Source organism: Epinephelus fuscoguttatus, linkage group LG21, assembly GCF_011397635.1.
Source record: "Epinephelus fuscoguttatus linkage group LG21, E.fuscoguttatus.final_Chr_v1".
NCBI classification, from domain to species: Eukaryota; Metazoa; Chordata; class Actinopteri; order Perciformes; family Serranidae; genus Epinephelus; species Epinephelus fuscoguttatus.
In genome coordinates, this window is record NC_064772.1 from 12,382,125 (window position 1) to 12,601,842 (window position 219,718).

The 219,718-nt window shown below is 40.0% G+C and overlaps 5 protein-coding genes across 7 annotated transcripts; 2 read left to right on the forward strand and 3 right to left on the reverse strand.

Moving 5' to 3' along the window:
- Nucleotides 1-11,264: 11,264 nt before the first annotated feature.
- Nucleotides 11,265-43,606, reverse strand: phex (phosphate regulating endopeptidase homolog, X-linked). Its single transcript, XM_049565716.1, has 22 exons — nt 43,196-43,606; nt 38,195-38,251; nt 37,868-38,029; nt 37,499-37,582; nt 36,554-36,780; nt 33,097-33,165; nt 31,013-31,129; nt 30,721-30,804; nt 28,591-28,733; nt 28,314-28,407; nt 24,896-25,024; nt 24,552-24,653; nt 21,000-21,077; nt 19,723-19,826; nt 19,571-19,629; nt 19,079-19,133; nt 17,447-17,514; nt 17,220-17,350; nt 16,869-16,934; nt 16,336-16,440; nt 12,924-13,000; nt 11,265-12,817 (listed from the first exon to the last, which is right to left on the reverse strand). The coding sequence occupies exons 1-22, from the start codon at nt 43,317-43,319 to the stop codon at nt 12,715-12,717; spliced, it is 2,238 nt and encodes a 745-aa protein (XP_049421673.1). The 5' UTR covers nt 43,320-43,606; the 3' UTR covers nt 11,265-12,714.
- A 5,648-nt stretch (nt 43,607-49,254) lies between these two features.
- mbtps2 (membrane-bound transcription factor peptidase, site 2) lies at nt 49,255-70,904 on the reverse strand. The gene is made up of 11 exons (XM_049565714.1): nt 70,606-70,904; nt 68,193-68,341; nt 65,365-65,503; nt 64,606-64,709; nt 63,437-63,564; nt 60,018-60,136; nt 57,962-58,142; nt 55,162-55,268; nt 53,008-53,206; nt 52,457-52,532; nt 49,255-50,405 (listed from the first exon to the last, which is right to left on the reverse strand). The coding sequence occupies exons 1-11, from the start codon at nt 70,678-70,680 to the stop codon at nt 50,183-50,185; spliced, it is 1,500 nt and encodes a 499-aa protein (XP_049421671.1). The 5' UTR covers nt 70,681-70,904; the 3' UTR covers nt 49,255-50,182.
- A 6,256-nt stretch (nt 70,905-77,160) lies between these two features.
- On the forward strand, nt 77,161-106,971 carry smpx (small muscle protein X-linked). 2 transcript variants are annotated; one of them, XM_049565011.1, is made up of 6 exons: nt 77,161-77,242; nt 77,398-77,510; nt 86,547-86,606; nt 93,464-93,550; nt 97,158-97,310; nt 106,197-106,971. In XM_049565011.1, the coding sequence occupies exons 3-5, from the start codon at nt 86,571-86,573 to the stop codon at nt 97,305-97,307; spliced, it is 273 nt and encodes a 90-aa protein (XP_049420968.1). In that variant the 5' UTR covers nt 77,161-77,242; nt 77,398-77,510; nt 86,547-86,570; the 3' UTR covers nt 97,308-97,310; nt 106,197-106,971. The 2 variants fall into 2 exon arrangements, with proteins under 2 accessions (XP_049420968.1, XP_049420969.1); XM_049565012.1 differs by lacking the exons at nt 77,161-77,242; nt 77,398-77,510 and adding an exon at nt 80,282-80,464.
- Nucleotides 106,972-111,637: 4,666 nt separating this feature from the next.
- On the forward strand, nt 111,638-117,336 carry LOC125882174 (kelch-like protein 34). The gene has a single exon (XM_049565882.1). It carries the CDS (start codon nt 112,194-112,196, stop codon nt 113,982-113,984), a length of 1,791 nt encoding a protein of 596 aa, XP_049421839.1. The 5' UTR covers nt 111,638-112,193; the 3' UTR covers nt 113,985-117,336.
- Nucleotides 117,337-120,318: 2,982 nt separating this feature from the next.
- Nucleotides 120,319-216,739, reverse strand: cnksr2a (connector enhancer of kinase suppressor of Ras 2a). Of its 2 annotated transcripts, none has more exons than XM_049565333.1 (24): nt 216,622-216,739; nt 190,284-190,447; nt 186,684-186,886; nt 174,292-174,379; nt 173,847-173,888; nt 170,083-170,202; nt 167,220-167,279; nt 166,806-166,874; nt 163,470-163,616; nt 159,246-159,358; nt 158,951-159,105; nt 158,618-158,707; nt 154,843-155,057; nt 151,323-151,374; nt 146,567-146,742; nt 143,864-143,937; nt 143,663-143,734; nt 139,627-139,694; nt 139,364-139,461; nt 138,609-138,827; nt 135,866-136,007; nt 131,763-131,987; nt 130,855-131,042; nt 120,319-124,460 (listed from the first exon to the last, which is right to left on the reverse strand). In XM_049565333.1, exons 1-24 carry the CDS (start codon nt 216,683-216,685, stop codon nt 124,263-124,265), a joined length of 3,042 nt encoding a protein of 1,013 aa, XP_049421290.1. In that variant the 5' UTR covers nt 216,686-216,739; the 3' UTR covers nt 120,319-124,262. The 2 variants fall into 2 exon arrangements, with proteins under 2 accessions (XP_049421290.1, XP_049421291.1); XM_049565334.1 differs by having other exon boundaries at nt 124,290-124,455.
- Nucleotides 216,740-219,718: the final 2,979 nt, after the last annotated feature.

Sequence of the window (219,718 nt, forward strand, 5' to 3'; positions counted from 1 at the left end):
AACTATGAAGATATTCCAGTCATCACTCCAAAGACAACATTGATATTCAGTTCAAGAGACATCTGAAATAATGGAAAGGAAGCAAGTAATTCTCATAATAAGTACTGACTGTTGGCATTGTATGTTTCTGCAAACCATGGCTATGTTACATTTGTGCCTTTCATATCTTAAAATTGTACATTTCATAAAAGTTTTGGTTTTATTGTCACAAACACAGCTGGAAATGTCCTGACATCTTTTTAAAAACACCTGTTTTTGTCACTACAAACACAGCTGGAAATGTCACAATGTCTCATTTAAATGGTACCCAGTTTTGTAACCACAAACTGCAGGAAATGTCCTGATATCTCATTAAAAAAATACCATTTTTTGTTGCACCAAAAACAACTGTAAACGTGCTGATGCCTTGCCAAAAAGTGTCCAGTTTTGTCTCCATAAACACAGCTGGAAATGTCCTGACATCTGGTTAAAAATACCTGCTTTTGTCACTTAAAACACAGCTGGAAATGTCCCAAAAGATCTCTTTTAAATAGAACCCAGTTTTGTAACCAGAAACTCCAGGAAATGTCCTGATGTCTTACAACAAAATACTTGTTTTTGTTGCACCCAAAAACAGCTGTAAATGTCCTGATGCCTTGCCAAAAAGTACCCAGTTTTGTCACCATAAACACGGGTGGAAATGTCCTGACATCTGGTTAAAAATACTTGCTTTTGTCATCACAAACACAGCTGGATATGTCATGACATCTCGTAAGTAATACGCACTTTTGTTGCTACAAACAGCTGGAAATGTAAAGATGTCACAAACACAGCTGGAAATATCCTGACATCTTGTGAAAAAGTGAGCAGTTTTATTGCCACAAACATGGCTAGAAATGTCCCAACATCTTTTTAAAAATACCTGCTTTTGTCACCATGAACACAGCTGGAAATGTCCATTTGTCTCGTTAAAAAACACCCACCATTGTTGTTTGTTGGTCTTGAACAGTGGTCTGCCCCTATCTGCAGCTTTGAATCATTTCCTTGGGTATTGCACCTCCAGAGGAAGGAGAATGAGGGGTTGGTGGATGGGTCATACACATGTATTCTGATCTTCATTGATATGATACGTATGAAACATACAACTGTAACATATCCGTGATGTGCAGGAACACCAACTGCCACAATTTCATTCTGGCAGCAGGGCTGGTCTAGAAGATCTTAAGCAAAGTACTATCGAACAATAACCACTTCAAGTGTGAATGTGCAGATACAACTGTTGGTTAATCAGCGTGCTGAGAAAAACAATATGCTCATGTCAAATGTTTCCTAGAAGTTAAAAAATAAGAAAAAACCCAGAAAAAACATCAACGAACACGTTCTAATCCGTTATTCAATTAAGCCTCAATTAGCCTTTAATCCCCATTACCAGTCCAGTGAGAGATGAGCGCTGAAGGAATGAATCAGTGTCTCCCCGGAGAGGAAGGAAGAGCAGAATAGAAAATGAAAGGCTGCAGAGATATAGGGGGCTTGGGGCAGTTTTCTGATAACAAAAGTACTAATTAGTGTCGCTAAATGATTTATAGAAATCAGAATAGTGTGTGGTTGTGTGTGTGTGTGTGTGTGTGTGTGTGGGATGGAAAGAGGAGGGTGGAGAGAATGGAGTCCTTTCAAAGCGTTCCCATTTTTACCAGTCTATTTTCTGCACCTACAGAGGTGAATGGGGGAAATCCTCCAGGGGTTGAAAACTGCAGCCAACAAATACACACACACACACACACACACACACACACACACACACACACACACACACACACAAGATGGACGGATTAGAGAAGTAGTATAGGCAGCAAAGAGGAGAGCACCTCTCATGGCATTACTTTCGACAGGCTGTCATTCTGCGTGTGTCCATTTTTGGCCTGAGCATTTCATTTGCTCTCATGTTTGTCCATCTGCATGACAGTGTCCCTCCATTATTAAAGACAGCTTCATGGAAGCAGAGTTGGCCGTCATGAATAAGGCTCCTCTCTCGGCTCCTACTCCTCTGAACCCGCCCACCATCCTCGTCTTCCACCCCTCCCATCCCCCAGTCCATCTGTTTTGGTGGAGGCCATCCATTAATAAAGAGTCTGTCCTTTCATTTCTATTTCCCCTCCCTTGTATTATTTATTTACCCATCTATCCCCAGCTAAGATATGGTTGCCCGATTGGGATTCAGCAGATCCAGTCTTCGTCTTGGATGAAAACTGAGAAAAACTTAATGAAAACTTGATTTCATCCAAACCTCTTACCCACAAGTTTTCTATCAGATACGAAAACATGTGATCTACTGAAGTTAATATGACTTAGATATTTAAATCAGAATACTGTAAACTTTCTGACAGCCACTTAAACTGCCAACATCACATCAAGGACAGGCCCTGATTGGCAGCTCCTCTAATTCAAATGAAATAAAATTTGCCAAGCGTAGGTGTTACAGCAGCTGAGTCACTTCAAATGCAGAAAACCTGCCTGATTAGAGCAATTCTACCCTCCCAGAAGAGTCATAACGTGATGGCTGGAGTTAGTATGAAAAAGTATTATTTTTTTTTAAAAAAAATGGTAATTACTGTAATTCCCATGAAAACTTTTTAAACTGTATTCATGAGTCCATTTAAATTGCAAATTTCCATCTTTCAGACAGAAGCTTTTAGCCCCACTGTCCCTCACAATTATCTTAAGATAGTTGATATTTGTGCATGTTTGTTTTTTTACATCCTAGATTATCAGTGGTTCCTCTTTTTCAGTCTTTGGTTAGTTTAAGTTAGATAACCTCACAGGATTCACAAGATGGCTTATTTTCAATGTATACAGCCAACAAAAGTCAATGCAAATAAAAAAATAGCAAATTAGTTTTACCCTTTTTTATTGTTGTTTTTATCTCTTTTTTTTAAGTTTTTGTTAAATGTTCTGTATGAGAATGAAGTCACACTACTTTTTCTGGTTGCTTACAATATACTTACTTATCAGCCAAAAAACATTAGAATATGTACCTGTCCATTTACCTAGTGGTACACCCACCTCCTTAACCACCTCTAAACCACTGACAAACCCTCTGTGTGAGTCCCTAGCCCTTTTTACACTGCCTCTTCAAGGTGGGAATTTTAGACTGTTATGCCGCCTCGCCACTTTGTATTAAAGGTACAGTTGCGGAATGGGGACAGAGTTGTCTCACCTTTAAGCCAGCACTCGAGAAAGTAATAGTGCGGAAACAGTGTCTGTAACAGGAGGAAAGGATCCTGGGAGGCACAGCTGTGACATTTTGATGACATGCTATGTGTGCAACCCATTATAGGAGATTTTAAAAGTAGCTGATAGCAGTTAGCAGCGGACTTAAAGAAGAAGAATAGCAGCTAAAAATGATGAGATCGGAGTGACAAGGTGTTGTCTGAGCAGAGGACAAAATCAGCCACCATATAACAGAGACAGTAAGTGACTGTTATTGCCATGTTACGCCATTGTTATTGCTTTAAAGCACTGCAGATGCGTGTGTTATAGGCCTATGTCACATTGGAGGCTGGTCTCCATGTTGAGAGCCGTGTGCAGACAATCGCGGCTCAGATTCTGAATCATAGATAAGCTCTTAATGTGGAATACAGACTGGTTAAGATTATCATCAAGCTATTTTTAGTTGTGTTTCTGGCCACCAGATGAAAGTGAGTCCCATAGTCACTCTCCTTTTAGCTCTGTTTTTGGTCTCCACCAACTCCTGAGGAAAATATCTGTTTTTTAAGCATCTAAATGCTTCACTATGTTCACCAGCAGTTGCTAACTTAATCCTTCTACCTCCTCGGGACTAGCACACAGTGGGATTTTAGTGCTTTTCCATTAAAAACAGCTGCATCTGAAAACTGGGTTAATGAGAGCAGTGAGAATGAGCCAAAACAGAGAGGTTGCAGGCCAGAGAACCAAAACAGTAGGACGCTTGATTACAGAAGCTTTACACTTAAGAAACAGCATTTTTTGATTACGATGAAATAAAAAATAATCCAGATATGGTTTGGATCAGTTTGCAAAACGCCCACAAAACTAATGTCCACATTTCCACTGTTTCCAAACGCTGCATCTCTGTCTTCTATCTCTCCATCTATCCTTCTCTATTTACCTCTTTGTTATTTCTGTAGATCTATTTTCTGCATCCTCTTGGTGGTCAGCAACATTCATAATTTCCAAATGTCATTTGGACATTAGCTCATGAGGCCAGGAAGGATGCTGTTAGTGGGGGGAGGGGGTGATGGAAGAGGGAGGTCACAGGGAGGGGCACGGGATGAGAAATGCAGTAAAGTCGTCTGAATGGCCTCTTAGAGACTCAAAGATTTGATTACAGTTACAGGCCAGAAACAGAGAAGATAGATGCAGACGGATGCAGATAAAAAGAATATCACATGGCTCGCACTGCCTCTCTTTCATGTACACAATGGCAGGTTGAGGCGCCAGAAAAAAAAGATTAAGTGTGAAGCAGCTGAGTGCCACAAGCTTGATAAAGAAAACTGGGAGAGGCCCGATGACTTCAGCAGTGCCTTTGGAGGAAAACACGATTTGCTAAAAGGTCAGAGTGAGATATCTGAGAAGAGCCATTTTCACCTCTCAGAAAGCTAAATTTAATCTGTGATTACCGGGCTCCATCTATAATCTGTGCACCACCTGAAAATGGCCCTCAAGGCACGTTTTCCTGCCCTCTATTGGACAGAAAGAGAACTGCATGACTGGACAGTATTTTTGTGTATGTTGATTGGGTGTCTTTGAATACAAGTTTTAATGATTCATGTGATGTGTTTCTGGGCACAGGCAGCTGCTGTTGAGGTTCATTCACCTTTTTCTATCACCTCCATTTAAGGAGAATTTGGAGGGCACAAAAGACGAGGTGTTTGTTTTTTGATCTGGCCTTCAGACCATGTTTGAGGCCATGGCAGCAGAAAGAGCTGCTGACGTTTGAGCTGATGTTGTAAACTTGCATCCACGAGCTAGCTGCTTGGTTTAGCCAATCAGCAGGGTTTATAAAATGGGGGAAAGAGCTGAGCACTATGGATAAAATCTTTTTTAAAGTTTAGTCAATCATATACAAAAAGCACATGGTTAGATTTAGAAAATAACATCATGGTTTGGCTTGACGGGAAGCCAACACCAGCCTCCTGGCAGAAAGTCCGGGGTTTGTTGGACCCATCCACCACCCCTCCTAACCTGTCCACATATCAAACTGCCACACCAGGTGCCGTACAGCTGACCGGCGGTATATCATACCGCCATGAAAGGTGACTTTTGGCAACAGATGTCCAATGCTGAAGTCGCTGACAAAGCTGCGGTGTTTGATGACTTCAAAATGAAAAAGGACTGTCTGGACACTGTTCTCAACATGAGGTGGCTGAGCCGGCTGCTAGCAGCTAATGGTGCTAACTCCATAAATAGCACTTAACAATGGCAACATTGCTGATACAGCTAACAGTTTTAACCAGGGGGAACCAAACAGTGGGTGCTATGCTTCCATGACGATGCCATCCCAATATCAGCAGTAACCACTGTTTGATCGTAGTGCAAAGTGCTTAGAAGCTCAAATTCCACCACACGGAGTTATTGTGACTACATTTTCTGCTGAGGACACCACTGTAATCTGTACATAGCAAACAGAGGTTTGCTGCTATAATAATGCTCTGAATGTCGCATATAGAATTTATAAATGTAGCAATATAGTGTAGCAAAATCTCTACAACTGTCATCTCATATTCAATATCGTGTATCATTATAATGCTCAACCATAGATGAGAGGAACTGGCTCCCTTGGTTGCAATGTGTTGGGCATATTTTGATGAAAAAATATCTAAAAGCGTTTGGTTAGTAAAACTTTTTAGGGCAAATGATTGACAAAAGGGAGTCCCAGAACTAGTTTTAGTTTCACTTAAGTCCAAAATACATAGGAAACACTGCAAATACATCATATACCCAAATCAAATGATAACTCAAATCAGAGGGCAAAATGATTAATTGTCAGAAGCAATAAAAGGGGAGGAAATATTGCACAAACAGAAAACATAAAACCTTATATAGTGTAGTTTCTACCCTCAAACTCATCCGTTAACTCCAACTGAATCCAATAAAGCTCTTATGACTCTTAGGGGTGTTTCTCCTTTGGTTATTGCACTTGCTCAAGCAACTGTGTGTAAACCATTATATACAGTTGGAGTTAAAGGATTAATTTGAGGGTAGAAACTACACTATATAATGGTTCTCCCTGGTAAATGCATACAACCCTTATGTAGTGTAGTTTCTACCCTCAACCTTATCCGTAAACTCCAACTATAGAATCCATTAAAGCTCTTATGCCCCCCCTCCTTTGGTAATTGTACTTGCTCAAGCAATTGTTTGTTAAGAATCCTTACTGCTGCAATAATCAATATTTTATTACTACCAATTGGTTAAATGAGCTAAAGGAAGAGTGGTTATTAGACTTGCATTCACCAGGTGGCAAGAGACACGACATCCGGCACTTATTGTTCAGTGATTCTTGGGGTCAGTCTTTGCCCCTCTGTGACTTGATTTACTAATGTGTGCAGATTTGTGTGGTTTTGTTTAACAGGGCCTGGATCTAGGAGACAAATCAGCACTTTAATCACCTTGGCTGTCATTTTTACTCTGGCCACTAAAGTAGATTTATCACAATTCAATGAAGTAATGGCACAAAGTGAGGCAGCGGCTTATTATTAACTGCTCTACCAACACAGAGCATCGAGGAAGCGGTAGGGACACGTTCTCATGTTAGTTTCTGATTAGCAGAGCTGACTGCAGGAGATTACATTTACAGCTACAAACACCAGATATATATGTACTGGAAATCAAGCTTGAATCCACTTAAATAACATTTTCAGTTGTGTTATTAAAATATTCCAAATAGTGTTTTATTTTATTGCCTGCTATTCTAATTTCAAATAAATAATTCAGTTCTGTATTTTGGGGGGCAGGAGCGGCAAGTGCTGGAATTTGTAATTTACGTGACAACGCCTGAACGCAACACAGGCGCCGCTCCAATTGACTGTGTTCAGTGCTGCGCTGCGCTGCTGTGTGAGCTGCATGTTACACACTGTCTATAACAATAATTATGGCAGGTAACAAACTGCGTCGGACTCGGGTCGTTTTCGGTCAGGTAAATGCGGCCTGAGCCGCATCAATTTTTCCTAAAGATGATGTCTGTCATTATGTTCAAGTGTTTGTTTTTCTGACAAGTTTGGTTTTAATTAGTTATTTAATGCTATAAAACTGGGATTTTACAACATGACTGTCAACTGTGTGAGCCAGTTGTTGGGCTCACATTCAGCAGCGCTGCTCGAGATTGGCCGGGCAGCTGTATGGGTGGGAAACTTGAAACTCAGAGCCTGTGACTGCGTGGACTCTGGCTCCACATGACGTTATGAGAGCATGATGGCAGCGGCCATATCCAGGATATTTTACCTAGGATGACCATATTTTGATTTCCAAAAAAGAGGACATTCGGCCAGCCACGACATAGCCTACTTAAGTGATACTCGCAGTTTACTCAAAGATGCCTTATCATTTTAATATTTTTAAAATTTATATGTATGGATAGAAAATTCAGTTATATTACAAAATAATATCTGTCAAAGACAGAAATTCAGATAGGCCCCAATAGGGGACACATACACACACTAGAGTGTGGCGATCCGAGCCCGACGGTACCCGACGGGTCGGCTGGGTTTGGTCAAAAATGTAGCTATAAATTGTATTCGGGCTAGGGTCGGATTCGGTCAGCTTTCAGTGAAAATGTAGTGTAAAAATAAATAAAATCCTATTGTCTGTCCTGTTTATTGCTTGGGCACTGTTATTTATGTGACAACACCTGAACATAACACACACAGACACACATTGGCTGTTTGTTTCGACCTCTCTCCTCGCTGGAAGTCTCGGACCTCCAGCCACCCGCCTCCACCTTGATTAAACGCTGAAAATTAAATAAAAGAGGGAGACAGGTTTTTCCTATTTGATCTTATGTTGTTTTATTTCTCCCTCTCCTCTCGCTGGAAGCGTCGGACCTCCCGCCTCCCGCTCCCGTCTCAAACACGGAGGTCTCCCTCTCCGCTGAGCACGCCTGGCCTGTTAAATAGCCTGTAACCGTAACAGCTGTGTGACACAAACTCAGTGCTTTGGTCATTAAATAATGTCAGACTTGGTTTGGGCTCGGACAGAAATATGCTGCCCGTGCCGCACTCTAACACACACACACACAAACACACGGACCGGACATTATCATCAGTTTATAAAAACCCCCTGGACGCCCTAGACGGGACGTGCAAAGTGGACATGTCCGGGCAAAAGAGGACATTTGGTCAGCCTATTTTACCTTTACCTCTGTACAGTGGGGGTGTAAGTGGAGATGTGTCGTCCCTCTTTATATGGTAAATGGGCCTGCACTTGTATGGCGCCTTTTTAGTCTCACGAACACTCAAAGCACTTTAACACTACCTGTCACCTTCACCCATACATTTACACACTGGTGGACGAGGCTACCATGCCATCTGCTACACAGTTTAAACACACTCATACTCCGATGGACCAGCCATTGGGAGCAATTTGGGGTCCAGTATCTTGCCCAAGGATATTTTGACATGTGGACTGGAGGAGCCAGCGATCGAACCACTGATCTTCCAATTAGTGCAAGGTAGACTACATATGTAAACAGCATATGGTAGTACAGCAATATAGCACATAGTAGAAAATGTAGGTAGTAGTTTGCAGTTTTTAAAACAACTCAGACCAAAACATTTAGTCTGAATGTTAGAAGAAGCTTCAGCAGAGTGACCGTGAGACAAAGTAATAAAAAAAGTGAACACCATCTGATTTATCTGTTTCTTTTGTACATCAGCGGTCGAATCTGCCATTGATAATGAATGTCAGAGTGTACAAATGGCTGCCACGGGTCTGATGCATGGTATTGCTTACACATCTAGTAAAAAAGAAATGTCTGCTCATTATCATCCATCTCACTTACTCCTTCACTTTGTCTCTTAATCACCCCAACCCCCAACAACACACACACATCCAGTACACACAACACCATAATAGACTAGGGCACTGGACTGTTTTTCTAATTGGTGTGTATTGATGAGTTGCCGCTGGTGTTGCCACAGATACAGGTCATTAACGTTACCCCCTGCTTGGCAATGTAAGACGCACTGGAAGACACACATGCAAACACATACACACAATGACAAGTTCAAGTTGCCATGGGAACTGCTGAAATAAATGAATGGGATATGATGTGTGCAAGGAAAATCAATAAATGGACATGCTTTCTGCTGCAATCTCAATCTCTTTTTGTCCTCCATCCATCAGCACCCTCCATCCTCTGTCTGCCACCTCGCTCCGCTTCTCTCTTATCACACACGTTTCAAACTCACCTTATCAATCACAGTAAAGTTACAACGTGAAGGAGCAATGTAATGTCTGAGTTTTATAAGAACCTGAACAGAAAGAAACAAATCCAACAAAAAGCAACACAGTGAACCACAATCAGATTTACTGTGACAATGGAAAGGCAAAAAATCATCCCAATAAGAATAATACAAATGAAGAAAAACATTAATAGGAATCTAAGTAATCACAGGTCTATCAAGTTCATTTTTTTCACTGTGGAGTTGTGAAATTTCAAAATAAACCTGGCAGTCAATGTTGATATTTTTGCAGCTACCACAAAGAAATCAATATATGGGAAACACTGCACTAGCTTGATGAGCAGGGAATGCTAAATGCTGCAGGTTAAGTTTACTTCAAAAAGTATATACTTTTAATATATTCTATATAGTACATTTTACTTATCACTTTTGTATGCAGTATATGATGTAGCTGAGATAAAAATATGAAAAACTGACTTACGTCATGTGTTGTGCCTCAAAGTCTCTAGAAGGAAATGATTCAACTTTTTCACACTGTCCGTGTTAAAAAACAAAACAAAACAAACAAAAAAAATCAAAATAAATATTTGTAGAATCACAATAGTTAAAAATCGCAATACATATAGAATTTGCACCCAAGTATCATGATAGTATCAAATCAGGTGACAAGCATATCGCATGACAGGTGGATTGGCCGAAAATTAATTATCAACAATTTAAATTAATCATTTACGTCATTTATCATGGAGCAGTGGTGTTAAGAGACTTACTATTGAATAATGTGAACATACATTTTACCCAACTTTACTCATCTTTGCATATCTGTATATGAGAAAAAATACCAAAGTAAATAAGAAATTATTATTCAAATTTAACAATTTTGATAGTTTAGTATTGTTTATTTAGAATAAGCACAGAATTTTGTTATAGATGCTATTGACTATTTTACAAAAAAAAAAAAATAAAAAATTACATGACAGGTGGGTTTGCCTTTTACACAGGCACATATGGCAAATGGCACTGTCTTGTTGGGCAATCACTCATAAGGGCCCATTCTCCACCCAAAGCATTGTTGGAGGGCCCACTCTTTCCATCTTTACTCACGCCACTGTGATGGAGAAATCCTTAAGATTTGCTATTTTTAACCTCTCAAAATGTGTGAACACTGGGTTCTTGGAGATTATGATGAGCATGTTTTTTTTGTTGTTGTTGTTTTTTTTAAACTATTTTCTGCCATTTCATTTTGACTAAAAGATTGTATAAACAGAGTAATCAATAATGAAAATAGCGTAGTTGCAGCCCTACTATTTTAAAATTGGAACCAGCTTGTGTCAAAGTAATGAGTGCTTCAAAAAGCAGAATGAGAAAATGTAGTCAGATAAAAAGAAAAACAGTTTAAATAACTTCTGGTGATAATGATTTTAATGTAGAAAACAAAATCTGAACATTAGGTTAGGGATGACAATCTTGAATTTTAATGATCACTCCTGATATTCAGAAAATCTATCCTTCACATTTTCTGATAAATTTGTGAAATCTGTGAAAATACTTCCTTTATTCCAGAGCAACATGAAATACTACAAACAAGCTGACGTGTGAGTGCACCTCTGTAACAGAGAGACAGAAAGACAAATGGAGAGAGTGCATCATGAGTGCTTGTGATTCTGTGAGTTCATCTGCCTCAGGCTGAACTGCAGCAGAATGAATATAAATGTCTGACACAAAACGGATATTGAAACAAAAGGGGACAGAAACCAAGACAGGACTGTATCAAAGGACACACACACACACACACACACACACACACACACACACACACACACACTTACACACATAATACAAAACATCCCAAATCTCAGGTAGTTTAATCTCATATTAAACCTTAAAAATAAGACAGCAGATTATCAAAATGATGATGCAAGATTCCACAATTTAAAAAGACAGAAAAGAGAAAAGGCTTTAAGACTTAAACCAAATCACAATGTTTGTTTTCAATCATTTCCAGATGGAAAAACCCCACAGCACATACATAAAATGAAATGGCGCTGAGCAAATGCTGCCTCAATTGGTTAGTTTTAAAAGCCCACCTGAAAAAAAAAATCAATATCAGTTTGAGTGTACGCTATATTTAGAACGTTTTCACTGCTTTTCCTCGCCACCAGACAGCCCTTCCAACAGGGGACTGAAGCTGTTATCACAAAGCCACCAGACTCTACTGACAAACAGTCATTTTACTTCACTGAACATTGCAGGAAGTTGCTGGCCCACACTTGGCTCACTTGGTTAGTATGTAAGGTAAAGCGGTAAAAAGTACTCCAAATACAGCAAATGCTTAAATTGATATAGGTGTTTTTTTAGGTGGGTTTTGTTAGGCTGCTAAACACACACTGCTTGACTTTCTTGCAAGTGGATTTGGTTTAACAAAGACACTAGCAAAGCAACAAAGTACATAAAATAAGCCCAGCAGAAACGTCAGGTAGGTCGGACCACAGTGTTTTACCATATATTTTACCATATATTTTTTAAATGTTACAGTTACGGCTAAAAAAATGACAACAGAAATAAAAAAAGCCTGCCAATTTCAGGTATCGCAGCAACTGAAAATTGCTGGTTGCTACCTGGAAGTGATTATTTACATTGGTGCACAACACAGTGATTCATTCTATATGAGATAAAATTTCACTGTAAGTACCTAACTACAATTTTCTGTATTTAGCATTTTTTGCATTTATGCTCAATCATAAATGAATCTTGGGGAATTCATTAACATGGCTGCTAATAAATACTGATCTGATATAATTCAGTTTACCACAGTTACCATTAAATTTGAAATATAGGCTCCGTTACCTAAATAAAAAATCTAGTCATGGTATCTTTACTTAATATATACATTTTTATTCCCGTAAGAAAGGTTCTAGCTTTATCAACACATACTTACAGTACATATATGGCTGCTGTCAAAGGGGACAGCCTCTTTTTTGCAACATATCTATAATCCATAACGTATGGTCCTTAACAAATGGCTTCAGTCATAGTTTATGAAGTAACTGCAGCATATGCAGTAAATGTACCTGTGGAAACAGTTACAGATCTGTTGCAGTAATAGTACACAGTAGCTCATTAAAATGGCTTCAGTCTCTAACACTTTCCACTCTTACCCAAACATGAGTGTAGTTTCTTTGTGTGAGAAGAACTCATTTTTGTTCCCACATCATGTAAACTATGCGTGCTAAGTCCAGCATCATCTGCCTTTTCAACAGACGTCCTGCTGGTTCAGGGTCAAGCTGAGGTTTAAAGGTCACCACACCCGACAGGACTTTGCACCTCGGTTCATAACCGACGACTCGGGGCAGCTGAATGCTTTCCGAAACTCTTCATAGTTACTCATCGCTCCAATAACTCTGCAGGGCAACAATGATGGTAAAAGTCAGGTTTTGAGGATTGTGTGTGGAATCGTTAGTGTGTGTGTGTGTGTGTGTGTGTGTGTGTGTGTGTGTGTGAGCTCACCTGTATTTTGGTGGACTGTGAGCTCCACTCTGGATCTGGTCTCTGGCTGCTTCTGGTCTGTATGAGTTACACCTCACCTACAGAGTACAAGTACATAGGATAAATGGTTTCATTGTCAATGGGTGCGGTTACCTGATGACTTGTCATTCGGAATAAAATAAATCTGAATGAAATCATTCGGAATTACAGTTTTTCCAGGTAGTTTACATGGTAAATATTCATTCCGAATGAGGGTTTACACGGGAGATCAGTTCAATCGCCTTTATTCAGGTTTGCGCAAGGTTAGGGGCAGGGAAGGTTTCTGATTGGATAGGGGGCGGGGCAGATGTTACATGTTTAAGTTTACCGGAAGAAAACACTGTAGTCCTCGCTCCGGATAACAAGATGCTCGATGACGCCATTCTTAGTGCCTTTTTCGGGCTTGTTTTGCTTATATTCTTGAAGCAGCAGTACGACAACAACCTTGTTCTGCTAATGCTTCGTGTGTTGAGGAGGGGAAGAGAGGCAGAAGGTCAAAGAAGGGAGACAGAAGACCGTGCTGTGGCGAATGGAACCGGTGACTGCAACGAGTCCGACTGTGCTATCTCAGCCCGTTGCTATGTGCGCTATATACGTCATCACACCAGAAGGGCAAGGAAATGAGCATGCGCAGAAAGACCGGAATGAACTTAAAAAGGAATGAGTGTACACAAGTGCGAGAAATTCTTTCATTCGGAATTATAAACAGACTATTCCAGCCCCTTACATCGGATTGAATTTTCAATCGCATTGGCCATTTTCAATCCGAATTAGGTGTTTACAAGATCACTTTCAATAGGAATGAACTTTCATTCCGAATGAAAAGGGAATTAAACTGTCCATGTAAACACACTGAATGTGTACTAAGGACCAGTTTTGAGAAGTAGCTAGTTACATGTTACTAAATTACAAAATACAAGTAAATGTTATCAGTTAAATGTTAATGAAGAAAAAATATGTAAACTACTCAAAATGTTGGTGATTATAGGGGTGACATCAAAAATATATTCTTTCTCGTAAAAAAGTTCATATGTAGAATATAACTTTAATTATTTGTCTTTTTACTGTGTATGAACGCTGTCTTTTGGCAGAGCCTATTTCTGGACATTTTTCAGTTTTATTGCCCAGCTTAAATCATTTGTTAGAAAAGCAATGGAATGTAATAAGTTTGATGAAGTACTTAAAATAGTTACATAACTAGTAATCTGTAACTTATTACATTTCAAATGTAACCCTGCCAACACTGCTAGGTACAAATGTTACTCCTACAGATTCGAGGTTGCTGGACAGCGACACGCTGGAGACTGATTTGTTTGCCCACGGGCGGCTGCTGTGGCAGGGCCGCATCCCCACGTCCTTGATCTTCGGTTTTCCAGCGGACCATTCGAGCAAGTCCGGCTTCTCTGCTGCTAAAGCTGCTGCCGGGATACAGCTGAGAAGAAGCCGGCTGCTAATGCTATGTACCGGGACACTGCTAATGCTGCTGCAGGGATACAGCTGAGGAGAAGCCGGCTGCTAATGCTATGTACCGGGACACTGCTAATGCTGCTGCAGGGATACAGCTGAGAAGAAGCCGGCTGCTAATGCTATGTACTGGGACACTGCTAACGCTGCTGCCGGGATACAGCTGAGGAGGAGCTGGTTGCTAATGCTATGTACCGGGACACTGCTAATGCTGCTTGCCGTGCTGCTGTAGCTCAGTCGTAACTGTAACTGACGCTGAGACTCTACTGACTGTGTGACTGGTAGACGGCGGTGGGTGGCGCAACAGGCCAAAACACAAATTCAAAACATAAACGTGATTTGCGGACCGTAAAATATGTTTTTAAATGTGAATATTCTGGCCGTACTATTGTTGTCAGTGAGCTCAGTATGTTCTATGAACATTATTCCTTAGTCTCTTTGACATATTAGGAGGATTTTACGACTATTTGCTTTAGATTTCTTACATATAGCTCCTTTAAGAAACAACAAAGAAATTACTAATTAAGCAGAATGGCTCCTTTCACAATAATATAGGTTATATTATAATTACTGATGTATTTATGTGCATCACTTTAATGCTACAGTTGGTAAATGTGAAGCTAATTTTAATACTTATATATTACTTGCTATATTAATTAGCTTAATCTATAATAATGCATCCTAATTAATTTGTTGATTACATTTTGTTTTAATAATCTAAATCTATAAAGTAACTAAAGCTGTCAAATAAATGTAGTGCAGTAGAAAATACAATATTTGCCTCTGAAATATAGTGGAGTAAAAGCAATATGCAGCAAAAGATGGAATTATTTCAAATGAAGAACAAATACTTCAAAATCACCCTTGGGTACAGGACTCAAGTAAATGTGCTTTGTTAATTTAAATCCATATGAACAGTGGTGGAAAGTAACAGTTTGATTTTATGATACATTTGATTACACATCGCAATTTCTGAACCACAAACACAACTGATACAAAGACTAATGTAATGTCATACAGCTTTAGATTTTTCAGTTGAAACTGCCTTGAAAGCTGTAAATCTTACCAGTTTAAGCCTTACAGCAACTCAACTTTAAAGGGGCAGTTCACCCCAAAATGAAAAAAACTATTCCTTCCTCTTACCTATAGTGCTGTTTATCAGATTAAGTTGTTTTGGTGTGAGCTGCAGAGTGCTGGAGATACCAGCTGTACAGATGTCTGCCTTTTCTCCAATACAATGGAACTAGTTGACACTCGGCTTGTGGTGCTCAAAGCGGCAAAAAGTTAATTTGAAAAACTCAACAGCAAAGTCTCTTCCCAGAAATCATGACCTGGTTACTTAAGATAATCCACAGACCTTGTTGTGAGCAGTTTCATGTAGGGGCTATTTTCTTTCTAACAAACTACACCTGGCAATCGTATCACCATGCAGAAGGAAGTGGGCATCTACTCATGGGCGAGAGGCTCCTGCTTGTGTCAGCGCAAAATGTAAACTTTAATGGGGTCCTGCTTGGCTGAGCTGAAACATTAGCTATCTTAGTGGTACTAGGTGAGGTAGCAGTAAATGCACACATGGTGATATGGTTTGGGGGTGTATCTCAGTAGAAAGAAAATAGTTCCCACATAACACTGATCACAACAAGGTCTGTGGATCATCTTGAGTAACCGGGTCATGGCAGCAGACATCTCTACAGTCGATATCTCCATTACTCAGCAACTCACACCAAAACAATCCAGATTGATAAATAGCACTACAGGTAAGAGAAAAGATATATATTTTCATTTCAGGGTGAACAGTTCTTTTCACTTACTTCTGCTAAGCAGCTACTCAGGGGGAAATATTTAGACAGGACAACAGAAGAGCAGATAAGTGCTCTTACTGGTTGAATCATGGTGTTGGTAGAGTGGAAAAAATAGCTTGTGTCCTTACATGAGCATAGCTTAAGAAGAACAGTTGGTTGTTGTTCAGTCCGACTCCAGGCAGCCGAGGCTCCTCCACACCACCTCTGCTCTCATCCACCCACCGCCTGTACGCCTGCACACAAACATACAGGGAACATTTTCTCACCTGGGTTTCTAAGCATGACAATGGCAAGTTTTATTAATAGTCCTTTCACACAATGGAAATGTGGGGTTTCGAAATACAGGTAACTCACAACTAAATGCTAACCAATTACAAACTTAGGTGCAGGTGATAAACATAGGCGTCACTACAAACAAACACATGCCAAGGTAATAACAAGCACAGGGGAAAACTACTGAGGGCATGCACTGGTATTCATGCTGGTTCACTGGCACGGCTTACTGGCACACCTGAACACAATAAAATCATAATTAAAGTAATTAGTTACACCAATAATTTTCAGCGTGAAAGGTCAAGTGTCTGCTTTTAAAAACGCCTAAAAATGTTTTCGCAAGATCAGGAAAGGCTTGTTTTCTGTCATGTAAGAAAACAGATCATACCCTAAAAGACTCTCTGATTCCTCCATTGTCTGCAATGTTTTCTGCCAGAGTCCTCTTGCCTCGCACCTAGAGAACAAAAAAGAAACCCCACAAAGCACAAATTCTCACATTATTACTTCAAGTATTTATCAAGGTTACAGTCATACATTCTGGATCAGAGCGACCTGACTCTGACTACTGAAACACATTAAATAGCACATAATAAAAACAGAATTACACACTTGAATAAGCCTGTAAAGTGTCAGACTGACATCATGCAAGAATATTCTTGACTGGATTGTTATTCTAATGTGCTTTAATGTTTTTAAGGGATTATTTTGTTGCTGTATTCTGTAGATTCAAACTTCTTACATTCAGGCTTGCTTCCTCCCAGTGGTAGCCATTATACTGCTCAATCATACACTGTGTCTTCTCATTGAAGGCTATTACAGACGAGTTGCTCCACCACTGGTCAAGGTTGCCATTCTTGTCATATTTGCGACCTGTTCATGAAAAGCAATACATACAAAATAAATTACCACTGTGTTAGAAATTTCTGATGTGGTTTTCTGAGGTCATTGTTGGTGATCAGTATTTACCGTTATTGTCGAAGCCATGTGTTAACTCATGTCCTACTATCACCCCGATGGCACCGTAACTTAAAGATCTGGAAACATATAACAAAATGAGTCACAACATTTAAAACAGGGAAATTTCTTCACACAATAATTTAAATTGAATTGCTGATGATTTAAACAGTTTGCAAAGAGGACTTGATAATACAATAGGCTACATGTTATGAGTAAACTCTGTAAAATTCCATTAGCAACCAAGCTAACGAACATTATACCTGTCAGTTAGCAAACTCACTAGCTTGGAGAGGTTTTTTTAACCCTTCAATAACTCTTCATAGAATGGAATACTTAACAATACTGAGAACAAAATAATAGGGGAGAGTAAACAGCAAAGTACAAAGACAATAGAAAGAAGCTATTGTAGCTGACTAGCATTAGCATGTTCCCTGGCTGGCTAGAGTGTTAGCTTTGCCAGCCAATGGACAGCTATCTGCTAATAATTTAAACTAAATTTCCATATTGACGTAGTTTGCTGGGACTAAAGCTCTGGTTGTTTTTTTATGCTTTAAAATGTTACTTGTTAGAGTAGACACTTCACTGCTAACTTTTCTTGGTTAGCATGATCATCATCATTGCTTATAGCTGCTGTTACAGAAGAGAAATGCGGTCACATCCTGCTCTGCTTTTCTGAAATAACAAGATTATTAAAGATATCTGAGAAAACTTGTTATTGAAAAATATTTCTGCTCTTGCTTTTCTGCTTTAATGAGATAATATTCTACTTAATTTAGAAAAAATGGAATTCACTGGATTATTATCGTTTTAATTCAGAAAAACAAGATTTTTTCCCATGAGGTAATCTCAAGATCCACAGATAATATTGTTGTTAATTCTGAATAACAGGGCAAATATTTTTACCCATGATAGTTTCCTCAGAATTGAGATAACAACCTTGTTTATTCAGAAAACAATTAAACACGTTATGCTTCTGTAGTTTCTCCCTGGAATTCCATGTATAAATGTTTTGAAAGTGCGAGGCAAGGACAGGTGCTGACAGTATTTTCCAGCAAGTATTATGAAGAAAATATCCGTAATTAGGCTTTCAAGACACTGTAGCAAAGCTATTTCCAAAACAAAGCTCTGTTTTTAGGACTGTCACTTTCACTGACTGCATTAATTGGCGCACAGTACAGTGTCATTATGAGATTTGCTTTAACTTCCATTTGAAAAAGAAAAGACTATAAAAATTATTTTTTAGTATTATGACTACGTTTAGTTTTTGGAAACGAACTAATAAATCCTGTGAATTTCAGACATATCTTTAATTAGTTGTATACTGTACAAAAAGTATTGAGAATTATTTCATTTGTGGTTGCGAAATATTTACAAATGGAAAAAAAAACAATCTATTTTAGGACTAAAACTGACCTAAAAATAAAATTATAACTTATTAAAAAACATATGACTCAGCAGAAGGTACTGGATTATGCTGTTTGTCCACAGGCCTCAGCACTTTACTTCTTCATTGTGGTTTTCTGTCAGGACATTCATGTCACAATAATTATTTCAGAGCTTCACATTCTCCTGAGTAAAAAGCATGAGGCTGCACTTTTCTTTGGTCTGTTAGTAGAGCGTGTTACATTTCGTTAATCTCACCTTGGATACTCTCTTCCCCAAAAGAAGGGTTTTTGAAGCTCTCCCGCGGGAAATCCTAAATGAGAAGATCAAAATAGTTTGAGTCTGTGTGTCTTTAGCCCCGTCCAGACAGGATTCATTTACTGAACAAGGTCGGCCTTTTTTCTTCTCCAGCCTGTATGAGGTAGCGTTATTTGTGTTTAAACACTGTGATTTGTCAGGAGAGTAACTATTATAAAACAGATCAAATTTGACCTGTTTTAGAAAGCACTCCTCATGTCCTCTCTGTCAGGTTTAGTTTGTTTTTAATGCAAAGCCCCAATTATTTCTGACAATGAAATGCCTCCTCAGCCATTTCATAGGTTTAATAATCCCCAAAAATGTATCCTAGGCAGATACTTAATTGAAATCACTGAGGTGCAGTGTGGCGTCAACCTGTCTGGACAGAACTTAAGAAGTCAAGAACTTCTGAATACTTAAATAAAATATTAACATCTCAATAATCAATCTTACGGATCTGATTCGTGGAGGAACTGTAGAAGGCGTTCACAGTCGTTGGGTTTGTAAACCACCTGCAACACAAACACACGTACACATTATGGCACGAATGAGGAAATAAAACAAAAAGTCACAGCATGTCGACACAGATTAGTCCTGTCACTCACTCTGTACGAGGGACGCTCTTTCGGAGCCAGGCGATATCCGACTGGGCGATGAACTTCAACGTCTGCATCACATTGCCGTAGTAGTCCCTCTCACTGAACGCTAACTGAAGCATACACAAACGCAGATACACACTGTTAAGTACTGCACTTCAACCCCAAGTAACCCCACAGTTAATCTAACGTGTGCAAAAATTCTATTTGGGAAAAAAATATTAGTTTAATTGGCCTCTCTGAGCCTGTTTATACCTGGTTTTAACATGTGTTTCAGTGATCCCAACACATGTGGACAGTTGAGACACATCACTGTTCACACCTATGTCTATCATGTGTATCCAGCTTGGGAACTGCCCATTGGTTCGACAGCCCATTGGTTCGACATCCCATTGTTCCGACCATATTAAACTCATTGTTTAGAAGTCCGTTCCGAAATCATCATGATGCCCTGTGGTTAAGGTCTGGTTAGGTTTAGGCACAAAAACCACTTGGTTAGGGTCAGGAAAAGACCATGGTGTGGGTTAAAATGAAAAAGAAAGTGACAAACACATAAGCCGTGAGTCTGCTCCGCCTCAAGCCGGTCGCGGCGCAACATACGCCCGCCACGAGCTGTTCAGCACCGCGGACAGTCGGACTAATGGGATGTTGAACCAATGGGCTGTCGAACCAATGACATGGACCCACCCAGCTTACCACTTGCATTCAGATATTGTTACTGTTTACGACACATACGCCACAAGTTTAAAGGACTCCATGCACAGCTATGTCAATACTCTTGTTAGCTGCTCGCTCGTCATGTTAGCGCTTGTGTTGGTACAGCTGAAGATATCGCTGTCAGCAGAATTCAACATGTCTCCTTCCATAGGGCAAAATGACGGACGGTCATGGAACACTTCATCCAACTAGTTGTAAAATGGGCAAGTTATAGAACATTACCTCAAGTCATCAAGTTTTCTTTAGGAAATCGAGGTAAAACAGGCTGAGTCATTTTGTCAGGGAAGTATTTCTTTAAATGTTGAAGTTGTTAAAGATTTTTAAGATATAAGTACATATTTGCTAATCAAAAATCAAAGCAACTAAGACAAACAGGTGATAAACATTTCTGCCCATGAATCTCCTGAAGTCACATTTATAGGCAAGTAGGTGCAAGGAAAAATCTAAAATAAAAAACAATCAAACTTATATTTTTGCCTTCTTATTTGCTAATTTTACGTTTTCATTTCTGATATTAAATTGTACCCCTGCTATGCTAAAGAACCAGATTTTACTAGTGTTATACAAACCTCCTTTAAATCTTCATTGAGGTAGGTGTCATTCAGTATAAACTCGGGGTAGCCAACTTTAGCCAGGACTGCATGAGCCTTGAGAGAGGGAGACAAGAGAGTGAATGTGACGGAGGATTTACACAGATTTTATATAATCATAAACACAACTGAATACGATTAAATTCTGTTACAAGGAATAAAGAGTGAGATTCACAGTCAAGGTGCCCTGACAAAAAAATAATCCTAACACAGCTTTGTTACATAAGAGATAAAGAGCCAATGGGAACAATAAAGAGTTAGTGTTGAAACACGGTGATGGTGGATTATAAAGTCTCTTTTCAACTGTGCAAACATGCATGTGGTTGTAAGGAAAACTCAAGGTGAACTGGATGTGTTTAAATGCTTTCAACATCGTCGTTTCAACAGATTTGCTGGATGAGGAGAAAAGGTTCAAGGAGAAAAGAACTCCATTAAAGGAGCACTTAAAAGTCAATGGTCCCCCACATACAAAGACAGCAAAATGAATGACGGCACGACGCCGCTGTGTCAAAGAAAAACAAGGTCTTAAATCAAAAAAATGTGTGAGCACTCATAATGAAATGAGACGAAGCAGACACAGACATCAAAGTAATATTATTCTCATTAGAATTCGGTCAATATTCTGGTTTAAAGCCGCAGTAGGTATTCATGTTAAGAATAAGTTAAATAAGTGTGAGTTATTTGAAAGGGGTCATTCATGATGACAACACAGCAGCTCTACTGAGCTTTTAGCCTCTTTTAGCTTATTGCTTGGGCTTTTCATGTGACATCTGAAGTACCAGGTAGTGTCTGTGAGTGGCCAGCCTTCAGCAGGTTGAGGGTGGCAACAGACAGAGCCAGTGTGTGTGGGTGGAGCTGGATTCTCTGGTGGCAGTGTCAGAGAGGAGGACGCTGTGTAAGTTATATGCAGTCTCGGACAATGTCTCCCACCCACTCCATGGTGAGCTGGTCAAGCACTGAGGTATATTCAGTGCAGGACTCATTCCTCTGAGATGCACCACAGGAAGTCATTGCTGCCTGTGGCCATCAAACTTCTCAACTCCTCCCGCAGAGTGTCAGACTCTGAGCTAAAAGACTGGCCTTTGGACTTGTTTCACCCAGAAGTCACTGTAACCCACAAATGATTTATTATTCATATTTTAACTGTTCAATATTTATGTGTAATATTAAGTTTATTAATAAATTATATGAATTATATGAAAAAAGGGGGAGGACTTGATAAGTATTCACCTCCTCCTCCTTTTCAGACATGAAATACTTATCCTGTTTACTAAATATGTCTGCTGGGTATTCTGGTTTTGCTTTATAACTTACATCTTTAATTTTCATTTCTTTTGCATGTTCGAAACAAATCTTCATCATCATCAAATATTTCTTTTAAGTAATGTTCTAAGTTATTCCTACTTATACTATTCTTGCATTAATATTTAACAAACTGTGTCACAAATATTTACACATTTTTCCAATTCTATCTATCTATCTATCTATCTATCTATCTATCTATCTATCCTCTAATAATTTCTCTATACCTAGAGAGACAGATTTTTTGCTTGGGATTTGGTGTAAACCACAACAATGCTGCCCCTAAGTGGCCACCAAAAAAAGTGGCTTAAACTTAAAAAAAAAAAAAGAAAAAAAGAAATAGGTTTTCAGATTATTACAGTGGCTGTGGAGTTACTGTCCAGACTAATTTGGGACTTGACTCCCTAAAAGTTTTGTATTACACCTGAGGGCAGCACCTTACATCCAGCATCACACACATAGACTGTAAAAATAATGGATATAGCTACCATGACGTCACTCATTTTGACGATTGTGGACTCATTGGATTGTGGACTTGTGTGGCCATATTTGGTAAGAGGGTGGAGATGTGGAAGAGCGAGGGGTGGATCTGACTGAGAAGCTAAGGACGCAACGGCAGACAGCCTGTCACTCAAAGCCTCCCGCCCATAATTATGCATAACTTTAAGCCTTAATAAAATGTAAAAGGGTAAGTTGTATAAAAAATTAACTCCCCACAATTGCAATCAATGCTGAAATTAGTTACAGAGACCAAAACTGTACCAGGCTGTAAACGTGTTTATTTCTGCTGTAAAACTGGGCATTTTAACATGGGGGCCTATGGGGATTGACTCACTTTTGGAGCCAGCCTCAAGTGGCCATTCAGAGAACTGCAATTTTTGACACTTCTGTCATTTTTACGTCCCGAGTCGTGTCCCTGATGCTTGTTCTTGTCAGCTCACTGTAGGTTGTCTTGTCATTTGTTGGATAAGCTAGTAAAACCTTAACCAAAAAGTTGTTTGTTAATGCAACATTTGCCTTAACCCCAAGAAAAAACCTACAGGAGACCTCACACCTAACTGCAACTTCAAACAGCGATGATGTTTCTTCTTTTTGAGAAGTTACAAAGATACACATAGATTTTTGCTCCTTGTACTGCTGCGCTGCTGCAGCATAAATAGACTTCCATGCAGATTTTCAAATTACTTTAACCTGACTGCAGCTGAATTCTTAAAGTGACCATCATGACATTATAATGATAAATATGTACTAAATTGTGCTGAAAAATCTATTCAGATGTATTCTGTATTCTGTATTCTGATATCAGTGTGGTATCAGGCTTACAAGAAAGGCTATTTATTTCCATGTAAATATAAAACTGAAGATTAAGGAAAACATGAATAGTATATTCTGTGTGTAGCATGTACTCGGTCTATTTAGCCTAATGTTCAAAGCTTGAGCCCATTCTTTGCCACTCAGTCCAACTTCTCATTTGCATCCATTCATCCATTTTCATCTGCTTATCCGAGGCTGGGTCGCGGGGGCAGCAGGCCAAGCAAAGCACCCGGGACATCCCTCTCCCCAGCAATGCTTTCCAGCTCCTCCTGGGGGACCCCAAGGGGTTCCCAGGGCAGATGAGATATGTAATCCCTCCAGCATGTTCTTGGTCTGCCTCTGGGCCTCCTACCAGTGGGATGTACCTGGAACACCTCGAATGGGAGGCACCTAGTAGGCATCCTGATGAGATGCCCGAACCACATTAACTGACCCCTTTTGACATGAAGGAGCAGCAGCTCTACTCTGAGCTCCCTCCAGATGTCTGAACTCCTTACCCTATCTCTAAGGCTGAGACCAGCCACCCCACGGCAGAAACTCATTTCGGCCACTTGTATCAGTGATCTCATTCTTTTGGTCACTACCCAGAGCTCATGACCATAGATGAGGATTGGGACGTAGATGACCAGTAAATCGAAAGCTTCGCCTTCGTGCTCAGCTCCCTCTTCACCACCTGTTTCGTCATTTGCATCCAGCCAAAATAATTCAGTATTTTTTTGCTGCATTCCTACAAGGTGCACCTTGAACGTGCACTCAAAGCACGGGCTGAGACAGTCATAGAACTCGCCAAAAAATGCATTACTACGTCTTGCAAAACCATGCCCATTCTTGTGAAAAAAAGCTTTTAGGGAGTTCTGGGATAGGAGGATAGGAAATAGGAAGAAACATGGTGATAAGGCTGGCAGCTGTTCTTGCCTTCTCTATGGCTCTCTTCTTCGTTGGATCATCCATCCAGTCGTTCTCCTTCTCCAGCATGTCAATGAACGCCCAGCGAACGCCCTGGATCAGCTCCTCCATCTGAAAAAACACACACTCAAATTAATTAGAGAGCGTTTACAAAAAATAAAGCGTCCGGTCTCACCGCCACATAAACACACACACCCGCACTGACGCAAATGACACAACATTAAATGCCTGACATCATCTCCAGGTGACACACTGACAAAATACACTCAACACGAACATCTGTTAGACATATACAAAAATAAAACATGTGACCCACGATTTAGGCAATGATGTCATTTCCAGAACACACGCACCATGTGTTTCTTGTCCTCCTGGAAGTGTGTGTTGACAAAGAGGCGCCCGGTGGCATAAACAAGCGAGTTCTCCACGTAGTTAACGCACTTATCCCAACGCGGGGTCAGAGAGGTGGTTCCCGTGGTTACCTGGTGGGGGTGTGAGAGACAGAGATGCAAGGTGACATTGTCTCTCCCTTCACATGGCACTAAATTACACTGTTAGTCTGTCAGCCTCTGAATCGTCACTTTGGGTGGGAAATTTTTGGGACTAACATTCAAATATGAAATTATTTCACATATATTATAATTTGTGTTTATGGCAGGCTGTGAAGTAAACTGGGAGCTCCCTCTGAAGTCTTAAAAATAGAAAATCGTGGCACTCAAAATTACATAACTTTCCCAGCTCTCTAATTACTGTCATGAACATTTGGGGACTTTGGGGACAGAGATTGAGAAAAGAGTGTTGGCTTGCTACTTATATTTTTTCAGGATTTTAGGCTTTCCTTTTTATGTATTCATGAGAGGCTGAAGCTGTGTCCTGATTTCATACCTCGTACTAATTCCAAGCAAGTTTTGAGTAAGTCACTTCCAATCGGAAAAGTGACAAAGTATACAAACTAACTGCACAGTAAATGACCCTGCAATGAGTGTTTAAAATTTCAAGACTTATTTATTCTCAAAGGGATTTTTATTCTTTATGTACACTTGTCTTTATATAACTATTCGAATGCTTTTTATTGTCATATTTGTAACTGCAAAGCACTTTGTAACACTGATTTTGGAGAGTTCTAGGAGTAGAGTTGCAACGGTATGATATTTTCACAGTATAATAACATATTGCGGTTTCACAGTATAACAGAATTTATATCATTAGCAATCAGACTGACCCTTACAGGAATGAAAAACGGAAGAGTTATTGTCACTTGAACAAACGCTTTTATTACTATAACTGAAACTTGAAATCATTATGTCAATGGAAGTATGTGTAAAAAGTCTCCCCTTAGAAAATAACTAAAATAAAGGAGAGACTCTTAGTCCAGTTGCATTTTTTTCCAATATCACAGATAGGCAAATGTTGACAGTATAATAACCATCAGCCTTTATATCATGGTATACCTTCAAACTGGTATGTCGCTGCAACCCTGTCTATGAGTTCTACTAACTTTCATACAATACACGAAGGAATTGAAGGAGCTACTCACAGCTACAAAACAATTAAACAAAATGCAGCATCATTCAAAAATGACACTTTCATATGCTTTGGCCCATATCTTGCACTATTAGCAGGGTTCCCACAGTCATGGAATTCCTGGAAAATTATGAAAAAAAAAAGAAAAAATTTCCAGGCCTGGAAATGGTTTGGCATTGACGGAATGTTTTGGAGAAGTTCTGAATATACATTGTTTGGGTTATCATTTAAAAGATGTCAACAAAAAAATCCCAATGCTGTATGTTCCCTGTATTACGGATTTAAAATCTAGTGCTGCACTGCATCACTGCTGAACTGTCACTAGTGTCACGTGATAAACATTGATGTATGCAGCTAATATGCAGTGAGAGTGTCTTATGAGCGAGTCAATTAGCAAGCGCTTGCAAATTTGCTTACATCAAAATGCCCAAGAAGCACATTTTAGTAACGTATGGCTTACAAATAACAAATACATTAGGCTACATGGCTTGAGAGAGGCAGACTATAACCGCCTTTAATGTAGACTCTGCACCAAAACGTCTGACATTGGCAACATGGGGGAAACAGCTCTACTCAGCCACACTAAAAGAAAAAGCATCAAGATGATCAAAAGGCGACTCAACGGACTGCCAGCATCTGCACATATTTCACAGTATTTCTACCGTCACAGCATCAGTAGAGCTGCGAGACAACTTCAACCAGTGCTCAACCAAATCTACTGCCACATCCAATGATCTGCCTACTCATTTTAAACTACTTATTTAAAGCCATGGAAATGGGGTAAAATATGATGGCAAAGCATTGAAAATTAACTGGTAAAAATGGGTGGGAATGCTGTGTCAGGTTCAAAACAGCACAAGCAAGCAGGGTTGTAAAAAGATTTTAAAACATACTGACATCACTTGGAAGTTTTTGACATGACCAAAAAAAAGGGCTGTTTTTTTGTTATATATTAAGAAGCAGCTGGATAGCTCATTGGTTAAGTTTGGGGGATCAATTCCTGGTCAGGGAAGAGCAACACATATCTCTTAATGCTGCTAGCCACTTTAGGATGAGTGAAACTGCAAACACAAGAGTCATACAGGCTCGGACATTACCCACATCAACAAGGTCCGCATCAGGGCACCCTGATGAGAAATAGGCTACTAGAAAAGGACATATGGAGTTCTTAGAATGCTTCTATACAAGTAACCCCAGTGAGAGGGGCTGGATGAAGAGGGTGTGGGATATATGGATACTTTGAAACCCAACATCTAGGCTGACAAAGCTACAACTCATAACTCAATGTTCGAACATCCACAAACAGTACGTTATTGCAACTAGAGATTGATGAGGTACAACAAACATGCTATGGCAAGGGGGAACCAGGACTACAGGCCAAAGTGGGTATGTCATCATCATCATCATCCTCACACTCTGAGATTGGAAGCCTCAAGCCCTTACTACACAGTTTCCCTTACAACAAGGGCAAATGACCTGAGATTGAAAATCACAGATAAGTTGGAAACCCAGCACCCCCATAGCTGGTCACTAAGGCTAAGTGACAAAGTACCCTCTGAAAGTCTGCTAGATGATGTGAATGCAGTGCTACAAACTATCCCCACTAGGACCACAACTGAGACCAATCAGCTGATACAGTATACACTACAGCAACAGTAATCCTAGAGATGCTTGGCTACAAGATGAACACCATGAACTACTAAAAACATTACCCCCCATGGACACGGAGGCTGGAGGCCAAGATCAAGGAAACAGTTAGTCAACTCTCAGAGTTACAGAGACGTGTGGGGAAAATACAGATATATATACTGACACTTCTAGGAATTGGGTAGAAATGTACAAAGGTAGTGTGAGATCTGGACACAGCTTCAGTGGTACATTAAAGGCTTGCTTCGAGCGAGTCATTTGTAGTTTGTTCATTTAGAAGAAGTCTAAAGGAAGTCATGAATTAGTCTGACTCTGGGTCAGACGTAGAGTTTGTTAAATGAACTAGGAATTCAGGCCTCTTCCTGTATACACTAAAGCTACATAGGATAATCTAAACCAAATTCCAGTGTTTCACAGCCAAACACTCTCCATACGTGTTGTATAATGTGGGACAGCTACAAACCATGTATCTGCAAAAGGTCAACAGACCTACATTTCTACATAATTCAATGGGTTTAAGAGCCCCCCCCCCGTTAATCTAATCACTTAAAAAATAATTGATTACGGACATGTATTTTGTAGATTTTTTTCAGTACCAACCCGAGCAAAATCCAGGTATCTGTAAAGGAAACGCCGGCTCAGAGTAGTGATCCTGGAGAAAACCGTCCTCCACTGTACGTAGTTAGCAACAGTCCTGGAAAGGGAGAGAAAGAGAGGAGGGACATTAATTAAAAACCTACATGTAATCTCATTATACATTATAATATACTTATAATGAGAGACAGGAGCCCTCAAGCCCCACTGTGTGCTCATCTGTCTGTGTGTGCTCTCTGTCTGGCTGTTCCCGTGTGGTGTGTGTGTGTGTGTGTGTGTGTACCTGGGATCTGTGGTGTTAATGAGCTTGAAAAGTTCCTTGAAGTACTGCGGCGCTCGGACGATGACGTTCTCAGAGGAAGAGACGGACTGAGCTGGGTCAGCTTTAGACTCCACCACAGTTTTTACAAAACTCAGCCAATCAAACTGCAGACAGAAGCAGTGATAGGGGTTATAATATTTATTTAAAAGACACTGAGGTGAAAACAAGCTATATTGGGATATAATTCACTTTATTTGCTGTCAGTTTTTTTAAATAAGAGTTTATATCTCTTCTTAAAAGTGTGCACATATAATTTATGACATGATAAATACAAATACATGGTGTTCTATTGATCCATACTTGGAGGAAGATCTTATTTATAATGTTATGATGTTTAAATGATTTTTGCAGGATGACTAAAGACTTCTGGCTGCTTGTCTTACACCAGGGATACTAAAATTGCTTTACCTCGGGGCCACTTTTGCAAAATGACAGGGGACCAGGGGCCAGTTAATAAACAAACATTAATAATATTTATCAGTAAAAAATGAACTGCTTGTTTTCAATCTGTCAGTGTTTGCTGTCCTCATTAATCTTTACCAAGAGGCAAATCCAGTCGCAGTAGGCCCGCAGGTCAAGTGTACAGTACACAGGAGTGTTTCTAGGATTTGAGAACATTCAGGGTGTAGCCTGAGACTCTGTCTGAAGGATCCTCCCTTGGCATTTTTTTTCTTTGATAATAACAAATAATGATTTTTTTCATGCAGTGTGGAGCCTTTTTTACATTCAAAAGACAAAAAATACCACAGTATGAATCAATCTATCTTCACTGTGATTTCGAAAATGGTTGGTGGGACACCTGGCACCCTATCCTGGACCAGATTTGGCCAGCAATTTGAGAAGTGTCTTCCACCCTAAAGTAGGGGTGATCAAAGTTTAGATAAGTGCCAATTTACAGAGCCAGCATATCATCCAGGGCCACGCAGGTTCAGGACAAACCACGGCGGCCACTTTCACCAAGCATCCCCACACAAACTCTCCATCACTGAACTGTCTACCAGACTTAGCAATTTTGTGAACGACTGTACCACAAAGTTTGTCTGTGTTACACAGTCATTACTTTTCACACGATCTGTGAGGACTAACTGCGGGGCAGATACGTCTCGGAACTGTTCAACCTTATGTTTGGTCTCGATCAAAGTGTTCAGCCTTACATTTGGGGCCTTCACTCATGAACTTGTTGCAGGATTTGTGGTTGGTCTCATAATGGTGTTTAACATAAAATTCCTTGAGCACCAAATTCACCTGTATGAAACTGTATCCTTTTATTTGTCCCCTGAGGTCCGCTGAAGTAAGAGTTCATCCATTTTTCCTGAAACCTCCTTTTCTCCTCAGTCATACAGCGTATTTCCGGGTGGCTTTTCCATTTCATTTCCACACAGACTGCCAAGTTGTCAACTGAAATTGCTAATTCTAGCTAACAGAATGAGCATTGATGACTGAATGTGAGGTGCCATGAGTTGCCAAGCATCGAGTAGCTGTCTATGAGTTGTCACCCCTAATGTGACAGATGTTTGTCAGGGAGGTGCAGTTTGCTGCAATATTCGAGTGTATTACTGTAAATGCAAAATATTGAAAATAAAAGTATTACTGCAGATGTGTAAAATAAAATGCATGCAACTCATGTCACGTTTGGACCCAGCACAGAATGTCTCTGGGGGCAGCCATTGGTCTGCGGGGCACACTTCGAGCAACTATGCTCTATTTGAATTTTTTTCAAATTTATGTGTGCATGTTAATATATTTTGTCATGAGTACTTTCACACAGAACATGAATATTCCCCAATGAAAAAGCTGTGTATTTCTTTTTTTTAAATGAGGTTATTCTGATCTTTCACACTGCACTTAAAGGCATAAACAAATAACATTGTATGGAACGGATATCATATCACAACATCATGACAATTTTGCAACTGTCGCAGATTTTGCATCATTGCCAGGCAAGTATTTTCCACTGAGTGTCTTTTATTCGTCACACCTAGAAACATGCAAAATAAACCATGAAGAAGTTGGTCCTGGTATGGTTTTGAGACACAAGGGAGGATCTTTATTAATTTTAATTTTTTAAAATGTAGTTGAAATTGTCTGTACCTGTGGTATGGTGCGCTGCAAGCGAGAGAGTGAGTATCTGTTGTACATGTTCTCACTGGTGCGGTTTTCATAGGGAATCAGGATCTGCAGACACAATGAACAGTCTTATTAACACATGACTGATTCTAAATTCCATCATAAAATAATTTCCTTTTAAGTTGATGAATCAATTTCATATTTCACAGTTAATAATGCAGGGTTATAATTAGCTCCAGAGCCATTCGGGCCTATCAAATCATATCCTTTTCCATACATTCAGTGAAGTTATATATATCTGACATGACGTCTTTACATGAGCAAGTTTGGTCTCGAAGGCGAGAGCCTTCTCCATCTGGGTCAGTGCTGCTTTCTCTGGAGCACCCAGCATGACGGCTGTATCTACCATCAAACTGAGCAGGGCTGCACGATACTGGAGAGAGGGAGAGAGAGAGAGAGAAAAAGAGAGGCAGAAAAAGGCAAAAACAGACAAATGTCATTTGATCTTTCATCGCTGTAAGCTACTGTCACTACAACTATCAAACATCAGACACCATCAGACATCAATCAACACTTCCATCTGCACTCAGATACTATATTACCACTACATCAGTGTTATGTTTTTATTACCTGTTTTAAGGGGACAGATAAACAGCTGCAGACAACACTCATTAAATAATACCATTACCATTTAAAGCTATAGCTAAGTTTAAAAGCCTGTGTCCAAACAGGGGAGGAATATACGTACTGTTATAAAGCTATCATAAAAATGCATTTAAAAATAAACAAAATAAAATACAGACATATTTAACAATGATGATGAACATTTAATCATATAGTACTTTTCAAAACAGATGTTACAAAGTGCTTCACAAAACAATAAAAGCAATAAATGAAAGAGTAAAAAAAGTAACTATTAAAACAGAACATTCCAATAACAATAAAATATTAAAACAGAGTGCTAAAACAAGGTGTTGCAAAAACAGATATTAATTCATATATGTCTATGAATATATGCACAGATAAACCAAGCGCAAAAATAATAACACCCATTGTAATGTATTCATATATATGGATGTAGGTACATCTGTATGCCAGCATGAATGAACATATATATGTACTTAGAAATATTATTTTAACAACTTTTAACAAAATGTCTAAACAAGCCACTGAGGGGTGTACAGGTGGCAATCCATTATTCTCAATACAATATACACATGCTCACCATAACATAGAAGAACAACAGCATTGTTCATATTTAATCAATAATACATTTAACAACTTCAGTCTTCCATGCAGATACTTCATGCTTACACAACATGCTTCCATAACACGGTCAAAACCTTTCTACACACCTGGTTTCCACTACCTGTATGCACTTCACACATGAATGCTACACCCTGTGTTCAGTTTCATAGCTGCATGTGTACATTTATATTTACCTTGTGTTTAGATAAGGATAGAATAAACAAACAAAACTACATTATAGCTCCAACGATATTCATACATGTGTATGTATGTATGTATGTATGTGTATACTGTATGAAGGAATAGCTTTCTCTTTCTTTCTTTCTTTTTCAGTCTTTCTGTTTGTATCACCAGATGTATAAAATAATAATAATCACAATAATTGCAAATACATGTAAATATATGGGATGTGTTTTGGTTGTGCTGATTCATGAATTCACTGCAATAACTATAAAAAAGCAATACAACAAAAAAGTAAGTACGTAAGTAATGGAAATTTATAGATGACAAAAGAAAATATGCTTAGCTATTAAACAATGACACAGGTTGATATGTGGATTGTTTGAACACATATCAGGAGCCCTTATATCTACTGTTAGCCTTTTTTTATCACTTATTTTTCATTGCAAAATCGGCAAATAAAAAGAGACAACCAATTGCTGATTACCTGCTTGTTTACTGTTTGCTCCCCTTTGTAACCTAAATTAAAGTCTGTCCTCTGACTTTATGTAGACCTTTGTATGTGGGTGAAGAATGTATTATACCACCGATAGTGACAGTGTACTAATAGAATGACAGTGGGAGTTTTTCCAGTTGAGAAAAATTAGTCGCTGCATACTAATTGCATTTTTATTCTGGCCTAATGAGGCAGCTATTAGTGGAGCAATCAGTATCATCTGCCTCTTCTACAATTACAACTGCTTCGCATTTCCGAAAATGTTGACTGTGGAAAAAAGCTCTTGTTCCAATATAATATAATATAATATAATACAATATAATATAAAAATCCAACATTAACTGCCATAATGTCAAGTGGCTAAAAAATTTTTCTGTTATAAGTCATCACTCAAGCAGGGAGGAAATAGCTGCTGCAGGAAGAGGAGTTTTTAGATGACAGGTTAAAAAGAGGTGAAAGATGAAGCAGAGACTCACCGCCCGGGCGGAGGAAGTGTTGGTGATGTAGTCCTCCCTGGAGGGCAGAGACAAGGACGCCTGATCGAGCTGCATGAAGATGGAGAGCAGAGGTTAGCTTCTGCTGCTTTTTGGGGTTGTTTATCTTTTGACTTTGGCTGCAGTGACAAAAAGCAAAATGTGATGGAACAAAGCACCAAAATTGTATCTGCCTACATATCAATGCCAGAGGTTTTACATCTTTTAAATACAGACTGTGTAGATATGACATTAGAGATTACTTTTTTCCCCAAATACCCTTCAGGCAAGCATTACATTACATTATTTTCACTATGGTATGAATATCAGTAATCCATCACAGTCAAAGTTACTGTTTTGAAACCCTTTCATTGTCTAAGAAGGCTATGACATATTTTATCTGAGTATCAACTCGTATAAGAGTAGACATGGCTAGTTCCGATTTGAATAGTAATTGTGTAGTAGAAAAAAAAACAATGCTTAATGAAAAACAAAAAAGAACTAGAGTGTTTGTAACCAAAGAACAAAACGGAATTTGCAAACCCAAATCAATGACATTTGTAATAGATATTTTGGTAATGAAGGTGTGAACAGGGATGTGTGAAAACTCTTTTTGATGGCACTATCAAGTTCACTCCAAAATTCTAAACTCATCAGGAACAAAGCTTTTAATCATGTGATATGCTCAAGGCTGATGTTCAGCAGCTGACTTTCAAATTTCAGCTACCTTGATATCACCAACCAGAGAAGTTTCTAAGAGAGTCCCTGCTGGAAACTGCATTATCGTACAATTTAAATGTAACTGACAAAAATCAAGGTGACGAAATATTTGCTGTGATGGATCACGTCCTGTAGTGCAACATTTGTCAGGTCTCTGCAAGTCAAATTTCAATCTGAGCTGGCAAACAAATGGCTATCTGGAAGGTAAGAAATCAATCAAAAAAGATGGGCTGTGTCTGAAATCACTCATTTCTCACTACACAGTCCACCATAGGGTGACTGCGCCATTTTGTAGTGCTGTCCAAAAGTAGAGTGGGAATTATTATACCCTATATAGTGGACTCAAAGTATCCCACAATACATCTTGAAAAGTAGTGTACCATCGATGGTCATTAACCAAGCAATATATCCCATCATGCATTGAGCTGAAGGAACAGATGGACATTTTTGAATGAACAAAGAGAAGGACAAGAGGAGAGAAAGCACCTTGACTACAAGCTGTTGTACATGTTTAATAGTTTCTTAGCCATGTAATACATTGTCAATTTAATGTGTAGTTGTCAGTTCTATAAGAGATTTTTTAAAAATTGGACATTAATATTTCTCTGGTGTCTAACATTACTGTACAGAGAGGGGCTAACGCTAGCTGACTTTAGCAAGCTGGGTTGCTACTAGCCCTGATTTGTGTTGCACTGGCTTAATGCATAACATTACACATTACATTAGTGGTAGAGTTTGAAATCACACTGCTCTCTTTCTGCTTTTCTGTCTGCCGCTGTAACGCCATTAATGGGCCTATATTTAATGTGAGCAGAGCAGCACATCACAACACAGTACTTTGTAACATTATTTATCAATTTGGGGTAAATCCACTCACTATAATATCATGTATTTATCACAAATATGCATGCCAGTGTTTGTTATAGATGGTTCACCAGCTGACATTGAAATGGCACGTTTTAATTGTTGGATAGAAATGAAGTAACTGATATTAATGGAGCAGAGAAAATTACCCAGGTAGTGTCTGAAAGTGTTTATCGTGTTGCAAATGAGCTCACGATATAGTCCTCTACATAGAACCCACAGGGAGTATGAATGACTGGATGATTTCGAACACAGCCATGGTATGTTTTTGGATAATGGTCTGCAGCAATATAAAAGTATTCACCATATGCACTTGATTGATTAAAATCCACAAACCACAAGTATTGTCCTTAAAAGGAAAAGTTCCATATTTGGGGGAATATGCTTTTGCACATTTTTGTCGAGACTCTGATGTAATAACACTCTCATATTCACATTGTTAAATATGAAGCTACAGCTAGCAGATGCTTTCATTAGCTTATGACATACAGTAAAGACTTGAAACAGAGGGGAAGAGCCAGCCTGGCTCTGTCCAAAGATAACAAAATCTGCCTACAAGCACTTTAGAATCTCAGTAATACCCCTTTTCCACCAAAATTTTGAGATTTGTTTTAAACATGCAAACACTCAATAAAAATAGGTGATAGACCCCTTTCCCATTGCCAGTAGCCCAGAGGTCGGTTACACGGCTTTGCAGTAGATGAGTATGCCTTTCTGTTTTGATTTTTTCTGGTGTGTCATGTTTAATGTGTCATACAGAAAACAGGTTGGTAAACAGTAGAAAGCAGCATGGAGGCTAGTGAAAATCTTACAGTGGTTACTTCTTTTTTATGTTTCTTACTTATTCAGTCTCCTTTTCAAACTCAGCACCGACTCAATTTGAATGAATGTACGAGTGCTGCTTGGGTGGAAATAGAGAGGTGCCGTAGCATTGTTCCGACCTCTCATTGTTCCGACCTCTCATTAGTCCGATGTCCTGTTGTTCCGATATGTGATTATACTAGGCTATGCTGTATTTGTGTACCATAGAGGATCAGCAACGCAACAAAAGTGGGCTACTGGTCGAGATACAAGTGTCATAGAGAGGAGAGAATGAAACACCATAACCTCCTGTTATTAACTCTGGGGTCCAGGTTGTGTGGGGAGCTTTCCACGGTGCTAAACGGCTCCTGGCAGGCGTATTTCTGCCTTGATGGTGCGCCGCGACCAGCTCTGGGTCAGCTGGGAAAGGCTTGAGGCGAAGCAGGCTCACAGCTTATGTGTTTGTCACTTTCTTTTTCATTTTAACCCACACCATGATCTTTTCCTGACCCTAACCAAGTGATTTTTGTGCCCAAACCTACCCAGACCTTAACCACAGGGGATCATGATGATTTCGAAACAACGGGACTTCGGAACAATGGATTTAATACGGTCGGAACAATGGGTTTAATATGGTCGGAACAATGGGATGTCGGACCAATGGGCAGACCCCAATGAGAGAGTGTTTCATGGTGGCCTGACATTGCATTGGGCTGGTAAAAGGGGCTAAATTTAGCACATCCACATGGGCGTTATATTTCCATGTGCCTATCAGAGCCAATCAGAGCTGGAGCCAATAAATACCCATGATTACAACAGAATCATTTGACCCAAATGTGAATGTTGATTGTAATGTTTCCCATCAAATAAAAATGCCAGATGTTAGCTGGTGTTAGTTGGGCTTTTTTTGTTTACTTTTTGTACAGTGGAAAAGAGGCGTAATTAACACACTGTATATCTTAATCGTTCAATTCAATTCGTTCAAAAACTGGGGTGTACAAAAGACAACCTGTGGCGTTGGACCATTAAGCATTTTTTCCAAATGCATGCATCAAGTGAACTGTGGATGTCTGACCTTGATGATGTAGTGCAAGGAGTTTTTGTCATCGGGGGAGACGTACAGGCGAATCAGGACACTCTTACTGTGCTGGTTCCTCATTTCTGCCAGGGTCTTCAGGAGGTTCCACTCGCCTGCTGACCACTGGTACTCCCCGCCGAGCCCATCCCCCACGACAGGCCACCGAAACTCAGGCTGTCTAAGTGTTTTCAGCATTGGTTTGGTGTCCATCTGCTCCAGTATAGCTATGTAAGCAAACACAGAAATTAAGAAATTAGCATGAAGTACAGCAGTTTGTTTGAATGGTTGCTTTTACTACTTTTTAGGTTGTATTTTTTGTATTTAGATGCTACTTTCCCTTTTTGTCATCTGTTGTATCTTATTGCTTTTGCCTCTGCAGTGACCTAGATCTGCCATGGCAATCAATAAAAGCTCATCTTGTCCTGTTTCACACTATTGCTGTGTCTTTGTGTGTGCTCTTGACTTACAATATCTTTGTGGGGACCTGTTCGTAGACATGGAGAATGGGGACATTTTGATTGTGAGGACATTTTGGTTTGTCCTCACTTGTTCAAAGAGCTGTGACTTTAGATTTGGTTTGAGCATTAAGGTTGAACATAGGTTTAGACTTCAGCTAGGTTAAGTGCTGGGAGTCAGGCATATAGTTTGAAAAGTTAAGGCTGGTAAACAATAGTCCCCACAGTGCTATACAAACGTATCTGTGTGTGTCCAGTTTTATTACTCACACCCTGGGGATAAATAAAAAAGTCACACATTATGGGGCCTCAGTTCCCATTTAAGGTTATGGTTGGGTTAAGGTCAGGATAACGGTATAAGCTGGTGTTAGGCATCTAATGGATGTGGTCACAGTTAGGTTTAGTTCCCAAAGAATGACTGCAGGTCAATGCAATGTCCTCTTAACTGACAAAACCAAGTTTGTTTGTGTGTGTGTGTAAGACTCACTCTCATTCATACAGGAGCGGTATAGGACCTTAGCCTTGGTTACAGCTTCCAGTTCATCAGGGTCTGAAGGAGCTTCCAGTAACTCTAAGGGAGAAAAACAATCTATGTCATAACTCAGAGGTCTAACAGTGAACTGTACCTGAATTCAACTTATACTATATACTGTATCTGGCAATAGGAATAGAACGCCTGGTTGTGAAATAAAATGGACACAAGGTCAGTCTTGCCTTTTAAGTAAGTGATGTGTACATCAAAAGAGCTCTTGCTTTCTTCTGATTGTTAAACATTAAACATTCTGTTTAATTCACATGTACTTGTAACAGGGTAGATAAACTCAGTCGTTGATGGGAAATTTGTAAGCCAACACACCTTTGAGTCGAATGTCTACATGCTGCCGCAGCCAGGGGTAGATGCCATACGATGAGGAATCTTCCGGGATGGGGTTCTCCTTTAACCAGCCGCCACAGGAGTAAGTATAGAAATCCTCGCAGGGGTTAATAGACTTATCCATTTTGTTAAGAATGGACCCCGCTACAAGAAGGAAGGTGACAGGAAATATAAACACACCCCAGTGAGTCCAAATAATTACCTTTGAGTTGCAACTAAAATATCTCATGCTCAACCAGTCACCATACAAACAATAGTGGATGCTCAGAGCAATTGTACATACAGTAACTGCTCAGCACCACTCCTCACCTGCTTCAATGCATTCTGGGGTCAGACAGAATTCCTCCTGATTAGATTTCTGTGAGACTGAGGGAAAAGAAAAGAGGATGAAGTTTGACACTGAAATGCAAACTCACATGTAGACGTAACGAGTTTTTAACATTTCAAGAACATTTAGCTTGCATGCATGTTCTTTTGCAGCACTGACCCACTTCATATCTTTATACAAAAAGTCCCCTACTTCTTGGTAGCAAATGATTGGTGTTGGGATGCTGTTTTGCGCAATAGGACCTCAAACAGAGTTTTAGAGCACACTTTTACATAAACAATAAATTATCTGAAAGTTATGCATGTGTAGAGCTGAGAAACCAGAGAAACATGCTGCGTAGGTCAACATGTTTTTGCCAGTTGACTTACACAGCACACCTTCTCACTTTTTTCCTGGGCTTCTAACTGCATCCCATGGTCTTTATCAGAAGCTTGCACACTTGTCAGAATTCACATTGTCAGAGAAAGCCAGAAAGTGGCCACCTGGACCTTATTTTCCCATGTGACTCAAGGAAAGTAATGTCAAAATCGATTAATGTCACCTTCAATGTAAAACTATAACTGCTTGTTTTTGCTATGAAAGGTTTCAGATTATTATTGTGTCTTTTTGTTTAACCAGAAACAGCCCCTAAATTGTTACCAGCAAAGTCACCAAATAACATTTAAATTAACAGTAATTTTATCATTGTTAAAATCACTTTGTTCAAAGTCAGCAGAAACACCATAAAACTCCCTCAAGCCAGCTTGGTTCATCTTTCCATTGTTCAAACAATCAGCAGTTCTGGTTTGGTTGAAATAAAACCTTAATTGACCTAGTTAGAAGTGAAAATATGCAGCTCTATACACTCTAGCATTACTTTATTTAAATGGTTTGACAATGGCAATTTTGGGGCTGTTTTTGATGGAACAAAATTGATATTACGCTTTAACATAAAGGTCTAACTCATCAGGGATCCTTTCCATAATGTTGTCAGATACCTAAAATAATAATCTGAGCTTGTCAGTGGCAAAAACAAGCCCTTTTAGTGAACGTATTGATGGTGGGAACATGACTGGAATGGTTACATTGCAGCTCTCTTGCTCAATACTTGACCAGTTTAAAAAACTGTTGTTCTGATCAGACACTTTGACCAAAAGAAAAAGAAAAAAAAAAAAGGTGGAAAAATAGGGTTCAGGTCAAAAATTCCGAAGTTAAACTTGAGGACTGTTTTGTCAAAATGATGGCTTTTTTTATGAACAATAGTTATACATGGAAATAATAATATGGAAACAAAACAGTATTTCTTATTCTTGGAAAGGCTGCAACACAAGTTAATTTCTATCTGTCATTGTAATACAAACTATCGATGAATGAAACAAACAGAACTGACAATATCAGCTAATCATACTTTCATACGGCTGAAAATGATACTAGTTATCAGAGGGACGTCATTAAGGGACATTCCCACAATGCACTCTTTATCAAAAATGGGACAAACACAGGTCAAAGTGCAGTTTATACAGCTGGAGAGCAGTCCGACAGAGTAAACATTTAGTGGATACATTTTTAACCTCATGCCTGCCTGCATCAAGTCGAGTCGACCTGCAATCGCCACATTACTTTAGCTGTGTGATACAGAGCCATGCCATGAATCACAGGCAAATCTTGAGTACTTTCCAAAATATGCATCAGGCTTTTAATTTAAACTTGACTGTCAGCTGTAATTACTTCACACACTTCTAATAAGAGCAATCAAAACGCCACAGTAAGACAGGACAGAGCCACCCATTGTTTACACTACTCGCAGTGTGACCACAAGTCTACCCATTCACTTCCCTTCCTAGAAGGTGAACGAAAGCCTGCTTCTCTGACCTCTTGGCAGAAACCATTGTTAAATGATGTGGCTCTGTGGGTGAACAGAAGCAGCACAAGCCCACGAAGTGAGCCGCCAGATTTAGAAAACCAAATCCCCATTGTGAACGCATGAGTGGAGCGTTACGGAGCTGCGCCGCAATGTCTGACCTCAGAGGTTGACTGGTCTTGCTGTCTAGTTAGAGCTGCTTGTGAGAGTTGCTTAATGTTGCGCCCACTTTAGAGTAGAAACACACCGTCACAACTTAAACCCTGCGCGACCCACTTGGCCTGGAACAACCTCAACAACCCTCCCCCCTGACCGCTCCGTCAGAAACATATACACAGGGGTTTAGACACACACACACAGATGTCTGAGGCTCCAGGGTCACTGCTAATACCAACCTCATGTTCATTGCTGAGACACTTAACAGGCCCCACAACACAAACACACATGTACCCAAACACACATTGAGGGGGAAACTCATTAAAAAGTCTAAACTCATTAAAAAGTCAAAAATTAAACAACCACTTGGCATTCCTGTGTCTGGTCATCCACATGGCTGCAGACCAGAGGAAGGTTTCCATTAGAGTGGGTGTGTGGTACTGCATACATAGGAACATAACATAATTACACTTCAATGCCACCACAAGAATGTTGGCTTCCCTCAATAACAAAAAACAATACTCACCCCACCCCAGAAACACACACACAGACACAAACCCCTCCCAGCCATGACCATCCTCACTACCACTACTGAAACTACTGAACAAATGACTCTTAAAGGAATAGTTCCACATTTTGGGAAAATAGACTTATTTGCTTTCTTTCAGAAAGTTAGATGAGAAGATTGATACCACATTAATATCTGTCAGTTAAATATGATGCTACAGCCAGGCCCCAGTTAATCTCTGTAAACAGGTATCTGCATAATGTAGATCTGCAGGCAATGAGACAAGATTTTAGTGTTGGAAACCAGAATGCTTCCAATGTAGTCCAAGTAGTACTGACAAATCACATGTGAGCAGCAGTTAAGCAGTCTCTGTGGAGAGGCGTAACTCATTAACTGAAATGCAATCTTGGAATCCATCTGTTATTGTTTGACAACGACTTAGTTTTAGATAAGCTTTTTTCATTTAGCTTCATTCATATGCAGATATCTATTTATAGAGATTAGCCGAAATGACCAGCACACAGAGTCTGTGTGCTGTCAAAGTCTTGGCCCGGTTATCTGCTTGCTACAACAGATCTTCCAAAATATTGACCATTGCACCGGAGACTTAACATCATCAGACTGATGGCCAATGGATATCAAGACTAGGAGCCGATTAGCATAGCTTAGCACATAGACTGGAAAGTAGTGGAAACAGCTAGCTTGGCTTTGCCTACAGGTAAAAAAAAAATCTGCCTTCAAGCACCTCTGAAGCTCACTTATTAAACCTGTTGCATCATGTTTGATACTTGACTTGATATTTTTACATTACAATTTTTATACAGATTAAACGAATCATTATTACCATGATAATTTGTGAGTTTTAAAGGTGCTAGTAAGTGTGTTTTCATGCTAAAATAAGATAATCTCTACTGGCTGTGGCTTCGTGTTTTAAGTACAGATAACTTTCTTTATAGTCAAATTAATAATTTGTGGAGTATTTTTTTATTCAAACTTTTAAGGAAGTTCAAAAAGTTACGAAAATTGTGCATGCATGTCAGTTTTCTGTCACTGCTGTGGCTAGTGCTCCACAAGTTGGTTTTGTTACAGAATTTCAAGCTTTTATATTTGGATTGGTGTCTAATATTTAAGATGAGGGCTTAAACTGGTGGGTACACAAGCCATGTGGCAAAAACAGAGATCCAGCGAGATTCTGTTCTTCTCCTTTGAGCCAGTTCACTAAAAAGCTCATGAAGAGCGACTCTACTAAAACAAGGGAAAGATACTCCTGCCGTTATTTACTGTTTGTACTTACTCCGTCAAAGATAATTGGTATATAATCCACATAATTCTGAGCCAGGAGGCTGTGATCATGTGAAAAAAGGTGCTGCAGGCTATCTTCCATCATATGACGCGAGCAGGTCAGGAAGTCAGGTAATGTAGTATAAAGAGCGACAAAAGTCTGCGTAGGGAGGAGAATGAGGTAGTAGATGGGTCAAACAAACATAGGACTCCAACCCAGGACATGGGGTCATGTCCTGGCAAAAGTTGAGTTGTTTTAAACTACGTATATCACGATATGTCAAGTATGGAACATGATTACGCCCAACCATGACTCTTGATAAGCCTAACCTAACCGTGTGCTAATTTGTAAGATTTTATACGGACTGTGTGCATAGCATACAAACTGTTGTATGTGGATGTGTTGCTAGAATTGAATGCATTGGTCCATTCACATGCAGAAAGATTGACAAATCAGTCTTTTCTCTAAAAGCAGGAAACATCTGATAGTCTCAGCTACAGAAATAAGGAACTGCACTGCAAAGAGCACATTTAAAATCAAACTTCAAGTATGATTAAATATGCAAAGTTTCTTTCTATATTGTCTTTTGTTTTCAAGCTTTATATGTCTCGTGTAAAGGTGTTGTTGAAAGCTGCATTACCAACTTGTCTTGCCTTGCCTACAGTAAGTTCATCAGATCAAAATATTGCAACACTTTAATTTTCCTCTTATTCTTATCATTACAGTGTTACATGTAACAATATCTTAATGGGCCTGTGCGCTGCCCCCTGTAAATAAACAAACATATACACACACCCTACCCATTAATCTGCCACGTTTCCCTAATTAATTTCACATTCTGCAGGAGATTCCCACAAAGTGTCAACATACACATTCTTTCCCCCTTTTCCCAGAATTCAACTTGACTCCCACAGTGCACTATGGAGAGTGCAAGGTTCTGCATGTGCATGTGGGCGTGTATGAAACCTTATATGAACCAAAAATAGTTTGACATGAGTTACCCGCGAGCCCTCCACAAAGACCTTTGCTCTCACCGGCTTGCTTGCGTGTGTTATTTACAGTCTGCATGTACTATAATCTGAGGAGAGCATGCGATATATTTCCACTGAATTCCTTACAAATTATAATGCAGGTTCAGTAAAACTGTGTGTGTGTATATATATATTTTTGTGTGTATGTGTGTGGGGTGGACTTACCCAGTATGAGTGCAAGCAGCAGAGCGGCACAGAGACACACACACATGGCCAGTGCTATCTTGTAGAGACGACTGTTGCCCCTCTCAGGTTTAACCCCGCCGCCACCTAAACGCTCCAGTTCCATGACTAGCCGTACTATATATCACACACACACACATAGAAATACACACTCACACACTCTTTAAAAACGTAATGTTCAGGTGGACAAGCAGTGAGAAGAAAAATTGTGAAAAACACCACCAAAACACACCAGAAAAATAAAAATATCTGTAACAAGAAAAAGTTTAGGGTGAAAATTAAATTCAAACAGCTATTGTAACATCTTCCTAAAATTACACAATTGCTCTATTTGCTCTGGTCTCTTTCTCAATTTAACAGACTTCATTCACTCTCCCAGTCTCTCTGCTGCTATGTGTCTATCTGTTACTACTCTAACTTCACTCCAGCTCTTCAAACTGTTCCTCCCTTCATCACTCCTCCTCCCCCCAACACTCCTCCCATCCCTCCCTCCCTGCGGGACAGAAGGGACCAGGTTTCCCAGTGATGACCAGAGACCATTTAATACAATCAGACCTGAAACATTATCTGTTACTGTGCAGCATTTGAGGCCGCAGACCTTGTTAATAGCCTAGGCACACATGTGAAATGTGTGTGTGTGTGTGCGTGTGTGTCTAACCTCATGTACAATACGTTTATCAGATCAGACAGTCAGTGGACCAGAACAAAATGAGACTCACACAGGACACTGATTACAATCGATTAATCTGATGATGATGATGATGATGATGACACTGTCGCCTGTAAAAACACATCAGCGTTTGTTTCAGACAGCATCGATAGTTTCTTTGAATAGACAGAGGTGGTGATGACAATGACACCACAGCTCCTGATTGGTCCCTCGGCTTCCCTCCTGCTGTGGTGAGAAACTCTTTCCGCACGTGCTCATTAAAGTTTGGGGCGTCAGCCACAAAGTCCTTATATAGACGCAACTTCCTGCACTGCTTAAAACACCCATTCATCAAGCAGACACATCAACCACGGTGCTATTGTTCACTATTGTGACTCACAATCACTTGTGTCCTGTTTATATTCTTATTGTTTAACAGCTCAACTGGGAAACTTTGTTCCAAATTTCATTGTCTCCTTCAGTCCACCACTTTGGTCCAGACTGTTATATCTTAACAACTGTTGGGTGGATTGCCGTGAAATTCTGTGCAGACTTCCATGATCTCCAGTGGATGTTTCCTACTGACTTTGGTAATCTCCTGAATTTTTCTCTAGCATCACCATGAGGTTGATATTTTTGTTTTCCATTGAAATATCTTGACAACTATTGGATAGATTGCCATGAAATATTTGCTATAAACATTCATAATCCCCAGAGGATGAATCATATTGACTTTCATGATCTTCTGACTTTTCCTTTAGTGTCCCCCGCACGTCAAAATTATATTATATTCCATAAAAGATATCAAAATGTAATACATGGATTGGCTCAAACATTTTGAACTTATATTCATGGTTACCAAATGACGTTTGACTTCTAATGCAAGATTTTATACAGACATTCATGTTTCCCAGAGGATAACTCTTGCTGATGTTGGTGACCTTCTGATTTTTTTTTTTTGTCTAGCACCACAATGACATTGACATTTTTTGTTATTCATTGAAATATCTCAACAACTATTTAAGGGACTGCCATGAAACTTTGTAGAGAAACTCTTGATCCCCAGAGGGTGATTCCCACTGACTTCAGTGATTTCTTGACTTTTCTGCTCGTGTCACCAGCCGGTCAAAGTTATCACTTATTCAGTGAAATATCTCAACTACACAGATTGGTTCAAAATTTTACAATAATTTTCATGGTTCCCAGATGACAAATTATATGACTTCTAATGTATAATTTTCACGTTTCCTAAGGGATAAATAGAACTTGCTTGAATACAACTAACTTTGGTGATCCCCTGAATTTTTCTCTGGTGCCACCATGAGGTTGACATTTCTGTTTTTTATCGATATATCTTGACATTTATTGGATAGATTGCCATGAATTTTTTTTAACAGACATTCATTATCCCCAGTGGATGAATCATTGTGACTTGAGTGATCTCCTTACTTTTCTTCTTGCACCACCAGCAGGTCAGAGTTATCACTTATTCAGTAAAATATCTCAAGGTCAACTGCATGGAATTGCTCAAAATTTCAAACAAAATTTCATACAGGCAATTATGTTTCCCAGCGGATAAATCCTGCTAAACTTGAGGGTGGCTGTTTTTTTTATTGAAATTCCTCAACAACTACTGAATGGATTGCCATAAATTTGCTATAGATATTTGTCTTCCCCATAGGATGAATAAAATTGACGTAAGTGATCTCCTGACCTTTCCTCTAGCACCAGCATATCTCAACATCTCCAACATGGAGTAGCTCGAAATTTTGTATAGACATTCATGTTCTCCAGAAGATGAATCTTATGGACTTGGTGATATTCCTGACTTTTTTCTCTAGTGCCACCAGTAGGTCACAGTGAAATATCTCAAAGTCAACTACATGGATTGGCCTTAACTATCTGTACTTTCATTTATGGTTCCCAGAGAATGTATTCTGGCAATTTTTTTCTAGGTTGACATTTTTTGTTTGCAAAGAAATGTCTAGATGACACTGAAATGAAATGCCATGCCATTTTGAAAAGACATCCATGTTTACCAAAGGTTAAGTTTTGACTTTGGTGATACCCTTACTTTTCCTTTAGCACCATCATGAAGCTCACTTTTTTTTTCTTTAATTGGAATATCAAGCAATCAATATCTATCAATAACAACTATGAGATGGATTGCCATGAAATAGGCTGTAAACATTCATGGTCCTCAACACTGTGCCTCTGACCTTTCATCTACTGCCATCATAGGGTCAAAAACTTTGGTTTGTGACCAAATACTTGTACAACTACTGATATTCAATTGTATGCTGTATTTAGTGCTAATAAGCACATTTTAGCATGGTAACATTCTAAAATAAGAAGGTAAACATGGTTAACATTACACCTGCTAAACATAAACATGCTAACATTGTCACTGTGGGCATGTTATTATGCTTATGTGACCATTTAGCTCAAAGCTTAAGCCACAGAGTCAATAGCACGTCTGCAGACTCTTTGTCCTGTCAACATGTAGGAGGTCACAGAGTTGACTCAGGGGCCCATCTCTCAATATGAAGCAGACAGTAAGAACATGCCTTCTTTCTGCCCTCTCATCCTCCTCATCTTCATCATCCTCCCACGTCTGTTTACTCAAACATCCCTTCAGGCTGTCATTAACACAAGATAAGCAACAGAAACACACATGCAAGGACATAAGTAATCGTTTCACATAGATTAGGCAAAGAAAATCACTCTTCCAAATATCTTATCTGAAAACAAACACACACACACATGAAAAGACGCCAACTCATGCATACAACACGGCCTGATCCTACCACAAAGTTCCCTAATTATTCAATGATAAAGTCTCCAGAAATGCAATGATTCTGAACCTGCTGACAGGGGTGTCTGCTCATGGTTGGTAAACACACCTCTGTGGCTAAGCTGACGGACGTTCAGTATTTATATGTCTGTGGGAAACACCCTTCCAAATTACAATGTGTCATCTCTCACGCTCACACACTCAGGAAGTGTAATCACTGCACAACTCCCTAAAAACACTAAAAAGAAACACTGCAGTCTGGAGCTGTTACTAAAAGTGTAGCATGTCTGCTTTTGCTTGAGGACAATCAGCCGATATGCCGAGTATAAAATTAGAAAGGTGCAGTCTCCCGAGAGGAACATCAAGCTACCTGCATGTGACAGAGACAGTTTTAAGACCCTTCAAGTCCTTTTTTTCCACTGATACAAAACCTACAAAATCACTACATTTTCCATTTATTGTTAGAAGATGTTCAGCTATTGGTGAGCAATATAAAAACACATGGAAACAAATAGGGACCATGTAGTAAATTAAAATTAAATTAACATCCATTTCTGTTATGTAAGTGGATATGTAATATTAAGAAAAGTTTAACTGCATGATGAACAAATTAAGGGGTCACCAAGAACTGGAATATAGATTTTTGACTGTTTTTTCTATTTAGCTTTTACTGTGACCCATGTTTGACTGCACAACACTACACACATACTGTACTTCATGCTTATTGTTTCTACCACACAGTTACATTTTTTTGCAGTGTGAATACTATATATGTCGCGTATAAGCAGTATATAGACATTTAATAAATAACATAGTTCTAAGCAAATTTAAGGACAATTTTAAGTGTTTGTCAACATAAGTTATTTGTGAACAATTTTAACTCCTATTAAAACACAATTTATATTATTACAACAGTATTTTACTATATTGTCATTTTCTTTTCACATGCCAGCTAAACCACAGGAGTTATATTTGTTGATAAATATATTAATAAAAACTTAAATATGATTTAAACTACATTATAGTAAGGTATAAAGCATTTATTAAATGTCTATATACACAACCCAATCGCCAGAAGAAATGTTGGCACTGTAATGTTACAAACCACAGATATATAACGTTTGTACATTATTATAAAGTGGATATGTCAAAATGCAATGCTCTCTTTCACACTTCGCTCAGTATCTCACCATGGGAAGCACCCACGGTGAGATACCTCACTCGGTTTACAGAGAACCGGGGTTACCCTGATAACCTAAAGTATCTCTGAGTTTCGTCAGTGCTGTGATTTACATGTGGTTATGTTGAGGCACAAAACCACTTGGTTTTGGTTCGAAAAAGATGTTCTGGCTTAAAACACCCGCTTTTCACATAGTAGTCTTCGCTATGCTCTTTGGAAGGAGACCTTTACACCCTAAATGAAAAGACAGATTTCCTCCAACTTTCAGTTTATGCTTAACAGATCTTACGCATCATGTCATCCTAGAAAAAATCTGTCTTCTACACCTTTTGTAGTTCTGGATTGGGTTGAAAAGATTTCTTTATTTTCTTTAATTTAATTTTTGTACTCCCCTTTTTCTGTACTTTTTGTGTGTTTATAGATCGTTAATCATATAGTACATACCACTGACCTAGTGATATGTCATATTGTAAATTTGTCATGGTGTAATAGGTTAGAGTTACTTGAGAGTTACTAGAGGGATGGGGTTTTGTTAAAATTTAAACTGTATTTGTATAACTTAAAAAACTAGTAAGACATACTTTGGGGGAAAAAAACCTACCAGCTTTTGGTGGCATAATTATGGCTGAAAATGCAGCCAATGTTCCACTAAAAAACACCCCGTTTTGTTGTTTGTTAGACTCAAAAAGGTGTCTGCAGTTTGGCAGCCATCTCATCTAGCTGTCACAACATCTGCCATCTTCTCCACCTCCAGATAAAAAGGTCAGATCATACACATGTAATCAGAATTATATCACTTTACAAACATTGATAAGACACGTATGAAACCTACAAATGTAACATACCTGTGGTTTGCAGCAACATACAACGCCAACATTTTATTCTGGCAACTTGTTTGGGATACATGGATATATATATATGTATATTTTATGTCAATGTGTCAATTATAATCAGATTTTTTAAACCGAACACACAATGTTTGTCCATAATCCAACAACATCCAATCCCAAAGTATAAGGATCAGTGGATCAATTTTTAACCTCTCATTCCTTTCAAAGAACTAAAACTTTGCCAGTTAGTTAAATAGCGTCTCAGATGTTGTCTAATGTGGCACATTTGACAGATAGACACAATTTCTTATCTATAGTCCAACCCAAAATATAAAGATAAATGATACACAGAACTGTAAAGAAAAAAAAGAAAAAAAATCAAGTTGGTGTAAATAAAATGTTTCATCCACATTCTATGTATTACTACATTTCATTCTGTATATCATTTTATACATCATTCTGCATTTTTGGTTAAATACTAAACTGCATTTTCTTGTTTCAGTACTTGTACCCAGTAACAAAGTTGTTAATCCAAAAATAACATCTAAAATCAGACTTTGTCTTATTAAACACTGTAAGAGAGGGCACTTAAATAAAAGCAGTCTTTTATTCCACAAGTTTCACAAATCAACTTTTACAACCAGATCGTAGACAGTGAGTGGCTGAGAGAGTAAAAATGAAAATGAAACTTAAAAATGAAATGAAGAAAAAGTGGGAAAAGGTTCATAGACAAATTTGTATTTCCCACCACAATGCCCGAGGACGAGAAAGACACTTAATGGAGCAAATGTTTTTCATTTTAAATGGGATTACCCGCCTTTAAACATTTGTTGGATATTACAAAATGTTGTAGGAGTAGTCTTCATTAACTTCTTAATGTACACATGTATGAGGAGCCTTTGACATATCTTAACATTAGGTAGCACAATTTTCTCACTGGTGATATGTGGTAGAAATTCAAGGTATTGCCATGCATTTGCCAACACATGTACTGTAAGGCTCTTTAAAGTTTTCTTTGCTTCTCTTGTCTGGACAGCCTACCTTTACCTCACTGCAGCACTCTGAGGCCCAGTCGAACAGTATCAACAGGAAAATATGGCATTTAGGAATCAAACCTTCGAAAAACTAACACAGTTTTCTTTCAAACTTCAAACACATCAAGTATATTAAAAGTCTGAAAGATTGTGCAGTCCTTGTAAACAGTCGCATAGGACAGTGCTTTACGGCAAGTGCATTATTTATTTGTGTATGTGCTTTTTGAGTATATGGCGGCAACAAGGTGGAAGAAGGTTGGTTATTGTTTTCCCTGGTGGTCCAAAAAAGCCTTGGAGGCAGAGCAATGTTCTGCTCAACAGTCTCCTGAAACAGGGCAGCACTGCTGGGTAATGCAGCCTGTTCCCTGTATGTTCACAGTTTAATGGTCCACACGTGTCAAACACATCCTGAGAGAACATCTCTCAGTCCACATGGGGACTTATTTAGTTTTTGTCTTTGCCTGGGCAGCTCACCGCTGTGGCTACCGCGCCGTGACCATCCACAGGCCCAGTGCCACGTTGGCTGCCAGCAGGGCGCTGCCCGCCAGCAGCAGGAAGAAACCAATCAGCTCGCGTTTTTGACGCTCTGTTACCACAGTAACCAGCGTGGCCTCCAGCAGGGCGTTCAGCATCCACTGACCGTCAAGAGCGAAGCATGGCACGGAGTTTACTACTGCTAATGCACCAGAGAGGGACACCACATACCTGAGAGAGAGGAGGGTTAAGGATTGTACTACTGTATAAGGTTCATCATCTTACACACTCTCACACTCTCTCTCTCTCTCTCTCACTCACACACACACACACACACACACACACACACACACACACACACACACACATTTCTTGGGCTTTCTATCATGATCTTCATCAGCAGATGGAACTTTTTTTCTGAGCACTTGAGGACTTCTATTCCATGTTGGTTTAAAAAAAATCCATCTGCTGATAAAGATCATGTGATAAGATCTGAAGTCTAGACTAGAATTAAACGCTTCACAGTTGTATGCCTCTGCCAACCATTAAGTCACAGTTTACATCCATGTCTGTCCAGACTCACATGCTTTATGTAGTGAAGACTTGGAAGGAATTTAATAAAAAGGTATTAATTGTATTTTCTGGCAAAACATGAATGCATTACACATATCTTCAATTCGGCAGCACAGGGGATCTAAACAATCAGCACGGTTTCAAGGTGGGCACTCAAGATTAGTATCATCTGCTCAGTATCTGACCAAAGTGTTTATTCGGAATGTTATGATGTCGCAGTGAAGTTGACCTTCGACCTTATGGATATAAAATGTCTTCACTTCATCATTTTATCTGATTAGACTTTTTTGTCATAAGTAGTATATGAATTCCTTACAGCCAAAACCATGTTTTATGAGGTCACAGTGACCTTGACCTTTCACCATCAAATTCTAATCAGTTCATCCTTCAGTCCAAGTGGACGTTTGTGTCAAATTTTAAGAAATTCCCTCAAGGTGTTCTTGAGATATCACATTCACAAGAATGAGACAAATGCTAGGTCATGGTGACTTTGACCGTATATCAAATATTCTGCTCACAAAGATGGGACAGATGGATGGACAGACAGATAAACAGACAGACAAACTAACGGACCACCCAAAAACATAATTCCTTCGGCCACAACCATCGGTGTTAAGGCATATTTTTATTTTTGGAAAATCTTATGAATTCACAGTAAAGTTGATCTTTGAACATTTGAATATGAAATGTCATCTCTTCATATTTTTATCCTTTTAATCGTGTGTGCAAAACTTTGTCATAAATAGTGTATAAATTTTGAGTTATGGCCCAAACCATGTTTTGTGAGGTCACAGTGACCTTGACCTTTGACCAACAAATTCAAATTAGTTCATCATTGAGTCCAAGATGTTTGAGGCAAATTTGAGGAAATTCCCTCAAGGTCTTTTTGAGATATCACATTCAAGAGAATGGGACAGATTAGGTCACAGTGATCTTTGACCATCAAATTCTAATCAGTTATTCATTGAGTCCAAATGGACTAGTGCTATTTAAAGAAACTTTCTGAAGGCGGTTTCGAAATATTTCATTCAGCAGACCGGGACAGATGAAGTAAAAGTGATCTTGACCTTTGACCACCAAAATCTGATCAGTGCACACTTGAGTCTAAGTGGACATTTGTACCAGATTTCAAGAAATTCCCCGAAGACATTGACATATTGCTTTCAGGAGAATGGCCGGATGGATGGACATCCCGAAAACATAACGCCTTCGGCCACAGCTATCGCTGGCATGGAGGCATAAAAACAGCAACAGCACCAACCAACACAAACATGATGCAGCAGAACTGCAGTCAGAATTGTCCACAGCTATTCAATGACGAGTTAAATTCAGCCAGTCACTTTCTGAGCAGCAGCCATTAGACTTGTGAAGCTCATCACGCCTCCTGACTGTGGAGCAAAATGACTAGATGTTAAAATGGGGACTTTTAATCAGTAATAACAGACATTAGACTTTGTTCAGAACTGTTATGCTGTATCACCATTTTGAAGAGCAAAATGTTCATCATTTAGACAGAACAGACGGTGCTTTGTCAGCCAAGGACTTACATTACCCTTCTATCCTTTAAAAAAAAAAGCAACATCATTTGTTTTGTTTTTTTTCTGTGTAAGAGACTTAGACAGAAGAGTAGCATTCACTCTTGGAAAACCAATCCTCACACATCCCTCATCTCATAATGACTCATCTGTCCTTTAAACATGAAAGGATACTTGCAGAAGGTCTCCAAGAAGACAGGCAGATCCAGGTGAAGGAAACCAAAGCGCGGGACAAAGTTAGTCAGACTCACTGGGAAAGACAAAACATGGCAGATGTTACAGTCACGCTGAAGGAATTTATACACACATCATTAAAGAAAGATTTGATCCATTCAACACTTTTGTAAGTGTCTTAAATTGCAGCAGACAAGACAACATGCCGCTTATTCATTGTAAATCACTTAAAGACTGGAGAGGCAGCTCAACACTGTAAACACCAATTAAATGAATATTCCAAATACAAGCTCATGCCTCCTTCAAGGGTGGGGCTTGTTCATCAAAAAAGTAACTTGTTGCAAGTCTGACAGAGAAATTACAAACCTTTATATTATTTGATTTACAAATAAGGAATAATTGAAATTGGATACTTTTATGGTATATTTTTCCTTAGTTAGTTACATCAAAATGTCTGATATGCTTCTGCTTCTACTAATGATTTCCTACATTTCATGAAATAAACATGAAGACAGGAGGTGATCCTGGCAACACAACATACTGTAACCTACCAGCGTACTGAAGGTGCGGCGGATACCCCACAAACAGCATGTGTGCGCTGGGCGGATGTGTGACACGGATGAAGCGAGTCTGGTTCTCCAGAGATGGAGTGACGCAAACGCTGGCGGCGTGGGAGTTTGCGGTGCAGTCATCGTCGGTGCGACACACTTGCGTCCCCGTCACCATCTTACGCACCGGCATGCAGGCGTACTGCAGCCACAGGGTTACAGAAGGGATGCAAATATGAGAAGTACAAGAGAGGTCAGCAGCAAGTGACAGACAAGTTTATTGTAACTTTTCCTGATAAAGTCAGTCTTGTTTTTTGCTTTCTTGTACATGCATCACTGTGTCCTTTGACAGTGTTTGCTCTTATTTTCTTTTTCATACATCTTCATCTATAATAGACCAACGTGAAAGTCTCACTTCTTATACCAATTTATGACAGTGGTTAACTTGTAAAAACAGGTCAGGGTTGCACAAAATGTGTTATATTATGCAGGAACTGCAGCTGGCAGTTGCTCTTTATACAGTGCAGGCACAATGGACTGACGAAAATGCACACAAGAAGGTACACCGCAGCAGAGCTGAAGCATTCTGACCTTATGCTTTAATACTTTTCTTTCAAAGTCCCTTCCATTCTGTTGTTACATTACTATGCTGTGGGTGGAAAGATCACTTCAGGTACAGTTTGTGCAGAGAACTGCTCAGAAAAGCAGCAAATTAAGATTTTTTTTCTTTGTTACATAAAATACCAGGGCTGTTGTGTGACTGGTTGTACAACTAATGAGATCAAAGTCTCCAGTGTTATATCATACCAGCTGAGAAATCGTGAAGAAAAAAGTGGCTAGTGGCCATCAAGAGGGTTTACGTAAATAGAGATGCGAGTGTCAACTAGAACAGATTCTGTTCCCGCAAGTCAAATCACACCGTTGTCTGCTCTTAACATTTTATAACAGGTAAAAATATAAAGCAATTACGTTATTTATAAGTCATAAAATAATGGTATAGTAGTGATACTGAGTCTGCATGTTTGGTCTGAGCATTTATACTTGTGCAGTGGTGTGTCTGTGTCACTCTGCAGTTACACCTCCAAAACACTAGGTGGCAGTGGGGTTTCTGTGAAGTGCAGTTAAGTTTAGTTGATTCAAAACACACATCAAATATGTCTTAATAGCAACAATTTCAATTACAAGTAGACAAATTAGCTTGATGAAACTCGCAGCATTCACAGACAAAGCACTTGTCTTTCCTGGACACACAATTACAACATGCTAATGTATTTAGCACAAGTCTATGGCATTTTACAGTGTATAAATTAGCCTAGCAGCCAGCGGAGACAACAGCAACATTTAACGAAGGTAACGTTCGGCTCCTTTACAACTCACAAGGTTCAACGATAAAACAACTGTCTTATAAACACGTTTTCAAAACAAATATGACATGCTAATGTTATTAGCGCAAGTCTATGGTATTTTACATTGTATAAATGAGCCTAGTGACTACTGAAGATTTCCTCTACTCATATGAAGCCAGGATAAATCACACAGGACATAAGATGCTATTATGGGGTGGGCTTTATTGTCTTCACAATTTATTGTTTCTTATCTTTGAAATTAAAGTAAATAAAAGCTTTGTTTCCACTGAGGGAAATGGTTTCAGCTAACAAAAACAGACAGGAGATCTGCGTTGCCGTGACATGTTGTTACATTTCTGGGAATGTGCACATCAGGCTACAGCGTAGGTTACGAAGTGGGTATGGCGTTGATTCAACGCACAAGTATAAATCCCGCTTTAGTCAGTACTTTGGCTCGATCTGAATCTGCAATGGGAGGCTGCCTGAACGATGTGGAGAGATGGACTCCCTTTCAAGTCTGTTTTTGTCGTGTTCAGATAATAGACACATTTGGGTGATGCTGTAAATGAAATGTTAGATAACAGGGAAATCGGAACCATGACATGTGACTGCAGACATGTGTTGCAGTTTTGGTCTCCGTGTCAGAACCATTACACCCCTAGAATAAAAGGAACTGAAATAAATAAAGGAAAAAATATAAAAATATCCTTGATGTTCTATCTGGGTTGGAAACCTGCTCACATGATGAAGCAGTCACAAAAAGTCCCAGCCTGTGTCTGCTTGTGTGTGTGTGTGTGTGTGTGTGTTTTACCTCTCTCTCTCTGCTGTTCCTGCCCTGTGGTTTTATGTAAGAGAAACAGAGGTCTGTCAGGCTGTTGTTGCTGCAGCAGTCCATCGTTCCATCCAAACGCTTGAAGGCTACAAGAAAAAAAAAAAAAGATAAATGGACGAGAGAGAGACTGATTAGATTTGTGTGTCAGGCTGAAAACTAAAGATGGATGTCACTGAGTTTTGTTTTTTTTTTTTTGTAGTCGGACTCTCGGTTGGTAAATCTACTCCCATAAGATGATTAGACAAGGACAGAGTATCACACACTTTATGACATAACTGAGATTATCACGCTGACTTCTCATATGTCTCCAGGACCTCTGTGTACTCACACAAGCTGACTCGACTGTACAAATTAATAAGCACATTAATACATCGTGCAGCAAAATGCACTGGGGAAACATGATGTTCTAGTAGGTAGGAAGACATTGTGCTGTGATGCTCATGTCACAAGTGTCGGGGCATCCTGAATCTTCAACATCACCAAAATAACAGAGTAGTACATTCAAAAAGCTGAAGATAGCCACAGAGAGGATATAAATTTAGCACATGGTGTGGTGGAGTTTGAAGTTTTATATGATGAATAGATGGAGGGAAGATGGGAAATTCTTTTTTTAACTCTACCCTTTGGTTAAAATGAAATCAGGACTGTAACTAATGCCAGCCTTACACCAAATAACTTTTAAAGTGATTTCACTGTCGCAGACAAATTTCCAATGTCAGTATAAAATCATTAGTTTTAGCTCAGTTGCTGTGCACTCCTGTGATCTCAATCGTCAAAAAATCAAACATGTTTAATATTATCATAAGATTTTAGTCTAGGCTCATGCAAGTAGGGAAGTTTATTGATATGAACATTGTCAACAACCATTAGCTGCAGCACAAAACAGGAAGCAGCAAACTGGGTAGACAGTAAACATGGAGGGGACAAAAAGGGAGGCACACGAACATGAACAAGTCTCAGTTCTCTTGTAAGAGAAACAGAGAGACAGGGTTGGGGAGTGAAAAAGGGTCCCTGATTAATGCTGCGTGTATTTGATCCACCGTCCACAGCTTATTTTAGTGAGAATGTTAATTTTTTTAATCGGATCGCCTCTCATTCCCACGGGCTTCTCCCGTTTAAATAGCAGAGCTAACCAACGAAAGCTGGCAGTGAGTTTAGGCGACCAACTGACCCTTGGCTAAGTCCTGCCCCCAGATGCAGACTGGCCAATCATAACGTAACATCGGGCTGGCTCAGACCAGGGTCCGACAACAACACAGCTGTGCTCCATTGACTCTAATGCAGTCGCTTCAGAATTTCTTCATTTTCAGGCTGGTGTTGTGGATTTGGAGCTAAATGTTGTGCCTGGGGCACGTCGTGTATTAATGATACTCGTTACCTGGAGAGGTTGGAAAAAAATACATGTTTCTTCCCTGTTCCAAAACCAAAACCAAACCCTGAAAAGTGTAGGGTTAGCTAGCTAGCTACTGAGGATATGGCCTACTGAATGTATACACATGTGCTTTTGCTTTATAATGATTGTCACAGTGAAAAAAAGGCCGACCCTGCTGTACAGGAACCAGTGAAGGGAAGCAGGGAAACTTTGCTGATATTCAACCAGCTGTGTGTCATCACAGTGTGTGCAGATGGATGATGTTCGACTTCCCCTGGAGGATCCCTGCCCGTCCAGCAGCAGAGGTCCAGGTGCTGGCAGTGGCACTGGGCGAAGCCAAACAGCGTTCATCTGCACATACTGTGATGACACACAGCTGGTTCAATATTCCATTGATTGTGTTCTGTGGTGATCAGCAGTGATGTGGTGGTTGACTTTTACACTGTGATCTGTAGCCTACTGTTCGGCTTTAGCTTCTAACTATCTTTGTCTTTTTAACCTGTTGTTGCTGCCAAGTCAGTTTGACATCCTGGATATATCCTCCAAACACAGACTGTAGGCCCCTCTGTCTGCTTCTCTCTGGAATCACGGTTTCATTTTTCCAAACATATGATATTTCTTCAGAGAGTGCAGTTAGTTACAGCATGGGCTCTATGCTTACTCTGACACCTTGACGGACCATTGCAAAGGGGCGGGGCTTAGCAAAAGATAAATTCCCAAATGTTAAATTTGTACACAAACACAATTTATATTGATGCCAAACTGACAAGAATACTGTCTTGTGCTTCAAATAGTGAGCCTGCAAGATCCCCAGTCTTTGCAAAATCTTACAGTCTGTAACTGAAAATTTTTCAGTCTTTAGTTGTGAGATGGTGTCAGACTTTACGCTTTTAAGTTATTTTTTATTATTGATTAATTGTTTGCTGTATATAATATTAACAAAAAGAGTAAAAAATGCCTTAGAGCCTCAAAATATTACAATGACTGGTATACATGACAAAGAAAAACAGCAAATCCTCGCATTTGAGAAGATGGAAGCAGAGTAGCAGAGTTAGAATGATTGACAGATGATCAAAATTTTTGCAGATAATACAAACAAACTGACGTGATTGCAAAAAAAAAAAAAACATACTTTAAAGCAGGAGATATAATATTTGGTTACATTTTTTTTTACAGTAAATTTTTAATGAACGAATCAATTTAATTGAGTCTTTAATGAATTAATGAACTGATCATAATTAAACAGTAAATAAGTCTGTACTCCAGTGGCACACTGCTGACTCTTTATTGAGTTACACTAACAAAATGACAAATGGGCTTCTTCCGTCAAACAGCCAGGTTTCATTTCACTATTACTTTGAAAGGACTCTTATTTATACTTGTTTACTATCTCCACGGCACACTCACCTCGCCCGTGAGCCCAGCTGGGCTGCAGGCTGGCGGCGGGGACACAGTATCCAGTCTGTGGGGTATGAGAGAGGTGAGACAGGCAGCTGCTCCAGTCCTCTACTCCCCACACTGGACAGTCCTCCAGCCTCGTCACTATGTCCCCGACTGAAAGACCCCGGGGACCGTCAGCTGCAGAGCCCTGGTCCAAAGACACAGGCAGGAATATAAAAACTGGTTCAAATGGCTAAAGGTCACAAAAGCATACTTTGATGGTTTGATGTCTGCAGTGGGAAAATCCGGGTGGGGACATGGATGACAAAACACTTTCCCCTGCCAACTGCTGCCATAGAGACCGACAGACTTAACACCAAAGTACTTCAGCTGCCAACTGTGGCTGTGTGAATTACTGACTGTGTGAATGTGCAGAGGGCAATAATGTGAAAAATAACTCTGCCAACAAAAATAAAGGTTATTAATAACTGTGACACTGGAAAACATGCTATAGTGAAGCAGTAACTTTAGTTCTGACACACAAGTGAAAATGTTCCTCACAGTATAACTAGTGTATGTAATGTACTAGGAAAGATATCTAAATCAAAATAAATAAAACACTGACGCTTCTCTCCTGGCATTGATCAAGCCTTTAAAAACTCATCTCTGTTCATCAGAAGAACATATTTCAGGGTTCCCACACTATCATAGACATCAAATTCAAGGACCTTTAAAGGACTTTGCAGGCCCATTTCCAAGACAGCATAGTTTGAGACATGGCTCAAGGTTAATTACAGCTACAACACTGAGAATTTTTATAATGAGATGTAGCAGGCTTTACAGAAGCTCACAGACAATTAAAAAGAGAGAGAGGCTTAAATGTGTCGTCTCAGTTGTGCCGTGTTACAGCGATGGCAGAAAATATCAAAACAACTTCAACTGTTGCATAAAATAAATAAATTCTAGCACTTTCAATAACCCTAAATCTGTTTTTTTAATGTTCAAAGCCTTGATTTTTTCCCCCTCATATTCACAAACATAAAACAATTTCAAGAACCCGTAGGTACCATCATCTCTTCTTGACTTAAAAAGGTTTAGATGTTACTCTACACCTTTGCCTCACTTATTATGTGAGGATCTATGAATAAGTCCAGCCCCTTGCCCCTCCCCTGCTGCTCAAGCATACCTGCTTAGCTTTGAACCCTGCTCATCAAATAAATACACTCCTGCCTGTCTTGTGTTTTACAGCACTTTAGAAACATAGCAGTGACAGATAACGTGAGCCTTCAGCTTGACTACATGACCAAAAAGCTCAAACTATGTGTTTTTTATGTTAGAATAATGTCAGAAAATGGTGGAAAACCTGTTTTTAGCTTAGCTTTTGAAATACCGATACATGACTACACGGGATGTTGGCTTTACAAAGACAGACTTTGACCTTGGCTAAGATCACATTTAAGGTAAGACTTCAGATAGATGTCTAAGATATCTGTTGCACATAGCTATCTCGTTTTTGACAATCTAATGTGCCATGAATTCTAAATAAATGAGACTTTTCCTATGTGAAAAACATGGTGGGAAATGTCACTTCAGTTCTAAGGACATTTTACTGGGAAGTTCAGCAAAGGCTGTAACAATGCAAAAAAAATGACCATCAGCATCTCAAATCTCAATCTCAATCTCAATCTCAACTTTGTGCAGAGTGGCTATTAACATTTTAGTCTAAAAATAAGTCAGCCTTTATTTTTGTGAGGCTGACTAACAGGCATTTGACTCATCTACGACTAAAAATATGCCGAACAATACAGAACAATCTAAAATGTCTTTGAAAAAAATGACCCAGGCTTCTCCTAATGATATAGAAAGCTCCACCCTGCAAGTTGACAGGATTAGTTCCTTAGTGACATCACAAACCCTGGCTGTCTAAATCTGTGTTTTATCATTGGCAAACCGCAGTTCCAAGGTTGAAATGCTCAGCCATGGTGTCAACTACTTATTTTGCTCATGATATGCCTCATAACATTAAAAAAACATACCATCTGGACTTGTTAAAGGTTAAAAACTTGATTTTCACTGCACTGACCTGGACGACCTCTGTGACCAACGCCCCGCCGCCGGTGGAGTACATGGGAAACAGGAGGAGAGGCAACAGGAAGAGAAAGGCTAATGCTGCCACGCAGAGAACAAAGTTGTGCCACACTCCTAAAGAAAGAAAACAGAAACATTTATTTTAATTTCACTTTTAAATTTCAGTTAATGAAAGATTATTATTCCTAGAATGTAAAAAGGACCATGCAAAGAATTTTAACTTTTAAAATATAACCTTGAAAATTGTAAAGACTATGAACCTGAACCCTCCAATATGAAGCTACTGAGAAGCAAAGAGTAACATCAGGATTGTATTCGACAGTCTGGATACTACATGCTGTCACAAGCACGTAGTATGTAGTACAACATACTACATGCTACATGCTGTCACAAGCGTTTTGCATGTTCTCCACATATTTTCAGGCTGGAGGATGTCGTGGCAAACCTGTAACCACTGCTCACCAAAAATAACTTAACTATACCATCTTAATTATGCAAGAAGACAGTCAGTCTCCCAAAACCACACGAGGAAACGTTTCATTGCTTGATGAGGTCAAGGCACAATATTTAGATCTTATTTCCTGAAACATGCAAAACCATTATTTAACACGGTGACAGCAGCATCAAGCACCAAGCTACGCAAAGTCTCTGGAAAGGAGGAGATTAATAGCTGAAGACAGTTTGAGGAAATTTGTTTCTCTGGGGGGGAAAAATCCCAGACTGCTTTACATGATTTTAATTTCAGGCCTAAAGGGCGCAATTATATTTCCCATATTGACTTTATACAGTAAACAAACTATTAAAGTTGCATCACCTATCGCTACAGGAATAAATAATAAACACGTTATGAGAAAGAACCCTCCTGCGTACAGAGAGATCTCCGCTGTGGAGCGAGAGGGAGAGACAGAAAAATAAACACAGCATGCCGTTATGTCACCACTCCCCTGATGGGAATTATGGCATCCTCCTCTCTCTGCCTTTCTGCTTTGTCATATGACTTGATTGGATGTCTCAGTTTGGTGCCTGCAGTCACCACCCGAGTTATTTTCTTGTCACATTTAACAGAGGAAAAGCCTGGAGGAATTTGGATCTGGTTTAAGATACAGATGGTTTTACCGAAGCTCTTCGCTGCCCTCTAAAGGCTCCACACAGCACAGAGGAAGCAGCATTTAGTGATGTTTATTAGAGTCATGCTCTTACACACTGACGGACTCATCTGCAGGGAGTTAAGAGTCACCTATGTGTTCCCATCACAGCGGGATCACAGTGGGATGGGAACAGATAAGATGTTACTGAAACCGATGCCCTTATCGATTCTGCTAATCTGTCAAATTGTTTATTGATTCTCTTGTTTACTCCTGGTCAATTTTCTGTGTGGAAAAAAAGTAGGCTTTCACAGGTTTTTCAGCTTCAACACAACCGTTTTATTATCTCATCATCTGAAATGAATGAAATGAGAGACTATTTCTACGGAATTCGTTTTCATTTTAGTTTTCAAAGTCAAAGAAATCAAAATCTGCTAACCCTGCCGGCGTGGCACTAATGTTATTACATTTGGCTATTTACCCTCAGTAACAGACATGCTGCTCAGTTGGGAACAGGGATCCTCCTATTGTCTAATCTCCAAGATTTTTAAACAGGAGGAAGTTAGACTAGTTGAAAAGCCTAAAATTAAGAAAATACGAACTAAAAACTGCCAAAATTAAGAACATTTTATTCTATGAGGTAAAGCGTTATCTGAAAAAATATAATGTATATTATATGAGCCATTTGAAATGGTTAATCACATTTTTAATAACAAAATCATATTTCAAATACTGCTGAAATATGTGGCACTTTGGACTGTTTCATCCTTTCTGCCGTCACTCCTTCTTTCAAGTTTCCAGCAGAGTGGAAACATGAGTTTAACGTCCCTGTTAAAGTCAGAACTGTCAGGAAAAATATGCTGGCACTGATAGCAGAAAGTAGAAAGTAAAAAGCTTGAAGACATGTGGTTGTGACAGATTGGACAATTTGCAACCAGTTCTCAACTCAAACTGGTTCGTGATTCCCATCCCTACTGACCAAATCATCCTGACATCCATTTCCCTGTTTGTTTCCCAATGCTTCAAATATGGATGTTGCTGCAAAGAAGCATATTCTAAAATGTGGATGCTTGACAGACATCTTCAACCCGGCAGCACAGAAGATCTATACAATCAGCTCAGCCTCAAGATGGGCACAAAAGATTAGTGTCACCAATTTAGTATCTGACCAAATGTCTCCCCTTCTGTTCCTGAGATATGACACTGAATAATGGCCAGAAAAGTGTTTTTTTCCCCTATTGTCCTAATTAGCTTATGAATTCTTGAGTTATGGCCAAAAACCTGTTTTGTGAGGTCACTGTGACCTTTCACATTTGACCACCAAATTCTAAGCAGTTCATCGTTGAGTCCAGGCAGACGTTTGTGCCAAATTTGAGGAAACTCCCTCAAAGCCTTGAGATATTGCATTCACAAGAATGAGACAGACACAAGGTCACAGTAACCTTGACCTTTGACTACCAAAATCCAATCAGGTTGACATTTGTGCCAAATTTATATGCAGTACAACACTAGTATGCTTGCTAACATTAGCCTCAAGGGCTAGATTGTTTGACATTGCTTGGCAACACCGTCAGCCAGTCTGTACTGACGTAATCATAATCATCCAGATTTTAAATCCTAAATATCAAACATGCTTGAAATTATCAGGGTCCCAGACCTGATTTCTCCTCCAATTTGTGGGGAGGGTTAAATCGGGGATAAATCAGCCCAAAACTCCTGTAGTCTGAACCCAGCTTTCCAGCATATTTTTGTAATGAACAATGATTATATAATATATTATCCAAAGTGAGAAATTCATTTTTCATACAGGGCATCTTTTGCCTTTTAATTTGATTTTTTGCAGCATTTTGTGACCTGTCAGGGTTAATTTTACAACACCAAACCTTAGCAAATAAACCCAAAATTTGAATCTCTGTGATCAGCATTTTTTTCTGCTGCTTCAAACTGCCCTCTTGACTCTTGACTCAAATTAAAACTGGTCACATTCTTCTTGACCAGACTGCACTGAAAATAATCAGTCTCTAACAGGCTCGTACGGTGGCCTGTAGAAGACATAAGTCGCATTCATGCGTGAATAACTGCCTGCTCTGCCAATCAATTCATTAAAATCTAATTTCCTTAATTGCAGAGTGAAATGATTTGATGTGCAGCAGCTGTCTGGTGTTCAGAAATAAATGACCTCAGGATGACCTTCTCTGGCAAAACAGAAATGAGTATTTAATAAAATGCTTGTAATAATTGTGATTAATAGCTGTGATCACCTTAGCTGGCAAAATGATCATCTGTGCCACAAGGAGGGATCAAAACACGTCTGGTTAAAAAGTCTTACCGGCACAGAAGATCCGGAGCTGCTGAGTGGGTGATATGATGTTGAGGTGTGTGGTGAAGAGGTCCACAAACGCTCCGGGATACACCACGAACACAAACATGCCAAAGCCGTTTACTCGCACTTGCTCCCTAGAAAAATGATACACATTAAAAGAGGTCAAGAAGAGGAGGACAACACATTAAAGTCTCAGAAAATGTCTTACTAAAATTGATGGGATCCTGGATGAACACACTATTTTCTCTCAAATTTAGAGCAGAATTTCAAAATCAGGGTGCTCGATATAGCCAAAATACTCTGGTACAGTACATGTAATATTATATTGTGGTATCACTAAACCATGATACAGTAAATCTTCTGTAAATTCAATAAAGATATAGCTTAAAAACTAGGGGTGAGTGAAAAAAATCAATACAACATAATACTGCAATATTTTTGTGTGGCAATATTGTATTGTTACACCGCAACAAGTGTTATCGGATCCTCAAGCAAGAATCTATGGAAAAGGGGCGCTGCCTATTCACCATACTATGGACCGCAAGTATTTAAGCCCAGGAGGTCTTGTTTAAGTGGGCTCACTGCATACTGTGGCTCGATGATGTCACATAATATGCTACAATGACTTCTTTCACCAGTAGCTTAGCTTTTACAATTTTTGTTGTTGTTGTTGTTGTTGTTGTTGTTATTTTGTTTCTTGAAACAAATACCGTCATAACCCATATACCCCAGCAAAATGTCAGGAAGGTATGAAGGTATGAGGAAACAGATACCTTCCAAGCCTAGCTGCCAACACATATAACATGAATAATAAACATGTTAGTGTGCAACTTTGTTGTCAATGAATATTTAATGTTTTAGAGAGATTCAAAGCCACATTTTTAAGCATTTTAAGCACCTAACTTATCAGATGATGAAAGATGAAGGTCCAGGCAAGTGCAGAATAAAGCACTAACATAAGGGACAGAATAACGCTGAACCAGGTTAAAACAATATCATCATTTATACATCTTCAATTAAATAGAAAATATCTAAGACTCTTTAACTCCCTTGTGCATTCACATAAACCCTCACTAGTCACCTCCCCTTTTTCTGTCTTTATAACCATTGGATGATCTTCTCTCTGCCAGTTGACATGGTAACAGATTTGTGTTTGGGAAACGTGTGTGTTGTACCTCAATGCTGCCACAGCGTGGCCCAACTCATGTATGATTCCGCTGAGCAGCAGGGCGATGAAGAAGTAGGCCAGCTGACTGGTGGGCAGATTGACACCAGGGACCTGAAGACACGCCCGAAACCAAAAAAAGAAAGGCAACACACAACTGTGACTGATACAGAAATACATCATGAACTCCAACAGTCATCCTCAGGCTGACAAATCAACCTGTTTCAAGAATTTTGGGCCTCTTTGATCTTATTATATTGGCATTTTAATTCTTGTAGGAGGAAATGTAAACTATGATACAATATATCTGGCACATACACATAACTTTTATATTACCAAGATATTAAAATCTTCATCCACACTCGTTTTTTGTTTTGCTGAAGCTGTGGTTTTATGTGTGGTCTGCATTTTCCTCTTCCGCTGGCTGTGTGGTGCATTTTCTGCCACTCCAGCCTGAATGCCTGTTTATAAATGGCCAACTAAGAGCTTCCCATTAATCACCTACGTACAGTGGTCCACTGGGAATAGCGCTCACATTAATGCACGGCGATTTGACACCTCAATGAATAAGAGGTGAACAGGGGAAAAATGCAAAATAAGAGCCCTGCCTTTAAATGGGGGCATCTTTCTCCCCCCTCATATAAATATCTCAGGCTCTGTGTGAACTTTCAAGGACATTTGTGCTCTGAACTCCAGTTAATCTCTGACCCTGTGCACTGACAAGACAGTCACAATATTTACAAGTCTAACCAGCTCGGTGTGTACGTACCACCACCTGCAGTGCCTGCTGACCTCCTATCCGAGGGTTGTCTGTGGTCATCTGAGCGAGCGTCTGCTGCAGCGTCTTTATCAGCAGCACCACAGAGCCCAGCATGGCCACTATACCAAACACCATACCGCTGTTGAACCTGCCAGAGATCAAATTGATATAATAGAGCAATCATTTAAATTTGGCCAGACCCTATAAATGTGATCATTTTATCTGAAAACAACCCAAAAGTTTGCAAAAAAAAACCCAAAAAACAAACAAACTGCACAGTACAAAAGATATATCAACATTTTGGAGGACCGGCCCACTTGTCCATTAAGCGATGAGAAGAGATGAACAAAAATCATCACAGCGGCACTTCAGCATCATTTTGTTGAGAGGTAGTGATAGCTGGCCACTAACAATATGTCATTAGTGAGAAAATGAAAGTTTTCAGTAACCCTACATGATACTTCAACAAGTGTTGTAGTTTTAACAGTGGTATTTCCTTTATGGCTAAGCTAGGTGCTCATCAAATAGTGCCCATACAGATACTTTAACACTCATATTGGTTTTGGAATGATATTTATATTATGCATTTAATTTCAAAACAGAGAGCCTTTTTTATTCTCTACTTACACTAAAATAATTAAATAAAAATTATAGGTCAGTCACTAGCCACCTACAATCAATATGCTATTTATTATCTCCTCAATGCATAAGCTTGAAAGGGATCATGCATTGGGTCGTGTGTGTGAGAGTGTGAGAAGTACTATTGGACCAATCATCCTAATGTTTTGGGCGTACTTTTATGACTGTTTACTCATGGAGCTCTTGTAGCTGTGGTGATTCACAACAGTTGAAATGGTTGAAATTGTTGAAATTTATTGACTGTTTTATACTGCTATTGATTGCTGCCTCCTCGTAAGTGCCCAGTAGGGGCCATAAATGTTCCAAAAACCAGCTCAGCTAAAAACAAGCCTCTCCTAGTCTGTTTCAGGCCACATTTTGGTCTTCGTCGTGGCTCAAAAACTGACATCCATAGTAAAGTTTGGTCCTACTTTGAACTGGAGCAGATTAATTCCATATGCGATATGTAATGACCCACTAAAGTTAGGCATGATAGATGTGAAAAAAGCCCTGTTTCGTTTTCTTCACCGCCAAATTGACTGTACAGGAGCTGGGAGGGACATTTCCAGTGGGTGCAGCTGCCCAGAGTGGCAGCGATCAGCTCCAGTGACCACCTTGCAGAGATCTGCACCATACAGAGTGTACTTTTCTAGTTTTGCGTCTTTAGGTGTTTTTCATTTTGTTTGTATTTAAGTGTTTTTCTATTTCATTGATTGAAAATTGTTGTATATATTTAAGATTTTTAATTTAAAGGGAAATTTCAGTTTATTTCAACCCGTCTCCTATCGTCCTAAATTTGTTTCAAGTGACTAGTGACATAAAAATAATAGTTAGCATGTTAGCCGTTAGCCTAGATACAGCCGGGGCGCATAGTAGTGTCAGACCTGTTAAAACGTAAGTGAACGGGCATGCTTCAAGTGCAAAGTTAGTCCACTAAACAAGCTTTTTTTCCACAAAGACCGCCTCATATCGTTAGGATAAATGTCAGAGAACATATAGAAAACGACATGTAAACATGTTGACTTACCTTACCGGTGTGCTGCCATGTTTGTTTGCCATTTAGCACTGCTTTCCAAAGCACGGTCAAAATCTCGCGAGAACAAGCAGCGATCTCATAGTGTGCCTGAACAAGCAGCAACAGCTGGAAGGCAGAACCAGACCGTAGCCTGAAAAGTTCATTCATTTATTTTATGAAAGATTTATAGAATAATGGCTGAATTTTTGCCAGACTTCACCTTTGTGGAGGAGGAATTTGATTTTGCAGAGTTTGATGGCCGCCCTTATTTATTTGAGCCAGAATACACTGACGAAGAGCTTCGTGAAATTGAAGAACGGAGGAGGAGGAGGAGGAGGAGAGAGAGAGGCGCAACAGGCAGAGGACGAGAGAGGAGGAATGGCTGCTGCAAGGCTGCGTAGCTCTGGAGATTGGTGGTGTACCTGTGGATGCTGTGCCCCAGTGCCCACAGAAGAGGAATGCCTCTGTTGCAAGGAATGGGACCGGTTGCAGCCTTATTTTCAAGGTCTGAATGTGACCAAGGACGAGACACCTCCACCTGGAGTAGTATCCAGCTGGGCTTTATCTAGAGCTGGCAAGATATATTTCGGCCGCGCTTTGGAAAGCAGAGCTAAATCGTAAACAAACATGGCACCACACCAGTAAGGTAAGACAACACGTTTACATGTCATTTTCTATATGTTCTCTGACATTTATCCTAACGATATGAGGCGGTCTTTGTGGAAAAAAAGCTTGTTTAGTGGACTAACTTTGCACTTGAAGGTTGCCCGTTCACTTATGTTTTAACAGGTCTGACGCTACTATGCGCCCTGGCTGTATCTAGGCTAACGGCTAACATGCTAACTATTTTTATGTCACTAGTCACTTGAAACAAATTTAGGACGACAGAAGACAGGTTGAAATAAACCGAAATTTCGCTTTAAGAGGAGCACTGTATGAGCCAAAAGCTTCTTGACCTCTCACGTCAGATTTGTTTCCCATTCTATTTAAATTCTGTTTGAGTAAGTGTAATAAAAAATAAAATGTGCATTAAACTAAAGCATTAATAATCAATGAGTTCAAGTGGGCCACTTGGGAAATCTTCCAAAAAATTGGAGTTTATGTTTAAGAGCTGGAACATGGACGCCTGAACCAGGAGAGTACAGAAATGATGCAGGATCAGTTCAGGTTAGTTGTAGTTCATTTATTAAGTATAAGTACTCACCACAGGTATTGGGCTCGGTGGTTGATGCGGGCACAATATGCAAACAGGCGGTTGAACATGGTGGTTTGCCATCTCACGTGGAAAGGAGACAACATCAACCCCCGACTCGCCAACCATGACTCGTAGCTGATCCGATGTGTCACTGACGACTGTGGGAGTCAATGGAAAACAAGGGAAAGTTAACTACGAGTGCAATAACCAAATCATTACAGTCCTGAAGTTGAGTGTGATGAGTTGTGTGATTAGAGTCTGACCGATACTGAAGTTTGAAGACGTCTGTTAATGACATATTCATTTTTAAATTCAGACACATATTTTTTTTTCAAGATCCCGTAAATTTGTTTGTTTGCTCATTTGTGAATAATACATTTCATAACCATGACATAAGTCTTAATGAAATGTGGTACAGGCATGACAGAGGAGAGAAATAACACTCAGCTTGACTTAATTAGGAATGAAATTGAATAATTTGCATAAATTAATAATTTACATTTTTTTATGATTTGCTCATTCAAATTTCATTTTAGAAAAATGAAATTTGGCTCAAATAATAAGCAAATTCATTATCAGAAATGAGCACTGTTGATAATAAATAACAAATAATAATAAATAATATTCTCTAAATAAAACTCTCTCACCAAAATATGTTTTAACATCCAAATTAAAATCAGCCCAAAACCTGTCACATGTGCACACTGAGCAAACAGATGTTTAAGAGTTCCACCACATAATTACAGAAAGAGCATTAGTCCTCTATACTAGGAATAAACTTACAAATAATAGATTTATCAGGTAATATCTATCTACACCGATCAGCCACAACATAAAAAACACTGACAGGTGAAGTGAATAACATTGATCATCTTGTTACAAAGCATTGTTCTGTTGGGAGGACTTGGGTTGTGGTATTCATGTGGATGCCACCTGACATCTTTCTTTCTTCCATCAATCCTTCCATCTGTCCTTCCTTCCTTCCCACGCCAGGTCGTGGTATACCCAAACCACCTCAACTGATCCCTTTTAATGAATAAGGAGCAGCGGCTCTACTCCGAGCTCCCACCGGATGTTGGAGCTACTTGCCTTATCTCTTAGGCTGAGTCCAGCCACCCCAGGAAAAAAACTAATTTCAGCTACTTGTATCTGCAATCTCATTTTTTTGGTCACTACCCAGAGCTCATGACCATAGGTTAGGGTTGGGGTGTAGATGGACCAGTAAATCAAAAGCTCTGCCTTCCAGCTCAGCTCCCTCTTCACCACGATGGTTCAGTATATCACTGCACATCACTGCAGACACCACACCTATCCAACTCGTGCTCCATTTTACCCTCGCTCGTGTACAAGACCCCAAGATACTTGAACGCCCTCACTTGAGGCAGTAACTGTCTCCCAACCCAGAGGATTCAAGAACCTTGCCCACTGCCCGCAGGGACAGGAACTGGGGTTAAGTGCTGTTTTGTGACGGGCAGTAGGCAGGAACGGGGCCCTAGTGTGCTGATCCCTGGCGTCACAGGCTAGCTGACATGTTCCAACTATCCAAACACCATTACAGACCAAGTACACTCCCTCACAGCTGCTGGGGAAGGAACTCCCCGATGGCAGCTTCCTCCACAGCGGGACAATGCTCTATTACACACTGCAATAACTGCTCAGGAATAGCTCAAGGACTTGAAATAGCCTTGATCCCAATCCGATTGAGCATCTGTAGGATGTACTAGTACCCCACCTCACAACTCACTGGACTCCAAATACCTGTCGCCACTGCTTCAGTGCCAGACACCACAGGAGACGCCTAGAGGTCCTGTGTCCATGCCTCAACAAATCAGAGCCCAGTTAAATTTGAGGAGGCCCAACCGTGGACTGGGGGTACCTCTGGGGTACCGGCACGTCCCCTTTCCCTGTTCCTGAACACTTTTTGTGGTGTAGTGGTGCGGTGCATTGTCCTGCAGAGGGGGGACTGCCATTGGGTGGTGATGTTGCCATGAGGGGGTGTACCTAGTCTGTAACAGTGTTTGGATGGGTGGAGAGTGTCAAGATGCTTCCACATGAATACCAGCACCCAAGTTTTCCCATGTATTTGACATAACTTTTGTCAGCTTATGTCATGTGTTGTCCAAAGTAATTTCTTTAAAAGCTAAATCAAGTGACATGTGTTAACTGCATTGCTGTACACTAGAAGACATTAAGTTTTCTTATTGCATGCACGTGTCGCCTAGAGATAATAATGATGAACAGAACCATAATAACAGCAGGAAACAGTTTCTCTGAGTGAGGAAAGAGTGGGAGTTACAGCCATAACATGTCGTGAGGCTGCTAACGTCCACTGTGAATAGTACTGGCTGATGAACCAGCCTTATATCTGCTCGTATGTTATCTGACATCGTACTTAACACCTAAAGCAAGACTATATATTCACCTTCAGCAGTGTGTCGGCGAGGTAGACCGCACACCAGGCTGCCATCACAAACACCAACAGAGGCACAGGGATCATGGTGCATCAGACGACTCTCCGCGGACACAATGAAGCAAACTGCGCTGTCTCCATCACTCCGTCCGCCCGCTCCTCATCCCGCAGCTAGCCGCGGTTACACATGTTCAATATAACATAAAACATCTAACATTTTAGCTTAAATACGAACAAAATATGGGTTTGTATCAGGGATGCTCTGAATGGAAAGGTCCGTCAGCATAGCACTGTGCGACACACTTCCGGGTGACTCTTCTTCGTCTTCTTCTTTTTTGTAAGCTGAACCAACCATAGCACTACCGCCACCAAGTGTTGAACTGGAGAACTTCCCTTCGAAAAAAAAAAGGAAAATACTTCCTAGGCTGATTTTAATTTAGTTTTCTTTAACAGTTAAATAAGGTGATAATTATTAAACTACATTGTCCATATATGCCACGCATCACAGTTTGTGCTTATGCTTTCCCATTTTATAAATAAAAATTCTCAGTGGTGAATGAAATACCTGAATGCTACACTTGAGTAAAAACATAGAGGTTACAATATATTTGTGAGTGTAAGCTCTTTGGTTAAAGTGCAGATATCATACCAGAAAACAACTTTGCTAAAATTAAAGTCAGCTGTCAGAAAATTAAATGGATAAAAGTCTTAAAGTATCTGATATTTGCTGTTCTTAAGTACCAAAATTAATTTTATGATAGTAAATGCCTTGGAATTTTGAGAATTGTACATGTACACCACCCTAAAAATGGAGCATACATTACACCAGAAACAATTAGGTCTTTTTCACAATTTAATGGATTAAGAAGAAATCTAGTTTTTTCCCTCTCATTCCTGCATTTGTTCATCCATCCCTTCCTCTCTTCCTTCCTTCCTTGTTTAGTAAGTAACTAAGATGCTTGGGTGAAATGTATTGAAATAAAAGTATGCATTTTATTTAGGAAATGTAGTGAAGTAAAAGTGAAACTTTGTTGTAATTACATGCAAATACTAATACACAAAGCACAGATGACAACATGACATGACAATGTAGTCTAACAAAGAAAAAAACAACAACAATCTTTATAATTTGTAGCAATAATTTTTTCCATAAGAATCTGACATTGCACTGTATTTCTCATTTACATTCAAAGTTGTTTTTGATTGAGCTTTAGATATAAATATTTTAATATTTTTCATCCAGGACCCCCCATAGAATGTTTAAAGCCTGCAACATAAGGGCAGTAAAATGCAAAATTGAAAGTTGACAGAAATATAAAAGCTCAAGTAAAGTACGGATACACACCCAAAAAATACTTATGTTCTGTAACAAAGTTTTATGACACATTACACCACTGTAAATTGTTGCTTGTCCCAGTTTTATGTTACTAATCCCATATATTGAGCTACACTAGAGCTGTCAAGTGTGATGCCTTCAAGTGATGTGTGGGAAATGTCGAAATTTTGACTTTTGATTTTGAAGCCAAATAATTTTCAATTAGGTTGGCAAATATGAACTGAGAGCAGGAAATTTAAAGTTCTTTCTTTACTCTGTATTCTGCATTAGCCCATCAAGACCTGCATGATGCATTTGATGTAAAGCTTAACTGTCAACATGCATTTCCTATATTGAGTAAAATATGAGCACATAATAGAATACAAGAATGCTATGGAGAGGAATGAGCAGTACATTTAAAATGTCAAGTAAATTATATTGTATTTTATCAAAATTAATTCTCATATTATTGTTTGTTTTGTGTTTCATTTTACAGTATTTTGATATCATTACTCTGTTGAAAGAAAGAAAGAAAGAAAGAAAGAAAGAAAGAAAGAAAAAGAACATCTTTGCAGGTTGATTTTACCAAGGGAACCTGAAGGCAGCACTAGCCCTTGAAATAGAGCGCAGAATAATTGATCAGGTTTGCAGAGCAGTTTTGGCAGAGTTGCAGCAGTAAAAAATGAAAGTGTGAGTCTAGATATTGGATTTCATCCTGCCCAAAGGCCAGGAGGGTAAAAGGACACCAATAAATGTTGATGGTCTGACTCAGATGCAACGAGGAAACAAGCTCCCAGTCTGACTCATTAAGCCATAAATGTGAGCCAGGGAACATAAAACCACTTGTGGATAAAGACTCATGTGTTGATGCATTTCACATCCATATTGGCACAGTTCAGCGTCACACAGAGCCTCCAGTTTGTCAGTCCTGTTTTACTCACACAAGTGTTTGGAGGTCACTTTTTGGAGGGATTCTCTGTGAGGTTAAAGGTTAATTCTGTACAGTAACATGAAAGTGTAGACAAAGCATCAAAATCCAAACTGTTAACTAATTATCAGTCAGTCAGACAAATGCTCACCATGACAGGGAAATATTAGTGGCTTTTCTCCATTGTGGTGTAACAACATGAGCAGCTTGAGCAGACGAGCAGGACAGATGCCATCATGTACATGTGGCCTCCAACTTCCCATTTCCTGCCAACTAAACAGCTGCCTGAGGACAAGAGGGACAAACTGTCAGACAGCAAAAACTATTATCTGATCTCCAATGAAAACTATCACACACTAGAGGGAGGACTCATCATTCAGTGGACTCCATTCATTCATTTAGCCTGAAATGCCTCATTTTTATTACCTTATTTAAGTTATAATGTCAATTTTAGCTCCAAATTACACTCAAATACAATGATTCAGTCAGTGCACTCTACATGTTACTGTGGGTGGGTACCAGAGGGGAAAAGAAGAATACATACATAATAAATAATAAATAAAATTAAAATGTAGCCTATGATAAGAATAAAGAAAACCGTGGAGACATTATTAGATAATAAAAAAATATACCAGTTTTCTTGTCTTCTTTGGCTTTTCTTGGCACTTATTCAGGCACAGCTGTATTAACCTGCCTCAGGACCAGCATGTGCTGCCACAAAATACCGTTTGTCTCCGTCCAAATAGCGCTCGAACATCTATCCAAATTTAGTCTGAGTTTGAGGGAGAGACTGAATAATTTATAAATATATAACAAGTAACCACTGTAACATTTTCACTGGCATCTATGTGACTCTCTTCTGATTACTAACCTGTTTCCAGTATGTCTTTGATGTTGATTGAGACACACCAGAAAAAAAACACACACGGAGAGAAAGGCATACTCCTTTATTTTTCTTTAAGACTTTCTGTTAAAAATATTCTTTATTTAAGGCACTTGCACATGACCAGCGTTAAAAAACTCTTGATGTTCGCTGTGCCATTGTTTTCCTATGGAAGCCGGCGTTAACACTGGCGTCGGGGAACTTTTCGACTTTGCCGTCGTGTTGTGGGCTTCACCGGCATTTTGACGCAACGCCGAAAGTTCAGTTTTGTTGAACTTCGACCCCATTTGACGCTGACCTTTCCGTAAAGAGCCAATGATTTTACAGTAGAACACAGGCGGGGGCGGAGACGGGGCGCGGAAAAATGTAAAGATCCGACTGTAAGATGGAGGTGAGATCTACGTTAGGTCAAGCCGACGACGAGCACTGCGGCAGCGGCAAATCGGCAATCATGTGCAAGCGCCTTTATAGATAGGTGTAAAACTTATCATATTGATCATATAATAATTTATTTGTATTATTTATTTATTTCAGTTCTGTTACTAATCTCTCTCTCACTCTCTGAGGTTCTCCTCTAGTTTAGTGAGTGGCAGACTCACTCTCACGTCGCAACCTCCGGGCTAAAAAATTAAGGCAGCACAGAAGTGCCAAAAACTGCAGTTCTTCTAATGGCCACTTGAGGCTGGCTCCAAAAGTGAGTCAATCTCCATAGACCCCTATGTTAAATTTTCCAACTTTACAGCAGAAATAAACATGTTTACAGTCTGATTCAAAAACCAGTTTTGGTCTTTTATATGTATACAGTATATACAGTACAGGCCAAAAGTTTGGACACACCTTCTCATTCAATGCGTTTTCTTTATTTTCATGACTATTTACATTGTAGATTCTCACTGAAGGCATCAAAACTATGAATGAACACATGTGGAGTTATGTACTTAACAAAAAAAGGTGAAATAACTGAAAACATGTTTTATATTCTGGTTTCTTCAAAATAGCCACCCTTTGCTCTGATTACTGCTTTGCACACTCTTGGCATTCTCTCCATGAGCTTCAAGAGGTAGTCACCTGAAATGGTTTCCACTTCACAGGTGTGCCTTATCAGGGTTAATTAGTGGAATTTCTTGCTTTATCAATGGGGTTGGGACCATCAGTTGTGTTGTGCAGAAGTCAGGTTAATACACAGCCGACAGCCCTATTGGACAACTGTTAAAATTCATATTATGGCAAGAACCAATCAGCAAACTAAAGAAAAACGAGTGGCCATCATTACTTGAAAATGAAGAAATGAAGGTCACTCAGTCCGGAAAATTGCAAAAACTTTAAATGTGTGCCCAAGTGGAGTCGCAAAAACCATCAAGCGCTACAAGGAAACTGGCACACATGAGGACCGACCCAGGAAAGGAAGACCAAGAGTCACCTCTGCTTCTGAGGATAAGTTCATCCGAGTCACCAGCCTCAGAAATCGCAAGTTAACAGCAGCTCAGATCAGAGACCAGATGAATGCCACACAGAGTTCTAGCAGCAGACCCATCTCTAGAACAACTGTTAAAAGGAGACTGCGCGAATCAGGCCTTCATGGTCAAATAGCTGCTAGGAAACCACTGCTAAGGAGAGGCAACAAGCAGAAGAGATTTGTTTGGGCCAAGAAACACAAGGAATGGACATTGGACCAGTGGAAATCTGTGCTTTGGTCTGATGAGTCCAAATTTGAGATCTTTGGTTCCAACCGCCGTGTCTTTGTGAGACGCAGAAAAGGTGAACGGATGGATTCCACATGCCTGGTTCCCACTGTGAAGCATGGAGGAGGAGGTGTGATGGTGTGGGGGTGTTTTGCTGGTGACACTGTTGGGGATTTATTCAAAATTGAAGGCACACTGAACCAGCATGGCTACCACAGCATCCTGCAGCGACATGCCATCCCATCCGGTTTGCGTTTAGCTGGACCATCATTTATTTTTCAACAGGACAATGACCCCAAACACACCTCCAGGCTGTGTAAGGGCTATTTGACCAAGAAGGAGAGTGATGGAGTGCTGCGGCAGATGACCTGGCCTCCACAGTCACCGGACCTGAACCCAATCGAGATGGTTTGGGGTGAGCTGGACCGCAGAGTGAAGGCAAAGGGGCCAACAAGTGCTAAACACCTCTGGGAACTCCTTCAAGACTGTTGGAAAACCATTTCAGGTGACTACCTCTTGAAGCTCATGGAGAGAATGCCAAGAGTGTGCAAAGCAGTAATCAGAGCAAAGGGTGGCTATTTTGAAGAAACTAGAATATAAAACATGTTTTCAGTTATTTCACCTTTTTTTGTTAAGTACATAACTCCACATGTGTTCATTCATAGTTTTGATGCCTTCAGTGAGAATCTACAATGTAAATAGTCATGAAAATAAAGAAAACGCATTGAATGAGAAGGTGTGTCCAAACTTTTGGCCTGTACTGTATATAAAACTAACACATTTACATTTTGTTAAGTATTACAATTACACGTATTTAAAGGCTGTTTTGAGTGACGGGCTGTCAGGCAACAGTGGCTTCCCAGTCAGATCCACCCCTTGCTCCTCCACAGCTCCACCCTCTTGCCCAAATGTGGTTACCTCTGGCTCCAAAAAACCAAGATGGTGAAGGCCAAAACGCCAGACTTGATGCTTTAAAACAGGAGTCCACCAAATAATGGGTGACATCACGGTAGCTATGTCCATTTTTTTTTTTTTTTTTTTACAGTGTATGCTCTCAATCAACATTACTGGACTGTACAACTTCAGCTGAGAAAAGGGGTAATCTTGAGTCAGCTACAGCAGATTTTGTTTTGTTGTTTTTGCTTATAAAATGTAGCTTCAGTATTTAGTTGAGGGCATTGTTTTATTGTTGTTGTATTTTATTGAGGGGGTGGGGCTAAGTGGAAGGTCTGGAAGTATGTTTGGCCTGACTCTACATGTCACCTCTCATTACTCATCAGTGCTGTGGGTCACCACCCTGTGTAAAGGTTCTTATACCAAAATCTTTACAGCCCCCTGACTCCCTGTTTCTCCCAGCCTCTGCACAGCGTACAGACACACGGGAGCTCCATTACATTTTGCCTATGTCCTCGTCTCAGTGTGCTGTTTTCCTAAAAGCCAAAAGATGCAAAACATTGCAAAACATTTTATCTCCTACTTTTACATGTTGTTACTTGATTAATGGCGTTTGGTCCAGCTTACTGCAAAAGTCAGCTACCTAGAATCAATAGCAGGCCGTTCACCTGCAGCATGTTGTTAAATACAATAAACACATTCAGTGATGATGGTGTTTATCTGTAATAGGTCAGGGTTGTCCTTGCCAACAGGTGATACCAGTGTGTGTGTGTGTGTTGGAGGGGTGTATTTGCATAGTCTAAAATATATAACAAGCCTACAGTTTGAGTCTGTTCATTTTACTACCTGAGCACACAGAAGATTATTTCACAGGATCAGTGTGGTTTGATGTCATGAAGGTGGACAACTCCATTTGAGGAAAAGTTGAGGAGAATTCTGAGAGAAAGGTATGTGGAAACTTGCTTCTAAAGACTTTAAATGTGTAGAAACGGATGAGAAAACACATCTATAGACAGAAACACACACACACACACACACACACACACACACACAGGCTGAAAACTCATTCTGCTTCTCTCATGATGGGTCGGATTCCTCTCAGGGAGGAGTTTTGTGTCTCCCTGAGCCAATCAGGACAAGCGGAAACAGGTCAGGTAGCCGAAGAGGACCTCAGAGAGAGCGCAGGCAGGGCAGAGCAGCCACGCACGCCACGAGGTAAGAGAGCACACACACATATACACACTCACACACACACCTTTAACTCTGTGAGATCACAGTTCCCCTCTGAGCCTGTGGATGTACATCAGTGTATACATGTAGATATACCAGCATAACCACTTCTGTGTGTGTGTGACTGTGTGTGTGTGTTCAAGAGAGTGTCAGAGCAGAAATAGGGCAGTGATATTTTAGTCACTAAGATTAGAAAGAGTGTTTTGAGGACTCATGTATCAGGGTTTAATGAAGACGCAGCAAAAATGATCATACTTGTCATACATTTGTGAGTATCATATAAACAGACTGTTCTGTGTTTAAGGATTTAATGCTTTAATGATTCATTTGAATGAATGACATTTGGTCTAGCAGTTAAATTATCTCCCTCACTGGTGCATATTACTTTAATTATAGCTTGCTAGCTCATTGTAAACATTTGTTAATGCCATGTAAACAGACAGTTATCTCTTCAAGTGTTCCATACCTAAATGATCCATTTTCTGAATGAAGTTTGGTCTGGCAGTTCAATCATTTTCCTCACTGGAACATCTTACAGTGATTAAAGATTGAAAGCCTTTAAAATATGTTCAGCTCAGGGACCACACTTGTCATTGTAAACATTAGTGAGTACCATGTAAACAGCCAGTTAACTCTTTAAGTGTTTCATACATTAATGTTCCTTTTTTTTTAAATGAAGTTTGTTTTGCCAGTTAAATTATTTCCCTTGCTGGAACATATAACAGTAATTTTAGCTTTAAAAGCCTTAAAAAGAAAGTTAGGGACCATACTTGTCATTCTGGACATTTGTAAGTATCATATGAACAGAGAGTTATCTCTCTGAGTGTTTCATACTTAAATGTTGCATTTTCTGAAAGAAATTTGGTCTGAGTGTTGAATTATTCCCCTAACTGGAATATTTTACTGTAACTGGGTGGGAATGATACGCAAAAATTCTGCCCACTTTTATGTCATGCTACTGCTTCTACATTTTTCAACATAGAAGCTTCATTCAAACATCAAAATATTCAGCTCAATTAGAACACGTGGTTTGTATTTTTAAGCATTCATATCTTTCAAACTTTCCAAACTATTCAGTTTTCTAGGAAATTTTCCCCATTCAAATAAATGGAGTAATGCTCAAATTTAAATTCAAGGTTTTTTAAGCATTTTCAAGGCCTATTTCTTCATTCATACATTCACATAGAAACTCCATTCAAACTTTAAAATGTTCCCCATTTTTGGTACATTCTGACTTGTGTTCAACTTTCAAATCCCATTCAAACTTTTTTAAATATTCAGACTTGTTTGGAGCTTGGTAAAAATGCCCTCCTCAGGAATGTTTAGAGCTATAATGTGGGAGGCATCTCTCAGTATCTCTCTTCAACTCGCTGTCATACCCACAATTTTCATACATTCATACATACCTTTTGGCCAAAATGGAGTAAAACTTGTGCTTTTTCAAACTATGTTGCTGTGGAAGCAAACAGACATACACATTTGGCACACTGAGCGTAAAATTAGAGATATTCCACCAACTGATGCAGTTAACTGAGACCAGAAATCTTCCAATATTCCACATCATTCATACATTAATGGTATGATTCAACGTTTAAAGCCAGCACTGCAGTGTAGCATCAGCTTTTCAACATGCAGCATTCACACCTGCAGTTTCTTCAGAAATTGCATTCTCTAGTTAAAGCTTGAAAACCTTTAAAAGATTTTAGAATCAAGGACCACACTTGTCCTTACCAACATTTGTGGACCTTAACACAGACAGTAAGAAAGTTTGGTTTTTCATGCTTAAATGTTCACTTTTTTGAATGAAGTTTGGTCTAGCAGTTGAATTATTTCTCTCACCAGAGGAACTTACTGTCTTTAAGGATTAAAGACCTTCAAAAAGTGTTCCAATCAGCTACCACACTTTTTTATAGTAAACATTAGTGAATCTCATATAAGCAGAAGGTTATCTGTTTGACTGTTTCATGCTTAAATGTTCCATTTTTAAAACAAAGTCTGGTCTAGCAATTAACTTTCTTCCCTAACTGAACCATTTTATTGACATTATAGCTTCAAAAGCCTAAAAAAATATGTTCAAATCAGGGACCATGCTTGTCATTATAAACATTTGTGAGTATCATATAAACAACCAAATTAGAAATGTTCCATTTATGAGATAAAGTTTAAACTACTTTCCTCAGTGGAGCTTCTTACTGTAATTAAACATTGAAAACCTTGAAAATATGTTCAAATTAGGGACCATACCTACCATTAGAAACATTTGTGAAGCTTATGCAGACAGTTATCTTTTTCATGCTTAAATGTTGCCTTTTTTGAATGAAGTTTGGTCTTGTTGTCAAAGTTTTTCCCTCATTAGAGCATTTTACATAATTAAAAATTAAAAACCTTAAAAATCTAATCAAGGAGCGGAGCATACTTGTCATTATTAACATTTGTGAAAATCATGTAAGCAGACAGTGTTTCATGCTTAAATGTTTCTTATTTTGAATGAAGTTTGGTCTTGCAGTTTATGCATTTTAGTGATTGGAACATTTCACTTTGCTACATTTTAAAAACCCTTTAAAAGATGTTAAAAGTAAAAAGATCAAAGTGCTCGGTGCTCCTGTTTGACAATGTTTTGGTCCGTCACTCTGGGTGTCCATGTGTGGCTAAGAGAGTGTGTGTGGATATAAAGCAGGTCCCTTCTGTGTATCACTCTTCTATTTATAGTGAGAACAAATCCCAGATATGAGAGGAATCCTTCCACCACTTACGAGGCAGAGAGAGAGAGAAAGTGAGAGGGCGGAGAAAAGAAGAAAAGAGAAGGAAAGAGAAAAAGAAAGAGAGTAGAGGGGAAACAAGTGTGTGAAAAGGGATGGATAGAAAGTGGTGAACGAGTAAGAGTAGTTTAAACTCAAGCATTGCCAGCATTAGACCATACAGTGTTGTGCCATCAACAGGTAAGTTAGATCTGCTTTGTTTATGTGCCCGTTTGTGCATGCATTTGTATGTGTGTTTAAATAGCAGGTAAGTTTAGGCCATTACTGTAATGGTAATTCAGCACTTTATAGTTTTTACAGGACAGTCTGGAAGTTTCCAATAACCTGCAGGAAGACTCAGTGTTTAATGTGAACTCCTATTGAATTCTGTTTTTATGAAACAAAGTATTGATTTTGTCGTTTTTGTGCACAAAGTAACTGTCATTCTGAGAGGATAAGGCTGGCAATATTCTGCATTGTTGTTATTGTCAACAAATCAAATTAAAGGTCAAAACCAACAATGAATTAGTCCGTCCGTCAGTACTTTCCGACATCCCCTTCCCTGTTTGCGGCACTCAACCACAACAATCATTGGTTCCCGCTCAAGAGTAAATCTTTAAAGGAATAGTTCAACATTTTTAGAAAGACACATACCAGTTTTCACTCTCTTACAAAACTTCAGTAAGAAGAATGGTACCACTCTCAAGTCAATACACTGAAGCTTGAGCCAGGATGATTAGCTTAGCTTAGCAAACACCGACTATGCTCGGCTTCCTGGCCAAGACACTGTCTAGCACATAAACTCTGTGAAACCACAACTCCAACAAGGATATAACGTCTTAATTAGTGAGCTAAGGGCCTAGAGGTGCTGATTACTCAGATTGTTATATTTGGACAGAGCCAGGCTAGCTGTTTTTCCAGTCTTTAAGCTAAACTAAGCTAATCACCTGTTGGTTGTATGAGGGCCTCAGGAACAGCCCCAGGCTTTAAAGTCAATTTTACATAGTGGCCAAAAGTGGAATCACATCGTTTAGGTCCATCAGGTAGTACCTTGAGACCGAGAAAGACTTTTCCCTGTAGACTGTGAAAGAGACGTCTGTTTATCAGTTGATACATTTTTGGAGCATCACAACCCCTGCAAAATGATTCATTTCACTATCCGGATATGATCCACTTGGTCTGATAACATGTCAAAAGTCTAGAAGAACTGCACGATTAAATCATTGTATCCCCATTCAAGTTAGCAAAGGGCCAAACCGAAAGTTTGTCATTCAGCCGGCAGAAGTTCGCCGCTTTGCCTCACTCGGCCATGCTCATCCATTGTAAGTCTCTAGTGTGCTTGCTCTTGGAAGATTCGGGTAATGTCATACTGCAGAAATTGAGCTTTTTTGGCTTCATGCACCACTGAGCAGCTTTCAAAGGTATGAACAGAGGCTCACCACCCAATGCTATATCCAGTTTTCTTAAAACATCCATGGGTCGTTGCTTCATTTTTAGAGTGGTATAAATCTTTTCATCTAACATGTAGATAGGAAAGAGAATAAGCTTCCTAAAACGTTTAACTGTTCTTTTTAGAATAGATGACAAATATATATTTCATCTTTTACAGCGCAACAGTATGGCTTATTTACATGTCTTTGAACAACAACTGAGGTCTATGGCATAAAGACAAAGTAGGCTAATACAGTTGCTTTATACACAGGGACTCCCTCTTAGTAAGTTCAAATCATTGTTGGTGTTACTCTTTTCAAAGGATTTGTTGACATTAAGAAAACAAGAATAACAGTCTACAACCATGTTAGCAGCTCTGTGAAAATAGATGCTAACTTCAGGATGCTAACATGCACAATGATGTTAACATTTTGAAGTGTAACAGATTATATTAAGTTTAACCTATTAGCATACCCTGGAAATCCAGAGTTCTTGCTAGAGCACAATTTGAATTTGCTCAGCGAGTCACTCTGGCAATCAGTAATGATGCTCATTACCTATGGCCATGAAACCGAGCTGCACCAATCACATCAGTGTATCTGATATAGGCGGGCCAGAGGCGAGCTAAACAGATGACGACAGCGCTGCGACGACAAAGTCCGGAATCAGTCAGTAAACATTGCAAGATGGCTACGGATGAACACCAGTTGTTTGAAATGGCTTTGGCCGCTACAATGAACGAGTTAGACTTGGCTTTTTCTCTAAAAGAGGAACAGAAGACAGCGCTCGAGTCTTTCCTTTGCAAGAAGGACGTTTTTGCTGTTTTGGTGACCGGATACGGCAAGAGTCTAATCTACCAGTTAGCTCCGCTGGTAGTGCTCTGGATACGTCACCCCGTGTATTGTTCTGATTGGTCATAGTGTTATCCAATTGCGTGCAGTAATATTTTCAAATGCATTCTTGGTGCTGCCTTTGAGTTGGGCCATTTGCATTACTCATAGCCAGACCCTAAATCTTTCTAGATTTGGGTCTGGATTTCCAGGCTACCATTAGCATGCTAATTAGCACCAAAACCAAGTGTTTCACGAAGTCAAAAACCAAAGTATTGGACACATTTTGTTGTGATAATGCTGCTAGATAAAAAGTTAAGGGATGATTGAAGTAATTAGAATTTATCACCAATGGACCATGATTATCTATGGTGAATTCCACAGCAATCTGTCCAGTAGTTTTTAAGATATTTACACTGTGAACCAAAAACATCAACCTCAAGGAGGCTACTGGAAAAACACAATGCATCACCAGCTTTATCAGTATTAAAGATATACTATGCTAGATTGTCATACCTGTTTGTAAACACGCTCACCAGCAAAAGCAAAAGTAAAAGCCAACCCCAGATTCACTCATACTTGGCGTTTCACCTTAAAATATTTGCATTTTTTCAAGGCTGTGTCTCTTGGGCGGCTGCTGCTCATGTTCTAACACCTGGTTGCTACCTTTTTAGCCCCAACCTCACCTGAGTGCTATGGAGGTACACGCTTGTAAATGTCCTGAACTCAGATAATACGAAGAAAATAAGAAAATCCAGGCAGAGGGCAGAGTCTCTGTAGAAAAATATATTGCCACATACCTCTACCATAAGAGATGATTGAGAGGGATTACTTCAATGTGAGTCCATACATTTTTTTGAGAAAGTCCTGCATAGTATATCTTTAACAAAGCAAGTGAAACATATTTCTTTTTTTCATTTATTTGTGCTTCTGTATGTGCAGCTGTTGCTCTCTAAAAATGCTCTATTGTTGATGCTCCAGAAATACAGGAATAACCCTGATGTATGCACACACACACACACACACACTGTTCCTCAAAGAGCCTTTTTGTTAGACGTCTGTACAGAGGTTTTAATGTTTGGAGATTTGAATAATTAAAGGTATGAAGAATAATTATACCTGTGGTTATGAGTCTGAGTGTGAGATGGTAGGCCTGTGAGTGTGCACATACCATATGTGTGAAAGTGAAAGGACTTTGTGAAGATTTGCAGCGTGGCGTCAGGGGGGCAGCTGCTACTCGTGGCCAACATAAATATCATCCCGTTGTGTAAGCACAAGAGTGTGTGTCTGTGGTTGTGTATTTTGGGGTGTCCAGGCTTTTGCTTTCATGTCAAGGACAGCAATGCTCTTACTGTATGTTGTTGCCCAAACAGCACCCTGGTAACCGTATCTAAGGGCTGCCATCGAACTCGGTGGCTGCAGCATGTAGCCGGAGGGCCTGGGATTCACTCTATTTCTTTGGTCCTCTGCTCTGCTCTGCTCTGAGCCACTCGTCGTAGATAAGATAAATAGGCCATGGAAACTTCTACGATTAGGAACCACTTGGGTCAACACTGATCTGTGAAACAGCAAAAGGGAGGGAGGAAGTAGAAAATAACAGAGAGCAGGCTGAGATGAAATGAGGAAGAGGGGGACAAAGTGAGGGATAAACAGGAAATTGATTTAGACCCATTTCTAACAGCTGATTCTAACAGATAGTCTGTGCAGGATTGTTATATTTTACAATTTTAATGCTGAAGATAATCTAGGTTTAATTATTTCATCAGAGAGGAGTAGCCTCAGCAGAAACCTGCAGAACTTACACCATCAGGCGGCATCAAAAACACTGTTTCACCAGTCAAGCCTCTGGTTTTGCATATGTATACATATGTGCTTTACACAATGGCAGATTTACCTACCAAAATTCCGAGTCATTTTTGAAACAATGGGCCCTTATATTCAGACAGAGGTGAACAAAAATCAGTCTTGTCATTTCTAGCTGGAAATTATTGCTGGCAGCGCCAGCTCCATTAGCTGATTTTAATGTTTCCAGCTGATTCATTTAAAAATTTGACTTTTGTAAGATGGTCTTTAATAAGCACTTTAGATTTAGGCTACAAAAACACTTTGATTAAGGTTAGGGAGATTGTACTTCCAGTTAGACATCTTCCTAAGCTTAAAGGGGACCTATTGTGCTAATGTTTAGGTTCATACCTGTAAACTTTACTGATCATAAACACTTTATTTTCCTCACACTGTGTGTGCTTAGAACATCCATGTGCACCCTCTGTCTGAAATGATCTGTTTTCGCACCTGTCTCTTTAAGACCTCCTCCCACACAAACCTAGTTTGCTCTGACTCAGCGTTTTGGGTCTTCTGTCTCTGCATTTTTGCACTGTTATTGTCAAGTACCTGCAGCCCGCCCACTAGCTACATGACTTACCCGCACCAGCTACCTGTAAGTCTATGATCGGACCCCCTTTGCCCCTAGGTCCAGAGGCGTAAGCACTTACAAAAATGCTTAGTTTGGGGTTAGCAAGCTATGACGTGTGGTAATGGTAAGGGTTACATCTTGTTACTTATGAGGTGGATCACGTCTGTATGTATAACGAATTATAAAAAGGATTATTGTTACTTTTGGCCTCATATTTATTCACCTTTATGTCACATTGTAGCAAGGTTCAGATAACCATCGCGATGGTGGGTTTGTCTTGTACTGTGGTGGGCGCACTTTGAAAGTGGCGTGTCATGTAGGCTGCAAATGGATTATGTCTGCAGCTATACATGTCTCGTCATTGCAGCCAGGGAATGACAGGGAATAGCAGCAATTTCCTGCCATGAAAAATAATAAATTAAAGCCTCTAAACACAACCAGACATGTTCTAGCAGAAATATGAAAAACTAAGATTAACATTAACCTGACATTAGCATGTAGCTACATATAGCAGTGTACTTGCAGCTCAGGAATGATTGTAATGGAACATAGCTGCAAGCTACCATGAAAAATCACCAATAAAAGCTTCTAAACACATGCAAACATGTTACCGCAGCAATGTGATCCAAAATCTTAGAGAAATTAAGAACATCAGCAGCCAAAATTACAGGTATCCCTGGCGTTAGCATGTAGCTACATGTAGCAATGTACTTGCAGTCGGTGGAATGACTGAAACAGAGATTTGCTGCACTTTCTTTCATTAAAAATCACCAATAAAAGCTTCTTAACACAAGGAGACTTGTTCCAGCAGCAATATGATTCGAAATTGAGGAGAAATGAACAACATTGGCAACCAATATTACATGTTTCCCTGATGTTAGCATGTAGCTACATGTAGCAGTGTAGGCTATGTAATGTTAATGCTTGCAGTAGTTTGCCTGCGGATGACCATATAGAGAAATTTGTCATCATCTAATGTCAGCTTGTCTCAAAAGCAGAAATAACATTAGGAAAAGGAGTATTCAGAACAGTGTCAAGCCTGAGGTTTTTTGCTTTTACATATGTTTACCTAGTTATTTAAAACCTTGACCACGTGCAGTATAAACATCCGACACTGTAAGATTATATGACAAAACAAATAAGGAAAACTTAACAGCTTCCCTTTAAGCTATTATATGTGGGAGTTTATGTGGTTTGATGAGATTTGAATCTAAGCCACTGTGATCATAAACCCATTTAGAGCCTGTCACTGCCGTTCCTCAGTAAAAGAAGGTAGCACACATTTAGATTTCCTATCTATCCTGCCATGCAAACATCATTATACTCACTGAAAAGGTTTCTCTCTCATACACTTGCCGAAATTGAGGCACTGCTGCACTTTTATTGTGACATTCCCCTCTGTCTCCCTCTCATGAATGATTCAGAGAACAGTTCCTCTACCTGCTTCTCTCTGTAAGAGTCGCTAAGCAACTGAAATGCTATCCCAGCCCTTTAAAACCACAGAAACAGAGTCCCAATGCCCCCAATACACACACACACACACACACACACACACACACACACACACACACACACACAACTGAATGTCTGTGATCTGTGCTTCCTCTAGGTCAGTGGACTTACCGGGGGGATAATGTCCAAACCTTCGTCCAACGTTAAGGCCCTTCAGGTAAAATATTTTCATCTGTGTGCACATTAAAGTGTGGATGTGTGTAAAACCTTACTCCTTTAAAAACATCATAAATTTTGTTGACAACAAGAAAGCAAGACTACTGCAAGAATGAAACTGAAGAAGAGCTTCAATCAAATGGAATAAACTCCTCATCCTGTTAGAAATAAAGACTCCAGGTGCATCCACATTAAAGTATTTATTGGTAAAGGCAAATACAGAGTTCAGACTGTGCATATACAGTATCAAGGCTTTGTTAGTGCAGAGTTGTAGCGAGGCAAAGGATGAAGAGTCGTCTGTATCACTGTGTGTGTGTCTGTGAATGAGTCTGTATTTGTGTTGTAATGGCTTTGTGCGTGCATGTCAGAGAGGGTTTCTTCCATCGTCTCTCTCTTCTCATTGTGCTCATTTTCATGTCTAACCATGGGATAGGCATCTGGACAGAGGACATTTAAAACACCAGTACAGTTCAAGCATGAGGTTCCTCGTCTCAGTACTCCACCGTCAGTTTGAGTTGATCACAAACAAGAACAGCAGTACAGATTTACAATATAAATAAGAGACATTTTCATCAAAAGAAAAAACTGTCTTAAAAGTTTCATATCTAGTCTATTTTCATTTTTTCATCTAACATTTTCAAAAGCATACCGTATCCTCATTACACTGATATTCCAGAAAGCTATTAGCCTCCATTTAATCAATACAGCATGAAAGCCAATTATTACTGTTTTAGGTTAATGCAGCTGCAAGCGGGAACTGATTTAAAACCCTCTTCTGTTTGTGTGGTTAATGTAGCTGAAAAATCCACAATTTAAGAGCCTGTCAAATGCAAACAATATAAAAATTTACATCCATCTTATTTACAATGTCAATATTTGCCACTTGGTTTTATTGTGGGTTTGACTTTCTGTTAAAGTAGCACAGGGCTGTGTTACAATTTGGCTGCAGATTCTCAAATATTGGATGTTGGAGTGTTTTCTTAAAGGGAAACGTAATTTGTTTTAAACTTGGACCCAATTATCCTGCGTTTTTGTGTCAAACTGACTAATCGAAACAAAAACTTTTGTAATTGGTCCAGTGTTGAGAGAAGCAGTGCATGCAGGAACGTAAGGTCTCAGAAGGGTGCTGCACAGTTTAAATGTGCGTGCATGACTATGAATGTACTCGTACTCGTACTGGTTGGTTTTTAGCGGTATATCAGCAATATTTCCAGCAAGGATTGTCCTTCAAAAACGGTGTTAGCAAAATTAACCAGCTACAGTTGTGCCACCAAAACCAGGTATTTTTTATGAGACACTGCCGGCATTTCCACCCGTGACTGTGCCATCTATTGCTGGTATTTTAAGCCAAAACATGATGTGATTCTAACCATAGGTAAGTGGTTTAAGTGCCTAAAAACTACGTTAACAACAGCATTGTTAAAACACAAAGTTTCAACACATCTGCTACATAATTTGGTAAAAATGTGACATATGCTTGGTTGGAAGAATCTTACAATTCAAACATTTATTGTCATCATTCAAATCTTTCTCTAAGTGTATCGTTAGCAGTCCCATGAGCTGACCTCGACCTCTTATCACGTCAGATCAGAGAGATTAATTAAATAAGCACAAACATCTTTTTTCATATATTTTCTGACAGTCACCTTATCAAATGCAGGTAAAAAATTAAAACAATTCTTAAGACCAGGAATTATCTTAAAATAGCCAGCTATTTACAGACTGTGTTGTTTCATCTCTTGTCAATAGGGGGTGCTGCAGCACCCTAAGCACCCACCTTTCCATGCCCTTGGGCGCAGGAGTAAAACAGGCTGCAACATAATCCCTAGGGCCAGTTGTACATCAATTTATGTCCAAAAAATGGTTGTTTTTGACACTGAAAGGCCCATATTGTTATTAAGACGCTCTAGCAACATCACAGATGGGGCTCTACAGAGAAATGAAACGTTTTTCTGTACCTTTCACTGCTCTGTTTGTTAGTGTGTCGCCAAATCTCACTCAAGAAGTCTTACTTTGAAATGCCACAGACTTTTCCACACTGCCAAATCAGCTAAATATTCAATCTTTTAGATAACACTAAGCTACACTCTCTGTACTCCAACACAACAAACTCTTCACTCCTCTCTCCAACTCTCACAATCTTTTCCAACATTGTTTTCCTTCAACAAGTCATCTCTTGTGAGATTATGGAACGAAACTTCTCCTTGAGGGAGACTTGGTCACCATAACAAACAGACCAGCGAGAGGTAGGGAAAAACATTTAATTTCTCTGTAGTGTCATTCCTGTAATGTTGTCAGACACTTAAAATAACAATCTGAGCCTGTCAGAGGCAAAAACAAACACTTTTAGTGGACTTAAATTGATAGTGCACAATTGCCTTTCAGGTTTACATTGCAGCCTATTTCTCTGCTGCAGCTGCAGCTGCAGTGATCTCCTTACTACGGGTCCAATTTCAAAAGTTTTTTACTGCATTTGTCACTTACATTTTTCATTGTAAAGAATTGAATAGAAAACGTGGGCTGTTTGGAAGGCAGGGACCCAATGAAAAAACTGCTGTTATGCTTTTGAAAATGTTTGGGAGTAAAGTAAATTATTTCAGTTAAAGGGCTAAAACACAAACACCAGCATGATCTGTTAACAACAAATGGCCTGTGCAGAACAATTAAACTTGGTTAATAGTTTCTATAGATCCCCTTTTACACTCGACACCCTGTGTTTTATACCCAATAACTATAAAATAGAAAACAACCACCAAACAGTGCTGGGCTGCTGCCATAATGGCTGTTAGAGTCCTTAAATGTACCCCACCGAAAAGTAAAATCAAAGTCTGTCTGAATTTTATTTGAGCTGAAAAAGAACCGATAATAATTGGGCCATTCTCTGATCAATAAAGGGAAATGATCAGCTTGCTTTAGTGTCTTGCTCAAGGACACAAATCCTGCACTGAGTGACTGATTAAAAGACTCACTGCCCTGCTGGCCCTGAAGTCTTTGGTCTTCCATCTTTATCTTACGATCCCCCGGAGGCCACCTTTAAAGACTTAGTTCACCTTCAAAATAAATGGTTATTATTTCGTCGAACCTGTGTCATTCAAAACTCTCATAAAGTTTGTCGGAGTGATCGACATGCAGCCAGTTACACTCTGCAGTTTCATCTCAGCCTCCACCCAGATTAACAGCCAGTACCATCTTTTTATAGCTGCAAACAGCAAGCAATAAAAGGTCCATTAAATTTTCTCCAAACAACTTGTGCAGCACAATTGGAGCATTTTGTGCCCAAATGTTTCCAGTGTGGATCCTAAAGTCCAGTATTCATTTCTCTAATACATATCCTATCCTTCATCAACACGACAAAGCAGATTTGAGTCATTGGTGTGCATTATAAGTTAAAAGAATAAAGATGAGAAATAAGCAGTGGTGGAAAGTAACTAAGTACATTTAGTCAAGAACTATACTGAAGTGCAAAATCTGAGGTACTTTTCTTGCGTATTTCCATTTCATGCACCTTCATACTTTGACTCCACCACAATTCAGAGGGAAATATTGCACTTTTTACTCCAGTACATTTCTTTGACAGCCATAGTTACTTTTCAGATACAAAACACATGATCAGCTTATAAAATATGAGTTGATCAACAGTGAAGTTTTGATAACTAATTAATCGTTTAAGTTGTATGAAGAAAAAATGTCAACCATTCTCTGGTTTCCTCTTAATTAATGTGAGATTTCACAGCTTTTCTCTGTTTTTATTTCATGGTAAACTGAATATTTTGGGGTTTTGGACTGTTGATCGGACAAAACAAGACATTTAAAAATCTTTAAATTTATGACGGATATTTTTTGCTATTTTCTGCCATTTTATAAAATATATGTTTAAAGCCACAGTGGTTAACTTTTATAAAAGATAACTTTTTCGTCATAACTGCCACTATATCCTGACAGTAGTACATCAGGTACAATAGTACAAAAATCAGGTTCTTCTGGCTCCTCCTAGTGCTGCTAATGGCGTTTGCAAAAATCCACCACACCTGAACAAAAACAACCAATCAGAGCCAAGGAGTCTCTGACACGAGTCTGACAAGCTGTACAGCCAATAACAGCATACACAGCAAAGACCATGGATGAAAGTCCATCGTCCACCCTCTGGAAAAGTGAAAGCTTGTTTTTCATCATTTGTCTTCTTCTGTTTGCAAAGCTACTTTAGTTCAGGTACGGTGGATTCTTGCAGATGCCATCAGGAGCACTAGGAGGGGAGAGAGGAGCCTTTTTTTCACTGATTATCTGTCTCATGCACTACTGTCAGGATATAGTGACAATTCAAGGAAATATGATAAAAGTTGTTTTTCTTATCTTTACCTACTGAACCTTTAATCAGTTTTTGATTTGTTCAAAAATTAAATAATTGTTACAAGCAGCCCAAAATTAAACTAACCAACAGTATATAAAATACTTAAATTAGCTCCGTCGCTACAGCAGTAACACTCAGGAAGCCCAATTTTTGAGTACTTTCATTTATAATTCACTCTGATGGACTGTCTGCAGAGACTGTTTGGAGAAGACTTTGGAGAGTAGAAATCACATTGACTTTACATAACAGACATGTGAATGTACATTTCTACTGTTCTAGCCAGGCATCCATTTGTTTCCATTAATGTCACACTCTCACAGGTTGCCAAATGTGTTATCCATCACAGTGAATATCACATCTGCACACATTTTGGATGAAGATACAATATTGTTATGACTTTTCAACTTCTCAACTCTACACTCTTCATGGTAGTTGTATCATGTAAATTGTAAGATCCAGCATTTTTGGAGCTTATTGGAGACTAAATGCATATCAGAATATCTCTGCCTCCGCTCCATCAGTTCTGACCATTCTCTCTTTACACCCTTTATAGTGCAACGCTGTATCTCTTGAGTGTCCCTTTAAAAAACTAAAACTTGCAAACACACTGGTATGGCCCTTTAGTAATGCAAGGAGGCTCAGATGGAAATACAGCACGGGCTCTTGAGTTTGTGTTTGAACAGAGTTAAAGGAAGAGTTCAACATTTTGTGAATTCACTTTGTTGCCGGGATTTAAAGATGAAGATCGATAGCCGTCTCATATCTGTGTCTGTTGATCATGATCTGTGTTGGGCTCAACAAAACAGGTAATTTATTACTCTTTGCTCTTTTCAAAAGTAATATCAATACTTTACTTAATTTTACTCCCTGCCAACAGTAATTTGTTGGGGGGTCCTCTGTTGCTTGTGATTGTATTTTAACAAGGCTCTGTCTTTAAGACAGAGAGTGAATAACGGAGATCAGCAACATTTCATCCATTACACATCCAGACACAAGCATCATTAGCTCTTTTCTCTTGTTGCCTGCAGCTTTCAATTATTAAAATCCAGTTTTGGTTGTTCAGCCTTGTAGGACTACAGCCGTCCTCCACAGCCAAGGAGGGCTCAGCTTTGGTGGGGTGTATTTCCTGGACCTTTGTGTCGTTAAGCTATCGTAGTAGGTGTCTCAGGACATTTGAAGTTGTGTTTTTCACAGAGGAAAGAGTCTTGGTGCCACTACCTGGAACAGCAATGTTCTTATCATCTTTTGTCCCAAAAACATCAAAGAAATGTGAATATTTCCAGCCACTGAATGCTTCTATCTTCCAAGCTAGCTTGCTGCTTTGTGACATGCATCCATGATGATTGCAAAAATGAATCCGGGGATGTGACTGATATTTGGATTTTAAATCAGTAGGGAGGGTGACGACAAAAGTAAGGCTCTAACAATATATTTGTAACTGTATTATTTATTGATGATATTGTGTTACTGGGTAAAGTAGTTTTACTGTAATGAATTACTACCCAACACTGATCATGAAACTACAGCCAGGAGACAATTAGCTTAGCGTAGCATAAAGACCGGAAGCAAGCAGAAACAGGCAGCCTTAAACAGAAGAGTGTATGATCAAACAAACAAGTTAGATCATATTAGTGGACTTTAAAAGGTGCTGGTAGAATTTTATAATGTAGGCCTATAATGTGTCATGTTCGATAGGGCAAGGCTTCCACCTGTTTCCAGCCTTTATGCTAAGCTAAGCTAAGCTAATTCCAGCTCCAGCTTCACAGATATGATATCGGATTCAGTCTTCCCATTTTACTCTTGGCAAGAAAGCAAAAAACTTATTCCATAAAATGTCAAACTATGATTGAATTTCAAATTTAGGGTGAAATATTGGTCTAACCTTTGGTTGGAATGTCAGAAGATGATTGCCGACAGCACGCTAAGCATAAGACAGTAAACAACCCCAGCCAAAGCAACATTACAGGGATACAAATCTGAGCAAACATGCCGCGAATGAGGCGATTTTCTTCCAGAACTTTAAACAGTAACCTCAAGAAAAAATAAAAACCCAGCGTCCTCTGTGACACACACCAAACTCCCTCTCTGTACAGCTGTACAATATGAGCATATATACAATACAGTACAGTACAATGCAAAAAAAACACATCAAATCCAAGTGACAGGACGCCAGGAGCAGGCAGCAGGAACATCAAGTTAGCAGGCAGATCTCTGAGCTCTGTGTGTGTGTGTGTGTGTGTGTGTGTGTGTGTGGGTGTGTGCGTGTCCCAATTTTCATAAAGACACAACGCCCTTTTTAGGGACATGATTAAACCAGGAAGTAGTGGTCATAATCAAAACGAGGGTTTTTGAGGAAACAGGAGGTGTACACACACACACACACACACACACGCACACAAACATATGCACACACACACACACACACACACACACACATGCAGAGACTCAGAGACAGAAAATTTGTTTAAAGTGTTGAAAGTATCTCATTGGCTCTTCTCGCTGTCCGTCAGGCTAATTTGAACATCCCGATGGGAGCTCTGCGTCCAGGGGCGGGACATCCTGTCAAGAGGAGAGAGGAGACAGTAGACACAGAAGAGGTAAGACAACACAGGGGAAACACACATAAAAACACACACACACACACACACACACACACACACACGTACAAGAAAGTGAAATCAAACATTTACCAGCAGCTTTCTGTAGCTTCATCTGATGTGTCAATAGTAGATTTTGTGTGCAAACAAGAAGCACATTTGCATCACTTTTCCTCAGTTGGTACATGCTGCATTTTGTATTCCTGTCATATCACACATGCCCAATACAACATACATAGATAATGTAATATATAAGCAATATGAGTGAAAAATTTTCATCTTGTATTTACCCACAAAACACCGTTTTTAATGTGTGCCACCGTGTACTGCTCCTTTATTGTCATCACCATCACCACCTTCACTCACAGCACTTCTGTGTGTCTCCCGATAGCTGAGAGGGATAATAGAGTGCTGCAGGGATGACAGTTTTTTGTAGGCCGACCAGGAATGTAGCCTTGCCTCAACAAAAAGCCACTGGGATTTTCCTACTGGATTCTGCAAACAAACTAAAGTTCATCATAGTTTGTAGTTTCCAGCAAAATAATCTTCACAAATGAAAAAAACTTATATGATTTTTGCCAGAGATAAAATGCTAACATCAGGCTATAAACAAACTACACTACCGTTGCATGACTTCAGCATCACCACAACAACAAGGCTGTAAAGCTGTGATGACATTCTGTAGTCACATTTAGCCACTTGTTAGCAACCACCTGTTTAAATACACGTAGCTAAAAGCTTAGTCATTCATGAGTAGGGTATTTACTGACATATTTTATTTTGTAGAACAAAACTTTGAAGTCTCTTAAGCATGTGTTAACCACAGACCTTATTTCAGGCATCTAACCAAAAAGCCACTCTACATATCCCAGGCTATTAATTGAAGTTTTACAGTAGATGAGTTTCTGTGTTCAGCGTGATAAGTCTAGTCTCATTTAGCCACTTGCTAGCAACTTTTTGTACAGGCTTCAAATTCACAAGTGGGGTATTTCCAGACATATTTTATGTTGTAAAACTAAACCTGAAAATCTCTTATGTTTGTATTAACCACACACCTTATTTCAGGCACCTCTCCAAAAATTTAAAAAAAAAAAAAAAAAAAAATACAGTGAGTCTGAGGCGAGCAACTGGAAGTGCAAAAAAACACTAACTAGGGCTGCCCCCTAATAGTCGACCAAACCAGAAAGGTTTTTAGTCTGTGAGATTTTATTGGTTCTTTAGTCGCAGAAAAACAGACAAAAAAAAAGAATGAAAGAAAAAAGAAAACATGAAACTCTATAAGGAGCTGTACCTCGTCAAAATAAATCAAAACCTATATGAGTGGACCATGTGAGAATTTAATTTGAAAGGACAGACACAGGAAGAGGCCACGCTCAGTAGTCAGACAGGAGTCATGTTACAAACCAATTACAGTTGACAGATATCTTTTCCTTCTTCCGTAAATACCAGTCTGTGATAAATATGGAAAATCTTTTTAGTGCAGGATTGCCCAAAGCTTTCCCATGGACGATAGGCCTATACACTTATAAACAGCACCTGGAAGAAGATCAGCTCCTATTTCAGAAAGTGAAATTAGTGAAAACTCTGAGTATGTTAAGCCTGAGATGAGGGAAACTCTTGAATTTTACGCCTCCACTTTCCAGTTCAGTGTAACCCTGAGTTAGTAACTATGGCAACATACTCCATGAAGCAAACCTGCTGGCCGGCTGATCCCAACTGAGCGTGTAGTAGGAAGGAGAAACATGGCGTGTTGAATAAAGTTGTGGGCGATAAGGCACAAATTATTCAGAGGCTGTCGCGTTAGGAGATGTTGATTAGACCTTGTTTGGTTGTCTTTATCATTCCCGGTGGAGTGTCTATGAAAGATACCGTTTCACCTCACTGTATCATTTATCTTCACAATCTGTTCCACCCAGATATATCAAATATTACACATCGTGGATTTGCATCATCATCGGAGCAAATTTTATGCAATGCCTTTCGGCAATGGCAGTTTTCTTTATAACATCAGAGACACTGAACACATCAGCAAGGCAGCCATCTGTCGGGCCATAAGAAAAGGGACCCTGGCTCTGAAAAGACTTTTGCCTGTTTTTGTGGTTCTTTCCTGGGTGTAAATGAGAAAGGATCATCAAAGAGGAATTCCACAGAACTGCAGGGCTGTCAATATTAATAAGAAATTAATCTACATGGATACGTAATGCAATAATTTATGAAAAATTTTCATATATTTGTAACCCTCTTTTCTTGATTGTTGGTGTTCCCCAGTCTTTCTGGGCTGTGGGCAATACGCAGGCTACAACATTTGTTTCTTCCTCTTTGTTAATTTTTAAATTTCTACCAACACGGCAGGACAATACCAACACATTGAAACTTAGGGTACGGCCTCAGTACGTGTCCCCACAAAACAGGGGCAGGTAGTAACCATAAGAATAAAGGAGATTACGTGATCAGAAGTCATTTCACAGCAATTCAGCAGTTCAGTTAACTCCAGACGGTTAACGACGCGGCATGAGTATGGCCACCTAATTAACACAGCTGGTACCTTCAGATATCACGCAAGCTACTTCATAACATGTCGGTGAGGAAATCCAAAGTGTGGAATCATTTTGAGAAGGTGAAGGAAGAACCCAAGGTGATATGTAAACTCTGCAGGCAAACATTTGCCTATCATTCGTGGACTAAAAACATGACACATCATCTGAAACATGGAAGTAACTGATAGTGTAATTAACAGGCGACTAGGAAAATTATTAGTGGGGATGGCCTCTACTGCTAACTGCTAACTCATTCTAACTCATCTCCAGGTTTTAGGTTTTAGGACTCGTTTCTGCATCCTGATACTGTCCTATACAGACACAGAGAGAAGTAAATAAAATAGGGATAAAGGTTTTGTTTTGTTTTTTGTTTTTTTAAAAAAAGGAGGTGAAAAGTGTTGGCTTCTTAGCCACAACATTGAGGACCAGTGGGAAAGAGCTGGTAAGTTTAGCTTTAGCATAGGCTAGCTAATGCTACCTCACCAGCTAGCTTTAACTTTCCTGCTTTTTAGCTAACCTTTTCATAGGTCAATTGCAAAATTTTCACCATATCTTCCCCAAACTTAAAAACTAACATGGCATAATAATATTGTGTAAGATAAAATAAATGTCAAAAAGACAGTTTCAATTGTTTTTTATTCCATTTGGAGTGAATTTGTAGTTACTAGATTTTAGATTTTTAAGGGGCCGATCAGACCTACAGGTGGCGCTAGAAACGCGGACGCTTTAAAGACAATTGAAATGCCTGAAACGCCCTTTCAATGAGCAAAACAGTGCAGCAGTAGCGCTAGCAGGTAGGTACAGGCAGTGAGAAGGAACGTAAGGTATGTGGAGCATCTTGTTGATAATGTTAAATTGAATAAACCCCAAATCTACTGTTTGGACAAAGTACTGTGAATATTTTTAAGGGGTCAAGGGAGAATTCCTGTATACCAACATGCACATGACAGAGTGTATTATACAGTATTCTTCAGTGAGATTGTTGGATTTGAAGAACAATGAAGCTGTTGACTAATTTAATCAGGTTATCCCAAAATAATAATACTTCTGTTGTATAATTATTTTATCAGGCTCATTCACCAGACCCGCCCTGCGCCGCCGCCGAGACGCCAGAGGAGAAGAAGACGTTGCCCGGTGCGGTTAAACTGCCGGGTCCTGCCGTTAATCTGTCAGAGCTGCAGAACGTCAAGAGCGAACTACGATGGGTTACCAAAGATTAACATGTAGGTGGTCAGAAAATCCTCCTCCTTAGTGTTTTGGGATGCCACACACCGCTAATGTGTACAGATAATAATTAAAAACATCAAACAGTTCATACATTTAAATATTATTTTTTCTCTCTTTATGACCTTGTCAAAAACCTGATATGTAAAAACTACTGAAGTGGTAAGCCTCCCCTGGCTATAAGCTGGGCTTTGGTGAAAGTAACAAAATGCAGAAATGACCATATTACATCAAATAAAAAAATTGTTTCTTATTTTATAATTATTTATAAGTCATTCACAGATACATGTATGCTGTTCTACATAGAGACTTTACCTATGTTTAGTGTAAAAAAAAATCTAAATAGACTTATTAAAGATTTGCGAGTAGTACTACATAATACTTTGAAAGTATAGATTGCAGCCCACAGGTTAGAATGTATCTTGTACACTGTAACTACTTTTTAAATTACCCAGTAGACTGTAGGTGTAGGTGCCAGTAGACTTTAGCCTTGTAACCTTTATGTCTTTACAAAATGTGTTTAAAAATACTTCATAATAAGCATTATTATAAATGGGATGAACAAGAGACCACTTTATTTTACAGCCCAGTTGTTAGAAATTTTACTGACCGATGCGTTTTGGCTTGTGGCCTTCATCAGGGTCATCGGCCACAAGCCGAAACGCGTCGGTCAATAAAGTTTCTTTCCATACCACAAGTGTTGCTGGAGCTTTTTTGACATTCTTCAGTGTTTCCTCACTCTCCATGCACCTTGTGAATCGGTGAAGTTGTGCCAGAAACCACTTTCTACCTCACAGCCCAGTTGTTACTCATCAGACTAAAAACATAAACCTATAAAACTAAAAAAAATGTTTTAATGTTAATAATATTAATAATGTCTCAGCAACACTTCTAAGCTAAAGTTTTGCCTAATGTTTTGTTCCTCAGCACCAACAATAATAGGAATGAATAAATAAATAAAACTAAATTATAAAAGGTTAAACATTTTAAACATTTTAAAAAATCCACAACTTTAAAATAACTTAAGAGTATAAATAATTTTATTTCAGTATCAACACTGTTAACCCATTGTTGCTGTCTTGTTGTTGATACTGCCACAGTGCCCTGTAATCATTTAGTCCCTCTTAAATAGTTCTTATTACCTCTAGATATGTCCTAACCTAGTCTCATTCACTTGTGCTTACATAAAAGTACCTAAAAAGTATTTTGGTGATACCCTAAATAATATATTGTACACTTCATAGTTATGTGTATATCATTTAAAGCCTTTAGATTAAAACTGTATTTAACCATTTTGTTTTACAGCAGAAGTCTCTGAGACCCCATAGAGTTAACAGAAGTGGACTTTGAAACATCCCATCAGTTCAAAATCATGTTAAAAGCAATACTCATGAAGTTATCTATTTTGATTATTAATTAAGTCATTAAGTATTAAAATAATAAAACAAATGTTAAGTGTTTTTTTAGCTACAAGGTACCCCAAAATATGGGTTCAAAGATGAAGAATTTAAAACCAAAGGTATAAATTTAATGTTTCAGTTGTTTATATACTTTTTAAAGTTTGAAAACATGAATATTTGCACCTTCACAGAAGCAGGATTTCATCAGGAGCTGCTACAGGTGTGCCCAGTCAACAGGTCATTTGTGTATCTATTGTCATCATTATTTGGATACATCGAATGTCCCACTGATGCCTCACGCTAACGGCCTGCTTGGAATTATTTGCCGCAGCCCTTTTCAGTGTTGTGCAGTGCAGATATGGTGGAGCCAAAGAGGAAAATGCAAATCAGAACCAAACCATGGTGTGGGCTCACAAAGATGTGTTCACAAACTTTGTGAATGATGCAAATCCAGTTCATGAAAACAGTAGATAACTATCTAATGCCACAACAACACGCCACACATGCAGATACTGAAGTATTCTGACCAATACCACACTGATTGTCTTGCACTCAAAATGCTACTCAAGTCACTTGTTCTGAACCTGGGGGTCATGACCCCCACTAGGGGTCCCTGAAGTATTCTAGATTTTAAGGGATGTGAGGAATCTTTTCCTAAAAATATACAGTAGCCCTTTATCTTTGCATTCATTTCTCTGAGGTAAACTAATTTGAATTATTATTTTTAAAGTTTAGATTATTATTCAAGATATAAACTTCAAAATAATGTCACAGTATAAGGACACAGTGAAGACCTGAACACACTCTGAATAGCCTCCCCCTGCATTAGAAAAGTGCGCAGCCAGCTAATAGAACAGAAACCAGGCGTCAGAGAGAAGAAAACAGTTACTGCAGTTATTGTATTCACTAAATAAGTGATTTGTACAGTTTATCAGTTGTTCTGTACTGTTATTCTGCACTGAGTATTATATGAAATATCGGTAAAATATTTCACTTAGTTTGGGTTTGTCAGTTTACTCAATTCTTGAAAAGGGGTCCCTTAAACAAAAACACTGGGGACCACTGACTCCAATAAGTAAAGTGTGTAGTATGTATATATTATATCAGGGCTGTGGGTTATGATTCATTATAAATCTAGAGCCACAACAATAAATCGATGAGTCATTTGTCAGAAATTTAATGTGCACCCTCTACTTGCTCAATCGTTTTAGTCAGTTTTTGAAGCGGAAATGTTATATATTTGGTGAGTTTAGCTTCTCAAATGTTTTTCTTTTTCATATATGACAGAAGACTGAATGAATTTGTGGTTTGGACTGATAAAGGAATGAAACAAGCTATCAAAATAGATCATCTTGGGCTGTGGGTGACTGTATCAAGTACTTTTTTTTTAACCATTTCCTGACAAAAACAACTAATCGATAATGAAAAGAATAATTAGTTACGGCCCCAGATTAATCTGCCAATAGTTTCTATAAATTCATAAATTGTTTGCTTTGTAAACATCAGAAACAACAGTGACAAATGCGATCACATTTTACTGTTTACTGTCATTTAAGACAAAAAAAGAAGCAAATCTTCACATTTGTGAAGCTCAAACCATTAAAGTTTTGCTATTTTTCATTAAGAATAATCTTCTAATCATACTCAACTAATCAATTAATCAACTTATCAATTCAGATGTAATGCTCTTATACTGCTGGGTAGTTTAATCTTTTACAATGCGTCCCCATTTAAAAGCTCTTCATATGTTGTGTTTGTAAAATCCAGTAAAAAGTAAAATATTTTACTCTGAAATGAAGTACATCAATCTTTTTCTTAAGTACCTCACAGACATACTGTTAAAACTAGATTACCTAGTCTACATGTCTACAGTTTCCACAACTGCTTATCTTGGGCAGGTTGATCAGGTACACAGATGAATACATTCACCTGAAACAGGCAATTGGTAGTTTTAAACCCACCTAATCAGCATGCCATTGCAATGTGGGAGGAAACAAACCAGACACTGGGAGGACATGCAAACCATTGAGCAAGTCAAATTATATCTGTAGTTGCTTGATAAATAACATCTCCTCAAATTAGGTACTTGCAAAAAATCTTTTTCAGTGCTCTAAAAATCACAAGGCACACTATTAATTCCATAAAAGCTGGACAAATTAATCAAAACTGTCTGCTTGATAAGTGAGAAAATCATTTTTACTTACATAAATATGAAGAAATGTTTTACCTCTGCATATTAAATGATTTTAAACAGATACTTGACATTTTATGGGAGATATCTAAAGCTTTTAGCAGTTTTTACATCCTTACCTAACAAGACATTAAACTATTGGTCATCATGTCTCTGTAACAGTATAATAAATGCCGAGATTCAGCTCCTCAGTGTACCTCGTCTCCACGAAAATACTTGCAGTGGCCAGAGCTCGCCACAGGGGGTCACTGTGGGCCATGCAGTCTTTGTTTGGGTCAAGCAGCGTGTGTTGATGCCTCTGTGTGTGGGCAGGAAGGGTTGAGTCAGGCTCTATATTTACACTTTACAGGAGTGTGTGTGTGTTTTAGAAAAAGTGTGTGAGCACTGAGGGGCAGTCTGTGCTGCGACTTTCTCAGCGGGACACAGAAACCACAATATCCAAACACTGTGGCTGTTCTGCCCTGCCCAAACCATGTGGGTGTGCTGTGTAGGAGATAAATGAGAAGCTGGTTCAAGTTTTAGTTCTAAACATGTTTCTGTGAGGCAGAAAAAAAATAATGCTGCATGGTATTTGTGAGCAGGTTCACAGTGTGCATTTACACTGGGAAAATGATATTATTATTGAAAATAACAGCAGCAGTGTACTGCATCTGCCTGATTTCTCAGTGTGCTTTTGATGGACACTATTTGAACCACGATGCAATGCAAAAAGGAAATAGGGGAGCTACTCGCAACTGCAAAAATCACTTGTAATATGAAAAGGAAAGCAGAAAATGAAGTGGTAAATATCAGAAAAACCACTGGCTTTGACTTTGGAAAGTTTGACTTTGGTGTTATTCCAAGGTTGCAGTTTGATTGACGTCTGTCAGATCTTGTCTAGTGAGCTGCATGGCCAAAAGTATGTAAGATGAATAAATAAAACAGGGAGCAAATCCCTGCAATCCCCAAGCAAAGTTAAAGGCTGCACAAGTTAATTTGAGCCACGTTTGGAGACTTAACATGCAGCTAAAGCAACCCACGCCACAGTTGTGTGTGGGGATGGGTCTGCTGATAATAACTAGTCTGCTGGGGACCATGAGGGACTCGAGCAGTCAAGGATTAATTTGCTGCTATGTCCTCCACACTTCTAGTTTCAGGCTTTCCGCTACATTTTGCATCCTGGCTACCAGGAATCACTCCAATTCAGCCACAAGAGCATTAGTGAGGTCCAACACTAATGTTGGGTTCATCCCAGTGGTGTGATGGGGTTGAGGTCAGGGCTCCCTGCAGGCCAGTTAATTTCCTCCACACCAAACTGGGAAAAAATAAAAAAAATTCTTTTGTGGCCCTGGCTTTGTGCTCTGGGGCATCATCATTTTTTAAACAAGACAGGGTCAAACCCTAACTGTCTCTACAAAATTAGAAGCAAAATATTGTCTGAAATATCACTGTATGTTGTAGCATTAAGACTTTCCTTCATTGGAACACAGAGGTCCAACCCAAACTTTGAAAAATAGCCACAGACCATGAGTACAGTACAAGAACAGGAGTGTCCGCTTAGTTTTAGCCAAATAATATATCACTTTATGTGGGTACAAAATGAAAAAGTACATTGATTACTTGTACAGTAACTGCAACAAGTGTATTCGTATGCACAGTTTGCTACTAGTATGCAGTACACAGCTGAAGTTTGAGCTAAAAATCTGACATTGAACCCACTCTAATAAAACAAACAAAAAGAAAAAACAGATATAAAAGAGCGAGGAATGTCTTGTTTATTAGACGGTCTTAGTTACATAGCTGCAGGCTAGTATAACCACTTCAAATCTGAGGGGTCAGCTAAGCTAACACAAACATAATTTAGCAAGGGACTGCATCATTTTAAAGCTGTCAAAGAGTCAAAGGCTTCATATTATTAGCTTTCTCTCAGTCAGCCTGTTTTCATCTTAACCAGCAGAGCTGTAGCTCTTTGCCTTCATTCACTGAACTTCAGGCCTGAAGACCTGCACTGCCTCCTGAGAAATCTTTGTACTGCTGCAATTCCACTGCTTGGTACAGCACAATTATATTATTGTATATCCATCAGCAAAAACTGTGGGTCCTTCCTGGTACTCTGTCTGATACCACCTCGGTCAAAGTTTCAAGCGAGATGAGTGGATACTAGAGGGTGGAGTTAAATCACTGCAGACCAGTAATTCGTCAGAGAGAGCTGTCACTCGAATTGTCATTTGCGCAACACGGGACACCATGCACAACCTGCCATTTTTAAATAGCGAAGTTACCGTCAATAGCAGCCACAATTTTTTATTCACTCATACACTAACATACACTATGTAGTAAACTAGGCTGTACCCTGTACTATGCCGTACACTACGTAGTATACTACGTACACTATGCCATACACTATGTAGACTATGTCCTACACTACGTACACTATGTCCTACACTATGTACACTATGTCCTATACTGCACAGACTATGTCCTACACTACGTACACTATGTCCTACACTATGTACACTATGTCCTATACTGCACAGACTATGTCCTACACTACGTAGACTACGTCCTACACTACATAGACTATGTCCTACACTATGTACACTACGTCCTACACTACATACACTATGTCCTACACTATGTACACTATGTCCTACATTGCACAGACTATGTCCTACACTACGTAGACTACGTCCTACACTACGTAGACTATGTTCTACACTATATACACTATGTCCTACACTATGTACACTATGTCCTACATTGCACAGACTATGTCCTACACTACGTACACAATGTCTTACACTACGCAGACTATGTCCTACACTACATAGACTACATCCTACACTACGTAGACTACGTCCTTCACTACGTACACTACAGTGGTGGAAAAAAGTTTTCGGACATCCCATGCATTTGTGAAATATTGCATTAAGAATCACTCTTAGGTCTTCAAGTGCAATTTCTTTTAGTACAGTCACAGCCAAAATACTAAATAAATCCTACAAAAGCCATTAAAAACTTAAAATTGATTGGTTCCAGAAAAATACATAAGAAATTTTGAGTATTGGGTCATTTTGGTACCAGTGATGAAGGTCGTTCTTTTTATTAAAAGACACATTTTTTGTTGCCAAGCTTCGTGTCTACATAAAGCCAGCACATTTGAAAGTTCTTCAGACACAAAAATGGCTAAAACAAGGAACCTAACGCAGGAAACACGCCTGAAGATAAAGATTCTCAGCCAGGAAGGGTACAGCTGCCGCCAGATAGCCAGGAAGTGCAGATGCAGTCCTTCAGCAGTTGGATACACTCTGCAGAAATACAGACGAACCAACAGCTTGGAAGACGAACCAAGATCTGGGCATCCAAGGGTTTTGTTCAGCAAGAAATGACCGCATCCTGATCCGCATGTGCAGGCAAAACCGCCGAATGACATCACAGGAGCTTCAGCAGCAGTGGTCAAACCAAACTGGTGTCCAGTGTTCCACCCGCACTGTACGTGGCCGACTTTTAGATCATGGCTTAAGGTCCTACAAGGCTATCAAGAAGCCCCTGATCAATGAGAGAAAGAGGTTAGCCAGCGTCGTTGGGCCCAGGCACACAAGAACTGGACAGCCAGGAATTGGAAGAAGATTTTGTGGTCAGATGAGTCCAGTTTCCAGCTTTATCTTCCTCCTACTAATGTGAGAAGTGCAGATGCAGGCCAGGCGAAGCATTATCTCCAGCATGTACAGTACCTACTGTCAAGCATGGTGGAGGCAGTATCATGGTTTGGGGATGCATGAGTGCTGCTGGTGTTGGTCATCTCACTGTCTGTGATGGCACATTGAACTCTACCAAGTATTGTACCATTCTTGAAACCCACATGCTCCCTTCTGCGCGTGCACTGTTCCGTTGAGGTAAAAACTGGATGTTTCAACAAGGTAATGCCCCTTGCCACACATCCAAGGCCAGTAGAACTTGGCTGCAGGAGCACAGTATCCAGGTCTTAGAGTGGCCAGCTCAATCCCTGGACATGAGCCCCATTGAAAATCTGTGGTGGATTATCAAAAGGTCTGTTTCAAAGCATAAACCAAAGAATTTAGAAGAATTAAAAGCAGTAATTCAAGAAGAATGGGACAAGATTACCCCTCAACAGTGTGAAAGGCTCGTGGGGAACATGCCAGCCAGGATTAGAGCTCTACTACGTGCCAGTGGCAGGACTACTAAATATTAATTTGATGATGTGATGGTTTATTTATTTTTTGTTCAGTTTTGAACACATTCTGTTCTTTGTTGACTTTGATACCGACAATGTTGAGAACTGACATATTGAAACTGTCAAGAATTTAGTTTTGTTAGTTTTTCTTGTAAACAATAAACAAAAAAATATAATTTGTATTTGTTTGTATCTGTCTAATGCAGCCACACCTTTTGAAACACAAAAAAGATTTTTCCACAAATATTTGAGATTGTGTAAAATTTTAAGGGTGTCCGAAAACTTTTTTCCATCACTGTATGTCCTACACTACGTAGACTATGTCCTACACTACGTACACATTGTCTTACACTACGGAGACTATGTCCTACACTACGTAGACTACGTGCTACACTACGTAGACTATGTCCTACACTACGTAGACTACGTCCTACACTACGTAGACTATGTCCTACACTATGTACACTATGTCCTACACTGCACAGACTGTCCTACACTACGTAGACTATGTCCTACACTACGTACACAATGTCTTACACTACGTAGACTATGTCCTACACTATGTATGTACACAATGTCCTACACTATGTAGACTATTTCCTACACTACGTACACTATGTCCTACACTACGTACACTACATTGTACACTACCATACACTATGCTGTACACTACATATACTATGCCATAGACTATATATACTATGCCCTGCACTACATGCACGATATCATGATAATATGCTATGATTATCAGCGGAGAATTCCGACTTGGTAGCAAAAGGGAGTCAAGTCAAGTCGAGTCGAGCTGTACCATGCAGAGGAAGTCAGGCATGTGACTAAAACTTGAGTCTTCCAGATGGAAATAAACAGGCAGTGAGGGGAGATCAAGACAGACAAAAACAGAAATGGAAAAAGGTCAAGAGAAAGATAAGTGCAGGGAGAAAGCAGGTGATAGATCAACCAGATCTTATGTGGAAGCCTGCATCAGTGAATGCAGTGACCTGGCCTTCTCCTTGTCGTCCTGGCCCTTCCTGCTGTCTCTCAGGGGTCAGCAGCTCTGAGACCTGCCGATAGCAGACAGTGAAAATCCCTCACAGTGTCTTTATCTGTCTCTTTCCTCCAGGATCCCCAGCCAGGCGAAGAGGAAGGCAGATAATCTTCATAGACACAGACTTGCCCACTGCCACCGAAGACTAAGCAAACTACAAACTAATCCCAACATGTTCAGAAAAAATAAAAGCTTTGTGTGAAGCCAACGTCTGCAGAAAATGTTCAGCATTTAACCAAAACCACTAAGAAGCAGCCATCCACAAACTCTCTTTCTATCAGTACGATAAGAGGTTAAAGCACTACAAATATTTACATTTATCTTATCATGTCAGATTGTTTTGTCACTAAATCCAAACTCAAATCATAATTTGTACAAAAAGTTAATCACTGTTCATATAAAGCGAGATTTTCTGGCTTGTTTCTGCTGCAGATAAAACTCCAATTTGCTTGGACTTTTAGGAGTAAGTGAGTTATAATGCAATAACAACTTATTCTTTGCTTTTTTTTTAGTTTTTGGAGTATTTCAAAGTCTGAGTTAGCTGGTTAAGTAGGAGATTTGTTGACGTACATTTAAGGAATTCACTTGACGAACACTCTGTGATGACAATTATTTTACATACTGTCAAAATTCCAAATATACACCACTGATTTATACAGATGCTTTCTATTAAATTATTCATTTCTAAATGTAACAATGTAACAATTTACAATGATGCAATGGGATTTAAGTTCAGTTGTACTACTTTGTTTGGGAGGGAAAATAATACTGTTTTTCTTGTTTTATTGTTATGATTCCCAAAATCTTATCTTCAGGAAAATGTTGCAATAAATCAAGATGGTTCTAAAAATCCAGTGTTTTATTTATTACTGGCTATATCTGCTATTACAGTGAAGGAGAATAGTGGTCAAATATTATTATACTCTGTCTTTTTTGTGTTTTCCTCAATCACTGTGGAAAACAGGCTTTCTGTTATCAGAATTTTGTAACATTTTTAGCCATGCTAGCACCGTGGCTCCATGGATGGACATCTCGGATGGTCCGCCACCTGGTCCAGACTGAAATATCTCATCAGCTATTTGATGTATTGCCATGGAATTTAGGACAGATATTAAAGGTTCCCAAAGGATGAGTCTTACTAACTTTGGTGATCCCCAGGCTTTTGCTCTAGCGACACCAGCAGGTCAAATTCTTCACCTGTCTAGTGAAGTTTTTAACATATGCACACATATATCCACAGATATTCATTAACTTTTCATGCATAAGGTCAAATTCTCAATACATGCTCTAGAGTGCTGCAGAAATGAGTCCTAAAACACGAAAATAAGTTAACATTTTTGCACTTTCAGTTCCCTCATCTTTAAGTCAATGATTTTTTTTTAATTGGGTTTTTGGTTAGATGTCTGAAATAAGGTCTGTGGTTAACACAAGCTTAACTGATGTTCACATTTTGCTCTATGACAAGAACAGGTCAGTAAATACCCCACTCTAAATTTTGAAGCTTTTATGTGTCTTAAAAAAGGCAGTTGCCAACAGGTGGCGAAATGAGACTACAGAGGCTGTATGAGACATCAAACGTCATCATGCCTAACACTGCCTTTACACTTGTGGTGTTGATGCTGAAGAGGAAGCAGTCCCCCATAAGGATGCAGGTTGGGGTGGTGGATAGGTCACAAAACATAGGACTTTTCCCCAGGAGATTAGTGTTTGGAACTGTGTGAACTTTAAGTGAAGTCATTTTAAGGTATGTTGTCACTATGCGAAAAATTGAATTTCCCCTCGGGGATTAATAAAGTATATAAAATTAAATTTAAAAAAAAACAACTGATGGCGATACGTTGTAGCTTTTTGTTGCTGGCAATTGCATTTACACCTCAAAAAAAAAAAAAAAAAGTGTTGTTCGTTTATTAAGATTATCTTGCTGAACAAAAGTTTTAAGTATCATAAACTTTGGTTTCCCGCAGGTTTTATTTTCTGTAATAATCAAAATTCCAATGTAGAATCCCATTGTGTTTTTGTCAAGGGAACCAGGGGGAAGCTAACTTCTGGGTTGGCCTACAAAAATCTATCATCCCTGCACCACTCTATACTCTGTTTCAGAACAAATACCTGCAAAATGAACAACATTCTGCCTCAGCTTTACTTTTTTTGGTGCTTATTTGCAAGTCTTAGCACGTAAACATGCTAAACTAACTTGGTGAACATATTAAAAAAATCAGCAGCATGTTAGCATTATCATTTTGAACATGTTTGCATGCTGACTCTTAGTCTTGTTTCCTTGTCATTAAAAAAGAAAATGTCTTGCTGATGAAGTTGACAGCTGTATCAGCTAACAAAGACACCCCGAGCAAGGCGACAGGACGTGACAGTAAAGTTTTTAAGGTGACATATTTAAAGGGGATTATTTCATGGCAGAGACGTCCTCTTTTGCCTGTGGGTGTAAGGAGACTGACAGTAAACAGAGCGTGACATAATGCATGCACTGATTTAAAAAAAAATACATTCAGGCAAAATTAAATACCCTGAAAACTCTGACAAAAGCAAATTAAAACTCCGTGTTTTCTGTGATGGAAGATGTGGCCTAGAGAGTCTTTCAGAGTCAGGTTTTCACATTAAAAAATAAGCCCTGATATTTCTAGTTGTAATATCCTTGTATTATGTGCATATGTAATGGGTATTACGTGGGAGTCAGGGGCATCTTTGTGCGCAGATTCACTTTGATCCTCCAAATCCGACTGTTTCATGAAGGAATGCTGCATGGACAGAACACACACACATGCCATCGAGCACACCACCAGCCCCCATTACAGCAGATATCCATCATCACATCACATGTTCACGCAGACAAACACACACAGAGCAGCTGTAGCTAAGTTTAGCCTCCATCAGGTCATGGTGGAGAGAGAGACACTGCTGGTGTTTTAACAGCCGTACGAGAGGATCTGACATTGTGTGGGAAAGATTAAAAACACTGTGCAGTTTCAAAAGGCGTGAATCTTGTTTTTTCTCTTTGCGAGCAGCCTGTGCGCTGAATTCTGAACCAACGTTTCAATCAAACGAAAACATATGCAGTGGTGGAAGAAGTACTCAGATCTTACTGTGACAATACTCCACTACAAGTAAGAGTACGGCATTCGAAACCTTACTTTATTAAAAGTATGTATCAGCAAACTGTATTTAAGTTTTACAGCTGTAGATGTTTCAGACTGTGCTAATCTCAACTCCTTTATATATTGGTAGGTATAATGCATCATATTCTATAAGACCATCATATGGTTGTAGCATGGCCGTCCTGTGAGGACCACATATCTCTAAAAAGTCACCTTCTAAATGTGTCAGAGACGGCCATTTTCAGCTTTGTGACGATGCAGTTTATCAACTGATCCAAGAGGGTTTTTAAAGAATTTATTCAGCTAAAAGGTCCATTATGTTAGATTTATGGTTGATAATATAAATTTATACATGGATTTTAGATTTAAAATATATTTTAAGAAGAAGAGGTTTTTATTAGTGTACAATCACCTGACAGTAAAGCTCTGTGTCCACAGAGCAGTACGGTACGGCTCAGTTCAGTTCGGTACACTTTTTTTCTGTTTCCACTGTTAGAAGTTGTGGATGGTACCAATGGAACTGTTCTGTACCATTACCATTTTTGGTCACCCCTCTGTTGGGGTACCTAGCACACAGATCTGGTGCTAAAAGGTGGAGCTGTGAACACTGCAGTCTGTTGATTGGTCAGTAGCGGATGATCACTCTGCTCAGGGCTGAGTAGTGGCTGGTTTTGAGTTAGTTAACCACTGTTCATACCGTGGAGAGTTTATTAGTAGACTGTAAAACTGACTGTGAGACTATAAAATGAAAGGACGTTTTGCTGCCTCTCACAGCAGCTGTAGTCTGAGAAAAATAACTTAATTCACTTGGCCGACTGCCGGCAACTTTTAAGGTAATGTTACTCAATGCATGAGTTGATGACGTGAATCCATCAGCACACCTTAAATTTCAATATGACAACTTTGACCTTTGTTCTGAACATGTCAGCGTGCAATCCCATTCTGTGGACAATAAACAATGTGCAGACTGATAAAGGAGGAAAAACAGTGAGTAATGGATGGAGCAGTGAGAAACAACAACTCTGCACATAGGTACCATATCTGAAGGGTTACTTTTGTTTCCAAAGGTACTATACTGAAAGTGTTTGGTGGAGATGGGGCTTAATAATTATGTTTTCGTTACATTAGAATGAGCCGTTTAAATCTATACAGAAGGTGGGTCATTGTCTACGAAGTCTGCCATGTTGCACTGCCATGTTTCTGCAGTAGCCCAGAAGGGACAAACCAGCATTGGCTTAAGACAGGGCTATTTGTGTTTTTTCCCCCCTTGTCCACCAAAACACAGATTTATTCAGTATTTTTACCACTTTAAATTGTCGGGTCTGTGTTTTGAAGACAGAGAGACCAATCAGCTCCCAGTAAAAATCTCCTGAACATCTGGATCTTTAGTTATCTGAGAAAAAAAGGTCAGCACACATCGGCAGGTGCTGGGGTAGCAGCCTGTCTGCGACAGGACGAACAGCATAGACAAAATACTGATTTGTAACGTGAAACTGCTTTATTTGGTGTTTTTACTGCAAAGTAACTGCTGTTAAACAAATGTAGTGCAGTAAAAAATATAATATTTGCCCCCAGAATGTAGTGGAGTAGAAGTATGAAGTGGCAGAAAATGGAAATACTTGAGTAAAGTACCTCCAATTTGTACTTAAGTACAGCACTTGAGTAAATGTACTTTCAGATTCCACTACTGCACTCGCATACAAATACACACTCATCTCTGGGTGTGAGCCAGCATCTCTTCAGAGATCATAACTCATGACAAAATGTACGATGCAGAGAGAGCTGCAAGAACTTGTAAGTGTGCTGTAAAGCTATGCCGTTTGCATACTGATGTGTACATGTATACCAGACAAACAGTGGCTCAACATTAATCACACCACCGTAAACACGCTGGACAACTTGTAGCCTGATATTGAAAACAAATCTTCATCACTCCCACCCCACCACAACCCCGCTGCCCCTGTCTCTGCATAAAAATAATGGCATGACATCAACCTGTCTGATTTTGAAGCAGCACAGGTCACAATAAGGTTAAATGCCTCCCAGAAGGGCACAGCTCATTCTAATACCAAATGCTACACGCTACTTTTGACACTTCTAAAATCCTTTGACAGCTTGGCAAAACTTCCTCTGGTTTGATATGTACCTCAGAGCCGAGCCCTGCCTGTGTTTCTATTCCTGTCGCCATGGCGATGAGGGCACAGATAGGTGCCGTGGCAACCGTGCCCTGGAATCTTAGTTCTGCAGACTGTGGCAGCTGTATTTACCAATGAGTTCATCCGCCGGGATAGACACTAAAACCCTGCCAGGCTCCCAGTGTGTGTGTGTGTGTGCGCATGTGTTTATCCATGCATCTGCTCACTTGCCCCATTGGTGGGTATGTTGGATGCATATATTCTGGTGATACTCCCTCCCGGACGCAGAGAAAAGGGCAGCGGACAGACACAAAGCCAACAGAGCTGGGACATCACAGAAGGAGACAGGAGGCTTTGGGAAGTTTGAGGGCCAAAAGGAGGGGCGGTACGGACCGTGTGTGTGTGTGTGTGTGTGTAGGGGGGCAGTTGATCGCCTTTCTGTCATGGTGTCACATGCAGACAGAGCAGGACAAAAACACAGATGGAGAGACGTCGGCTGAGGACACGCACTTGACTTTTCTCCTCTCAACTCTCCTGTCGTCTCCTATCATTTCCTGCTCTTTGCTCTCAACAACCCATTATCCTGCTCTCCTACTAATGTCTGATTCTCTTTAGTCTGATGTTCTAGTGCAGCTTGTCGGCTACATCTTTTTTGACAACACTCATTACTGCTTTTTCTCTGCTTTTAATCTTTCTTCCTCTTACTTCCCTCTCACTGCTGCTGCTTCCTCCTACCTTCCTGACTAAGAATTTTCTTTGCAACTAATCCTTTTCTGTTTCTCAAAAAGCTTTCTCTCTCCAATATCTTCTCACCTCCTATCTTTTGGATGGATAGCTACTCCCTCCTCTACAGTTCCTCCCACAGAACCGGACTTCTTGCCGGCTTCCAGCGCCTGCGCTCTCAGGGAAACATGTGTGATGTCGTCCTGGAGGCCGGCGGTGTATCCTTCCCTTGTCATCGCGCCCTTTTGGCCAGCTCCAGCGAGTATTTTTGGGCTCTGTTTGGAGAGACTACCGCTGAGAGATTAGCGGGCTGCATTAGCCTCCCCGCGCTAACACCTGAGGGTTTAGACGCCATTCTGGACTTCCTGTACTCTGGCTGGCTCAGCGTATCGCCGTTAACACTTCCTGTCGTCCTTGAGGCAGCCAGGTACTTGCAGGTGGAGACGGCTGTGTCAATATGCGAGCGCTTCATGATTGATGGTTTAAGCGTTGAGAATTGCTGTTGCTATGCTAACCTGGCCGAACACCATGTTCTCTCAGATGCACTTGAAGCTGCCAATCAAACCATCGCTATGGAGATGGAGACGTTGCTGCAGGAAAGCAGGGATGACCTTCTCAAGCTGAATATGCAGTCATTGATGGCGGTGCTCGACGCTGATGAGATACCTGGTGTCAAGGAGGTGGAGCTCATAAAGCTGGCTCTGGATTGGCTGGATGACAACGGACCCCTCCCTCTGCTAAAATCAAATCTCCTGCTGAGTCGTCTGCGCTTTGGATTGGTTGCCCCCTCTGAGCTCCCCAATCTTAGCCATGCCCACAAAGCCATGGCCACACCTCTAATCAGAGGTCAGTTGACTCAGGCATTGGAGTACCACAGACTGGGTTCAGCTCAGCCAATCAGACAGAGCAAACAGTCGACACTCAGAGCGTCGCCCAATCGTGTGCTGCTTGTAGGTGGAGGGTCCAGTCCTGATTGGCCAGAACAGAAAATGGTGATGTTTGATCCCAGAGGCAGGAAGTTCTCACCTCTGTGCTCCAGCATCCCGCTGCGGCTGAGAAATCACTGCGTGTGCTCAGTGGGGGGTTTCCTCTTCGTGATCGGAGGAGAGGAAGTGAAAGAGGGGGAGGAGGATGGCAAAAAGTCTGTCACCGTGGTGACATCCAACCAGGTGTGGCGCTACGATCCTCGCTTCGAATGCTGGGTAGCGGTAGAGTCCATGCTGGAGAGGCGGGCGCAGTTCACCTGCTGCGTAGTAGAGGATGCTATTTATGCCATCGGGGGACGACACACACAACCAGACGGCAACACACACACCTCCGTATCTTCTGTTGAGTTTTACGACATGGCCACAGGAGCGTGGAGGAGAGGAGCAAACATGCCTCGCCCCCTTTACGGCCACGCTTCTGCTGTGCTTGACAACAACATCTACGTGTCAGGTGGCAACCAGGGCGGCAGTAACCATGGCGATAACCGGGATGACCACAGAGAGAGCAGCAAAGAAGTCCTGTTCTGGGACCTCAAAGGCAGAGCCTGGGAGAAGCGAGCGCCCATGTCCATCGCCAGGTTCAATCACCGCCTGGCAGTCGCCCATGGCCACATCTACGCCTTGTTGGGAATGTACGAGCCTTTCTGCGATATTGAACGATACGATCCGCAGTCAGATGACTGGACCCGTCTTCGACCACTCCTCACTGGCTCCTTTAACTATGGAATGGTGTCAGCGCCATCTGGGAATCTGCTGGTGTTCGGAGGGAGGAGATGGAGTGAAGGACAGGAGGTGATAGTGAAGAGTGTGTTGGAGTACGATACAAAAAAAGATCACTGGAGAGAGATCTGTCAGCTCCCCAGACCTCTCACTGGCACTGAGTGCACACTGCTGCCTTTACCAGACTAACGTGCACATAGTGTGAGAACAGTTTAACATGAAAGTGAGACAGTTTCTCTCAGAGGTGCAACAGAGTCTCAAAATTCTGAGAAAAGAGCACACGCGCATTTTAAGCAACTAAAACTATTGGGTTCAGCCATCTAGGCCCATCTCATCATTGGAGAACAGGTGTGCATGACTCCAAGACATTTAGGAAAATATGTTAAGTAAGATTTTCTTAACTTCCTCTATTACTACTGAAACAAACAGTTTAGAAATACACTAACACTTTTCTTGCTGAGAATTAGATAAGAACATTGATACCAATCTAATATAGGTCTGTTAAATATGAAACTAATACCGGGAGGTGGTTAGCTTAGCATCATATTTACACCTTGGTTTTTGTATGATTATAGGTATCGCATATAATATGTTTATTAGTAAGCTTTACAGGTGCTTGTAGGCAGAACTGTTGCCTCTGGAAAAGGCTAGCTAGGCTAGCCATTTCCCTTATTCCCTTATTCCTACCAGTCTTTATGCTAAGCTAATACTAATACCAGTAGCCTACTGCCATATATAGATGTGGTTATACATTTTGGGAAATATATTTTCTGCTGGATGAGAAGATTGTTGTGAGTCTCATATCTGTCTGCCAAATATGAAGCTAGAATGAGGAGACAGTTTGTCCTTAGCATGCGGCGCAGTGTCCACCATAGCATTTTTCTGGGGGCTACCTTATTCTTTTTAATACTTTGCAATGGCAGTGTACTGATGCTATGCTACAAATCAGCGTGACAAGGTGCTGAGCGTCTATTCTGAGCTGAGTGCTGCATGATTGCCTTTTTTTTTGAGTGCCAAAGGTGAAAACTGTTCCACTTTGATTAAAACACTGCGCTCATCATTGTCACATTTTACTGCAATCACAGTAGAGGAGGGGCAAGACAAATAGCCTACCACAAAGACCAGCCGTCACATCTTACATGCCCAAGTGCTGAGGAACAACAGAAATGGAGGGGAAATATGTTGAAATACTGCATACCGTAAAACTTCAATTAATAGCCCGGGCTATTATTTGCTTAAATCACTAAAATCAGCAGGCCTATATTTGGGACATCTATATGGGACAGGCCTTTAACTTCTTTCACACAAAACTGTTGCTCAGCAAAGATTGGTAAATACAATCTAATTGTTTACTCAAACTAGTATGAATATAACGTATGAAATTAAGGCTTCAGATAAAACTTCAATCAAAAGCCTAGTCTCATTTACTAGCTTGGTGTAGCTACACATTTTGACAAATAAAGGCCTGGCTCAAATAGACGCCCAGTTTGGTTGCCAAGCCGTTTATTTCTATAGAAGTTCTTTGGATGGTGGCTAACTACTTGAGCTAACCTTAGTTAGCCGTTTAGAAAAATATACAAATGTAAATGCTTAAACTATTGTCAATATGGAGATGCTACACACTGCTAGCTTGGTTCATTTAAATGTACTGAAACTATGAGCACCAGAGACGACCACACTTCATTCAGATATACCGACATGATGAAAAAAACAACAACTGGTGACTTCCTTCTTCTAAAGTTGTCGTAAAGTCAGAATATGTGTTCAGTCCTGGATTACCCACCAAGTTATTTATATTCCTTTAGTCCATAAGGGTCCACCAATCAGCAGAATAAAAAGTGTTTTTCATCAAAATTAATCCAAGTTATGAATGTTGTACCAGTACTATTCATACTGGTTCAAATAAACAATTTGGTTGAATTTCCCACAGTTTTGTGTAAAAAGAATTAAAGGTCTGTCCCATATAGACACCTGTCCCTAATATAGGCCTGTTGAGTTTGGTGATTTAAATAAATAATAGCCCGGGCTACTAATTGAAGTTTTACTGTATACATTAATAGTGTTTCCTCTGATGAATCCACATATACCAGCGGGTCCATCCTCTCTCCCTACATGTTTCAGCCCTCCCTTCATCCAGAGCAAGTGCTACCTTGTGCCGACATTTTCACTTTCACTTTTTTAGCTAACAGAAAGTGAATAAGCGTATAGTTCCCAAAATGTTTTATTTAAAAAATACATGTCAAGCATATAAAATAACACAAGTTAAAAGGTGCATTTCATTGTAGCCTATTTTTGTTTTAGTTTTTCGAGTGCATTTCTGCGTCTGATTACTCACTGATGTGACAGATTGTAGGAAAAGACTGACAAAAAAAGGGATGCAGTTTAACTCTCAGTCTTTTTATCATCTATAATTATATATTTCATCATCTATAATTTCAAGTATTTAGTGGATCCAGTTATTAAGGGCTAATTACAAGCAACCACCACTGAGAAGTGATAAACATGGTGTTCTGTTAGTGATATTCCTGTGACCAGATGTGCCAGTGTTCTAAGAGGAGAAATAAAACAAGAGCTAAGGAGGAAGATAAAGGGGATTTTGAGAACAATAGCGAGGAGGTAAAGAGATTTAGTGGGACGAAGGTAATTCCTGAACAAATGAGTTTTCAGGAAGAGGTTGAGCCAGGCTGTGGAGGCAGAGGCTATCGCACATAAGAGGGAATAGAGAAGATGTCAAAACAGGAGATAGCTGGTGAAGGTGGAGGAGGACATCTTTGAAATATAACAGCAAAGCTAAGCTGAGTATTTTATGTAAGATGAAAGTGCGACGCATGTGACATTCCTGTTTATTTACTAGTGATACATAATTTAAGTTATCTATGAGACAGATATAGAAATAAAAGCAAAGCAAGGATATGGAGTGACCTTTTTTCGGTCTTGTTTTCCATCTGCACTGGCAACCAAATGGACAAAGAAGCTTAAAGCTGCAGAGCAGAAAAAGCAATAGCAGGAAATCATATGCATGATTTGTGGGTAGTAGCTAGGTAACCTGCTGGAGTTCATTATTCATGGACCTCAGTTCTCACTTCCATTTAAACCTAAATGCTTACTGTCTGCATAAACATTATTTATTTAACATGTTTTATCATGTTTGAAGGTAATACTGAATTCAAAATTAATTTGGTTTTCTCAGTATATACCCTAGTGATTACTTTCGATAAATCGTGTTTAAAAAAGTTTGCTCAAATGTACACTGGTACAAACTTCCAAAACATTTTAAATTACTTTAATAGGCAATTTAAATATTTAATACAAATCATGGTGTGTTGACTTTTTAGACGCCTATTATTGTCAAACCATTGCTTGGGTTTAATGTAGGGTTTTTTTTGCACCATTGTGCAACTAAGTATTCCAATTGGTAATAAACATGAAGTTGTGAATTTGTATTAATATATTTTTTATGGATTCTGATAAATCAAATAAACTGTATAACAAGATAACAAAAAATCTGAAAACAGCCATTCATTTATTCAATAACTATTAAGAACCAAGAACCAATAAAACTGAATTGCAAAGGTGATCAGCTCTGGTGTGTCTGTTTATTTTATATCCATTTCATTAGTTCCAAGTAGCATCCTGTGCTATTATCTGTTCATTTCAAACCTAGATTATCATAGAAAACCATCTGATGGAAATTTTTTGATTGTATCTGGACTACCAGCTGAGTTTGGAGCTGCAAATCTACCTAAATATGAGCTCAGTGACTTAGAGGAAACAGGAGGTTTGTGTTTTTATAATAATGTTGCCTTTTAATCTTCTAAATTTAATTGATCTTGAGCTAACATTAGCAACAACATCTTTTGGAAAAATGGATATGGAATATAATATTCATGTTCAACTATGTTGTCTTTAGTATATAGTCACCTAAAATTAAGAATCATATTTTTGATCCTTTAGGATGAGCTGTTTTCAACTCCAAACCGATCTGCCTTGTTGTTTTTACAGTAGACCAAAGGACTTTGCAGAAGACATAAGTGAGCCAAACCGAATTACAAGTTAAAAGCTTAGTGGTGTAGTCATGCAACCGTGGTGGAGTTCATTTATAGCCTTACATTGGCTTTATATTTCTGGTGACTGCATTTACACTTCAAACATTGTAAAAGTGGTGTTCATTTGTGAAGGTTTTCCTGCTGAACAAAATGTGTAAGCATCTAAAACTTTGGTCTGCCACAGAGTTTATTTTCTCCAAAATGCAGTGGAGAAATCCCATAGGCTTTTTGTCAAGGGAACCAAGGCAATGTTCAAGTTCTCACTCAGCTTTGATAGTAGCATTGTGGGAAAGGTGGCAGGGATTTGGACTTGTCAACTGGGAGAAGGAGCAGAGCTGAGTTTCTAAACCAGAGGATCTCTTTTGGTTTGTCATCAACTCTCAGCCCAGGTGAACAGAATAAAATGTCAGCAGGTTACATTTCTGCAAAGCATGGATATGTTACATTTGTAGGTTTCATGTGTATCATATCAACATTTCTGCAGCGATGTAGTTCAGATTAAATGTTTAAGTTCTATCATGAAGAGGAGGGGATGGTGGATGGCGTGAAACCAAGGCGAGATGGCTGCCAAGCAGCAGACCACTGTTCGTGACCAAGAAACAACAAAGGCTGGTATTTTTAACCACATCAAAACATGTTTAACTCTGTACGTATTTTTAAAACCACGTATTTTTATACCACATGTCTAGACATTTTCAACCATGTTTGTTGCAACAAAATGGTATTTTTTAAACCATATGTCAGGACATTTCCATCTGTGTTTGCTGCAACAAAACCAGGTATTTTACAACCATATGTTGGGACATTTCCAGCCGTGTTTGTTGCAACAAAACCAGGTAGTTTTTGACCATATGTCGGGACATTTCCAACTGTGTTTGCTGCAACAAAACCAGGTATTTTACAACCATATGTTGGGACATTTCCAGCCATGTTTGCAACAACAAAACCAGGTATTTTTATACCATATGTCTAGACATTTTCAACCGTGTTTGTTGCAACAAAACGGTATTTTTTAAACCATGTCAGGACATTTCCATCTGTGTTTGCTGCAACAAAACCAGGTATTTTTAAACCATATGTTGGGACATTTCCAGCCGTGTTTGTTGCAACAAAACCAGGTAGTTTTTGACCATATGTTGGGACATTTCCAACTGTGTTTGCTGCAACAAAACCAGGTATTTTACAACCATATGCTGGGACATTTCCAACTGTGTTTGTTGCAACAAAACCAAGTATTTTACAACCATATGTCGGGACACTTCCAGCCGTGTTTGTTGCAACAAAACTGGGTATCTTTTAACCATACATCAGGACATTTCCAACTGTGTTTGCTGCGACAAAACCAGGTATTTTACAACCATATGTTGGGATATTTCCAGCCGTGTTTGTTGCAACAAAACCAGGTAGTTTTTGACCATATGTCGAGACATTTCCAACTGTGTTTGCTGCAACAAAACCAGGTATTTTACAACCACATGTTGGGACATTTCCAACTGTGTTTGCTGCAACAAAACCAGGTATTTTTTAACCATACGTCAGGACATTTCCAACAGTGTTTGCTGCGACAAAGCCAGGTATTTTACAACCATATGTTGGGACATTTCCAGCCGTGTTTGTTGCAACAAAACCAGGTAGTTTTTGACCATATGTCAGGACATTTCCAAAAATGTTTGCTGGGACAAAGCCAGGTATTTTTCTACCATATGTTGGGACATTTCCAACCGTGTTTGTTGCAACAATATCAGGTATTTTTTAACCATACGTCAGGACATTTCCAACAGTGTTTGCTGCGACAAAGCCAGGTATTTTACAACCATATGTTGGGACATTTCCAGCCGTGTTTGTTGCAACAAAACCAGGTAGTTTTTGACCATATGTCAGGACATTTCCAAAAATGTTTGCTGGGACAAAGCCAGGTATTTTTCTACCATATGTTGGGACATTTCCAACCGTGTTTGTTGCAACAATATCAGGTATTTTTTAACCATATGTTGGGACATTTCCAACCATGCTTGCTGCAACAAAACTGGGTATTTTTTAAGCATACAACTGGACATTTCCAGCTGTGTTTTATGCAAAACAAAAACTGGTATTTTTTAACCATATGTTGGGACATTTCCATCTGTGTTTGCTTCAACAACTGTGTAGTTTTCAACAGCATGTCAGGAAATATCTAGCTATGTTCACTGCAAATAGTATTTAAATAGAGTATTTTTCAAGCATATGTTGGGACAATGTTGCTGTTTGTGTTTTTTATCCCAGCCACATAAATTACACATACAAATGTAATATGTCCATGCTTAGCTGAGAAATGCAAAATCAACATTTATTGGGATAATTGGGTTGGGACTCTTTCCTCCCTTATTGACAGTGACGATATAACAGCTTTTACTAGTGCTCATCACATCCTGTCAGCCTCCTCTCCATCTCAATGTCCACTGAAGCGAAAACAAACCACAAGTACACCATCACCCAAATGACCACACTTTATTGATCCACTCTTCTTCTTCCGACAGAACACGTAGAATGATAAATAAATACTGTTATTTTACCATAATTTATAGATTGAACATTAAACAATCTTTACTTAACTGTCCAAAAAAACCTGATAGAATTAGAGAACATTTTCCAAGACACTTAGTTTGCACTCTATAAAGAGAGAGATCTACTGTATCTAGAGATTTCAAACACAAAAACAGAAAAGGAATATTGTGTTTCTCTACAACAAAGACATGCTACTACAACCAACCACGGGCAGCAGCATAGAAAGAGCATTCAAACTGTGTTGTGTCATGTGCGTGTTATTGGCGTGTGTGCATGTCTTTGTGTATACCTGTGTATATGATTGCTTTCATAGTTTTGTGCAGTGTCTCTGAGTATTAAGTCATTTGGCAGCAGCGTACAAATAACAAACTAATATATTTTATTTAGATCCATATTTTAATTCCTATGCAAATGTTTCCTCATACTCTCTATGTGGCATGCAGGACACAGAGAGATGAATGCTCTCTGAGGAAAAATCCACCCTTAGAAACTTTTACACCATCACATAAAATATAATCATTCTGTGATGTTCAGAAAGTTTCAGAAGTTATTTTGTGATAAAAGCTCTACTTTATTACTTTCCTTATTACTTAAATTATAGATTTTCGTGTTTCAGGATGCCTTTCTCTGGCGACCAGAGCAACATTACACAAACTTCAGCACTTGTTGTTGACTCATATACTTGCAGTTGTCATGGTGACCATATTTCAAGTGATAAAGTCAGGTTGCCTGAAAAATCAAAGCCTCGAAAAATCAAAGGAATAAAAAACAGGTCCAGAAGAGAAAAGCAAGACTCCAGTTTGTACCTTGGAAGGTAAAAAACGCTGGATGGGTGTACAACAGGAGTGCCTTTTGGTGCACCTAAAGGCACTCCAGGGGTGCCTTTTGAAATCAAATAATTCAGTCAAATATGCATATCAAACAAACACCAGATTAAAATTTGAGAGTTCAAGAATTCTTAGAGTTAAAAACTTCAGATAATTTTACCTCAACAGACCCTTTGTTAAAAGATAAGTTAGGTAGGATGTATTATCAGTAAATTACGCATTTCTATGCAGTATAAGACCCCGATCAGACAGAGCAGTTATAACAGCAGGGTGACTTTTTGTTATTGTTTTTTAATGAGAGTGAAGGGGTTTGTTTGCTGCTTTTGCATCGCTGAGTGCCTCACGTTTTGCAGGAGCGCCCTGAAAACCTCCAGTTGAAAAAACTTAAGCTAAGACCAGAGGAACTCCCAACTTCATCTGCCTTTTTGTCCTATTGTCCGATCAGATCAATTGAGAGGCTAGCCTTCTGTGGTGGCGATGCAGTAGCGCACACACAAACATTAGGCTTTGTGGCTCAAAGGAAGATTAACGGTTCAATCCCCAGCTCCTCCAGTCTGCATGTCCAAGAATCCTTGAGCAAGATACTGAACCCCAAATTGCTCCCGATGATATTGGTGTGTGAGTGTGTTAAAAACTGAGTAGCAGATGGCACCTTGTATGGTAGCCTCGGACACCAGTGTATGAATGTGTGTGTAAATGGGTGACTTGTAGTGTAAAAAGCGCTTTGAGTGGTTGGATGACTAGGAAGGCGTGATACAAATGCAGTTCCATTGGCTCACTTGTGCCACAGCAGTACACGAAAGTCAAACCGGAGCAAACACTGCAGACCTCCTGCAAAATGCAGAACCAGAATGGAGGACTGCTGACAAACATCTTGTAGTTGTAACAGACAACACCTCTAACATAGTTGTTGCCATTCAGTTAGCCGGAAACCTGCATGTGAAGTGTTTCGCTTAGATGCTTAATCTGGCCTTGCAAAGGGCAATGAATCTACCAACAGTTCAGTTTCTCAGGTGTATGCTGCATTGAGTTTTATGAAGGTGTTGGCTAGTCTGTCTGCTTTGTATCACATTTTGCTGCAATAAAAATGATTAAAGTCAGATAAACAGACTGAAAACTGATGCTGACAAAGTTTTCCTTTGGGGAAATGATTTGCAGTTGGAAATTAGGTAATGAATCGCAATATATCGCAATATATTGTATCACAATACTCAGCGTATCACGATAATATTGTATCTTGACCTAAGCATTGTGATAATATAGTATTGTGGGTCCTCTGGCGAGTCTGACCTCTAGTCCAGTCCCTAAGTGTCCTCCATGTGTCAGTTTTTGTATTCAGATTTTAAAGTATGGGTCTGTTTATTTCGCAACAAATTAGCAGTAAAGCTAAGGACAGCTGATTTGGTGGCTGTCTAGCAACAATAGCAACAATGTAAAAAAGACACTGCAAAACATGCTCTGTCTGATTGGGGCTTATTGCTGTTGAAAAAGTCAGAAAGACTGATTGTTGTGATGTGCATCATTTTTGGAGCTATGGTTCATGATATACAGTCTCTCTTTTCCCATAGTCTAGTGTTACAAAGTAAACAAAAATTGTAAAAAAGAATTTTGACATCTCATGGCAATATACATGAAAGTAGGAGATAAGCATATTGTCACAGCCCCAGTATATTTAAGGCTTCTGCATTCAGAGTTAGACAAGTCAAACAGGTATTTTTAGTCTGGTCAGCACAAAACAGAACAAGGACTGTTGACTTTTCCTTCTCTTTCAGTGAAATTACTTTAAAAATGGATTTCTTTATGGCCATTACAGACAATGTACACATGGGTATAACAGTACTGTTATTAGGCAGAATTGGAAAAATGGTTACTGTATGTAATATCATGGGATTGAGGAATGTAATCAAAGATATGACAGTATCTTTACACAGGTATTAAGAGGTCTTATTTCAACATATGCTGTTTATGGAAATGTGAACAATAATAATTAAAAAAAAAAAAAAAGAAGTGTCATGCATTATCATATCGTACTGAAGATGAGTCATGTTTCCATTAAAGTGATGTGATTTAAAGGAAATATTTAGGCCTAGAAATGAATTAATGAGAGGTAGCTGATGTCAAATGTCAAATTAAATTAACAGTATCAACGATAATACTGCGAGACAAGACTCGCTGGAGGTAAAATGATACTGACAGTGAAAATGAAGTGACAGCATGACAAGAGAACTGGCATCACATCAGTTAAGTGCAAAAAACAAAACAATAAAAATAGCACATGGCCTCTTAAACGGAAAAAACACTGTCACTAGCAGTGTTAAAAATGGTGTTAAGTATTTTCAGGGTGGATTTTTCCTTTAAATGGTTCCTATTCCAGTTGGAGTGTGCATGCTTCAGGTCCAGCCTAGCACAGTACAGTACGTTATTCTACCAAACCAGCACAAACAAAAGTCTCTAAAACTAGAAACTGAGACTATTTGATTTAAAAAAGACTTGTGCTTAACTGTTCTCTGCTGTAACACTCACTGTACAGAAAATATCATCATAGATATCAAGTATAAGGCTTGATAGAATACAATGTATGTCACTCTGTGGCTATGCAGTCGGTATAAACATGGCACAACAAGCAGGATGAAATACTGTAAATGAAGGAACTACTCTGAGGCCTCTGTCCATGTCAGCGGGAGCAAACTGATGAAAGTTGTCCAAAGTATTTATAGAGCACAAAAGCTAACATGTAATACTTAAGATTCAGTTAATCGTCCGCCCCCGAGCCAGCTGGAGTGGCATAACCCATCAGCTCGTAGACTGATGTGACATGATGGCCACACGGCCATCTCCTCAGAAAGCTGTCATGTTGCACTGGTACACCGCGGCTGCTGAAAGCGTATCTGGATGTGGAGCTGTCCCTACTCTCCTCTCTTGACAAAGTCCGTCACTGATCGCGACCCTGATGCATCAAAACAACCGCTGCTGTTTTGTTCGACTCTTCAGGAGCAACTCAAACATGTGTGTGTATGTGTGTGTGTGTGTGTGTGTGTGTGTTTCACTCGTCAGACGTGGGTCTCGATGTAGGAGTGTGTGTGAGAGAGCGAGGGGGTGAGGGGCGGGCCAGGGTCTGATTCGGCGGTCGAGTCAGGCTCCTGAGAGAACAGCTCCTGATAGGCTCTTTTCCACTCCTGGAACTCTGCCGACGACAGCTGGGGATTGGCCAACAGCTTGTCAATCAGCGCTAGCTCCCCCTCCCTGTCCTAAGGGGAAACACAGGAGGGGTTGGGGGAGGGGGATGGGGGGGGGGGGTCACTCTTTTTAGTTGTATACTTTTAAACCACTAAGCTTTAAAACGCAGACACACGTGAAGCAAGACACACACTTAACGGGATACACTAAGTTTTGGGGAGATTTAGTATGTGTTACTTCAAGACCATCCATTTGTTCTTGGTAGATTATTTGTTCTACTACTCTGATACTAAATTTTAAGTAAGGAAGCCTTTACAAAGGGTTAAGAAGAAAATGACATACCTTAACAATGTTTCTTTTTCCATATATTTCCTTTTTATATCACTATTTAATGTTTTTTTTTTTAAACTTTATTGTCGTTACATGTTGAAACTGTGCTTCGTTAACTATCACCATTTTTGTACTTTTAAATGCACTTCCATACATTTTGCACTTTCATTTTCTTTAAAGTCAAGAGTTTGTTTTTTTATTGGTATTCTATCTACCTTATATAAGGTCATTTCTTATATTTGCATCTTTTTTTCTTACATTTGCATCTTTGATCTGCTTTATTAGAGCTTATTTCTCATATTCACATATTACTTATTAACAGATGAACCATTACAAATGACCATTTGTGTATCAATTACTCCGCCATGTTACACTGTATTCGTGAAGTAAAGCTGTTTTTCTCACATGCCTCCACAGTGAACAAAGAATCCAACAACTGAGAAAATTCCTTATGAATTGAAGTTCAAGGGGTCTGCATTTAACAACAGCAAAACTATATCAAAACATCTGTTTACAAACCTTCTCACAACTCGTGCAGTATAGTCCAAGTCTCATTTATCCAATCTTATGCTCCATACTTCCCAAACAGACAGACCTTTCTGATGGGGAACTGAACAGACAGTGAAACTTATCTATGTTCTCTTCAAAGCCAAACTCCATTGACAAAATCAGTAATTTTACCTTGCTGATCACAGGAGCTGCTGGTCTACCCCTGCCTTGATAAGTTCAGTTTTAAATGCTAAAGTTTGAGCTAAAGTGCAGTAAGTACTGAGCATATGACTTGATAAATGACCTGGGGCCTGTATCACAAAGCGAGATCAACCTTTCCTGGGTTACCCAGACCTATCCTGGGTTGACTAACCCTAACAATGGCAATCACGACGCTGGATATCAACTCGGTAACTCAACCCAGGGTTGCTTTATCAAGAGCCGTGAACGTGCACGCAGAGGACCAATCACAATCATGAGAGAAGTGCAGCGTCACTGAGCATCCTCACAGAGCGCCGTATGTGAGGAAAAAAAAAAAAGCATTTCTCGTGAGGATCAGAGATTAATTCTACTAAAATATGAGGAGGAGAAAAGCAACTTTACAGAAAAGGCCAACACCGTGGCAGCTGCAGGAGGAGGAAACATGCGTGGCAATGGGATGAATAATATTTGGCTTTAATTTAGATTAGTTTATTTTTACATAATGTTAAAAACAGACAGTATAAAATTTACAAGATTAAAAAAAGAAAAGTGCCAGAGAGGTTAGAAGCCAGTAAAAGCTTATCAAAGAAATTCCCCTGTCAAAACATCAATGAAATCACATAATAGAGAAGAAAAAAAAAACGGGTGAGGAAAGAAGAAATAGAGGAGGAGAGAGGGAAAAATCAAGACAAAACAAGGTAGCAAATAAAATGATGTGTAGGTTAAATGACTCATCACTGGTTCAAGTAGCTACAGTACCTGTACCTGTACATCTGACACTGATCACACCCTTGAATCCCATGAAATCAATGCTGCGCAGATGAATTGCGTGTATTATCGTCTAACATCATTGCGTCTGATAAATTGGTCTTCTTTGTCATAACGTTATATATGCTACAATAAAGCTTAAAGCTGACGCCACAATTAAATCATATCAACACCAAATTGATAGTCTGAATAAAATCATCCTGATATTGAGCTGTGTTAGAAATTAACAGCTGTGCAAAAATATAGGCTACCTAGTCTCCCTCTTTAAAAAAACAAAAAGGAAAATCCCTCAAACACCATGAAGTGTAGACATGATAGGCTACTTTCCACATTTCCAGCAGCAAAGCTGTCAATTAGGCCCATTATCTTTAACAGGGATCATTTCCTCCAACAAAACAAAATGTTGGCACTAATTAGCCTAATGGTGCTATTAAGCGTCCGCAAATGATCAGTTTCTTTCTTATGAAGGGGTGGGATGAAAGTTCGACTTCTTTCCACTCCTTTTTGAACAATGTTTTCATTATCTGTTGTTGTTGCTTTCTTTTCTTTTTTAATGTTCAAAATAAACTTTCAAATCAAAATCAATCAAATGAATTAAACTTCCCGTCATGACTGAGCTGCATTTCTGTCAGCAGAGTCATTTTTTTCCGAACAGCTGATTGGCCAGTGGGTGGTGCTTTTTATAGGATCAGATTCAACCCTGAACTTGCCCTGATCCGGAGTAGGATAGCCGTTCAGAGTAAGTTACCATGGTGATCTACCCCGATAAGAACTGAACCGGCTTCGTGAGACCGAAAACCCAGGGTTAACCCTGAAGTTACCTCGCAAAGACAAAATCCTGCTTCGTGATACAGGCCCCTGGATTATACTGCACAAGTTTTGTGAGAGTTTGTAAACAAATGTTTTGATAGATCTTTGCTGTTGTTAACGTGGAGCCCATTGATTCATGAAGAATTTTCTCTGTTTTTCAATTCTTCGATCACATGGAGGCATAGAAAAAGTTTTCTTTGTGAATTAAAAGTAACAGAGTAACTGATACACAAATTGTCATTTAGGGGGTGAGGGTTTCCTTTAAGTGTTTGTGGGTTCAGGGAAATCTTTATCATTGCCTTATAACGCATCTGTAGAGCATCAATAAATTATAATTCATAAGGACTTTAAAAAGGATGTCTTACAAAAATATGTTCTGAAATTGGATGATGTTTAAAAGACATATTTCCTACTGCACTGAGGAGAACTTCCCTTATTTACATGAAAATTAAAGGTTTATGGGACATTGTGATTAAATTAAAAATCATCGTTCAGTGGATTAATATCTGAATGTAAACCTAGCTGTATTACTGAATCATTAATATTTCAATGTTACATTTATTAAAAAAAAAAAAAAACAAAAGCCTTTTGTTAATAATAGATGTGTTTTCTTACTTTAAAAAGCTGGTCACTCTCACTGAACTGAGAATTTAAAAAAAATTGACATACTGTGTAATAGATTGATATAAGAGATGTGACAGTTATGATGGTGATGATGACTGTTGATGCTACATCTAGAGCACAGTTATCCAGCCATAATGACAATATTAAACACAGCATATAAGAGCCTCCTCTGTCGTTATTATTGTTCGCTGCATGAGACACTCTGCATCGCTCTATCTATAAAGAGTTGGAGTGCACATCTCCACTTGTCATCTTGACTGTAGCTTCTTGTTTCCGTTCAATTTTAATACATAAAAGATACAAAGAAAATATGCGTGTATGTCTTTGTTGTTTCCACAGCAACCACTGCAGATAAGTCGCTGCTGCCTGAGGACACAAACACAACCTGATAGATTGTAAACACCAGTTTAATGTCTACCAGGGTCACATGGATGACTTTGCTTTTAATATTTGACACAAGTATGTTTCATCTAAACTCCCCCCACAAAGACTTGGTGTATTCCTTTAAGAGACGCCAGACAGGGAACAAACATGTAAGCTCCTCCAGCCAACCTGTACCAGCAGACACGTGCAGCCACAGCCAGAGACCCTCGCTAAAAGCTATTGTAGCGACAAAGATCCCTGCGCCCTTGCCAACCATCCCCGCCCACGTACATGGAGGAAGCAACAAAGATACAAACTCTATAGAGACAAAAAAAAGAAAACAGCCACAGCAAAAGAGCCATTCACAGGCACCCAGCCCAGAAACATAACCACTGTTCATATAGCATAAAGCCACAGATGGCTGCTTGACAAAGCTCTCAAACCAAACCGAGGAGACAGACGGCACTGAAACTAACAAGACAGAGACAGTGTGTGTGTGTTTATGTGTGTGTACTTCAGGGTCAGGAAATCATGGTGTATTACAGCTAAAAATGCACATGAAAGTATCCCTCTGCAAAATAAAAGGAGTCCTGTTTTATCCATTTCACCCTGCTCACATTTAATGTAGTTAGGTGCAATCATATGTGAGTGTGGGCCAAAGAAAAAGACACTGTGACAAAGGTAATTCTTTCAGTTCACGCTGGATAAGAAAAAAAAATAGAGGATCTGGATGAGAAAATGGCGAGATTTCTGTCTGTGAGTTGTGTCAGAGAATGCCAACCTCATACAAACTAAAGCATTAAAAAAACTTGACAATAGAAGGGCTAACAGAACGGCTTATGAACAAAGAACAGAGAGAATTGCATCATTTCCTTCTGTAAGAATTGCAACAGAAGAGTGTGATATCAAATATGAGTTTGATATGAGGTGTATTTAAAGTTAAAATCCTTAAGATTTTCATGAAATTGACTCCTGTTTAACCATTTAATCATTTTACACTCAGTAATTACCTCTCTAGGTGGTAGTTTTCATTGTTAGTTAATGCGCTAGAGTCAGGGTGCCTTCACACGAAGAAGGGACTGACAGGAAATGATGCAGCCTGGTGCCAGCTTGCCACTGGCAAACATTTTGGCAACCCATTCTTGGCCTTTGGTTGCCACCAATTTTTAACGTATAAAGAACAGGGACAGAAAAATGAAAAAAAACGTGAACCCTTAAATAAATATTTAAATATTGCTGTTATAGTCAGAACTGGCAGACAATGCTGCATGTGCATTAGTGCATTTACCCGCGTGCACACAGGCATCTGTTTTAGAGACAATGGTGAAGCAAACTAAGTTGTTTGACCATGGGGTGGAAAATTCAATCAGCCTATCAAAATCACAAACAAACTGAATGAATTGAAAAAGAACCAGATGAACCTGAACAAATTACAAAGAACTGTGCATAGCGTTAGATGAGGCAGGCTAGCTGATTGATACAAGGAAGTCAGCTGATAGATTACATGATTCCTTTCTACGCAACCAGTGGGCGAATCTCATTCAGGGCGCCCTATTTAAACTGCTCTGGCCTGCCTACTGTTGCCGCTTCCTCTGCAAGTCGCTTTGCAACCTGCCTCCACCCCAGCTCCTCCTTTTCATGTTGTGTCTGATGTATCAATGTCATTTCTGTTTGTCATTAATGCTGCTCTGTTCTATTCCTGGAGGGTCTTTACTGCTGCTCTCCCTGCCTTAGGCTTTCCATGTAGGCACATGGAAGGGCAGGGAGGGTTGCTCTCTCTGCCTCAGGCTTTCCTCGTATGCGTGTGGAAGGGCAGAGAGGTCCCAGAACAGAGCCATACCACCAAATATCAAATTGCTAATGGAAATTAAGTTTTCTTTGACCAAAGTGTTCCTGACTGAATTGAATTTGTGAAAATTTGGGAGGCAAAGTATCTCAGCATCTTTGAGCTGGAGGGAAATTATACTGTTTGTACAGCACACGCTTCAATAAGTGACACATCAAGCCACCAGTTGAAGGTAGCACATCCTACAGCACCACAGGACTAGACAAGCACTGGAGCTTGGAGCAACATGAGCGGGCAGCTCAACATCATTATGAGGTGGAGGCATCACATTTTATTTTATTAAGCTGAACCATAACTGTAGTATCTCACTCAAAATTTAAGGTGACCACAAATGGCAACCAGATTTTAAGTTTCGGCAACCAAAAGCTGAGGCCTGGTTGCCAGCCAGCCATTAAACTTTTTCAACTGGCTAAACAAGGCCTGCTTTTTTGTTTTTGTGAGAAGCACTCACAGAAATTCCAATGTATTTGTCACAGAGATTGACGGCACTTATGCATCAATAAATCTTCTACAAATCAAGATAACGATCATTTTGCATTCTTTGACCACAGATATGTTTTAAATATTGCAGCCACAGTGAGCTGTTCGATTAAGAGCCTCATGGGCAACAGCAGATCACAGTTACAGTTATTTTTGCCCTACTTTGTTTGTTTGGCTGCACTGGAAACACACACATCAGTTGCTCTTATGTTATATTTCTGGCAAAGTCGCTGCTCAACAAGTGTTTGTTAGTAGTTTAAAAAGAAAAATAGTTTTAAAACCGCGCTTGTTGATACCACCAGGAGCAGGTGCCACCAAATCAATCAGGTCCGAAATCTTAAGGATTATAACTTTCAAATCTTTTCAAAATCTTTTTAAAATTTGAAATAAAAATTAATAAAATCACCTCAAAAAAGGCCTGAAAATGTTTTTTATTTCTTACCTTGTACCAGCTTTTAGTGTGCATGATATCCATGTATGTGTGTTCCTGTGTGTTTGTGTGTACACATTTATGCCCATATATTTACAACACGTGTCTTTGTGCGTGATCATACCTTCAGTGTGGAGGTCAGTATGCGGAGGCGGTGCAGGCGGTCATTGAGCTGAGGGTCGGCGGCCCGTCGGAGAAAGGACTGCCTGCACTCTGACTGACCTTTGGTGTCCGACCCGCGACCCAGTGGACATACCCCACCCTGCTCACAAGCACGAAACAGGTCGCCCAGGGATGCACCCTCACTGCCGCCTTTAGAGAGAGAGACAGTAAATCAGTCACTTAATGATGATTTAAACCCTCCTCCACTCCTCCATTCACATGATGTGAAGCTAAAGGCTAAAGACCTGTCAAAAATCTGATTAGATTGAGTTATATCTCCTGGTAACCACTGGAGGACAGCAGCACACACCTCAACACCTCTGCTTTACAGTGTAATGACTTGTATTATTAATGATGATAAAGTAGTGCTCTCTTCCCCTCCAGCCTCAGGGATGTCCTCTCCACTTTTTGTTTCCTCTGCTTGACTGGCTAAATGAGAATTCACATGGTTATTATATTTCATTGTTTACTATTCTGGTTTGGCACTTTTCTTTCAGCATGCTGCTGGGTTCACCTTGGCAACCAGTGCACCATTGTCTCATTAGCCTCATTAGATCAGTGTAATACTGGAGTGTGTGTTACTCTACTCGATACTGATGATGATTTAAATGGAAATGTGTCTGCCTCAGAGCGTTTTTTATTTCTGGCACATGTGCTGACGTCTTCACCTTAAAAAAAAAAAAAAAAAAAAAAAATCTTTTTTTTCGGTCTCTTGTGGCTGTCACTCAATGTGAGACACATTTTTCCTGTTCTGCTCTTACTTGACGTCCACCCACACAATCACTCAGCACAGAGCTACATGTGTTCACTGCCTCCTCTTGTTTGTGTCCACGTGTTTCACAGTACATGTATGTCCCTGACTAAACTCACCGTTGTGTGTTTGCTGTTCTTCTTTCGCAGGGGCCGCGAGGAGTGTGTGTAGGTTGCTGTCTCGTGGCAGTGTGAAGCTGCGGGGTTTCCCTCCCTGTGTTGCCATAGGAATCAGCCTCTGCATCGCCATGGGCAACGGGACATTCCTCTGTGCAGGGAGAGTGTAAACTGCACCGGCCATCATAGTCCCACTGCCCGGACCGGGCTCAGCGAAGACGGCGTCCTCTGTAACGTGAAGACAAGAAAATACAGTTCACATTTTCTTTGTTTTCTTCAATTAAAATAATCAACCACTGATTGTATCACTCATTTGTAAAAGAACATAAAGTTCACACATAAAACATAGACACAAACAAAACAATTAAAAATAAAACAACAAGTAAACATGGAGCAATAATTAAAGATATATAATATCCAATCTAAACCTCTCCAGCTACATGTTTACTGACAATCTGGCAACGTCTGTTTGTTTTATTTCTTGTTAATTTTGTGCAAATTACACTTTTGACAGAGATGTAATGTGTGTGTGTGGGTGTGTGTGTGTGTGTGCGCGCGCGTGTGCTGTGGGAGGGTGAGCTCTTATGTGTATTCTTGTTGATGATTTTTTTTAATGGTTTGGATTGCTTGATTTATCATCTTTATTATTATTTATTTAATCATTTTTATATAATTAAGTGCCTGAGGATCTCCTTGAAAATAAGATCTTGTTGGGTTTATAGTCAAATTAAATTTGAAAGAAAAAAACAAATATTTTCTGCATTAAAAGTACTAACACAATGTTTTAAAACTTAACTCTTTTTCTGTGTCAGTTAATTCTCTATGGAGTGATGTGCTATTTGGAGGAAGACTATCAATCACACATACTGCAAATGTACGACAAGTTTGTACAATACATCAGTCCGTGTCAAATTTCCATGTCCTATTAATATGTGTAGCTTGCTGTGTTACCTTCAGCCCCCTTAGAAACATGGCAACTTGAGATATTACTTAAAAAAACATTTATTATCATGCAGTGGAGAGAGAGTCTTTAAGGATTCTGGAAACACCTTCAGATAAATGGTAGGAGTTGTTAAAGGTGACTTATTATGCTTTTCCTTATTTTCTGTCTTTAGTCACAATAGCTGGGTTTACATCCAAATGTATCGCAAACTTTAAGCAAATTTTGTGAAAATGCGCAAAAGAAAATGCAAATTTATGCACGTTTCCATTCATTATTGTTTTGCGAGTATTGGGAGTCAACAGGTCGAGCAGAAGGTGGCGCTTCTCATGAAAAATAAAATGCAGAAGAACACCCGTAGAAGAAGAGGGCGCCGTGAGATGACGTCACTGAGAACGTCTCACGTCCACAACTGATATAAACAATTACCGGCACATCCATGACTACGACGAGATGGAGAGATTCCTTGGGAACTTCTTGGCTATTGTGAGAGCTCTCATCACACTCATATCAGTGTTGTCAGCGTAGCCTACACAATACCGTGATGTCTGTGTTGGTACACCAGGCAGCGCACATGATGCAGCGGTATTCAACACATCCAGTCTGTTCAGGTAAGCTGTGAAATAGCCTACACTCACCTGACACTGGAGTAATTACCTCTCTCTAAGTTCACACAGGTGTGTGTGTGAAGTAGAAGTAGGATTCGGTAGCCTACGTCATAGTTTATTCGCTAAAAACTTTTTTGCGATATTTCGGCCTTTTTTCGAATTTCTGGTGTTTCCATTCAAGTTTTTTTTCTGCAATTGTTGAAAATGCAAATAAAAATAGGTGGATGGAAACCCGACTACTGTCATGTGATCATATTAAATGTGACCAAAGTTTCAGTAATGAGGTAAACGTATGTAAAAGTAATTAAGGTGAGCAAAAACCTCCCTGTTCTGAATACGGTTTTACAACACTTTTCCTACTTTCAAGACAAGCTGATGTCACATTATGACAGATTTCTTAATAAGGTCTTCTGCTTCAGGCACAGCACTTCAAATGTTTGGCAGATAATATTCCTGCTGGAACATGTTAGATTGTGTAAGATTTTGGTTTAGAAGCTTTGATTGGTGATTTTTCACTGTAGGAAGTGCGGCCATATTCTGTTACAGTCATTCCCCTGCTGCAAGGACATTGCTACATGTAGCTACATGCTAACATCAGGGAAACATGTAATCTTGGTTACTGTTGTTGTCAGTTTCTCTTTAATTTCATATTCTGCTTTTCATATTTTTCATATTCCGCTTTTCTTGGTGATTTTCCACAGGAGTAAGTGTCACTATACTCTGACAGTTACAGTCATTCCCCCAGCTGCAATGGTAGTGCAGAGATGCCAAGATGTGGAAGACCAGAAAACACTGACCAGTCAGAGCAGACTGGGCTTTTGCAGGAGGGGGACTCAAAGAGACAGGTGCTAAAATGGAGCGTCCTAAGACAGAAGGGGCTCTAGTTTCCCAGCGCAGCACAGGATGACGCAGGGTGGCGAACCCCGCGCAGAGCTAGTTTCGAGCAGCGCAACCTGAGGCGCGCTCAGTTTGGTAGTTTGGCAGACCGAGGTGCGCTGAGATGGGTGTGGCAGCGCAGCAGGGGGAGGTGTCGACAGATCCAGCTTGGCGAAGTGACAGTTTCATGCCAAAAGGCTTCACCGAAGGTGCGCTTAAAGCTCGCCAACTGAAACCACGTCTACTATCAGCGCAGGCGGAGCGCAGCCGGTGTAGCGGAAGTTTGGCTGGTTTGGCAGGTTTCCAGAATATCAGGCATATTAATGATGCAATAAATACCCCAAAAAAAACACTATTCAATGCAACTATCTGCAATCAGCACATAAATGTATCTCTGTATCGACTGTCCCGTCACATCTGATGTCAGATCAAAGGGGATTGGCACCGTTTGGCACCGTTTGGCACGAGTAATGGAAACCCAACCTGATTTGATTAACACAGCTGCAAACTAATGAGTTCACATCCCTCTCAGCCAACCACAAACAGCCACAGCATCAGATAGGGAGTATATATTCAGCATCTGTCATCTTAGAAAAGTCAAAAGATAAGAAACACAGTGAGACTGTGAGAGAGAAAGAGAGAGCGCATGCGTGCACGAGAGAAACGCAACATTGATTTACAATTGTGGTGACCTCCTCCCAGGCTACCTTTGCATCATCAGCCCGTGGAGGTCTGCTCGCAGTTCCGTATATTCGGACACTGCGAGCTTGGACCTCCCGGACCAAAACATCAGTTTCCTCCTGGGGGAAGTTTGGCCGTCTGACGCTGCTGCTCTCTTCTGCCATGGCGAATTGTGTAAACTCTCATTAACACATTTGCATTCGCATTTAAGGGTGAGGAGAGGGGCTCATTTGATTGGTGTGATGTGTGTAAAACCCACTCCACGCCTTCTCTCCTCCCTCTTTCCGACTTGCGCAGGTAGGAGGGACGGAGGTGGGAAAGAGGCGTAGCTGCACCAGGCGCACGGTGTGCAAAACTTGCAAAATCTGCCTGGCCACACCCAGTTGGCGAAGCGCAGGTGCGCTGCGCCTCCACCTTGCCCGGTCTGCGAAACTAGAGCCCAAGGTGTTCCAGCAAAGACAGTATGAGGATAATAAAGTGTTTTTGAACATTAAGGCATGCAAACATATTCTAGAAGAAACCCAAAATACAAGTATGAAAAAGCAAATGAGCATAGTAGGTCCCCTTTAAATATCACACGGTATTATTTAGCTTTAATTCTGTGACCTGAATGTAAAAGAACTCATGAGAAGCCCAAACTGGGGATCTGTGACCCTATAATAGTATTCAAGCGATTTATAAAAATAAGTAAATAAAATAAAACTACAACCTTTGACCTTGTAGATATAAAATGTCATCACTTCATCATTCAATGCTATTAGACATTTGTGTGAAATGTTGTCGTAATTAGCATATGAATTTTTGAGGTATAGCCAGTTATCTTTTGTGAGGCTGAACAGTTCATCCTTGACTCAAAGTGGATGTTTGTATCAAATCTGAATAAAGTCTCATAAGGCCCTTTTGAGGTATCATATACATGAGAATGGAAGTAACTCAATTTTTATGCGGCTATTGTCATAAAAATTATTAAGTGTTAAACTAACTGGTTGTTTGTGTGTTACCTAGTGGCCCAGTTTGTAGGTAGTGCAGTCCAGCTTCAGTCAACGGTGTCTCAATAAGGTCCTGCCACGAACGTCTCTGAGATGAGGAAGAGCGGCCTGGAGACCCTGTCTCACTGCTGCCCCCTGCGGGACTGGATCGGTACTACAAAAAAGAACAAAGACAGAACGTCAAGTATTTTTCGCAAGAGCAATATCATCCACGTGTCCCCTGTTGATCATGGCAACTCGCATTATCCAATAATAACATTATCATTCACTGTATGTAGTTTAAATGCAAACATTGTTGGCTGTATTTATGTTATTTGAATATAGACCCAGGAAGAGTAACTAATGGAGATCCCAATAAAGAATCCAGAGGGGGGCGTCGGTGGATTAGTGGTAGAGCAGGCACCCCATGTATAGTGGCCCAGGCTCGACCCCAGCCTGTGGCCCCCCGCTGCATGTCACTCCCCCTCCCCCCCCACCCACTTGTCCTTGTCCTATCAAATAAAGGCTAAAAAATGCCCCAAAAAATATCTTAAAAAAAAAAAAAAAAAGAATCCAGAGGAAGAGCACTCATATTTTATTCACAACAGCTCATTTGATTCTGATATGGCTGCTCCACTTCACTTCCCGTGAAAAAACAAGTTAAAGTTAAGAGCCTGGTAACTTTAAACTGCATATTTTTGTATAATTTATATGAATTTCAAAAAACTAATTTCCCAAACTGCTGGATTTGGTGAATTTAAAGAATCATGAATAAATGAAAGATTTATCATGCTCAACACTACAAATGTGCTGGATGTGCAAACAGCATACTGAGACTTCACCCTCAGAGCCTTGATAGCAGCGGGGCTTCGAAATGTACATTTTGTCTGGAACAAAAGCCATTATAATAATTTCTAAGGTAATTAAATCCAGAGTCCCTACTGGTAGGATGGATGTAATCAGCTAATTGTGTGCCAATTACATTGTGACATGACGTGTGCAAGTTTGACATTTCAGCCTGAAAACTAACAGAGTGCAAAATAAAGAGGGTTGGGGGGTAAGGTGGCATGAGGGCGCACAAAATTCTACTATTAATTGTCTGTGGACCATGAATATTCACAGCAATGATGATAGAGTGGCTTACACAACACACCTTTAGTTGTCTCCTTAAATATGACATTTAAGGCTTAATTTCTCCTTGGCTGAGGGATTTACCCAAGTGTGTTGCACAGAATCCTTTTAAAGGTTTTCTTAGTAATGGAAAAATATTAAGGGCTTTACTGCATTGAAAGAGTTTTTACAGCAACAAAATTCTACAGTTTCCATGGAGACTGTTTGCTTGCACTCGCGTTACCTTTTATCATCTCACAAAGATGGCCTTTAGATAGTAAAAATATGGCAGATGTAAAAACCAAACTGGTCAGAGGAGGAAAAGATTATATTTCTGGAGGAATACAATAAAAAAAGCACATCATGAAAAAAGTAGAAAGTAAAAAATTAAACAACAAATGTCAAATCTACAGTATAAAATCAGTTGCCAATCGTGAAGTGCATCTCCTCTCTGGATGTGTTCAGTATCTTGAATTAATCACCATAATCACCACATTGTGGTTAAGATAGTCAGATGGAAAGAGTCAGAGGTACCTTATGTTTTTTCCCCACTTTGGTTACTAAGGTCTTTTGTGTTAAAGTTAAACTAACTTGAAGAGATTCCTTAAGTATAAGACCAAGATAAGGAAAAAAAACATCTATAAAATGGGTAATATCCTCATTTGTTTATGGATTCCCATATTGAAGCCTTGAGCATTTTGGCCTTTGCAATCTTGGATTTTTGGAGCCAGAGGTGACCATATTTGGACAAGAATGTGGAGCTAACCCTAACGCTAGCTACTAGCTTGGTTAGTAACGCACTGACAGCTATTGTTAACTGTGGTAGTGTTAATGTTTATGCTAATTAAAACAAAATATACAATATACAATATATACTCCTCTAGACTCCAGATAGGGAAACAAGTTATTTTGCCGGGTTTGTGATGCTCAAAAACGTATCCACTGATTTACAGACATGGCTTTCACAATGTAAGTCTATGGAAAAAGTATTTTTGGGCCCCAGTGCATCATGTGATGGACCCCAAAGTTGTAATTCCACGTTTGGCCACTATGTGTAATTGGCTTTAAAGCCTGTCGCTGTTCCTGGGGGCTTGATCTGGGGTAAGGTCGTAGTTACGTCACCTAACCAACGTGTTGCCATGGTAGCAACTTGTCAACGGACAGCACCCACCTGTCACCCAAAGCAGCCACAGCCTTGATTACACATACTATCAAGCTTTGATAAAATGTAAACAGGTGAGTTATATCAAAATTCATCCCTCGTACAGTCGTCATAAACAGGGAAAAAGCTGTAGAGACCGAAACTGGGTTTTTTTTGTACCAGACTGTAGAGATGTTTATTTCAGCTGTAAAGTAAAGCATTGTAACATGTGTGTCTATGGGGACTGATTTTGGAGCCAGCCTCAAGTGGCCATATGAGGAACTGCAATTTTTTTAGCACTTCTGTGTTGGCTCTCTAGCAGGTTGCTGCTTGGAGAAAACCTTAAATACTTAAGTGAACATATTAAAACATTAAGGAGAAGGCTTAAGGGTCTTTTGTGCAACTGATTTTATTGAGGGAAACCTTAACTTGGACTTTAGAGCAAATGTCAATTTAAGGTGTTTTGGGCAACCAGCTGGCCTTTAGTTGTTGAAATACCTAGCATCGGGATGGACTGACACACACCTCTACAGGATCACATCTGTACTGCACGTCGCTGCTGCTGCTGCCTCCTGGTTTCCTCCCACTGTGTGTGTTGCCTCCACCTAGAGGACCGGGATGGTACTGCGGCTCTGCAGCCACCGCTGGGGGCTCGCCACAGAGGAAGTCCTCCTGAGAGGAGCGTGATCGAGACGTCTCTGTGGAAGACAGTCGAGTGGTCCGGCCTTCCAAGTAGGCACTCATCTGACAGGCAGAGAGGAAAAAGTGAAGATGTGGCAGACGTCAATTGATCACCGGGTCTCATTCAACTGTAATGAGATACTTGAAAAAAGGATTTCATCTAGCAAGGAGGCAGGGTAATGACTGAACAAGTGTGTGAGGGAGAGACAGAGACAAAGGAGAAGTAATGAGTGTTTGGACATGAGTGGAAATGTGTGTCTGTAGAAAAAAGGCAAACACTAAAGACTTCTTATTACAAAGATTTTTAAATATCATTATCTTGCCTTGTCTGGTGACTCTGATTATTTAAACTAAAGAGCTGTTGTAATAAAGTGTTGTTGTTTTAGCTTTTCATTTAATCCTACACTGAAAAATACAAGTCATCTAAAGTAGAGCAAAGCAATTATAGCATCAATTATACCAAATTTAGCTCCACCACTCCCTGTAGGCTAAATTGGCAATAACTTTAACTGTTACAATGGATTGCGCAGGAGCACCGAGCTTGAGTTTTGCCTTCAAGTACAGCATGAACTTTATATGAGTGTGTGTGCGTGACTCACTGATGGAGGCCGTGGGTAGGTATCGTATGGAGGTGGGGGACTGTCCTGTTTGGGGCTGGAAGTGGTGTCATCCTCATGTTCACTCTCACTCCAGTAATCTGCAGGAAACCCACACACACACACACACACACAGTCAGAAACAGCATCAATATACTTTCATCCAAATCTATGTAGGAATATTATAAAAAATATCATAAAATGTTCTACAAATACTGTACCATATGCACACTATATGTCTTTAAGACACTGTAATGAACCCTCACCCTGCTCCTGGCGTATCCTCTCTCGCTCGGCGTAGCCCACGGCGGCCTGGTTGAGACGACTCAGCCATCTAACAGAAGGGTTCAGGTTCAGATTTATGGATTTATCACATAACTGATAATAAAAGAAGGGTTAGAAGGAGGAGGAATACATAGTGAGACAAATGATCCACAAAAGGCTTCTTAGCACCCTCAGAAAGTGCCCATCAACAATGAGCACAACTGAATGTATTAATAGAGAAACATATTAAAGTGACAGTTCACCCCAAAATCAAAAACACATACTTTCCTTTTACCTTTAGTGTTATGTTTCAGTCTAGATTGTTTTGGTATGAGGTGTCAAGTGTGGAGATGTCTGCCTTCTTTTGAATATAATGGAACTTGATTGCACTCAGTCTGTGGTGCTCAAAGCACCAGAAAAAAACACATTTGAAAAACTTCAACCGTATCAACGGAAGAAGCGAGAATCCACTTCTAGCCCACCTAGCACAGCTGAGCTAGCTAACATTACAGCTCAGCTGAGGAAGACGGCATTCATGTTTACATTTTGTGCTGGAACAAGCACGAGCCTCTCGTCCATGAGTAGATGCACGCCTCCTTCTCCGCAGTGATTTGTTTGGTGGGTGTACTTCAATAGCAAAAAATAGTTCCTACATGAAATTCCTCACAACAAAGGTCTGTGGATTATCTTGAGTCACTGGTCATGATTACTGTAAATAGACATTGCTGTTGACTTTTTCAAATGTATTTTTTAGGTGTTTTGAGCACAACAAGCTGAGTGCCATCTAGCTCCATTATATTAGGAGGATGGGTGAACTATCACTTTAGAACAACCCACAAGGAATGCACATCACCACTGTGAACAACCAAATGCATTCACAGAGAACTATATTAGATCAAAGAGTACTCCATTTCAAAATGCTAATAAATGTTTTTTATCCAAAGTAACCACCTTGCTGTTGTATGCCTCCACGCACCAGTCAAGTTGCACTTACACTTTACACCCATGTCTGTGACAACATGGATGCTTTACACACATTTTCCCTCAGCAGCACAAAAGATCTATTCAATCAGCCCAATTTCAAGGTGGAAACCCAAGGTTAGTGTCACCAATTCAGTATCTGACCAAATGTCTCCCCTTTTGTTGTCATGAAGTCATGACCGAGTCATGACTGAGTAATGGCCAGTAAAGTGTTTTGCAGACATATTGTGTGAAATGTTGTCATGATTATACATAAATCCTTGAGTTATAGTCAAAGCATATTTTGTGAGGTTACACTGACATCTGATGACCAAAATCGAGTTAGTTCATCACTGAGTCCAAGTGGACGTTTCTGCCAAATTCAGCGAAATTCCCTCAAAGCATTCTTGAGATATCACATTCACAAGAACTGGATGGATGGATAATGCCTCCAGCCATAGCTTTTGCCGATAAGAAGGTATACAAAAGTATAAAGCTTGATTCAGCAGAACCAGATGTTGTGTTTTTTATTCCAGGCATTCTTCTTCCTTGTCCATACCTGGTGCCTACATTACCCACAGTACAATGACACCACGGTCAAAGATTTGTGTGTGTTATGTCAGTAGCCTCTAGCCGCTAGCATCAAGCAAAGATGAGGAGCTGCAGAGGTCTGGTAACCTCACTTCTTTCTAACTCCACACCCCCAGATATTTTTATTTTCAAACCTAAGTCTTAAGCTCTAACCGACACTGACATCACTTGAGGCAATTTATCAGACTTCATGCAGCTCCCTTTGGACCCACAAAAGGCTTCATGCAACTTTTTTCATATATGCAGAGGTACAAAATGGGCCATTCTACATTTTCCTGTTTGGTGTACTGTTACTTTTCCTTGCACACCAGCACTTTTCACAAGATGCCATATCTGCCCTCTCCGTATCAGGTTCTTCCAGCGATTCCTGATGGCCCGACATGACCTGCACTATTTTTGGTCTTCCATCGAAATCGTATCCTCCACCAGTTACTGTCCATAACACCCTGATTGAACGAGTTTCCATCTATAAACATTTGGCCATCTATGTGGACACTTCTTTATCCTGGAGTGCACATATAGATTAATTATAGTCTCTCACTTCTTTCTAACTCCACACCCCCAGATATTTTTATTTTCAAACCTAAGTCTTAAGCTCTAACCAACACTGACATCTCTAGGACGGTATAACACATATACTGTCTTAGGAGACTGAGGTCATTTGGAGTAAACAAACAGATCCTGATATTGTTTTCCAATCTATAATACAGACTGCAGCACAGAGTCAGTTAACTATACAAACTGCTACGTATCTCCTCCAAGACTGGGTCAAATGCTTCAGTCAAGTTTTCAAGCTGCATACACGAAAAGAAATGTTGTCTCCGAATGGAAATAAAACCAAACACAACCAATCCCTTTCACACTCTATCTAAAGAAGGTCAACTTTTTTCCATCACAGAGTCCCACAGGCTTTGAACATTCCGAGGAACTCTTTTGTTCCTCAGTCAATCAACCTAATAAATCAGAGTATGACTTTTAAGTAGCCTCAGTGTACCTGGTCAGACACTGTATGTTATAGGAATAATAAAATTTGTTGCATTGCATGCCCTTTTGATAATGTGTGATGTGATTTGTAGAGTTTGTATTACGGTTTTGTTGCTCGGTTAAATGTTGTTTCGTTTTTTGTTTTTAGGTATATTTATGTGAAAAAGTTGAAGTCCTGGGTTTCAGGACAAATTTCAGATTTTTTTCTGATAATAAAGAAATTTAAATCAAATTACCCAGTGGGCATTGGGGGCACTACATGACGCTGACCTGTCCATGTTCTCACCTGCCTGCCGCTAGTCTAGTGATGTTACATTACAATATTGTTGGCCTGGCTCAAAAGAGCAACACAAAGAGAAAACAAACGCATTATGATGATAAAACAGAACTTCTGAAGTCAAATCCTATGTCACTAAATGCAGGCTGGGAGCAGCAGGCTATCGTTATGCCAAAAACACACCGAGCAACGGTAAAGTGTGTCCTGCGGTCTGAGCTTCGGCTGTTTTGTTTTGCACCAATGTGCAGCCTAACTAAATGTTGGTGCTGTTAGCACCAAATTTCAGCCAGAGAAAACCTGCAACAAATCTGTAAACAGAATCCTGTGACTCCTTTGACATGTTGACCTGAGTTACAAAGAATTTATTTATTTTTGCCTGAAACACATAAACACATCACCTGGTGGCGAGCTGCACTTCATTGCCGCTTGGTGTGTCATAGCAGCAATGAAGACCCTGTTGATGTAATGTTAGCATTAGCTAAACCACCTGTGGCTACCACCACCGCTAGTGATGAAAAGACAGTTTTTTTTTAAAGTAACCTGGTTCTTGTCGTTCACCTTCCATAAACTGAAAAAATTATAACACGACTTATTTGGTTCCAAAGTATAAAATAAAAAAATGTGGTTTTCCAGCCAGGCTAGCTGTTTCCCCCTGCTTCCAGTCTTTATGCTAAGCTAAGCTAACTGGCTGCATCTTCTTATCCAACCCTCAGCAAGAAAGATTTCCCCAAATGTTCCTTAATAAATAATTTAGGAAGGTCTTAGAGATTATTTCTCTCTCAAAAAGTAAAAAATAATCCCCCTAGTGGGCTAGTGCTCACCTGTTTTGTTTATACTCCCCTATAAATTAACCTTTTGCAGGATTTTTTGTAAAATCCTGAATTATTTTCATTTTGAAACTGATTGGAAACAAGTGAAACTATGTATTTAGGATGTTTTATTAACATCCTGTCTGAAGTGAAGAGATCATTATGTAAATGACAGCAGAGTCTGGAGAGTCTCTGCACAGGTCGAAACTGAAGCCTCTATGGAAATATATCTTGCAAATGATGTTTTTCATACCCAACACTGCCCGAATAAAAACAGGCCTTTCTTTTGACATCAAACGAAAAACATATTTGTCTTGCGCTTTGGGGATAGTAAACAGGAAGCTGCACTCTTGCCACCCTGCAGGGAGTTTGCCCTTCTGCATAACCTTCATCTGTGTTTAGCACATGCTGCTTTACCTGTTCATGTCATCCACTCCATCTGCTGCGAAGTAGAAACTCTTGACCTTGGGGTGACACGCTTTGAAAGCACTAGAGAGCCATGGGGGGAAACAGAGGGAGTTATTTTTGCAGGCAAACATTTATACATAAGAGCATGTGAACTGCATGTGGAGTATAAACACATGAATATGCAACAGAGTGTTTTCATAGTGCACTTACTACTTCTTACGACATTCACTGGCCCGGTCGATCTTAAACTCTGGAAGACTGACGAAACCCTCTGCCTTCTCATCCTGAGCCGCAGGAGAGATCAAACATATGAAGAGAAAGATAAATAATAAGCTGATAGGAATAGAGAAGGCTAAAGAAAAAATGTTACAGGAAAATTCTGGTTCATTTCAATCTGGCTTATCTCCCCATAAATGTGGCTGTTGTGACTCTGTGAGTCGTGCTAATTTTGCACTCGCTGTAGAGATTCAGGAAACAGAGGACTCACTCAGAACAATGTGTATTTGTCTCCTACCACTGTCCAAATAAACATCATTTTGACATTTCAAGACTTGTTCCGGAGTCTGACCAAAAAGTAGCCGTCTGGAACGGCCATTATGGTAAACAGCAGAGGGCTCTACGTCTGGGTGTGAGCCTGCATGTCCATTTGTTTACATGTGTGAGGGTGGAGACACCATAGATAGCAGTTATTTTGTGTTCGTGCTAGAGGAGGTACAAGGCCAGAGATATAATTACTTTTCAACCATGCGTTCGTGTATACAACCAGCTACGTCATGAACAAAACTGCCCATATACTTCAAGTGTTACGGGAGGCACCAGACATCTCAGACCATATAGAACTTCAGGGTTTGCATGACGTAAACAACAAACATGGCGACACTTCAGGAGGTTACTATGTTGTTACTTCTATCCACACCATTGTGAATAGATGGTATGTAAGGCCCCTAAATCAAGCACGTTGTGACAATTGTGAGTATGCTGTATTGCATCTTGCAGACCTGTAGCATCAATGTCTGAGGATATGCGATGCTCCAAAGAGATGCAGGATATGCGAAGAAGCCATCAAGTGCACGTTAAGGTATAGTTACAAACAAGTCATGTCTGTCCTGAAATGTGTGTTTCTCTTCTATAATACACATTCTACATCTTGGAGGCGCTGTCTTTCCACATACGGGCTTCCTTCGCCTTTCAAACGGGGCAGCACTCCATGGGAAAGAGGGAGAGACACAGCCCGAGGGGGAACCGGGATCTGACACAACACCAGCGGGAGAAGCAAGTCCGTGGAGCTGTGACGAATAAACGCACGTTGCACCGAAGGCGCGCCCCTACGGCATCGCTATGGGTTCTGGCCGCGCATGATGTGCGTCTACATTGAAAGTAATGGGTTTGTACGTGCAAAAGACGCTACATCTGAGCGCCCCCCTGCACACACACGTCAGTGTGCGTCTGCAAAAAAAAGAGCTGCCAGTGGGGGTGGCCCAGGGACCACGGTAGCAGCATACGTGATACCCAAACATCAGACCGGCTCACTCATTGTCCCGGTCCTCCCGATTAGCCGCTCCGGGCCTGTGTTGTATTATTTGTTTTTACTTTCTTTTCTAAAATAAATTATTGTTTGTTTGTTTTGTCTTATTTTGTATGTTCTCACATTTCTGTCTACTCCTGTATTTATTGTATGTCACTATTTCTGTTTCGTGTACTAGCCCTCGCACCAATTAAAAAGAAAAAAACAAATGCATCTGCTAGTCAGATCGAGATCTTTATGATGCGAGGCGGTGGTGCTCGTGGGAACACTACCACTTCTGTCCACAGGGGCTGCAAAAATCAACACAAAATAAAATTTCCCTGTAGTTAATAGTTGCTGCGACATAGAGTGCTCCAGGGATGATGTTTTTTTTAAGTCCGACACAAGTTAGCGCTGCCCTTGTTCCCTCATACACAAACCAATGGGATTTTTCCAATGGATTTTGGATTACTGCAGAAAATAAGTTATGTGGCAAACAAACATTATGATGCATGTTTTGTTCAGCAAGATAATCTTCATAAATGAACACCACTTTTATCATTTTTGAAGCCTAATGCAATTGTCAGACATTTAACATTAGACTATAACCTAACTACACTATGGTTGCATGACTTAACGTCGCCACCACAACAAGACTGTTAAGGTGTGTTCCCCATGTTGACATTCTGTAGTCTAATTAAGCCACTTGTTCACAACTGCCTTTTTTAAAGCACATAAAAGCTTCAGAATTCACGAGTGGCTTATTTACCGACATATTTTTAGTCGTAGAAAAGAATGTGAAAGACTCTCAAGCTAGTGTTAACCACAGACTTTATTTCAGGCATCTAACCATAAACCCATTAAAAAAAGTCAAGACGAGGGAACCGGGGGTGCTAAAATACAAACTCATTTCCGGATTTTAGGACTCATTCCTGGGGCACTATATTTTAGTTTCGACTAAAATGATCCCTAGACGATGAACCCTTGCTGCTATATGGCTAAAAACTACAAAGTTTGACTTTGAAACACTTTTAAGACTTCAGCAAACTTAGACTTTATACAAATTTAATTTGAAATTAGTCTGAAATCTCTTTTGCTTGCCAAAGTGCTTCTCTGGGGCAAACTGTTCCTGTAGCTGTGATATCCTGGCATAAAGCTTCAGGGTAACTTCTGCACCATGTTCTCTCCCTTTGTCACAGAGCACCAATATAAATGTTTCAAAAACTTGCATTGCTGCTATTAACTGACAGCAAGCACAGATTATGACAAATTTCATCACTTCCTCTTTGTTTCAGAAGCTTCTTCAACAAAATGAAATATGTTACACTTTTGGGAAAACTGACACTTGTATTGTAGCATCACTAAAAAGAGGTTGGAAAAGGAGAGGACAAATACGAAATCAGACTTACCTCCTCATTGATGTACCAGTACAAGCAGTTATCCTTCAAAACAAACCAGTACTTCTTCCATTTCTGAGAAAAGTAACCCTTTGCATCTCTCTTTCTCCACAGCCAGCCCTCGCAGTCTCCTCTGCCCAGCGCCTTGCAGGAAACACGCCTCCGACTCAAGGAGGCCAAACTCCGTCCTGGAACAACACAGAGAAGACACACATGAAGACAGACAGAGGGGATGTAAATGAGAAAACCGAGAATAAGCGTGAAACATTGTTAGTCAAAAAGGTGCTTGTAAGTGCTCACTCTGTCACAGAAGTGCGAATAAAATTGCCTCATCCCAACATCGCAGTAATTCTTGGCAACAGTTCAGTTTTTGGATTTGACAAAACGCTGCTGCAGTGCAGTAAGGTAAGTGGTGTTTAATAAAAATTGCCTTTTTCCTTCTGGCACGAAAGACCTGTAACATTTTTCACAACAGGCTCCTCATTAGAGATTACCGAGGAAACTTGGCTCCCAGTCGAGGGCCACCAAGAAACTTTTATTGTGCTGTATCAAATGTCTTAAAGGGAACGCTATTCAATATTCCATTCATTTCTGCAGCAATGGAAAGTGCAGCGTACAGTATATCTCTAAAGGAAACAACTTTCTACACAAGGAAACTAAAGCTCAAATGTGCAGCATGAAAAGATTTGAAGTCTGGAGAGAATCTGAGGATAATTAATAAGTTATATACTGTGATATAGAGGAAACTATACATCCAAGAAATGTACAAAAACGCCTTTTATTTCCAATTTCTGTGCAGCAGCTCAGCACTGCCAGCCTGATACCATCACCAATTTAATTTCTGGATCCAGCAGAGACTTGTTCTGTTTAAAAAAAAAAAGATTGCCTCAGCCATGGACTAAAAGGAGTATCTAATATTTCATTACTCATGTGATAAGAGTGCTACTCGTAGCATTTAGAACAATCAATAAATCATTATTATCAAATCCTATTTAAACTTCGGTTTAATTGCTGTAAACAAACAAAGCTGTCGCCCGAAAAAGTGCAGCTGGAGCTAAAGCTTTCGGAGCTTCTCACGATGGCAGATGGTGAAGCAAGTGAAAGAAAATCACTTCCAATGTGTTGATCCTCGTTAGTGTGGTGAAAGGAGAAAAAAAGCTTTGGTCAAAGAGGCAAAGAAACTGATAGCAGGGAGTTGGAGAGTGGACAAATAGGGTGGAAAATAATCTTCAAGAGGAAGCAGAAGGATTTAAGGGATTTATCATTTTTGATAAACACTGAAGATACCATCGTCTGATGCAGGAGCTCACATGTCAGAAGAAAGAAAACAAAAAAGGTCATGAAAGAACTGTATATATACACATTCTCTATAGATATCGTGATAATATGATTAGCATGAATTCTTTTGGCCACAATAATTGTTTAGTTAAAATCTAATACTACATATTACACTAAATAACAAGTAGCTTCAGCTTAACAGTGACATAGCGAGACGGTGAATCACTGGATTTTCATCTGGACAGAGTGTACACTATGAAGCAAACAGATGGAAAGCTGTCTCGCCTGCAGTCCAGTCAGGACTCGTAAAAATCTGTAAGATGAATATGATGTGTTAAAATGCAAATACAGAGATCTCTGCGCCAAAATGTGTTGTCCTGACGATGAAATGATTCTTTTGTAGAGAGCTGAACTCCAGCAGGATCAATTCTCAACTTATGTGATATAGATCGTTGCAGTCGGTGAACTTTTTAATCTATATCTCACCAGAGTAATTGCATAACAAGCTGTGATTGATCATTCAAGCAAACAGCATCTTTTCACTTGTGCGTAAACACTAATAAATGATCCCAAACAGCCTGTCCTATCACCTCTAATATATCTGCAATGCTGACAAGTGCCGAAAGGATTAGTCAGTTTAAAGGTTAATTAATTAATCAACATTTTTAATAGCCAATTAAACATTTACAACATTTATCAAGCAGACATTAAGAAAAAAGCAGGTTCCAGCTTTACAGGTGAAAATTACCTACTTTCCTCTGTGTAGGTTTGTTGTTTAGGTTTCTGACGGTTGGTTGGTCACCTTGAGCTTTGAAATTGTTATGGCCATTTATCACTTCTGTGGACCATTTGATAGATTAAAATGACTAATAAATTAATCAAAACATAACAGCTGGTTGGTCACCTTGAGCGTTTGGAAACTGTCATGGCTATTTATCACCTCTGTGGGCCATTTCATAGATTAAAACGACTAATCAATTAATCAAAAACAAAACAAAATATAGCTACAAGTAGTGATTCCTGGTTCAAGTCAACACAGATCATTAAAGGCTGAAAGCTGCAAAGGACTGAGGTCGTTCAATTGCGACCAAATCTGTATCGGGCCACACCCCTCTTGACATCACCCTCTTTGGGTCAACTGCTAAAACATTTTGGGGACATGTTTCAACAACTTAATAAATTATATCTTCAGAGTTTGGTGATGCTTGGAAGAAGTGTAATGACACTTTTTGCGCCAGGACAATGCACCTGTTCAGCACTGATGGTGCCCCCACTGAGTGATTTCAAAATAATTCTACTCATGTGATCCAACATTGTTAAGGAACATATACTTTTGCAATGATTTTTATTTTAATTTGTGTTTTGCCAAACACATTTTTTTTAATGTGTAGCGCCACCTTATGGTGATTTTAAATGAAAATTCCAGGGTATGCTTCAGGTGTATGTTTCTTTCTTATGCTGCTGTCTTGGCCAGGTCTCCCTTGAAAAAGAGAATGTTGATCCCAACGGGACTTACCTGGTTAAATATAGGTTACATAAAATAAAAAATAAGGAGGTACTGATGTGAGCATATGGTGCAAGTTTCATTATGATTGGCCCAGCGGTTGTGGAGTTAGGTCTATTTATGACCTGAGTCATGCCCCCTCTGAAGTTCATTGGTCAGAAACTTCAAAAGGCAATGACATATAGACAAACTTTTGATATCTTTTGCTAAGCCTTTTTATAATAATGATCCATAGAAAATTTGGTACAAATTGGACCTATGGTTTAGAAGTAGATGTCAAAAAATTCAAATGGTTTTTCAAAAAATTCAAATGGCAGAAAAATCTTGTCAGACGGACCTTAATGGTTCTTGAGGTCTGTACCAAGTTTTGTGTCAAGTTGACTCACAGTGTGGGATTAATAACTTCTCAAAGTTGACCTTTAATTATAGCACCCCCATCAGGCAAGGTGGATGTAAAGTTCAGGGTGTGTAGTAGTTGCTAGAAACGTGCAACACCTGATTCGTCCTTGGTCAGAAGGAATACGCTGGCAATCCAAGGACTAAACTCAACAATGGTATTCATTTACCAAAACCAGGAAGGAACAGCAGTCTTTAGAATGTCTGGGTTACACATGGAAGCCCACCTAAGATGAGTCGGAAATATCAGGACATATGAGTGTCTGTGTGGCTTATGTATATACACCAGTCTTCACAAACAGAGAAACAGGACTAGATTGAGCAGCAGACATGTGGCTCGCCACTTTGGAGGTTGGAACAGACTATCGCAACTGCACCGAAAAGTGTCACATAGTCAAGCTATAGCTGCTTGGAAAAGGAGTTCTTAAAGGACAACAGGTAATTTTCTACAGTGAAGTCATATTTCTTGGGCAGCATTTGCTCACAACTTCCAATTATTGGTGAAAATTTCATGTGTCCACAATGTACCATTGCATGGGAATTTGAGCAAACAAAGAGTTTCAGCTCTTCAAGACCTGAGCCCCTTTTAACAGATAATAATAATTAGTAGGAAACTCAACCCTGACAGTAATATTATGACAAGTGTAAGTAATACATACTTGCAAATATTAACTCTATTGCCAGCTCTATGTACCATGGTATAGACTGATACTATGAATAAAGGGTCGGTAGAATATGTGTAATGAAACAATCACAATAGCCACTAAAATAAAACATTAGCGAAAATCACACCGGCACCAACAAAAAAATACCCCTCATTGTCTAGAAAAATGTGCAGGCCCACTTCTTAAGTTTCCTAGAAAGGCAATGTTATGTAACTGTAGATTCTACTAAATATGAGGAAAAACACTGTGATCAATGGCGCTTTTCTAAATTGTAATTTCCAATTAGTTACAACCACAGGAGTCTTTTAGTCAAGGCACAGCAGGTCAGCTGCTCATGAAAAACTATCAAAGTGGTTACATTTGAATTTTCATTGAAGTAGGAGAATTCTTGCATTCGATCGTGGTGAAAGGAGCAATATTTGCATATTAATAGACTCTGGACTGACTGTATCAGACTCAAATTATTATGCAAGGCGGAATATTTTAATGTCTTCAAATCATGTCTGGATGGGAAATTTTCTACAACCAAGCACACAATGGAGAACGTTTCCAATAATATGATAAAAGACTAATGAACGGTATTTATTTAAGTTAATATGGAGCCTCTTATTTAATGGAAATCACTTTGGTTCTGCTTGTAAAAAATATGAAATAAAACCAATAAAACCTCAGTAGTCTAATCTGTAATTACAACCAAAATACATATTTTTGTTTTCTGTGAAACGTTCGAGGAAATGTATTAGCAAATTACAGACCCATAAAATAAAGTGTTACTGGGATAATTGGTTCAACTGAAGCAGCAGCTGCTCTCACATTTTTATACAACGTCCATTAGCTTGTCGTCCCTGAAAGAGTGAAGTGTTGCACTGTGACGACAGCTCACACACAAAAAAGAGGAAACCGAACAGGTGGCTCCACTGCTTACCTTTATTCTTCTTCCTGTTCTTTGACTGCAGAGAGGAGGACTGTTGGTATGTCTGAGAGCGGGTTGGAAGGAAGAGAAGAAGAGGGAGGGTGAGATGGGGAGAGAGAGAGAGAGCAGGCTGTCAGGATGAATCAGTGGCCTTTGTTTACTGCAAAGAATCCTGGGATATAAAAGATGACAGATCTTAGCGAAAGAGGAGGAGAAGAGGCAGGAGACACTTGAACACAAAGGGACGCTCTCTTTCCCTCATTATCTCTTTCTCACACCGACATGCCCTCATGGCAGGGTGGAAGAGTCAGCCTCATGGAGGACTTTAGCAACTCTCACACCTCTAAACATAGAACAAAGAGACGGGAAGGGAGGGGTGGCACAAGAGGGCACTCAGGTGATGGAGGAAATAAGAGAAATAGAGCTCAGGGGCCTCAGGGGATTTCACAGAAAATTTTGGTAAGCAAAATGTGAAGGGCAAACATCCAAAAGAGTTTTCAAGGTCTGTAGACACTGTAGCTATGGGCTACAACTTGAGCCCTATTTTTAGCCTGTATTTGTTTACATTTTGGTTACTTCGTACCATTTAATCGAGGACACAAGCTGCCAACATTAAAAAAAATAATAATAAAAAAAAAATTGCTCAATAAATAAATATGCCATTAAATGTAGCAAAAATAACAATAGAAATAAATGTAGGTATGCTTTAACTGATAAAATGTCATATTATTTTAAATTTCATTTTTAATTTGCTTCTTTTTTATTTCATTTTGTACAAATTCTCCTATTTATTTACTTTCTTATTTAATTTGTTCTTTTATTTGTTATTTTTTATTAATTTTCAATTTATTTATTCATTTTTGCATTTACTTTTTTATTATTTTAAATTCATTTTAAATTGCATTCCTTAAATCTTTAATTTATATATTCATTTTTTCCCTTTGCATTTTCACCTATTTATCTCCCTAAATTATTTGTTTATGCATTATTATTTAATTTTAACGATTTATTTCTTTTTACTTTATTATTTGTTTTTGTCCAATGTTTTACAATTACATATACTTTAAATATTATTTTGCCATTTAATGTACAAAAAATAGTCTCGAAAATAAATGGCAACGATAAATAAAATACATAAATAAATAAATAAATTTAGGGAAATACATGGGGGGGGGGGGGGGGGGGCCAAGGGTAACTTATACATAAATATATAAATAACATTGAAAATTGATAAATACATTTAAAAAGAAAGTATAAAATAGAGAATAAACACAAAGGTGAATAGTAAAAGCAGTAAATTAAAACAGATATTTCATTTAATGTCACAATTTAAAATATAAAATGATAAAATAAAAAAAATGTACGAATATAAAATGATTCATGTCTTTCATATGTGTTCAGATTTTACTGAGTTCTGACTCCAAGGAGTTTTCATGCACCTGTCCCTTCAGCTCCTCTGCAAACCTCTGATGTATGTAAATAAACTTTGGCCAGCAGATCTGAGATGTGACCTCTCTCGACAGGTCAGATGAGGCACCAGATCAGCTCTGATGTCACGATATTACACATGTCAGAGCCTGGAGCTCGGCCATTCACAGCCCCATGCTCAGCAAGACAGATGACATGGGCCCGCCCACACCCACTGACACGCCATCTGCCATCGCAGCACCCGTGCACACCGTAAACACACACACACATGGTAATGCATTTAATTTCCAAAGAGATGCTGTCAAGATATATAAGGTCATCGCCAGCCAAACTGACTGTCTGGACCTGAGAGTGCCGAGCTCAGACGGACAGGCGAGGCGGACAGATGTCATGGAAGTGACAGGGGGGTAATAACGAGTCAGCATTCACTCAGATCACACTCCACTACAACACATTTTCATCAGGGCTAAAAGCTCAAATGTTTTTCCTTAAGTCTCTCGCTGCATGAAAACAAATCAGAGAGGAAGCAGAGTGTTTCCTCATTTAACTAGTTTTCACTTTGAGTAGGCAACTGAGGGGGAAGTCAGAGGAGTTTCATAACCTTGTTTGATCCACATTATGCAACTACATAATGCAATCTTCAAGCTACTACCTGCAACCTAATGGAGAACAAGCTGTATTTTTCACCCTTCAGATGCTGATAGTACTGCTTCTTGGTGAATATCTGGCCATGTTTTTGATGTTTGGAGCTCATTGCTGTGCTGTTGACATTCTTTTAAAGGAATAGTCAGATGTATTGGGAAGTATGCCTATTTGCTTGGCAAGACTAAAAAGAGAAGATTGATGGCATTCACATCTGCATAGTAAATATGTAGCTGAACAAATTGATTGACTGAAAATGAATTGGCAACAATAAGGGCTAGGTATCGTTTAAAAAATTATGATACCAGCACCAGTACCAGTTTCCCTAAAAGGATAGCGATACAGATAGAGTTCTTCATTCAGTAGCTATTATGTGAATGAAGTGGTGTGTAGAACAAACATACTTTCAAGGTGGCATTTTGGCAAGCTAAACTGCCAACTCTGTCAATGTGTCATGCTTTACTTTACATCATCACAGACTTTAGGGTTTGTAGCTGCTGCTAAGGGGGAGTTGAACTCCGCGCTGGGGACGATTGATGAGAGTCCGTCAGGGCAAAAAGTGACAGGACTAAATATTAGCATCACACAGCTAACGTTACGTAACGGTTATCCATGGGTTTCACGACAGAGTCGGGCTGTTTTTGTTTCAGTGTGAGTTTGCTGAGATTGTTTAACAGCTTGGATGTTAGCCACTGCTACTTGGTTAGCCTGTGCTAACCAGGCAGACATTGAATGGACAGTTCGCCGCAAGGAGAGCAGCTCTGGAGATGGCAGTAAAATAAGGTTTGCCAATCTGAGTCAGCATTTTCCAGGATCAGACCCCCAGCACACGAGGGATCACATGCAGGTATTGTTTGACTGAAGACGCTCTAATATTACTTGGCACATGTTTTGGTCCAGAGGGAATTTTCAACCAGGTCTGTGTTACCATAGTGCAGGGAGTGTGTGCAGATGAATGGTGTTAAGACACCCACTGTGCTGCCAGCTCCCGGAGCTCCCCGCCCATCCATCATCCAAAATCCACCAGTTGATGCAAAGCATGTCTTGACGTTTTAAGTCATCAAGTGGATTTTTGCTCACAGCATGGGTGGGGAGTTCCCGAGGGTGCTGGCACGGGGGGCATCTTATCACCATTTATCTACTTACACTGCCCACACTGTGGTGACACAGACCTGGTTGAAAATCAGCAAAGTATCCCTTTAAAGGTACGGAGTACCAACACGTACCCAATGAAATAATAATTAACTGCAGCCCTAGTTAGCTTAGCTTAGCATAAAGACTGGAAACAGGAGGAAACAGCTAGCCTGGTTCTGCCCAAGGGTCACATAATCTGCCTACCAGCACCTCTAAAGCTCAAGAATAAATATGTTAAATCAGGTTTGTTTAATCTGAAGTCCTTGGCGTTGCTTCCAGGTGTAAATATAACATATATATTTTTAAAAAGACAAAGTGGGTGACTTACATGATAAATGGAGGCTGAATCTCTCGGAGGAGAATCTCTTTGATTTGTCTGGAGGACGTAGTGGGAGGGGCTTTGGCTGTGGTGGCTCCGCCTTTTGGCACGTTTGGCTGTGTCATTGCTCCGTTTGCCTGGACGAGCCGTGTGGCAGGAGTAGTCATCAGAGCTGGTCCTCTCGTCCATGCCGGACAGTCCCACGTAACGCATCAGTGACGCTTCTGTAAATGCCATCAAATTTACATAAATATCATATTCTGAATTTACCTGGAGCTGGAGTGCCCAAATTAGACTCAGTCTTATAATTCTGTCTGCAGTATCATGCGGTATTGAGCTTCTGTTTAATATACTGTCATATGTTCTTCATCAGTGCTGCCTATTAGGAGTCTCAGTGGGTTAATTAGAGAATACATTAAAAATATATAAATAAAACACAGTGCAAAAAGGTCACATCACTCAAAGATTCATTAAAATGAGACCAGTAGTGTTTAAGATAAAAAATTTCAGATTCTGACCTTTAATCATGACATAATTATGGAGCTAATCAGTGATTTAGAAAATATCAGAACACAGTGCAAATATCTGTAAAGCCTTCAGATGCAATTGGAAATGCAGCACGCTTTTCTCAGTTGGATTTATTTGCAGGTTCATAAATGTTATTTAACACTGAATCTGGTGGCAAAATATGCAGCAAGTCTGTCCATTGTTACCACATTGGTACACATTGTCCATTGGTACCACAAAAACTTAATACACCCCAATCTGTGCGTCTCATGTATTGGCATACGTTCAGGTCACAGAGGTAACCATCAGTTTCGCTGAAAGATAATTAACTGTCAACTTTTGAAAAACCCATAAACTTGTTTGAAAAAACTCTAAAAGTTAACACTCTGGGTTTTGAAATATCATCGGTCAATTATCCAAATGAGACCGTCTTCCAAAATACAACTACATACTACATTTTGACAAGCAGAAATTACGACTCATATTTACGTTTATTGTTAGACAGCGACTTCTTGTGGCTGTAGTAATTATTAAAGCAGCAAACGTGGAAGTCAGGCGATGTAGTATAAAGAACGACAAAATCCGGAAGGAAAGAGAGGTGGATGGGTCAAACAAACAAGAACTGAATCCAGGAGACTAGTGTTTGTGTCACGTTTGAAACCAAAAGTCAGCGCTGAGTTACTTCAACAATATAACCTAGTTTGTAACATGACATAATGTCACATAAGTGATGTCAATACAGTATGGTGATGTTGCGTGACGAATGTGACGTGTCTTGTGAGATACATCACGCTATGTGGCAACAAAGGTACTTATTTTAAACCTTAACCTAGCCAGGTAGTCTTGGTGCAACTGTGACCGTTTCACAGAATTATCCACGTGATTACAGCTGCAGATATTGATGACCATATACAAGCTATTCTGCTGTCCACCAATAAGTGCGCTAATTTGGGAAAAATTCTTGTAGCTACCATGATGTCACACATTGGATCATGGACTCCCATATTGAAGCCTCAAGCTTGGCATTTAGGGAGTCGCCAAAAAACTTTTTTTTTGTACTATGCTGTAAACATGTTTATTTCTGCTGTAAAGTTGGGCACTTTAACAAGGGGATCTATGGGGATTGACTCACTTCTGGAGCCAGCCTCAAGTGGCCATTTAAGGAACTGCAGTTTTTGGCACTTCTGTGTTGGCTTCATTACTTTTTAGCCACAGCGGCTGTAGTCTCGCCACCAGACAATCAGAGATCTCCGCCTTCTGATAGTCTGGGGACACTCCTTTCTAAAGTGTGTTTAACACACCGGAGAAAACGGCTGGGAACAAAGCAATACCTCTTGCATTGTTGAAAAGGACACGCCTTCTCAGAAATGTTCGCCCCCCTTTTCTCGTCCGCAAGGAAACAAACACACAGAGAGCTTGAAAATGGATGACGAGAGATGTAACTCCGTTTTATCAAATGTGTGCTCATCCGTGAAGACAATATTTTTTCCAGCAGTCTTAGTCTTAGTTACAACATGATTAAGCTAACTGGAGTAGTTTCATGTCGTATCCAACAACAGGAGGCTTTTAACAGATGACGTCCTGATGTTAGCTTTGCTGCTGCTGTTAGCTGTCCCTGTCAGCTGCAGCCACTGATGCTTTCTAGACATCGTGATTTCCCAAAACTGAATAAATACCACACATAGCACCACAAAACTGCTTTGCTAGCTCAATCATGTTGTAACTAAGATATCCACTGGAAAAAATATTTTTTTCATGGGCCGTTTATTGAGTTATTACCTATTACAGACACCGCTAACAGCTAAGAAATAGTAATGTTTGTTCAATCATTGTGTTTATAGACTTTACAAACATCGGATTAGTCTAAACGGTGATACAGTGATGTGAAAAATGTGACTGATATATATATATATATAGCTAAAAGCTCTGCTGCTTTTCTACCCGGAAATATTTGTAAACAACAAGGCGATTCCCTCTACAGTCCGGCCGGACGGATGAGTCATGGCCTTGTAAAAGATTATGTTTGTTTCTTTTAGTTGGCGAGAATGTGTTGCCGCAAACGCAACAAACATCCACTAACTTTGATGGCGTTTTCTGCGAGCGCGGCTGAGCCATTTTGTACCGCTACACGTGTTTCTAGTGGGACTATGTTTACAAGCCCAGGAGTTCAGCAAGCCACCGAAGGACTGCCCTGCAGATTTACTATTGGTTCTGCAACGTAAGGAGTTTTTTTAAACTCTGAAATTGTATCCACCCATCTAAACACAAAATCAGGGAGAAAGTCATCAGTCTTTAGTTAAGCAAAGCGTCTAAAGACTGACTTGTGAGTCTACAGTGGCTGTCACTTTGTAGGAACATCTGACCTATTTGGTTGTTTGGGTTGGAGGACATGTTGCTTGCCAGAAAATCATTGGCTGCTTTTTTGAATGACGAGTATTAAAATGTAGTATTACCAAAGTCAGACCACTATTTCTTGAGATATGTTAGTGGACTGATGGATCCATATTCCCACCATGTGCTACAGTGTCAGGGACAATAATGCTGCTGTGAGGGAACATGTTCATGCCTTTGTGAGTAAATCTGTACGACTCTGTTTATTGAATTTGTTCTGGTTCACTGTCTTTAAGTCTCTCCCATCTTTTTTTTTTTCTTTTTCAACCAACTTCCTCTTCACTGCTCCCACCGGGGGAGGAAACTCAGGTCTTACTACCTCTTTCTCTCCTCACAGTTCCCACCCTGTCCTCCCCTGGTTGCTAGGCAGCGGCCAGAGGAAAGTGAGACACTGAGAAGAGCTGCTGTCAGCGTCTCCATGGCAACTGCGTGAGTGATTCAGGTGGAGGTCAGGGAGAATAGTCTTTTTTTTTTTTCCTGTTTCTGCCTCCTCTCATCCCTCCTTTCCTCCCTCCCTCCCTCCCTCCCTCCTCCTCCTCCTCCTCCTCCTCCTCCCATCTCTCTCTTTTATTCTTTCTCCCTTCATGGCTGCCTTTCATTTTCTCTGCCTTTGTACCGACTGTCTACCTTCCCCTTTTTTTCTCTCTCCGTCTCTTCTCATCCCCTCTTATTTCACTTCTCTGTGATGCTAATCACAGGGAGAATTAGAGGAAAGGGATGGAGGTGCATTGATCTCCCCACACACACACACACACACACACACACACACACACACACACACACAGATCTCTTCGTAATACAGAGAGACGGGAACATTTAACTGAATCTAACAGGCTCCTCAGGAGGTGCACACACACACATATGCACTCCACACGCCGGCACTCACCTCGGCGGCTTTCTCTGTTAAGCTTGGCTGGATCTTCATAGTCGCCCACCCAGTTACACTCCACAGGCATGGAGATGGGCCTCAGCCTGCCTACAAGTACACAATTAAAAAACTTAATATTCTCCTTGGAGTATTTATATTGTGATATGTGATATTTTGGTTTCTTGCAAAGTTTTCTCTTTATTTTACCCACAATGTACAGAGCTCCATCACTTTCTAAACTTTTTATTAAGTGCCTCAGGCTGGCAGGTGGTTTTCAGCCTCATGATTGTTTTTTGAAGTGGTTCGATGCAGCAGAGTGAGATTGAACTCTCTCTTTCTCTCATCTCATACCATATGTAGGTGTGGTGCAGTACACGGACTCCTCCTCTTCTCGCCGGTGAGACTCTTGATCCAGGAAGGAGTTTGGTGACTCAGAGCGCTTAGCAACGCTGACGCCACCGTGGTTACGAGATGCCTCATCTCCAGACAAGGCTCCTGTCTCATCTCTATGGCAACAGCAGAGACGGATTTACCGGCAAACAATTGTACATCAAAGTCAAAGCTCCTCTTTGCTGTCACCAATTTTACTTTCTTATCAGTTCTTCTCTTTAAAAAAAGAAGACAAACAAAGACACTGACACTGTACCTGGGTGTGTATGGCTCAGCAGGTGGAGGTGGGATGTAAAGGTCCTGGAGGGCAGAGCTCTTAGTGGGTGTGCCTGAGGGTGTGCCCGAACCACTGCCTGGGCTTCTGGTTGGCTGCAGAGAGAAAAAAGGTCACGACAGATCTTTTTTTAAACTTTTACTTGTTTGTTTTACAGGTTTCTGACATCTTTAAAGTGACAATAGACGAGATTTTTGCTTTAACTTATCATTATGAAGTAAATGTTGATAGCCCAATGTTATAGCTGTAGAATAATCACATCACTGGTGTTTAGAGTGGTTCTCTACAAGCCTCGCTTTCACTATGCAATTTTGTTTGCCAATGGGTCAATCTCCAGGGAAAATGAAGGCTCGATTTACAGCACAAAAGAAGTGCGTCGACCACTGTGCAACCAAAACAGGAAGAGGAGAGCACTTCTTTTTCCCTGGTAGCTATGGGTAACTATCCCTAGTTACCAAAGAATATTAGCATGAGTTCTTTGTAGGTACTATCCCCATTGGTGGAAATGGCAGGTGATGGAAAAGCCGAGGTAAGTTTGGAAAACAAAATGTGGTGTGTCCGCTAGTTTTTGCGACAGCGGTGCCAACATAACACCACTTAGAAAAGCTGGGAATGGGTTAAAAAGTTGTCTGTTTCCACTTTAATGTCTTGAATTAATTGGATAATTTAAAGGAGCGTTTATGTGACATTCACAGCATATCAATCCATATGTTTACATGCACAGTTAAGTCAAGCTACGGTTACAGCTCAACTAGGCCATTTAATTGGACTACTGTCCCTGTCCTAGTTTACAAGCACTGGAGGGGAATCGACTGACCAAAGTACGTCCAACTCCGCTACGATAGGTGGCAATATGCCTACTTTTAGCTTGTTAGTATTGGACCTTGTTCTGGTTGACCTGTTACGTCACAGACCAAACAAACAACGAACAAGTCAGCTACAGTTAGCAAGTGGCAAACTTGTACCATGGTGGACATCTTCACAGCTCTGTACATTTCGTCCGTCCAAAAGTGCATGGCTCGGGATGTAGATTTTGCCATATTGTACAGGCTTCTTCTGTTACGCATTTCATACTATTCGACTTCTAGATCACAGCCCGGGCAGAACCTGTGGAGCATGCACAGAGTGCCTAGGCCAGTTTGGTTCCGATTGACTGTATACATGCAGGAGTAATTTGACTCCCAAATGCGTTATCTGGGTGTGTTAGTCTGACTTTGAGAAATTGGGTTTAGTACGATTTCAGTCAGATTAATATATTTACATGTATTCTATGAGTCTGATTTTAGTCAGACTAACACAATAAATCAACTTTCTCTAATGTCATAGAAAAACTTACTGTATGATCCAGAGTCAGGGGTTGTTTGTTGTTGTTTTTTCCATATACTTTATTAATCCCCGATGGCAAATTTTTTCACTCTGTTGTGAATTACACACAGGTCTGAACACACACATGCACAAACAGGACCTATAAATGCACTAAGTGGAGAGATGTCACAGTGGGGCTGCCCATGACAAGTGCTCCGAGCAGTTGGGGGGTTTGGTGCCTTGCTCATGGGCACCTCGGCAGCGCCCAGGAGGTGAACTGGCACCTCTCCAGCCACCAGTCCACGCTTCAAATTTTGTCCAGACGGCAACCCTCCACTTCCCAACCCAAGTCCCTATGGACTGAGGCACTGCCGCCCTGTTTCAACATGGAGATGGCTATGCATGTGGCTAGCAGCTATTGGCGCTAACTCTATAAGCAGTGCTAACAACAGTAACAGTGCTGACAAAGCTAAAAGTATTAACCAGGGGGTAAGTGGAGGGTGAGTGCTACACTTCCACGATGACTCCATCCCCATATCAGAGAAAACCACTGTGCAAGCACAGTGCAAATCTCGCCGCTGGGATACACACGTGGCCTGACCATCTACCACAGCAACAAACAGAGAACACAGATAACAACACATACAGAAGGAGTATGACTTCATTCTCCACACAGGACGCCATTACCACTATATCTTTACATCCAAATAGTTGTTTGCTGCTATATTAATAATCTGAATGTCACATCCAGAACCTTTAAGTGATGATTCATTCAAGGTTGGATCCTATTTTCAAGTTTTTCAAGTTTCAAGTAACTGTTGGAGCAATTATGGCTATTTTGATTTGGTGGTCATATAATATCTGGGCAGTTAAACTGACCAGTAGGGGGCAACAACATGCTCATTGTGGTCACCTGTGTGAATGGGGGGGGGGGGGGGGGTCCACAACAGTTCAAGCAACTCCAACACAATTCCAAGATACAGATGCTCAGAAAAAGACCACACTGAAGTCATTTGCTTCAGGTTACTGTTTGCCACGTAAATAACAAACTAAAGCATTAATTTACCACAGTGCCGGTTGGCTACCTCTGCCTCTAAACCTCTGGAGTGTTTGCTGGCAATTATGTACAGCAATAACATTTCTAAGATTGTGGCAACATCATTAAAAAGAAGTCTGATGAGGCAAGAAACGCCAGCAGGCAGGCAGTCATACAGGTTTGAAACTATGGTTAGATAAATTAGATGACCCAAATTGTCTCTTGTCCATTACAGTTTACAGACGAACTTCCTGTTTCAGTTTTATTCAGATCTTGCTGTTCCAGACGTTTCAGGTGTGCTTACTTTCGGTTTCACCTCCGTACACAGCGGCCTTGTTTCCAACCTGACCACTTCTGCTCTTTGCCCTGTCAGACTTTGTTGTAAGGATGTCATCATGTCAATTTAGTGAGTACAACAAACAGTCACTCCGTCTCCCAGAAATTATTTGCGTACTACAAATTTGCAACAGCAAATGTGTTTACGGCTGTGAATAAGTCAAGTGGATAAGAAAATACAGATACAGAATGTATCTGCAAAATGTTGCCTGACACTGTGTTTCACATGTTTTCCTTACACTATGTGCTCGTAGCATGTGGTACAGAGGTGTTGAGGCGTACCAGTATCGACAATAACCATGATATTTAAAAAATGAAATATTGATATCATAGTAACGAGCCACTTAAGATAATACCTTTTCATTCTTGCTTTGTCTTCCTGTCCATTTACCTACACTTGTGAGTGTACCGGCACACAATAATGTTAAATATCAATTTGCTAGATACCACGATATTACTATTATTGCTAACTGTCTTGGCCAAGATAATCATGTAGTGAAAATCTGATATGGTGCCAGCCCTAATGTAGAATGTAATCCACATGTTTATGGTGATGTTAATGCAGAGATAGGACTTGTCCGCTTTGGCAGGATCCTGCATGATTATCCACCTCCCAACAAAAATCTGGTTGGTATTAGAAAATTACTAAAAGAAAACATATTTTACGTTTTCTTTAAAATGTATTTAAGTCAAATTAGCAGTATCTGCATGTAATTTCTAGGAGACAGCGTAGATAAAAAATGTAATAAACCAAAAATGATCTCTTAAAGGAGCTGTATGCAACAATCAGAACATATTTTTAGTCTGAGCTGGGATTGTCTGCACATGGCTCTCAACACAGAGTTGGCTGAGCTAGTAGCTAACAATGCTAATGACATGAACAGTGTTAACAGACCCAACAGTGTTAACCAGGGGAGAACCAGAGGATTGGTGCGACACTTTCACACTAATGATGTTGCCATTATCAGTGGTAACCGCCGTATGATGGCAGTGCAAAGCAGCTCTGATTGGCGAACCATTGAGACACACTCACAGGACTCACATGTAGCCAGACCATCAACCATTACAAAAGAGAGGCTTGGTTTACAACAAATTCTCTGCTCAGCACTTCATAACTCCACTATATCTTTACATAGCGAATAGCTGTTTGCTGCTATATTAAATATCTGTATGTCACATACTGAACCTTTAAGAGACATGACAGAGACAACCCAAACAGTGATGGAGGGCAGATAAAAACTGTTTTCCTCTGAGTTTCCTCATGATTGTGGAGATAATCAGTGTTAATTAGGGAGATAAATTTCATAATTGCGGGTGCACTGGGATCGTGGGTGGAGGGTGCCATCAATTTTCCCTTCCCATTCATCCCAGTGTGTTTCAGCTGGCAAACAAAACCCTGCTGAGCCACAGTATCGTGACCTAATTACACGCTTTGGCTGCAGTTGTACAGGGAGTAGGAATGCTGTGGGGAGTTATGTGGGCCAGCGCAGTGCCTTAATAAAGTCTATAAAAGGTAGAGCTGGTCCCACCTGCAGAGCCAGGGGTTTCCAGCGCATGTTCTTCAGCAGAGCAGGGGCGGAGCTGAGCGTGCTCTGCGGACGCTTCTTCAGGGTCAGGGACACGACGCCTTTATCAGCCCTCAGCGAGCCGACCAGGTTACGTAACTGCCAGCCCACCTGTGGACAGGAGAGGGTCGCACAGTCTAGTTATCATCATCATCATCTGGGTAATGAACAATGAAATCACAGCAGCATATTTATATTCAGCCTGTAGTTTGAATTCTGTCCACGTCGTGATTGGACCTCGCTTGTTGAGCCTTCTGTGCAAGTGGGTGTGGAGGTGGTAAGTCTATCTATAGAGCTTTCATGTGATGTAACCTGCCCTCAATTTGAAAACAAATGCATCTTATCATACATTTATCTTCTTTTTTAGCCACTGTTTTCACAATACTATGCCAACACTGTTTGTTTGTAGGACATCTGTGAACAAAAACTGTACACAAAAAATAAAAATGGCTGCCATGAATGGTCACCAGAAATTTATTTTTTTCCTTTTTGTTCACAGCTATTTCTTTTTTACCTTTTAGTCATTGATTCTTTATGTAGAGAGATACTTTCTAATTATGGCAAATCTGGGATTAACCTGAGATCTGATCATAATGCAAGAGGAGGTGTGGAGAGGGCTGAAGGATCTGATTACACTAATTGCAAAGCAAGCTGCATGCATCTGCATCTTGTTAACGTAAGGATACAATCTGCAGTATAGATGTAAACAGACGGGGTGCTGGGCCACAAAAAACACATAATTACAACCAGCTTTAACTCCCAATTTGATTGACAGGTCTTATAGTGCAAGGACTAGATAACAACCAGAATAAACAAAATTTCAAGGGGTTTACGCTGATACATAATACATCAGAGCACAAGATAAAAACCTCATCTCACTGTTAAAATCTGCTGTTCAAATGAATCTTTTTGGATGATATCATACCTGTAATAACAGGGTTTTTTTTGTAGCAGAAACAAGCTGTCACACCACACTGTCATATTATCACTTTTTGATGTTGATGTGCCAAACTTGTTAGCCACCTGATGAATGTAAGTCCAATATTCACCCTCTTTTAGCTCTGTTTTTGGTCTCCACCACCTCTTGGAGGAAATATCTGATTCTTAAGCTGTTTAATGCTCCTCTGTGTCCACCAGCTAGTCTCTAACTGTGTGAGTCTGCTTTTTGGTACAGAGCAGGTACTGTGGGTTTTTAGAGCTTTATTTTCCTGAAAACGGCTTGAGAATGTCACTACAGCATGAGAGCATTGAGGCTGAACCAAAACAGTAAAGTTGCGGGGAAGAACACCAAAACGATGAGCTAAAAGAAGCTAAAACATGCAGAGACTGTGAGTTACCTTTGGATTCATCTTAAGAAGTGACCCTTTTCACATTATTTGACCCATTGTTATGATACAAATATTGATCACACAGTCACTCTCCTTACGTCATGTCTTGTCTAAAGCTTGGTATACATTGTGCAATTTTGGGCTGTCCCTGATGAAAGATGACTAACATGGCGATATCTTTGGTCGTGGCTCTAAAACGGTGGTCTTATGTCACACAGTACGAGAGGTTCAAGGATGGCCGTTGTCACAGTCTTGTGGTCAAAGACAGCCTGGGATAAAATTTTGACAGTCTCAGAAGTTTGGGATGACCATCTCACTGTGTGGCTGATGTTACAACTTGGTCTGCTAACCAACCAGTGGAAATGCAGCATGAAATGACACACTGGCGCTAAACCCAAACAAACAGAAGGATATCAGCTCGCTCGGAGGCAAGATGGGCTAAAAGTAAGGTGTGGGATTCCAGCAAAAAGGAAAACCTTGTGGAGTTGTGGCAGCAGAAGCCTTGCCTGTATGATGTGTCCTCCAGCTATTACCCTGATCACATACAAAAGGATGAAGCATGGAAGGAAATAGCAGAAGAGTTGCAGCTGCTGGGTGAGTAACGACAGTATATAGTGTCCACGAAACTTTAGGTTATTTAATAATGTGACCCTCTATGTTGTGCTCCACAGTGGGAAAAGTAATAACTTGTGCAGCATCCTTAAGCCCGGAATACACTGGGCAATTTTTGCATTCAGTATGTGAAGCTTTACGCTGTAGCCTGCGATTCAGTAGGCACTGTCATCGTACAGTCTGCAATCATCAAACTTGATGTCGTACCCAAGTTTATTAGATCCATGTTGCACAGTGTAGTTTGCACTAAACTTAAAGGATTGTCTCATCGTCTGTGGGAGGCTTTACTTCCTACCTTTGTCTGTTTCCTGCATGTTTTAATACACTCCTTCTTTCAGTCTCGTTACTCCCTCCTTGCTCCAGAGTTTTCTCTGCACACCTGTCTCATATTAGCCTTGTTTCCTCCACCCTAGTGTTCCCTACCACACCCCAGATGTCTTCATTGTCATGCAGTCCCTGTATTTCCCTCCTTTTGCCCATGCCCGTCTACTCTAGTTGTCTTGTTCTTGTGATTGGGCCTGTGTGTATATACACCTGTGTCTTTCCCTTTGTCCTTTGTCAGTTTATCTGTGTTTGTGTTATCATTCTTTGCTCTTTTTTTCTTTGCCCATGTTGGTCTCTAGTGTTCCGTGTTGGATTGCTTCCCCGAGTTTATCCCTGTATTCATTGTGACATTCTGGTTTGTTCTCAGTTTAGTTTGTGTGTTTCTTTCTATTGTTCTTTGAGTCACGTCTGCCTGCATCTTCAGTTTTTGTTGCTCGCCTGATTTGGATGTATTTCACCAGCTGCATTAAAGCTCGCTTTTTGTTTAGTCCACCTGCCTGCCTACTGTTCTGCATTTGTGTTCTCAATCGAACTGAAAACTTAACATCATTAGAACTGTGTTACTATGATTAAACATTTGAGAGACGTACACACAGACAATGTAGTTTTTTCATCCATAGTCCAAATTCTTCTGGTGTCACCAACCTTTTTGAGCCAGACAGCTACCGGAGGGGTAAAGAGTAACATGGAGAGCTGCTTGTTTGATATAATCTTCCTGAATAATACAGATTTGCTTGTATTAGTATCAGCTGATTTGATGACAGACATGCGAGTGAGGGCTGGCTTGACCACAGTTATTTTTAGAACGTGCCCTGCAGGCGATTCATTGGCTCCCTGTGGGCAACCAGGCGCTTGCGGGCACAGTGTTGGCTGCCCCCTAATATACAGGGTTAAAAAGGACAGAATGGTCCTTTATCATGCATTTAACCCTATCCAGTCAATAGCAGTAAACAACAGTAAGTGAATAAACACAAAAGATATATTTACAACATATAGGAGCACACAAACACTCACACATACACAATAAGAAACCCACCACAGTCTGGTGATTGACTTGTATGACTTCATCTCCTGCATGGATCTTCTTACAGCGGTCAGCTGGAGACTACAGAGACAGAAGAGAAACAGGCGACTATGAATTGATCTGACTTTATTGATCGCTGCATGCCAGTGCTGGCTGACAAACTGTACTTCAACACGCTGTAATGTAACAGAGGGAAAGCCTTGCAGAGTCATCTTCGTGGAATCAGATATGCAGTAATGGATCTAAATGTTGTCAGTTTTCTAAAGTAAGAATTGGTTTTCTATGCACATCAACCCCCTGGGTGTGAAGGGGAATCTATTTCATTGGTGTTTGTGGGAATTAATTTGTTTATGTCACAGATGAAATTCACTGCTTGGCTGGAGTTCAGCATGTGAAGGTGTGAAAACAGGATTGTAAGCCTCTTACCCCTTCAGTAGTTCCTGTGATCACATGGAGGCCGTCATAGGTTGACTTGATGTACATTCCCTGATGGACAGAGGGAGGAAAGAGGCTTTGTTTGGCTCAGTAGGTAAAGCACCAGACTTTTCTGAATCCCTTCGAATCCCTTATCAAATCTTATTAGCTTTACCTTTCAACAAAAGCAAGTAACTGAAGGCTAAAAAGCTACAAGTCAAACAGTCTTATCACAGTTTGTTGGCTGAGAGGAAAAAAAAAACAACAGTTTTTAGTGGCAGCGTATTTAAAGTAGTTACAATCTGAAAATGAGAGCAGCAGCAGAATATATGAAATTTTAATTAAATGTATCTGACATATTAATTTAACAGCTGTAGCCTTCTGTGCTCATTGATCAGATTCAAATGTAATGAGTCAAAATTTAACTAGGAGATTTTTAAATGGACAGTTCACCCCAAATCAAAATTACATATTATTACTCTTACCTGTAGTGCTATTTATAAACCTAGATTGTTTTGGTGTTTGTTTCTGGGTGTTGGAGATATCACCCTTACAGATGTCTGCCTACTCTCCAATATAATGGCACCAGATGGCACTCAGCTTGTAGTGGAAAACTCAACAGCAATGTCTCTTCCAAGAAATCATGACTCGGTTACCCAAGATAATCCACAGACTTTGTTGTGAGCAGTTTCATGTAGGAACTATTTTCTTTCTACTCATCTACACTTGCCAACTGTATCACTGCGCAAAAGGAAGCATGCATCTACTGCTAGCTCACCTAGCACCACTAAGCTAGCTTAAGTTACAGTTCAGCAAAGGATGATATGGCATTAATTTTTACATCTCGTACTATCACAAACACAAGCGCATCCACGCACACTTCCGTCTGCGCAGTGATAAGGTTGGTGGGTGTAGTATAGTAGAAAGAAAATAGTTCCTTCATGAAACTGTTGTTTCAAAACAAGGTCTTTGGATTATCTTGAGCAGTGGCTCCAAACTAGTCCAGCAATGGGGTCCAGATTGCTCCTTAGTCATTATTTCAAGGTCCACAAAATGTAATATATATGGCATCATACTTACATTTGGTCATGTTGTCTACCTAGTTTGCTGTCTCTGTTAAGCTGCTGTCTGTTCTGTCTGTTCTACAACAGGAAACGGCACTTCAGAATTAAAGCTTGTGCTGGAAATTCAACTTCAAAAATAAAGGTTTTTGTTATCATTATTATTTTTTACAAACTTGACATGTTTGCGAGTCATTTGCGTTCCATTTAGAAAGGACCCGCAACCCACTTTCGGACCATGATCCACCAGTTGGGAACCACTGATCTTGAGTAACCGGATCATGATTTCTGGAAAGAGACATTGCTGTTGAGTTTTCCACCATGAGCTGATTGTCATCTAGTTCCATTACACTGGACAGAGTGGCCGATATTTCCAACACTTTGCAGCTCAAATCAAAACATCTACAATGATGGTAAGAGGAAAATATGTTTTTTTTGATTTTAGAGTGAACTGCCCTTTCAAATTGACACAAGGTCACAAATAATTATTGGCTAAATGCATGCAGGAGCAGCACATTAGCCAGAGAACAGCCAAACTTTACTGAATTAGCTTTAGTCAGCTGCAGCTGACATCTGTCATTTGAAGCAGCGACAGTTGGCTAAAAATGAAAAGCTGCCACCTACTTGTTTTCCTCTTTTTAATAAAAAGAGTGAGGAGACATAAAAAATTTGATAAGAGATTTGTTCGCCACGGAGCTTAACAGATCTAGATATTTTGCCAACCAGGAAAAGCATCCAAACTGGAAGCAGCTAATCTCTATCTGACACTGTTATAAGTCTTTCAATGTGTTGGAAATTTTAACTTGTAAAAGCAGGTTATGCAATTACAGTACACCAAATTCCATCCAAAACCAAAAAACATGTTTTTTAATCATAATGATTTGACTATTTATCAAAAAATCCAGAACTTTTGTTGGTTGTTTTTGTTTGGTTCTATGTTTACAAAAGGAAATGTCCACCCTTTTTTGTTCATATGTATTCAATCAGCTGTGGAAATTCTGCCATAACTGCATCATGTCTGCATGTAAACCGATAAACAGATTTTTAATTGTATTCCAGAGCCATCCATTCCAGTCATCTCATAATCAGGTTTATCTTAAATTCTGGCTAATACTGTATTCTATACCCTGTATAGACTGTATAGTCATTTTTTAACATTTATGCAAAAAAAAAGCTGAAGAAACTAAATATGGGTTGTGGTATTGAACTTTTGCAGAAAACTACTTCTAAAGTTGTAGGTCCCTTATTGTACAATAAACAAAGGATGTAAGAATAGCTCAATCCAACATTAGTGATGTAAAGAGAAAACTTTGAAACATAATGCTATCTTTAAGATATGCCTTTATTCTGAAATTCTCATAGCAGGTCTGTGTCACCATTTTCATCCAACAGAACTTTCTCACAGCAGACATTTTGACATGTCATAGTAGGAAAAGCACAGGTGATCCAATAACGTTAATTATAGCTGCATTCCATTTAGCAAGGCCCTGATATTGTGCATGCTGGCTAACTTGAATACCTTACGTGGACACTTAATGGAACTGAGCTATCGTTCATGCTATCAGTTTTATGTACTGATATCATCTCATATTGATCGGCCTCTGAATTGAATAAAATCGAACTAGTATCATGGCAGACTAATACTGTATCGTCCAAGTAATCTATTAATCATGTCATTACACACATCAAATGAACAAAAGACGGACAAATACTACCTGAATTACACACAGACACTCATATTGAAAGTGATGCTAAAGCCGAGCACACACACACACACACACACACACACACACACACACACACAGAGTCATTACCAGGCCCTCAGAGGGTTTGATGTTGGTGAGGTGAACCAGCTCGAGGTGGGCTGACTGAGAAACCAGCGGATCCGATGACACACACACAATGTGCTCACACACCTCCGACAGAGTCTTACACTACCAGAGAAGAAGAAAAGAGGGTCAGCAGTGGTGCTTAATTCAGAAAACACAGATGAAAACACAAGAAAAACAACGTGTATCTTCCTAAACCTGCAGCTTTTGTGTCGCTATTAAAAGTTTTCTCTTTTGCTTTACTGAGAAAGTAACATACCTTCCCTTCTAATCTCAATACAATTAGAGGCTGCCACTATTAACACAGCTGTGGTTTATGACTGGCACTTCCTGTAGCACTTCAAAGGGTCAGCTGGCCTAAATTACAAAAAGAAAACATATTTTTTCACTTGCCTCAAGTAGTATTTAGCTGTGCAGATAGTTTGGGTTTTCTGATATCTGTCTAAATTGAGGTGAATACAAAATGGTGGTGCCCACAGCATTAAAAGATTAAACAAACAGAAAGCAGACTCCACACAACATGGTGCCGCCAGTTTTAGGGACCATTTCCCTGCTATAAAGCAGTTAGAATAAAAATAGCTGACAGTGTACTTTCTGGGTAATCCACAGCAGTGGCTCTCAAACTTTTTCAAGAAACATTTACAAAAGACAGAAAGCTTCATACACAACAGACATTTCACAGCAGACATTTCATAGCAGTCATGTCATAGCAGGGAAAGCACAGGTGGAACTAATAACATCAATGATGGCTCCGTTCCAGTGATTACTGCAATGCAATGCAGTAATTAGTGAGTGTATTAGTAACACCAGTGTTTGACAAGTCAAAATGACTGCTGTGAAAATGGTCAATTAAACTTAAGCTGCCCCCCAGTTTGGGAACCACTGATCCACAATAACAGGGACATTTCTTTTTTCTGGAAGAAGATGCTGTTTTTAAATGTTTCAACTGTTGTTTACTTTGGTTGTATAGGTGTGGAAGCTAAAATCTTAGAGAGGAAAATCTCAAATATGTCCTGAACAAAGTAAATCAAATCTGGCTGCCTAGGAAATATCACTACAAGTGCACTGAACCAACCCTTCAGAGGAATTAACATTTTGGGAAACGTACTTCTTTGATATCCTGCTAAGAGTTTGATGAGAAGATTGAGTCCACTCTCATGTCTGTTCCCTATGCCTCAGTTAGAACCTTTAAATCATAATTAAGAGCAAACAGCTTGGAAAATTCGTTCACCTCAGTCCCCACGTTGCAATTCTAAGAGTGTACGACAGTGATGACGTGTCCCACTAAGGTCCTCTTTATACCTGGCATCAATGTGTCCTAGGTGATCGGATCACAAGTGGACAGCTGGTGTGAATGAGTCTTGAGATGCCATTGCTCAGAACACATGTGGAGGGGGTCTGGGCCACAAATGGCCAGCAGTATGAACGATAATGTGTCCTGGGTCACACTGAAGGACTGCCTACTCAGTTGACGTCCCCTGCACAGGTGCAAGTACACACTCATGCACACGACAATGGCATTGTTTGAAAGTGCGAAACAAGTAAAAGAAGCTGCTTAGGTTTGCCTAGACCATGCCAAGGAATAGACCCTGTCTGTATTATTTGGATTTTGCCTGCACAAACTCTTTGCAAACTTCTTCTTCTGCAAACAACTTTATTGGAGGGTGCTCCTCTCCCTCCTCTTCTGCAAACTTCTTCTTCTTATGCAAACTTATTTTTTGGCAAACTCCTCCGTCTTAGGCAAGCTCCTTTTTCTTCGGCAAACTCCTTCTTCTTCTGCAAGCTTCTTCTTCTTCTTGATCAAACTCCTCCTTCTTAGGCAAACTCCTTTTTCTTCGGCAAACTCCTTCTTCTTCTGCAAGCTTCTTCTTCTTCTTAGTCAAACTCCTCCCTCTTCAGCATCTCCTTCTTCGGCCAATCCCTTCAGCAAACTTCTTCTTCAGCAAACGTCTTCTTCTGCAAACTTCTTCTTCGGCAAACTTAGTTCTTCAGCAAACTCATTCTTCCTCTGCAAGCTTCTTCTCCTTCTTCTTCTTCGTCAAACTCCTCCTTCAGCAAACTCCTTCTTCTTCGGCCAACTTCTTCTTCTTCTTCTTCTTCTTCTCCTCCTTCTTCTTCAGCAAACGTCTGCTTCTGCAAACTTCTTCGGCAAACTTCCTTCTTCAGCAAACTCCTTCTTCAGCAAACTTCCTTCTTATTCTTCAGCAAATTCCTCCTTCTTTGGCAAACTTCTTTAAAAAAACCTCCTTTTTCTTCTGCAGCAAACCTCTTCTTCTTCTTCTTCTTCTTCTTCAGCAAACTCCTTCTTCAGCAAGCTTCCTCCTCATCTTTCCTCCTTGTTCTTCTTCTCCTCTTCCTCTTCTTCCTCTTTTTCTGGCAGACTAGGCATGGAAAGTGTGTTGCTGCCTCCTGCCCATTACAACAACACTTTGGTCTTTGAATGGAGCATGAACGGAGACTGGGTTTGTTGAAGTTGGCAGCGTTGTTTGGGCTGAGAAAGCCATGTGTATGTTGGGTAAAGGAGATTGTTTGGTTGGTGCGGGGAGCAGTGAGACCTGCCATTAGTGGAGTGTCTCTGGGACGCCAGAGATCACTGTCTAGCCTCCTGGAGGTGTCGTGTGACCAACTAAACGAAACACTGGTGAAAGGAGGTTCCCACCTGATGACCCCAAAGATGACCCCAAGACAGTATCACTGCTCACTGGTCTGTATAGTTAAGCCTTGCCATAATAGCTTATTATAGGGCTTAGGAGGTTATTCACTGAGTGCTGATCCTTTCTCTAGAGCACAAACTTCTTGTGTTTATTTGAATTGCAAACGGAAATTATAATGTGTTTATTTGCATATAGAGCGGGGTAGTGAGATCTTGTCACAAGTGGTCACTCAAGAAGCACATGGAGATGAATTCTAATACCACTTGTAAACAGATCGAATTAGAGTTGTCCACTTGTTGTGATCGGATCAACTAATTTAAGGGGGTTATACACTGTCTGCTTATATTAAATACATTACACCGGAAAAGTAGCTAATTTAAGCTATTTAAATCATGTGACAACAAGGCTAGCAGTATGTCCATTTTCCTTTTCTTCCCATTCTGCCTATATTGGGTCAATGCAGCAAAGTATGGAGCCCAAGCTAGGAGGCAGTAAGCCTAGCTTAGCATAAGATCGGAAGCAGGGGGAAACTGCTAGCATAGCTCTTTTAAATATCAAAGCTATGCTTACCAGCACCTCTAAAGCTTACAAATTAACACGTTGACCAGTGCATGGACAAAAAAAGTAAAAGCAATAAACTTTCATCACATACGACAACGTTCTTGATGAATAAAAGTTTATTCCTCTGTGAAGTTACCTTGCCGATCACCTAACAAGCTCAGGTTGGCAACAAGACTCCAGAAGTTACTTTTTCCTGCTTTCTTTCCTCATGCTAAGCTAAGTTAATCACATCTTGTTTGTTGCTTCATATTTTACACAATAATACTGATTTTCCTCATCTAACTTTCTGTAAGAAAGCAATATCACATATTTCCTCAAAATGTCATACTATTATTATAAAACACTACAAGATGTAGTGACTTTAAGATTAACTCAAATACTAGATCCAGCTGGAGCCTGAGTTTCTGGGTTTGTGGAGTATTGCGTGAGTGAGAGAATGTGATATCTTAAAATTAATAAAAAAAAAAAAAAACAGGACACTTCGCATCAACACGGAGCAAATAAGTGACAGCTGGCTGAGGGAGAAGGACTCACCACATGAAGGATTTTGTTCTCTGTCTCAAACACCGTACAGTCCTGGGGGAAAAGCAGAATTTAATGTAGCGCGAGCAGAACATCCTGTCTTGCAAATGCTCAAAAAAACACACACCATCTAACTGCTTTGTATAGTGTCTGGGCCTCACATTACTGAACCCTACACCTGAACACTCTATACCCTTGCAGATTAAGAAAAAATACATGCCCACGCAAACAGACACATTTATCTTTTATTTACACACACATCACTCATACAAAAGACAGACTGACTGTTAGGACGTAAATAGCAAAGAATCAAGTCTCGCTCAAGGATGCAGCGAGTCTGAGGCTGCTGCATCACACCCACACACACACCGTTCTTAGGGGGATATGACAACCATGGCGGAATAAGAGCTATCAGCCTTCAAAACACACACACACACACACAAACAATTACACACACCTGCTGTACAATGGTGGTGAGCTCCAGGCAGAGCTGAATGACATTATTTCGGGTTACTGAGTAGTCTGCCACTGCAGCAAAGGGAGACCTGGGAGGAACAGATAACACAGCAGTATGTCTTATAATGTTTCTGCTGCATTAGATAATGTACAGGGGAGACGGACAGGAGCATTGTTAGAGGCACAGATACTGTGTGTGCACACGCACACAGGCACACACGTTAAGAGGGAGCAGTTTTACGACTCATTCATAAGGGAAAAAAGTGTAAAGTACACGTTACAAATCAAACGAGTTGCATTTGTAGTTTAACAAACTACAACACAGAGTAAAGTGACAGAAAGAAAATTATGTTCTTGTCATTTAAATTCAAAAGTTATTTGTTTTTGCTGTAACCTTTAAAACAATATAAGAATTTATCATAACAGGGCATGAAATGGTATAATTTAACCAGCAAGTCCTCCACACTATACAACTACACTGGCGTTCCCACCCTCTGAATACAACCCACAGAAGCATCTCTTAAACAGGGCTGCAGCAGTATATTGTGAAACCGTATACCGGTTTATTAAAATTGACAGTCACAGGGGCACCCACTAGCTCACCTGGTAGAGCAGGTGCCCCATGTACAAAGGTTGTGTCCCTGCTGCAGCAGCCGAGGGCTGAATTCCAACCCACTGCCCTTTGCTGTATGTCATTACCCCTCTTTTTGCCCGTTTCCTGCTATATCTGTCCTATCAAATGAAGACAAAAAGCATAAAAAAAAATAATAATCTCAAAATAATCTTACTGGCACGAGCCCATCTCCTTTTCTCTGTGACTGTGTTTCAGACTCTTTACACATACTTCCATTAAAAAAATAGTTTCAAGTTTTAATTTTAATAGCAAATATAAGATTCTTTGTTAACCCCCCCCCCCCAAAAAAACCTCCTTTTTCATTCATTTAAAGGGCACTGTATTGTGTCTTACTGTTTACTGTGGTACTGTGAAAAAAAGGTGATATTATCTGATAGTAATTGTGCAGTGAAAATCTCACACCCTTGCACAAAAACTACTTGGGTAAGTTTATAAAAAGATTTTGGTTTGGCTTTATAAAAGTGTGTTTGTTACTAATATAAAGGAACAAGACATATCTCAGGTGATGTACTGCACGTGACATGCTAAATAACGTTGTTAAAATAACTCAGTGTTTTCCTGCAGGACACAAATTCCAGTCTCCTGGATGAAAGTCCTGCGTTTGATTGACCCATTTACCTCCCCTCACTAAGCAAAATTTATAGCTCTTTATTCTACATCACCTGACTTCCTCCTTTCCTCTCGTCATAATTAGTGCAGCCACTAGAGGTCACAGCCTTAGAATAAACATAAATATTGGTTGTAATTGCTGCTTGTACAAACAACATTATCTACTTAAGCAATATCACACGAGAGGGAGTGATGATTGTCTTCGGCACTCGGCCTGTGGCCTCGTGCCTATGACCGAATCACAGCCGTGACGATATACGAGTATAACATCACGAGTTCGAGCGTGATATTGCTTTTATACAACAGTTCAACAGTTAAATAAGCAAGGCTGATTAAGAAATGTTGGAAAATGAGGACAAAATAGATAATTTAAGCATTTTATTTCTCTTCCGCCAACAAAAATAGTTCCCTCAGGACTCTGCTGTCACCGTTGCTATGTAACGCAAACATGGTGCGCCAGGCACTTACTCTTTATACACATTTATCTGCACATTTCCATTAATTGTGCAGCCAATGAAATAAGTCTGTGGTGACTGCATGGTGGACTGTCGCTTCACAGGCACAGCCGATTCTGCCTTCTGATCTGACAGTATGTTGCTTTTCTCCAAGTCATTGAGCTCCGCTGATGAAACACTGACAAACCTGGATGTGTGCTCAGATGGATTCAGCTTCTCCTCTCCCTCATCTTCCTCTGATGACCATTCATAGTTCAATTCAAAACTTATTTTAGGAAATAAATCCATATTTTTGGCTGTTTGACAGTGGACGAATTAATTAGCCTACAACGCAACTGCTGACCTAACTAACACTAACCATCAGTTTTGATTTGATTGTTGATTGTAATCAGCTGTGAGGTGGAGTGATACATACAGAGTGAAATAACCGTGATGTTGTACTCCAATATCATCACGGTTTTACTGTCTCTCGACCAATCAGATTGCAGGGCCGGAACTTACTGTTGTATAAATATATTTATATGTTAATATAATGTAATTATTTTACTCTGATATAGGGTCACAACTTATGAGTACTTTCATTACTGGTTATTTTTTAAATTACTGTAATCAATCACTTGTCAGGTCTGTTAGATGTCAGAAAATGGTGAAAAATAGTGGCATCTTTATATTGCTCCTTGCCATGGTAGCAGGCTGTCGTTTGTCACTAGTTGGTTCCCAAATGTTTATAAGGCAGGTCTTAACTAATGGATGATACCTCTCTTCCCTTAATTATTTTGGTTTAGTTTCTATCTGCATCTGTTTGCTCACATAAATTAACTGAGACCAACGCTGATCCTTTGTTGTTGTTTGCAACCAAGACATCGAGTATTCATTTTGGTTTGTGGTACAGCTGGGAGGCTTTGTGGTAATTAAAGGCCTAAAACCAATTTTTTTTTACAAGCACTGGCTGCTCCATGACACCAAGATACTCAATTTGCAATGATTTAAAGAGAGAAAAGCAGCAAATCCTTGAGAAGCTAGAAGGAAATTATGAGTGGCATTTCTGCTTGAAGAATTACTTTGATGATTGAACTATCAAAACAGTTAGTTTGTTATTGTGTGACCTTGGTGTTTAGAAGAGTTAGTTTGGATTCATCAAAGTCAAGTAATAACGTCGTTTCCAATGAGGAACTGAAGATGTTAACATAACTCTCTTCAAAGCCAGACTCCAGTAATTTAACATTGTTGAACTCAGGAGCTGCTGGTCTAACGCTGCCTCAGTTAGTTAGCTTGTGTTAGTGTTTAACTTTGGCTTTTTAAAGGGTCAGTTCAGATGCACCAAAGTCACACAGTAACACAAACAGACTAACCAATTGAGGCAGCAGTAGACCAGCAACTCTTGTGTTCAGCAAGGTAAAATTAATGTTTTGTCTGGGGGCTTTGACGAGAGCATAAATACATTCGGTTCAGTTCTCTGTTAGAAAGGGCTGTGTGTTTGGGAAGTACTCAGCAGATGACTGGATAAATGAGACTTGGATTGTACTGCACAAGTTGTGTGCGAGTTTGTAAACAGATGATTTGATTTAATTTAACTGTTGTTAAAGGAACCCTCCATCACTTCAATGTTGTAGGATTCTTCATTTACCTTGAAGGCAGATGAGAAAAACAAAGTTTTCTCCTTGAATTCAATGTAACAGAGAGTGAGAAACTGATACACAAATGGCCATCTCGGGGGAGATTCAACAGTAATGTTCTTCCACAGAGAAAAAGGGGACACAGCTCCGGTAGATGGATGAATGAAGCTGCATTAGAGAACCAGGTAAATAGGCCACTCTGTTCAGAGTGCACCACTTCACACACCTCCTCCTTACTACTTGTCGTTTCATCCAGGCTTTGGAAACAAACAAACAAATAAAACAGCACAGTTTTGGGTGTTGACTTAAATAAACAGCGTGAGAAGGGTTATTAGACCTTTGTGGTTTTATTATGCTTCTTTGCCTATGGCACAATCAATTCCCAAAGTTGTGCACATTTGTATGCATTGTCAGAGTTTCCACTGAAGTGAGGAAAAAAGGGTTTTCATAAAAACAAACCTTTTTCCTGAGAGAAGAGGGTCTTTAAAGCCCTTTTATGTGCCGACACAATGTTTATAAATGAGGCCCCAGGCGCATCCTAACATAATAGACTATTCAGGTGTGAACAAGGTGTTAACGATAAGGAACGTGTGCAGCTAACGCGCTGCTAATGACTGCATACATACTATGATTGGATGTTTTTTGCCAATAAGCACTTTGGGAGTCATAGTTGACCCTTTTTATACCTTTTGCGCTTCACCTTCGACCCAAAGAACCACAGTTTCATACAGATTCAAATTATAGAGAAGCTTCAATTGTCAGTTGCCTGACATTGTCTGTTCGGGAAAATGAATGAATTTCTGGAACTGGGGTACATAGAATTATAATATTGTATGTATTTATAATATGTTACAATATGTATTTAACATAAAAAACAAGCAGTAGTATCAGTAGTAAAGGCAACAACCACTAAGCTCTACAAGAGATAATTACAGTCTGCTACAACTCAAGTCTGCAAAAGACATCTTGAGTCTTCAACAGACAGCTCAAGTCTGCTAGAGAAAACTCTTTGACAGACAACTACCGTCTGCTACAGACTGTGCCATGCGTAATCGAAAGAACCCAAGAAAAGGCAGTCAGCAGGACTGTCCACCACCTCCCAAAGACTCCCTCCATCTGCAAGCTGAACTTGATCGTGCTCACGAGCAGATCTACCAGATGAAAAGAGAGATTCAAGACCTGGTGGATTTCAAGAAAGAATCCCTAAAGGAAATGGAGAGCCTTTGCCACACCATCGACAACGGTCAGCAGAAAATAAGCAGACTGGAGGAGCTTCTGGAAATCAGGGAGAGAGAGTAGGCAGAAGAACACAAAAGGAGCCAGGGGACTATCAGAGAGCAGGAGTTAGAAATCTCCAGACTCAAGACAAGGCTCCGATTTCCAGGCGGACAAAATCGATGCAGCTCAGCACCTGAACAAGCTGAAGCGCAACGAGATAGTCGCCATGAGGCAGAGAAACAAAAAGTCTCTGAGAAAAACAACCAGGTGTTGATGGTGATGTCTGAGTGTCAGAAGCTGCAGCTTGATTTCAAGAAAAAACTGAAACAGGTGGAGGAGCAGATCCATGAGAGGGACACCAGAATCCTGGACCTCATGAAGGAGAGGGACAATCTCTCCCTGAAGGTCACTGAGCTCTCAAACCAGCTGTGGAGCAAAGTAGGTGAACTCCTGTCTTTCATGGCAGAGAAAAAAAAGACCTGGGAGACGGAGGTATAACAGATGGAGGGAGAGAACAAGCAACTGGAGGAAGAGAAGAATGAACTGGAGGAGCTCTGTCTGGAAATGAAGAAGAAGAAAAGAGGTTTCTTGTTTCTCAAGAAGACAGAGGAAAGACAGACAGAGTTGGAGAGGATGAAAAGCAAAATGAAGAAGACAGAAAAGGAGGAGATGAAAAAGAAAGACGCAGGAGAAGGGGGGGAAAGAATATGAGGAGAAGAAAAAGAAGAAGGGATTTTGGAGCTGGATGCACAACAACAGGAAGTGTAACGGCGACAGAGAGTTGAAGGAAGCTGCAAGTTGTTCAGCTCAGGCTGGGTCACAATAACTTTGGTCAAATTGGAAACTTTAAATTGCCCCCAAATTATATTAAAAAAAATCTTCAGTAAATGAAAATAAGAATCAAATGATCAGATAAAAGTCCAATGTGTTTGTCTCTCTGAATAAATGGTATAAATTACATTATTTTATGACATTATGATGGCTATAAAGTAGAGGTACGGGTGTATGTCATCAAATACTGCCCTTTTAGAGGTCTTATTGATAACATTTTTATGCAGATTAATAATTTAAAAAAATCCACAAAGCTTTTACAAAAAATGAGTGAATGATTATGATTAGAAATTCATCATTTTCAAAATTTTGATGAGTCCAAAATGAATGTTTTGTTCATCTCAGTGTAAGATATCTGCCGTTTGGTTAACACTTCTCACAAGGCTTTAGTATAGTACAAATAGTATAACTCCATTGGTGTCACGGAGTATCGCCGTGTCATAAACTGAATAAGTTAAGGTACTTAAGTACTTCAGTAAGTGTACCAAATGACATTCCACCACTGTGCATATGTATTTATACTGAGGTTTATACTGAGAAATGCTTGACCCAAATCTTTAAGTACAAGTACAGTACTTGAGAAAATGCACTTCCATCACTGGTTGCACCAGAGTGACGAACAACAGAGGCACACACACACAAAGACACACACCATTATTTTACGTCATTGTTCTAAAGACCCAGATTAAAATTCGGACACAGCCTCTAGTGTATGCTGTATCTGTGGTGTGTGTGTGTGATTTGGGTCATCAGTATTGAGGCTGTGTGCTATATATATGCAGGACCTAAGGCTACACAGACTGTTTGCTAACTGTCAGGATCAAACCCTCACACAACCCTCAGAAAACACTCAGATGACGCTACGACGTTAGTTCTGTTCAATTGTGTGAGGTATGGGAAACTTCTTAAGGGTTCTGCATAGTCAAATCTGACCTCACAGACATGATACACATATTTTTAGATTCAGTGTGACTTATGTTTTGTGAGCATATCATTATATCTGATGTCCATCCCGAATAAGTGTCCATAAATCTTGTCGAACATAGACACTCCTTCTAACTCCTGAATTTGGCTGACATTCATTAAATCTTTTAGTTTTCTTCAGTATAAAAGTTGCCCAGTGATAGTTATCTGTGCTTCCATGGGTACAATGCAAACAGGAATTGCTCATTGCTAATTCGGCATACTTATAATGGTGTCAATTTGACAAAATTTTCCGAGGTTGCACTCTTCCAGCCCTATTACAATGAAGGATTGCTCTGCGGTTTTACGCAGCTGGATCTTTCCAATCAGCTATTGCAGAGGAATTTCATGTACACAAGTCATCTGTGTGCTGTGTCATTCACCAGGTTTGAAATGCCCTCACCCGTCTACTGAACACCGTGGTGAAGTTCCTATCCCAGCAAGAGAAGGATGAGATAGCGATAACAGGTAGGCTATCACAAGTGCAAGTGTAAGAAAACAAATGGTCTCCGTGGAAACAGTAGAAATTCACTGCTATAAAATCTCTTTCAGCGTAGTTAATGCCTTAATGTCTTTTCTTGACTAAGGAAAACTTTTAAGAGAGTCTGTGCAACACCCTTAAGTAATTTCTTCAGCTAAGGAAAAACAAGGAACAAAGTTAAGGTGCTTTGTGCAACCAGCCCCTGTTCCTATCTTTTTACTGTCAAGATTATAATTGCAGAATTAAGAGTTCACTTTTCATGGAAAAAAATCTACTCATGTTTTTTCTAAATCAACAAAATGATTACCGCAGAAAAAACTAGAATTACCACCTTGCCGTTGTACGCCTTCGCAAACCAGTCAGCTACATCCATATCTGAGAAACATTTGCGCCTCATACACCTCCTTTCCCCAGCAGCACTGAAGAACTGTACAATCAGCAAAGTTACAAGGTTTCAAGGTTTTCAACCCAAGATTAGTGTCACCAATTAAGTATCCGACCAAATGTCTTCCCTTCTGTTCCTGAGATATGACATTCAGTAATGGTCAGAAAAATGTTTTTGCAGAACATTATGACGCCACAGTGAAGCTGACCTTCGACCTTTTGGATAAAAATTGTCATCACTTCATTATTATAGCCTATCCTTGACATTTCTGTGAAATTTTGTCATAATTAGCGTATGAATTGAGTAATGGCTAAAAACGTGTTTTGTGAGGTCACAGTCACCTTTGACCTTCAACCAACAAATTCTAATCGGTTCATTCTTGAGTCTGAAAGGACGTTTGTGCCAAATTTGAGGAAACTCCCTCAACGCCTTTTTGAGAGCCTGCATTCATGAGAATGCAATGGATGAAAGGTCACAGTGACCTTGACCTTTGACCACCTTATTTTAGTCAGTTCATCACTGAGTCCGAGTGGACGTTGGTGCCAAATTTGAAGAAATTTCTTCGAGGTGTTCTTGAGATATCACATTCACTTGAATGGGATGGACTAATGTACATATGTATGTAGGTATGTACAGGCGACCCGAAAACATGATGCCTCTGGCCACGTCTATCATGGGTGTGGAGGCTTAAAAACAACATGAGCTTTTTTCCCCATGAAAACGTTTCTCATGTCTCTGAGATAATCATCTTGTTAATACTGGAAAACAAGAGCAGATTTTTTTTTTGTATTGTCAAATGAATGCATTACCCTTTCAAACAAATCTAAGTACTATAAAAAAAATAATAAGAGTTATAAAGCCCATTTATATGAACTTGAGGAACCACTGGTTTAGCCTTTAACAATGCTTTGTATTTAATGTTTTTCATGTAATCTGAAAATGAACTAATATCTCTTGCTGTTAAAGAAATGGTGTGGAGTTTTTCTCTGAAATCTTAAATGTAATTGAGTATAAAGAAGCATACAATGGAAACACTCAAGTAAAGTAGAGCTACCAAAAAACATGTACACATCTACATGCAGTACTTGAGTAAATGTACTTCAAATTTCATCACATTAGTAATTTTGTGCTACTGCCCGCTGGCTAGTACTGATTCTCTCAATGCCCTTCACCCCTTTCCCTTATGTTTTGATCCAAATTTAAAGTCTGTTCATTTACCACATTGGCCAGAAATACAAAAAAAACCAACCACTACATTTTTACGCTATCAGCAAAATATCTCACAGATAAACAGTCTCTGTGGCCATGTTATTAATTCATAGGTAGGTGCTTTCAAATGTGCATATAAAAAGGATGTGAAGAGTTCAAAGAAACAAGAAATGCTGCCCATTTCAGTCATCCTGGAATGATAACATCGCTTTTCTCCCCCAAAGCCTTCTGCACAGTGTGTCGATTTGATGTCAGTGCGGAGATGAAAATGGTGTTTGTCACCAGTGAGACAGGGAAAAGTAGATAATACAAGGACACATCAGGGAATAAAAGCCTGGGAAAAGGCGATCTGTGCTGTACACATGCTGTTCTGAAAAGGTTGCAAAATGTCTTTTCGAGTCATTAGAGTGAAACTTGAATGTGTTGTACATTTGCTGCCTGAGAGCTGAACTGATGTTGCACTTTTCCCGCATCCCTGAGAGGTCTAATAACCAGCAATCAGAGGGAGAGGAAAGTTCAGTTTTAACATGCTTTATGCTAATTTGCTGCCGGTGTTAACCTTCAAAGAAGGGGTCATCTTGTGGGTATAAATACAAGACAGATTGTAGCCCAACGTGCTTTGAAATCCTGACCTGTTTCCACATCGTTAGGGTCTATTAGTGAATTCAACACATCATCCAGCTCAAATTCGGCTTGCCTCACTCGCTCGTTTGCTATTTCTAGGCAGAAGAAATCAATTTTAAGCGATGAGATTTCATTGAAACAATAGATTTGGCAGGATCATGTGCATGTTAAATGTACCGGTGCCCTCACACAGCTGGAAAATGCTCTTTTCTTCCCGTCTGGCACATGTAATATGCAGGATAAAAGCATAAAAAGGGAGTATCTGACACTGCCCGAATACGTAGATATGTCTCAGAAATGAAGAATAGAGAGCATGAAGCGTCGGCTCTGCTGAGTCTATCACTTTCTCAATGTCGCTTTGCCATTTACAGTTGCATCATCGTGCGTGGGCGAACGCGCGTGCACTTGCATAAGCGCGTGTCATGTGGGTGTGTGTCTGCAAATGTGTGTGTTTTGTACAAAGTGTGTGGGTGTTTCTATGGGTCTGAGCGCGCTTGCGGACGTGGCTCTATGGTTTTCTGTGTGTCTAGATGGCCTGAGGACAGATGTGGGTGCCCGGCATTTCAAGAAGCCGATGTCAAAGACCTTTAGTTCTGTATCTGACGTGTGCATCGTGTGCAGGAGATCGTGTCGAGTCACGAATAAATGAAGTGACAGAGGGGAGAGGAGAATGGAGGGAGAGACACTGAAACACGGTGAGAATAAGGTCTGACATTATTCCTGTGGAAGAAAGCATATTTCTCAAAAGATGTCAACAAACAGCAGCTGCAGGAGAGTTTGTGTTCTGCAGATGGGAGCTTTAGTTGTACAAACAGAAAAAATAGAAAACTTTTACAGGCACTGGATCAACAGACATCAACAGTGGAAAGATTTATGACTCTACTTTCCATATTAAGCATTATAAACATTAGAGCTGCAACCTAGCAGCAGCCTCCAGGACTGCAAAATGAAGCCAAAAATGGCCAAAGTGCCAGACTGCAGTTTTTTGAATGGGAACTTGAGGTTGGCTCCAAAATGCGAGTCAATCCTCATAGACCTCCATGTTCAAATGCCCGACTTTACATCAGAAATAAACATGATTATCTGGAACAAAAAAAGTTTTAGGACTCAACTGTACGGGTGGTGAATTTTTACATAACTCACCAGATTAAATTTTAAGGCTTAAAGTTAGCATGATTAAGGAATATTGAGTGACAGGTGTGTGTGTTATTAGTAACATAACTATGGCATAACCCCAGATTCACAGTGTGCAGGCATAGCCATAGCTGTCACTGTTTTAGCATGTTTTCAGTACATAATATCCAATCGTTACATTTTGGTCGCCTAAAAAGTTTTTTTTGTCTTTTTCCAGTATGTATACTTTATTTTAACAGTTTTATGCCTGATTTTCACAAGCAAAAATTAGCATAAGCATTATCATAGTTAGCCATAGCTGTATATAGCTGTAAATGCACAATGCTAAACAAGCTAGCAGCTAGCGTTACAATTATCTTCACACTCTCCTCAAAATATGGTCACTTCTGGCTCCTAAAATTCAAGATGATAACAGTCAAAATGCCAAAACGGGAGTCCACAAACCAATGGGTGACTTCATGGGGGCACTGTTCATTATTTTAAACAGTCTATGGCTTCAATTAATTATTATCTTACTTTTTAATTGTTTAATTGTTAATTGATCGATTATTCATTCAGGGTATGAAATGTTAGAATGTGTTTTGTTCAACCAAAAGATATTCAGTTTACTGTAACAGAATATTAAGAAAGTGGAAAATATTCACATTTATTAACATGGAACCAGTTAATTTTTGGCATTTTTGCATTAAAAAAGTACATTAAAAATATTGCTAAATGTCACTTCCCTTAAGACATGTGTACTGCTCGCTTGTGATGTTGAGTTTAATTGCTCTTGTATAGTTTCCCTCATTTGTATTTCATCTTATCTCAAACAATTAATCAGTGATAAAAAACTGTTGCCTATAGAGTTATTAATTTCTGTCCATTTATTAACTGACAATTTAAATAATTATTTCAGATCAAAAATACATGTCTACGGTGGCTGACAGGGGCAAACAAGCTACGCTGGCCCATTTCCATTAGGAGAAAGGTGCTACAGCTTCAGAAACAATGCTAATTCAAAAATCCAAAACAAATACAACAACAGCAATGTGCAACAAATGAGAAATAAAAATGCTGCAGAAAGTTGAAACAAATGAAGTCGGGAAGTAAAGTCGAGTCAAAAATCAACATTAAAAGATATGTATCCTTGAATTTGGACTTAGTCATTTACAATACTATAAAAGAGCAACAGGTCTGATTTCTCAGTGACAACTTACCAGCTCCGAACCGAAGTTAATAACACGCTGGCTTATTTACATTAAATCAGCTTGGCTCATTTTAAGCTGGTTGTCTGCCATCTTCACTGTGACACCCTGAGAGAGCTGCTTCCCATTTACCATGAAGCACGTGTCACACCTTCACAGGTTACCCACAAGACCAAAAATCGAAAATCAAGTTGTTCCACTCAGCACTCCCCCTAGAGGCCTGGAGTACCTCTGTTGTGTTGACTGGATATGGAGCATTTTTCTGCTTCATTTGTTTCAGTGTGCTTTGATTTTTGACTTTTTGACTGCTAAAGCAGTTTTTTTTAATTTGCAGCTCATTTCTGTTGTTGTGTTTGTTTTTAATTTTTGTATGTTTTTTTTTTTAAATTTGCATCATTTTTTGAAGCTGCGAAGTATTTCTCTGAATGAAAATTTTTAGGGCTGTTGTAGTGCATGGGCTCTTGGCATCCACCATACATACACATACATGTAAATACAAAACTAATTGTAATTACTAAAAGGATCATATTTATTCTGAAGAAAAAAGAGGTCTAAAAATACACACTTGTCTGGATACCAAACAAAACTATCACTGCCTCCTTCAACTTTTAAATCCAACTCAGAAATATCAGGAATTTCTGTAAATTAAATTACCTCCCACTTTGGTGAAAAGGACTACAGAGATTTCAACAAACTGCTGCCATCACCATAAAATACAATATCAACACTAACACAGTGAGCTGAGCTCATTTAAAAGGAGCCACACTCTATTTGTTTGTGTCTATCTTCACGTGTACATGAACCACTACAACTGGAAACACCTGCGTGGGTGTGAAGAGCCTTTTCATGGAAAACACTTTGACACGACACAGTTGGAAAAACACAGGTGTAAATAATTGATGATGTCTGACATCCAGATTCATTGTTAATGTTATTATTTATGAAAAGTAGTTATCCTGCTGACAATAGTAACGCCTTCATGTTAAATCATCATGTCTGTGTACAAGTGAAATGAAGAGTGTATCTCTGAGCCTGTAAATAGATTACCTGTCCAGCCAGGCTAGCAGGCTCTTGGCGGCGGTGATGAGGTCGACCACGGAGGTCAGCAGATCATTGGGGAGTCGCCGCGAACTCCTGCTCTCCGATTGGCTGCTGCGGCGGCGGCCGGAAATAAAGTTCTGCAGGTTTTTGGCCGAGGCACCCAGTTTGTGAGCCAAAGTCCTGACGCTCTCCGTCTCCAGACCTGAGTTCTACACACACACACACACACACACACACAGACATAAACAAAGATTAGCTGAACCTCCAGACACTGACCCACCATGAATACTAATTAGCATCTTATTTGTCAACATGTTTACCAGCTTTTCTTAAGGAGTCTGGTGCATATTAATGACTTATATTACATTTTTGGTACAGAGAAGGTCATCGCACCAACTGTTGTTATTTTAAAATACATTAAGTGTTTTATCTATTCATGTTTACATCCATTTGTTTCCTGGACTTTTATGACTAAACAATGGCACACAGAGGAAAGTGCAACACTAATTACTCCTTTACATGTCCCTTTTGGTTTATCTGAGTCTAATAACACTTAAGTTTACTTATTTAACCATTTCACTTGTACTAAGTATTTTTTCCTGTTTGTCAAGATGCATTCTTACAGCCGAAATACATTGAGCCACACAACACATCATGTGAGCAGGGCACAGGAAATGTTTTGCATAAAAATAGAGAAGAGCCACCTGATGCCCATGTAGCAGCCTCTTTACTACTACTAGACACTTTGACCTATCATTTATCAAGTACATTTACTCATGTATTGTATTTAGAAACTTAAAAGATTCAGATTAATATTACAAAACATAATCAACAAAGAAATTATGATGTATTTTTATTGGCTCAGACAGGACTTTATTGATCCTCCCACTCCAATTGTGCCATATCATCTTGTTCACCATAATATGGTCTTGTTTTTAATATGATGAAAATTAATATTGTGATACACGCGATATTTAGACTCGTTGACCTATTGACGTCATACTGTTACCCACAGCAACAACAAGCATGGCTTAAAGTGAAATTATTACAGACACCGCAGTGGTTCTAAAAAGAGGAGCAGCTTCAGTAGTGTGGAATAAACTGTGGCATCCTGAATGTTTTATGAACAGCCCCGGACTCCTCTGACTCTTTTAGTGACTTACCACTCAGAGGGAACTCATTCAGCGGCTCTCCCTCTCCTCTCTCACCGTGTGCACACGGGAGTCTGTGTCATCAAGTGATTTTGTCATACGTAAACCTTCGTGCTGCTCACGGTTCGACAAAAACTACATGTGAATGTTCATATTGTAGCATTACAGCCAAAAAAAACACACAACTCAATCATTTAGGATTTTGCTAAAGAGATGGAAATCACCTGTTGAAATATATATATATAGATCCCAGGGTACTTTTTTGTATTTGGGAGCTGTTTAAATGTGTAATTTTTGGTAGATTTTTTTGTTTTGTTTAACTATTAATATTGTATACAGAATCTTACAGTAACTGTTGTTTACCAGTTACTCATTTTTGTTCCGTTCTTACTGAATATTTGAAGGCAAACTGTTAAACACTTATTTTGTTGCACTTCTATTTTCATAAATTAATAACAATTTTTTTTTTACTGATTTGTTAAAGTAATATACACATTATTACAATACACCATGATATTACATATATTATTCTGAGAAGGGCCATTCTGCCAGCCTGACCTAGCCAGACCAAATTGCATATGCAAATTAGTCTAGAACGTCTTAGTTCATTTTAAATTTCAGTGGGTGTTACCAACAGCGATAGATCAAAATGCCACCTGGATAATCCTACAACATATCAGAGCACTGAAACCTGTGTAACGCTAAGCAACAGACATATGAAAACAGACTAAAGGATCAAGAGATGAGCTGTGATGGTGTGTAACAGGGTCATTGTGCAGCAATAATGTGTTCACCTTTGGGTGTACGCCACCTAGCTGTCTCCCGCCTTGCCTTTCCCCTTTTACTGCTGTGCTCCACAGGAGAGGTTAGCGACATTGGTCTTGTGGTAATTGTGGTAACTCTTGTTAAGCTATGTTTATAAGTTCATTTTATGCAACAATAATCTTATGTCGCTTAATTTGTCGCTCGAGTTTGTATGGTTGTGTTTGACGGAGCTACCATTTTGCATAAGGAGTACTTTTATTTTTTCTATCTATACTAGTCCATACCCACTGGTAGCTTTGTCAGCTTCTACCTATGCCAGTCCTCAATGCCTATGTGCAGTTTCACTAAGATTGGCCACGTCAATGAGTAGAAAAACGTGGAACAGACAGAATGACTGACTGACAGAATAACACACTGACAACTTCTGTGATTATGTACAGCATACCATGCCGTGACTTAGTCATACCAAAAATTAGAAGAAAAAAAAAAGACAATCGGCCACAGGGGGAGCCACAGCGATCAGTCGCATTTTAGCCATTTTTAAGCATTTTTCTGTTGTTATAGCGCCACCCAGTTGCCAATTAGAGTTAAATTTCTCCAGTCACCTTTAGGCGTCCTGTTCTACATATCTACCAAGTTTAGTAAAAATGAAGAAAGAAATTAGCTCTCTAGTGCCCCCATTTTGATTGATGGGGTCAATAATGGAGGGGTCCTCTTAGATTATGTGTGGTCATATGCCTACAAAGTTGCGTGGTGATCGGTGAAACCCTTGAGATGTTATACACCTTTATGTGACGAGCCACGCCCTCTGCAATATTCATTGCCTTATAGAAGCTCAGTTTTAGTAAGTTTTCCAACTTTTGCCAAGAGGGAACTTTAGATATTGGTCCCTAGATTATGTTCACCGAGTTTCATGCAGATCGGTCAAACTTCCTAGGAAGAGATCCATTTGAAGTGTTTTTCAAAAAATTTAAAATGGCAGAAAATCCATGTATAACCAGAAGTAATGGCCTGGGTTCTTGAGGCAAATCTGTTCCTCATGAGGAGAGGCATCTCTGTGCAAAGTTTCATGTCTCTACGACATACGGGGCATGAGATATGCCCATTCAAAGTTTGCAATTTCAATCGGTTGCTTTAGCGCCCCCCTTTGGCCAATTGATGTAATATTGCTTCATTCACATCCTCTCATGACCCTCTACCACTGTGCCAAATTTCACATGGATTGACCGAGTCAGTGAGGAGAAGAAAAATGTGGAACAGACACACAGACAGACGTAAGATATAGTAAGATTTCGATGCCAATACTTTTGTAGTTCTACTTGAGTCAAATTCTGAATGCAGGACTTTTACTTGTTCTACACTACAGTTTTGCTAATTTTACTGAAGTATAAGATCTGAGTGCTTCTTCCACCACTGGTAATTCAGGATTTTCAGTTGTATCTTCTCCAGTGCTTCTGTTTTGGTAAACACAACACTTCACATTTCTCTCTGAGTTTGAATATTTTAAAACTTTAAACAACAACTCAGAGATGCAAAGATTTGATGCAGCACAGTGACAATTTACTTTGTGCAATCTATCACATTGTGCATTCAAGCAGAACACCAATACATTACCAGCTGCAGCAGTAAAGACGCTTAATGAGGGTTCAGCACTGCGTCGAAACTGAGAGACAAACACACAGAAACTCACCAGAGCGCAGAGCAAGTCCACTGCCTCCAGAATGAGCTCCTGGTGTCCGATGCGAGAAACTCCCAGCTCCTCCAGCTCGGCGTGGCTAATCCTCAGCAGCCTCTCCCCGCACACACCTCCGCGCTCAAACACACACACGTATTGCTGCAAGCAGTCGTCCAGACCTGGAGCAAACACACACATTATATGAGGGTTACTCACAATAAATTGACTCAGATTTGAGGCAAAATGAGATCACGACCGCAAATAAAGGGACTGAGAACAAACCATGATGTTTTGTTGATGAAAATATTTCTTCTATCAAACTCCTCTGTAGCTATTAACTAGAAAAATCCTGGGCCGGCACCACATTTTCTGTATTTTACCATTATGCTTTATTATCTGGATTCTCTATATAAAATCAGCACTGTAAAAATAGTTAACAGGTCACTGTCTCTAATTTAACTGTAAAATCTTCAACTCTTTGGTTTAATCTGTTTCAACAAACACATGAAATAATCTTAACAGGCAGATTTGTTTAATGTGTTTCAAGAAAATAACACTTCAAACCTGCACAAACATATGTTTTTGGCAGATCTGCAGGTGCAGAAACAAGCTGTGAACACTGACATATCCTCATGTTTTAAGCTGATATGACCAACTTGTCAGCAAACAGGTGCTTAATTACACATCCAGTTGATACAGAGCAACATTAGCATCACTTTGAGTCATGTTTCCGTTCACCTGATGATCATAAGTCCAATATTCACGTGTTAATTCTGACAGAAATATGCGACTCTTTTGCTGCCAAATTCACCACTAAAGCCTCATCCTGCTAGTCGCTAACTTTGCCTGCCCAGAGGAAAGGAAAATCTCTTTTTTTGTCCAGCCTATTTCTCCTAGACATAACTGAACTCAATATAACATCAATATGGGATTTGACCATTTTCTCATACTTGTTAAATTCAGCTCCGGAGAAATAGCCTTCCTATTGTCTCAGTCCGATCCTAATTTAAGACCTTAAAATGCTCTTTTTCCTCTCTCACTGAAGTCGTTTTTATTTGTCTGAAATATTCAGCTCTTCAGATAACAGTAAGATCAAAAAGAAAACTTAATTGGTGTATAAATGAGCCTGCACAATTCAGACATTTATCTCAGTGATCAAATACACGTCTTAACTCTGTGTATTTTATCTGTTTTTAAAGTTGAGAAACATCTGAGAAGCCTATGAGCACAGCAAAAGAACTCCTTATTTCTCCTGGGGGTTTGGAGAAACAGATCAGAGTTTAGCAAGATCCAAATAAGAAGCAGATTTTTTACAAAGAAAAGACTGTTGTGAGCAGCAACATTTTCCTCTGTTTGGGTCCATTCAGGTAGCCCACAGTAGGTTCATTTGCTGGTTCAGTTATTAGACTGAACCAGCAAATAACTGATAGTTAGTTGTAAAACTAAAACAGTCAGCTTAAAGAAGGTGGAGAGCTTAATGGAGCTGACTTCAAAGAAACAGAATTACAGTAGAATGGACATCTAGCGACTTTTTCTGATGTTACTGGAGACTCGGGCTCTGACTCTGACGTGAGAGCACGTTCATTCTTATTCTTCTCAACGAGCAGCGGATGCTGCCGTGGGCTCCTCCCCTGCCCCAAAGCACTCACAGACGGCCCAGTCCTCCCTCCCAGCTGCAGTCAGAGCAGGAGACGTTAACCCCTCCACGTCCAGACCGCAAGTGATTCACGCATGTGCAGAACCGCCATTGGCTGATCCCGACCTGGTTTACAGTCAGGGCGGGATGTTAATGTAAAATTTTCTTTGTCTAATATAAATCACTGAAAGAAGGTTCATTTGGAGTTCTAAACATATTCAGGGTGTTTTTTACTCAGATTTGGTCTCTTCCATAAGTCCCGACATTAGTCCTCCCTCCTACAGCAGCCATTACAATTACATGCATATGGACAACTATGCAAATTTGGCGATGACGTCATTTAGGGACTTCTAGCGACTTTTAGGACAGCCAATAGCTACTTTTCTTACTGAGGAGTTGGCAACAGTGCTCCAATGAATAAGTCAGAGATTCTGTGAAGTAAATACAGCATGCACAGACAGCATATTTTTTACATCCAACTTGGTGAAATAAGGATTTATTTCGATCAAACCAGAGCACGTAATTGTTGGAACAGTGGACTAACTAACTCAGTGACTAACAAGACTAACTACAAAGGTTTTGGTAAGTTTTATTTTGTTCCTCTAGAGTTTGAATGAAGTGTGTTTTACGATGAGTTAACAAGGCAATTAAGCTCAAGTTAATGCTAGTCTTAGTTCTGTGAAAGACAGAAACATGCCGTGCGTTCCAATACTCATACTGCCATCATATTCAGTATGCAAGAAAAAGATTTAGTATGTCCCAGTACATAGTATGATTCAGATTCAGGCAATGAAAGATTTTGAATACCAGTTAGTTTTACAAGCAGGCAAAGCATAACAAAGCCCTGATGGCAACAGAGAAAATTCCCCTACAAGAACATGTCCAGAAGAAGCTAAAATACTTGTGGCTTTCTGGAGGATTTGTTTATTGCAAAAACCGGTCAAGTCCCATTGTGTCACTCCTGTGATCTCGGAGCACATTTTAACAATGCCATGTAAACTGCTTCTGTCCTTCAATGTGAGGCTGTGAAACCAGCAGATAAATAGAAAACCTAGAAGGCTCTCAATAAAAAGACTGATAGAAAAAACAGAGGGTGATGGGACTGATGGAAAAGTATTACAGTTTACAGAGGAGGTCTGTTGCCCTTGCATCTACAGTGTTAACATCAAATTTAAGATGTTCATCAAAAAAGGTATCTAAATATTTGTAAGAGGTAACCCTGTCCACAGTTTCATATGTCCAATGCAGTAGGCCTATATCAAAAATACCAGGATGTTCTACTACATTGAGTCGCATTTGCAGTATGCAAGCCAGCATGCTTTTCTGACTATTCTGACCCACAATCCTCTGCACAGCAGAAGATTCGTCACATCGGCTGAGCCGCAGAGATGACTGCTTGATGACTTGCTGACAGCTGTCAGAAGTCACAATGACGGATGACAGCACATCCAAGTGACTGATGATCAGTTGAATAGTAATAACAGGAATATTATTTGTTTAAGGGAACAAAATAATCATAAAGATTCTGACAACAAAAGGACATGACTATAAATAACAATGACAGAGAAATGCAGATATAATTTTACTGTTGTAAACAACATATATTGCAAAAGTAACAGCAGCAGAGCTCTCTGAGTTGACGCACGTCTTTGGCAAGCTCGATGAACAGCATTTTCTTTGATCTCCAAGGTAACGGATAGGGATACGGATCCGATACCAAGTCCTTTATTTTGAAACCCAGTCCAATCCGATACTTTGCAAAGTATTAAGAAATGAAAAAAAAAGACTGCATCCATGTTGTCACGTAAGGTTTGTTTTTAATTCAAATAGTATCCAAAAAGCTTATCAGCAATTCAGCAGCTCAAAATGTAAACAAATTCTGAATTGTAAACAAACTGTCCCTCCAAAGTCGCTGTAGGGCTGTGGTAGGCGAGGTTCCACCATTAAGTGTGGCTGTGTTGCTCAGAATAAAGAGAGAAGTGGTGGCCGCTGAACCTGTTGTCTCGACTCCGATCTTTTATTACCGATTCCGATTTTGTAAAAATAACGTGATTGGTGCCGATACCCGATCCGAGTAACAGATAAAAAGGGGTCAAAATTATGTCATGGGAAAGTTGTATGTCCCGATTATGTGCACACTGCATGCAACAGTCCGTACTTTTTAAGGGCAGCTGCAGTACCTTCTAAAAGTAAAAAGAGAAAGTATATGATTTGAAATGTACCCATAGATTGCTGCACGGTTGCATCAAGGAAAACAGGTGTAAGAATAGGCTAAACTGAATTGTCAGACTCCCGAGAGAGAAACTTTTCAGCCCAAATGATGTGTGCTGTCACCATAACAACTAACAAGAAGCTCCATTTTCTGTACTTGTTAAATGACCATGGTAAACAGTTCAGTGTCCATTCTACCCTCATTCTATCTCTATGGGTAAGATGAACTGCAGTCAAGTGATTGTTCTCTGTGGGTTCCTCACCCCCCACCCCCTTTACATTATACCCAGTCATTTGAGTCATCGCTAATTAAAAAACTGATTGATTAGTGCAGCTTTAGGGACTCAATTACAAACAGAAAAGACTGTGGAGGCAAACTTGCTGTAAACTGTAAAATGGCAAGAAAGAGGAAGATTGAAAAGCAAGTGAGGTCAAATAAGTTCAACTGAACTCTTTTATGGACTAGTCTTCTGAGACACTGTGATACTGTTACATTATGGCCCCACTGTTTATTAAAGGTGTTTATATCTATCATACTGACTGTAATCGTAAACGTTTTTATGGCGAATATAAGAATACACATAAGGTAGATAGAAATAATGGGCCCAACGCACAGGAGGGGAATCACATCCCTACGACATCGCCACTCTTCATGACCCGTCCACAGCTGAGACACTCTTCAACACTCCCTGATCGATAATCGGACGCATCCCTACTTTCATATTATAAATTTTGGGCTGTGCTCCAGAAGCACTAATCAGCTTTCATTGCCATATTTTTCACCTGCGGTTTCCCTCTTCAAAGTCAGCCTATAGGGAGGATTTTTTTTTTTTTTTAGTGCTAGACACATTTTCACTGCTGTTTATACCAGTTTGTCTCAGATAATACAACAGCAGCTGTGCCATGTTTTTGAGACATTTCAGCTTGTTTGCAGTTTTGTAGATTTCAGCCCGATGCTGTTTCAAAGCCACAGTAGGATTAGGTAAAAGTATAAAATACAGTTTGTTCTGAGAGACACCTGAGTGCCACAGGAGGCATTTTAGGTCTTCTTTTGTTTTGTTTTCCCTTTTCTTTTTTTTTTTTTTTTTTTTAACACAAGGCAGAAAACATTCTGTTCCCATCCATTTGCGAGCTAAATGTGTGACTTTGAGAGCGGTCTCACCATGAAATGAGGGTAAATGAAGAGAGAAAAGAAAGCCAGACACTCTCTGTGTCCTTCTCCCACAGCACTAAAGGGACTGATAAAGATGATCAACAGTATTTGGACTTGTATCATGGCCAGAAAGCCTTACTACCCATAATTGTACATTGAACATTACCTTAGAGGACCATGGCAGTGTGTTTGCAATTTATTTGTTTGACAGTTCAGCTCCAGACACAAATTGGATTCCATTCATTTCTCTGCAGCGTGAAAATCAACTTGTAGACTCTTAGAACTTGAGTCATGTAATCCGTCGCAGTGAACGTCTAGTCTGAATTAAATGTTGTCAATCATACACTGTCATTGCACGGTAATTAAAAAGTCTGCTTTTCAATACATTACAACAATGTAACTTTGGAAAAAACAAACGTGATGTACTGGGGTGGATTACATAATGTGAGCAAGCTTCAAGAGTCTGCTAATTATTTTCATCCTGAATAGGCCTTTTTTCAGGGAAGACATTTTGACTTGCAACAGTAGGAACGGCGCAGGTGTAAATACTGAAATTAATGATGGCCAAATTTCATTTAGCTGCTTTAATTTCAGGTTCCTGGTATCCTGCATGCTCACCCTCACTGGAAACTCTTACATAGAACAGAGCCATCATTTGTGTTATAATTATTAACACCTGCGCTCTCCTGCTGTGACAAGCTGAAACATCTGCTGTGAGAAAGGACTACGGAAACCAAGTCCTCTGAACTTGTCATTGCGTTCAAAAATGATCCATGGTAGTGTTTTCTGATCTGGTTCCCAAGGAAGGAAGGACAACACTGTTGGTCGGTTCATAAGAAGGTTATCTGCTGCACTTAAGGGAGCTAAATATGATATTCAGAGCACATCTATAACTCAGAGTATCTCCCCTCACTCCTTCGCAGCTCCACCCTCTCATCCTAATATGGTCACTTCTGGCTCAAAAAATCCAAGATGAGGACGACCAAAATGCCAAACTTGAGTCTTCAAAACAGTAGTCCACAAACCAAGTTACTGCGTTACTTTTTTTTTTTTTTTTAAAGTAACCTGTTACTTTACTGCGTTACTCCCTGAGTAAAGTAACTCAATTATTTTAAAAGTACTTAGCATTACTCTAGGTAAATGCTCAAGCACTTTGGGCAATGGACCACAGGGCGCTAAGCCTACATTTTTTTGTCTCCAAAATTAAAGTTATGGACCACTTGCCCTTCACTGAGATCCAGTTCTCCCATCACAGCCGTCACTTTGACCAGTAGAAACACAGAACAATCTGCTGCGTAGACAACTGTATGACAACAACACCCCAGCGTTTTTAATATTTCCTCTAGGGATGTTACCACACAGAGTAAAAGGGGGAAATGATGGTGTGAAACAGCAGAGGCACTTTGTCAACCCGCTGAGTTAACGTTACTGTCATTAGCATCAAGCTAGCAAACAATGGTACATCCTCACGGTCGGACATAAAGTAATAACATTAACAAATAGCAGCGGGGCTTTTACTCACCACAGCTGCAGAGGCTCCCAGCTTCATTTGAAACAAACTACATTATAGACGGTCCGTTATTTATTAATCCCTCTGTGTGTTTATATATTTACTTTATATCCGCTCCCGTTGTCTTTGTAAAGTTAACATATCGCACCGTCATTTCAAACTCAACACTTGTTTCAAATTAAAAGCCCCTTATAACCTCGGCTAGAGAATCCCTCCATTTTCTAAATAGGCTTTTATTCTGAAACATTTGTCAGAACTTCCTGTGGAAGATACAGTAGCTTGACAGTTTACGTGTGGCGCTTCAAATGTAGCTCCTGCCATCTGCTGACGCTTTTAGGTGACTACAACATGTCGGCTGGCACATGAACACACACAGTGACTCAAATAATAGTGAAAGTAATAAAAAATAGGACAAGAATAACCCGATGACATCTTTCTTTGTAACGCGTTATACCCAACTCTGATCACGGTCATAGCGGATTATGAGACAATGGGCCCATGGGCGCAGACATGCAAAAGGCCCCACCACCTCTCCTATATAAGAACAAGACACACAGACTTTGTGCTGGTTTTGCCTCTTTTTGTCGTTATTTTTTTGCATCTCATTGTAGTTTTCAGCATCTTTTTATGGTTTTGTGTTTCTTTAAGGCCACTTTGTGTCTCTTAGGGCTATATTTGTGTCTTTTTTGTTGTCTTGTGTCTCTTGGAGGTACATCTGTCTTTTGTGGTCGTTTTGTGTCTCTTTGTACTTGTCTTGTGTCTCTTTGAGGTATATTTGTGTCCTTTATGGTCGTATTGTGTCTCTTTCCTGTTCAATACAGGCCAGGATGGCCCATGACACTTTGGGCCCCTGGATCTGTGCCCGGTAGGCCTGTTCAGTAATCTATCCACTGCTACGGCTATGTCCATTATTTTTAGTCTATGTCAACAATGTTGTTGTTCGGGATGCCGTTTTCATCTGTAACCACCATATGAGCCCACTGTAGCGAGGCAGCAATTAGCTAGCCAGTGGGATACACACACAAACAACAAACAGAGAAGCTCAGATTACCACACACAGAGAGGTGGTATGACTTCACCCTCTGCTCAGGACACCATTGTATCTTTAAATCTGGTCTGGAATGGATTCAGAGTAAAATGGGGATGACAAAACTACACCTGTGCAGAACACCGGTAGCCTTAGTGTAATATGGGTGGGAAGCTTGGTGACGTAAAACGACCACTTGTAGGATTCATTCTCTGAGTCAACTTCCTGTCTGTTTTCGGTATACAACTTCGATGTGGGGGAATGATCACCTTCAGTTTGTAGCAGTGCAAAGTACTGCTTGGAAAAGTGGCAAATTAAGATTGTTTTCTTCATCACCTCAACATGTCGAAGAGCGTTTGTGGACACAGAAACTGACATCAAAGAACTACTAGTAACAAAGGAGACTGTTACATGACCTCATATCACCTGTGTCGCACTTGAACACACTGCAGAGACTATGACTGACAGCCAACCATCTTGCGTGAGACAAAATAACTCTTCATAGCAGCAGGTGACAGTATGCTGTATGAGCCATTAAAAAAATGGAAACTGGAAGACCAACAGGACTGATTCAAGAGACAACTTCTCTTCGTGTGAACTGAGCTGATCTGCACACTGCCAAATCCACGCCAACTGACACACTGACGGCCAAAAACTGACCAACAGCAGACCACTGGCTTGTTGTGTCAGGGCCTTGACAAGAGCAGAAATCTGAGTCTCAAGTTTAATATAACACCAGTTGAGGAATCACAAAGGAAAAAGTGACTGGCGGCCATCAAGGGGGCTCGAGTAAACACTGACTTGAGTGTCAACCAAACAGACTGTGGTCCCTCAAGTTAAATCACACTTCTGCCTGCTCTACCCGTTTGATAACAGGTGGGAATAAGAAATCTCAAACTAATAAGTCATATAATAAAGGTATAACAATGATACACCAAGCCTGGGTGTTTGGTCTTGTATTTTGGTGGTCATTACGTGCCCAGGCTTGGCTAGTTTCTAGGACTTTGCTTACACTTATTTTAAAACTAGCGCAAAGGTAGTGTTATCCTGTAAAATTACACATCTACGGCATCTATTGGTACCAATCATGTCATGGTAGCAAGTGCAAGTTTTTCTGTATCTTGCCTTAGAATCAACAGAGAAAGGTTCAAAATAATGAAACACCATGTTGGCCTCAATATTCTTCAACTCAAGGTTGTGAAATTAACCAGAAAGAATGAAGATGAAAAACCGAAGCTTACGCAAGATTTTGCAGTATACAGACCAGAGAATACACATACACATCTCATGAGGTCATGTTTAGTTCAGTAATAGGTAAACTCCTGCTGCTAACTTGCTAACCGGTTCGGTCGTTTTAGCAATAGCTCCTGGAAATCCTCTTTATTTTTTCTTTACTGTTATGTATACCTCCCCTGACATTTAACTCACCACTATACACTATTTTGTTCAATTAAAAGTTACTAAAGGGAGAAAATAAAGCTCTTTTGGCTTGTTACTAATAACTTCACACAGATTTTTCAAAAGATGCATTTGCACCATTGATTTCTACTTAAACCATTGTTTTTTTCGTGGAACTGGAAGCCATTTGGGGCTCTCCATCCCCGAAGAGGTCAGCACTGTCAAGACAGCTTGCTATTGGTCAACGGTTCACCACAGATGAACTCGACTTTGCTCTGCAAAGAACCTAAAATAAACTCTTTACCTGATAAAAGAGTCAAGAGACTGGAACAAAAGAGGTAATGGATGGGCAATGAGGCAGCCACCCAGGTAAGACTGAACTCTCTGCTGGATTGTGTAACGTCTGTGTTGTGAGTGGGACGGTCTCTCCAGATCTGCAAGTGTGTGAGCGTATAAGTGGGTGGGTGCGTGCATTATTACTGTGTGTGTTCGTGCGTGTGTGTGTGTGTGTGTGTGTGTGTGTGTGTGTTCGTCTGGCCTGACCAGGTTTGCTGAGTCAAAGGAAAGCAGATCAAGACAGAGCGGCTCAGCTGCAGCCCCTGGCTCCCAAAACAATGAATGTATCCAGCTTCTAACCTCTTAACAAACAGCCAACTGGCAAACACACACACACACACACACACACACCTCTGAGGAATGAGCATTGATTTCCCCCGCTTCAAGTCCCTGCTTCATAATACACTCATCTATCATAACCACACTAACAAAGATGGGAGAGAAAAAAAAAACAAGATGGGAAGAAAAGGAGAGGGGGGAAAAAAGGAAGATGGGAAAGAGGAAAGCAAAACTCATAAGCCAGCTGCTAAATTGCATGCAAACTATTTCACACAAACACACACACACATTCCATCTCTCATCAACGACGAGCAAACAGCATTTGTCGCTTTCCGCACCCTCCCATCGCTTCCTCCCTCTCCTCAGCCACCACATCTGAAGTCTAAATGAAGCATTCAGTTTCGAAATGCCATATATCGTTAGGAAAAAAATAAGTTGGAGCCTAAAATCCATCAAAATAAAAAAAGAAACGTCATTTTATCTTTTTAAAACATAAATAAACAAAGCTTTTATGGTCTACTAGCAATCACTTTTGAATATATGGCACCGTCTTTCACTGTTATCTCAATTTGGAAGGGAACTAGACAAATTGATTCCACTATCTGGACCCCCAAACACTTCAAGTCGATGAGCGATATCTCGGCTCACAGCGCCCACTGACAAGCATGAAAGGACTTGATAAGAATAAAGACATCAAGCTGCTCAAATGTGATTTGTGTGGCTTCTAGCTGTAATGTTGAGTGGAGGTCACTTGAGGTACAATTTAAGTTTAAAGAAGGACTAAAACTAAATTAGTACATATATATTTAAGATACTTGTATGTACAATTTTATGCTATTTTTCACTTCTACACCACAATGTTTCAGAGTAAAATATTGTACTGTATTTTACAGCTTTACTTAATTGTTACTATGAGTTTAATGCATACAAATAACATAATCATATTTAAGAAGATTGACACCTCTCTCATTTCTGTCAGTTAAGTTTTGAGCTGGTGGCAGGAGGCCATTAGCATAGCTTAGCTTAAAGGCTGGAAGCGAGAGGGAAACAGCTAGCCTGGCTCCGACTAAAGTTCAGAAATCCAATCTGCCTGCAGTGTCCTTAAAACTCAATTATTAAAGGGATAGTTTGGATCATATGAAGTGACGTGCTGTATGAAGCACTTATCCATAGTCAGTGTAATACATACAGTAGATGTCAGTGGGCACACCCCCAGTTTGGAGAAGCAGCAGCAAAATGTAATTTAGCGACCAAAAAAACCCCAACAAAAATCAATATTAGTTTAAATGTATGCTATATTTAGAAAATTTTCACTGTTCACAGCCAGACTTCATTGATAGTGACTTAACATCACTGAACACAGGAGCTGCTGGTTTAACGCTGCCTCAATCATTTAGTTAGTTTGTGTTAGTGTTTGATTTTGGCTTTTAACAGGGTTAGTTTGGATCCACCAAAGTCACACAGCAACACAAACAGACTAACCAATCAAGGCAGCAGTAGACCAGCCCCTGTGTCCAGCAAGCCAAAATTAGTTTTTTTTCAATGAAGTCTGGTGGCTTTGATAAGAGCACAGACTGGGAACTAAAGCTGTTAACAGCTTCCCCGTTGGTAGGGGCTATCTGACGGAGAGGTAAAGCAACGAAATCAATCAATATAGCACACACTTAAAATGTATAGACTTTTTTAGCTGGCTAAAATACGTTCTGCTGCTGCCCCTGCCCAGAGCAGTACACTGTATGGCACCAGCCTGCCTCTCCAAACAAGGGCGTCTGACTGACATGTACTGTTATGTAGGTATAATACACTGACTATCCCTTTAACAAACTGTGTCTCATCAGTGTAGGTCTCTATAAAATCACCGGCCACTTTATGAGTTACACCTCGCTAGTACTGGGTTGGACTCTTTTTGCCTTCAGAACTGCCTTAATTCTCGGTGTCATAGATTCAACAAAGTGCTGGAAATATTTCTCAGAAATTTTGGTCCATATTGACATGATAGCATCACACAGTTGCTGCAGATTTGCCAGCTGCACAACCATGATGTGAATTTCCAGTTCGACTACATCCCACCTGGTGTGGTCTTCTGCTGCTGTAGCCCATCTGCTTCAAGGTTCGACGTGTTGTTTGTTCAGAGATGGTCTTCTGCAGACCTTGGTTGTAACAATCAGCAGTTTCACAAATACTCAGACCAGCCCATTTGGCAACAACAACCATGCCATGTACAAAGTCACTTAAATCACCTTTCCTCCCCATTCTGATGCTCAGTTTGAACTTTAGCAGGTTGTCTTGCCCATTTCTATGTGCCTAAATACATTTAGTTGCTGCCACATTATTGGCTGATTAGCTATTTGCATTAACAAGCAGTTGAACAGTGACCGGTGAGTGTAAGGAAGCTCGCAATATCAACTTCAAAGGTTAATGTGGTTAAAATGTCAGTATTGTGTTCACAATATGTTCCCTGTGCCTCAAAAGTGGCCAAAAATGTGTTATTGCAGGTTTAATTACCTAACAGTATGTTAAATAATTAATACTAGCTCCATCTTAATCAGCTACAATATTAAAATGCCACTTACATGTTAATGAATCATTATGAATAATAAATAATCCAATAATGTCACTTGAAATGGGCTATTCTGACTGAGTATTATACACCTTGCACCTCCATCTTGTATAGAGATGAGCTATGCCATTTTCATACTTTTGGTCATACAGTGTATTTCAGCACTGTGGCTTTGCTATTTTTTTTTTTTTTTACTAAAGTAAGGCATCTGAGCACTTTTTTCCACTCACAGCGTGTGTGTTAATGAGTGTTAATGGCGGCCGGTTCCTAATAAACGTGAAGCTGATTAAAACAATGTTGGCTCTCGCAGGCAAAGTGTTACTATAGCTGAGAGAGGCATAGAGAGGCAGAGAAGCAGAAGGGGAGATGTACACTGTGTAGCGAAAGTTCACTGATAATCAGCATCGCTTATCACTGGCAGTGAGGGAGAGCGTGAATGCTCTGAATACTGATGAGTCAAATTGTGAGCGACATTAGCGAGCGCACACACACACACGCCCACGCAGACCGAGACAGAAAGTAAAACAGTGCTATACAGTTAATATATACATACAGCATAATGACTACTGCATAAGGCTCACTCTTTCACTGCAGCTGTTCCCTACTCTCTTTGTCAAATAAACCCCCCACAGCCCAGATGAACTCAATACCCCTTCATCAATGCTGCCATTTATTTTAACAAATTCTCCTTCTTTCACCAAAAGCTTTCAGCCTTTTATTCATTACTTTCAGCTTACTGTTCAACCATTTGTCTTTAGCCAGCTCCTCAACTTCTCTGCTCTTTACAGATTCTCACTCCCAGGGCGTCAAAATACGCTGTTTGGTGCGCCCTTTAGCTTCTATATGAGACGCACCAGGCTTTCAACAAGCTCGGTTTTAAAAACATCTGCATCAGTCTTATCTGTTCAGAGCAATGGACATAGTATAAAAAGCGCGAGAGGTCTCAGGTGAAAGGGGAGGTCAGTGGGCCCACACAGGACTTTGACCCAGGAGATTGGTGTGTGTGTCCCATAAGAAGCTTAAAGTCAATGTTATTTGTGAGTCCCTGGTCAATTGGTAGTTGAGTAGTAGTAGTGAGTCATGACAGAACATCAATTTTCCTAATCCTAACCAATAGTTTTGTTGTCTAAACTGTCAAACCCTTCTAAGTCACGCGAGTTGACGTGCATGACTTACCATTGACCCCTTGTGCATCAAGATACATGCCAAACGGCCCAGGGGTCATTGTAAAAATGCCAGGAGCTTCTGCCCAAGCGTCAAAATATGTCGAGTAGGGGTGAGATCACATTTGATTCTCAACAGTTGTCAGGGTGTTACTATGATGCTTCTTAGGGCCATTTTAGGTAAAAAAAAAAAAAAAAAAAAAGATGTTAGGGGGTAAAAAAAAAAAAAGAGGAGGGTGAGGACGGTAATAAATAAATAAAAACTCTGAAATTCTTTAAAATCAAAGTGACAAATTAAAGAGAAAAAAAACTTGGTGGGATTGTTTTTTGTCAAGGAACCACATCACTTCACTTTGCAAAGTTGGATCAACCTCATCACACCACAGATTAGGGATGTCCCGATCCTATCGGCCGTCAATATTAGCAGAAAATGTGCATCCGCATCAGATCAGACTGCATGGAAAAATGCCGATCCAAGAACTCCAGTCCAGTTTTTCATGGTTCCAGGTTTTCTGGCAAGCCCAGCGCTCCGCAATTCAAGCAGTCCATTCCAGTGATCCGCTCCAGCACTTACTATCAATCCACCAGGCCAGCATGCAGACCTTATACAGTCTATGATGCAGACACAGGAAACAGCAGCACCAGGCTGGCACTGACACTACAAAAATAAGTGAAAAGGAAAGGCTGCATTATTTGTTAAATGTCAACAATGTCTTGTGGTGTTAATCTATTTTTTATTTATTAGGGGGCCAAAGCACAAGTGTGTGGAGTCTTGCTGCTATTTTAATTTCAGTGTTAGACATTTTAAAGATTTCTTGTGTTGATTTATTTTCTATTTATTAAGGGGCCAAAGCAAACCAGCTATATTTTTTATTTAATGTTAATGTTCAAGTTTAAAGTTTGTTTATTTAACCCTGTTAACAATAAACAGGTCAGTTTCTCATACCAACTGTTGTGGATCATTCTAACTAACCCGATTAAGTTGTTCTTGTTAGAGTAATATCGCTTGATCAAACCTTTTCTGACATGACTGACAACAAAATAAGTGAATATGTATAATACACGCTTGGATCGGATTGGTATCGGCCAAAACTCAAGGCTGTAATATCAGTATCAGATTGGAAGTGAAAAAGCTGGATCGGGACATCCCTACCACAGATGCCACTTGTAAACAGGGATTCCCAGCAAACATTGAGATGTTGAATGACTGTTATAAGAACATTCAAGAAGTCTCATTATGGTTAAAAATAGTTGCAAAATGAAAGTTGTGCCGACTTCTTGGATGCTATAGAGTCACCCGTCAGCTGGATGTCCTTCCTTTAGGTCGAAATAGGACTTTATCACAAATGGGCCTAATTAAATATTCTGTTGAAGGTTATGTGCACAGTGTTTATTCAGAAGCTTTATACCTCCTAAAAACTGAAGATAATAAGTTGACTGAGTCTAAAAGTAATAAGCCAAAATTAACTCACACAGGACAAGAACCCCGGTTTACAGGGTGAAAGTCCTGTGCCATTCATCCACCACAACGTCCTACTTACGTGGTAAATGAGTTTTTTATTGCAAAATTCTGACTTTATAATATTCAAGTTTTTTCTCAGAAATGTACGATGTTTTTCTTTAACGTAAATGTATGACTTAAACAAAGAGAATATCAATGTGTTAATTTAAAACTTTAATCTTGGAAATTTTGAGTTTTATCTCAGAATATTACCCCATTCTTCTGCCTTCATTTTTTTTGTTTTTGTTTTATCTACCATGGCTGTTACACGCTGTTGTGTCAGCTGACTTAATGTGTTTTTTATTCAAATTAATAATAATTCCTTTCTTTTTTATTAGCTGTATCCATAGATGTATGAAGAGAAATGGATTCAGCGTAGGAGGCAGTTCATTCCTATGAATGTTGCTCAGTGATGCGTGAAGCCAAAAAAGTTTGACCTCTTCTTTGACTCCTTAACTTGAATGGGACTAAAATGATTCAATTTTCTAGACTTTCAAAATATTATCAGACTAAATGGCTCAAGTCATGATAGTGACTGTGCCACTCAAAAAAAGAAGGTATCCACTGATTTATAGACATCTTTTTCCCAATGTAGGCCTATGGGGAAAAAGTCTTTTTGAGCCCATGTGCATCACATGACGGATTCCACGGTTTTGCCTCCATGTCAAACTGGCTTCAAAGCCCAGCCCTGTCCCTGGGGGCTTGGCTGTACCCCCTGCCAACTGCAGAACCACCACCTGGGGAGCAACACACCCCTGGTTATCACTGTTCTACTGAATATCCAGTAAAAATGCTAAAATGTACCCACTCACGTTTTTCTATAAATTGACACTGGCAGCTCAGCGTCAGTGTGGGTTTGTTGTATAATAGTGTCTAATCTGTACAATCATGCACACACATCTCTGTATGTACAGTACACGTGTGCATTTGTGTGTGAGAGAGAGCGTTCATGTGCGTGCATGTATTTGACTGGTACAGAAAAAGCGTGATTCATAGCTGACTCACACACTTAACTCCCACAGAGGCACACTTTTCACGACAGCAGGCAAGCCAAACTCCCACAAACACCCTCTCTCTCTGTCACACACACACATACACACGTACGTCTAATAAAACTAGATTTTGCGGTGACTTCTGGGATGTTCAAGAGTCCAATAAAAGATCTGTCCCTCCCTGCCGGGTTATGTGTCATCTGTTCCAAGCAATCTCAAGCTTCGGTAACAATAAAAAGGTAGATGAGCGTTCACTGTGTTCCTGGGATTTGTAAATGCACAGTGTTAGAAGCCCTGCGGCTATTAAAAGTGCGTTTATGACCGGAAGGTTGCCAGTTTAAATCCCAGTGCTGTCTGGGGTGATTTTGCGTGAGGGAAATAAACCAAGTAAATTTGATTCCTCCATTAATAACTTTTTTGGGCTTTTGTCTATATTTTCCTCCAGTTCCTAAATCTAAACGCTGTTGATTACTGTAAGTGTTGTTCTCCTTACTTTTCTGGTGGAGCTCAAAATGGCCGCCTGTCACATCAGTCTTTTTCCAATATAATTAGGCAAGCTAGAAAAAAAAAAAAGTGGCAGTCGAGGCAAGACGAATTCTCCAGGCAATGCTAAATCGAAGAAATGGTCACTTGAGTTTTTCTCCTTGGAAATTTGCATTAGTCAATAAACAGAACACCAATATGTGTCAGGCAGGATTATATCCAGGTGCACATAAATCTCTGTTACCATCTGTTATTTACAACTAGAAAAATGCCCATTAAATTTTCAAGCAAAGTCATGAGTACAAAATGCTTGCAATGGGCAAAAATATTAAAATGCAGGTGATTTTTTGGAGGTAAGTTTGTGAAACATTATAGCCCAGTTAAAATGGAGTGAACTTGTGTTTTAGGAATACAAAGGAATGCATTTTTAGACAGCACAAACCAGATTGTTATAGCAAATGTTTTAACCCTGCAATGGCAAATATGCAGTATATATATTTTATTATTTTCTCAGTTTATGGGAGGGAAATAGCAACAAACAGATTATTTTCTTTTTTGCTCACCACACTTTTCAGGTTAAATTTTTTTATTTTATTTTATATACTTTATTAATCCCCCTGAGGGGAAATTCAACTTTTTGACCCTGTTGGTCCGAAAGACACACACATGCACAAACAGGACCTACACATGCACAAAGTGGAGAGATGTCAGAGTGAGAGGGGTGCCATGGACAGGCGCCCCGAGTGGTTGGGGAGTTCAATGCCTTGCTCAAGGGCACTTCGGCAGTGCCCAGGAGGTGTACTGGCACCTCTCCAGCCACCAGTCCACGCTTCATATTAGGCTACTAGTTATGTCATTTTCAGCCTTAACAAAAACATTTTGAGATACATGGTTGAACACAGTGGTCTGACCTATATGACGTTTCTGCTGTGCTTATTTAATGTAGCCTACTGTGTTGCTTTGCTAACATCTTTGATTAACTAAATCTAGCAGCATGTGGACCAAGGCTGCAGCAAAACATAATTTAGCCAGCTAAAAAATCCATATCGGTTTAAGTGTTCACTATATTTGGAATATTTTCACTGCTTTACCTAACACAATAGCTTAATAACAACAGCGTCAGACCAGCAACTCCACCGGCAACTCCGCCAACGTCAAAAAAGTCTGGTGGCTTGAGATAAAGGCTTCAGCTCCCTGTCAGATAAGGCTGTCTGACAATAAGGTAAAGTGGTGAAAATATTCTAAATATACATTTAAAAACTAATATTAATTTTTTTAGGTGGGCCTTTTTGAAGTGGCTAAAACCTAATCAGTTGAGCCAGCGTTAGCTCAGTGCTGTTTGATTTTATGTAGGCCTACGTGATGTGAGGTTTTTCTACCTAGAAGTTAAAGTTAGTCCATATATTTATAGTTATATCCATAGAGCATTTAATAAGCTGTTATCATTAACCTTGTGTCCAGCTGCAGCAGGCAGATGTTCCAGAAAAAAATCTTAAACTCACTGTGTGCTAGCTGCTTAGCACCAGAAAGACACAGCGACCGTTAGCAACTAGCTGGTAAACATAGAGAAGCATTAAGCAGCTAAAAAGCCAGATATATCCCTCAGAAGTTAGCAGACACTTAACACAAAGCTCAAAGGAGAATACAATTTTGATTTAGTCTGTTCTCTGTAAATTTTTAAGTAATGCACATTTGCGTGGACAAAAGCTAGCTTAACCGCGATGGCTGAAGCTAACAGGTCCCAGGCAAAAATGGAAATAAATGTGAATTTGTACCAAACTATTTAAATATCAGTACAGTATTATTACATAAATGTGTGTTTCCAATAAGAAGGCTCTTAAAACCTCTTACCTCGACTCTCAATAATTCTGCCTGTTAAAGGGATACCTTGCCCAGCGAGAGGCAAGGTATCTCAAACTCAGACCAATCTCTGACCAAACGATAAAACTAGGCAATGCTGATCAAACATAAACCAAGATACTGTTACTGTATTGCCAATTTCTCTACTAAAGTGTCTTTAGAATTGTCTTTAGTTTGTTTACCCCCTAAGTGCAGTTCATCTGGGCAGGTGTGAACACAGCAATCGCTCGGGTGCGCACCAAAACAACTGTACCGAGACCTTCTTGAAGAGGTGGTCTCGGTCCGGTTACCGACGAACTCTGGTGCTGTTCGTTTGTGGTGAGAACGTGTTCCAACTGCAGTCACATTACACATTGTTTGGGTTAAACATGAGCATGTTACAGTCCCAGAGGATTATTAATGCGTGCCTTCTCCTGTACTGCCTTAATATGTACATTTGGCGCATCCAATGCATGCATTGTTTTCTAGTTGGAGCCGCGCCTCGTTTTCAAACTGTATGGTTTGCCTAAAATGAACAATGCAAGCAATATAGTACACGATGTCCAGCGCTAAGATCAGTAGGGATGTCCTGATCACATTTTTTTTGCATCCGATCTGATACCTTTATTTTGAAACCGAGTCCGATAACGAGTCCGATCCAATACTTTGCAAAGCATTAAAAAATAAAAAAAAAGACTGCATCCAAGTTGTCCCATAAGGTTTGTTTTTTATTCAAACAGTATCCAAAAAGCTTACTGGTGGTTCAGCAGCTCAAAATGTAAACAACTTCTGAATTGTAAACAAATTGTCCCTCCAGAGTTGCCATAGGGCTGTGGTAGGTGAGGTTCCGCCGTTAGGTGTGGCTGTGTTGCTCGGAATAAAGAGAGAAGCGGTAGCCGCTGAACCTGTTGTCTCGACTCCTTTTCTGTTTATTGCTCATTAGCTGCACTCAGTTAGGCAAACCCAGGACGCTCGGTTACAATACATTGGAAAGCGGAGGCAACAATGAGCAACATAGATGAAAAACTTGGCCATTTCTGTTGTTTTGATTCCTCCGATCTTTTATTACCAATTCCGATTTTGTAAAGTGTCGTATTTATCTTGCAAGTGTACTCTTCTTTGACGTTTTGTTTACTTCCTGCATTTTTCAGGCATGGAAATTCTGATCAATCAAGAGCAGCTTTCCGCGCAAGGCATTTGATCTGGTCTGTTGTAACTTTGTAGCAAAATTAGTCCCTGATTCAGACTAAAGCAAGCTAACTAGCCTGAAAGCACCTTAACCGTAATCCCATTGTTTGTAACCGGCCAGCCTCCCTAGTGTTTCCTTTCTCAGGAACAAGCTTGATTACGTCAGCCATCAGCTGCAGCGTTTATTGGTCCGGTGTGGTGCAGTGCATTCTAGTAGTCAGAGGTTCTCTACCTCTTGAGCTTCCACAGCCCTTTTTCTATTTTCTTTGGTCATATAGCACCAATATCAAAAATATTTGTGTCCTTACAGCATAGACAGCTTAGTTTTATGACAAGACTATCTTTCCAGCAGTGAAAAGTTTCGTGTTGTGGTAGTAACTAGTGAAGGGATTAAAATAAGAAAATCACTGAATGCAACATTAACAGATGCATTTGCAAAAACTGAGCTCTATCACTGAGCCTGCTGCAGTATGTAAATGCCCTAACCCAGAGCTGTATCATGCTGGAGTGACTTTTACAGGCTTGCCTGGACTCACTGGCCTCCAGTCAGGATACCACTGCAGAAGAAGAGGGTAAAACATGATGACATAACAAAAAGAGCGCCAGTCAAATCTGAAATGTAGGAAAACAATGGATATATATATAATGATAAAGAGCTCACTGGACAATGGAAATAGAGAATGTTACAACTACTATTACAGTTATGTGCTCTTGCAAGAGTTCTGGTAACAGTCCTGTGTGCTTACATGAGCATGTTAAAAGCCATCCAAAGATGAAGAGAGCTTGCAGTGGCCTATGCAATGATGGTAATTTTACATTGTCATTTATTTAACTGGATCTGGTTCCAATGTAATTATACACATTTACCTTTAAGTAATGCGCCAACTTTTCCACTTCCCCTAAGCATTTAAACTTTTTCTAATTTTCAGCACCTTCATTCAAGCTTTTATATGCACAAATTGAAAATGTGCATTACAATGGATGCATGGCAATGCACCTGAAGTGGCCCAAACACTTCAAACCAAATTCCCTGTACGCACCGCTTGTTTGCTCAGTGCACACAACTGAAGCGACAACCGTCAGAGTCTGACTTTCCTGATGCAAACTGCCGAATATTTCAAGTCTACTAAATCCTCATAAGCCTCATCATGTCTCACCTCGAAAAAGGATCAAGCCCACAGACCTAAAACCGTCTGATCCTAAAGGCTGTGACTATCACTCTGGCAGCTTTCTCTTGTGGTGTCATCAGATGTGCTCGCATGCTGTCACGGTAATTTCACTGCTGGTTTTCGAGTCTGCCGATCACATTCATGCAAGGGAAATGAGGTAAAATTTTGTTTCTGTGTGAACAGATGATAACAGGACATGGGGCGAAATTCCCAGCATTCCCTGCAAGTTCTCATATTACTATTGAAGTGTACCACTCCCATATTGTTTTAGCCCCAGACGTGCCAAAGCAGCACTGTTGCCAAATCAACAATGTGCAGACCTTTTGGCCCCAAACGCCTGTGTCCATATGTGATCTGTGCATGTTACTCTACACACATACACACACACACACATATAGTAGATCATGTTTCCCTCTGTCGCCAGAGACACACCCAAGAGACCCAGCACGAACGAATACCACACTAAAACATGCCACGTGTGTTATGTGTATATATGTATGTGTGTGTGTATGCTGGAGCAAATGTCCAAGGACCCTGGTGGAGCCTTCTGTTCGGAGCGGGTGTGTGTGTCTGTCAGCTGTTCTGCACAGACGGTCTGAGACGAACAACTCACCATCCACCCACACACTGACTGCACACACACACATAAACACACACACACAGGGGCACACATAAACACACGCCATATGCACATGACCAACCGATAACCCTTCCAATGAAGAGGCTCCGAGAAACTGACACAGAACATCATGTAAATAAATCTCTGTCACGATTTGTTGAAGCGTGTGAGTCAATAAAATCCCTGACCTGCTTTTTATGCAACAAACAGAAATGATGAATAACAATTATTTCTAATATTAGTTATGATTATGAGTCATTTTTCTCGGTTCATGTGGAGGGTGGGACTTTGGATCTGGCTGTTTACTGGTAAGAGTGGTGATGCATCTTGGCACTCCGTTCTAATATGTGAAAGATGTCAGGGCTTGACCTGATGAGGAGGCTGTTAAAGGTCAAAAGGGCAAATTTAAAGCGCAAAATTTTTCCTTGACCAATTATGAAGAAAATGTTGATTGCACAGTGTAATGGCTGTAACCACACTATGTGCATTTAGATACGTTCCCTATATAAGCCTCTCTTTCACAATGCAATTCCGTCTGCCACAGGGTACGATCTCCCGGGAAAATGATGGAACAATTTATGGTGCAAACGGTGTGCAACCAAAACAGGAAGACCACAGCTCTTCTGTTTTCCCCAGTAGCTATCAGTAAGTATTCCCAGTTACCAAAAAGTATAAGTTCTTTGCAGGTACCGTCCCCAGGAGAGGAAGTTGCGGACGATGGAACAACCGAAGTAACTGCAAAAAACAAAATGTAGCTAGGGCTTTCATGATAACCGCAGTGTTGCAATGCTGCCCTATTGACAAGACAATTGCAGTAAATGACCAGCAACCATCACAAAGTTCACGTAATTCTTTATTTCTTTTTTTTTAGGGGGGCGCCACATACTTTCTGTAAACGCCAGCGGCATGATCAACGGCTGAGCATCTATTCTGCACTGAGCACTGCACATTTGCTGTTTTTTCCTTGGAGTTGAAAAATCATTGGGTAAAACATTGCAGCCATTAATCACTGTCACTTTTTATCCAGCCATCCAATTACAGTGAAGGAGGGGCGGGACAAATACCACAAAGACCAACAGTCACATCACTGAACAACAACAATCAAGGAGAAACTAAAGCTAAACCAAAGACAGGTGGGTCTGTTTCTCCCTATGAGCTCTAGCATTCCCTTCATCCAGATCAAGTTCTCCACCTTGTGCCGATATTCTTACTTCTACGGATATTATGTATCATAACAACCAGACGCAACTTAAGTGCTGCAGCTGAAAAATGTTGTGCCCTTATTGCACCTCATTGCCCTTGTGTGTTCTGCATTTAACAACAAACGTAGTAGTATTTAATTTGTTTTAAAACTGTGGCATCTTTGTCATTTAAAAAGCAACAATATACCTAATAATAGCCGAACAATAAAGCTCATTTACAAAGCACTAAAATCAGGATAATTAAAGGAAATTACAAAAATGACAGAAAACAAATAAATGGCAGTATACCCGATATCATGCTATTGAGCCACTTTCAATCACAACAGGAAATTCCAGCACTGCGACAGCCCTAAATGTTGTCTGTCCTGTGTTGCTGGTAGTTGCTCGGCTCTGAGAAAAACAGAAAGCCATTGGGTTGTCTTTACAAAAGCAGCGCCAACAATAATACCACTTGGAAAGGTCTTTACTGCTCAAACAACTTGTCAGAATCCCTCCTAATACAAATATATCTAAAAATTGTTACTGAAAAGTGTAGACATCATTTGAAACATTTTTTATTTCTGTACTATCTTGATACTTGAAATCATTGTGGTGTCCCAGTAAATTACAATTTAGTGATAAATTCAACACTAATTTGCTCATAATGTCAGAGAAATCACAGACAACTGAAAAAGCAGTAATGTGATAGGAGCTGTGTTTCAAAATCTTATGGTTTATAATGACACATATCATTTAAAATGTAATCAAAATCATCGTATGGCGATAGCACCCATATTCTGTCATTGTAGTATTGCCAAATTTGTGTCAATAAAGAAAATTCTTTGACAACCATTAGCCAATTTAAGACTCCTTTCTGGCTTGTACATTTTGAGTTTACAAAGACGTCACTGTTGGAAACCCTGCAACTGCTCTAACTTTTTACAACCACCTTTTTAGCTTGACGGTGTCTGATACTAAAAAAAGACATCTTGGGTGGAGTAGAATGGGTGGAGTAATGACACAATCCCTAATTTTGTTTTAGCACCCAATAACGCCCCCAAATCCTATAAATTTCCTTGAAACTGAACTGTCAGCTGCGTTGAGTTTTAAAAACACCAGCAGCTGGGAACTGAAAGGAAAATTTAGGACATGACGGCACTATCATCTGCCACAAAAATTAAGTCCAAAATAATTTTTACAAACTGGACAGTTCTCTTTGAAAAGTTCTGCATGACCTTCACACAGTCCTTTTTTCTTTGCCAAACTGGACATATATTTCTTTTTTAATGAAACTTGTACTGATAGTGTTGGCATCACAGCTAAAACTCGGCTCTTAATTTAAGCTAAATTAGAGTTGGGTAATAAATCTGATTAATGCTTTGGTCTTTATTGTGGCAGTTTCCTCTTGGCAGGTGGTTTTTGGGGAGGCCTGAGTGATACTGGCACTGCCTATTGAGCAAAAATGGGTTGTTGCCAAAATACAGTATGTTACAAATATGTTGGCAACAACTCGTGTGTTGTACTTAGAGATAAATGAAAAGACGAAGCATGTATGATTGGTGCAAAACACAGAACCTAAAGAGACGTTTGTTTCCTGAGAGACTGACACCAAATCTCATTTTTATCCTTGATGTTTTAGAACATTATATGATATCAGACTCCAGTGTGCCTATGTGGTGAATGCAGGAAATGTTGAGTGCGTCACATTATTGGCCATTTATTCTCAGGAATAACAAAGATGCACTGCCAAACAGCAGCGAGGACGTTGGAAAGCACAATGTATCAGCAACAGTCATTTCTTTTTAATGTGTAAAAGAGTTTTTCAATGTTCACAAAGGCCCCTGGGTACAAACCTAATCAGCCTGGCTCTTGAATTATGAATGAGTATAATCTCTAGACTGATCACTGTAAGGTATTACAAGTATTCTTGTAAACAAAGCTCAATTACATTTTGGATAAATACTCATTTCTTTTTTGTGTGTTTTTATTCAATGTGTTTTTCTTTATTGTCACTGTTATAGTTTTCCTTATTCCAGAATCTCAGTTTGACAGCACTTAAGATGACACGGACTTAAATCTTTAAGACTATTGTCAGTCTAAAAGGATGAGGCAACTGAGCTCAATCCTGCTTTGTTAGTTCTCAAAAATCTCTTCTCTCAGCCAGAGGAATACAGTGTTTTCCCTCTAAATGGTTTTAGTGCCAACAATAGCACCAAATATCCATTTGCCATTTGCGTTTGTGGGGGCCCTTTTGCGGCGCTGTCCATAAGCATAATTTAGATTCACTACTTTCATTTCAGCTCTGTGTGAGAGTCTTTACTGAGTTTTGCTGTATTTTACAGACTTCTCTTTGTGTTTCACCAAGAACAGAGCTTCACCTGTCCACATCAATGAGTGTATATAAAGATGGACAACTCGTCTCCACTTCCTCCTACTGTACAAAACTGAAGCCAAAATATCTCAGATACGGTTGCTGCCATCTTGTGCAGGTGATGTCATTCGATATCTCCACGGTATTAAGTTCCCAACGCCCGACCAATCTTGAGCAGCACCATTGATCTTGAGCACACAAATTAGCACACGCAGCTGTCAATCATGAGGTCAAACTCCAATTTTATAGCATCAAATGACTAATTAAAACTGAGCTTATCAGAAAAATGAGCACTTGAACATATATTAGCATTACAAGAACTACCTAAAAGGGCAGGAACCATCTTTGGGAAAAAATGTATTTCACGTGTACTTTGAGATTTCTGAGATTTTAGTTTGGCCCATGTGCCATCTATCAATGAGGAGGGAGCAGGATTTATGACCCATAATGCAGCCAGCCAGCAGCAGGCAATCCAGATGTTTTGGTTTTAATTTTGAGAAGCTGTCATGTCGTTCATCTTTATTTTACAAAGATGGACCAAACGTCTGAAAATCAAACCGACATATCTGTGTTATTTGTAAGGCACTGGCCAACCTCAATCAGTGGTGAGTATGCTAGCAACTCTGCAGCTCATGGGAGGGAATCTAGTCCTGACCAGAGCAGGAGCAGCTCTCCTCTTGGTACACCTGCAACCCAAAAAGTCACAGAAAGATCCACTTTGATCTGTCCTGGTTGTTAGAGAGAAGAAACTTCTCCTGGCTCTACAAGACCGATATTGGTAAGCTTAGGTTCAAAAGTAAATAACATTACATTATAGTGTTTGACTTTCCCCGTGCCACCAGGGCCCAGACATCCGCCAACCAAGTTTTTCCATTTCCCGTCACTTCTCCTGCAATGCAGGCTAGGTCTAATTCACACTTAAAAAAAAAACTATAAAACAAAAGTATGATGTGCATTTTTGGTTTTAGGGACAGAGAAACCTCTCCAGGTTATGACTATCTTTATTACCAATGCCCCAGGGACAATGTTTAGCTTGAAATCCACAAACAGCCTGGAAATGAAGAACGTCTTAAATGATTGCACAGGAGTCTATGGAGCACAGCTTTATAGATGGCGGACCATGGCTGAAGAGCTGGCTAATGCAACGCTATAATTGGCCGGTCTGCGTTTGAGGGGTGGGACTGAGCAAATTATCAACTGAGTTAGCATACACCTCCCATCTGAGGCCCATCCACCACCCCAAAAAATATCACAGAGACACAAAATGACTGCAAAGAGACAGAAAATGGTGCAAAACTACTACAAAGAGGAGAATAATAGCCACAAGGGTGCCCCCCCCCCCCCCCCCCCACCCTCATTCAAAACTTTATAAACCCACCCCTGCTCTGAGCAGTGAAGTTTGGCTGGCTTTCCTTCTGTCACTCACACATTACATCATCATCCGCTGATCATCAGGTGCCAGTATGATGCATGGACACACACACTGACACACACACACACACACACACCTCCCACGCAACATAACATCTTGCCAGCCTCTGTCTCCCCTGCATTACTGTCCATCAGTCATGATGTGTGTGTGTGTGTGTGTGTGTGTGTGTGTGTGTGTCCTGATCTCCATCCAGGTGTGTCATTTATGAGGGCTTTTGACTATGAATTGGTCATTTGCATAGGACATGTGTGTGTGTGTGTGTGTGTGTGTGTGTGTGTGTGTGTGTGTGTGTTGCCATTGCCTACCTTTCATCCAGTCCACCACCTGGCTCGTGCTCCATTTGCTCACCGGCTCCATCACCAGCGCCATCGAGGAAACTTTGCGCCGACTCTCCGTTGCGCGCGAGCGGTGTCGTTAACCCCCCCCCCCCCTCCCGCCCCCCCAAAACAAAGCTCTGTCAGCCGGACACAGCCCCCCCACCCCCCCACCCCGACCCTCCCGCCCTCCCTTCTTCCCCTCCCTCCGCAGCCAGGTGACTCCTTCTCTTTACACTATCCCGGTCCGGTCCTGCCGCCCCTGGCTCAGCCCGGTGTCGTGTCCCGTTAACGCAGCGCAGCCCTCAGTGCGGGACAGTGTGCGCAGCGGAATCCGGTACATTCCCCTGCTCGATCCGGTCTGACATGTGGTTCTTTCCCCTCTCTTCCCTCCCTTCTTCCCAGTGCGCCAGTCCGGTCCTCCCGGTGTACGTATGTCTGTGTGTGTATGTGTGTGTGACAGAGATGGAGAGGAGTGTGTGTAGGTGTGTGCGCAGCCGGTCCGTTACCGACAGCAGCAGAGTAGGATAGATAAGTCACACTGGACTCAACACCCGACAGCATCTCTCTCTCTCTCTCTCTCTCTCTCTCCCTCTCTCTCTCTCTCTCCAGATATGATTAAACCGTGCACGCGCCCCGTGGGTGGCTCCGCGCGCACATATCAGTGTATTTCCCACTGGAGCGATAGGATCATGTAGATTTGATGGGGAAAAGATATTCTCACAAGATGTTTAGGCAGGCCCTGTGAGAGTGTGAAAGAGCTTCAGTGTGTGTGTGTGTGTGTGTGTGTGTGTGTGTGTGTGTGTGTGTGTACACGTCTGGAGACAGGAAGACAGGAAACACGGGGCACCTACACACTCTGCGCTTCTGCTGCTGAGGAAACTTAATGAATCCTCAGCCATCCTCTCCATCTCCACTCGCAGGATCATTTCTCTGTACCCTCAAACCATTACTGTCTTTTTCTTTCTCTCTGTCTTAATGATAATTGGTTCATTTCAGTAACGCCAAATTAATGAATTAATTTACACCTGTGTTCACACAGTACAACCTTCTCCTTCAAGCTGGTTACCTGAGTTTTCTTTTGGCCACTCAGGGGCAGGACAAGGCTGTCCTATCATTAAGTTGATATGCAAACAGTTGCTCATTAAAAACTCTATTATGCTTCCCAAAAGACTCGGCTGATGCAGAATCATGACAAGGAATCATGACGATGAAATATTTGGATCTTTTATACCCTGTGCTGCAAAGAAATGTTTGCCAGTGTTCTCCCAAAATGAAGAGGGCAGTGTATCGAAAAGTTATCAATTTAGAAATTGTCAGATGTGCACAACAGGCGAAAACCGGCCACATGAGACTCTTGCACTCTGCAAGTGCAGAGCAAAAGTTTCTCACTCCAACCTCGTCACATATCAGTGTTTGGTCATGGACTTTCTACTTCCACATACAGCGTGCAAGGTACCCAGGGTGCCTTGGTTGCTGACGTTCTGGGATACCATGTCAACTCCTGCCTGTTAAGCCTCGTTCACATTACAGGATTTTCACCCCGATTTTGAGGTCGCAGAGGATCTTGAGAGCCACCTTGTGTCGGAGGTGAGTCGGCAGATGTCTGCCACGATGAGTCCTCATGTGTGAACAAGCCTACGAGCAAGTTGCCCCCTCATCTGAGACTGGGACTGGATATCTGGCATGCTAGAAAACTGGAGCAGTCTGACACGACTGACAAAGAGCATTAGCCAATGAGAGGCGGGATATGTCCCATATCAGCACGCAGGAGGACGGAAGAAATATGAGGAGGACAAGCAGGGTTGCTAGGTCCACTTATTAGCCGCACGTTTCCCCCTGGCGCCATTACACTATAATGGCAACCAGCCACGTATCATGCTGGCATTTTTTCGTTGGTGTCTGATGCAGCAAGTCACTGCCCAAGCACCGGATTTCGACGACTTTGGAGTGAGACCGTCCATACAAGCAGCTTATTATGACCTATATTTCTGTGATTTGTTAGGCAGCGACCTCTAGTGGCCATAGTCATTATGTCAAAGAAGTTAACCAGGTCAGCAAGTATAAAGAGCGAGAAAGTCCACATAGGGATGAGGTGGATTGGTCAAACAAACACAAGACTTTCCCCAGGAGACCACTGTTCATACCATATTTAACTAATGTCACATACATAACATAAGGTAACTCAAATATGTTATTTAAATTACATAATGAACAAAGTTATTTAAACCTAAACTATGTTGTATTTTGAACTTAACCACATAGTTTTGTTGCCCAAACATCACAATGTGCGTAACTGTGACCATTTCACAACATGAACCACTTGTTTGGAACTGTGATCATTAGTACATGCACCTGACTCTGGTACTTTCCAGCAGTCATATATGTCGTTTTTAGAGCCATTGGGAAACAACTTACTCTTATGTTAAGGTATGAGGATGTGTTGTTTCAGAGCAACATTATATTTCTGGCCACCTGATGAATGAGAGCCCAGTATTTGCACTCTTTACAATCAACCAACCGACCAACCGACCGACCAACTGACTGACCAATCAATCAATCAATCAATCAATCAATCAATCAATCAATCAATCATTTATTGTTACATGGAATTATATATGGTACAACTCCAGTGAAATGTGATTCCATCAGCACTTTAACTTTTGCACTGTAATTTAGTCCTTTTATTGTGTCTTCATACATCCTTGGCTGCTGCTTCACAATCACCCATGTTTCCGGATGGTTCTGGTAATCCATAGTTTCTGGCTGTGGAGTGATTTAAATGCCATAACAAGACCAACAAGACGGCAGCATGATCGCTCCTCTCAAACAGGGGCAGCGCAACATTGCAGCCACCTCTGAACGGTGTACAACAGTGATCCACAGTAGGACCTTGACAGCACCTCATGTTCCTGTCATCTCACCATAGTCCCCTGCTCTGTCAGATCGGCATATAGAAAAAGAGCACCCTGGCTAGATGGCGCTGTCCAGGATTTAGCCAAGTATTAGTGAATCAAAGGATATTACAGTTCCTGATATCCCAACCGATGTGGTGCAGAGGTTGTTCAGATGCTTGTTCAGCTGGTGC

Coding starts and splice junctions, on each gene's coding strand:
- phex (XM_049565716.1), bottom strand. CDS start 43,319: ATGGAACTGGAGCGTTTAGGTGGCGGCGGGGTTAAACCTGAGAGGGGC. Junction 33,166..36,553: donor CCTTGCACTACATCATCAAG/GTCAGACATCCA, acceptor ATCTTCATGCAG/CTCGATCAGGCGTCCTTGTC. Junction 19,134..19,570: donor TTCCTCCACGAATCAGATCC/GTAAGATTGATT, acceptor CTTCTCATTTAG/GATTTCCCGCGGGAGAGCTT.
- mbtps2 (XM_049565714.1), bottom strand. CDS start 70,680: ATGATCCCTGTGCCTCTGTTGGTGTTTGTGATGGCAGCCTGGTGTGCG. Junction 63,565..64,605: donor CACGCTGTGGCAGCATTGAG/GTACAACACACA, acceptor TCATTTTTCTAG/GGAGCAAGTGCGAGTAAACG. Junction 58,143..60,017: donor TGGTCACAGAGGTCGTCCAG/GTCAGTGCAGTG, acceptor TCTTTGGACCAG/GGCTCTGCAGCTGACGGTCC.
- smpx (XM_049565011.1), top strand. CDS start 86,571: ATGTCCAAACCTTCGTCCAACGTTAAGGCCCTTCAG. Junction 86,607..93,463: donor CCAACGTTAAGGCCCTTCAG/GTAAAATATTTT, acceptor GCTGTCCGTCAG/GCTAATTTGAACATCCCGAT. Junction 93,551..97,157: donor AGACAGTAGACACAGAAGAG/GTAAGACAACAC, acceptor TTATTTTATCAG/GCTCATTCACCAGACCCGCC.
- LOC125882174 (XM_049565882.1), top strand. CDS start 112,194: ATGGATAGCTACTCCCTCCTCTACAGTTCCTCCCACAGAACCGGACTT.
- cnksr2a (XM_049565333.1), bottom strand. CDS start 216,685: ATGGCGCTGGTGATGGAGCCGGTGAGCAAATGGAGCACGAGCCAGGTG. Junction 151,375..154,842: donor ATTCAGCCTCCATTTATCAT/GTAAGTCACCCA, acceptor ACCCGCTCTCAG/ACATACCAACAGTCCTCCTC. Junction 139,462..139,626: donor GAGGATACGCCAGGAGCAGG/GTGAGGGTTCAT, acceptor GGTTTCCTGCAG/ATTACTGGAGTGAGAGTGAA.